Source organism: Ovis aries, chromosome 3, assembly GCF_016772045.2.
Source record: "Ovis aries strain OAR_USU_Benz2616 breed Rambouillet chromosome 3, ARS-UI_Ramb_v3.0, whole genome shotgun sequence".
Taxonomy (NCBI): domain Eukaryota; kingdom Metazoa; phylum Chordata; class Mammalia; order Artiodactyla; family Bovidae; genus Ovis; species Ovis aries.
This window is the reverse complement of record NC_056056.1, coordinates 60,269,794-60,558,151: the sequence shown is the minus strand read 5'-3', so window position 1 is coordinate 60,558,151 and position 288,358 is coordinate 60,269,794. Positions and strand designations below refer to the sequence as shown.

At 44.0% G+C, this 288,358-nt stretch overlaps 5 protein-coding genes, 2 non-coding genes and 1 pseudogene across 9 annotated transcripts; 5 read left to right on the top strand and 3 right to left on the bottom strand.

Annotated features, from left to right (window-relative positions):
- Positions 1-69,627: 69,627 nt before the first annotated feature.
- On the top strand, positions 69,628-107,573 carry TTL (tubulin tyrosine ligase). Its single transcript, XM_027966774.2, has 7 exons — positions 69,628-69,856; positions 73,862-73,940; positions 83,260-83,492; positions 89,118-89,253; positions 91,038-91,307; positions 96,733-96,876; positions 103,925-107,573. Exons 1-7 carry the CDS (start codon positions 69,700-69,702, stop codon positions 104,037-104,039), a joined length of 1,134 nt encoding a protein of 377 aa, XP_027822575.1. The 5' UTR covers positions 69,628-69,699; the 3' UTR covers positions 104,040-107,573.
- Positions 107,574-114,095: 6,522 nt separating this feature from the next.
- Positions 114,096-136,261, top strand: POLR1B (RNA polymerase I subunit B). The gene is made up of 15 exons (XM_004005912.6): positions 114,096-114,306; positions 115,993-116,160; positions 116,595-116,741; positions 118,406-118,538; positions 119,380-119,516; positions 120,622-120,845; positions 121,522-121,693; positions 122,938-123,109; positions 124,219-124,500; positions 125,576-125,709; positions 128,146-128,316; positions 128,870-129,026; positions 131,763-131,959; positions 132,652-132,905; positions 133,768-136,261. Exons 1-15 carry the CDS (start codon positions 114,130-114,132, stop codon positions 134,648-134,650), a joined length of 3,408 nt encoding a protein of 1,135 aa, XP_004005961.1. The 5' UTR covers positions 114,096-114,129; the 3' UTR covers positions 134,651-136,261.
- A 6,867-nt stretch (positions 136,262-143,128) lies between these two features.
- Positions 143,129-148,781, top strand: CHCHD5 (coiled-coil-helix-coiled-coil-helix domain containing 5). Of its 3 annotated transcripts, none has more exons than XM_004005911.5 (4): positions 143,129-143,162; positions 144,737-144,877; positions 144,960-145,125; positions 148,603-148,781. In XM_004005911.5, coding segments are annotated over exons 1-4 (333 nt in total). In that variant the 5' UTR covers positions 143,129-143,160; the 3' UTR covers positions 148,627-148,781. The 3 variants fall into 3 exon arrangements, with proteins under 3 accessions (XP_004005960.1, XP_012025636.1, XP_060268102.1); XM_012170246.4 differs by lacking the exon at positions 148,603-148,781 and adding an exon at positions 145,782-145,949; XM_060412119.1 differs by having other exon boundaries at positions 144,960-148,781.
- A 5,641-nt stretch (positions 148,782-154,422) lies between these two features.
- Positions 154,423-188,466, bottom strand: LOC121819043 (large ribosomal subunit protein eL43-like; annotated as a pseudogene).
- Positions 188,467-194,322: 5,856 nt separating this feature from the next.
- Positions 194,323-194,854, bottom strand: LOC105613621 (NHP2-like protein 1). The gene has a single exon (XM_042246088.1). It carries the CDS (start codon positions 194,822-194,824, stop codon positions 194,438-194,440), a length of 387 nt encoding a protein of 128 aa, XP_042102022.1. The 5' UTR covers positions 194,825-194,854; the 3' UTR covers positions 194,323-194,437.
- Positions 194,855-205,239: 10,385 nt separating this feature from the next.
- Positions 205,240-205,312, top strand: TRNAG-CCC (transfer RNA glycine (anticodon CCC)). The gene has a single exon. It is a non-coding gene; the product is annotated as a tRNA-Gly (tRNA).
- Positions 205,313-217,934: 12,622 nt separating this feature from the next.
- SLC20A1 (solute carrier family 20 member 1) lies at positions 217,935-233,356 on the top strand. The gene is made up of 11 exons (XM_004005910.5): positions 217,935-218,140; positions 218,645-219,260; positions 219,443-219,583; positions 219,772-219,857; positions 224,828-224,924; positions 227,430-227,549; positions 229,232-229,501; positions 229,624-230,182; positions 230,717-230,902; positions 231,284-231,368; positions 232,393-233,356. The coding sequence occupies exons 2-11, from the start codon at positions 218,915-218,917 to the stop codon at positions 232,546-232,548; spliced, it is 2,046 nt and encodes a 681-aa protein (XP_004005959.1). The 5' UTR covers positions 217,935-218,140; positions 218,645-218,914; the 3' UTR covers positions 232,549-233,356.
- Positions 233,357-262,760: 29,404 nt separating this feature from the next.
- Positions 262,761-262,865, bottom strand: LOC114114164 (U6 spliceosomal RNA). Its single transcript, XR_003589003.1, has one exon. It is a non-coding gene; the product is annotated as a U6 spliceosomal RNA (small nuclear RNA).
- Between the last annotated feature and the right edge of the window lie 25,493 nt (positions 262,866-288,358).

Here is a 288,358-nt window from a genome sequence, read left to right as displayed (position 1 = left end):
CAAACAAAAAATACCTAGATTTTTTTTTGCTTGAGAAAAGTTGAAAGTGAAAGTGTCGGTCAGTCAGTCATGTTTGACTCTTTGCAACCCCAGGACTGCAGCCCTCTAGGCTCATCATTCTATGGGATTCTCCAGGCAGGAATACTGGTGTGTGTTGCCATTTGTAAAATTTAATGAGCTGTAATTAATAATTTATGCACATTTTCACAATGTATGCATGTTATGATTAAACATGAATTTAAGTGTGATTGACCCTTACTGTCATGCCTACCTCCTGGGATACACAACTGTGAAATTTAAAACCAAACTTTAGAAAATATTTGAAGCAGTATTAACTTCCCCTACCCAAAGAACAAGAAACTTACATTTATTTTAAAAATGTATCAATCTGATTTCCAGAATGTGTTAATGGCCAAGAGAAGAATATCCTTAAAAGATTCTGGGGGTTTCTCTGGTGGCTCAGTGGTAAAGAATCCACGTGTCACTGCAGGAGACACAAGTTCAATCCCTGGTCCAGGAAGATCCCACATGTTGCAGAGCAACTAAGCCTGTGCCACAACTATTGAGCCTGTGCTCTGGAGTCCAGGAACCACGACAAGAGAAGCCGCCATGCCCCACAACTAGAAAAAAGCTCACACAGCAATGAAGGCCCAGCACAGCCATTAACAAATAAAGAAAAAAAATTTTTAAGATTCTGTGCTGTACAGTAGGTTCTTATTAATTATCTATTTTATTCATAGTATCAACAAGGTATATATGTCAATCCCAAGCTCCCAAATCATCCCACCCTTCCATCCCTGTTGGTGACCTAAATGAGAAGGAAATCCAAAAAAAGAGGGGATATAGTTGTACATACAGCTGATTCCCTTTGCTGTACAGTGGAAACAAACAGAACACTGTAAGGCAATTATACTCCAATAAAAACTTTTCTTAAAAAAAGGAAAAAAGAGATTCTGGTCTCATGCACCATTTAAACCCTACCTTAAAAACAGATTTCTCTCTCTCCAAAAAGAACGAGTCAGGTGAGAGCAGAAGTGGCCTTGAACCTGCTGAAATATTTTAGGTGGCTAGTACAGTCATGTAAGACAACACTTGTGAGTTTCTATATTGTACAAAAACAGCATGTCAAGGATTCAGGGTGGTTCAGTATCTCAGGCAATGATTCGCTATGTAAACAAACATCTGATGAGGAGATGTTCGTGTGGTTCCCAGGAATGGACTACTTATTCTTCAGAGTCTGTCATTTAGGAATTGCCCTGTTGGGAAGGCCTCGGTTAAGACAATGTCTGAACTGTCTTCCTATGTGGCCTTGAATATCTCATCTCCGAAACAACCAGTCACTCACACACAGCTGTCTGCCACAGAGTTCATCACACCCTGCCAACACAGTCATGGTCTCAAGCTCCCCTAAATTACTTGCACAGAAGTCCTCCCAGATTGTACTTACAATGTGCAGTTTCTGAGTATAGAGAGGATGAAATCGGACTAACAAAATAGGATTTTCAAAGATTTAAAAGTTATTATCATGTAAATGTCATTGAAAACATCATGTCACTGGTAACATCTTGCTCCATTACACTGGATAAGAAGCAGAAGTGTGTTAGTCACTTCAATCATGTCCGACTCTTTGCAATCGCATGGACTATAGCCCACCAGGCTCCTCTGTCCATGGAATTTTCCAAGCAAGAATACTAGACTGGGTAGCCATTCCATTTTCCAAGGGATCTTCTCAACTCAAGGGTCATTGATCAGTAAATCAAGTCAAACCCTAATGTGCACTTTTTATTGGCACTAAGCAATGTTGCCTTTGCTTATATGCTCCATGGACTTCTTGACATGTTTATATTTGGGTGTCACTGTTCCCAGTGCTCCAGGCCTTCACCAGACCTGACCTCAAGAGAAACCACTTTACAGAGGCTAATCTGCTCAGGTTTCCTCACTGCCTAGCTGCCCTGGGGCCAGGAACTACCCACCTCTGTAGCACTCTTGCATCCCGCATGAGAGAACGAAACGTCTGGAGTGGAGAGACACACAAGTGGAAATTACCACAGGAGCCAGCTTTCTGCCACAAGGGTGGTGTCATCTGCACATCTGAGGTTATTGATATTTCTCCTGGTAGCCTTGATTCCAGTTTGTGCTTCATCCAGCCTGGCATTTCACATGATGTACTCTGTATAGAAGTTAAATAAGCAGAGTGACAATATACAGCCTTGAGGTACGCCTTTCCCATTTGGAACCAGTCTGTTGTTCCATGTCCAGTTCTAACTGTTGCTTCTTCTTCTGCATACAGATTTCTCTGAAGGCAGGTAAGGTGGTCTGGTATCCCCATCTCTTGAAGAATTTTCCACAATTTGTTGTAATCTACAGAGTCAAAGGCTTTGGCGTAATCAATAAAGCAGAAGTAGATGTTTTTCTCAAATTCTCTTGCTTTTTCTATGATACAGTGGATGTTGGCAATTTGATCTCTGGTTTCTCTGCCTTATCGAAAACCAGCTTGGGCATCTGGAAGTTCACAGTTCACGTACTGTTGAAGCCTGGCTTGGAGAATTGTGAGCATTACTTTGCTAGCGTGTGAGATGAGGGCAATTGTGCAGTAGTTTGAACATTCTTTGGCATCGCCCTTCTTTGGGATTGGAATGAAAACTGGCCTTTTCCAGTCCTGTGGCCACTGATGAGTGCTGCTGGGTATTTAATATGCACAAGGATCAAGGGGCTGTGGTAAAAAAAAATACCTGCCTTCAAGAAATATCCCAGGAGTCACTGAAAAAAAAAAAATTCAAAACAAGGCAGGCATTCAAGTGGCCAATTTCAAGAGCTAAGTTTAACTCACACCCTTTAAAAGAATCACAAGAAAAGATGTCAGTACCACTAAATATTAGAGACATGCAAATCAAAACTGCAATGAGGTATTTCCTCACATGGTTCACAATGACCGTTGCCCAAAAGTTGACAAACAATAAGTGCTGGAGAAAGTGTGGAAAAAAGGGAACCCTCCCACACTTTTAGTGAAAAGGTGATTAGTAGCAGCCACTGTGTCATGTATGGATATGAGAGTTGGACTGTGAAGAAAGCTGAAGAATTGATGCTTTTGAACTGTGGCGTTGGAGAAGACTCTTGAGAGTCCCTTGGACTTCAAGGAGATCCAACCAGTCCATTCTAAACGAGATCAGCCCTGGGTGTTCTTTGGAAGGAATGATGCTAAATCTGAAACTCCAGTACTTTGACCACCATGCGAAGAGTTGACTCATTGGAAAAGACTCTGATGCTGGGAGGGATTGGAGGCAGGAGGAGAAGGGGATGACAGAGGATGAGATGGCTAGATGGCATCACCGACTTGATGGACGTGAGTCTGAGTGAACTCTGGGAGTTGATGGACAGGAAGGCCTGGCGTGCTGTGATTCATGGGGTCACAAAGAGTCGGACACGACTGAGCAACTGAACTGAACTGAACTATGAAGAACAGTGTGCAGGTTTTTAAAGAAATGGTCATGAGAATGAAATTAGAATACTGCCTAACAGCATACACAAAAGTAAACCCCAAATAAAGACCTAAATAAAAGGACAGATAGTAATATGAAACACTTAGGGGAAAATGCAGAACACACTTTGACACAAAATGCAGCACGTTTTTCTTTAACCCACCTCTTAGAATCATGAAAAATAAAACAAAAATAAATAAATGGGTACGTCAAGGCTGTATATTGTCACCCTGCTTATTTAACTTATATGCAGAGTACATCATGAGAAACGCTGGTCTGGAAGAAACACAAGCTGCAATCAAGATTGCCGGGAGAAATATCAATCACCTCAGATATGCAGATGACACCACCCTTATGGCAGAAAGTGAAGAGGAACTAAAAAGCCTCTTGATGAAAGTGAAAGAGGAGAGTGAAAAAGTTGGCTTAAAGCTCAACATTCAGAAAATGAAGATCATGGCATTTGGTCCCATCACTTCATGGGAAATCGATGGGGAAATAGTGGAAACAGTGTCAGACTTTATTTTTTTGGACTCCAAAATCACTGCAGATGGTGACTGCAGCCATGAAATTAAAAGACGCTTACTCCTTGGAAGAAAAGTTATGATCAACCTAGATAGCATATTCAAAAGCAGAGACATTACTTTGCCGAGGTCCGTCTAGTCAAGGCTATGGTTTTTCCAGTAGTCACGTATGGATGTGAGAATTGGACTGTGAAGAAAGCTGAGCACTGAAGAATTGATGCTTTTGAACTGTGGTGTTGGAGAAGGCTCTTGAGAGTCCCTTGGACTGCAAGGAGATCCAACCAGTCCATTCTGAAGGAGATCAGCCCTGGGATTTCTTGGGAAGGAATGATGCTAAAGCTGAAATTGCAGTACTTTGGCCACGTCATGCGAAGAGTTGACTCATTGGAAAAGAGTCTGATGCTGGGAGGGATTGGGGGCAGGAGGAGAAGGGGACAACAGAGGATGAGATGGCTGGATGGCATCACTGACTCAATGGACGTGAGTCTGAGTGAACTCCGGGAGTTGGTGATGGACAGGGAGGCCTGGCGTGCTGCAATTCATGGGGTCGCAAAGAGTCGGACATGACTGAACAACTAACTGAACTGAACTCCCCTTAAAAGCACTGGCATAGCAGAGGAAACCATAAACACAACAAAAAGACAAACCTTATAACAGAACTAATATGTGCAAACTAAGACACCCTCAAGAAATTTCTCCCCAAAACATGCAAACAGCTTATGCACCTCAATATCAAAAAACAGCCCAGTTAAATAGGAACACAGATTTAAATGGACCTTTCCACAAAGAAGACGTAGAGATGACCCGGAAGCACATGAAAAGATGTTCAGCATCTGAAAGCATTAGAGAACTGTGAATCAGAAGTGGCATCACCTCACACACATCAGAATGGTCAGCATAGAAAATCTATGACAATAAATGTTGGAGGGGAATGGAGGAAAAGAACCCTCCTCCCTGTTGGTGGGAATAAAAGTCAGTAAATCCACAAAGGAGAACAGGACAAAGAGTTATGAAACACTAGACAGAGAAGTACCATAGGATCCAGCAATACCGTTCCTGGACACAGATCCAGAGAAATCCATAATTTTAAAAGACAGGTGCACCCCAATATTCATGGCAGCACTATGTACAAGAGCCAAGACATTGATGAAGCCTAAGTGGGAAAGGACAGGTGAATGGGTAAACAAGATAGGGTGCACACACACAGAGCAATATCGCTCAGCCATAAAGAGGGTGACATCATGCCATGTCCAGCAACAAGGAAGGAAGTAGAGACAATCACACTAAGTGACGTAAGGAAGACAAAGGAAGACAAGTGTCATATGATACCTCTTGGAGGTGGATTCTAAAAATGGATACAAATAAACTTCTTTACGAAACAAATAGCCTCACAAAAGAGCAAGCCACCTTCTGGTTACCAAATGGGACAGGTTGTGGGCAAAGGAAGTGAGAAGGTGGAGATGAACATACACACACATGACTCTTTATAAAATAATCAACAAGAACCCACTATAAGACAAGGACCCCTACTCAACACTGCATAATAAACTAGATGGGAAGAGAACCCAGCAAAGAACATGTACATGGCTATGCATGAATGAATCGTGTTGCTGTACACCTGAAACAAAAAAAAGCAAACACGCTACAACACTGTGAGTCACGTCTACACCAATACAAATTACAGAAAGAGAATGCGGACTCTATTCCCTTCAGGCCCTAGTGACCTGGGCTGCGGCCACATACCTGAAGCCTGGTCAGGCTTGGGTCCCTTGGATGCACTGTCTTGGGACTGAGGGAGGTGGGAAGGAGGTGCCAGCCAATGAGCCCTGCCCAGTGGACCCGGCGTGCCTGTTCCCCTCTGCACCAGCCCACGACCTCCAGATCCAGGCAGCTCCGCCTGCAAGGAAACTACACCTACTGCACCCAAAGGATGTGGAGCCTCCGGGCTGGAAGAGCTTTGGAAAGCCCCCTGGGCTCCATGTCTCCAGGTGACGGGTTCCCACCTCCAACTTCCTTCCTTAGGGTCACCCCACCTATGATGAAAGCACCCTCCACAGAGTGGTGTTGCACGAATTGGGATGTGTCCAGGGCATAGGGATGAAGAAGGAAGAAGGAATGGGATACAAGCCTCGGGTGTTTCTTCTAGCACATTCCACTCTAATTGACAATCCAGAAACAGGACTTTCCCTAAGGCTCTGGTTCCTCCCATAACCAGGGCAAGGGCATAAAGACATGCTGCCACCTTGTGGCCATTGCTCATAACAACAACTTTGAAACCTTTGTTCACAGGCACTTAATATTCACTAAGCCTGCTGCCTGCAAGTAAAATACACCTGCCCTCAAGAAATGTCCTAGGGGAGGTCAACAGAAGAATATTAAAAACAGAGCAGTCAAGAATCCAATTTGAATAAGTAATTTAACTTACACTGTTTTAAAATATCACATGTAAAGATGTCAACATCACTAAATATGAGAGAAATGCAAATAAAAACTTCAAGAAGATATCACCTCACACCAGTCAGAATAGCCATAGATGGAAACTCTACAATCGGTAATTGCTGGAGAGGGTGTGGAGCAAAGGCAACCCTCCTACACTGATGCTGGGAATGGAAATTGGGAGCAGACACTGTGGAGGACGCCAGGCAGGTTCCTTAGCAATGAAATTAGAATGCTCCCTAACACCATACACAAAAATAAGCTCCAAATAGATTAAAGATCTAAATAAAGGACAGATAGTATGGAACTCTTGAGGAAAAGAGCACACACCTTGACATAAAATGCAGCAAGTTCTTTTTTGATCCACCTCATAAAATCATGAAAATGAAACAAAAATAAATGAATTGGACCTAATAAACATTAAAAGCATCTGCACAGCAAAGGAAACCATCAGTGAAAGGAAAAGACAACCCTCTGAAAGAAAAAAAATTCTTGTAAACCAAGATACCTATAAGGAATTTCTCTTCAACACATACAAACCACTAGTACAGCTCAATATCAAAAAATAACAACAAAAAATAAAAAATTGGCCAAAGAGTAAATGCACATTTCTCTGAAGAAGTCATAGTGATGGCCGTAAAGCACATGAAACGATGCTCAGCATCACTAGCTCTTCAGTTCAGTTCAGTTGCTCAGTCGTGTCTGACTCTTTGCAACCCCATGAATCGGATCACACCAGGCCTCCCTGTCCATCACCAACTCCCGGAGTTCAGTCAGACTCATGTCCATCGAGTTGGTGATGCCATCCAGCCATCTAATGCTCTGTCGTCCCCTTCTCCTCCTGCCCCCAATCCCTCCCAGCATCAGACTCTTTTCCAATGAGTCAACCCTTCTCATGAGGTGGCCAAAGTACTGCAGTTTCAGCTTTAGCATCATTCCTTCCCAAGAAATCCCAGGGCTGATCTCCTTCAGAATGGACTGGTTGGATCTCCTTGCAGTCCAAGGGACTCTCAAGAGTCTTCTCCAACACCACAGTTCAAAAGCATCAATTCTTCGGCGCTCAGCCTTCTTCACAGTCCAACTCTCATATCCATACACAACCATAGGAAAAACCATAGCCTTGACTAGACGGACCTTAGTCAGCAAAGTAATGTCTCTGCTTTTGAATATACTCTAGGTTGATCATAACTTTTCTTCCAAGGAGTAAGCATCTTTTAATTTCATGGCTGCAATCACCATCTGCAGTGATTTTGGAGCCCCCAAAAATAAAGTCTGACACTGTTTCCACTGTTTCTCCATCTATATCCCATGGAGTGATGGGACCGGATGCCATGATCTTCATTTTCTGAATGTTGAGCTTTAAGCCAACTTTTTCACCCTCCTCTTTCACTTTCATCAAGAGGCTTTTAGCTCCTCTTCACTTTCTGCCATAAGGGTGGTGTCATCTGCATATCTGAGGTGATTGAGATTTCTCCTGGCAATCTTGATTACAGCTTGTGCTTCTTCCAGCCCAGCGTTTCTCATGATGTACTCTGTATATAATTTAAATAAGCAGGGTGACAATATACAACCCTGACGTACTCCTTTCCTATTTGGAACCAGTCTGTTGTTCCATGTCCGGTTCTAACTGTTGCCTCCTGACCTGCATACAGGTTTCTCAAGAGGCAGGTCAGGTGGACTGGTATTCCTATCTCTTTCAGAATTTTCCACAGTTTATTGTGATCCACACAGTCAAAGGCTTTGGCATAGTCAAGAAAGCAAAAATAGACGTTTTTCTGGAACTCTCTTGCTTTTTCCATGATCCAGCAGATGTTGGCAATTTGATCTCTCGTTCCTCTGCCTTTTCTAAAACCAGCTTGAACATCCGGAAGTTCACGGTTCACGTACTGCTGAAGCCTGGCTTGGAGAATTTTGAGCATTATTTTACTAGCGTGTGAGATGAGTGCAATTGTGTGGTAGTTTGAGCATTCTTTGGCATTGCCTTTCTTTGGGCTTGGAATGAAAACTGACCTTTTCCAGTCCTGTGGCCGCTGCTGAGTCTTCCAAATTTGCTGGCATAGTGAGTGCAGCACTAGCTCTTAGAGAAAGGCAAATCAAATGTATGAGGTACCACCTCACATTGATCAGAATGACCACATCGAAAGCCATACAACAATAAAGTCTGCAGAGGGTGTGGAGAAAAGGGAACCCTCCTACACTGTTGGTGGGAATGTCAGTCAGTACATCCACTAGGGAGAACACTATGGAGGTTCTTAAAAAACTAAACATAGAAGTACCCAGTAACCCAGCAATCCCAAACCTAGGCGCAGATCCAGAGGAAACCAAAATTTTAAAAGACACCTGCACCCGACAATCATGGCAGCCCTAGGTACAATAACCAAGACACAGAAGCAACTTCAGCGTAGGACAGATGAATGAGGACAGAAAATGGGGTACAGGCACACCATGCATTATTACTCAGACATAAAAAGGATGAAATAATGCCATTTCCAGTTACCAGGAAGAAACTAGAGATAATCACACTAAGTGAAGTGGATAGAAAAAGAGGAGTACAGCATATACCTTCCTGTGGAATCTAAACGTGGATACAAATAAACTTCTTTACCAAAGAGAAACAGCCTCATAGACTTAGAAAAGAAACTCATGGTTACAAAAAAAAGAAAGGCGGAGGGACAGGGAGTAATTAGCTGGTTCAGATCAACATATGCAGCTTAAAACAGACGTTAAAGGGCTCATAATAGTCACAAGTCCAAGAGGGCTGTAAATGACACCTGCCCTCAAGAAATATCCTGGGGTAAATCATCGGGAAAAAATTCCAAACAGGGCCAACTTTCAAGAAGCCAAATTGGATAGGTAAATTGTTCTCATAAGATGTAAAAGTAATAATAAAAGCACACGGAAAGATAGTCCATATTAGTAATTATTAAGTCAATGCCAAACTATACGAGCTATCACCTCACGCTGGTCACAGAGGCCATCATCGAAAAGATCTACAAAGAATAGTTACTGCAGAGAATGTACAGAGAAGAAAATCCTCCCAGTCTTGGTGCGAATGTAAATGGTGAAGCCACTATGAAAAACAGCAGGGAGGTTCCCTGAAACACTAAACAGAGGTATTGTATGATCCTGCAGCGCATTCCTCGGCTCAGGCCCAGAGAAAACCGCCATTCAAAATGACGTGCGCACCTTGACTTTCAGGGCAGCGCTATTACAACAGCCACACAACCCACCAAAACACCCACTGACAGAACGATGCAGACTATGCGGTTCCTCTATACACTGGAACGCTGCTCAGCCATGAAACAGAGCAAAATAATGATGCCGGCAGCAGCCTGGACAGACCAGGAAATTATCACACTGTACATGCTTTTCAGAGAGGAAAAGACAAATATCCTAAGATATCACGTGCAGGTGGAATCTATACGTTCACACCAATGAACTAATTTACAAAATAGAAACAGACTCACAGCCTAAGAAGATGAAATTACGATTATGAAGGAAAATTAGAAGGGACAGATAAATTGAGTTTGGATGAAAATATAAATACTAATATGCATCAAATTGATAATGAAAAAGGACCTACTGAATAGAACTGGGGGCTCTACTGAACAAACTGTAATAACCTATATGAGGAAAAAACAGAAAAAGAATAAATATACATCTATGTCTAACTGAACCAAGTTCATGTACACCTAAAACAAACAAAACACTGGAAATCAACTCTACCCCAATATAAACTAACAGTAAATTACAAGTTAAATTACATGATCTAGAGGTCCTCAGTCTAGAGGACACCAGACAGTGGTGACCCCATGAGCTAGACGCGTGACACGCCGTGATATCGGTATGACACCACCGGGGGCGCTCTTTCACTCAGCAGAGCACAGAGCAGCAACTCACGCAGAGGTGCCGGGATTCGACACCATGAATTCGAATTCATGAAAAGAAGAAAAAGGACCACAGGTTAATCAGGGCGACACCCTCAATTCAGACGTTGGAAATCTCAGAGGGGACAAGACACACTGAGGTAAAGAGTGCATATGGGGTCTCCCGGTACAAGATCTGGACCCATGTGGATGGGGTGAGAGCCACACAATATTCAGATGCTGAACCTGGGGTCACACGGCCACAGTCTCCAGGGTGACCCCCTCCCACACCCTGAACCTGGGGTCACATGTCCACAGACTCTACAGTGACCCCCCCCTCCCCAGGCCCTGCCCCTGTTGTCCCATGTCCACAGTCTCTAGGGTGACCCTCCCCCCAGACCCTGCACCTGGGGTGACAAGACCCTTGGTTAGGACACCAGGTCTCTGCTGATTGGGCTCCTATGGTGGAAACGAGTGAGTTCCTATAACATCCTGGCTTGGGAGATAGAAGTGTCGGGTCAGTCTCCTTCCCCCACACTTGTCCCAGAGAAGTCCTCCTCTTTCCTTTCTGTTCTATGAGATATTAACTGTTTTTACAGCTGTCACGATAATGTTGAACACACTCACTACCTTGGTTCTGACAGTCTCGGTCTTTTGTTGTCCTGCTGAGGTGCTGCAAAAACTCACGAGATGCTGCACTGGAAGATGAGGGGCAGGTCTGGTCTCTGCTGAGTATGGATGATTGACTGGAAGGAGATCCCAGCAGCAACCTCATCTGCTGGCCATTGGCTTTTTGCCTGATCCATGTGCCCTGCAATCAATTGCCCAGGTAAACCTGCTCCCTTCTCACCAAGCTCATGCTGGTGAATTAGAATAATTACCAGGTAGCTCACCTGAAGAGTCTCCAGGAGCCCCAGGGAGGAGGAACCTCATGGCAGTGGGGGGCGGGGGGGGGGCGACTAAAGAGGGAATAGGCACAGACCTGTATAAAATGATACTGTACAGCATTAATTCCTAAACACAAGTGAAGCTTGCATGTATTCTTCCCTTTTCCTTAGCTTTGAGTGTATGGTCTCCCTCTGTACATAATTCTGACCCACGCAGATGGGGTGAGACTCACACAGTCCCCAGAAGCCCCCACCTGGGATCACATATTCCCTTGGTCAGGACACCATGGCTGTGGTCAGTGGGCCCCCAATGTGTAAACAAGCCAGGTCCACATAGTCAAAGCTATGGTTTGTCCAGTAGTCATGTATGGATGTGAGAGTTGGACCATAAAGAAGGCTAAGCACCGAAGAACTGATGCTTTCAAGCTATGGTGGTGGAGAAGACTCTTGAGAGTTCCTTAAACAGCAAGGAGATCAAACCAATCAATCCTAAAGGAAATCCATTGTGAATATTCATTGGAAGGGCTGATGCTGAAACTGAAGCTCCAGTATTTTGGCCACCTGATGGGAAAAGCTGATTCATTGGAAAAGACCCTGACGCTGGGAAAGACTGAAGCCAGGAGGAGAAGGGGACAACAGAGGATGAGATGGTTTGATGTCATCACTGACTCAATGAACGTGAGTTTGAGCAAATACCAGGAGATAGTGGAGGACAGGGAAGCCTGGTATGCTGTAGTCCATGGGGTCACAAAGAGTTGGACACAACGTAGAGACTGAACAACAACCAGGTAGCCTACCTGAGGTGTCTCAATGAGCCCCAGGGAAGGTGAACTTGTCAGGCAGAAAGACTAAGAGCCCATCTCAGCACTGACTCCTGGGAGGGCCATGGAACCCCACTCAGAGAAGAGCATGGTTACCCAGAGAAACCACCTCAGCTCCAGACCCCAGACATCTGAGCACTGACATTCAGATGCAGGCACAGAGTTTTTCAGGACAGAAGCAAGGCTGGGTCTCTACCCAGGTCTCCATGTCCGACTGCACAGAGAACCCAGGTATAAAATGTTCAGGTGTAAATGTTCTCATTGTAGAAGCACATGGTCTTATCTAAACATAATCAGTGTAGACAGGACTTGGAGAGTTCTGAATCTACCATGTAGACAGAACTTGGTCAGGTTCAAAGTAGCTTAGGGCTGCGCTCCCAGGAGGCACAGGTCACACACCTGGGGTCTCTCATCATTGGACAGGGGGCTCACCTGCCTGTGGGAACTAGGATGTACCTTTCTTGAAGCAGAAATCATCACTGGGCTCCACACTTCACCCACATCAGGAAACAGAACAAAAGCTTTTTCACTTGTAGGGAACTAGGTATAAGGAAGGTTGAGAAGTGCTTGCAAACGAGACTCTCAACCAGGGCTGAACATTCTTGCAAACGAGATGTTCAGCTAAGAATCCTCTGTTTGTTCCCGTGGGAAAAGAACATTTCTTGCACACAAGGATGTTTCTCTGATTCCTCAAAAGGAACAGACCCAGGGACAAAACGGATTCTAAGTTGATAAGGAAGTTCCCCAAAACAAAGTCTTAGCTGCAGTAAATAAGTTAAGGTAAAGGCTATCTCGCCCTGCGCCTGCGCACTGTATAGTCTCTGAATCATAGTGCTTGGCCACATGCCCTGTAGGTTGTTGTGCAAGGGATATAAAATAAAGCAGCTGTAAGAAGCGAGGGTTAAAATACAAAGATTCAAACCACTCTGCAGTGTTGGTGTTTCATTCCGTCGCCAGCAGTCACTAAACATTTCAACTGGCAAAACAAAACTGTGAGCAGGTTCTGCAGCCATGTGCTGGTCAGGGCCCGGGGAAGAACCAGGAACTTCATGGAGCATAGACTCAGTTCAGTTCAGTTCAGTTGCTCAGTCGTGTTCGACTCTTTGCAACCCCATAAACTGCAGCACGCCAGGTCTCCCTGTCCATCACCAACTCCTGGAGTTTACCCAAACTCATGTCCATTGAGTCGGTGATGTCATCCAACCATCTCATCCTTTGCCGTCCCCTTCTCCTCCTGCCCTCAATCTTTCCCAGCATCAGGGTCTTTCCCAATGAGTCAGCTCTTTGCATCAGGTGGCCAAAGTAGAGTGGAGTTTCAGCCATAGCATCAGTCCTTCCAATGAATATTCAGGACTGATTTCCTTTAGGATGGACTGGTTGGATCTCCTTGCAGTCCAAGGGATTCTCAAGAGTCTTCTCCAACACCACAGTTCAAAAGCATCAGTTCTTTGGCACTTAGCTTTCTTTATGGTCCAACTCTCCACACATGATTACTGGAAAAACCATAGCTTTGACTAGATGGACTTGCTGGCAAAATAATGTCTCTGCTTTTTAATATGCTGTCTAGGTTGGTCATAGCTTTTCTTCCAAGGAACAAGTGTTTTTTAATTTCATGACTGCAGTCACCATCTGCAGTGATTTTGGAGCCCAAGAAAATAAAGTCTGCCACTGTTTTCATTGTTTCCCCATATATTTGCCATGAAGTGATGGGACCAGATGACACCACCTTTATGGGATGCAGATGACACCACCCTATGGCAGAAAGTGAAGAACTAAAGAGCCTCTTGATGAAAGTGAAAGAGGAGAGTGAAAAAGTTGGCTTAAAGCTCAACATTCAGAAAACTAAGGTCATGGCATCCAGTCCCATCACTTCATGGCAAATAGATGGGAAACAGTGAGAGACTTTTTATTTTAGTTCATCATGAGGTCTTATTTAAAGGGAAACAGATGATTTTATGTGAGATCTCCCTGAGGTAAAGACCAGATACCACATACAGTTCATTTATAGAAATCCACACAGACCATGGGCCAGAAATTAAGAGACACATTTTGGGGCAAGCGAATACTTTTTCACATCTTCATAATTAAGCTCTGATTATCAGCAATGATTAACATGTTGACCACAAATGATTTGACTTAATATGTTATATGTGATAAATGCACATATCTACTGTATTGCATTAATGACTTCAATGAGCCCTGTAAGAATTAATACTGATTGGAATCTAAAGCGGATTGAACTGTTTAATGTGTTGTGTGATAGCAACTGGCTGATATACATGCTTATACACATCAGATAATTCATGATTTTACATATCATATATATAATAAAGCGTAGTACTATACATATATATATATGTATAGAAGGGCATATGCTTGTATACCACTTAACAATAGTGTTTATGTCCCATAAGCAAATTGTTTGGGAAATAGTTTAAGCTGAATTTCAACTTTGTGTGCTGATGGGAGAGCTAGAGCATCTTCCCTGAGTCGTAAGGAGATATATATTACTCTCCGTTTCTTACAAAGACTTAAGTTTTAGCAGGTTACTTTTAATAATGTGCTTATTTTAAGTGCTATAACAACAAAAATCACAAAAAAGTATAGAACAGATGCTAGTTCTCCAATGATAATATATCGGTAATCAAGGGACTCTCTTCCAATTCATGTCAGTATTAATAGGTCCACTACTGGGAATCCAAAGAAACACTGGCTAAGAGGCATGAATGCTACACTTTATTGTTTTGATACACAAACTACTGGGACAACTGCCAAAATGACAGTTGGGAAGATTAAGGATAATACATCCATTTAGTGTGAAATAGCAAGCAAATTACAAGTATTATTTCAGTGTGATGTGAAGGGGGAGTGCTGAAGGAGTTAGCTAGAGTATAATTTTCTGGGTCTCCTAGAGGGTCAGATGAGAATACTATTAGAATTAGTAAGATTATTAATAAGAACAAAGCAACCAAGGGATCCTCAACTTTGTAGTTCAGATGAAATGGGATTTTGCTATAACTGGATGGGATCCCTGTTGGATTACTAGACTCATTTCATGAAAGATTAGTAGGTAATCGACTGCTAAAGCTGCAATTTTAAAAAAAATGGGAGGATAAAATGGAAGGCAAAGAATCAAATGAGGACCAGAATCCTCCTCTGATTCTTTTGACTAACTTAGAGCCAATGGGAGGAACGGCTAAAACAAAATTTGACCTGTTTCTCCTCAAAAGGACATTTAGCCTCATTGTAACAGGTAATGTATAAATGCTGTGGCTATTAAAGAAACAGTAAGCTGATTTTAATGTTCATAATTCTAATAAGGTGTAAAATCCACACTGCAGGCTTCTTGCTACATGAATAAATAAAGAACATGGAACCTTCATTTTCACATAAGTAACGAATAATCCATAGATTATTTACATATTGATACATATTACTTGTACTTCATGTATAATGAATTGCTACAAATAAATGTTGTGATTTCATTTACAAAAGTAAACAAATACGAAGTAAACAATGGGAATTTCATTATGATATTTGATGGAGATGGTAGATCAATAAATGCACTGTTAACAATTATGATTAACACCTTGAATTTTCAAATGTTGGTCATTACTGTTCTTACAGTCAAAACACAGTGATGACTTTTCATTTCATTGCCATGGCTCCATTCCATGTAAGAATACTGATGACATTCACTGAATTCTGTTGTTAGTTTTATAAGGTGTTTTTCAAAATCTTCCTAAATTTATAGTGGGCTTGGATTTATTAACTTGGTAGAATTGGTTGTCTTATCCTAATGAATTTTGATGAGTGATTTTGGGGTTAATTTTTTTTTAATATATAGGGTAATTGTTAGTAGTTTTGGTAATATAATAGCTATGGCTACTAAGCACGATGCTGAGGTTTGAGTTAAAAATTGTCTTAGGTATATTTCCTTTCTGTAATGATGGAAATACAGATTAAAATCACAATGCAATATTTGTTCGCATTCACTAAATGATTATAATCATTCACTAAATGATTATAATCAATATCAAAATATTAACAGCAATGCAGAAAATCAGAAACCTTACACTTTGTTTGTGGATATGGAAAATAGTACAGACTATAGGTACAATAGTTTGGCATTTCCTCAGAAAGATAAACGTATACTCACTGTTTACCTCACCAACTCCACTCTTGGATATACACATCAGTGAACTGAAAACAGCTGTCCAAACAACAGCTGGTACACAAACATTCATAGCAACATTATTCACAATAGCCCAAAGGTAGAACTCATTCAACTGTTCATCAGTGGATGAGTGAAGATGTAAAACAGGGTACATGCAAAAGCTTCAACAATATTCTGCCATACAAAAAATACAGTGAAATGGCACAGCCACTGTGCAAGACATTACAGAAATTCCTCAAAAACTAACAAACAGAATTAACATACAATATGTCAATTCAAATTCTGGTTATGTACCTAAAAGATTTGAAAAATGGGCTGAAAAAAATAAACATATTTCTACACTCATATTCACAACAGCGTTATTCACACTGGCCAACAAATGGAAGGAACCCAAGTGTCCATGGACAGACAGTTCCATAAACAACTGCGGTATACACACAGTTAAGTGAAACAAACCAGACCGGAAAAAGGACAAACATTCTGTGATGCTGCTAGTATGAGATAGTGGAATCATCTCAAAGCAAGTCAAATTCAAAGACAGAAAAAGCAGAAAGCGGTTCCCAGCGGTTGGAAAGAGTTGATGTTTCATGGACGCAGCTTCACTTGGGGAAACTGGCTTCCCATGACATCTCCAAAAATCATTATATAAATAATTGGAAACCATATGCAATCAAATGAAAGTAGAGAGAAATTTTACAACTTACACCAAATTCACTCAAACTTCTCAACAGACAAAATGCAAAGCTGTATCTATAGTACCTCAGTTTTGCTTATGAATTTTAACAACAACAACAAAAAAACTAAAGTCTATCCCAAAAAGGATATAAAATTTATAACATGACCTTTAAAAAATTAAAAATTTAAACTCTGTAAAAGACCTTATTCAGAAAACCTAAACACAAGCCACAGAGAAATACATTTACAAAATATATATCTGATAAAGGGTTGTACTCAGATAATACCAAAAAATCTGGAACAAACAACCTCATTAAAGATGTATAAATCTGAACACCTGGCTGAAGAAAACATACAGACAGTAAATAAACATATCAAAAATACTCAAAAATCATATATCATTAGGAAATTAGAAATTAAAACTACAGTGAAGTAGCAGTGCACACCTATTAGAACCAGTAAACTTAAAACAACAACAACAAAAAAAACCCGAGGGCTTCCGTGGTGGCTCAGTGATAAAGAATGCGCCTGACAGTGCAAGAGACTCAAGTTCGATCCCTTATCCGGGAAGATCACATGTGCCACGGAGCAATTTAGCTGTTTTTTTCCAAAGCTGAACAAGGCTCACCTGAGGATCAATATTGCACATCTAGTACTTAGAAAATGGCTTTGCAAAAGTGTCAAAACAAAAACTGTCATGCAATCATACACAGCAGCTCTACTTGTAATAGCCACAAACTTTCAAATATCAGGATGTCTTCAATAGATGACTGCGTAAGGAAACTGTTCAGTTCAGTTCAGTCACTCAGTCATGTCCGACTCTTCGCAACCCCATGGACCACAGCACGCCAGGCTTCCCTGTCCATCACCAACTCCTGGAGTTTACTCAAACTCATCTCCATTGAGTCAGTGGGATACATCCAAACTGAGGGGAAGCAAATGCTACCCCAAAATACACCTCTTCAGCATGAGAATTATTTGGACCTAATTTTTTTTAAGAGGATGTATGATCATCTCTGAAACTCGAGTCAAACTGGCTCTTCTGTGAGTCACATTTACAAGAGAAATCTCATTTCAAAGGAAGTCTTTCTGTATACCAGATAGAAGGAAGACAGTCTTGTGCGACTCTATCGATAGGAAAGGCTGACATAAATCTGCACAACAACCATACCCTTCCTTTCTTGTTTCTATATTTTTAATATTTATTTGTTTGTTTATGTGGCTGTGCCAGGTTGACCTTCCTTGAGGCAAGCCAGATATTTAGCTGCAGCATGCAAATTCTTAGTTGTGGCAAGTGAGATCTAGTTCCCTGACCAGGGATTGAACCTGGGTCCCCTTCTTCGGGGGCAGGGGGAGGAGCAGATATAGCCACTGGACCACCAGGGAAGTCCTTGTTTTGTTTTTAGATTAAGATGGTATCTAAGGTGATATCCTGGGCCATTTCAAGCACTGACACAATTTTCTGGGTTTCTCCACAGCACATACAAGGTACACCTGTTACTAAACTTGTTTGCAAAAGTGAAGGATACAACATTGTATGCTTACAATGATTTAAATGGTAAATGGCATAGTATCTATTTTTAATTACAATGGGGAAAAAAGAATGTAGTATTGATACATTTTACAACATGAATAAACACTACAAACAGCTTTAGTGAAAAAAAATCCATACAGAAAATGCCACCCAGATCGCATATTCACCTTGTCTGATTTAAATTCACAAGGTTGTCCAAATGACTGAAAACCTCAGTAACACTCCAAACAAAAACTTAGATGTAAGTGAAAGTGAAGTTGCTCAGTCATGTCCTGCTCTTTGCAACCCCATGGACTATAGCCTACCAGGTTCCTCCATCCATGGGATTTTCCAGACAAGAACACTGCGGAAACACTAGGTGAGGATGAGAAAAAAGATTTATCCATACACTTGGACAATTGCTGAAAGTGGAAGTGGGCCTGTGAATTACATTATAATGTGGATTTCCTGATTTTGGTGGTTATGTGCTGGTTCTGCAGGAGAATGCGCCCATTTTGGATAAAACACATGGAGTATTTTAGGTGATGTGGTAAATGTGAGTACTTTTTACCATTATAAGGAGTTTTCTGAACATTTTAAATTACTGGAAAGTAAATTATTTATCAAAACAACCATGTCAATACACAGAAGAAAATCAGAAAAGACAAGCATGAAACTTTCTTATAGAGGCCAAGACTTAGCCAGATCAAGTTCAAGGGAAGTTGTGATGCTGTGCGTGCATGCGTGCTAAGTCGCTTCAGTCGTGTCCGACTCTTTGCGACCTCATGGACTGTAGTCCATGTAGGAGTCCACATTTATGAAGAAGCACTGTGGGAAGAGTCTATTAGTAGCCACCATGTCTTGGGTCCTCTGGATGACCTACTGCCGGAGAAACAGATTTTACAAATAAACTTTTACACATAACTTCACAAAAAGTTTTTAGAATACATTCAGTAAAGTTGAATAATTTGAAATCAATATAAAAAATCAGTGGTGTTTCCATACAGTAATAACAACCAGAAACAGAAATGAAGAAAAGCACATTTATAATTGCATCAAAAAGAATAAAATATCTAGCAACAAACTTAACCGAGGACATAAAAGACCAGTAGTCAGAAAACTAGAAAGCAGTGATAAAGAAAACACAAATAAACAGAAGCATATTCCATGCTCAAGCACTGGAACAATGAGTAGTTAAAATGTCCATTCCAACCAAAGCCATCAGCAAATGCACTGACTTCAATCACAACGTAATATCCAATGGCATTTTTCATAGAAATAGAAATATTCCTAATATTAGCCTGCAACAACTAAGGACCTTGAACAGCCAAAAAAGAAGAAAGAAGAACACACCTGGAGGGATCTTCCTCTCTGACTTTGAACTACATCACAGAGCTTAGTAACCACAACAGGGAAGAACTGGCACAAACACAGACACACAGATACAGGAAAAGAGTAGGAAGCCCGGGAATAAACCCACATGTATGTAGCCAGTTAGTTCATGAAAATCAAGCCAAGAACATGCAAAAAGGAAAGGACAGTCCTCTCAAGAAACAGTGACAGGAAAACTGGCCAAGAACATCACTGGTCATCTCTTATACTGAAAAGTTGTTGCTGAGCCGTGAAAGAAGGCAGGATTCTTGGCCTCCAGAGGAGAGGAATTCAATCCAGGGCCAGTGACAAGGCTTGATCACTCAGAGCTTTTGTGTAATAAAGTTTTCTTACAGTATAAAAGCTTCTGACATAGACATCAGAAGAGGGCAGAAAGAGTGCCCCCCTTGCTAGTTTTACCAATCTGTTTTATATCATTTAGAAGGCTATTAATCTGATGAGAGAGACACCTCAAGGCTGAGGGAGTCTCACCAGGCCCCTCTCCCACAGTAAGCTTTTCTGAGATAGGATGGCATGAGGTGTATCATCCCCAGCCATAAAACAATTGATATGAACACTGGCTTGTTGAGCTATTATCAGCCCAAGGTTTGAGAAAAGAAAAAAGTTAGTCTTAGGTGAAACCGTTTTGAAGAAAGGCAAATTCCAAAGCAAATACATAGTTTCATTAACACAGCTTCATAAAAACATTCCCATAAGAAAAACGCATTGGTTAGCTCAGGGTTTGAGAAAAGGTAAGTTCAGGTGGAACCAGGTGTCGTCATGGCCACACAGAATTTTAAGAGAAAATTACATTTTCTCTTAAAATTAATTCTTTAATTCTAAAATCAAAATTAAATTTTAATTTTGTATAGAGAAGGAAAAAAAAATCTGACACTTGTAATTTGTTTCCTCCTGCTGCTTACGAGAAAGATAAAAAAAAGTCTGACACTTGCAGCCTATTTCCTCCGTTTGGAGACCCCTGGCCTTTCTGCCTCTTACCCGCTCAATAGCATACAGAAATCTAACTAAAAACCCACCATTTTCCACATGGAGCTCTTTCCCTCCTGAGTCCTCTGAGATGAACCTCCCATCAGCACTCAGCTGGACACAAGAAACATGCTCATTTTTCCCTCTTGCAGTGCCTCCTTGCTGCTGGGTACTGAGGCAACCCCACTCCTATCAGCATGGACGCAGCCCCATTATCCAGAAGCCTAAGCCTTGACCGTCCTAAGAAGACAAAGCTCCTGCCAGCTGTGTAGGGAGCCAAGTCTGAAGGCAAAACCCTGCGGGTCAGAGGTGAGTCTGGCACCCCCTATACTAGGACCACAGCCTTGTCTAACTCAATGAAACTAAGCCATGCCTGTGGGGCCATCCAAGATGGGCAGGTCATGGTGGAGAGGCCTGACAGAATGTGGTCCACTGGAGAAGGGAATGGCAAACCACTTCAGTATTCTTGCCTTGAGAACCCCATGAACAGTATGAAAAGGCAAAATGATAGGATACTGAAAGAGGAACTCCCCAGGTCAGTAGGTGCCCAATATGCTACTGGAGATCAGTGGAGAAATAACTCCAGAAAGAATGAAGGGATGGAGCCAAAGCAAAAACAATACCCAGTTGTGGATGTGACTGGTGATAGAAGTAAGGTCCAATGTTGTAAAGAGCAATATTGCATAGGAACCTGGAATGTCAGGTCCATGAATCAAGGCAAATTGGAAGTGGTCAAACAAGAGATGGCAAGGGTGAACGTCAACATTCTAGGAATCAGTGAACTAAAATGGACTGGAATGGGTGAATTTAACTCAGATGACCATTATATCTACTATTGTGGGCAGGAATCCCTCAGAAGAAATGGAGTAGCCATCATGGTCAAAAAAAGAGTCCGAAATGCAGTACTTGGATGCAATCTCAAAAAATGACAGAATGATTTCTGTTCGTTTTCAAGGAAAACCATTCAGTATCACAGTAATCCAAGTCTATGCCCCAACCAGTAATGCTGAAGAAGCTGAAGTTGAACAGTTCTATGAAGACCTACAAATCCTTTTAGAACTAACACCAAAAAAGATGTCCTTTTCATTATAGGGGACTGGAATGCAAAAGTAGGAAGTCAAGAAACACCTGGAGTAACAGGCAAATTTGGCCTTGGAATGCGGAATGAAGCAGGGCAAAGACTAATAGAGTTTTGCCAAGAAAATGCACTGGTCATAGCAAACACCCTCTTCCAACAACACAAGAGAAGACTCTACACATGGACATCACCAGATAGTCAACACCGAAATCAGATTGATTGTATTCTTTGCAGCCAAAGATGGAGAAGCTCTATACAGTCAACAAAAACAAGACCAGGAGCTGACTGTGTCTCAGGTCATGAACTCCTTATTACCAAATTCAGACTCAAATTGAAGAAAGTAGGGAAAACCACTAGACCATTCAGGTATGACCTAAATCAAATTCTTTATGATTATACAGTGGAAGTGAGAAATAGATTTAAGGGACTAGGTCTGATAGATAGAGTGCCCGATGAACTATGGATGGAGGTTTGTGACATTGTACAGGAGACAGGGATCAAGACCATCCCCATGGAAAAGAAATGCAAAAAAAGCAAAATGGCTGTCTGAGGAGGCCTTACAAATAGCTGTGAAAAGAGGAGAAGTGAAAAGCAAAGGAGAAAAGGAAAGATATAAAGACTCTGATGCTGGGAGCGATTGGGGGCAGGAGGAGAAGGGGACGACAGAGGATGAGATGGCTGGATGGCATCACTGACTCGATGGACATGAGTCTGAGTGAACTCTGGGAGTTGGTGATGGACAGGGAGGCCTGGCGTGCTGTGAATCACGGGGTTGAAAAGAGTCGGACACAACTGAGCGACTGAACTGAACTGAACTGTGGGCCACCAGAGAAGAGCTGGCAGCACCGCACTCACAAACCCCAGAAGTCTCATCCAGAAGGCAGCTCTGCTGTGTACACTAAGACTGCAAACCCAAACTGAAATGGAGCCAAATATCTCCATGACCCTTCTCAAAACATGGCTAAGGAACAATTAAAAACTATATGGAATGCAGCCATAAAAAGGAACACATTTGAGTCAGTTCTAATGAAGTAGATGGACCTAGAGCCTATTAAACAGTGAAGGAAGTCAGAAAGAAAAAAAAGAAATATCATATATGAAAGCATATATATGGAATGTAGAAAATGACACCAACAAATCTGTTCACAAAGCAGCAAGAGAGATGCATACATAGAGAACGGACTTACAGACAAGGGTGGGGGACAAGAGGGAGAGGATGAGATGAATGGAGAGAGCAGCATGAATGCATATGCTCCAACATATGTAAATAGATAGCCAATGCGAATCTGCTGTATGACTCAGGGAATTCAAACTGGGGCTCTGTAATAACCTAGAGAGGTGGGACTGGGCGGGAGGTGGGAGGGAGATTCAAGAAGGAGGGGACATATGTACACCTAGGGTTAATTCATGTTGATGTATGACACACCAAACCAATATTGTAAAGCAATCATTAATCAATTAAAAATAAATAACTTTAAAAAATGGAATGAATCTAACATAAACAGAAATTTTGCAATTGACACCCCAAATCAATTAAAAAACGATAAAAATTTTAGAAAACAACAAAAGGTCTACATGACCTTCAGTCTGGTGATGAGTCCTAACAACAAAAAAGACAACTTACCAAATGTTTAATATAAATTAATTAAAATATTGACATTTTAAAATTTATACCTTTACTCTGTGAAGGACCTTATTCAAGAAAACCAAAAGACAAACTGTCGAGGGAACCACTGACAACCTGCCCTTGCCAGACACCAGAGAAACCACTTGCAGGAGTCATCTTACAACAGAAGATCCTGACAAGGAACAAGGAACTAACAAGCTACCACCAACCAGAATTCAGGAAAGGTCAAAAGGAGACAGGAGACTCCAGTCCATAGGTCCTACCAACCTCCCAGGATCCCCCTTGCTGGAATCCATCTCAACTGAGTGATGCATGTGCCTCCAGGAAGGATTCCAATTCAGAATGACTAGCCAGAGACAAACCAGAAAGTAACCCAATGAGCATAAAACCTGAGACTGTGAGCCACGTGGCAGAGCAGTGCTCCCAGTTTCCCTCACCCTCCTGCCCTCCGCCCCAGCACCCCTTCCCAATAAAGTCTCTGGTTTTGACAGCACTTGTCTCCCTGGACAATTCATTTCAGACTGAAGATGCATTCCATAGTATTGCCATCTTAAGTCTTTCCATCACTGTGGAAAAAGATTCAATATGAATGGCATGGCATGTCATTTCCTTCCCCAGGAGATCTTCCTGACCCAGGGATTGAACCCAGGTCTCCCACATTGCAGGCAGACTCTCTACCAACCGAGCCAGCAGGGATGACCATAGAAACAGAAATAGAGTGCACAATAAATGTGCTTCACTTGAATCATCCCAAAGCCTTCCCCCACCCCTGTCTGTCAAAAAATTGTCTTCCACAAAAACCCCCAAAGTCAAAGAACGAACTTCAAGTGTACTCAGCTGTCCCAGGTTGCTGGCTTAGGGAAATGCTGGATCAGGGGTGTCCCAAGAGATAGAACTTCCCTTGCATGGGGTCCTCAACAGACCTCCAACAGCCTTGGAGATGATGGGAGAGATTTGCTTCATTTTTAAAAAATTCAATATGAATTACAAAAGGCCTTTAGGAGAAAACACATAAGTTGACCCTAACAGACATGTGGAATTACAAGGGACTCCAAAGAGCCAAAACAATCACATGAGTCTAGAGTTCAAAGTTCCTCTGTGTGTGCTGTGCTAAGTCGCTTCAGTCATTTCTGACTCTTTGCAACACTATGGACTGTAGCCCACCATGCTGTGTACGAAGCTCATTAAAAACCCAGAAGCCAGGGCTCCTGGATGGATATGCCATTCTCCATATGCCAGTCCTCCACCCTCTCTGGGTCTCAGTTTCCTCACTTGTGAAAATATGGCCATCCGACTATAATTCATTCCTGGAACCCAAGCCTATTGAGGGGGGTAGGAAATATCACTCAGGCCTACTCTAAGGCCTGGATGATAGATCAGATTTAAAGAAATAAGATTTAAAGAAAAATATGTCATTGATGGCTTTCAGTCAAGCAGACAGATACAATGAAGGAAGGAACCCCTGACCCTGTATTTGCCTGAGGACCTAGTCTTGGGAATTTTAATACATCAAGAGATGGCTCTGAGCAGGATTTCCACAAAGAGTATCCATGCAAAGGGCAACCCTGCAGAGCTTTGCACCCATCAGCCACAGGAAGAGACTGCTTCCCAACAGCCAGCAGCATTTACAAGTGGCCTCCCATGGCCTCTGACAAACTACAGGGGCACCACTGGGTTTTCTGCTTCCTTCCCTCACTGTTTTCTCAAAAAATGCACATGTCTTCACAGAATGCCAGAGTGGAAGGAAAATAGGCCTTCAACTTTTAGACCTCAATTTACAAAAAACTTAGAGGTTCTAGGAGTTTTGTTTTTAAGTTAAAGGACCATATAATTTAAATTTTTTTAATATTCTAATTATTCAGTTACAAGACACCCAACTCATTGCACAGGGTCACCATGGAAAGGCCCCTCTCGGTGGGACAGCCATTGATTGCACCATGAAAGGGCACCAAGGTGCCCTCCTCCCTTCTCTTCTGCCTGGGTGGCTACCAGGTTTTTAAATCCATGCACCTTAGCAAGTTTCTAGGGTGCAATTCGGAGACCCTTCCCTTTCCCATCCCAGCAGGTGGCCAAGGGCCTGCTGGGCTGCAAAAGTGTAGGAAGGTTGGGAGGAGGCAGCCGGCCAGATTGGGAGTTGCGGGGTCCCAGCAGGTGAAATCACCATGTAGGATAAACCCTTGGACTTCCCGTAGGCCAAGGGCGACTCTCTCAGAGCAACGCCCCCTCTCAGGGTCTGCAGAGAACCTCGCTGGGGGCACTAGGCTGCTTGGGAAAACCACGGAGGACGGAGCTTTATGCGAGTGGGTAGGCTTGGAAATGTCCTCAAAGCCTTTACCCCAAAAGCAAGCCCTTTCTGCGACCATCAGGTTAGGGGCTCCGAGACTGTGCCAACAGGGAGGGTATAATACGTGGCTCCCTGCTCCACTCTCCGCCACCGAGTGCCAGTCTCCTACCTGTAGTCCGCACCCCTCCGCTCTGCGCACGGATGCCAATCAGGAGCCAGGATCCCACGAAGTGGGCGCTCGCAGCCACCATACATTGGCTCCCAAGATCCCTGCCAGCTCGCCTGGGACGAATGGCAAGAGCAGAGGGGAGACATGCAAGCACGTGCCAGGTGCCCTCCGCCCCTGACTCGCGCCTCTTCCGCTCCACCCCGACACGCCTACTTCAGGGAGAGGTGCGCGGGCCTCGCTGGTGCGCCCAGGTGAAACACAGCCAATGCCGAGAAAATCCCACACCGCCAAGACTGCGTCCACGTGGGGCCACAGATTTCCTCCCCTCCCCCCGCAACATACACACCCCAAACTGCACTGCGGGAGGCTGGAGCACTTAGGGCTTGGAGTGCCCTCCCCTGCAAGCGACAGGGAGGAACCAGCGCACCTGTAACGCCACTAACGATGCCCAGGTACAGAACTCCCCCTGTATAGAGACCACGCCAGGCTGGACTCACTGAGACCAATGCCACCAAGAGGACCAACCACCTGGCAGACCTGGCTTGGGCCAGGGTGTGCTGCAAGCCCCTGCAAACACACACGTTTTTAAATGGAAAAAGGATTTCAGTAAGACATCTTATCTTCTCCAGATAAGACATACAAATGGTCAACAAGCATGTAAAAAATATTATCCATCATTAGCCATGTTCAGTTCAGTCCCTCAGTGGTGTCCGACTCTTTGCGACCCCATGAACTGCAGCACAAAAGGCTTTCCTATCCATCATCAACTCCCGGAGCTTACTCAAACTCATGTCCATGGTGTCGGGGATGCCGTCCAACCATCTCGTCCTCTGTTCTCCCCTCTCCTGCTGCCTTCAGTCTTTCCCAGCATCAGGGTCTTTTCCAATGAGTCAGTTCTTCACATCAGGTGGCCAAAATATTGGAGTTTCAGCTTCAGCTCAGTCCTTCCAATGAATATTCAGGACTGATTTCCTTTAGAATATACTGGTTCATCTCCTTGCAGTCCAAGGGACTCTCAAGAATCTTCTCCAACACCACAGTTCAAAAGCATCAATTCTTCTGCACTCAGCTGTCTTTACGTCCAACTCTCACATCCATGCAAGACTACTGGAAAAACCATAGCTTTGACTAGATGTACCTTTGTTGGCAAAGTAACGCCTTTGCTTTTTAATATGCTGTCTAGGGTGGTCATAGCTTTTCTTCCAAGGAGCAATCATCTTTTAATTTCATGGCTGCAGTCACCATCTGCAGTGATTTTGGAGCCCCCAAAATAAAGTCTCTCACTGTTTCTATTTTTTTCCCCATCTATTTGCCATGAAGTAATGGGACCAGATGCCATGATCTTAGTTTTCTGAATGTTGAGCTTTAAGCCAACTTTTTCACTCTCCTCTTTCACTTTCATTAAGAGGCTCTTTAGTTCCTCTTCACTTTCTGCCATAAGCGTGGTGTCATCTGCATATCTGAGGTTATTGATATTTCTCCCAGCAATCTTGATTCCAGCTTGCGCTTCTTCCAGCCCAGCGTTTCTCATGATGTACTCTGCAAATTAAATAAGCAGGGTGACAATATACAGCCTTGATGTACTCCTTTCCCAATTTGAAACCAGTCTGTTTTTCCATGTCTAGTTATAACTGTTGCTTCTTGACCTGCATACAGATTTCTCAGGAGGCAGGTAAGGTAGTCTGGTATTCTCATCTCTTGAAGAATTTTTTACAGTTTGCTGTGATCTATAGAGTCAAAGGCTTTGGCATAATCAATAAAGCAGAAGTGGGTGTTTTTCTGGAACTCTGTTGCTTTTTTGAAGATCCAATGGATGTTGGCAGTTCCATTTCTGATTTCTCTGCCTTTTCTAAATACAGCTTGAACATCTGGAAGTTCACAGTTCACATACTGTTGAAGCCTGGCTTGGAGAATTTTAAGCATTACTTTGCTAGCATGTGAGATGAGTGCAATTGTGTGGTAGTGTGAACATTTTTTTGGCATTGCCCTTCTTTGGGATTGGAATGAAAACTGACCTTTTCCAGTCCTGTGGCCACTGCTGAGTTTTCCAAAGATGCTGGTATATCAAGTGCAGCACTTTCACAGCATCATCTTTTAGGATTTGAAATAACTCAACTGGAATTCCATCACCTCCACTAGCTTTGTTTGTTCCTAAGGCCTACTTGACTTCACATTCCAGGATGTCTGGCTCTATGTGAGTGATCAGATCATCATGGTTATCTGGGTCATGAAGATCTTTTTTGTATAGTTTTTATGTGTATTCTTGCCACTTCTTAATATCTTCTGCTTCTGTTTGGTCCATACCATGTCTGTCCTTTATTGAATCCATCTTTGCATGAAATATTCCCTTGGTATCTCTAATTTTCTTGAATAGATCTCTAGTCTTTCCCATTCTGTTCTTTTCCTCTATTTCTTTGCATTGATCACTGAGGAAGGCTTTCTTATCTCTCCTTGCTATTCTTTGGAACTCTGCATTCAAATGGGTATATCTTTCCTTTTCTCTTGTGCCTTTAGCTTCTTTTCTTTTCTCAGCTATTTGTAAGGCCTCCTCAGACAGCCATTTTGCCTTTTTGCATTTCTGTACAATGTCACGAACCTCCATCCATAGTTCTTCAGGCACTCTGTCTATCAGATCTAATCCCATGAATCTATTTCTCACTTCCACTGTATAATTGTAAGGGATTTGATTTAGGTCATACCTGAATGGCCTGGTGGTTTTCCCTACTTTCTTCAATTTAAGTCTGAATTTTGCAATAAGGAGTTCATGATCTGAGCCACAGTCAGCTCCCGGTTTTTTTATTTTTTTATTTTTTGCTGACTATATAGAACTTCTCCAACTTTGGCTGCAAAGAATATAATCAATCTGATTTCGGTATTGACCATCTGGTGACCATCCACGTGTAGAATCATCTCTTATATTGTTGAAAGAGGGTGTTTGCTATGACCAGTGCTTTCTCTTAGCAAAACTCTGTTAGCCTTTGCCCTGCTTTGTTTTGTACTCCCAGGCCAAATTTGCCTGTTACTCCAGGTGGCTTCCCTGGTGGCTCAGATGGTAAAGTGTCTGTCTGCAGTGCAGGAGACCCAGGTTCAATTCCTGGGTTGGGAAGATGCCCTGACGAAGGAAATGGCAGCCCACTCCAGTATTCTTCCCTGGAAAATCCCATGGACGGAGGAGCCTTATAGGCTATAGTCCATGGGGTCGCAAAGAGTGGGACACTACTGAATGACTTCACTTCACTTCCAGGTATCTCTTGACTTCCTACTTTTGCATTCCAGTCCCTTATAATGAAAAGGACATCTTTTTTTTGGTGTTAGTTCTAGAAGGTCTTGTAGAACAGTTCATAGAACCATTCAGCTTCAGCTTCTTCAGCATTACTGGTTGGGTCATAGACTTGGATTACTGTGATATTGAATGGTTTGCCTTGGAAAGGAACAGAGATCATTCTGTCGTTTCTGAGACTGCACCCAAATACTGCATTTTGGACTCTTTTGTGGACTATGATGGCTACTCCATTTCTTCTAAGGGATTCTTGCCCACAGTAGTAGATAGAAAGATCATCTGAATTTAATTCACCCATTCCAGTCCATTTTAGTTCACTGATTGCTAAAATGTCCATGTTCACTCTTGCCATCACCTGTTCAACCACTTCCAATTTACCTTGATTCATGGACCTAACATTCCAGGTTCCTATGCAGTATTGTTCTCTACAACATAGGACTTTACTTCCATCACCAGTCACATCCACAGCTGGTTGCTATTTTTGCTTTGGCTCTGTCTGTTCATTCTCTGGATCGAATTAGGGGCAGGAGTGGTGGTGCAGCCCCCAGGATAGTGGCTGCCTCCTGACAATGACAGATCTCCACAGCACCCCCCCCCCACCTCTCTGGGGCAGGGAGCCGAGGCAGCTCGTTTCCCGGATTCCCTGGGGCCCAACGCCCCCAAAATCGGGCAGTTCGGCTGGGCGGATAGCTGAGCAGTGGGAGGCTCCATGAGCCGGAGCAGATGTCTGGCTGGAGTCCTCTTGGAAATTTCCTCCTCCGAGGATTCCACCCTTTCTGTGTGGGCTTGGGAGGGGTGCTTGCATGTGTTGAAAGCCCTGAGGATTGAGCTCCCTGAAGGTTCACATAAATTGTCAGGGGATTTGGAAAAGACCTCTGAATTCTGAAAGCAGGAGCTTAAGCTTGTGAAAGCAGTGAGCCCAGCCTGGGAAAGGGCGGAAGGGTGTCTGATTTTAGACCATCCCTTGGCTTCACCAAAGAACATGTTTCCACAGCTGCATATTGAATGCAGATTTTTCGTGACACTGAATTCCCTGCCCTGCTTTCTCCGAGGGAGTTCCCTTCCTGCCCATGGTTGCAACAAGCAACACCACATCTCCATATCTGCCTGTAGGAAGAGGCTGGGGAAGGAGAGGACCAGCGGCTCCTTTTTAGATGAAGTAATCCAGAAGTTGTACGGATCACTTCCTTTCACATCCCATTGACCTGAGCATAGTCTCATGGCTGCTTCTCACTGCACAGCCATCCAGGAACTGCAGCCTCACTCAAGGTCACCAGTGCATCTGCCAAAATTCCCCTGGGGTTGTTATCCCAACGTATTGCCAAAGAATGGAAGGGGAGGACTGATAACGAGAAAAAGTCATCTGTGCCTTAGAGGGCGTCCCAAAGAGGGCAGTGTCTTACCTCCAGTAGAGAAGACCGTTTTCAGAAATAGGTGTGGTCAGAGGGTGGAGAGATGGAAGAGGCAAAGAATGAAAATAGCCATTTGGAACTGACTTGCCCTTGCTGAGGGCTTCCCTCATGGCTCAGCAGTAAAGAATCCACCTGCCAATGCAGGAGACATGGGTTCGATCCCAAGATGGAGAAGATCCCCTGGAGAAGGAAATGGCAACCCTCTCCAGCATTTTTGCCTGGAGAATCGCATGGACAGAGAAGCCTGGCGGCCTAGAGTCCATGGGGTCACAAAAATCAGACACAACTTAGTGGCCGAAAAACAATAAGCTTGCAGACAGAGCACAGTTGGGGGTGGGGGGCTGTAGATTGTAATGATTTGAGCAATGAAGGGGGCTCACCCTAGGCTTACTGAAATTTCTTTCATTAAAATGGGACCATGAACAACTTTTTCTTCTTATACAAATTTCTAATGTATGATGGGGACTCCATGGAAGAGCTGATTCCAACCCCCAGAAATCCTAGAATACAGAGAATGTGCCTGGAGATTGCCTTTTGTTAAACTGTCTCCCCAGGAAGCCCCCAGCAAGAGGAATACCTTCCCTGAAAGAAGAAAAACTGCTTATAGCTGAGAACATTAAATTTCCTCCTTGCTCTCTCTGCTTCCCTGCCTGACAGACTTTCTTCTTTTGACTGGGCAGTACCTGGCTGAAAGAGCTGAGGTTGGAATCCTAAAATTAAAAATGGACAACAATGGCTCAGCGGGGGTAGAAGCAAACCAAATGTTTGGGCTCCACGGTGTCTGACCCTGTCTGGTGCTGCAGAAGGAAACAACCATGCATGAAAGGCGTTCAACATGAAAGGTTTTCAGTGAGTCTTTCTTTTTTGCCTACGAGGATTCAAGCTGCATTCCTGCCACTTGCAAACCAAAGAACCCTGCTGGGAGCAGGTAACCCTGGAGGTCAAGGTGGCACGAAGCAGTGGGATCCGTAGGAGTGCAGTCAGTCACAACTAGAGAAATCCCCTCCTCACGGAAAATGAAAGTGTTAGTCACTCAGTCATGTCCGACTCTTTGCGACCACATGGATGGTAGCCCGCCAGGCCCCTCTGTCCACAGAATTCTCCAGGCAGGAATTCTGGAGCGGGTTGCCACTCCCTTCTCCAGGAAACCTTTCCAACTTAGGGCTCAGACCCTGGTCTCCCACACGGCAGGCAGAATTTTTACTGTCTGAGCTACCAGGGAAGCCTGGAGGCCGTGGGGAAAACTCCACGGAAGTCATTCATTGTAGGCCCTACCACTGGGCACTAACCATATGCCAGGCCAGGGTGAGTACTTACAGGGACACTTTCATCAGCCCCCCTCCAAGAAAGTATCAATGTGCCCATTTTCTAGACTAGAATCTTCCAGAATAGCTAAGAAGCTCCTCTGAGATCTCAGAACTTGAAAATGGCAGAGGCATACGCCGTCCAGGCCATGATCTGGTTCCTGATCCTGGATTCTTAAAGACTGTGTGCCTGCCAGGTGTGAATTACACATGTGGGCACCAAGAGAACCTTTTCTGGAACCTTTTCTGGGTGTAGTGGTGGGGGTTGGGGACTTTCCAGGTGGTGCTGGTGGTAGAGAACCCACCTGCCAATGCAGGAGACAGAAGAGACACAGGTTTGATCCCTGGTTAGGAAGATCCCCTGGAGAAGGGCATGGCAACCCATTCCAGTATTCTTGCTTGGAAAATTCCAAGGGCAGAGGAGCCTAGTGAGCTACAGTCCATGGGGTAACAAAGAGTCGGACACAACTGAAGCAGCTTAGCACAGCACACAACACGGGAAGTTTTGGTGACTGGAAAGAAGGCTAAGGTGGGAGAGGAGAAGAGATGCTGACTTTCCTACCATGCCCAGCTGTGCAACTCTCCTGGTGATGCCTGAGTGGGCAGTGCAGTCCCCACAGAGTTCCTGAGGGTGTTTCTTGGGGCTGTGCCCTGAGAATCTACAGTGCTGCCTTCAGCGCCTCCGGATGCGCCTGCCCCATGGTAGAAATGGACTTGGGCAGGGTCTTGTTCATCACTGGGCTTCAAGCGCTGGGCCCGGAGTTTCCAGGCCTTGGTGTGACTGCCTTTCCAGGCCCGGAGCTGGGCCACAGCATGGAGGGCCTTGGCTGCCCACTCCTGCTGAAGCCAGTCCTCTGAGTGTCCTTGAAGCATGGGGACCTGCTGGGCCACCTCTTTGGTGAGGACAAGAATGTTCTCCAGAGCCATAAGAAGGTCTTCCTGACAGACCCCGACTCCTGGCCTCCTGCCACAATTCCCTGCACAACTTGGATACCAGACATCATTCTTTGCAGAGAGCTTTCTGGCTGGGTCTGGGGGTCTCAGCAGAGAGCCTTGGGCAGAGGGCATCTCAGAAGGCATGTTCATAGTCTGTGTTGCTGCTGCTGAGGTGACCAGTCAGGGCCCTGGCTTGCAGGGTGAGCTCCAGGCAGAGAAGTTCAAAGCGTGTGGACAGGCTGGGAGATGGTTTGGGGGAGGAAGCCAGGATCTGAGCCACATCCAGCAGAGCATCTGTGAGCACATGAACTTCCCCACAAAGGAAGGAGATCTCGCCCTTGACCTGCTCATCTGCACACAGGAGGCAAGAGAGCCTGGCAGCCTCTTGTAGCCTTTGAGAAACGTCTGCTGCCTGAGCCAACCCTTCCTGCAGCCCCTGCTAGCCCCTTGCAGCCTGTCTCAAGGGCTGGAGGAACAGGCCTTGTCTCCTGCTGAGCCTCTCCAGGCCCTGGAGAAGGTTCTGGACAGCCACTCACCACAGAAGGCAGTCATCCTTGATGCTCTCCTCCCATGACCTGGGGGCCTGGAAACCATCAGAAGCCAGAACCTTGTCCAAAAGCTGTTTGGCACGGGTCTCCACCTCCTCCAATCTGCCTTGCACTTGTAAACTTGCTTCTGGATGCCCAGTGGAGATAGAATCCTTCTTCCTCGAATCCATGGGCCCACTTTTAGCCGCTAGTTGAACCACTGAGGCTAAATTCTGCTGAAGTTCCATGAACACTGTCACGTTCTCTTGAAGATCAGAGTTGTTGCAAAACAGCTGTTGACACAGAGAATACCACTCACTGGTTGTGGCTGCCAAACCTTGCCTGATTTCTCTGGTTTTCCCAGACCCTTGGAGAGCCACTTCCAGGAACCTATCAGTTCTAACGGTTGTGGAATGTTCTATCTCCCTTGCTTGGGCAATAATAGGAGGTGCCAGCAATGGGATTTCTTGGAGGCCAGTCATCCTCTCTGACCCCAGTGGTCCCTCGCCAGCCAGGGCCTCTTAAGCTGCATCCACAGCTCCATTCCATTCCTGCAGGATGGTGGGAGTTGGGGTCCTTCCCTGGTGGCTCCTGCTATGTCAAGGATGGGGTTGCTGATGGCAGGGAGTGGACAACCCCCACTCTGTGGACTGGTGTCAAGAATCAGAGGACAAAAAATATGGTCTTTAGATGGATAGAAGGAACCTGGGTCACTTTTCCCCAACCCAGGCTCCCTTCAGTGTTTCAGTTCAGGAACTGTGCCACGCTGGAGGCTGGGGAGAATGAAATAAGGCTGTCTCTTTAGTTCAGTTCAGTTCAGATGCTCAGCCGTGTCTGACTCTTTGCACCCCATGAATTGCAGCACACCAGGCCTCCCTGTCCATCACCAACTCCCGGAGTTCACTCAGACTCATGTCCATCGAGTCAGTGATGCCATCCAGCCATTTCACCCTCTGTCATCCCCTTCTCCTCCTGCCCCCAATCCCTCCCAGCATCAGACTCTTTTCCAATGAGTCAACTCTTCGCAACTCAGGTTTAGCATCATTCCTTCCCAAGAAATCCCAGGGCTGATCTCCTTCAGAATGGACTGGTTGGATCTCCTTGCAGTCCAAGGGACTCTCAAGAGTCTTCTCCAACACCACAGTTCAAAAGCATCAATTCTTTGGCGCTCAGCCTTCTTCACAGTCCAACTCTCACATCCATACATGACTACTGGAAAAACCATAGCCTTGACTAGACGGACCTTAGTCGGCAAAGTAATGTCCCTGCTTTTGAATATGTTATCTAGGTTGCTCATAACTTTTCTTCCAAGGAGTAGGCGTCTTTTAATTTCATGGCTGCAATCACCATCAGCAGTGATTTTGGAGCCCCAAAAAATAAAGTCTGACACCATTTCCACTGTTTCCCCATCTATTTCCCTTGAAGTGATGGGACTGGATGCCATGATCTTCATTTTCTGAATGTTAAGCTTTAAGCCAACTTTTTCACTCTCCATTTTCACTCTCATCAAGAGGCTTTTTAGCTCCTCTTCACTTTCTGCCATAAGGGTGGTGTCGTCTGCATATCTGAGGTTATTGATATTTCTCCTGGCAATCTTAATTCCAGCTTGTGTTTCTTCCAGCCCAGCGTTTCTCATGATGTACTCTGCATAGAAGTTAAATAAGCAGGGTGACAATATACAGCCTTAACATACTCCTTTTCCTATTTGGAAATAGTCTGTTGTTCCATGTCCAGTCTAACTGCTGCTTCCTGACCTGCATACAGATTTCTCAAGAGGCAGGTTAGGTGGTCTGGTATTCCCATCTCTTTCAGAATTTTCCACAGTTTCTTGTGATACACACAGTCAAAAGCTTTGGCATAGTCAATAAAGCAAAAATAGATGTTTTTCTGGAACTCTCTTGCTTTTTCGATGATCCAGCAGATGTTGGCAATTTGATCTCTCGTTCCTCTGCCTTTCCTAAAACCAGCTTGAACATCAGGGAGTTCACGGTTCATGTTTTGCTGAAGCCTGGCTTGGAGAATTTTGAGCATTACTTTACTAGCGTGTGAGATGAGTGTAATTGTGTGGTAGTTTGAGCATTCTTTGGTATTGCCTTTCTTTGGGATTGGAATGAAAACTGACCTTTTCCAGTCCTGTGGCCACTGCTGAGTTTTCCAAATTTGCTGGTATATTGAGTGCAGCACTTTCACAGCATCATCTTTCAGGATTTGAAATAGCTCAACTGGAATTCCATCACCTCCCCTAGCTTTGTTCATAGCGATGCTTTCCAAAGCCCGCTTGACTTCACATTCCAGGATGTCTGGCTCTAGATGAGTGATTACACTATCGTGATTATCTGGGTCATGAAGATCTTTTTTGTATAGTTCTTCTGTGTATTCTTGCCACCTCTTCTTAATATCTTCTGCTTCTGTTAGGTCCAGACCATTTCTGTCCTTTATTGAGACCATCTTTGCATGAAATATTCCCTTGGTATCTCTAATTTTCTTGAAGAGATCTCTAGTCTTTCCCATTCTGTTGTTTTCCTCTATTTCTTTGCATTGATTGCTGAGGAAGGCTTTCTTATCTCTTCTTGCTATCCTCTGGAACTCTGCATTCAGATGCTTCTATCTTTCCTTTTCTCCTTTGCTTTTCGCCTCTCTTCTTCTCACAGCTATTTGTAAGGCCTCCTCAGACAGCCATTTTGCTTTTTTGCATTTCTTTTCCATGGGGATGGTGTTGATCCCTGTCTCCTGTACAATGTCACGAACCTCATTCCATAGTTCATCAGGCACTCTATCTATCAGATCTAGGCCCTTAAATCTATTTCTCACTTCCACTGTATAATCATAAGGGATTTGATTTAGGTCATACCTGAATGGTCTAGCAGTTTTCCCTACTTTCTTCAATTTGAGTCTGAATTTGGTAATAAGGAGTTCATGACCTGAGACACAGTCAACTCCTGGTCTTGTTTTTGTTGACTGTATAGAGCTTCTCCATCTTTGGCTGCAAAGAATACAATCAATCTGATTTCAGTGTTGACCATCTGGTGATGTCCATGTGTAGAGTCTTCTCTTGTGTTGTTGGAAGAGGGTGTTTGCTATGACCAGTGCATTTTCTTGGCAAAACTCTATTAGTCTTTGCCCTGCTTCATTCTGCATTCCAAGGCCAAATTTGCCTGTTACTCCAGGTGTTTCTTGACTTCCTACTTTTGCATTCCAGTCCCCTATAATGAAAAGGACATCTTTTTTGGTGTTAGTTCTAAAAGGATTTGTAGGTCTTCATAGAACTGTTCAACTTCAGCTTCTTCAGCATTACTGGTTGGGGCATAGACTTGGATAACTGTGATATTGAATGGTTTGCCTTGGAGACGAACAGAGATCATTCTGTCGTTTTTTAGATTGCATCCAAGTACTGCATTTCGGACTCTTTTTTTGACCATGATGGCTACTCCATTTCTTCTGAGGGATTCCTGCCCACAATAGTAGATATAATGGTCATCTGAGTTAAATTCACCCATTCCAGTCCATTTTAGTTCGCTGATTCCTAGAATGTCAACCTGCACTCTTGCCATCTCTTGTTTGACCACTTCCAATTTGCCTTGATTCATGGACCTGACATTCCAGGTTCCTATGCAATATTGCTCTTTACAACATCAGACCTTGCTTCTATCACCAGTCACATCCACAGCTGGGTATTGTTTTTGCTTTGGCTCCATCCCTTCATTCTTTCTGGAGTTATTTCTCCACTGATCTCCAGTAGCATATTGGGCACCTACTGACCTGGGGAGTTCCTCTTTCAGTATCCTATCATTTTGCCTTTTCATACTGTTCATGGGGTTCTCAAGGCAAGAATACTGAAGTGGTTTGCCATTCCCTTCTCCAGTGGACCACATTCTGTCAGACGTCTCCACCATGACCTGCCCGTCTTGGGTTGCCCCAGGGGCATGGCTTGGTTTCATTGAGTTAGACAAGGCTGTAGTCCTAGTGTAATTAGATTGACTAGTTTTCTGTGAGTATGGTTTCAATGTATCTGCCCTCTGATGCCCTCTTGCAACACCTACCATCTTACTTGGGTTTCTCTTACCTTGGGCGTGGGGTATCTCTTCACGGCTGCTCCAGCAAAGCACAGACACTGCTCCTTACCTTGGTGTCAAATCTCTGGACTCGGTCCCGAAGTGGGCTGAGGATATCTGGGTGGTTAGTCCATCCAGCCCCTCTTGGATGCTCTGAACTGAAGAGATCACATGTTTCGCTGAGGTTACAAGTGCATCCGGGTCCTGAGGGCCGTGCCCACCTGAACAGCACTGGGTAGCTGCACCCAGGACCCAGGAGGATTGCTCCAGCTGCTGGATCAAGACTCTCAGGCCATTCCAGAAAATGGGATCTTGATCTCGGTCCACAAACCTGCTCATAACCTGCACTATGTGTCTCGCTCGACCCTCTAAATATGCCAGAAGCGGAGCAAACTCCCTGGGATCTCCACTCCTCAAAACCCGCGTGAAAAAGTGTAAGCGCTTGGTCATTTCCTGGATAGACACACTCAGGAACTCAGGAATATTGATACCATCAAAAATATGCTAACAGGCCTTCGGATGCCCTGACCCACTCCTTAAGCAAGGCCTGCAGGGCCGCGGGACTCCAGTCCAGACCAGACCCTTGGGGACTTTGTGAGAAAAATTGCTGCACTCTGACCGCAAGCCTCCAAAGGCCAGCTATAGAGGCCTCTATGTCTTGGCCAGTCCGCTGTCGCGAGCAGCAAACCAAGACCAAGTGAGCCACTCAGCATCCGCTTGGCCTGGGCTCGGAGAGCAGCGAGGATAAGCTGGAGACTCGGAGGCGAGGCCTTGCCATCGCACCCGGAGGAACCTGAGGGAGTCGCCAAAGCGGCCCGAACCAGACTTAGAAGAGGACTTTGCGTGTGGGTGAACGTGTCCAGGATCTGGCGCAGCAGCCCCGTGCGGACCCCCTGGGAGAGGTGCTCAGTCGCGGCCCGCAGCACTGCGCACTCCTCCTCCGGCTCCTGGCTGCCCTCGCCGGTCCCCGGAGGCCCGTCGATCGGATCCAGGCGCTAGGCGCCGGAGCTGCGCAGCTCCAGCAGCCGGCGGTAGCGGGCCACCAGGCACTGGAGTTCCGGCTGCGGGGAACAGGCGGCCAGGCGCATACAGCGCCAGACCAAGGCCGCCAGCGGCGCGTCCAGACCGCCGCGCAGCCGATCCCGCCCCGGCGCTGCCAGCATCTCCCGCAGCTGCCTCAGCCACCGAGAGAGCGCGCCGTGCGGGGGGCCGGCCGCTGGGAGCTCCAGGCGCCCCAGGAGTTCGCCCAGGGTCTTCCTGGCCAGAGAGAAGACCTAGTGCCGGGAGGCGGCCAGACGCGGGTCGCGGGAACTCCGGAGGTGGAGTGGCGCGGGGACGCAGCCCCGGAGCAGGCGGCTGGCGCAGCCCAGGCGCCCCCCGGATCCACGCGCTGTCAGGCCTCCCAGACTGCAGCGCCGCCCCCAGGTCGGCGAAGGGACCGAGCAGCGAGGCCGCGGCTTCCGCTGCTTCCAGCGCGTCCAGGCAAGTCAGGCGCCAACCCACTGTCCGCACCACATTCCTCGCCATCGCCGCGTCTTCCAGTAGCAGGACCTGTGTGGACAGTCAGGAGGAGAGAAGCTGGAGAATGCATGCATGTTTCTGCAGCCGAAGCGAGAGCCACGGCAGCTGCTTTACCCGACTGGGCAAATAAACGTCCTCCAAAGACTTCCCTTGGTGCTTCCTTGGTAGCTCAGATGGTAAAGAATCTGCGTGCAATGCAGGAGGCCTGGATTCAGTCCCTGAGTCAAGAAGACTCCCTGGAGTAGAAAATGGCAACTCACTCCACTATTTTTGCCTGGAGAATCCCATGGACAGAAGGGCCTGGCGGGCTACAGTCCATGGGGTCGCAATGAGTCGGACAGGACTGAGCAGCTAACAGACTAAAGAGGATCTCAGCGATAATAATAGTAATCATGATGATGATGTCACTTAACAGTGACCTTTAAAGAAAACATTAGGCTTCACCGAAAATGTAAACCCCTCTAAACTGAGCTACATTTAATGTGGGGTCCAATCTGGCTTTGAAGTGCTCATGTCTCCAGATTAGAGGAGGAATGGTCAATCTTCCATGTGGTAATAACCAACACATCAGGAACCTAAGAGTGATTAGGAAGGACTTAACTATTTGCATGAATTTGATGGGCTCTGGTAGGATAACCTGTCCAAGAAGTGCCTCCAAGAAATCTTTCCTGGTCTGACTCTGCTCCCTGACCACTCTGTTCATCCCCTCAGCAGAGCTGGTACCCAACCACTTCAAGAGCCTGCCTTCTTCCCTTCTTCTCCTCCCATCAACAGGTGCCAAAGCCCTCTGGCTCTGCCTCTCTCATCTCCCCATCTCAGTCTTACTTTAATGAGGATCTGTTAAATTACAGCTATAACCACTCTCCCCCCAGTAACCCACAATGCATGGTGTGTGCGTGCTAAGTCTCTTCAGTTGTGTCTGCCTCTTTGCAGTCCCATGGACTGTAGCCCACCAGGCTCCTCTGTCCGTGGGATTCTCCAGGCAGAAATGTTGGAGCCAGTTGCCATGCCCTCCTCCAGTTTTCCAGGCCCAGGGATAGAACTTGCATCTCCTCCATCTCCTGCATTAGCAGGCTGGTTCTTTACCACTAGAGCCACCTAGGAAGCCCAATAACCCACAATACTAAAAATTCTAGTGATGAGCATTATATTTGATCATATTAGAGGCAAATAGATTCTAACAGGGAGCAATGCCTTAAGCTAAAATAACTGCGTCTGACGGTGGAATGTCAGGATGGAGAAAGGGGATTATTTGGAGGCTGGGGGGGTTATCCTGGCCCCTGACATCCTCCCAGCTGCAGGCAGTGCAGCAGGTTAGTCAAATAGGCTGAAAGGTGCAGAGGTTTCAGTAGTTTCACCCCATAGCTTCTGGCCCTAAGTTGGGTGGGAAATGCATTCCTTATCATTATGATTTGGTGGCCAAGTGTAGGGAATGAAGGGTTGCACGTGGGTTTAAAATCATAGACTCTAACTCAGCATGTCTACTTAGCTCCCTATGGCAGCTTTCCACATTCAGCATTCATTAAATTGGTAATGAATTCTGTGTCTGTGAACTTGGCATAAACTTGGGCAGTTTTCTGTCTCTGGGGTGGGCGTCTCTTGTGGGAATGAACTGCCGCATCCATGCTTCCCAGCAATGAGCTCTCTGTCCAGACTAGTCGGCTAGCCAGCTCTAACATCAGCCTCACCTTCATGGTGTCCACCAGGATCTGCTGAGCTGTCGTCACTAGCTCCTCCTGGTGGCTCTGACTTTCCAGCTGAAGATGGAGCTTCTGAGCTACCAGCGTGATGTTCCTTGAGGACAGGAGCAGAGACTCAGCAGCAGCCCCCATTTCCTCCTGGAGTCACTCTTCCTTGGAGTCTCCTTCCAGCCTGAACAGATAGGTTTTAGCTCAGCGTCTACCAGCGTCTACTCCATGAATGTAATGTTACAAAAAAAGAAACAACCCCACACATAAACTATGACACATAGAAATTACAGAAGACTAGATGGCACAGTCATAAAAAAGTCTGCCTGCCAATACAGGAGATACAGGAGGTGGTGGATTCCATCTCCAGTCAGGAAGAACCCCTGGAAGAGGCACCCACTCCAGTATTCTTGCCCGGAAAAGCCCATGGACAGAGGAGCTTGGTGGACTACGGTCCGTGGGATTGCAAAGAGACAGGATTGAGCAACTGAACACACACACATACACGAAGCCAACATTAGAGATGTAAGGTCTATATGTATGATGACAGAAGCCTCTCTAAGATATGATATTGAGTGAATAAAACCAAACTACAAAATAGTGTGTATGGCAAGATCTCATTTTTTTTTCAGTTATGCACTGATCTACGTAGAGAATCATTTATCTACAAGAATAATTATCAAACTCTGGTTCTATCTTGATATCTTATAATACGGTCCATTCCTTTTGAATTGCTCTTATTTTCTCTGCACTGAACATGTGCATTTACTACAAAAAGCAATAAGCCTCTTTTTGTAAGGAAGAAATCTCTAGAATTTCATTTCAATCTGTGTCATCCAGAGGAGAGGTTTTGTGTAACAAAAATCAGTTTCCATGAACACAGATGTCCACGACAACTGTGTTCATGTGATCGCAAACATTTCTTTTTCAATACTAATCCCTAACCACACAAAACAAAATAAGAAAAGACCCCCTCCTGCCTAATCACATAATAGTTATTCTTTGCACATGAGGCTGAACTCTATGCCTTTGGAATTTTTAAAATATTTTTATCTATTTATTTGGAATTTAAAAAAATTATTTATTTTTATTTATTTATAAGTAAATAAAAATACAATATTTTGTTTATTTATTTGGATCTTAGTTCAGTGGTAAAGAATCTTTCTGCCAATGCAGGAGATGCAGGAGACTTGGGTTTGATCCCTGGGTCAGGAAGATCCCCTGGAGAAGGAAATGGCAACCCACTCCAGTAGTTTTGCCTGAAAAATTCCATGGACAGAGAAGCCTGGCCAGTCACAGTCCATAGGGCTACAAAGAGGACAGGACTGAGGGACTGAGCACACATGGGTCTTAGTTGCAGCGTGTGGGATCTAGTTCCCTGACTGGGGATTCAGTCTGGGCCCCCTGCATAGGGAGCATGAAGTCTAAGCGACTGGACCACGAGGGAGGTCTCATGTGCCTTTGGAACTGTAGGATGAGAAGACAAGACACAGACGTACCAGCCTGAGTGATTTCAAAGAAGCTCCTCTCGGTTTTGATCCCTCACCTAGTGGTAGCCAATTTCAGAGCTCCTTACCACTTCTTCCCCCAACAATCCAGCTACCCTTGTGTAAAATATTCCCTGAGTACCCAGTGTGCAGAATCATGCCAACACAAAAAACCCAGCCCAGAAAAATGCCAAAACATTGAGGCAAAGGAATTGTGGGGAGGATGTGTGACAGCTGTTGTCTTCCCTTATTTTATTTTTGACTTCTTGTGGAGAACTTGCATATCAGCTGCTCAACCCATAAATTTGACTGTGCCACATCCTGGTAGCTGTTCAGTTACAGAGCTGGGGCTCCCACTCTCTTCCTAATTCCCTGGGTTTTCTCATGGGAGAGATACAAAGCAGTCAAGGATCAGGGTTGTACATGTGAAACGAGGTTGTGGAATCCAGTGCCAAGGCAATTAATAGCAGTGTTTGAATATATGACCTTGAGTACCAGGGACTTCCTCCAGTATTCTTGCCTAGAGAATCCCATGGACAGAGGAGCCTGGCAGGCTACAGTCCATGGGGTGACAAAGAGTCAGACACCAGGGACTCCACACAGAGTTCAAACCTTGCGATGATCTGTCCAAATGAGACCACAGAGTCGGAAAGGATGGAGTGACTAACACACACAGAGACTTTATAATAAATAATGCTGGGACAACTGAGAAGACATCTGTTGTTGGATGTCTGTTGCAAATATTTCCCCCCAATCTGTGGCTTGACCTCCAATTTTCTTGTCTTCTAAAAAATATAAAGTGTGATTCCTATCTTAAGCCATACATAAGACTGAACGGATTAGAGAATCTGGATATAAAATAAAAACTATACAACTACTAGGAGAAAACATAAAGAAATCCCTCTTTAATCTTGGTGTGAGAAAACCTTTGTAACTATGATTCAAAACCCAAAGACAGGGCGACTTCCTTGTGGTCCAGTGGTTAAGAATTCACCTTGCAATGTGGGGAATGCCGGTTCAATCTCTAGTCGGGGAACTAAGATCCCACATACCATGGAGCAACTAAGCCCGTACACCACAACTACTGAGCCTGTGTGCTTTGGAGCTCACGTACCTCAACTAGAGAGTCTCTGCACTGCAACCAAGACCCAACACAGCGTAATAAATAAATAAAACAAGGCTCTCATCCCCAGTGTGCTTGCCTTTCCTTGTGTCGGGGGGGTCCTGTGAAAAAGATGAGAAGGCACCTTGTGATTATAGGAAAAGGAGTTTGGGGAAATGTAAGTAAGGTCCTTAATCATTGGCTTGAGTTAATCAAAGGAGGATTATCTTGGGTTAGCCTGACCAAACCAGGTGAGCCCGTAAAAGGGCAAGCGTTTCCTTCTTAAAGAGATTTGAAGCAGCAGAGACACTCTCCTGTTGGCCTTGAAGAAGCAAACTGCCACATAATGGAGAGGGCCACGTCTCAGGGCCTCGGTTTTCCAATCCAAGGACCTGAATTCTACCAGCAACCTGGAAGCTTGGAAGGAGACCTGAGCCTCAGATGAGATGGGGGCCTAATTGACACCTGGGTCACCCAGCTCACCCAGCCCAATGAGACTCCCCAGCAGGCAACCAGCTACCCCAGGCCTAGACTCCTAACCACAGACACTCTGAAATGATAAATGGGTGTTGTTTTCAGCTGCTAACTGGGTGGTAATTTGTAACCTAGCAGTGGAAAACCAATACAATTACAAATGAATTACACTGAAGGGGATGGAGAAGAAAAGAACTAACCTAAATAACTGCTGCTGCTGCTAAGTCACTTCAGTCGTGTCCGACTCTGCGAGACCCCATAGACGGCAGCCCACCAGGCTCCCCCTTCCCTGGGATTCTCAAGGCAAGAACACTGGAGTGGGTTGCCATTTCCTTCTCCAATGCATAAAAGTGAAAAGTGAAAGTGAAGTCGCTCAGTCGTGTCCAACTCTTAGCAACCCCATGGACTGTGTAGCCCACCAGGCTCCTCCATCCATGGGATTTACCAGGCAAGAGTACTGGAGTGGAGTGCCATTGCCTCTAGAGAACAGAATTTTTCCAGGAGAGAGTCAAGGTAAAAACAGTAACAACTACATAAAAATGCTTCCCTTTAGTTAGTCAATCTGTCTCTCATAATGAAAGCCAGGGGAGGCCTTCCCTAGCAGCTCCCAGGCTCTGAAATGCAGGCGCAGTAGTTACGGTACGTGGGCTTTGTTGCTCTGTGGCATGTGAGATCTCCTGGGATCAGGGATCGAACCCATGTCTCCTGCATTGGCAGGCGGATTCTTTACCACCGAGCCACCAGAGATGCTTCCTCTTAATTTTCATTATCCACAATATATCCACTTATTTTCAGCCCTATACATGTGAAGAAATTGCAAATTTAACCTGTAACCATATGATAAATAGTTCATCCCTTCATTCTGCTAAGTAGTATTATATTGTATGCCTATACCAGTTTGTTTACTCATTTGTCAGTTGGTGGACTTTGGGGTTATTTTCCGCTTTTGGTTGGTTACAAATAAAGCTGTGATGAACATTAGTGTATAAGATTTTGGATGCACATATGCTGTCATTTCTCTTGATATGACATTTTTCAGGAAATGACCTAGGGGTGGTAAGCATATGTTTAATTTTCTTTTAAAAAATTACTTTATTGAAGTATAGTTGATTTACAATGTTGTGTTAATTACTGCTGTATAGCAAAGAGACTCAGTTATACATACATATATATATATGTATTCTTTTTCATCTTCTTTTCCATTTTGGTTTATTACAGGATATTGAATATAGTTCCCAGTGCTATAGGGTAAGACCTTGTTGCTTATCCATTCTGTACATAATAGTCTGCATCTGCTAATCCCAAATTCCCAATCCATCCCTTTCCCACCACCCTTCTTGGCAACCACATTCCTGTTTTATAGGTAAGTTCATTTCCATATTTTAGATTCTACATATCATGATATTTGTCTTTCTCTGACTTACTTCACTTACTATAATAATCTCTAGGTCCATCTCTGTTGCTGAAAATTGCATTATTTCATTATTTTCATGGTTGAGTGATATTCCATTGTGTTAATATATATGTACCACACCTTTATCCATTCATCTGTCGATGGGCATTTAAGCTGCTTCCATGTTTTGGCTATTGTGAATATTGCTGCTATGAACATAGAGGTACACACATCTTTTTGAATAGTTTTGTCCAGATGACATATGTTTAACTTGTAAAGAAACTGCCAAAGTGTTTTTCAAGGCAGTTGTACCGTGTTGCATTCTTGTCAGCCCTGTGAGAGGCCTGGTTCCTCCACATCCTCACCATCACTTGGTATAGTCTTTTAAAATTTAGTTATTGCAATCAAGTGTATAATGCTATCTCATTGTGGTTTTCATTTGTATGTCCCTAATGGCTAATAATGTTTTACTTTCATAGGAAAATAAATTCTTTCCCAGGAATTTTTTCATATGCTTTCTTGCCATCTGTGTATTTCCTTTGATAAAGCATCAGTTCAAATCTTTTGACCATTTTTATGAAGTTTGTTTGTCATTACTGAGATTTAATGGCTCTTAACACATTTTTGATATAAGTTCTTTATCAGATTGTTGTTCAGTCACTCAGTTGTGTCTGACTCTTTGTGACCCCATGGACCGCAGCATGTGAGGATTCCCTGTCCTTCACCATCTCCCAGAGCTTACTCAACTGATGTCCATTGAGTCAGTGAGGCCATCCAACCATCTCATCCTCTTTCATCCCCTTCTCCTCCTCCCTTCAATCTTTCCCAGCATCAGGGTCTTTTCTAATGAGTCAGCTCTTTGCATCAGGTGGCCAAAGTACTGGAGTTTCAGCTTCAGCATCAGTCCTTCCAATGAATATTCAGGGTTGATTTCCTTTCAGATTGACTGGTTGGATCTCTTTGCAGTCCAAGGGACTCTCAAGAATTTTCTCCAGCACCACAGTTCAAAAGCAGCAATTCTTCGACAATCAGCCTTCTTTATGGTCCAACTCTCACATCCATACATGACTACTGGAAAAACCATAGCTTTGATTATATGGACCCTTGTTCAGATAGATGCTTTATTAATATTTTCTCCCAGTCTCCAACTTCTTTTCATTCTTTTAGTAGTAGCTTCTTTTCATCCTCTTCTTTTGAAGAGCAAAAGTGTTTTTTATTTTTAAGTAATTTTTTCTTTTATGGACTATGCTTTTGACATTACATCTATAAAAGCTGCTGTTAAGCCAAGATCTCAAAGATTTTTCCCCTATGTTTCCCTCTAGAAGTTTTATAGACTTAGAATTGGTATTTATGTCTGTGACTCATTTGGGGTTAATTTTTGTATATGATCTATTTTTGTGTACCCGAGCCTCCTGTGTTGAAGGTAGATTCTTTACTGACTAAGTCACCAGCGAAGCCCTATGATCTAAGGCTGCTGCTAAGTCACTTCAGTCGTGTCTGACTCTGTGCGACCCCATGGACCGCAGCCTACCAGGCTCCCCCATCCATGGGATTTTCCAGGCAACAGTACTGGAGTGGGGTGCCATTGCCTTCTCCTATGATCTAAGGCAGTGGTCCCCAACCTTCTTGACACCTAGAAGACCATTTTCCCACAGCCCAGGGGGCGGGAGATGGCTTCAGGAGGACTCAGGTGCATTACATTTATTGTCACTATGTTTCTGTTGTTATTACATCAACTCCACCTCAGATCGCCAGGCATTAGAACCCAGAGGGTGGAGACCCCTGTTTTGAGGTATATACCAAAGTTTATCTTTTTGGTATATGAATATCCAATTATTTCAGCACTATTTGTTGAAAAATAACCACGTTCACTGATTTGCCTTTATACGTTTGTATTAATAAAAAATCAATACTAATTTATATTAGAGTCTAAAAAGTTAAGGATTCATGTAATGGACTAACTAATGCACAGTGTACATCATTAAAGGAATAATTTAAAGATACATAACTGCATAATAGAAGAGAAATTGTATAGAGTATTTATTGGACCACAATGTACATTACACTAGGAATCAGAAAGATAACTAGAAAACATTCAACTGTGTGGTCCAGGAGAGACTGAAGTTAGAAGTGAAGAGGAGAGAAGATGTGTTAAACCAACACTTTTCCCAGGTTTGCTGTGATGCCCATACAGACTGTTCAGGCACAGCCCCAAAGGCACTGTTCACCCAGACCCTGAAGCACACAGTACCCCAGGGCCCTTTCCTGTCTGATCTAATATGGCTTCCGAGGGGGCTCAATGGTAAAGAACCCACCTACCAATGCAGGACACACAGAGTTTGATACCTGGGTCAGGAAGATCCCCCAGGAGAAGGAAATGACAACCCACTCCAGTATTCTTGCTTGGGAAATCCCATGGACTGAGGAGCCTGGTGGGCTACAATCCACAGGGTCGCAAAAAGAGTTGAACGTGACTAACTGACTAAACAACAAGAAAACTACATGATCTAATATATTACACACACACATACAGATATACGCATTTGTGTGTATGTGTGTGTGTGTATCGATGAGTAGATATGCTTTATATGAATTTTTTAGATAAAAAGGGAGAGATAGGGAAGGAAAAAGGATAGGAAGAGGGAGTAGGAAGGTGAGAGAGAAAGAAAGAAAAAAATCTCTGGAATCAGTATATACCAAATGTTCCCAGTGGTTGCCTATGGGCTAGAGGTTTATGGATAATTCTTTTCTTCCTTATCACATCCATATTTTCTAAATGTGTATCCCATGATACATTTAGCACGTTCTCTACTGACTATATCCACTTGCATTTTCCTGAGTACCACTGGAGGAGCTGCCCTGAAAGCTGAGGGAACCTGGGTCTCCTGCATTGCAGGTAGATTCTTCACCATCTGAGCCACCAGAATTGCTGTATCATATGATAATTCTATTTTTGGTTTTTTGAGAACTTATGTACAATATTGAATCCTCTTTGCTTCTAATTCACATGCCATTTGAGTTGTGGGATCTTAGTTCCTCAACCAGGGATGGAACCCAGACCATAGCAGTGAAAGCACTGACTCCTAACCATTAGACCACCAGGTTTGATCCCTGGGTCAGGAATTTTCTCTGGAGAAGGGACTGGCTACCCACTCCAGTATCCTTGCCTGGAGAATCCCATGGACAGAGGAGCCTGGTGGGCTACAATCCATGAGGTTGCAAAGAGTTGTACACAACTGAGCAACTAACACACACACACACACACACACACACACACACAAATTTATTGCTCCTTTGTACATTCTAAGTTTTTAATGCAATGCATTTTGTTATCACACACAAAAAGGGCACACTAAACTTGGGAGAAGTTAAATATAATTTTTGTCTCCTCCATTATAAATGCCTTTGCTGTATCATCCATTATGGGCAAGCAAATTGTTTATAAAGACCTATTTATAATGATCTTTGCTCATGACCATGGGAAGTGGTCCAGCCCATCAAATCAGAGCAACACTGCAAGTAATTCGTATTCTGACAGGGGTTGATTCCCAGGCCATAGCAGTGAAAGCACAGAATCCTAACCATTAGACCACCGGGGAATTCCTAGGTATTTTATTAATAGATTCAGGTTTTACATCTTTGGAATTGATTTCACAAAAGTGGTGCTGTGTCCTTCTCAATGGACCACATCAGCAGGTATGTGATGTTATTTTTGTCCCAATAATAGTAATGTTAATTTTGATTACTTAGGTGAAGTGATATCTGCCATATTTCTCCTCTATAAAACTACTATTTCCCCTTTGTAAGTAGTAAATACTCTGAAAGGAAATACCTAAAAACAATATAAATATCCTGCTGTTTGTTAGCACTTATTTTGGCATCTACCATGACCCTTGCCTGGAATAGTTATTACTATCATAGATGATTCTCTGTTATATTAATTCTAGTTCTATATTAGCTTGAAAATTTTGTTTGATAGCCTTCTTCCCCATTGTAAATCAATACTATAAATATCTCCCCTAATTAACAAATGTTCATTGACACTTTGGGCTTCTCTGGTGGCTCAGATGGCAAAGAATCTGCCTGTAGTACGAGAGACCCAGGTTTGATCCCTGGGTCAGGAAGATCCCATGGAGAAGGGAATGGCAACCTACTCTAGTATTCTTGCTTGACGAACTCCATGGACAGAGAAGCCTGGGGCCTGGTGGGCAACAGTCCATGGGCTTGCAAAGTGTTGGACACCAATGAGCTACTAACACACATATACACAATCAATATTTAAGCATATATTTTGTTTTAATGTTTCACCATAAGATTCACTAAACTAGATCATTTTGCTTGTTTCTACTTTTCCCAATTTTAAATAATGACACAATAAATGTTCTGTAAATACATCTTAGCTCATATTTGTCAGTGTCTCCTTAGGATTAATTAATAAGTTTGGAATTAATGAGTCAACAGGTACATATTTCTACAGTCTTGGATCTATTTTATCAAACTATGCTCAAAGAACTCCAAAACTTGAGAACATCAGAGAACTCCTGACTCCAGGGAACATTAATAGACAAGAGCTCACCCAAAAGTCTCCATACCTAATACCTACACTGAAACTAAGCTCTACCCAAAAGCCAACAAGTTCCAGTGCAAGACATACCATGCTAATTCTCCAGCAAAGCAGAAACACAACCCTAGGCATTAAAAGACAGGCTGCTGAAAGCCATGCAAAACCTATAGACACCCCAGAACTCACTAGGGACACTTCATTGCACTCCAGAGAGAAGAAATCCAGCTCCGCCCACCAGAACATGGATGCAAGCTCCCCCAACCAGGAAACCTTGACAAGCCACTATTCCAACCACACCCACAAGGAGCAGACTCCACAATAAAGAGAAACCACAAATGTCCAGCCTACAGAAAGGGCACAGCAATCTAAACAAAATGAAAAGGCAGAGAAATATTCAGCAGGTAAAAGAGCATGATAAATACCCACCAAACAGAACAAAAGAGGAGAAGATAGGGAATCTACCTGAAAAAGAATTCAAAATAATGATAGTAAAATCCAAAATCTTGAAAACAAAATAGAGTTATAGATAAATGGACTAGAGACAAGGAATGAGAAGATGCAAAAAATGTTTAACAAGGACCTGGAAGAAATAAAGAAGAGTCAGTCAATAATGAATAATGCAGTAACTGAGATCAAAAGCACTCTGGAGGGAACCAATAGTAGAAAAACTGAGGCAGAAGAGAGGATAAGTGAAGTGGAAGATAGAATGGTGGAAATAAATGAATCAGAGAGGAACAAAGAAAAAAGAATTAAAAGAAATGAATAGAACCTCAGAGACCTCTGAGACAACGTTTAATGCCCCAACATTTGAATCATGGGTGTCCCAGAAGAAGAAGACAAAAAGAAAGGGCATGAAAAAATACTTACGGAGATAGTAGTTGAAAACATCCCTAAAATGGGAAGGAAATAGCCACCCAAGTCCAAAAAACCAGAGAGTTCCAAACAGGATAAGCCAAAGGCAAACCACCCCAAGACACATATTAATTGAACTAACGAAGATCAAACACAAAGAGCAAATATTAAAAGCAGCAAGGGAAAAGCAACAAATAACAAACACACAAGGGGATTCCCATAAAGATAACAGCTGATCTTTCAACAGAAACTCTTCAGGCCAGAAGGGAATGGCAGGACACACTTAAAGTGATGAAAGAAAAAAACCTACAACCCAGATTACTATACCCAGCAAGGATCTCATTCAGATATGAAGGAGAAATCAAAAGCTTTACAGATAAGCAAAAGCTGAGAGAATTCAGCGCCACCAAACCAGCTCTCCAACAAATGCTAAAGGATATTCTCTAGACAGGAAACACAGGAAAGATTTATAAGCTAAAACCCAAAACAACAAAGTAAGTGGCAATGGGATCATATATATTAATAATTACCTTAAATGTAAATGGGTTGAATGCCCCAACCAAAAGACAAACCCTGGCTGAATGGATACAAAAACAAGACCCCTATATATGCTGTCAATAAGAGACCCACCTCAAACCAAGGGACAAATAGAGACTGAAAGTGAAGGGCTGGGAAAATATATTTCATGCAAATAGAGACCAAAAGAAAGCAGGAGTAGCAATACTCATATCAGATAAAATAGGCTTTGAAATAAAGACCATGAGAAGAGACAAAGTGGGATACTATATAATGATCAAAGGATCAATCCCAAGAAGATATAACAATTATAAATATATATGCACCCAACATAGGAGCACCTCAATACATAAAGCAAATGCTAACAAGTATGAAAGGGGAAATTAACAGTAACACAATAACAGTGGGAGACTTTATTTTTTTTTTTTTGAGACTTTAATACTCAGCCCATACCTATAGATAGATCAACCAAACAGAAAATTAGTAAGGAAACACAAGCTTTAAATGATACAGTGGACCAGTTAGACCTAATTGATATCAAAAAAAAGCAGAGACATTACTTTGCCAACAAAGGGCTGTCTAGTTAAGGTTATGGTTTTTCCAATGGTCATGTATGGATGTGAGAGTTGGACTATAAAGAAAGCTGAGTGCCGAAGAATCGATGTTTTTGAACTGTGGTGTTGGAGAAGACTCTTGAGAGTCTCTTGGACTGCAAGGAGATCCAACCAGTCCATCCTAAAAGAGATCAGTCCTGGGTGTTCATTTGTAGGACTGATGTTGAAGCTGAAGCTCCAATACTTTGGCCACGTGATGTGAAGAGCTGACTCATTTGAAAAGACCCTGATGCTGGGAAAGATTGAGGTCAGGAGGAGAAGGGGACGACAGAGGATGAGATGGTTGGATGGCATCACTGACTCAATGGACATGGGTTTGGGTGGACTCTGGGAGTTGGTGATGGACTGGGAGGCCTGGTGTGCTGCAGTTCATGGGGTCACAAAGACACGACTGAGCAACTGAACTGAACTGAGGACATTTCACCCCAAAACAATGAATTTCACCTTTTTCTCAAGTGCACATGGAAGATTCTTCAGGATACATTACATCCAGAGCCATAAATATAGTCTTGGTAAATTCAAAAAAACTGAAATCATTTCAAGCATATTTTCTGATCACAATGCAGTAAGATTAGATGCCAACTATAGGAAAAAAAACTGTTAAAAATACAAACAGATGGAGGCTAAACAACACACTTCTGAATAAGTAACAGATTGTGAAAGAAATAAAAAAGGATATAAATATGCATATAAACAAATGAAAATGACAATACAACAACACCAAACCTATGGGATTCAGTACAAGCAGTGCTAAGAGGAAGGCTCATAGCAGTACAAGCTTACCTCAAGAAACAAGAGAAAAGTCCAACAAATAACCTAATTTTACACCTAAAGCTACTAGAAGAAGAAGAAATGAAGAACTCCAAAGGTAGTAGAAAGAAATAAATCATAAAAATCAGAGCAGAAATAAATGAAAAAGAAAAAATGATACTACAGCAAAAATCAACAAAACTAAAAGCTGTTTCTTTGAGAAGATAAATAAAATAAACAAACCATTGGCCAGACTCATCAAGGAAAAAAGGGAGAAGAATCAAATCAACAAAATTAGAAATAAAAGTGGAGAAATCACAACAGATTGCACAGAAATGCAAAGGATCATAAGAGGCTACTATCAGCAACTATATGCCAGTAAAATGGACAACCTGGAAGAAATGGACGAATTCTTAAAAAAAGTGTAACCTTCCAAAACTGAACAAAGAAGAAATAGAAAATCTTAATAGACCCACCATGAGCATGGAAATCAAAACTGTAATCAGAAATCTTCCAACAAACAAAAGCCCAGGATCAGATGGCTTCACAGGTGAATTCTACCAAAAATTTAGAGAAGTCCTAATACCTGTCTTACTCAAACTTTTCCAGAAAATTGCAGGGGAAAGTAGACTTCCAAACCCATTCTGTGAGGCCACCATCACCCTAATACCAAAGCCAGACAAAGATGCCAGTAAAAAAGAAAACTACAGACCAATATCACTGATGAACATAGATGCAAAAATCCTCAACAAAACTCTAGCAAACAGAATCCAACAACATATTAAAAAGATCATACATCATGACCAAGTAGGCTTCATCCCAGGGATGCAAGAATTCTTCAATATTCACAAATGAATCAATGTGATACATCATATTAACAAATTGAAAGATAAAAATCATATGATTATTTCAATAGATGCAAGAAAGCCTTTAACAAAATTCAATACCCATTTATGATAAAAAAAAAAAACTCTCCAGAAATCAGGCATAGAAGGAACATACCTCAACATAATAGAAGCCATGTATGATAAACCCACAGCAAACATTATCCTCAATGGCAAAAAAATTGAAACCATTCCCTCTAAAGTCAGGAACAAGACGAGGGTACCCACTCTCACCACTACTATTCAACATAGTTTTGGAAGTTTTAGCCATAGCAATCATAGAAGAAAAAGAAATAAAAGGAATCCAGATTACAAAAGAAGAAGTAATACTCTCACTGTTTGCAGATGACGTGATCCTCTACACAGAAAACCCTAAAGACACCACCAGAAAATTACTAGAGCTAATCAATGAATATAGTAAAGTTGCAGGATATAAAATTAATACACAGAAATCCCTTGCATTCCTATACACTAACAAAGAGAAAACAGAAAGAGAAATTAAGGAAACAATCCCATTCACCTTTGCAATGAAAAGAATAAACTACTTATGAATAAATTTACCTAAAGAAACAAAAGACCTATATATAGAAAACTATAAAACACTGATGAAAGAAATCAAAGATGACATAAATAGATGGAGACATACACCATGTTCATGGACCAGAAGAACCAATATAGTGAAAATGAGTACACTACCCAAAGCAATCTATAGATTCAATGCAATCCCTATCAAGCTACCAATGGCATTTTTCACAGAACTAGAACAAATAATTTCACAATTTGTATGGAAACCCAAAAAACCTCAAATAGCCAAAGTCATCTTGAGAAAGAAGAATGGAACTGGACAAATCAACCTGCCTGACTTCAGACTGTACTACAAAGCTACAGTCATCAAGACAGAATGGTATGGGCACAAAGACAGAAATATAGATCAATGGAACAAAATAGAAAGCCCAGAGATGAATCCACACACCTATGGACACCTTATCTTTGACAAAGGAAGCAAAAATATACAGTAGAGAAAAGACAATCTCTTCAACAAGTGGTTCTGGGAAAACTGGTCAACCATTTGTAAAAGAATGAAACTAGAACATTTTCTAACACCATACACAAAAATAAACTCAGAATAGATTAAAGATCTAAATGTAAGACCAGAAACTATAAAACTCCTAGAGGAAAACAGGCATAACACTCTCTAACATAAATCACAGCAAGATCCTCTATGACCCACATCCCAGAGTAATGGAAATAAAAGCAAAAATAAGCAAATGGGACCTAATTAAACTTAAAAGCTTTTGCACAGTGAAGGAAACTATAAGCAAGGTGAAAAGACAGCCTTCAGAATGGGAGAAAATAATAACAAATGAAGCAACTGACAAAAACTAATCTCAAAAATATACAAGCAGCTCATGCAGCTCAATACGAGAAAAATAAATGACCCAATCAAAAAATGGGCCAAAGAACTAAACAGACATTTCTCTAAAGAAGATGTACAGATGGCTAGTAAACATATGAAAAGATGCTCAACAGCACTCATTATCAGAGAAATGCAAATCAAAACCACAGTGAGGTATAATCTCATGCCAGTCAGAATGGCTGCTATCAAAATGTATGCAGACAATAAATGCTGGAGAGGATGTGGATAAAAGGGCACCCTCTTACACTGTTGGTGGGAATGCAAACTAGTACAACCACTGTGGAGAATGGTGTGGAGATTCCTTAAAAACTGGAACTAGAACTGCCATACAACCGAGGAATCCCACTGCTAGGCATACACACAGAGGAAACCAGAATTGAAAGAGACACGTGTACCCCAATGTACATCCATTTGACAGACGAATGGATAAGAAAGTTGTGGTACATATATACAATGGAATATTACTCAGCTATTAAAAAGAATACATTTGAGTCAGTTCTCATGAAGTGGATGAAACTGGAGCTTATTATACAGAAAGAAGTAAGTCAGAAAGAGAAACACCAATACAGCATATTAACACATAAATATGGAATTTAGAAAGATGGTAATGATGACACTATATACCAGAGAGCAAAAGAGACACAGATATAAAGAATAGACTTTTGGGCTCTGTGGGAGAAGGCAAGGGTGGGATGACTTGAGAGAATAGCACTGAAGCATGTATATTACCATGTGTGAAATAGATGACCAGGCCAAATTCGATGCATGAAACAGGGCACTCAAAGCCAGTGCACTGGGACAACCCAGAGGAATGGGATGGGGAAGGAGATGGAGGGAATTCAAGAAGAGGAGACATGTGTACATCCATGGCTGATTGATGTCGATGTGTGACAGAAACCACCACAATATTGTAAAGTAATTAGCTTCCAATTAAAATAAATTAATTAATTTTTAGAAAAAGAAGTGCAAAAAATAATAATCTGTGAAATAAGAATGACTCTAGAAACCTTTTGATGGGACATACGATGGCTTCTTAGTGGAAAGCTCAGCTAATTCTGAAATGTTTGCCCATTGAAATTACATCCCAACTAGTAAATAACAACATATTAAGTAAGTTTGCTTTATGTTTTTATCAATTTATTTGTCACCTCTGACTTCTTCCCAAAAGTGTCTGAGACTATAATAAGGATGTGTTTATACTCTTCAGCAAACTGATGAAAATAAAGGGATCTTTGAAATTATTACCTTTGGGTAACTTGCACAAACTCTTCACTAGCTTGAACCAGCTCCTCTGCCGTCTTCTCCAAAGAGGCAAACACTTCATTCTCCATGCCTTTTTTCTCCATTGAGAGGATCAGATGACAAAGCTGAACAGTCATCAGTGAGATGATTCTCTCGATGGCTTTGTTGTCTATCATGGAGCCGATGTCATTCAAGAGGAAAGACTCCATCTGTGGACAGAAGTGTGACACAAATGAGATGGAAAGAAGAAGGCTTGGACTTAACCATCTAGTTAGGATGTAATAGATTACAACAGGTCCAAGTCCCTGCTATGACAGAAGTCAGAGAAATGGTAAAAATTACATTTCAAGCACATCAGAGAGCTGAGGCAGCAAGGATTATGAGACATTAAAATTCCAGAGATGAGAGAATCTTTTGGAGATGAGTTAGTATAAATGATTGTTCTCTTGGGGGAATTTGTTAATTCTGGGCACAGTTTGAGGAACAGGGCCTGCTGGACTTCCCCAGTGGTACAGTGGATAGGACTAGCCTGCTAATGCAGGGGACGTTAGTTCAATCCCTGGTCCAGGAAGATTACACACACGGAGGAGCAACTACGTCCATGCTACAACTCCTGAAGCCTCAAGCCCTAAAGTCTGTGCTCTGCAACAGAGAGTGGCCCCCACTCACTGCAGCTAGAGAAAGCCCACACACAGCAATGAAGACCCAGGGCAATCAAAAATGTTAATAAATAAATAAAGAAGAATTAGGACCAAGTTAACCCTCCCAAACTTTAGAAACATTACATAGTCCAATTGCTGAAAACTAAATATAAAAAGAAAAAAATTATAAGCATCCAGAGAAACAGTTATCCTATCTCTAAAGGAATACTGTTAAATTTGACAGGTGACTTCCCCATAGGAAGAAAAGAATCCAAAAGATAATAGAATGACACCTCTAAAGCAATGAAAGAAAATAAATAAATATTTTTAACTTATTTCTTCTGTGTCTCAATGGTTAAAAAAATAAAATATAAAATTTGTTTTTATTTAGTATTTTTAAATTTATTATTTTAGTGGATCATTTTTAATTAGATACCCGCACAATATTTCTAGTATGAACTCTGTTCATAAAACATTTTAATGCACCAAAAATGTATTATAAAATAAATTATTCCAGATAAGAAAGAGTTTAAGAGTTTATTCTAGATTAAAAAAAAATTACTCCATATAAGAAAAGGAGAATATGATTATTCCTGCTTCTGAGTATGCTTAGAGATCATCCAATACCATCTTACAGCAAGAGCATGATTCATAAAAACCGTTTGATTCACCTTTGACTGACAATCATGTAAGTGTAGCCACCCATAGAGAACCAACAAGGGGGAAAACATGGACACTTTTGCTTACCTTGATGGGAGATGCTTTCCACATTCTAAGCCAAAGAGCAGAAGACTGGATTCACTGTATATGTAAAAAATCCAGTTTTTTAAAACCAGCCACAGGAATCGATTCACATCCACACTGCAGTTCAAGACTGTGGTATCTCCTGACTGTTAGCTGACTCTGTCACTGACATCACCGACAGTATTACTGACAATCAAACATCATAATTTATGCATGAAACTATTGAAGGTCTACTGTTTCTGCAATATTGAAAGTCCTGCTTATTTACAGAAACAGGAATCAGATACAATCTGAGAAAGAATCTAAATGTTTTAATCAATTCAGTCATAAAAATAAGACTCAGCTGTGTGTCTTTGAAAAGTTTTGTTGTGGGCAACTGAAAGGAAATTAGGCTTCTAAAAGTAAGATCGCTAAGCAGTTTAATTAACCTGGCTCGTTTCCAGCTCCCTCACGTGTAGATTTTTGCAAGAATCTGGTTTGTGAGTGAATATTCAGGCTGGTGTTTCCTGGGAACAATAAAAGAAATGGAGTCTTAAAGAGGAGAGGAAATAGGATTAAATATGTATTTAATGTGTGTACTGAGTCCCAAGGGCATCCCTGATAGCTCAGATGGTAAAGAATCTGCCTGCAATGTGGGAGGCCAGGGTTTGATACCTGGGTTGGGAAGATTCCCGGGAGAAGGAAATGGCAACCCACTCCAGTATTCTTGCCTGGAGAATTCCATGGACAGAGGAGCCTGGCACACTACAGTCTGTGGGGTCAGAGTCAAAGAGTCAGACAGGACTGAGAGACTAAAACACAGACACACACAGACACAGACACAGACACAGACACAGACACAGACACACACACACACACACACACACACACACACACTGAGTCCCAGATGTTTTCTGTACATCATCTTCATTATTTCCTAAAACAATTTAATTAGATAAGTGTTATGAATTTCACTTTGAATTTCTCTTTACAAGTGAGGAAACAAAAGATTGGGGCACATGAATGGTACCAAAGCTTTGAGAATTATTTCCTATTCAAATTATCACTCATTACTCTGTTTGCAATAAGTTCCTAAAGACTGCATGGTGTCTGAGTTGTGTCTAATCAGGAAATCAGTATAGGTACTTAAAACAGAGGGAATTTGATTCAAAGAATTAAATATGAAAGCTTTGGGAAGGATAGTTGATTTCAGGCAGTACTTCTGGATATGGTTGAGTGAGGAGACTGTAAAGTGTTTTCCCCTAAAAACAACCATGAAGATGGACAGAATTGCCGCCAATCATTTCTGCACTCTGGAAATTGGCCAGAGGCATTTAACAATCTGAGAAGTTTACACTTGAACAAATGCTGGACTTGGTGGAAATCAATGGCATTCTGGTCTGTGTCTAATCCCATCTCTCCCTTCAACATGGAGTTCTACCAGGGAGGAAAAAGCCATGAGAACTAGCAACTTTTCTTTTGCCACTAAAGGGGACTCACTCAGTTTGGAGCTGCAGACAATGGCCACACTGAGGATCCTTGTCAGGATCCCACTCAGTGAAAGTGGTTTCCCAGAGCCGGGAGAGTCTAAGAGAGTCAAGGACTCGTTTCTACTGGCCAGAGGTTGAGGTTGTGATTGGGGCAAGCACATTCCCAGCTAACACTTTGCATATATGTAAGAGAGATCAAGAATCCTCAAGCTATTTATGGACTCCTGACTGTCACTAAGGTCTTGGACATAAGCATAGAAAACCCAAAAGCACCCATCAGAAATGAAACCACTTGCACAGACCCGAGAACAGCCTACATCATGAATGGGCTCTTCTATCTACATACAAATGCATCCGCATAAGATGAAGCCTAACTGGTTTGAGATGTTTGAGTACAATCTCTGTCCAGTCACTGGCTAACCACTGAGCTGTGCAGACATAGGGAAACCATAAAAAACAAGGCTAAAAAATAAAAACAAAAATATATTCTTGAGTAAAGCCATCTATGAATATGTGTTTACACACCACAGAAGAGATAGGCAGATTTCGCAGATATAGTCCAAGCAAACTAGTACATGTTGTTGTTCAGCCACTCAGTCATGTTCGACTCCTTGCAACCCTGTGGACTGCAGCATGCAAGGCTTCCTTGTCCTTCACTATCTCCCAGAGTTTGCTCAAACTCATGTCCATTGAGTCGGTGGTACTATCTAACCATCTTATCCTCTGTCACCCCCTTCTCCTCCTGCCCTCAATCTTTTCCAGCATCCCAACTTTTCTAATGAGTCAGCTCTTCCAAGGTGGCCAAAGTATTAGAGCTTCAGCATCAGTCCTTCCAATGGACATCCAGGATTGATTTCCTTTTGGCTTGACTAGTTTGATTTCCTTGTTGTCCAAGGGGCTGTCAAGAGTTTTCTCCAGCACCACCGTTTGAAAACATCAATTCTTCAGTGCTCAGCTTTCTTTATGGTCCAACTTTTACATTCGTTCATGACTACTGGAAAAACCTTAGCTTTGATTCTACAGACCTTGTTGGCAAACTGATGTCTCTGCTTTTTAATACACTGTATAGGTTTGTCACAACTTTAGGAGAAAAAAGAAATCCAGAGTCACTAAAGTGACCAATTTCTAACAAAAATTATGAGACATGTAAGAAAAAGGAAAGTGTTAACAGTATTTAAGAAAAAAAGGCAATCAATAGAAACTGTCTCTAAGTGACTAAAAATGTTAAGTTTATTCACAAAAAAGTTATATTTATTAATGTTTTCAAAGCAGATATAGTATGTTCAAAGAAAACTATGTGCAAAGACTTGAAAAACATTAAGATAACAATGAATTTACAAACAGTGCTTCTCAAGGATGGTCCTTGTCAGGGAACTAAGATTCCACATGATGGAACAAATAAGTCCAAGAGCCACAGTTAGAGAAAGCTCACAAGCAGCAATGAAGACCCAGTGAAGCCAAAAATAGATAAATAATTTTTTAATTTATGCTAAGTGGCAACTTCCTGGATGTCTTGGTTTGAAAAGATGCCACCAATATCTAGTTAAGTTGGTTATTCACAGGTCTGTCACCCTGTGTGTAAACTCTGAGCAGGGATCACATTGCAGAAACATGATCCAGGCGGAAGGAGGGTGTGGGCTCCACTGAATAGGAGGCATGGGTGTCACCTCAGTCACTGGTACCCTGTAAGTCCAGATTTCACAATGTCCTTTGACTGCAGCTCGCTGAGTTATTTTTCTATTTTCCAATATCTCTGCATGCATTCATTCCAGAAAAAACATGAAGACAAAGGAAAATTTACTTCCTCCGACATGGTGAGGTGTGAGGTTTCTTGAAGGTATTCTTGTCCCTTACAACTGTCATCCCCACCCAGAACTGCAGCTGCAGAGATAGTGGAAATAAGTGCTCCTCCAGTTAAAATTCCTCTCGCTAGCATCTGGGAAAATCCAGACTTCCCCAGGAACAGAAGTTCTATGCAGGCAGCATCTTGTGTCCTCTGTGCCTCGGGGAGCGAAATCTGCAACAAGGATTTGTTAAATATTGAATGAGCAGTTCATGCCTTGAGAATAAAGCATTTCCTGTGTTGCAAAGCCTTTGTTTCAACCACCCACGCTGCTAGAAATACCAATACAGTCTGCAATCTCAGCATTAAGAAGTTCGATTGAAGTGGGAAATATTCTCATTGTGGTATGAGAGATGCTTGGATGGACCTAAAGATGAAAAGGTCAAGGTACTGTCCTCCAAGGACTTTATACCCTAGTGCGTCAATTTGATGTCCATTGGCTGCGTGGATGGGCTGACTGAAGATAGAGGAGTGCAACACTCTCCAGGCAGAGTGGCTCCAACAATGTCGAAAAATCTGTTAATTAGCAGATTAACACATTTTTTAAAATTTATTTATTTTTAATTTTAAGGTAATTTCTTTACAGTATTGTGTTGGTTTCTACCATATATCAATATGAATCAGTCATAGGTATACATGTGTGCCCTCCCTATTGAACCTTCTTCCCACCTCCCTCCCCATCCCACTCCTCTAGGTTGTCACAGAGCACCAGGTTTGAGCTCCCTGCGTCATACAGAAAATTCCCACTGGCTACCTATTTTATACATGGTAATGTATACATTTCAACGATACTCTGTCAATTTAACCTACTCTCTCCCTCTCGCACTGTGTTCACAAGTCTGTTCTCTATGTCTTGGCAGACACCGCTTGACATAAAATGCAGTACACACACACAAAAAAAAAAACCACACACAATTCTCAGGACTTCCCTGGTTTTCCAGTGGTTAAGACTCTATACTTCCAATGTAGGGAACTAGGGTTCAATCCCTGGCCAGGAACTAAGATCCCACATGGCCTGCAGTATAGCTTAAAGATAAAAATAAAGCAAAAACAAACCAAAAGTACCCCATCGATTCTGGTATTACCCACCAATGACAGACCTCGTAGCTTCCTGCAGTCCTGTTCCATAGTCATAATTGTGGGTACATTCTGGTCTCTCGTGGTCCTATTTCCATGGCTCTATTCCATGGTTGGATGTGTTGTTGTTCAGTCGCTAAGTCATGTCCAGCTCTTTGTGACCCCATGAACTGTGTAGAGGTAGGTCTCCTCTTTGTGTTCATGGGCTGCAAACCCATCCCACTCTCAAGGTCCAGCAGGAATCTGATGGGAAAGGAGTTATCTGGTCAGAGCTTACCCCGCTGCCTTAAAAGAACAGCACCAGGATGTGCAGTGGGGCCCTGGCTAGTGTGGGGCGTGGGCTGAGCTGGGGTAGGGTCAGGGAACTAGTTCCCACATGCTGCAACTAAGAGTTCACACGCTGAAACCACAAGATCCCACTTGTCACAAATAAGAAGGGTCGCAGCCAAATAAATTTTTTAACTCTTTTATTGAATGTTACAATATTACTTCTGTTTTATGTTTCTAAGTATCTTTTTTTGCCCCCCAAAACGTGGGATCTTAACTCCCTAATAAGGGATCAAACCCACACTGCCTGTTTCAGAAGGTGAAGTCTTGATCACATACCACTGGGGAATTCCCAGTAAAAAATTATTTAAAAAAAAAAAAAAAAAAGACCTGTGTGGTTCATGGACTTTTGTATACAGCATAATATGCAGGAAGAGTGCTGAAATCAGTCTATCAAAGGCAGAAGGAGTGATTCCAATTAAACTTTTCCTGTATGTGAAAGCTTTTCATTTCATAGTTTCACGTCCTGATTGGAAAAACAAACAAAACTCTCCTATCATGTGTTCACAACAGTTAGGACTTTTTTTTTTTTCCTTTCCTCAGAAAGTATTAAATACCTGCCATGGGAAAGCCTGACAAGAAATGCTGAAATGTAAAACTGAACATGGTCCTTGAGCTTATGATCCAGGGAATGTAACATCATGTGCTTAGCATCATGAGAACAGCAATGCAGGTTCTCTGGGGGCAGAGGATGTTGTGGGCATTCTTCCTCAGGAAAGGGGTCAACGGCTCCATTGAAGGGTATCTCCAAAATGCTTAGGAGAAACTGAGACCTCAAGCTAAAGAAATAGTAAGTCTTATTTTACTTAGCATAATTATGAGAAAGAAAATGCTGGCTCATTAAAGATTTTGATTAATAAGGACTTTACAATTCATATGGTATTTGGTTAATCTATTTGGGCAGGTTCAGTACACACTCAACATTAAAACGCAGTTTCATTTGACCTTGATGATGATCAGGGCACTTTAGAAACTGGCTGAAGAAGTGTGGGAGACACTGTAGGGAACTTCCAATGGGAAGACTTAATGAAAGGCTATGAACTTGAAACTAAGGATGCTGGTTTCAATGAACCATTGCAGTTTCTGATGGGTAGACAGACATGATGAATGCTGTGTTTTAGAAAGATTAACCCAGTAATGATGTTCAGGGAAGAGGGAAGATAAAGGAGCTAAAACAAGAAGAACAGCCAGGAGGCACGAGCAGTAACGGAAGCATGCAATGATTGTGGTGATGTTACAGATGGTAGAAAGTAAAACAACTTTGAGTTGCTTCAGTGTCCAAGTAGAAGACACAAAGAACGAAGAGAGGGGAAAGGGTGGTTGAGGATTTTGCAACTTGCATCTCCAGAGCATCGCCCTTAGGCTGTGTAAAAAATGTCCATCCTACTGTATACTAAAGAACTCTGTTCAGTGTTACGTGGTGGCCTGGATGGGAGGGGAGTTTGGGGGAGAATGGATATCTGTATATACATGACTGAGTTGCTCTGCTGTGCATGTGAATTTGTCTCAACATTGTTAATTGGCTATACACCAATACAAAATTCAAAGTTAAAAAAAAAAAAAAGGTCCTGCTTTAGAAGCTCCCATTCTTTAGAAGTTCCCATTCTAGCCAAGTCCTTCTCTATGTGAGATATCTGTGAGGTCAAGGGGATATGGCCACCCCAAGACTATAATCTTCCCACTTTCTAGACTAGTCTAGATACCTGAGAACCAGAATTCACTGTCCAAGCAACCCAGCTCCTGGGCACTCACAGCCTTCTTCCCTGGGTCCATGCTCCCAAGAGTCAGTGGCATGGCTGGTGTGGGCACCTCTAGGCCTGCAGGGTGGGAGAAGACCAGCTGTTGTGGGAGGTGTTTGGTGAGTGGGTGGACTTAAATTCCCTGGCTACCGGGTGTCCCCATGAATGATGCAGGACTCTTCACAGCATAGGATGGAGTCAAGGAGGTGGGCTGTGGGCAGGGGCCAGGGCCATTTTTTCTGGTATTACCAAGGTCTGGCATGGAACTCCTATGAGTCACAGAATTCTAAAAATCCTGACCTTCCAGGTCATTCTCATAAATGTATATTTGTAAGGTAAAGGGATAGACACATTATTCAGCAACTTATTGGCTTGGTTTATACCTTTAAAATATTTAGACATACGGCTCCCTTTTTACTCATTGGAGGATAATTGCTTTACAGTGTTGTCTTGGTTTCTGCCATACATCAACATGAATTAGCCATATGTATACATATGTCCCTCCCTTCTTCCCTTTTCTAGAATCAATCTTTCTAATAGATATGATTATTCAGATTTTGTATTTATGTGTCAGTCTTGGTAAACTGGGTTTTTCAAGGAATTTGTCTACTTTTATCCAAATTGTCAAATTAACTAGCAAAAAGTTATTTCTAGTATCTTATTCTTTCTAATGTCTTCAGGATTTCTAGTGATGTCTACTTTTTTATTTTAATACTGGTTCTTTGTGTTTCCTTTCATTTTTGTTTGTTCGGTTTGAATATGTAACAATTTGAACTGTCTTTAAAATTTTTTTAAAACCTCCTTTTGGCTCACTTACTTTTTTATTGTACATTTGTTTTCCATTTCCTTGGCTTCTTCCCTTATTCCTTCTTTCCTTTCACTTACTTTGGGTTTGATTAGATATTCTTTTTAAATCTCATAACATGAAAGTTTAGATAGTTGATTTTCAGTCTTTCTTCTAACATATGAACTACAGACTATAAATTTACATTTAAGGACAACTTTAGCTGTGTTATACCAGTTTTGATATACCACATCTTTATTACCATCAGATAGATAACAATGTTTGCATATTATTGTGATTTCTTCATTGACTCAAGGGCTATTTAGAAGGGTTTTACTTAATTTCAGAGCAGCTTGATTCCACCACAGTCACAGGAATTGTTCAGAATCAATTCAGATCTTTGAAATTTGTTGCGGCTTACTTTATGACCCAGCATTCAATGAGTTTTGATAAATTTCCTACAACTTTGCATTCCACTACTGTTATTGACTGTGCATCCTGCTACCAGGAGAAGAAGGAGAAGGCATGTCCAAATTCTAAGGTCCAGACTTGGAAAAAATGCACAGCACTTCATTTACATAATATGGCAAGTCCATATACCTACATGGCCAGGCCTAATGCAAAGGAAGATGGGAAACAACTCTCAGACAGGGTTTTCCCCAACTAGTGTCCCACACAATCTCCACGCTAAGCAAGTCCAGTTAGGAAAAGAGAGGCAGAGAATCTTTCAGTTCAGTTCAGTCACTCAATCGTGTCCGACTCTTTGCGACCCCATGAATCACAGCACTCCAGGCCTCCCTGTCCATCACCATCTCCCGGAGTTCACTCAGACTCACGTCGATCGAGTCCGTGATGCCATCCAGCCATCTCATCCTCTGTCGGCCCCTTCTCCTCCTGCCCCCAATCCTTCCCAGCATCAGTCTTTTCCAATGAGTCAACTCTTTGCATGAGGTGGCCAAAGTACTGGAGTTTCAGCTTCAGCATCATTCCTTCCAAAGAAATCCCAGGGCTGATCTCCTTCAGAATGGACTGGTTGGATCTCCTTGCAGTCCAAGGGACTCTCAAGAGTCTTCTCCAATACCACAGTTCAAAAGCATCAATTCTTCGGCGCTCAGCCTTCTTCACAGTCCAACTCTCACATCCATACATGACTACTGGAAAAACCATAGCCTTGACTAGATGGACCTTAGTCGGCAAAGTAATGTCTCTGCTTTTGAATATACTATCTAAGTTGGTCATAACTTTTCTTCCAAGGAGTAAGCGTCTTTTAATTTCATGGCTGCAATCACCATCTGCAGTGATTTTGGAGCCCAAAGAATAAAGTCTGACACTGTTTCCACTGTTTCCCCATCTATTTCCCTTGAAGTGATAGGACCAGATGCCATGATCTTCGTTTTCTGAATGTTGAGCTTTAAGCCAACATTTTCACTCTCCTCTTTCACTTTCATCAAGAGGCTTTTTAGTTCCTCTTCACTTTCTGCCATAAGGGTGGTGTCATCTGCATATCTGAGGTTATTGATATTTCTCCCGACAATCTTGATTCCAGCTTGTGTTTCTTCCAGTCCAGTGTTTCTCATGATGTACTCTGCATAGAAGTTTAATAAGCAGGATGACAATATACAACCTTGACGTACTCCTTTTCTTATTTGGAACCAGTCTATTGTTCCATGTCCAGTTCTAACTGTTGCTTCCTGACTTGCATACAGATTTCTCAAAAGGCAGGTCAGGTGGTCTGGTATTTCCATCTCTTTCAGAATTTTCCACAGTTTATTGTGATCCACACAGTCAAAGGCTTTGGCATAGTCAATAAAGCAGAAATAGATGTTTTTCTGGAACTCTCTTGCTTTTTCCATGATTCATTGGATGTTGGCAATTTGATCTCTGGTTCCTCTGCCTTTTCTAAAACCAGCTTGAACATCAGGGAGTTCGCGGTTCATGTATTGCTGAAGCCTGGCTTGGAGAATTTTGAGCATTACTTTACTAGCGTGTGAGATGAGTGCAATTGTGCGGTAGTTTAAGCATTCTTTAGCATTGCCTTTCTTTGGGACTGGAATGAAAACTGACCTTTTCCAGTCCTGTGGCCACTGCTGAGTTTTCCAAACTTGCTGGCATATTGAGTGCAGCACTTTCACAGCATCATCTTTCAGGATTTGAAACAGCTCAACTGGAATTCCATCACCTCCACTAGCTTTGTTCGTAGTGATGCTTTCTAAGGCCCACTTGACTTCACATTCCAAGATGTCTGGCTCTAGATTAGTGATCACATCATCATGATTATCTGGGTGGTGAAGACCTTTTTTGTACAGTTCTTCCGTGTATTGTTGCCACCTCTTCTTAATATCTTCTGCTTCTGTTAGGTCCAGACCACTTCTGGCCTTTATTGAGCCCATCTTTGCATGAAATGTTCCCTTGGTATCTAATTTTCTTGAAGAAATCTCTAGTCTTTCCCATTCTGTTGTTTTCCTCTATTTCTTTGCATTGATCGCTGAAGAAGGCTTTCTCATCTCTTCTTGCTATTCTATAGAACTCTGCATTCAGATGCTTATATCTTTCCTTTTCTCCTTTGCTTTTAGCCTCTCTTCTTTTCACAGCTATTTGTAAGGCCTCCTCAGACAGCCATTTTGCTTTTTTGCATTTCTTGTCCAAGGGGATGGTCTTGATCCCTGTCTCCTGTACAATGTCACGAACCTCATTCCATAGTTCATCAGGCACTCTATCAGATCTAGACCCTTAAATCTATTTCTCACTTCCACTGTATAATCATAAGGGATTTGATTTAGGTCATACTTGAATGATCTATCTTTACCCATAGCTCAGGTAGAAAATTTGGATTACTCTCTTATGTTTTACCAATCACAATGGCAAAAGGGATGGAGCTGGCCTGTTGGACCAAGTCTGGATATTCATTTTCCAGTGCCCATAATGCACAGTGTTGATCCCACCAGAATCACACAAAGTGGGTTACAAGCAGAAAAATGAGTCCATTATCACAGATAAAGGATGCTGTGCAAAAACTAAAACAAACAAGATAATGTTCACTACAAAATGTAGGTAAGAAAAGGGAGAAAAGAAATGACTGAATTTAGACAGCTAGAGTCCTAATGAAATTCATGGCTGTGGAGCAGTAGAGAGAGAAGCCAGCTTGCAGGGGTGAGTGGGCAGTGCAGGAGGAGTGAGTGAGGAAGAAGGCTGAAAGTGGGTGTCACTGTCAAGATGACTGGCTGTGGATGGCACTTCCCTGGGAAGTGGCTAAGACTCCATGCTTCCAATGCAGCGGGGCCTGGGTTCCAGCACTGGTCAAGGAACTAAGGGTTTGAATGCCATAACTGAAGATCTTGCATGCCGCAGCCAAATAAATAAATGCTTAAGATGACTGGCTGTGAAGAGAAGCGTTACAGTTTTCACCTGAATTCCGCCAAAAGGTGGCCCTGATAAAGGGATTGAGAGCAAGGAGTTTATTTGGTAAGTGATCCTAAGAGAGGTGGGACAATAAACCAGAAGAAGGAAGGAATCCAACAAGAGAAGATGCATGAATGAACAGGTTACAGCTGTGGACAACTGGAGTGCTTCTGCCGATGACCTTGAATTAAAGTGTAGGAAGTGTGCCTCCCCTCGGATTCATTCACTGGAGGGGTGAGGAAGCTGGGGGACTATCTACCAACTCTCATTCCTCAGGGATGTTGGACTGCTGTGGGTGGAGCTTGAGGGATGAGCAAATGTAATCACCCCAGCCTTCCTGGCCTGCTCCATTTCCCCACTGAGCCAGCTTCTCACAGCCAGTGATGCCCCCAGATAGTGGCCCAACTGGAAGCACAAAACAGCCAAGTACTCGCCACCGCCCCCCCCCCGCCCCGGGGGGTAAGGGCAGAATGCGCTGGGAGAGAAGAGTAATAGATGTGAGGGCTAATGTGGGTAATTTATAAGGAAGTCTAGGAACCTCTGCGAGAAATCCTCTCTCCTTCCCTCAGATGCATCAAAAATTGTTTCCTAAAAGGAATTCAGAGTGAGATCAGGACTGAACGGACTTCAAAGTACCACCCTCCCCTCACTCATAAGGAGAAATGGGTCTCAAGAAGGGAAAACGAGTGGCCCATCGCTGGTAAGAGCAGGGCAGATCCAGGGCTCCCCTGCCTGTATGCAGGGAACCAACAACCTCAGTCGCTCAATCGGGACCCACTCTTTACGACCCTATGGACTGTAGATCGCCAAGCTCTTCTGGCCATGGGATTTCCCAGGCAAGCCTACTGGAGTGGGTTGCCATTTCCTTCTCCAGAGGATCTTGCCCACCCAGGAATTGAACCCCAGTCTCTTGTGTCTCCTGCATTGGCAGATGGATTCTTTACCACTAAGCCACCAGGGAAGTCCCATGCCAGTGACCTAAGGAATCTAAAGTCACCTCCAACCTCCGGCTGTGCGCCACCCAGGAGGTCTCAGAAGGTGAAAGGAGCATTCGCCCCAAAGGAAACCAGCAGCCACCGGAACGCTTCTGGTTTTCTGCGGTCTTTAAACAGGAGAGTAAAAGAGCATCGTAGACACAGAATGAAGCCTTAGAACTTGCTTTTAATCCATAAAATGTCCCCTTGAAATAGCAGGTAGAAAGCTACTAGAGCAAACCCCCAGAAAAGTGATCCTCCGACACCGCCCAGTCCCCGCCCCTCGACAGTGACCCTGGGCTAAGAAGGACCGCCCCAGTTTCCGGTCCTCTCCAGGGCCCGCACCTGCCGCCGCGCTCCCCCTCCTCCAGCCAGCCCCCGCACCCTCAGGCTCAGGGGGGCGGCCCGGGGAGGGTGCCGGGCACGCCTGTGGGTACAAGCCTCCACCCCGTAGCCAGCCGCAGAGCCGGCCGCAAGGAATCACGGGGCGGAGGCGGGGCCGCTCCGGTGGTGGGAGTGGCCGCACCCAGGATGGGCGGGGCCGCGCCGGGGGTGGGCGCGGAGTCCCGGCTGCGCTCGCGGCTCCAGCAGACGCGCAGGCGCCATACAGTGGGCAGCCTCCGGGACCCGGGAGTCGCTGGGGGCGGGCGTGGGGGCGCTGTCGGAGCGTGCAGGGCGGGGCCGGAGCGGGGCGGGCACGCGGCTAGCGCCCGGGCTGGTCCCTAGTTGAGCCGCCGCCCGGCCGGCTGGTCTCTGCGGCGGCTGCCGGGGCGGCCCGGGCGCGCGGCCTTTCGCCATGTACACCTTCGTGGTGCGAGACGAGAACAGCAGCGTCTACGCCGAGGTGTCCCGGCTGCTGCTCGCCACCGGCCACTGGAAGCGGCTGCGGCGGGACAACCCCAGGTTCAACCTGATGCTGGGAGAAAGGAACCGGCTGCCCTTCGGCAGACTGGGTGAGCGTCCCCGTTTTGCGCCCTCCTGCTCCTTCCCTCCCCCCGTAGGAGCGCTTTTGTTTAAGGTCGGAAACCTTTTCCCCTCCGTCGTTCCTCGGTCAGATCGAAAACTGCATCCGTAGAGGGCCAGGCGCAGCGTTTTTCTTGCCTTCTCGTGCCCTCGATCGAATTTGGGGCGGGAGTGGCTGTGCGGGCCATTGGGACGGCAGCTGCCCCCTGACAGTGACCGGTCCCCACAGCCCTCTCCCCCCGGGGGCGTCGGTCTCTCCGGGGGCGGGGAGCCGAGACCGCTTGTTCCCCGGATTCCCCAGGGCCCGGCACCCCCAAATCGGGCAGGTCGGCTGGGCGGATCGCCGGGCGGTGCGAGGCTCCGCGAGCCGGGGACGGATGTCTGGCTGGAGTCCTCTTGCAAATTTCCTCCTCTGAGGATTCCGCCCTGCCTGTGTGGGCTCGGGAGGGGTGCTTGCGTGTGTTGAAAGCCCTGAGCATTGAGTTCCCCGAAGACTCAAATAAACTGTCAGGGGATTTGGAAAAGACCTCTGAATTCCAAAACCAATGAGCCCAGCCTGGCGGAGGGCGGAAGGGTGTCTGATTTTGGACCATTCCTTAGACCACCAAAGAACACATTTCCACAGTTGCGTGTTGAATGCAGATTTTTCGTGACACTGGATTCTCTGTCCGGCTCTCTCCGAGGGAGTTCCCTTCGCGCCCACGGTTGCAGCAGGCAGCACAACATCTCCATATCCGCCTGTAGGAAGGGGCTGGAGAAGGAGAGGACCAGCGGCTCCTTTTTAGATGACGTAATCCAGAAGTTGTGCGGATCACTTCCTTTCACATCCCATTGACCTGAGCACAGTCTCACGGCCACTCCTCACTGCACAGTCATCCGGGAATTGCAGCCTCACTCGAGGTCGCCAGTGCGCCCTGCCAAAATTCCCCTGGTTATGGGACCCCAACATGTTGCCAAAGAATGGAAGGAGAGGACTGATAATGAGAAAAAGTCATCTGTGCCTTGGAGGGCTTCCCCAAGAGGGCAGTGTCCTACCTCTAGTAGAGGAGAGTGTTTTTAGAAATAGGTGTGGTCAGAGGGTGGAGAGATGGAAGAGACAAAGAATGAAAATAGCCATTTGAAATTGGCTTGCCCTTGCTGAGGGCTTCCCTGGTGGCTCAGCAGTGAAGAATCCACCTGCCAATGCAGGAGACATGAGTTCAATCTCAAGATGGAGAAGATCCTCTGGAGAAGGAAATGGCAATCCTCTCCAGCATGTTTGCCTGGAGAATCCCATGGACAGAGAAGCCTGGCGGCCTAGCGTCCATGGAATCGCAAAGAATCAGACACAACTTAGCGACCAAACAAGCCCTTGATGAGCTTATAGAAGGAGCACAATTGGGAGGGGAGCTGTAGAATTGTAATGATCTGAGCAGTGAAGGGGGTTCACCCTATTCTTACTGAAATTTCATTAAAACGGGACCACGAACAACTCTTTATTCTTACGCAAATTTCTAATGTATGATGGGGACTCCATGGAAGAGCTGATTCCAACCCCCAGAAATTCTGGAATACAGAGAATGTGCCTGGAGATTGCCTTTTGTTAAACTGTCTCCCCAGGAAGCCCTCAGCAAGAATACCTTCCCTGAAAGAAAAAGACCTGCTTATTGTTGAGAATGTTAAATTTCCTTCTTACTCTCTCTGCTTCCCTGCCTGACAACTTTCTTCTTTGGACTGGGTGGTACCTAGCTGAAAGAGCTGAGGTTGGAATCCTAAAATTAAAAGCTGACAACAATCCTTCAATAAAAAATAAGTAAATTAGAAAAAAAAACAAATGACAATAGTGGCTCGGTGGTGGTGGAACCAGGGGCCATCAGCACTGCTGAGGGGCTCAGCACTAGAGTGTAGAAGCAGAATTCTAGAAGGTCCAAAACCTATACCGGTACCATGAAGTCAACAGTTGCTCAGTAAACATTTGGTTTTTATGAGAAAGCTGAGGGCTTCCTGGGGAGATAAAAGGCAATCTCCAGGCACATTCTCTTATTCCAGGATTTCTGGGGGTTGGAATCAGTCCTTCAGTGCAGTCCCCATCGTACAACAGAAACTTGTATGACATTAACTCCCAAGCATCCTGATTGGGAGTTTGATATTAGCAAATGCAAAGTATTCTATATATGTATAACTGAGTCACTTTGCTGTTTAACCAGAAATAACAACTGTGTGCATGCGCACTAAGTCTCTTCAGTTGTGTCCAACTCTTTGCAACCCTATGGACTGTAGTGCACCAGGCTCCTCTGTCCATGAGATTCTCCAGGCAAGAATACTGGACTGGGTTGCAATGCCCTTCTCCAGGGGATCATCCCTACCAAGGGATCAAACCTGTGACTCTTGCATTGTAGGTGGATTCTTTACCACTGAGCCACCAGGGAAGCCCCAATTCAACTCTAGTCCAATATAAAATAAAAATTAAAAAAAGAAATTCTAAAAAAGAGTGTCAGCCAAAAAATAAACAAACCCTTATACTTCAATAAAATTTTTTTTAAAGATTAGTTTCTTAAAAGCAAGCAAAAAAAAAAAAAAAGCAAAACAGCATCCCACAGCCGGGTGGTTTATATGACTTCAATGTTAGGGGTATTTACCTTTTATACACAGTGAGAAACCCAAGGAGATGGCCCAGCCAGATAAAGGCCCAATGCTGGTGCCATGGAGATGAGAAGGTGGGCAGTTTAGGTGTGAACCAGTCCACCTGTCTTAGGGAGATAATAAGAGCTAGTTAGTGCCTGAAAATTATTTGATTATATGCTGTCCTCCGATGAACTATTCTTTCATCTGGCATCTTCAGTTCTAACTCCCTTTGTTTCATTCCTCTTTTGTGTGGCTGAAAACTCAGTGCATTTTGTTAGGATGTTAAATATACATTGAGGCTTTTGTAGAGATTATCATACTGTGTGAAATAAGTCACACAGAGAAAGACAAATATTATGTGTCACATATATGTGAAATCTAAGAAAAAATAGTACAAATGAATTTGTTTACAAAACAGAAACTGACTCACAGACATAGAAAAGAAACTTATGGTTACCAAAGAGGAGGGAGGGGAAGGGAAAAATTAGGCCTATGAGATTAACCAATCCACACTACTATATATAAAATAGATGAAAAAGAAGGGTTTATTGTATAGCACAGGGAATTATATTCAATATCTTGTAATGGATATGATTATTAAATACTTACTGTGGAAAAGAATCTGAAATATATAGAGAGAGATATATGTATAACTGAATCACTGCTGTACATCTGAAAGTAATGCAATATTATAAATCAACTACCTCAATAAAATTTTTTAATTGAGCATTTTGTTTTTATTTGTATCCTTCTGCTTTAGTTTTATAGAGGCCAGGGCATGCAGTGCAACCTACTGTAAATGAGTTTCCCTGTGGGAGTATGCACAGAAGTATGCACATATTCTCAGGGCTCCTGAATTTATAGACACGACCTCTCCACCATCCCCTCTCAGCTAGCTAATGGCTCTCCTAAAAGTTTGCAGAGGTAGACATGCTCGCAAATAGCAGGATCTTAGTTCTACTGCCTTCATCGATGGCTGTAGAGAGCAAGGGTAGCAACTTCAGTAATCTGACCATTTGAGTCTTTACTGTATAGAGATTATTAAATCCATGTGTTACGCCACGAGTCGGGTACGGTGGGGATCCAGGAGAGGCAAAATAGAAAATACTTGTCCACCCTAGGAGCAAAGGCAGCAGTGGTCCTTGGCAGACCCATGATACTGGTATAATTTCCACTCTGGGAAGGGTGAGAATTGCGAGCCGAAAACTGAGCAAAGGGGCACTGAGGCGCAGGGCGACAGAATCAGTCTCTTTCCAACACCCAGTCTGATAATGGGGGAAAGATGAGCTAAGCATGACACGCTTGCTCTGTGTCCTGTATGCAGGTGCTGACATTGTTTTCCATCGGAGTAATGGTCTGTTTCCTTTCTGAACCTCCTCTCTGCTTCACAGGTCATGAGCCTGGGCTGATGCAGTTGGTGAATTACTACAGAGGGGCCGACAAATTGTGTCGCAAAGCATCTTTAGTGAAGTAAGTGTTCTTTAAGACCCAGTGTTTTCCATTGTCACATAAACGTAAGCTTTCATCCTGAAGCACTTAAGCAGAATGTGGAATTGTCATTTAAGGGTGAAAATACTTTCATTTAGAAAGCAATCAAAGATGAGTTTTGGTGTGTGTGTGTGTGTTGCCACATTGCCGGAATCTTAGTTCCCTGACCAGGGATCAAACCTGTGCTTCCTGCATTGGAAACTAGGAGTCTTAACCACTGGACTGCCAGGGAAGTCCCCAAATCTTAGTTTTGATTGTTATCCAAACTTTGCTGTATGTGTCTGGTAAAGCCTGCCTGTCTCTTACATGAGGGGCTTCCCTGGTGGCTCAGTGGTAAAAAATCTGCCTGCTAATCCATAGGTTCGATCCCTGGGTAGGGAATATTCCCCAGGAATGGCAACCACTCCAGTATTCTTGCCTGGAGAATCCCATGGACAGAGGAGCCTGGCGGGCTACTGTCTGTGGGGTCGCAGAGTCGGGCACGACTTAGCGACTCAATAATAACAACAGCTCTTAGGTGAGGATTCCTTGAAGCAGAGCCTAAGACAGGGCTTCTCATGGCAGTGAATAATGAGGAGAGGGCTCGCAGGAGAAACTCATTGAGAACCAGGGAAGCCCGGGAAGCAGCCAAGCAAAGAGGTGGTTTCAGCTGAAATCTCAACTCAGCCTGATTCCATGGAAATTGGAGCAAACGGCCCCTTGATAGTCTAGACTCTGATGTCGGTCAGGCACTGGCTATGGGAGGACACACCTTCCCAGCATTTCTAGGCAGCAGCTGGTCCCTGGAGAAGGGGTGCACATGTGCTTATAGCAGTCAACTCGCAGCAGCCAGGGTCCCCTCAGAAGGGACACCTGGGGAGAATATACCAGTACCGCACTGCCCATCTCTGAGCAGTTCGCTTACGGCTTGCTGCCAAAAGAACAGCATCATGGGACTTCCCTGATGGTCCAGTGGTTAAGACTCAAAGTGGTTAGTCAGTCCAGTGTCCGACTCTTTGTGACCCATGGACCATAGCCTGCCAGGCTCCTCTCTCCATGGGAACCTCCAGGCAAGAATACTGGAGTGGGCTGCCATTTCCTCCTCAATGCAGGGAGCACGAGTTCCATCCCTGGTTGGGGAACTAAGATCTCAAATGCCTTGCTATGTGACAGAACAAAACAAAAAAAGAAGAATGGTGTCATGAGGTGGAAGGGGGCAGCCTGATCCAGTGGTTAAGGTCTAGGATCAGCAGCTTGGGTTTTAATTTCAACTCTTCTTAACAGCTTGGGCAAATTTTCTAATCCCTCTAAGCCTCAGTGCATCCTTCACAAAGAGGTTGTAATGCACAGAATGTCTGTAACAGTGGCACAGACTGAGCATTTGACCCTATGCCTTCGTTTCCTTTTTTGTAAAATGAGGATAATAATAGCAACTACCTCAGGGTTGTTGTTAAGGATTAGTTGAATTAATTTATGTAAAGTCTTGGACTCATCCGAGGGTCAGAGTCCATATTGCATAAATGAAAGAGGGGTGGGGTCCCTAAAATCAGGTCTCCAGGATTCCCTCCACGGTGACTAGTATGAGTGTGTATGTAGCCAAACACATCACTTGGGTAAGACAACACCAGAAGCCATGACTCAATGAAAACACTCTTTTCCCCAATCACACTGCTTTTCGGGCTCTAGATATTTACTAACTTGTGTTGATAGGAATATTTCCACCTTTTGGCTCAGACTCACTGCCCTCAGTAACTTATGTACCACTTCTCCCTGTGATGGATTTTCATGGTTTATCAGCTACTCCTAAAGCAGAACAAAGCTTCATAAAGTCTTCTTTTTACATATTTACGTATTTATTTGTTTTTAAACATTTATTTACTTGACTGCATCAGATCTTAGTTGTGACATAGAATCTTTGTTGCATCATTCAAGATCTTTAGCTATAGTGCAAGGATTCTCTAGTTATGGTGTGCGGGCTTAGTTCCATAGCCTTTGGAATCTTAGTTCCCTGACCGGAGATCAAACCCATGTCCCCTGCATTGCAAGGTGGATTCTTAACCTCTGGACCACCAGAGAAGTCCCCTTATTTACATATTTAGAACTCAGAAGTTTGTTTCACAAGAACTAGGAGTAGAAGTGGGATTGTTTCTTGAGGTTATTCATTTAGATATTTTGATAAAATGCTTATTCTATGATTTTTTTTGCTAAAGATAAAGGTAGGATTTTATTTTGAGTAAAAAGCAGAGGATACTGTGAAAAGTAATGTTCTCTATATTTGCATACTTGGCAGCTAAGATAAAATGGAGAGAGTTCAGAGCTAGAGGCATGAGTAGATCTGAGTAAGTGTCTGGATCTCTGTGGCCTTGGACAATGCCACTCAGAATCCCCATGTCCCATCTGTGAGGATGTCGGGGATCATGCCCGCTTCTTGCCTCCCCAAGGCATGTGACGTGGTCTGTTATGGCACCCTATACATGGCGACGTGACTTACACGGGCTGGGGGTTGTCGTCATCCTCTAAACTTCCTTCATTCTCTCAGGTGTCCTGTGAAAGACTGCGGTCATTCCCTTTGTCCCATAGTTTATATGGCTCAAAGTGAAAGTGAAAGTGTTAGTTGCTCAGTCGTGTCCAACTTTTTTCGACTCCGTGGACTGTAGCCCACCAGGGTCCTCTCCATGGGATTTTCCAGGCAGGATACTGGAGTGGATTGCCATGCCCTTCTCCAGGGGTTCTTCCTGACCCAGGGGTTGAACCCAGGTTCCCTGCATGGCTGGCAGATTCAAAATAAAGTAAATAGAGTGCTAGCTGCATGTATCATTTAAATTGCCTAGTAGCCCCATTAAAATGAGTACAAAGATGGCTCCCCTGGTGGCTCAGTGGTAAAGAATCTGCCTGCCAATGCAGGAGACTGGGTTTCCGTCCCTGATGCAAGATCCCACAGGCCTCAGAACAACTAAGCCCGTGTACCACAACTACTGAGCCTGTGCTCTAGAGCTTGGGAGCCACACTACTGAGCCCACAGGCCCTATAGCCCGTGCTCTGCAACAAGAGAAGCCACCACAATGAGAAGCCCGCGTACCGCAACTAGAGAGTAGCCTCCACTCGCCACAACTAGGGAAAAGTCTGTGCAGTAACGAAGGCCCAGACAGCCAAAAAAAATAATTAATTAGTTGATTGATTAATTTTAAAAAATGAGTACAAAGACATTGTACAATTTATTTTAGTAATATATTTTATTTAACCAAATAATTCTAAAATGTCAGTTTGACATGTAATTAATATAAAAAACAACTAATGAGATATATTATTTTTGTATTCAAGTCTTCAGAATCTGGTGTGTATTTTATATTTGTAGCATGTCTAAACTCAAACATTAAATTTTCATTGGTGTGCTTCCCAGGAAGTGTAGTGGTAAAGACTCTGCTCTTCGACTGCAAGGGGGCACAGGTTCGATCCCTGGTTGGGAATTAAGATCCTGCATGCCTTGGGGTGTGGGGGAAGAAAAAGAAGGAAAGACATATGCAGCATGGATATAGGTGGAAAAGTATAAATCACAAGGCCATTTTTTATCTTTGATTATTGTGTGAAATAATAATTGAAAAGAATGATTTGGTAAGCGTTCCTCTTATTTTAAGACAATGTGAATTGGAGTTAACAATACAAGAACCCTGGTAAAATTCTTCTATCTCTTACTCAGGGGCATTGGTAAAGAACACAGTATCATTAAATTCATCATTTTTTGTTTCTTCCATTCTTCATTGTATCATTTGCAAGTATGTACTGAACCATTTTAACAATTTATCCATACTGAGTACAAATGTTTTTAGTATGTGTCGATATGTATCATGCAATAGAATGTAGCAATAAAGCAAAAAAAAAGACACACACAAGCAAACATCAGTCTATTCAGTTCAGTTCAGTCGCTCAGTCGTGTCCAACTCTTTGTGACCCCCTGGCAGCACGCCAGGCCTCCCTGTCCATCACCAGCTCCTGGAGTTCACTCAGACTCACATCCATCGAGTCCATGATGCCATCCAGCCATCTCATCTTCTGTTGTCCCCTTCTCCTCCTGTCCCCGATCCCTCCCAGCATCAGAGTCTTTTCCAATGAGTCAACTCTTCACATGAGGTGGCCAAAGTATTGGAGTTTCAGCATCAGCATCATTCCTTCCAAAGAGCACCCAGGGCTGATCTCCTTCAGAATGGACTGGTTGGATCTGCTTGCAGTCCAAGGGACTCTCAAGAGTCTTCTCCAACACCACAGTTCAAAAGCATCAATTCTTCTGCGCTCATTAAATCCCAGTAAATCCAGACTTTAACCCAGGTTAGCTGAAGCAATGTCTGTCACGATAGAAACTGTTTTATCACATATAGATGGAATTCACCTGACAAATATAAAGATTAGGGAATATCTTTACCATGAGTTTCTATTTTAGGCTGCAGTTTGACAATATTTTTTCATATATTTGGAAATCTTTTGAGGCAAAATATACAAATTATTAATTGGGCAGCTTGTATCACCCAGCTCATCTAAAGATAAGGAAAAATATTTCAAATTTTTCAAATTTTGATTCAATCTTTGATATTGTTAGAAATGCTTTGTACTCTCTGGGCAGTTATTGATGGCTTAACTAAAGACCATTCACTTTTTGTAAAATATTTTTTTAGGCTTTCCTCAAAATTCTTTTACTACATTTCCATCTAAAATGATACTGTTTTTTTGTGTAAGAATCCAAGCCATTTCAGAGCTGAACAAAATTACAAACCCAGATCCTTTTAAAAATGTTTAAAGTTTTTTTTTTCCTGTGGAGTTTTTAATTCTGATTTTAGCCACTAATTTCATTGTTTGTTTTTTGACTGTTGAAAGGTAAACACTTATCGAATTCCTTATGTTTCTTGAAAATGTCCCCTTTATACAACAAACTTCATTTTCCCTTCCACTGCTGCTGCTGCTAAGTCGCATCAGTCATTTCTGACTCTGTGCGACCCCGTAGATGGCAGCCCACCAGGCTTCCCCATCCCTGGGATTCTCCAGGCAAGAACACTAGAGTGGGTTGCCATTTCCTTCTCCAATGCATGAAAGTGAAAAGTGAAAGTGAAGTCGCTCAGTCATGTCCAACTCTTAGCCACCCCATGGACTGCAGCCTACCAGGCTCCTCCGTCCATGGGATTTTCCAGGCAAGAGTACTGGAGTGGGCTGCCATTGCCTTCTCCGAAACACAGCAGATTTTAATTGCTGTCCATGGTGAAATTTGTGACACACATTTGAATGTATTCTAGTGCTTATTTTTCCTTTATTGTGTGGTTATAGCTCTAGCTTCTGCATCTCCACTCAAGTTTTATATCAGTAGTATACCTTTGTTTTAAATTGAAGAACTTGTCCATACACATTTTTTTAATTAGAAAAATAATTATGCTTGCTTACCAATTATGAGTACCTAGCTATTACTAGGGCTTCCCAGGTGGCTTAGTGGTAAAGAATCACCTACAGGAAATACAGGTTCAATCGCTGGTTCAGGAAAATCCCCTGAAGAAGGAAATGGCAACCCACTTCAGTATTCTTGCCTGGGAAGTTTCATTGACAGAGGAACCTAGAGGGCCACAGGCTGTGGGGTCATAAAGAGTTGGACACAACTTACTGAGTAAACAACAACAAGGCTATCACTATAACTTGTGCTATGAGCATAATAAGCATGTTATAGCGCATCATCAGTGCCTGGAAAACAATCACATGAATCCATCTATTGTCCACAAGCAGAACAGTGATGCTTTTATGTTTAATACCAGAAGCAGCATGTGCACCCGACACACAGGCCACCCTCCAGCAGCAGCATCTTAGGTCATCCACTGGTGAAAGGGAAACATCATCTTGCCAAACAGTACTGTTGTGCTTCATGGAAACTTATCTTACGATGCTTCAACTTTTAAATTAAAACTAGACATAGTTGGAAATTCAGTTCCTGAGTTGCATTGGCCACTTTTCAAGTGCTGCGAAGCACTTGAAAGTTCCATGTGGCTCATGGCCACCATATCAGATGGTGCAGATAGAGCCGAATGGTCTGTGAGTAGAAATGCATGGTTTGGTTTTTTTTTTTTTTTTGGTTATTTTGAGTTCTTTAAGTTAAATTCCATTGCCTCTGACTTAAAAAGAAAGTGAAAGTGAAAGTCACTCAGTTGTGTCTGACTCTTTGTGACCCCTATAAGTTCATGGAATTTTCCAGGCCAGAATACTGGAGTGGGTAGCCTTTCCCTTTGTCCAGGTTCCGGGGTCCAGCCCCGGTGGATCCAGGGAATTCGAAGGGTGGACGGCGTTGGCATGGAAAGACTTGTTTGTTTATTAATGTAAGATTAGATTAAGAAACTATAGTGTAGTAGGAAGATTAAGTGGAGGAAGAGGGCTGAATGGCTTGGTTTACACAGAAGACCAATAAAATTCCAGACAAGGAATTTGCACCATCTACGTTGGGCCACCGGCGCCCGCTTGAATATCTAAGGGTGCCTCGCCTTAAGCTCCCTTTCGCGCAGGTCTTAACAGCCAGGGCAAGTAAGTAGACCTGGCGAGCCTCCGCGCCCCAGATGGAAATTCAGCCTGAAATTAAAGTAAAGAGCAGAGAGAGGGAAAGAGAGAGAAGAAGAGAGAGAGAGACACGGGGGAGCCAGAGTCCCAAGAAACCAAGCCGAGAGACTAGTTAGAGAAACTGGTCCCATCCTTTATTGTTCAGAAGGCCTTTTATACTTTTGATAAAACATGGAGATCAATGGGTAACACAAAATTATGTAGCGTTCGCAACCCAGACTCTTTCTGTATATCATTTTGTATACAAAAGGTCTCAGGTGATTTCCATTATCTTCTGGCCAAGAGGCTTGTTAACACTTTTTGGCTCTCTTCCTTAATGAATGTTAATTTTGTTTCCCCTGAAGTGTTTTTCTTTAATCTGCATCTCCTTAAAGCATTAAAGTTACATCTCTATAGAACAAAGGTGCAGTGGGTTATAACAAAGAAGGTACTTAACTCAAAGATCTAATGTTGCTAATACCAGGTCTACTACTTGTTTTTCTATATACCAACTATATCTAAAAATAAAGGATATGAAAATTTGGCAGCAAGTATTGACTCAACAAATGAAACTTTTAATCAGTCCTATTCTAAAGATTTTGACTCCTTGGAAGCTCCTACATTCCTAGGATTTTTTTTTTTTTTTTAAGACACAAAACTTAATTTAATAGAAATTTTGTTTGTAGTTCTTACATTCTCAGCATGAGCTGAGCTAGAACCCGCTGCCCCACTCAGAAGTGGCCCAGTCCTGGGGGCAGGGAGAAAGGGGAAGGGATCGGAGCTAAGGCCTTAGGAGCCCCATTCTTCCTCAGTGCTGGAGGGCTGGGGATGCCACCCTCTTCTCCTCCCCCACCCTCTGGGATCCAGGAAGAATAGATGGAATTTGGGGCCCAGGTCTTCTCCACACCACATCCCACCCTGAGTCCCCAAGCTGGAAGGGAACTTAGGGATCTGGCGTGAAGGGGACAGAAGAAAGCAAAGATGTCAATCAAAACAGATGAAGGCCAGGGGGGAGGGCTTTAGAGAATCAGAGACAAAATGCCAGTAAAAAAAAAAAATTTTTTAAAGGGGGGGAGGGGGGAGACAAAAACAAAATCCACCCCAAATTGGAACCCGCCTGGAAAAAAATGAAAGTTCTCCAGTCTCATAGAGACATTATTTGGCGCAGCCGGCTCTGTGGCAGGAGCGCTCAGGCCTCAGTCCAGCCCTGAAAGCGGAGGTGGCCCCTACAGCTCATCCTTGGCCTTTCCTAGGATGTTTTAAGCTTCCTGTGCCTCCTGCGGTCAGGAGGCTTCAAACAATCACATGCGCAGCTGTATGAGTCCTGCAGGCAGGCTAGAAAGCCATCAGAGGGGTTTTTGGATTGAAACACTCTTTCAAATGCAGAAGACTAAAGCCCTGAATTGACTTTTTCCAGAAAATGTCAGAAGAGTGGAAAAGCAGAGGACAAAAACCGGCAGATTTTTGTTGGGGTACATGCTTAGGAATTTCCAGAGGGGCCCCTGAAGTCTGAGCATGCCTTGCGTATGTCAGCTTCCTTCCTCATGACCTTGTCATGGGCGGGATTCCTCACACTGGCTCCCGGCATCCAGGGAATTTTCACAACCTAGGTATCGAACCCAAGTCTCCCACATTGCAGGTGGATTCTTTACCAGCTAAGCCACAAGGGAAGCCCAAGAATACTGGAGTGGGTAGCCTGTCCCTTCTCCAGAGGATCTTCCGGACCCAGGAATTGAACCGGGGTCTCCTGCATTGCAGGCGGATTCCTTACTGAGCTATCAGAGAAGAGCTTTATTTAAAAATCTCAATTAATAGTTTCGTTTCATTATTTCTGCTGTTAGCTCACCGGCTGAGTTTTGCTGATTACAGACCAGGCTCTGGCATTTCTGTTTTAGAGAGACAAGGAAGTGCAGCTCAAGGGACGCTTGTGAGTGTCTTTGGCTAGGTTCTTCCCTCCTCTGATTCCTGGGGACCAAGGATGGGTTTAGAGTCAGGACTTGGGAACGATTCAGGGCTTGCATCCTGCCTGTTCCTCACTACCTTTATGATGTTGGGAAGTTCACTTCTCTGTGACCCAGTACCTCATCCATGAAAGGTGATGCTGGTGCCTCCCCCTACGGATCTCACTGGGAAGGCGATGCCGAGGGAAGCCCTTGTGTTTATTAAGTGCTTGATGTTATATCCCCCTTGTTTCGTTATTTGGGAGGCAGGAGATGTGTTTAATTATGACCATTAGAGTCCTGTGTTCCAGTAGAAAGACTCTTCCTAGGAATTCCCTGGCAGTCCAGTGACTCAGGTTCGATCCCTGGTCTGGGAACTAAGATCCTTCAAATTCCGAAGTATTAGGCTTTTCTCTCCAGAGTTGGGCCAAGGTAGTATTTTTGCTAGTATTCCAGATAGTTTCCTCAATTCTCCGCTTGGTTTTGTTAGTGCAGGTCCAGCTTGGCTATAGCATATTTGTTGGAAATATGTTGTTTCAGGATCACTGCAAATTAAGTTTCCTTAGTGATGCATTTTAAGAGGAGTTAAAGTTCTGGACATTAAGCCCCTTTGGAATTCCATGGAGTATGCCTGTAAGGTCTTGTGTAACAGCTGTGTGCTGCTCTGTGGTCTGCCGAGTGAGGCCAAGAGTGAGGCGTGGGATAAGGAGACCAGCTCTGGGCCCTGGCCATGCCTCCTTGGAGAGCTGTGGGGCGAAGCACTGACTTTTCTGAATAGAGGGAGAGACTGTCCTCAGAAGAGAGATTGACCTTCTATCATCTGCCAGGCTCATCAAAACCAGCCCAGAACTGGCTGAGTCCTGCACATGGTTCCCTGAGTCCTACGTGATTTATCCAACCAACCTCAAGACCCCAGTTGCTCCAGCTCAGAATGGAATCCATCCACCGCTCCATAGTTCAAGGACAGATGAGAGAGAATTCTTCCTGGCTTCATATAACAGAAAGAAAGAGGAGGGAGAGGGCAACGTTTGGATTGCAAAGTCATCAGCCGGAGCCAAAGGTGAGTTGGCATCACTGCCCCTTCTCCCTTCCCTGCAGGTGCTTGATATGCTTTGTTAGATTCAAATGATGTCTTTAGATGAGTGACTAGAGACCACATCTAGTTACACAACTTAAAATATCTAGGTTCTGATGACCTAGAAATGTATATTTCCAAATCACTTACAGTAAGTCCTCCATGTTCGAATTAGTTCCATTCTGAGAGCACATTCATAAGCCCAGTTTGTTTGTGTGTGTGCTTAGTCACTCAGTCGTGTCCGGCTCTTGGCAGCCCCGTGGACTGTAGCCCACCAGGCTCCTCTGTCCATGGGATTCTCCTGGCAAGAATACTGGAGTGAGTAGCCATTCCCTTCTCCAGGGGATCTTCCCGTAGGTACCCAACTAACACAATCGGCCATATAGGACTGTACTGTAATAGATTTATAATCCTTTTCACACAAATAAGACATTTTAAAAAAATAAGCATTTTTCATCTCACAGTACAGTACCTCGAAAAGTACAGCAGCATAGTGCAACGGCTGGCACCAGGGGCTGGCATCGAGTGAATGGGCAAGAAGAGTTACTGATGGAGGAGGGAGAGGAGGTGGGAGATGGTACAGCTGAAGGGTCATCAACAATAGGGGACGAAGGGCAAGCTGCACAACCACTTGCAGAGGATACAGCCTGTGACAGTGTACTCCAGACGCGTGAACTACCTTACGTGATTTTGACATACAAACGCACGTTCTCATCTTTGAAGGTTTGCACCTTGAAGGTTCATGTATAGGGGACTTACTGTATACTAAAATAAAGTAAAATAAAATAAGCAAAAGTGTCTCTAGCTGAGGGCTTTCTCTTTAAGCTCCAAACCCAACTGTAAGCATTTTCAACTTAACATGTCTGATGCAGAACCTTTTGTTTCCTTTCAAACTATACCCACCCCAGCCTGCTCCTCTTTCTGCCTGCTCATGGAGTACATGATCCCACTTTTCACCCAGCCTCTGAACCCCAAACCTGGGAGTCCTTCTTGCCTGCTCTTTGCTTTACAGTCAACCTCTAACACATCAGCAAGTCTTGCTAACTCTACCTTTAAAATAGAGTCTCAAATAGAACTTTTCTTACCATTTCCACTGCTCTCACTTGACACCAAAGCTCCTGTTCTCTCTAACCTAGGTAATTACAATGCCTTTCCACAGCAGCTCTCCTGCTCTTGGGCCCAGTGATGTTTTAAAAAGGGAAACATGATCATATTACTCCCCACTCAAGACTTACCAGCTGGCTCCCTGAGGCAACTAGAATAAACTCAAGTCCTGCTAGAAGTCGACACCACTTGATATTTGCCCGTTTCTCTGATCTCACCCCCATCCTTGGCCTTGCTCCCTGTACTGTAGCCAGGAAGCCTGCCTAGAGTCCCTCAAATACTCTGAATTCATCTCTGTACCTGGAACGCACTTCCACGAGCTGTTTTCTCAGCTCAGATGGTGCCTTGTCAGAGAGGCTTGTCTGATCTAAAATAGCCTCTATGTCCATTGCTTTCTATCCTTTCCCCTGCTTTAATTTTCCATCCCTGCACTAACCTTTTCCAGCACCCTATTACTTATTAGTTTATCTCTTCATCTCCTCCATAATCCTGCAAGCTCCATGTAAACACAGACTTTGTTTTCTTCATCTCTGTACCTTCCCTGCAGGCTCTTAATAAATGTGTGTGAATGAATGCACTGAAGGCGTAAGGTGTGCCATAGCTCAGGCTTAAAGTAAGGCAGTTGCCAATGTAATGATCACATAGACATGGTCCTTCTCTATAACTACTATCATATGCTGTCTTAAAAACCATTCCATTTTGAACTTATGCTTCTTTGATTGCCTTGAAAGACTGTCTGGCCATTGGTACTCAATTTTTTTTTTTTTGAATCAAAATCAACTTCATTATTACTTCCAACCTCACTTCTGATCTTATAAACAATACAGGTTCATTATAGGAAGTTAGAATGTACAGATACTATTATTCCCCTATGATAAATTAAAACACCTATTACCATCATTTTGGTAATTATCTCTTTTTTTAAAAAAACTTTTTATTCTGTATTGGGGAATAGCTGATTAACAGTGTTGTGATTTTCTGGTTTAGATAAACAACTAAGGGACTCAGCCATACATACACATGTATCCATTTTCCCCCAAACTCCCCTCCCATCCAGGCTGCCACATAACATTGAATCAAGTTCCCCTGTGCTGTATAGTAGGTCCTTGTTAGTTATCCATTTTAAATACAGCAGTGTGTACATGTCCATCCCAAATTCCCTAACTATCCCTTGTCTCCCTTCTTCTCCCTGACACATTGGTACTTATTTTTATCCCAGGTCCAGTGGACCTCACCTTTTTCACGAACTGTGAGACAGAAGGGCATCACCTAGAATCCTCAGGTGCCCCACCTGCCTCTCCCTCCCCTCCTGTGACCTCTTCTGCAGAACTGTCCCCTAGCTTTGTTCCAGTAGTAAACAGGGGAATTGGAAGAGGAAATAGTCGTCTAGAGTATTTCAGATTCCTCCTGTGGATGGAGACTGGAGTCAGGGTGGCCACCATGAGGACATCTTGCATCCTTGTGTCATGGACTTGACCGGCACGAGAACAAGGAGTGAGGCAGGCCTTGGGCAGAAGGACATGTCAGGTCATGGCGGTGATCCCACCCTGGTGGTCCCTGGACCCTCAGCAACACAAGACAGAGAGTGATGCTCAGCAGCAGAGGGAGATGCAGACAGAATTAATGCCAAACAGAGAAGACATTTCACTTTAGGAGCTGAGGAGATTAGTGGTGTGGATTTGTTTTATTTGGGAATTACAAAATGAAATGAATAGCTGAATGAATGAATTGTATTCTTGTTAAACAAACGCATAGTACCTAGCATTCTGGGTATACTTGGCATAACTTGACACTATTCAGAGCAAGCCAGTGTTTACCGTCTCCACCGCCCATCTTGGATCTGAGTCACCTTCACTGTTGCCTGGAGCATTGCTCCCTGTCCTCCTATTCTTGGCTATTCTCCCGATCTCTGCACAGGACAGTAGACAGAGATCCTATTAGAGCAGAGTCAGACCACGTCACATTTGTACTCAGCACTGTCTCTGGGACCAGGATAGCACCTGACAATCAACAGAGGATCAATATATATATTGAGTGAATGAATGAATGTATAGATGGATGGATGAATAAGAGAAATAATGAACATTTGGAGGTAGAGATAAATGAGACAGACATGGTTCTCTTGCGCTCATGGACCCACAGTCTAGTCAGAAAGAAGGCTAATGATGCTAATTTCCAAGAGAGAGGGAAACATTTTTCAAAAGTTTTTGAAAACAAAAACTATGATACAAATCTCCATAGCACCTTTATAAGACCCAAATATATATGTATATGTATAACTGAATTAACTCTGCTGTACCCCTGAAACTAACACAACATTGAAAATCAACTATACTCCAATATAAAGTAAAAGTTTTTTAAAAAGCCAAACAACAGTGGATACAACCCAAATGTCCATTCATTGATCGACTGAAAAAAATGTGGTATAGCCATCCGCAGAGTGGAATATTTAGTCATAGAAAGGTGGAAAGGCATATTGACACACGCTGCAATATGGATGAAGCTTGAGAAAAACTACGTTAATGAAAGAATCTAGACCAAAAAAAGCCCTTTACTATTTATTTCCATTTATATGAAGTCTCTAGATTCAGCAAACCTATGGAGATAGAAAGTAGGTTGGTTAGTGGTCATCAGAGGCTTGGGTGAGGAAGGAATGGGTATAAGTGTTTAGTGGGTATGAAGTTTGGGGGGAAGTGATGAAAACATTCTAAAATTAGATTGTAGTAATGGTTGCAAACCTCTCGAATATACTAAAGACCATTGAATTTTACACTTTAAAAGGGTGAATTTTATAGTACGAAAATATCAAAGCTCTTTTCAAATATTACATCCATTATTTAATGTTGAGGGACACTTTTTCTTGGGGTATAGTTGATTTACAATGTTGTGTTAGTATCAGGTGTACAGCAAAGTGAATCAGTTATACATATATCCACTCTTTTTAGGTTATTTTCCCATATAGGTCATTATCAAGTATTGAGTAGAGTTCCCTGTGCTATACAGTAAGTCGTTATTAGTTATCTGTTTTATATGTAGGAGTTCAGTTCAGTCGCTCAGTCATGTCCAACTCTTTGCGACCCCATGAGTTGCAGCATGCCAGGCCTCTGTTCATCATCAACTCCCGGAGTTTACTCAAACTCATGTCCATTGAGTCGGTGATGCCATCCAGCCATCTCATCCTCTGTCATCCCCTTCTCCTCCTGCCCCCAATCCCTGCCAGCATCAGGGTCTTTTCCAATGAGTCAACTCTTCGCGTGAGGTGGCCAGAGTATTGGAGTTTCAGCTTTAGCATCAGTCCTTCCAATGAGGGACTCTCAAGAATCTTCTCCAACACCACAGTTCAAAAGAATCAATTCTTCGATGCTCAGCCTTCTTCACAGTCCAACTCTCAATCCATACATGACCACTGGAAAAACCATAGCCTTGACTAGATGGACCTTTGTTGGCAAAGTAATGTCTCTGCTTTTCAATATGCTATCTAGGTTGGTCATAACTTTCCTTCCAAGGAGTAAGCATCTTTTAATTTCATGGCTGCAACTACCATCTGCAGTGATTTTGGAGTCCTCAAAAATCAAGTCTGACACTATTTCCACTGTTTCCCCATCTATTTCCCTTGAAGTGATGGGACCAGATTCCATGATCTTAGTTTTCTGAATGTTGAGCTTTAAGCCAACTTTTTCACTCTCCTCTTTCACTTTCATCAAGAGGCTCTTTAGTTCCTCTTCACTTTCTGCCATAAGGGTGGTGTCATCTGCATATCTGAGGTTATTGATAATTCTCCCGGCAATCTTGATCCCAGCTTGTGTTTCTTCCAATACGTATGTTCAGGTAAATCCCAGTCTCACAGTTTATCCCCCTCCCCTTCACCCCTGGTAACCATAAGATTGTTTTCTACATCTGTGACTCTATTTCTATTCTGTGAATAAGTTCATTTGTACCTTTTTTTTAGATTTCACATATTAGTGGTATCCTATGATATTTGTCTTTTTCTGTCTGACTGACTTTACTCAGTATGATTATCTCTCAGTTGATGGACACTTTGAATGTATCCAGTGTTTTCTATTATAGTGCTGCAAGAATGTTCTATTACATTTGTCTTCATGCCGTAACCTTACTGATGTTTCTGTAAAATATAGTGTTTCCAGTGGGTTTATTGGTTATAAGCAACACACAACCTTTATTGTGATACCAGTGACCAAGAGTAGTGGCCTGTATTCATCACGCTCAGATTTTGAATATCCATCAAAATGAAATTTCATGGTTGGAGCCTGCCATGATGGTGTTTACAATCCTACGTAAATAGAGAGTAGGATTGGATAATGCAGGTGCTTTTGTAGGGAGACAGGAGAATAAGATGGAAGGAGGGAAGGGATGGAGAAGAAAAGCGAGCCGGCCAGTAACAGCCTCCTATCGGCTGTCAGCATTTCCCTTCTGGCTTTGCAGAGAGCTTTTCTTTTTCCTCTTGGGATGAACCAGACTGATCTGGCTTTGCTTTTGCCCTGTTAGGTGAAGGCATCCTCATCTCCTCAGATGCTACAGAACTGTTGGATTTCATAGACAACCAAGGCCAGGTGCACGTGATCCAGAAGTACCTGGAGCGCCCTCTGCTCCTGGAGCCCGGTCATCGCAAGTTTGACATCCGGTAACACATCCACGTCTGGAGTTTTTGTTTTTCGAATCTGGGAAAAATGCAATCGTGCGTGATGACCTGTGTGATCTGGAGTGTGAGAAAGTACTGGACTGCATTCAATGTCACCCAAGTTGGGCTTCCCTGGTGGCTCAGAGAGCAAAGAACCTGCCCACAGTGCATTGATCCCTAGGTGGGAAAGATCCCCTGGAGAAGGGAATGGCAACCCACTCCAGTATTCCTGCCTGGAGAATCCCATGGACAGAGGAGTTTGGCAGGCTACAGTCCATGGTGTCGCACAGAGCTGGATACGACTGAGTGACTAGCACTTTCAAGCTGAGTGGCTGAACGGGACTGAGTTTCTGTACTTCATTTTCTGGTTTTCTGTCACTCTTTCTCTTGTCTTTCTATAAAATGTGGCTAAGATGATGAATTTCCTCTCTCTCTTTTTCTTTTAGTATTCTCTCTTTTAAAAGCTGTCTATGGCTGCCCCAGATCTCTGTTGCTGCACACAGGCTTTCTCTACCTGCGGCGAGCGGGGACTACTCTCTAGTTGTGGTGCGCAGGCTTCTTGTTGCAGTGGCTTCTCTTGCTGTGGAGCACAAAACTCTAGTTCTAGGGCTTTCGGGCTTCAGTGGTCGTGGCACATGGGCTTAGTTGCCCCATGGCATGTGAGATATTCCCAGACCAGGGATTGAACCCGTGTTCCTGCACTGGCGAGATTCTAAACTGCTGGTCCACCGGGGAAGTCCCTTTAATATTCTTTTTACTGGAGATGACTGCTGCAGCTGCTAAGTCGCTTCAGTCGTGTCCGACTCTGTGCGACCCCATAGACGGCAGCCCACCAGGCTCCACCGTCCCTGGGATCTGGAGATGACTAGTGGATCCAAAAGGAAGGGCATCAGTGTGTGGAGCTTGCTTATGAAAGAAGCAAAGAGATACACACAGAACACATAGTCAGACACAGCAGATCGCATGACCCTGCTAAAGGCTGTGTCCTCCCTCTGTTATCTGAGTCCCACTTTTCAAGGGTTTCTTGAACACACCTTAGGGTTTTGGACTTTATGTTTCCAAGAAAGGACATGGCAAAGAGAAAGAGATTGTGGGTGCTTTCAAAAGCTGCATAGCCCTGGCCCCAGCTTGCCCCAAGCCTTTCTATCATCACCCAACCAGGACTCTCTCACCTTCATGCCTTCACTTTGACTTATTGCTTCTCAAACACCTGTCTTGTCAGACCAGGTTCAGTAGGAACAGTCTTCCTAAGATTACTAAAAGAGTAAACTTGGCAACTGGGGGTTTCATATTAACCATAAAAACCAGCCCACTCAGATCTCTTCAAAATACTGTGTCTTTTGAATGGACCAAAGTCTCCTTGTCAGTTATGGTGAAATGTTTTCTTTGCCTCATTACAGTGATAATTTGCTCTTTTGGCTAATTGTCATGGCTTGCCTCATGTAACTTTATTTATTTTAACATTTGTTTATTTGTTTTTGGATGCATTGGGTCTTCCTTGCAGCGCGGGGGCTTCTCTCTAGTTGTGGTGTGCAGGCTCAGTTGCCCCACAGCATGTGAGATCTTAGTTCCCCGACCAGGCATCAAACCTGCATCCCCTGACATTGCAAGGCAGCTTCTTAACCACTGGATCACCAGGGAAGTTTGTAACCTCATATAATTTTAGAAACTACCTCCTTCCTCTGTTTCCTCCCAGAATAGTCAAGGTGTGGGCATGATAAAAAGAACATGGAGAAGCTTTCGATAACTTGAATAAAATAGTGTGTTTTTTTTTTTTGACTTTGCAGAAGCTGGGTCTTGGTGGATCATCAGTTTAATATCTACCTCTATAGAGAGGGTGTCCTTCGGACTGCTTCAGAACCATATCATATGGATAATTTCCAAGATAAAACCTGCCACTTGACCAATCACTGCATTCAGAAGGAGTACTCAAAGAACTACGGGAAGTATGAAGAAGGAAATGAAATGTTCTTTGAGGCATTCAATCAGTACCTAACAAGTGCTTTGAACATCACCCTGGAAAGTAGTATCTTACTACAAATCAAACATATAATAAGGTAACCTAATCCTATCTGTTTTGGTTAAGTGTGTCTTGAAGGAGCTTTGGGAGTTTGTGCCTCTCAAGGAATTGTTCCATTTTAATTGTCTAATTTAAGGACAAAAATTATTTGTTATATCCCTTTATGCTTTTAATGTCTATATGATCTGTAGTGATGAAGCTTTTTAAAATCCTTATGCTTAATCCTTCGATTACCTTATATGGGTAATTTACATCTTCTCTCTTTCACTTGGGCAGGTTGGTTAGAGGCTTATCAGTTTTATTAATCTCTTCTAAAAGTCAGCATTTGGCTTTATAGATTTTGTCTGCCATTTCTGTTTTCAGTTTCCTCATGTTCTTGATTATTTTTATTCTTCTGCTTTTGAGGGGTTTGCTTTCCTCTTCTTTTTCTAGTTTCCCTTAAGTAAAAGGTCAGATCACTGATTTGAGATTTTTTTTTAATATAAGCATTTAATGCCATCAGCTTTCCTATCAGAACTCGTTAGCTGCATCCCACAGATTTTGCTGTCATGTTTTTGTTTTCATTTTATTAAAATACTTTCTAGTTTCCTGTAACTTCATCTTTGACTTGTGTGTTATTTAGCAATTTTTGCTGAATTTCCAAATATTTGGGATTCTCAAGGAATTTTCATTTCATTATGGTCAGAGAACATACTTTGTATGGTTTTGAATTTGTTAAAGTTTGTTTCATGGTCCAGAATATGGTCTATCTTTACATATTTAAATTTTTTTCTTAATATGGTCCATCTTAATGAATGTTCCACATGTACTAAAAATAATGTTTATTCTGCTGTAGTTGAGCAGGGTGTTCTGTAAATGCCCATTAGGTGAAGGCAGTTGGTAGTATCATTCAAGTCTTTTATATTCTTGCTGATTTTCTGTTTTACTTGTTCTGTCCATTATTGAGAGGTAAAACTTTGGAAGCCTCCAAGTATAATTGTGGACCTGTCTATGTCTCCTTTTCGTTTTATTTGTTTTTTGCTTTGTATATTTTGAAGATGTGTTTTCAGGTGCATATACATTTAGAGTTGTTATTTCTTTGGGAAGAATTGACCTCTTTATCATTATGTAGTTCCTGTCTTTATCTCTGGTAATATTTCTTATTTTGACGTCTGTTTTGCCTGATATTAGTATAGTCACTCCAGCTTTCTTTTGATTAATGATTTGTATGTTTTCTTCCCTTTACTCCTCCTCTCTACTGTTTAATTAAAATGGGCTTCTGATAGACATATCGTTGGATTTTGTTTTGTTTTGCTTTTGATCCAGTGTATCATCTGGTTTTTAGTCGTTGTGTTTGTACCATTCTCGTTCTAAGTAACTACTGGCTTGATGAAATTTACATCCACCGTGTTATCATTCGTTGTCCATTTGTCCCCTCTGTTGTTTTTTTTTTTTTTTCATTTCCTTGTTTCTTGCCTTCTTCTGAATTGTTTGAACTTTTTTAGAGTTCTGTTGAGTATTTGGCTATATCTGTTTGTATTTTTGTTTGTTTTAATGGTTACTCCAGGAATTATGATATACATAAACCTAATATGTAATAGATTATCTTGTTGGATTAAAAAAAGACCAAATTGTATCCTGTTTACAAGAAACCCACTTTACATACAAAGGAGGGAAACACTCTTTTACATTTACCCAGATGTTTGCTCTTTCCTTTGCTTTTGCTTCAGCACTAAAATTCCAAGTTTCATGTCCCTTCAGACTTCAGGATTTCTGTTAGAGCAGTTCTGCTGGTGATAAGTCCTCTTGATTTTCCATCATCTTAGAATGTCTTGGTTTCTCCTTATTCCTGAAGGATTTTATCACTCAGTTCAGTTCAGTCGCTCAGTCATGTCCAGCTCTTTGCGACCCCATAATCGCAGCACGCCAGGCCTCCCTGTCCATCACCAACTCCCGGAGTTCACTCAGACTCACATCCATCGAGTCAGTGATCCAGCCATCCAGCCATCTCATCCTCGGTCGTCCCCTTCTCCTCCTGCCCCCAATCCCTCCCAGCATCAGAGTCTTCCAATGAGTCAACTCTTTGCATGAGGTGGCCAAAGTATTGGAGTTTCAGCCTTAGCATCAGTCCTTCCAATGAACACCCAAGACTGGTCTCCTTCAGAATGGACTGGTTGGATCTCATAATGTCAAGCAAAAAATTACGAACTGGCCCTATTCATTTAAACTGAAAAACAAGCAAAGCTAAGTAATACATTATTTGGAGAAATGTACATATATGGTAAAAATCTAGTGAATTTTAAATTATGCATACATTGATCTAATCATAATGCAAATCAGGATATAAAATATTTATGGCATCCTAACAGATACCCTTGAACTCCCTCAAAATATATACTCTCTGCCAGAGATAGCCACTCTGACTTTTATCACCATAGATTCTTTTTGCTTGTTCTTAAACTTAATATAAGTGGAATTATACTGCAGTTCTTGCTTTGTGTTCTGATTTTTTCAATATTGTTTCCATGTCATATTCCATTGTGTGAGTGGTCCATGGTTTATCCTCTCTGGAGTTGATGGACCTCTGGGTTTTCTCTCATATTTAAGACCTGTAACCTCTCTGAATTGTTTCATGTCAAGTGTTGTGTTTTTCTAGAAATACATCCTGTTGACCCAGGCTCACTTGTACATGTGACTGTCCCTTCCCCACCACGTTTTGGTGTCCCTTCCTGTTGTAAATCAGGTGGTCATTTATGCGAGAGTCTGTTCCTGGGATCTCTGTTCTGTTCTGCGTCTGTTTATCTGCCCTGTCGCTGCCACCCTGTCATGATGACTGAACCTTTTTCCTTAATGTGTTCTTATACTGGGCTTCCCTGATGGCTCAGTGGTAAAGAATCTGCCTGCCAACGCAGGAGATGCCTGGGGTTCAATCCCTGGGTTGGGAATATCCCCTGGAGAAAGAAATGGCAACCCACTCCAGTATTCTTGCCTGGAGAATCCCTATGGACAGAGGAACCTGGCAGGCTACAGTCCATGGGGTCACAAAGAGTCAGACACGACTGAGCAACTAAACAATAAAAATAACAACATTCTTACATAGAGTCCAGCAGAATAATTACAAGGCTCAGAGTTCCATTTCTTCAGGGATTATACGTGCTTAGAATTCTGACACCAGACAAATCAAATATACTGAAGAAAGAATTCCTATTTTCGGCAGAAGATGTATTTGATATTTGCTATCCCCCTCCTTCCCATTGTTCTGTGCCACTCAGACAGTGTTCCTACTCAAGAGCTATAAAAGCTCCTCCTGAATCTTATGTTCTTTTTTTTCTCCCCCAGCTAACTTCCCCCAGACTTCCTACTCCAGCTAAAAAAAAAAATTAGATACACTATATTTAAAAAAAATTATTCTAAAGTGATTTATTAACTTGAACTCCCAACAAATAAAAAATATTTTGTTTTGATTTGGTTCTGACTTCTGATTTTTCCTATAAGTGCTGGAGTGTAATGTTTCTTTTGCTTTTTATTCTTTATCCTTTAGTATTGTTTTTATATTTAAGAAAAATTTTTAAATGTAATAAACTTTTTATCATGAGAACCCATTAAATTTTAAATTTTTTTCTTAATTATAATATTGTAAAGAACATTTTAATTACAGAAGTCAAGGGTATTCTCTCATAGAGATGAAATACAGAAACTGCAGAATACAGAAGCCCCAGTTCTTCTTTAAAGGCATAAGCCAAAACCTACTTATAAGACACATCTTTTTCCTTCTACATATACAGCTGAGTAGGACAGCTTTCTCTGATATCCTTAGAGTCATCCTGACATACTGTGTTTACTAAGATAAATATTTTTTCCCAACATCCAGTTGAGAGAAAAATCAGGAAAGAGTTTTATAAAATAAAAGCGACTTGGAGGTTAGAGGTGAATGGGAGAAGAAATTTTATTCCAACTGGTTCTTAAATAGCTATCAAAATTATTTTTAAAGGTTTGAACACATCTATAGAAAGCTTTTCTCCTTTGTAGAAAAAAAGAAGGAAACTGATGGTTTGGGGTGGGGGACTGTTGGAGGGAGGTTGGGGAAGCAAGACCGTGATTCCAAGTTCACAGAAGCCTCAATTCTCTTGTTTATTATTTATTTTAAGATTTTTATTTATTTTTGGCTGTGCTGAATCTTCTCTGCTGGGTGGACTTTTCTCTAGCTGCGGTTGCAGGGGCTGCTCTTCACTGAAGCGCCAGGCTTCTCATTGTGGTGGCCTCTCGTTGCAGAGCATGCTTGGTAGTTGTGGTACACCGGCATGGTTGCCCTGCAGCATGTGGGGTCTTCCCAGCCCAGGGGTTGAACCCGTGTCCCGTGCATTGGCAAGCAGATTCTTAACTACTGGACCACCAGGGAAGCCCCAGTTCTTCTTTAAAATCATAAGCCAAAACCTACTTATAAGACACATCTTTTTCCTTCTAAATATACAGCTTGCATAGAAGGAGAGCTGTCTCTGATATGATTAGAGTCATCCTGACATACTGTGTTTACTGAAGTAAATATTTTGCCCCAATATCCAACTGAGGGAAAAACCAGGGAAGAGTTTTATAAAATGGAAATGGCATAGACTTTCTGGGATGTTGTACTGGATAAGAGTTCTTTCTCATTCATAAGTAATAGATTCATGCCTATCCAAAATTAATGATAAATTAATAAAATATACTTGTTCACTAGTAACAGCATTCATTAAATGCCTCCCAGCTTCCAGGAGGTATGACAAGTTCTTTAGGTAGTTATATCACTGAACCATCTCAGCACTGGGAATATGTGTTATTTTTACCCCAATTTCACAGACAATGACATCAACACTTGGCTTAAAGAGGTTAAAAAATTTGTCTGAGATTCTGGCTTCGGCAGCATGACCTCAGGCTTCATGTACTGTTTCATCATGGTTTCTAAGATTCACTTTCAACTTTTCCTTGTCACTAAAATCCTCTAATTTTTGCAAACAGTAGTTGACCTTAATACAGTCCCATATTTCAATATCTTGTTTCAGCATATAAGGCTTTTAGTTAAAAGCAACAAAGTGGAGCTTGTGAAAGAAATGAATGAGATCAGCCTTCTCCTTGCAAATTCTGTGTCACAAAATGGTGGGCCATTTTTTTTAATATGGCAACAATATATAGAAGTGTTTTGTTTATTATCAGCAGATGTGGTAGCAGCCCACCCGTTGGAGGAACCCACATTTAAAGGAACTGTGATGACTCAGCGCTTGCTGGGAAAGCAGCCAATACTTATCAGAATAAGAGTGATGGCAGAATTTTCTAACAAATAAGTTGCATCTCCTTGAGTAATCTATTGGTAATACATTTAAAAGAGAGAATTAAGCCAAGGCCAGTTTTCATCGGCACACTGGATGTAAAATCATGCAAGCACCCCTCCCCTGGTCTTGCTGCCCAGACCACCCCATCCTCAGCAAGCTCTTCCCTGTGCCCTGTAGGAGCTGCCTCATGAGCATAGAGCCCGCTATCAGCACCAAGCACCTCCCTTATCAGAGCTTCCAGCTCTTCGGCTTTGACTTCATGGTGGACGAGGAGCTGAAGGTCTGGCTCATCGAAGTCAACGGCGCCCCTGCTTGTGCTCAGTAAGTCTGAACACCACTGGGGTTTTGTGTGTGTGTGTGTGTGTTTATTGGGGTATAGTTACTTTACAATGTTGTGTTGATTTCTGCTGTACAACGAAGTGAATCAGCTACATGGATAATATATCCCCTCCCTCTTGAATCTCCCTGCCACCGCCTCATCCCACCCCTCTAGGTCATCACAGAGCACCCAGCTGAGCTCACTGTGCTACACAGCAGCTTCCCGCTAGCTAGCGGCTTTACACTTGATAGTGTATATATGTATCAGTCCTAATCTTCCAGTTTGTCCCACCCTCCCCTCCCCTCGTGTGTCCACGTATTCACTCTCTACATCTGCATGTCTGTTTCTACCCTGCAAATAGATTTGTCTGTTCCACTTTTCTAGATTCCACATACATGCATTAATATGTGGTATTTGTTTTTCTCTGACTTCACTCTGTATGACAGACTCTAGGTCCATCCGTGTCTCTACGAGTGACCCAATGCCATTCCTTTTTATGGCTGAGTAATATAGTCCACTGTATACGTACCACATCTTCTTATTCATTCATCTGTTGATAGACACCTAGGTTGCTTCCATGTCCTGGCCATTGTAAATAGTGGTTCAGTGAACATTGGTATGCCTGTGTCTTTTTGAATGAGATATCACCTCACGCGGGTTAGAATGGCCATCATCAAAAAATATATAAACAATAAGTGCTGGAGAGGGTGTGGAGGAAAGGGAATCCTGTAGCACTATTGTTTGGAATGTAAATTAGCCAGAATGGAGAACAGTATGAAGGTTCCTTAAAAAACTAAAAATGGAACTACCACCACTGGATTTTAACAAGTGGGAATTTGGTTCCACAGGTGGGGTAGTCTGTCTTGACACGGGGTGAGCTCCCATTTCTAGGATGTCTAAGAATGCTTGCTAAGTCCTTCAGCATGTCCAACTCTTTGCAACCCCATGGAGCCCACTAGGCTCCTCTGCCCATGGGATTCTCCAGGGGATCTTCCCAAACCAGGAATCGAACGCATGTCTCTTGGGTCTCCTGCATTGGCAGGTGGGTTCTTACCACTAGCACCACCTGGGAAGCGCATTACTGGGTCTTCTAGCGTAGACCCTTTGAATGATGTCAAGGAGGATGTACCAGCGATGGTAGTGCTTTGGTTGGACCCTGGCCAGCAGGGGCCCTTGTCGAGTCATTCCCTTTTCCATCTCCTTCCCATATGAGCTGAGCATTTAGCCTGTGCTGAGGTGGGTGGTGGATGCCGTGAAAGTTCCAAACAAAGCCAGTAGTAGCAGCCAAGACCCTCTTGTGTGGCAAGGTGATGGGTCAGCTGGTCCCGTGAGCGGGGGAGATAGTGATGAGCAAGCATTTCAGGGGCTCCCTGGACAGGACGTGGTCTGAGAAGGTGCCGTGGACATGGTGGAGCTGAAGCTGGGTTGGAAGAGGAGAGAGTCACCTGTGCCAAGGGGAAAGGGACCCAACCTCCAGCCGCACCTTGCTCTGGGCCAGGCTCTAGGGGAGATGTGCAGATGAACAGACCCTGCCCTCAGGGAGCTTCCACTCCTCCTGGGAGGAGTCTGGCTGCAGCATGGCGTGAGTGTTGTGGGGTAAGAAAAGGTGAGGGAATAGGTGAGTTGGAGTCTACCTATGGGAAACCTTCCACGTATGGGAGTCATTCGGACTTCATCCTCAAAGGTTGCAGCTTCATCCGTGCCTGCAGCTAACGGTACTTGTTAGGTCCCTGTCACCTGCCTGGCCCCGGATTGGGCTCTGGGTCTCAGCCTTTGTACCGAGAGACCTAGGTCCACCCTTTGTAGAGGGAGACTGGGAAGGACCAAGGACAAGACAAATATAGATGACAGACTGGGATACACGCTGTCATAGAGTGAAAGATGTTAGAAGATAATAAAATTGAGCGCAAGGTCCCCTTGGGAGGTGATGCTTGGGACTGAGATCTGAAGGAGGAGGAGAGTGGGGGAGGCTGGGGTGGAGGGGTATGGAACCTTTCACATTCTCCCTTCATCACATCCTTAGGGGTGCCTGCCTTCTGTCCTTCCTGTCAGCTGTACGTCCCTCCTTGTGCTCTGACGCAGTCCCCTCCCTCCAGGCAGGAGGGCAGGATGAGGATGCTGTGCTCAGCTACCTTCTCCCTCTTTGCTGAATACTTCCCACCAGCATGTGGTACCCAGCAGATTTCCCCAGTGATTACAAAGAACCCTCCTGGACTGCCCTGGTGGTCCAGTGGTTAAGACTCCACGCGTCTTATACAGAGGGCACAAGCTCAGTCCCTAGTCAGGGAACTAAGATCCCACACTCCCGCTGTGCAGTGAGGCCAAAAGGAAAAAAAAAAGGCCCTCCTCTGATGCCCTGTCCTGCTCCACTGACCACTTCCTCCCTGCTCCCTTCACAGCCACACTTCTTTTTTTTTTTTTTTTTTGGCCACTCTGCATGGTGTGTGGGATCTTATTAGTTTCCCAACTCAGGATCGAACCTGCACCCCTTGCACTAGAAGCACAGTCTTAACCTTAATCCTTAATCCTTAAGTCTTAACCTTAATCCTGGACCGCCAGGGAAATGCCCACAGCCACACATCTGGAGAAGCCACATCTGCACACACTGTCTCCTCTTCCTCAGTCCCCATCCATACTGTGGTCCGCTCCAGGCTGCCTTCCATCCACTCTCACAGAAACTGCCCTTTCCAAGTCTCCAGCCAAGCCCATCTTGCACTCCTAGATTTTAAAGCCAGCCAATTACATTATATCCTTGAGTCCCAGGCCAGTATCTGCACCTGTCTTCCCAGCATCCTGCGAGGAGCTGTGTGGATGTCCAGTGGGCGTCCCACCCCAGAGCTGCCCATCTCAGTGAATGTCCAGCTCCCCTCTTTGGGGGTCCTGAGCCAGAAACCCAACTAAGACCCAGCCTCCCCCTTTCCATGACCCCCAAGGTTCTGTCCATCAGGCCTGGTCAATTCTGCCTCCAGCTTTGGCTCAAGGGTTGACCTCTAGTCTCTGGATAGGAAAAGGTGGATCTCCCTCTTTTATTCATGTAAGGATTGAAGGCTAGAGAGGGCAGAGAAACAGCAATTTCTCAGTTCACTTGGAGTGATGAGTAATATCCTTGACCTCTTTTTCCATTAGTGGCATCCACACGCTGGCGAAGGCTCGCTTGCTGAGATGCTCTGCAGGATCTGGTCATGCTGGAGCCTGACAGAGGCCTCTAGTGAAAAGCCACTGGGCATCAGGGTTTGCTGTCTTCTCTGGGCTGCATCTCGCTAGCTCCTCAAAGCTACTTCCCATCTGCTGGATCCCCTTTGCTCAGAGTCCTGATGAGAGCAGTGGGGTCTAGCAGAAGAGCAGGGTTTTGAGAAACATGTAAGAATGAGCATCCTTAAAGAGTCCACTGGAGGAGGGAGCTGGACACTGTCCAGTCAATTATTGTATGAATTATTTTGAGTTACAGTTGCTGTCATAGAAAAGAAACAGATTCTATCTTCTAGAAGAAGTGAAGTGAAAGTGTTAGTTACTCAGTCGTATCCAACTCTTCAACCCCATGTACTGTAGCTTTCCAGGCTCCTCTGTCCATGGGATTCTCCAGGGAAGAGTACGAGAGTGGGTAGCCAATCACTTCTCCAGGGGACCTTCCTGACCCAGCAATTGAACCCAGGTCTTCTGCATTGCAGGTGGATTCTATACCACTGAGCCACAAGGGAAGCTCGTCTGTCTTTTAGGTGCATAATTTTGAGAAGGGAGAGCTCTTGAAATGGGGGGCTTATTGTGAGGTGTCTTGGAAAGCCCCTTGGGACCCAGGCCACACCATGAGGTGGATGGGTTCTGTTCTTATGCTGAAGGAAGTAAACTTTTTTTTTTATACAACAATGATATATGATTTTTCCTGATTTTTTTTTTTTGGCCATGCCTCAAGGCATGGAGGATCTTAGTTCCCCAACTATGGATCAAACCTGTGCCCTCTGCATTGGAAGGGAAAGTCTTAACCACTGGACCATCAGGGAAGCCCATGAAGGAAATAAACTTTCAAATGCCTTTATCCTTGCTTCCTAAAGGACAAATGGGAAGAGAGTTGATGGAGATGATGATACGATGGTGTAGTCAAAGGAAAGTCTTTATTCAGGAGGCACGGTTTCATTGTTGTGCAGATGTTAAAACAGGACTTACTTATCTTGCTGTGTGAACATAGCAGGATGTTCAAAGACCCATACTTGCTTGTATATTGGGTACCTCCTATGCCAGAAATATCGAAGTTGTTAGTTGACTTGACGAGGTTGAAGCTATGTCCTCTCCCCCCACCCCCAGCATCCCTTTCAGAAAAGCTTTCCCAAGGTGACTAATGACACGCTTCATGGAACACCAAACACTGTCTGTTTCAGTGGTTCTGGCTCTTGGTGACTTGCCAAGACCCAAGACTACTAAGACCCAAGCTACCACCCTTCCTGTGCGGGCCTCCTGATCATTGTCCCTTCAGAAGGGGAAGGTTGAGTGGTGTAGCCTAGACCCTGGGGCTTGAGCCATGTAGACAGAAGAAGCAGGGGCTGGGGGGCTGGGGGGAGGGGAGATAGGAAAGAGCAGACATCTCGCAGGAGAAACGAAGGTCAGCCGGTAGTTAGGGCTTACCAAGACAGACAAGAGAAGCATGGCTTTGCATGAGCTCTCTTCCCAGAGGGCCTTACAAAAGGTTAGGACATAGCAATTCCAGCCTCAAGGGCAGTAGAAGGGGATGAGGGTGGGAGAAAGTTTCTATGAGGAGAATAGCAGAGATTTGCCACTGGATCAGGAGGGACCGGAATTTGGTTGTGAAGATTCCCCACCTGGTGGAGACTGGGAGATAGCATCTTCTGGAAGTCAGGACAATGAAGACCTCTGTTCCTCCAGGTTGGGCTGGCCTAGACTCCTGCCACCTGTATCCCAGAAGTCCTGAGCAAGTTAGGCACATAGCAAATAGGCACATCTGGCCCAGAGCATCATCTCAGACGTGGGTTTTCTCTTTGAACCATATGTCTCTGGTTTTTCCCTGTGTTGACATGAGTGTGTGCTAAGTTGCTTCAGTCATGTCCAACTCTTTGCAACCCCATGGACTGTAGCCCAACAGGCTCCTCTGTCCATGGGGTTCTCCAGGCAAGAATACTGGAGTGGGTTGCCATGCCCTCCTCCAGGGGATCTTCCCGACCCAGGGATCAAACCTGAATCTCTTACATCTCCTACATTGGCAGGCAGGTTCTTCATCCCTAGCGCCACCTGGGAAGCCCTCCCTGTGTTGGAGCCAGTCCTAAAAGAGCTCGCCTCATACACTGCTGTGTGAAGCAGACAAAAGTCCTGTAGGGAACAAGGGGGTGCGGAGTTTGAGGGCCTCCTTATAGCTCTGGATGGGAGGTTTTCCTCCTTGGCTTTGGTGGTTCCTTGGCCTCTGGCTGAAGTCCAGGTGCCAGCATGTGGCGTCAGGCCCCACCTTGTCCCCTGCCTCATACTGCAGTGGTCTCCTTTCCCAGATTTCCTGAGTTCTCTGCTTGGTGGGTGCCCCTCCCTGTATTTGCATGGCCCTTCCTCTCTCTCACCCTCCTCTCTCTTTCTCTCTCCCCTCCTTTGTCTCTGTATCTCACCCTCATTCTTTTTTATTTATTATTTTTAATTTTTATTGGAGTATAGTTGCTTTACAACAAAGTGAATCAGCTGTACAACAAAGCGAATCAGCTATGGAAGTGTTTGTCACTTGGTCCTGTCCAACTCTGTGACCCCATGGACTGTAGTCCATCAGGCTCCTTTGTCCATGGGATTCTTCAGGCAAGAATACTGGAGTGGGTAGCCATTCCCTTCTTCAGGGGAATCTTCCCAACCCAGGGATTGAACCTGGGTCTCCTGCATTGCAGGCAGGTTCTTTACCATCTGAGCCACCAGGGAAGTCCACGAATCAACTATACTTATACATATATGCCCTCTTCTTTAGATTTCCTTCCCATTTAGCTCACCACAGAGCACCGAGTAGAGTTCCTTATGCTATGCAGTAAGTTCTCATTAGTTATCTATTTTATATAAATGCATAGTATATGTGTGTCAATCCCAATCTCTCAGTTCATCCCACCCACCCCTTCCCGCTTTGATGTCCATACATTTGTTTCTACGTCTCTGTCTCTATTTCTGCTTTGCAAATGAGAGGGCTTGTAAAGAAGTGTGGTGTGTGTATACAGTGGAACACTATTCAGCCCTAAAAAGGAACAGAATTTTATCATTTGTAGAGACATGGATGGAATCAGGGAACGTCATACAGAGTGAAGTCAGTCAGAAACAGAAATATTGTATATTAACATGTATATGTGGCCTCTAGAAAAATGGTATTGATGATCTTACCACCCTCGTTCTCTGTGTCTGACTCCCCCCTCCTTCCTCCTCTTTTCTGCCCTGTCATCCATTCTCTGTCCGTTGTCACTCATTCTCCAGGTCTCAGATGAGCTGTTACTCTGAGGAGTCTTCCTTAAAGGCCCCTCAACCGCAGCCCGTGGGTGCTTTCCTTGGGGAGAGCCTGTGTCTCCATGTGTACCCCCCACAGACAGGCAAGATGGCCCTGTTCTCTTTGGAACTGCCTGTCTCCCCTGCAGTTAGTTAGAGCAGGCGTTGCCTTGTCTGTTCACTTGCAAGACCTTCCAGAAATATCCATTAAGTGGATGCTTTATCTTCATGCAGTAGTACTTCCTATAGTATTTGTATGGACAGTTGGCATGTGTCTTATAAATACCAGGTGGAATTTTGGGGCAGATCCTGGTGAAAGAGCTTCCTAGGTGGTGCGGTGGTAAAGAATCCATCTGCCAATGCGGAGAAACCAGAGACTCGGGTTCAATCTCTGGGTCAGGAAGATCCCCTGGAGAATGAAATGGCAACCCACTCCAGTATCCCATGGACAGAGGAGCCTGGTTGGCTATAGTCCATGGAGTTGGAAGAGAGTTGGATAGGACCTAGCAACTAAACAATCCGGATTTTTTTTTTTTTAAACCACCTTTGATTTTCTCCTGCACTTTGATGTGCATCCTCAATAATAGATCTCCGAACCTGTTTCAGGAAGCTTTATGCAGAGCTGTGCCAGGGCATCGTGGACATAGCCATTGCCAGCGTCTTCCCGCCCCCGGACGCGGAGCAGCAGCCCCCCCAGCCGGCCACCTTCATCAAGCTGTGACCCAGGGAGGTGCGCAGAGTTGCCTCAGAAGAAGCACGCGGGGGGGCCCTGCCCCAGGGGAAGGAGATGTGTCTGAATTGCTGTCAAGCACAACTCGGAGAGACGTGCTGGGAGACAACAAAGGAGCTTCCCCCAGGAGTGATTGGTTGCCCAGAGGTCCCCAGGTGAAGCTCTCGGCCCTGCTACGGAGATTGGAAAACTGCAGCACATTTCTCAGACGGGAGAGCCAGATATTCTTCTAAGGGGCAAAAACAGGGATGTACTTACTTTACCTTCTCATTCTTTGAAAAGATCTGAATTATATCCTAAGGCAGCGCTCTGAGCAGCAGGGCGTCTCCCGCCCAGGGGTGGCAGCCGTCGGACCTGGTTGGTGACTGTCCACTGCTGCGTTAGTGCCTTAGCTCTGTGCCCAGCTGCGGCCTCCGGTCTGGGGTGGGGACGGGATGTGAGAGCACTCAGGAGGTGGCCGATGAGTCCCCCCAGCTCGTCCCCGTCACTCCCCCAACCATCGGGACACGTGCTCACCATCTGTCCCTGGGGCCTGGCTGTGCAGGCACCGCCTCGCCGCCAGGGGGCGTGCTCACCCCGATCCTGATGGTGTCTGGCCGGTCACCAGTCAGGGCTGGCGTGGACTGGGCGCCGAACGCTGCTCAGTCTGCGCTCTGCATGCTTTAGAAACTAAGCAGCAAAGTTTGCTGTGAACCCATAAGCATTCAATAAGCATGAGAGGGAAGAACACGATGTCTTGCTTTACTTAGTAGCTGGGTGTGTGTGGGTGGTGGGATGGGTCTTTGAAATATGACGATTATGGTGATTCTCAAATCTCCTTGTTTTAACCAGAATTCTACATGCCCTTTGGACAGGTTCCCTTTTGTTCATTTTTCGGAAGATTTACCTTTTGTTAGAAAGCCCTCCAGGAGAGTAGAATTCCCCTCACCCTACCCCACCCCAGGGGGCTCCTCCCCATTTTGTTTTTCTTGCTCTTTATACACCTTTTTTAGGAGTTGGAAGGTTAGGTTTTGTTCCAGGGAAGATTTTTCGTCTCCTTGTTCCTCTCAATGTCTGGGAGAGCCTGTGGATCAGTGTATGTCTCACCCGAAAGGGAGAATCTCTTGAAATGGAAAATGGAAAAGGTGTGGTTTCAGAGCATCACATGGCACCCTGTCAATCAGCAAATGTTAGCAGTGTCTCCTTAGGTGTAGTTTCTACTACCCACGGCATGGATGAATATTCTACAGACTTTCCGGGAGGCCACCTCACTAGCAAGGAGGAGCCCCCACATGCCACTGGTGTCCAGTGTGAGCTGAGTGCACAATGCATGGGAGTCCCCGCAGACCCACTGAACAGGCATGCACCCTCCACCCCCGGACCCTGGGCCTGGGGGTGGGGATAGGTGCCGTCCTTCTCTCTGGCACAGGTGCCCTCCTTTATTCATCTCCATTTGTCATCAGAAAAGAGTTCTGCAGCCAGGACTTTTTTACAAAGCAAAGAAAAAGCAGCCTCAAATATGATGAGATGTGGGAGCTGATGGTGAAAAAAGGAATGATGGAAATGATTTCATGGATGCACCAGTGGGTGTGGGATGTGAAAGTATTGTGTCTCAGTGAAGTGGAGGAAGGCCCAGCCGGCTGGGCTCGCCCGGCAGTTTGGAATTAAAAAATAAACATGCCAGTGGTTACCCAGAATGTATAGATGATGAAGTTTGCATCCAGAGCAAAATAAAACAAGTATTACTGGAATCCTAGAGGCCCAGAGCAGCTGATGGGTTAGTGTTTGGGGAGATTCTGAGTAGACTGTGGGCAGGTGCGCACCCATGGAGAAAGTGTAGGGTTCTGGGGCTTGGGAAGTCTGTGTGGGCCGGTGATGGGAAAAGTAGGGAGGTTTTGGGGACTTCCCTGGCTGTTCAGTGGTTAAGACCCCACACTTGCACTAGAGGGGGCACCGGTTCAATCCCTGGTTGGGGAACTAAGATCCTGCATGCTGCCCAGTGCGGCCAAAAAACAAGATGGAAAAAAAAGTGGGGAGAATTTTGTAGTCCCGTCACAAGCAAATGCAGATTTGTAATGATCTTTTGGACCTAAATTACAGGGACATTTGAGAATTTTCCAGTGTCTTTTACAGTGGCACAACTAAGAATCCAGGTGTTAGGAAGTCTGTGGATTTTGATGGGTTTTCTAAGAAAACAGAATCGATAGCAATATATGTGAGGGAAGAAAGGCTTTAAAGAGGAAATTATGCTTCATTCCTCACGTGGTTTCAAATAAGTATCTGTTTTGTGCATTTATGTCTGATCAGGGAGAGCAGCTGGCACAGAACTCTTCCATATCCTTCAGTGGTATCTGTGGCACAGATGGTCATGCCTCGCCCCCGTCAGTCTTCATCCGTGTAGTCTGTGTTCATGTTGCCAGTTGCTAGGGAAGGAGGTGGTGGTGGTGTTTGGAGATGTTGATTTCAGTCTCAACTCATTGGCTGCACAGCATCAGAAAAACCCATGAACCTCTGTGCCTTAGTTTCTTATCTTGTGGAAGAACTTGTTGCCTGATCCAGGGACTACCTCAAGGGCATTCAGTGAGAACACAGGAGATTAGGAAGGCTGGAGAGCCCTGAGGACCAAGGTTCTCAATGCAGATAACTTGCTGGAGTCACTGGGGAAGCTTTAAAGAATGTTGGTGTCCACACCTCCCTCCTCATGACCCCTGGCCCGTTAGGCCTGAACCTCAGGCGTCAGATGCATTGAGATGCCTCTAACCACTGCTGGAGAAGGAAGGACAGATAACATTATTACCTTGGAAGAATCCAATAAGGGTTAGAGATTTTTTTTTAAAATTCCTTTTGGAAGGCCAGGCATTTCTTTAAGGATGACCGGATGCTGACGTGATATACAGCATATTCCATCCAAACAAGTTCTCTCTCTCTGCTCCCCGTCATAGCCTTTGGAAACTCAGCCGTGCTTTCATCTACTTAAATCTGCTTTCATCTACTTTGTGAAGCCTTGTTGTCAAATGTAACCAGACATGAATTTATAAATCTGCTAAACATGTGTTAGGGTTACAAATGAATTATTGAGAGGAAAGCCCCTTCTGTCTCACTGGACTCCTATGATGACTGTAAACTCTGTTTCCCCAGGACATGAAAGTGCCTCAGTGTCTGTCTGATAAAGTGGAGCAGGTGCTGGTGGACTTAACCAGCTAATGTGGTGTTTCAGGAGCGCCTCAGGGTGATGGTCCCAGACTTGGAACGTCTGGTTGTGCTGGAAACAGACGGACCCACGAGCTGTGGTAACGCTACGAAGGGTGTTTCCATTAAAGTGGAGGTTGTGTCAAGCAGGGGTGCGTCCAGCCTTGCCATGGGTCATGGGGACTCTACCAGAGAAGACAACGTGCTGTAGAGGGTCCCCACAGCACTAGTGGGTGCCGTGGAGAAAACTGTCTCTGCTCCTGGACACAGAATCTGTACCTAAGAGGAAATGACTTTCGAAACAAGGCAGTTCTATGAATGTTTGAATGCCTGGAGCATTAAAGGAATTGTATTCAAGTGTTTTTGTCCCCTTTGGTTCTCTCATCTTACTGTGGGTGTTGACTGTCCTCCGATATGCCTGGTTATTGGAATCCGTGATTCTGTTAAACTAGAGGCAGGCAGACTTTCTCTGTAAAGGGCTAGGTAGAAAATATTCTAGGCTTTGCAAGCCCAACTAGGTCTCTCTTGCATATTCTCCTTTTTTTTCCTTAACTCTTAAAAAATATTAAGAAAACAAAACTTAGCTCACGGGCCATGCAAAAATAAGCACACACATGGCCATTGTTTGTTGACCTAAGAATGTTGGTATGTAAGCCAATAGACTTGTCCTTTAAAACTGTGAGCTGCTCCAGGATGATGCACTGAGCAATTTCAGCTACCAAAATCGAGTCCATCATGTTTTACATGACATGTGTGTTATCTGAATCATGCTGTAGATTGTGTGCTTTAAAGTGAGGCTCCTTCTCCAACTAGCCAGAAGTTCAGGAAGTCCTTAAGACTTTACTAAGGCCATATAAATACCAGCAGGCATATCTTAGCGGCTTCCCTTGTAGCTCAGTTGGTAAAGAATCTGCCTGCAATGCAAGAGACCTGGGTTTGATTCCTGGGTCAGGAAGATCCCCTGGAGAAGGGAATGGCAACCCACTCCAATATTCTTACCTGAAGAATCCCATGGACAGAGGAGCCTGGCAGGCTACAGTCCATGGGGTCGTTAAGAGTCGAACACAATTTAGCGACTAAACCATCACCACATCAGTACCTGCTGGTCTCACCTCAGACCCTAGAAAGGGCTTCACTTATGTAAACTGTAATTAAACTTGTAACTTGTGGACAAACCATCCAACTGAGGCTGGATGCTTTGAACTCCTTTCCTGTGTATAGCTGGCCTGCCTTGCATAGCAGCTTCCACACCAGAAACCTTGGCTTAAACACCCCGCTCCAAACAGGTTTCTGATGTGACATAACACATACCCACTGGATTCAGTGGGGACTGCGTGGGTAGGGTGCAGAGATCAGCAGACATGCATGGACCCAGGCAGGCAGCTACTTATAATCCTGAGAGTGGATAGGTTCAAAGAACTTCTTTTAGAGTCTGGTCCCATTTACTGTTAGTAGCTGCCCCCTCCCCTTAAGCTGATATTCTCCCATGGCCTAAAAGTTCCAGTAATATTTTAAAGAGGTTTTCCCCAAAGCATCCCTAAAGACAAAGGAAAATGAGTCCCTGTCCATGGGATACTTGCTGGCACAACTTGAAGATTGCTACAATCAAAATTCGTTTTCAAAATTCACAGGTGAAGACATCAGGGGGAATAGTGGAGTAAGAGCCTCTGAAAATCCCATCTTGTATAAAAGCAATGAGAACAGTGGCAAATTAGCCAAAAGCTTGCAACAATCCAGGAAGCATTTATTAAAGAAAAATGTTTGCATATTGATAAGAACAGCAAGTTTGGTGATGTTTTAACTTGCCCCATTTTCATCTCCTTTATACCATCTCTGTGATGTCATCTTTATATCATCTCTGTGATAGCCTTGGAAACCAAGAGCCTCAGAGTCTTGGTGAAACCCAGCAGCCTAGCAGCCATTAGAGGGTACAGAATGGTGCTGGAGCTCAACCAAAGCTCCATCCCTAATGAGGTGTTCTTATTTGGCCTGACTGGCAGTTTCATGTAAGTCCTCATCTTAGAGTTGATTTTATTTGACCCGTCTTAGAGTGTGCCCACTGTGAGCAGCCTATCCCTGGGTGCATTTGTTAAAAATAATCAGCAACAACTGTTTAACACCTCAACTTGCTGAGATGGTTTTAGCAGCTGGAAGAACAAAAAACTTAGAAGGGAAAGATGGGGAATGAGATGTTCATAAGTTTTGAAAAGCTTCAGTATATTCCTAAAAATACAAGTGTAGGCTGTGTATGTGCCCAGAGGAGAACTGAATTCCCTCAGCCTTCACCTCTGACTAGGAGGATATTCACAAGCAGGAAGTGAAGACTAAGGCAGGGATGTAAACTGCTTGCCTGAGCATGAAGGCATACCTTTCACACACACACAAACATACACACACAGTCCTGTGCCAAAGACTGGGAGATGTACTTGTTCCAAGTGTTTAAGGAAATCTCTGTAGAATCATTAGTTGACCACTAAGCTGATAGAGCAGACCCTTCAGTGGCCATACATCAAAAAATACAGGCTTGACAGAACTAGTTCAGGAAAGTCACTAAAAAAACAACAATAAACCCTGAGGAGGGAAGAGTGGTTTTCCAACATTGCCCCATAGTATTATCAACGTTTTCATCACAAGTTATGGGACATGCAAAGAAAAGGAAAGCATTCCCCACAGAGGGAACAGTCCATAGGAATCATCCCTGAAGAAGCACAGGCATTGAACTTAACTACATAAACACTTTAATTCAGCTATTTAAAATATGTTTAAAGAAATAAAAGAGAATGATGTGTCACCAAAGACATAATATCATTAAAGAAATAGAAACTTTTCTGAATAAAGCAAAGTAGAAATTTTGGCATTGGAAAGTATGATAAAGCAAATGAAAAATTTAATAGAGGTGTTCAAAAGCAGGTTTGAGCTGGCAAAAGAAGAAGGAATCAGTGAAGCTGAATTCAGTTGAGATCATCTAGTCTGAGGAATAGAAAGAAAAAAGAATGAGGAAAAATGAACAGGCTCCAGAAATATATATGTACAGCAACATAGACATAACAGGAATCCTAAAACATACTAGAAGAAGTAGTCAAAAACTTTCCCTCTGATGAAAACCATTAAAACGCATTCAAGAGGTTCAGTGAACTCTAAATAGAATAGATTCAAAGAGATCCACCCCAAGACACATTAACCACTAAGAAAATGAATTTAATATATAGTAAAAAGGGACATGGGAACTAAAATATTACACTGTGCCGCTTAGTCACTCAGTTGTGTCCGCCTCTTTGTAACCCCTATGGACTGTAGCCTGCCAGGCTCCTCTGTCCATGGGGATTCTCCAGGGAAGAATACTGGAATAGGTTGCCATGCCCTCCTCCAGGGGATCGTCCCAACCCAGTGCAGGTCCCCCGCACTGCAGACGGATTCTTTACCATCTGAGCCACCAGAGAAGCCCCGGTGGAAAATATTACACTAGAAAATATTTAACAAAAGAAAATGCAGTAATGAAGGAATGGGGGGAGATAGGAGGCAAATACAAAGCAAATAGCAAAATGTAGACATAAATTCCTATCTTATCAGTAATTTCATTAAATGCAAATGGATTAAAGACTCCAATCAAAAGGTAGAGACTGGCAAAATGGATAAAAAACCAAAACAACCACAATCCAACTCTATGCTATCTACAAGAGACGGTCTTTAGATTCAAAGACACAAGAGGTGAAGGTACGAGAAAAAATATACCATCAAACAGTAACTCAGAGAGAGCTTAGATGGCCAAACAAATATTAGATAAAATAGGCTTTAAGAAATAAATTGTCACTACAGGCAAAGGACATTTTATAATAATAAAAAGATGAGTCCATCAGGAGATACAACAATTATAAACACATGCACCTAACAAAAGAGTCCCAAGATACATGAGGCAAAAAATGGCAGAACTGGACAGAAACAGACATTCAATAACAATAGGAGTTTTCAATCTCCCATTTTCAATAATGTCTGGAAGATCAACAATGAAATAAAAAACCATATAACTAGCCAGATCTAACAAGTATCTATAGAACACTCTACCCAACTATATATTTAATATATTTGTATAGCAAATATACATTTTTTCAAGTACACATGGAACATTCTCAGGAATAAACCATAAAGCCTCAATGAATTATGAAATCATACTACATATGTTCTCTGACCACAATGAAATAAAACTAGAAACCATTGACAAATCTGGGAAAATCACAAATCTATGAATATTAAAAAACACAGTCATAAGCAGCCAATGGATTGAAGAAAGAAGTCACAAGGGAAATTAGAACTTTGAGATAAATGAAAATGAAAACATTCCAAAACTTCTGGGATGCAGTTAAAGCCATGCCTAAAGGAAATTTTATATCTTTAAAAGACTATTTTTAAGAAAGATCTAAAATCAATAAGCTAACCTCCCACCTTAAGAAATTAGAAGAGTAATCTAAATTCAAAGAAAGTAGAAAGAAACAATAAAGGTGTGTGGAAATAAATGAATTAGAGAATAGAAAAACAATAGATAAAATCAATGAGTCCAAAAGTTGGCGCTTCAAAGAAGATCAACAAAATTGAGAAACCTTTAGCTAGACTGGTGAAGAAAAAATATAAAAAGCTCAGATTACTAAAATAAGGAATGAGACAGGGATATTACTACAAATAAAAAGGATTATAGGGGAATCCTATGAACAACTGTAGGCCAGCAAATTAGATGCCATGGGCATATTCCTAGAAAGACATTTAAACTGATGAAACTGACTCAAGAAGATAAATGCTGAATAGACCTAAAAAGAGACTGAAAAATGGACCAAGTATCTAAACAGACATTTCTCCAAAGAAAATATACAAATGGTAACACATGAAAATGTGCTCAATATCACTAGTCATTAGAGAAATACAGAAATCACGAATAGATACTACCTCACATGTACTTCAGTTCAATCATTCAGTCGTGTCCGACTCTTTGCGACCCCGTGAATCGCAGCACGCCAGGCCTCCCTACAATGTACTTAGGTAGATATAATTTTTAAAACACAGAGGGTAAATACTGGTGAAGACAGGAGAAAGTAAAACCCTCATACATTGCTAGTGGGAATGTAAAATTGTACGGCTGCTTTTGGAAAACATTGGCAGTACCTCAAAAAGTTAGTTATCATATGTCCCATAAATAGCTGTAGCACCCAAGAGAATTGAAAACATGTCTGTACAAAAACTTGTGCATGGATGTTTCTAGCAGCATTACTCCCAACAGTCAAAGGCGGAAACAATCCAAATGTCCATCAAAAGGTGAACAGATTAACAAAATGGGTCTCCATACAATGGGTTCTTAATCAGCTGTGAAAAGAATGAAGAACTAAATATGCTGAGACATGGATGAACCTTGAAAGCAGTGGAGAGACAGGAATGATGATCAACCTTTTTAAGATCCGTGTTCTAAAGGGGACAAGAAAGAGATCAGCGAGCTGTCTTCTAACAGCTTTTCCAGCAAGTTTGTATGCTGATGGAAATGGTTGCACCTGTCATAATCCCCTCATTCTCCTACCTTCCTGGCCAAGAGAGAGGGAATAGAGGAAGAGAGTTTTTCCTAAAAGTAGCAGTCGCTGTAAAGGAAGAGAAGGCAGAATTTAGGTCACAGCTGCACACATCTTGGGAGATTTGATGGTGTAAACATAAGAAAGAAACAGAGGATAATTTTTAAAATTGATACAGGAATGAGAATTACCACCGGACCTAGGTAAAGGTGGAATTGCGTCAGGTGGACATTTCTCTTAAGTGGTGAATGAGTTCATTATCTTAATCGTGATGATAGCTTCATCACGGAAGCCCAGGAGGCACATACCTAGGTCAAAACTTACCAGCGCGTACCCTTTAAGCAGGTGTAGTTTATCGTGTGTCAGTTATACCGCGTACAGGATAGAGCTGTTAAACGCACATACACAGGAAAGATTACGCTGAAAGACAGCTGCAGACAGTCTCCGATAAATCGTTTTCTGGGGAGATGAATGGAGTATAGGATTTAGACTCAAAGTATCCCTGGAGGTCCAGTGGTTAAGAGTCTGCATTTCCACTGCAGGGGGCACAGGTTTGATCCCTGGTCAGGGAACTAAGATCCCCGGATCCCTGGGTTGGGAAAGATCCCCTGGAGAAGGGAATGGCAACCCACTCCAGTGTTCTTGCCCGGGCAATCCCATGGACAGAGGAGCCTAGAGGGCTAGAGTCCATGGGGTCGCAAGGAGCTGAACATGACTTAGCGACTAAATAACTAAAGGATATTAGGGCTAGGACGCCCGCCTGCACACACGTTGCCGGCTCCCGCTCAAGACTCGAGTCTAGACGACGCGGGGAGGGGCTAATGGGGGTAGGACCACCGCTAGACGGTCCCAGTGATGAACCTTCCCGACTTAACCCCTTACCCTGGTCTGGGTAGAGGGCAGTCGGTTTGGTGCCTAACTGCTTTTTCCTTGAAGCCAGAACTCTGGTTGGGTGTCACCCCGAGAGTCTGCATCAATATTGGATCGCAAAGTCGTCAAGGAAAGAGAAGGAAATCTTTGAACATCACTCTCCGCCGGTCCTAAACCGCAAATGAAAGATGGAGATTTCACAGGCGGAATTGGCCGTGGAGCGGACTTCCCCTTTGTGAGTGGAGAACGGAGATCTACAGGGGTGGACACCGGAAGAGAGGAGACGGAGCCGATCCGCCGCTCTCCGACTCTGCAGGATTTTGAACGGGCCCACTTGCTCCAAGTATTAGTTTCTAGTCGACCCTGTAAAATCTGAGGACCCAGGGCCGGCAGACCAAGAGGAACTACATTTCCCAGCAGGTCATGGGTGCTGGGCGCCGGGTGGTGTTTCCGGCGCGTGTGGAGCAGTCCCTGGCGCCCGGTGTGCTGGCAAACTCATGGATCCCGGCGGCCGGTGGCGAAACCTGCCCAGTGGGCCCAGCCTAAAGCACTTGACCGACTCGTCTTACGGGATCCCGCGGGAGCAGCAAAAGCCAGCGTTGCAGGAGCTGACGCGGGCGCATGTCGAGTCTTTCAACTACGCTGTGAGCGAGGGGCTCAGCCACGCGGTGCAGGTGAGCTTGGCCTCCTCCCAGCCGTTCCTCAATTTTGGGTTCTCCGGCGCCTCTAGCCCCTGCTACAGGCGGGTGAAGCAAAGGGGCCTGGCGGCACGGCGGATGGGGTGCGGGGTGTGTGAGGCGCTGGAGAAGGAAGAGGGAGAGGTGAGTGAGGCTTGGGGCCTGGAAGAGGGGAGGAGGGATCCAGGAGACGGGGGAGTTGGGCACAGGCCCAGCGCCGGGCTATGTCGAGGAAGGTGCCAGTGAGTCATTAAAGCGAGATTCAGTGGGAAACCTTTGGTCCTCCTTAAGAGATTGGTAACGTCATTAGGTAACATTTACTCCATACTAAAGTGATTGGTCTAGAGGGTGATGGTAGCAGGCTTCAGGTTAAAATAATGGGGTAGGGTCTCATTTAGTAAGCATCCCGGTGTCTCCGGGCACTGGGCTCTGACAGTGAGGGAGAGGCAGACCTATGTAAGAGAGAGTTCTTGCTTGCTATCTTGTTTTGGGTGGAGGTGGTGGAGCTGTGATGGAGAAGGAAATGGCAACCCACGCCAGTATTCTTGCCTCGAGAATCCCAGGGACGGGATGGAGTGGGCTGCAGTCTATCGGGTCGCACAGAGTCGGCACGGCTGAAGCGACTTAGCAGCAGCAGCAGGTGGAGCTGTGAAGGCAGTCAGTGCCAGTACTCTGGAGCAATTCTCTTGCCAAGGGGCTATGTGCGGGGGCACAGAGGAGGGAGGTGCAGCTAACCCAGGGCAGGACCTCATGAATCCAAGAGAAGAGTACGTTCCCTCCAGGGGGAGTGCAGGAGCAGAGCTCAGGGGTCTCTACCCTCTGCTTTTGTTGGGTAGGGCTTGTTCTGCAGGAGGGGTGGAGAGAATGTTGAAAGCTGAGCCAGTTTCTGATGCTTGAACTCTCTTCTGCAAATAATGGGGGAACCATCGAGGCTTCTTCGAAGATTAATACTGCTTCACCCGTTTGCAAAAGATGAGATATTTTTGTCTGATGGGAAATAATTTCTATCGTGCCTGGACTCATTGTATCATGTCTATGAGAAAAATTGTAAATCTGCTTATAAGTTAATTGACCCTGGGATTTATTAAAACAATGAAAAAGAGTCCAGCGTTGAGATGATCAAGGAATCTTTCCGCTAAAATGGGTTCTCTGGTAGCTCAGACGGTAAAGAATCTGCAATGCAGGAGACCCAGGTTCATCCCCTGGGTCAGGAAGATCCCCTGGAGAAGGGAATGGCAACCCACTCCAGTATTCTTGAGGAAGAGCTTGACGGGACTACAATCCATGGGGTCGCAAAGAGTTGGACACTGCTTAGCAACTGAACAACAACATATGCACAAAGAGAGTACAAGGTAAAATGTGAAGCAGAAATAAATTAGGAGTTTGGGATTAACATATACACACTACTGAAGTCAGGTACTTGGTTCAGAGGACAGCTTTGTCCGTAAACAGCTGTATCCCTAGAACCTATTATAGAATCCAACAGTGAGTAGACCAGAAAGTCTTCTTAATGCTGTTTTAGGTACTTAGGACAGGAGTAGCCCAGATGTAGTGCTGGCTCTTTTTAGATGTGTTGCATTAGGATGATAGCCATCAGTGCTTGTAGAACACCTGAAATTTGAAAGAGTCTGAGAGAAAGTGCCTTGCAAGTGCAAGCGGTTGACTGTCTCAACTGTATTTCAGGCCGTCCCTCCCTTTGAATTTGCTTTCAAAGATGAGCGGATCTCTCTCACCATTGTGGATGCCGTCATCAGTCCTCCAGCCGTTCCCAAAGGGAGCATCTGCAAAGAGCTCAACGTTTATCCAGCAGAGTGCCGAGGCCGGAGGAGCACCTACCGGGGAAAGCTGACAGTGAGTATGAGTGACAGCATGCGACTCACACACTGTACATTTTTTTTGAATAAGCCCAGTGCCTAATACGGTTTATACCAGAATTTGGCTTTCTCAGTGCTGTCGTCCGAGAGATCCCATCTTTTAAACCTAAAGCATAAAATCATTTAGTTTATGGTCCTCTGCCTTAATCTTTTAAAATACTCATCTATTCTTTTTTTATATACTTTTTTTTTTCAGTATTCTATTGTGGTTTATCACAGGATATTGAATATAGTTCCCTGTGTAGGACCTTGTTGTTTATCCATTCTAACTGTAATAGCTTCCATCTACCAACCCCAAAGTCCCAGTCCATCCCTCTGTCTCCCTCCCCTAGAATACTCATTTATTCCTACAGATCTAGATAGTCCCCCACTTTTTTTTTTAACTTTTTTCTCTCTCTCATTTTCACTTAGGCCGATATCAGCTGGTCAGTGAATGGAATCTCAAAAGGAGTCATTAAGCAGTTTCTGGGCTACGTTCCCATCATGGTGAAATCCAAGCTTTGCAACTTATACAGCCTTCCTCCAAAAGCCCTCATCGAGCACCATGAGGAAGCAGAGGTACCCACAGGGGAGCCGTGCCCTGAAAGACCTGGTGACAGTAGAAAGGGCCAGAACTGGGAGTGTGAGAACAGAAAGCTTGTCAGGGAGTTCAGTTTTCTTACTCTGCTTTAATTTCTAGATAGGTAACAGGGGCCTTGATGTCTTGTCTATGCTCTGTGTAGGCTTCATAACAAGTCTCAGATGAGACAGTGTATGAAAAAGAACACTCTAGGGGCTTCCCTGGTAGTCCAGTGGTTAAGACTTCATGCTTCCACTTCAGGTGGTATGGATTCAATCCCTGGTGGGAGAGTTAGGTCCCACATGCTGTGTGGCATCAGCAAAAAAAGGAAAAAGAGGAGGAGCAAATGGCAACCCACTCCAGTGTTCTTGCCTGGGTAATCCCATGGCCAGGGGAGCCTGGCCGGCTACAGTCCATGGGGTCACAGTTGGACATGTCTTAACGTTTAAGCAACAACAAGATGGATTTGTCAGTTTCTATTATGTGAGTGCTATAAGAAACTAAATACTTAAAAGCATTATTTGTGATTTAAAAAAAAAAACAACTCTCCAGTTAGAGAATATTACTATTTGTGGGGGGTAATTGGTAGGTTTTTCCCTCATTTTCTGAATGATACATATTTAGAGATGTATTTGAATTTTTACAGCTCTCTCAACATTTTAACCCACAAAACGTGTCTAATATGTCTGCTTTACCTACAGTCGAACTCTGTGGATGTATTAAATGCTTCATATACCCTCCCTTCAGCTCGGTTAGGTGGCTTGGGTTGATGTGCAGACTCTGCCTACAACAGGGAGACTGTATTATGTGGTGGGAAGAGGCCTTTGATGGCAGATCTGGGTTTGACAGCCAGCTGTTCCACTTTACCCTCGTGCACCTTTGGGAAGTTTAATCTCCCTGAGGCTCAGTTTTCTCTTTTGAAAATGGCATGTAGTTCTCCCACTTGTGCTGACATAGAGCACCCAGCATGATACACCTGCTGTGTGTGTGTGTGTGCGTGTGTGTCTGTGCATGCATGATATACCTGCTCTATGTGTGTGTGTGTGCACACACACACGGACTCAGTCGTGTCTGACTCTTGCAACCCCATGAACTGTAGCCCGCCAGGCTCCTCTGTCCATGGGATTTCCCAGGCAAAAATACTGGATCAGGTTGCCATTTCCTCCTCTAGGGGATATTCCCAACCCAGGGATCAAACCCACGTCGTCTTGTGTCTCCTGCGTTGGCAGATGGATTCTTTACCACTGAGCCACCAGGGAAGCCCATGCCGAATTCATGAGAAACCATACTCGTGTGGAAACAGAACCATTACTGTTTTCAACTTTAGACTTTGGAGTAAATTGTTTTTGGTTTTTAATGTCATTGAAGAGTGCAGTCATTTTAGGGATAAGAATGTGGCAGGTTATGTCCAACCTGTCTGGTTGAAGGAAGTACCATGATTTCCTTCCATACTTTTCTCCCAAGTCTTTACAGCCTTTTTAATGTGCTTGAGAAGATTTAATTAAGTCAGCAGTTTCCCAGGGACCCATAGGTCCTCTTGCCTAAGGGCATTTCTTGTGCACATCTGGTTAGGAATGAGGGTGATACTTGCCCTTGTTCAGTATCATGTTTGTGGGTAGTTATGTGTCTTTGTTTAAAAAATTTTAATTCATCTCTTTGGCAGGAAATGGGAGGCTATTTTATCATCAATGGCATTGAAAAAGTCATCCGAATGTTGATTATGCCTCGCAGAAATTTCCCCATTGCAATGGTAAGACCAAAGTGGAAAAGCAGAGGGCCTGGCTACACTCAGTATGGTAAGTTGCAGGGATATTTGGAATGTTCTTTCAGAAATATTTAAGCTGTTTTATTAAAAGTAGATGTATCCACATAGAGTCTGATATTTTTCTCTCATATATATAATTTTTGGTTTGTTTTTCTGTTAAGCAATTCTGTGCTATAAATTCATAGTGGGACACCTAGTTTCTACTGTGTTCAATTTTTTTTTTTGAACAGAATGAACTTTTTTTTTTAAGAAATAATTTTATTTATTTATTTTTTGTTGTGCTGGGTCTTTGTTGCTGCCCAGGCTTTTCTCTAGTTGCAGCGAGCAGGGGCTACTCTCTAGTTGCAGTTCATGGGGTTCTCGTTTCGGTGACTTTGCACAGGCTCTTAGGGTGCCGTGGGCTTCGGTAGTTACCCCATGTGGGCTCAATAGCTGTGGCTCACAGGCTTAGTTACTCTGTGGCATGTGGGATCTTTCCAGATTTCAGGGATCAAACCCATGTCTCGTGCATTGGCAGGTGGATTCTTCACCACCATCAGGGAAGCCCCTGAACATGAGTTTTTATGTTATTGCTTATGATACTGAAGGCTGGCTGACTTGGCCAGAGGTGGGTCTGGGCCTCTGAATTCTTCCAGTTCAGGAGGCACGGCATTTGCCTTGATCTCTGACTGATAGCAACCTGACTTCTGTTTGATCACTCTCCATGACAGGGCCTGGCTTCTCAAGATAGCATTTTGCAGTCTGGAATCCTATAGTTAAAGAGTTTATTCTTACAGTTGAGCTAAAAATCTGTCTTTGATTATAGCCGTGGATACTATGCTTAATGGTAGTGTTGCTGAGTTTTTGATTATTTGCTTTGTTTGTTTCAATAGGAGTTTCAATGCACTGTGTGAGAGAGGAACATTCTGCTGTCAATATGAACCTTCACTACTTGGAAAATGGCACGGTTATGTTGAACTTTATTTACCGGAAAGAACTGTTTTTCCTTCCTTTGGGATTTGCACTTAAGGTGTGACTTACCGAATATACTTCTTCTGTTAGGAAGCGAATCATTGGAAGTGCAAAATCAGCATTCATGCTATGCTAATATCCACTGCTCCATAACAAGTTACCTCAAAATGCAGTGGTTAAAACATGACTAAATATTTCTCTCTCTATTTCTGTGGTCAGAAATTTGGAAGTAGCTCCTGATTTGGGCAGTTCTGGCCAGGGTCTCAGGAGGTTGCCATGAGATGTCAGTGGGGGCTGCTACTGTGTAGAAAGGTTGCCCAGGGCTGCCGAATCCCCTTCTGAGGTCGATTGAGCTTGGCTGGCAAGTCAGTGCAGGCCCTTGGCAGGGGGTCTCAGTTCCTCTTCACAGGCCTTTCCACAGGCTACTTGAGGCACCTATCTTCTCCAGAGAGTTCACCAGGAGAATGAGGCTGGAGCTGCAGTGCCCGTCACGACCTAGCCTTGAGAGTCACACTTCAGCTTCTCTGCCATACTCCCTTAGTCACACAGGCCAGTCCTGTTCAAGGCAGAGGAGACCAAGGTTGTGGGTACCAAGAGGGAAGGGTCATTGGGACATCTTGGTGTCTCCCATACAAGTGTGACCCTTATTTTGAAGAGGTCGCTTAGACTCAGCAGTAGTAGAGGGCTGATTTTTCTTGGGTTTTAAAAAGAAATAGGAGAGAACCATTACTAAACGATGGTTAACAATTTTGAAAAAACAACTTTTTTGTATATATGTGGAATTTTAAAAGTGGTAATGATGACCCTATATACGAGACAACAAAAGAGACACAGAGATAAAGAATAGACTTTTGGATTCTCTGGGAGATGACGAGGGTGGGATGATATGAGAGAATAGCATTGAAATATGTATATTACCATGTGTGAAATAGATGACCAGTCCAAGTGTGATGCAGGAAACAGGGCACTCAAAGCCGGTGCACTGGGACAACCCAGAGGGCTGGGATGGGGAGGGCGGCAGGATGGGGGCGTGGGGTGGAGGACACATGTATACCCGTGACTGATTCATGTTAATGTATGGCAAAAGCCACCACAATACTGTAAATTAATTAACCTTCAATTAAAATAAATTAATTAAAGAATCTTTTTTCTTTCTTTTTTAGGCACTCGTCAGCTTTTCCGATTATCAGATTTTTCAGGAGCTCATCAAAGGAAAGGAGGATGACTCTTTCTTTAGGAACTCGGTTTCTCAGATGTTAAGGATCGTAATGGAAGAGGGATGTTCCACACAAAAACAGGTCCTTAACTATCTGGGGGAGCGCTTCAGAGTGAAACTCAACCTTCCTGACTGGTACCCAAACGAACAAGCTGCAGAGTTTCTGTTCAAGTACGTGAAACTGTTTCTTAGGGTTGGGCAGTAGTTACCAGTAAGGATATACCTGGGGCTGGTGAGTCATCTGGAAATCAGAATAGCCCTGGGGGTGGGATTCTGGTGTAGCGAGATAGGGGCTAACTTTGTTCCTGCAGCCATCCTCACCTTTCTCTTCCTGCTAGCTTCCTGTTTTATATTGTACTTTTAAGGTTTTATGTTGAAATAACTTCAGACTTCCAACTCACCAGTTTATTAACATCTTTCCTACTTTCTCTGCATATATGTCATTTTTCTTTGTGCATTATCTGAAAGCTGCAGGCATCATGTCCCTTTATTTCCCCAAGGCTGGGACTCTGTCTTCTGTATCCACTGTGTAATTGTTAAAGGAGCCCTGCTGTAATCCTCCACTGAGCAATCTGTAGCCACAAGCCACATTCAGGGCCATTTCAACTGAGAAACAGTGTTGTTGGTTTTTTTTAATTGATTTAAATTTAAATAGCCACTTATGGCCTGTCCCTACAGTCCTAGATTTTGTGAGTCTGTTCTGTTCTTTTGCTAATGTTACCAGCAAAAGTGAAAAGCAGTTTTTGGAAAATGACTGAAGACGTCTGGGGTAAATGTGGATTGGGGACCTTGGTTAGTAGGACATCGGATAGTATCAGTAGCTGGATTAAGCTTTCTCTTTCGGCAGCCAGTGTATCTGTATCCACCTGAAATCCAACACTGAGAAGTTCTATGTGCTTTGTCTCATGACCCGGAAGCTCTTTGCTTTAGCCAAAGGAGAGTGCATGGAGGAGAATCCTGACAGTTTAATGAACCAGGAGGTTCTAACTCCTGGTCAGCTCTTCCTCATGTTTCTGAAGGTAAGGGCAGGCTGTTTCACCCTGGAGCATCGTAACCTCTTGTGGGATGGTGTGGCCATATTCAGCAGTATTGTTTCTTGCATGCTTATAATTTCTAGTTTGAGCCGTTGTGTTTTATTTTTCCTTCTATTTTTGTTTGTTTAGCAGTAAGGGACTTAATCAGAGGTCTTAGCTTACGGCAGGTTCAGGACTTTCTTTAGTATCTTTTTAGACGCTAAATAAAAACTGTCAAATCTTGGTTGTAACATTAATGAAGTGTAAATGGCCAATATACTCACTTATAGTCAGTCCTCATTATTCACAGATTCTGTACTATTAAATTCAACTACTCACTAACGTTCATTTTTAACCCAGCAATATCAGTACTTGCGGCACACTCTTGGTCATTTGCAGACATGTACAGAGTGCTGAAAAGTTAGTCTTTTGAGGCACAAGGCCCAGCTCAGTTCTGATAAGCAGTAAACGAGTATCTCCTCAGTGCCATGTTTTTCACATTTTTCTGCTTTTTCTTGGTGATTTTGCTGTTTAAAATGGCCCCCATGCTCAGTGCTGAAGTCCCTTGCCGTGGTCCTAAGCTCAAGAAGGCTGCATTGTGCCTGCCTTATAGAGGAAACACTTGTGTTAGACACGCTTTGTACAGCGTTGAGTTATGATGCTGTTTGCTCTGAGCTCAGTGGTAAAGAATCAGCAGTGTAAACTAAGATGTCTGTTCACAAACACAGAAAACAAGGTCATATGTTGACCAGTTGACAAAGATGTTGTCAGTAAATGAACACTCACATCTGACCCTGCATTTCCTCTGGGAGCAGGGGTTCTGTGCAGTGTTCACAGAGACGTTGTAGGGCATGATTACTGTAAATAATAACTCTGGGTGTCTGTGTGTGTCTAGGGAGAGAATGTTAACAATAATTTTATAAGAAAGTTGATTGGATAGCATTTTATATTTTTAATATTATCCCTAAAAAGAATTTAAGAGATAACATAATGACAGGAAAGATGGAGAGGACTGAAGTAAAAATCTCCAAAGTCATTATCAATAATTAGGGCTTCCCAGGTGATGCAGGGGTAGAGAATGCGCCTGCCAATGCAGGAGGTACATGAGATACAGGTTTGATCTTTGAGTTGGGAAGATCCTCTGGAGAAGGAAGTGGCAACCCACTCCAGTATTCTTGCCTGGAAAATTCCATGGACTGAGTAAATATGAAATTTGTGGTTTAAAAATTAAACTGTTTTTCTTATTTCAGGAAAAATTGGAAGCTTGGTTAGTGTCTATTAAAATAGCTATAGACAAGAAGTCTCAGAAGACCAATGTGTCCTTGAACAGTGAAAATTTGATGAAGATTTTTAGTCTGGGAATAGACCTTACAAAACCATTTGAATACCTTCTTGCTACTGGGAATCTACGTTCTAAAACAGGTGAAATTAAAGAGAAGGGCTTCATTTTGTTACAATTTTCAAATTATTTGCTTAATGTCAGTTTGTATATTGCTTTGAGAGATGTTTTTTTGTTTTGTTTTGGTTTGGTTTTTTGGGCACACCACATGACCCATGGGTTCTTAGTTCCCTGACCAGGGGTCAAACCTGTGCCCTCTGCAGTGGAAGCTCAGAATCTTAACCCCTGGACTGCCAGGGAAGTCCCGGGAGAGGTTCTTTTTGAAAGTGAGCTGCTCATTCATTAAAGACCAATTTCTCGCTGTGAATTTTGACAGGTGTATATTGGGCTGAAGGGCTTTAGACAGGTTGTCTGTATAGCTTAAATCTGATTTTAATGAACAAATGCATTTCACGTGCCTCCTTCTAGAAAACCGGAGACTGCTTAGATTTCTGAGGAAAGGTTAACTAGGTGGTAGTCTGCGAGGGTTTTTAGACATACCCATCCCTAAAGCAGTCATATCAGACTGGAAAACTTTACAAAGTGGTTATTGAAGGCTCAGAAATCTTTTTTTTTTTTTTTTTAAAGGAGATGGTACTGATGCAAATTCCTTAAGGGCTAACAAGTGCTTGTGTGTTACACAACTCTCTCTCGGATGAATCCCATTTAATTACTTGCTGTTTTGTAACTCATTTATGTTTCTCCATAGAGATCACGTGGAAGAGACGGGGAAACAGTTAAGGCTAATACAGTTTGTGAAATCTGGAGATTTTTACTGTATTTTTTTCCTTTGTAAGCTCTTCCTCTCACCACAGCTGAATAAACTTTGTGATTACCCACTCTGTGATCTCTAGTGTGGGCTTCCCAGGTGGCTCAGTGATAAAGAACCTGCCTGCTGATGCCTGAGTCGGGAAGATCCCCTGAGAAAGAAATGTCAAACCACTCCAGTATTCTTACCTGGGAAATCCCATGGACAGAGGAGCTTGGCAGGCTATTGTCCACAGGGTCCCAAAGAGACACAACTTAGCAACTGAGCATGCATGATCTCAAATGTGTTCTGAGGTTTTATTATCTTTTCAAAGCCTCCAATAAAAAGAAGCTTTTTCTTTTTTTTCAGTTTATTCCATTTTTCAATGATGTCTGTTTTATTAAGGTCTTGGCTTCCTGCAAGATTCTGGACTTTGTGTCGTGGCTGACAAGCTGAACTTCATACGCTATCTCTCCCATTTCCGCTGTGTGCACAGAGGGGCCGATTTTGCTAAAATGCGGACCACCACTGTGCGCAGACTGCTGCCGGAGTCCTGGGGCTTCCTTTGTCCCGTGCACACCCCTGACGGGGAGCCCTGTGGTCTGATGAACCACTTAACCGCCATCTGTGAGGTTGTCACGCAGTCTGTGTACACAGCATCTATTCCAGCTCTACTCTGCAGCTTGGGTAGGTGGTTCTCGGCAGTCAGCAGTCTGTCTTGTTTGCTTGTGTGGGTTTTACAGGTGCAAAGCTATTAAGTTGTGCTTCTCTGGGGTTTGAGCAGAGAGTTCATATAAGGGTGATGGTGTCATGCTGTAGATAACCTGTGCCATTTTGTAAAGCACCTTTACAGAGGGTGTTGACAGCTCATGGATGAGTGTTCTTTACTTAGCTAGAGTAGACTCTTGTTGTATGCGGTACTTCTCTAAGTCACCACTGGCACTGAATTAGCAGACACTGAGTCGTTGGTCCTGGGGAAGAAAAGGTTAGGTTTCTGCATACCTCTCACGACAGCATTTTTATCAGCTGCTGGGTCCATAGCCTTGCTTTATGCATGTTTCTGTTTAAAGATGCCTTATTTAATATATATTATTGATTCATTAATGCTGAGCTTTCAGCTAACTACACTGTAACTATAAGCTCATCTAACATGTAGTTTTTTCATAAGGCTCGGCAGAGCCCTGTGCTTAGGGGCCAGCACTTTGGCACTGTGCTTGAAGGCCATTTTAAACAGCAAAAGCACAAAGATGCGAAAAATACGGCACTAAACAGTGCAGAAAGAACCCTTATTTGCAGTATGAGCTGCAACTGCATCCCCTTGTGTGACCTCAGCCAGAAACATGTTTCTGGTGACTCAAAATTTTCAGTAGATGTCCTCAAATGATGTGAGAGGAGGCACTAGTATTGATGCTGGGGTTACAGATACATTTTAGCAAGTTGGCAAATTTGTGATGTGTGAATAATGAGCAAATGTAATTAGATTTCGGGGGAAAAGTTAATATGTTTACCTGGCTCAGAAACAAAAATATAAAAGGTATACAGAAAAAAGCTTCCTTTATACCCCTGCTACTCTTCTCAAAGCCAGAGACCTTAGACCTGGGGGTCCTTGCTGAAAGACTTAAATGTTTCCTCAAGCAATATAAAAACGTTCTGGTCTAGAGACAAGGTGACTAGAAAGGTAAAGCTGTTGTTGAATCTGGAGGGAAATTTAAATGTTGGGAAAGCATCCTGATGAGATCATTCCATTTGTTCACTTCACCAGGAGTCACTCCAGTTGACGGAACTCCACATCGGCCGTACAGTGAGTGCTACCCTGTCTTGCTGGACGGTGTCATGATTGGCTGGGCCGATAAGGAGATTGCCCCTGGCATTGCCGATTCTCTCCGACATTTTAAGGTGATCTTGAGTCTCTGTGAATTGTTTTGTCCCTCCATCTTAGGTTTTCATGTCTTTTCTGATTGTTGAGTGTCAAGGGGTTGGAGGTCAGAAGCTAATTCTGGAATTGCACATACGGTCCTGGTGGCAGCATCTTGCCTTACACTGGCCTCATTGGTTAGGGTCAGTGACAGGTATTTGAGCTACATGCTTTTTTTTTTTTTTTTTTTGGTTTGTTTCATTGAGGCCCTAGTCTACATTCTAACACATTTCTAACTTTTTTTTTCCCTTTGTAAATACTAGTGGCAAATAGGGGATCTCAAAATATGGCCTTCTATTTTAAGTAATACTGAAGCTAATCAAGGTAGCAGTCATAACCACTTGCCTTCTGTTTCTTAAAATACTTTTTTAAAAAGTCAAATAGAATAACATTCTTTGAATAACTAATCTTTAGAATTTTCTCTGGGAAAGAGTCTTTGCTGCCTAGATAATGGCTATGAGTTTGGCAGTAAGGTAAATTTGTAGTTTATGCTCTATCCTGTTTAGTTGGGTTATTTTAATTTGTTTTTCAGTTTTTTCATTGTTTTACTTTGATGGTTTTACACTGAAAGCATGTTTGAGCAGCATAGAGAGCTCACATATGCCCATTACCCAGATACACCAGTTGCTATGTTTTCCCCACGTGCTTTATGCTCTATAAATACTATGTACATTTTACATCCAAACCATTTGAAGGCAGTATACAGACATGTCCTCCTTTCCATGAAGATTTCAGTGTATATTTTCTAAGAACAAGGATTTTCTCTTTATTAACCACAGTGTGCTTAAAAAATCTCAGGTTGGTGAAGTCTGCAGCTGATACCCCGATTTTTTTTTGTCTGAGACCCAGTCCAGAATCCCATGTTACATGTGGTTGGCGTGTTTTTTCAATCTCCCTTAATGTGGGACAGTTCCTCAGCCTTTAGTGTCTCCCTTTTTTGTTTTTGAAGAGTATAGGCCAAATTGTGACCACTGTCTCTTGATATATGTAGCTTTCTTATGATGAGACTCAGGATATCATTTCAGGAGGCACTAATGTAGGCTGGCCTCCTGGCTGCCGATGCTAACTGTGATCACTTTAAGACTGTGTTCTTTAGTCCCCACACACAATTCTTTTGCTTGCATACCTCGCCTATGGAGAAAAAAATTGTGAGATTTTCTCCGTAGACATATTAAAAGTATTGCATTCATTCCCTGACAAAGATCGTTCTTTAATAATAAAGATGAGTAACAAGTCTTCCATTCCTGGAGTAAATCCCACTGGGTTATTATTTTAATACCTAATAAATACAGGTACTTTCTCAATTTTATTTAAGATTTTTTAAAAAGTCAACATTCACAAATTTCTGCTTGATAAAAAGCATTAGAAAGTTTTCCTTGGTGTTCATTGCTCTGGAGCAGTTGGCACAGCAGTGTGTCCTCTGGTCTTAGGTCTTCCAGAATTCACCTCTGAGGCCATCTGGCTCTAGTGTTCTCTTTGGGGCAGCTCCTTGATAACAGAAGTTGGTCTTGAAGCTTTTTACCTCTGCTGAGGTCTGTTCTCATCACCTGCATTTTATCCATTTCATCTTGGTTTCAGAGATATGCAAAGCAGGCTCATGGTTTTAAAATTTTGTTTCCATGCTTTTCCCTCCTTTGCCTTTTTTTACTCAGTATATTCATACCTTTGGTTTCCCCACAAGGAGAAAGAATACCCGTCCCCTTCTCAATTACATCAAAAGAACTAAAAATGTTTTATTAGTTTGAACCTTTCTGTTCTCTGCTGCTTTATTTCAGATTTTATCTTTTATTTCTTGTACTTTGTTGTTTTACCTTTGGGGCTAAGAATTAATTCATCTATTTTTATTCTTTCATTTTATTAATAATATATTTAATTGTAAATATATAAGTTCTTATATATTTAAGTATTACATATACTTAAATAAAGTTATACTTATTGCCATCAGTTCTACTGTACAGATTTCATTTTTTTTTCACATTTCTGTAATTTTAGTATTTCTCCTTTCACCCAAGTGTTCATAGATTTTTTGTTTTTTTAAATGCCAAGTGGAAGAGTTTTTGCATTGAATACATTTTAAAATAATACCAGTAACCTTATATTTTAGACATCAGCCAACAGAATTTCATATACTGTGTTTACCCACACATTCTTGGTTTACCTTTTGCTCAGTCCCAGTCATTACTAGTTTGCCTGATAGTGAGATTGAGTCCCCAAGAAAGTAGGGCTTTTGCCAGCTCTCATTGTGGGGTGAATAGCCATCTGTGGGGGGCTGAGGCTGGCAGGGTACTAGGTGTGTTACCTGCAAACCTTTCAAGATGTTGCTTTTCATGTTAGATCTCCTTCTCCATACCAACCTCCTAGGTGGCAGGGGAATAGACATCACTTACTCTTCATTGAACTCTTTTTATTGAAAACAGGTGTTGAGAGAAAAAAGAATTCCTCCCTGGATGGAGGTGGTCCTGATCCCCATGACAGGAAAACCAAGTCTGTACCCAGGATTGTACCTTTTCACCACTCCTTGTCGACTGGTGCGGCCTGTGCAGAACTTGGAACTAGGCAAAGAAGAACTGATTGGAACTATGGAACAGGTACATAGACCCCTGTGATTATATAATATGCAGCTTTCAGAGACTCAGTAACTGTTAAAATGTTACAGTTCTCATGACAGTCAGGCATTTGAAAGAAAGTCACAACTTATTTTCTTCCTCCTCTGTGATCAGCATGAAGCAGTTTTCATGCTCATCAAACCTGAGAGGGTTGGTGGTCACCTTAGCTGCCTTTCCCATCCCACTCAGCTCCCCAAGTTTCTTTGCACCCGGCTCTGCCTTGGGTGGTGAGACTGGAACATTCTGCTAAAATCACTCACAATCTTTGCTTACATCTCTGTAGTTGCAAAACTCTAGGCTTTGTGCTGCTTATAAAAAAGTTTTCCTCCTTCCTATCCCCCTTCATAGCTGGACCAGGGGAGATTTAGAATGAAATGTTTAAGATGTGGTATTTCTTACTGTGCATCCCTTCAGTGTTCGTGATACTGGATGGGTGGGAAGGTTTTCTTAAACTCTGATCAATAGTAAGAGCTAATATGTGTTAGCAGTCACAGTTACCTTGTGCCTTGAACTTCCTGGTCCTTCCTCTTTCCAGATCTTCATGAATGTTGCCATCTTCGAGGATGAGGTTTTGGCTGGAGTCACCACGCACCAGGAGCTCTTCCCTCACAGCATGCTGAGTGTGATCGCCAACTTCATCCCTTTCTCAGATCACAACCAGAGTCCGAGAAACATGTACCAGTGCCAGATGGGTAAGACGGAGCAGAGTGGTGGTGGTCACAAAAGGAAACGGACTGCAATTTTTAACTCTTGAGATTACTTCAAACTCAGGGAAAAGCTAAAAGTTATAAGAATAGTACAAAGAACTTCCATAGACCCTTTACCTAGATTTTGCCTCATTTGCACTATTTCCTATTGGAAAGTGAGCTGCTCCTTTACCCCCTGAGCATCCTACTATGTATTTCCTAACAACAGGGCGGTCTACTTACATAACCAAGGACAATTACTAAAGTCGGGAAATTTAACAATAATATTTTATAGCATAATAAAGTTTGTGGAAATTTTTCCCTGGGTAGCACCTAGTCTAAGACCATATGGTGTATTCAGTTCTCTTGTCTCTTTAGTTCTTTAAGTTAGATCATTAGCCTTAAATGTCTGTCTTACCTTATTTTTAAGGAAAAGATAACTTATTTTGTAGAATGTCCATCAGTTTGGTTTTGCCTAAGGTCCTGTGATTAGATTTGTTAAGAGTACAAGCCATGTGGTCACCTGTCATTATCATCTCTAGTGTTTTCTTTCTTTCGTGCCTGATGATTCAGGTTTTCATGGAGTGTCATTTCAGCCTGAAATTTTCAGCCTGAACAACTCTTTAACATTTTTTTATAGCTGCAGGTTGCTGGCTGCAAATTCTCTTAGTTTTCATTTATCTGAGGATGTCTTTTTCATCTTCACTTGCAGAAACTGGATATATAATTCTGGTTTGACAGAACTTTTGGGTTCCCCCCTCCCCCAGCACTTAAAAGATGTTGTTATGCTCTGTTTTTGATCTTTGTCAATTCTAATTAGAAGTCAGTGGTTTTGTGTATTGTTGTTTGCTTGATTATAGTGTTATTTATTTTTCTTCTGTCCTTAAGATTTTCCCATTATTTTTGGTATGTAAACTGATTGACTGTGATACACCTAAATATATTACTGTTTGTATTTACCTTGCTTGGAGTTCGCTGATATTCCTAAACCTGTTTTAAAAAATTAAGTCAAATCTATAAGATATTCTGTCATTATTTCTAGAAATAATGAGACTGTTCTGTCTCATGTCCTGAGATGTCTGTTATGCATCATGTATGTTAAGCCTTTTAACACATTATTGACCAGAGGACTTTTGCAGAACCTAAGGCATGTGGCCAATGATTTGTTACGTAAGTTAATATTGAAATGTCTCTGGTAAATAACATTTGGGTAACTAAAGACATACTAATACATCTCCAGTCAATAAGTTGTTAATATTGTCCCATAAGCCATTGAATTTCTGTTCTTTTTTCCATCTTTTTTTTCTCTTTCTGCTTCGAGATTGGGGCATTTTATTGATTTGTCATATTCACTGACTTTTCTGTCATTGCTGAATTTTTATTTCAGATACTTAATTTTTTAGCCTAGAGCTTCCATTTGTTTCATTTTTATAGTACCTGTTTTATCTGAGATTCTGATCTCCATTCATTGTGGACGTATTTTCCATTACATTTTGAACACAGTTGTAACAGGTATTTTAAAGTCATTACCTCCCAATTCCAACATTTGGATCGTCTCAGGATCAGTCTCCACTGATTGCATCTTTCTTGAGTCTAGGTCACGTTTTCCTGTTTCTCTGTAGGTCTAGTAATACTGGATTGTATTGTAGCTGGAAAATATGCGATAAAAACTGGAATTCCGTGGTGGTCCAATGGTTAGGACCCAGTACTTTCACCTCTGGTGCCCAGGTTCAATCCCTAGTTGAACTAAGACCCTGCAAGCTGTGTAGTCAAAGGAAAAAAGTGGATTCTATTCTGTTCCTCTGGCGAGGGCTGGTTTTCAGATTTCTGGAAGCAAGCTTCCAGTGGTTGAAATTTGCTCTTTAGCCTTAGCTGGACTGCTTATGTCTGTCCCATAGTTCTAGAGTCCACCAAAGATTTGGACTGCTGTTCTGACTGGGCCATCAGACAAAACATGAAAAACAAAACATTCAAAACTGAGAAAACTGGAAATTCACTCAGCTCAGTTCCTTTTGTCCAAGTGTTAATCCCTCTCTAGTTTGTAACTTCCTGTGGTTACATTCCAGTGCTTTCAGCTAGTATGTGTATGTATATAATTGGCTTTTGTTTTTCTTCTGGATCTTTTACTTATACATGTTGAAAGTGATATTGTAGGAGTGGCCCTCTCTTACTGGAAGCTGCAAATCTCCTTTTCTGTTTTTCAGAAGTTCCCCTATGTATATATTTATCTATTTTAGTTTTTAAAATCATTTTGTTTTGAATTGATTATCTATACTGTAAGGAAGTACAAAAAAAAAAAGTATCCCATACCTGACTACCCACAGTTAACAAATACTGACATTTTGTTCTGTATGTGTGTGTGTGTAGGTGGATGTCTGTGTAAGAAAGTAATCTAATTAGATAATAGTTACTATCACTCCTCTCCCACCAGTAATAGTAATATCCCATAATTTTGTATTTATCCTTTAAATCCTCTTTTTATGCTTTTTTTGCATTGCACGTTTCCATAAACTAGGTCTAGAACTGTTTGGATTGTGTGGCAAATCTACACGAATATATCCTAGTAAATGTCATTCCCTACTTTTTCTCACTGAGCCTTGTTTTCTTGGTTGAGTCATGTTCATACACATTTGTCTACTTCATTTTCACACCAGCTATTACTCTGTAGTAAACATAACTAGCATGACTTACTCATTTATTCATTCCCTTATGACAAAATGTTAATTTTTTTTCCCTTTGTAGGTAAGCAGACCATGGGCTTTCCACTTCTCACTTTTCAAGATCGATCAGATAATAAACTGTATCGTCTTCAGACTCCACAGAGCCCTTTAGTAAGACCGTACATGTATGATTACTATGACATGGATAACTATCCAATCGGGACAAATGCCATTGTTGCTGTTATCTCTTACACTGGCTACGATATGGAAGATGCCATGGTAAGTGCTGCCAAGAGATGCACTTCCACCCTTTCTCATTTTTTAACTTTTCTGTTTACCATCAGATCACTGAAGGAGTATTTCTTATGTGCCCGAGTACCTAATATTTGGTGTATGAATGTTCTATTAATTAATTCCTGGTCTAAGTTAAAAGTGACAAGGGGACTTCCCTGGTGGTTCATTGGTTAAGACTCCGTCCTCCCAGCGTTGGGGGCACAGGTTCCATCCCTGGTTGGGGACCTAAGATCCCATATGCTGCTCAGCAAGGCCTCCCACCCCGCAAAAAAGTGACAAGCTTTGAGGGATATCACTAGATATTTCATATGCATATAGCCTGCATGTTTGAGTGCACAATACAAGCAGATGTCAAATGAATGTAAAGTAGTCTTAGAAATATCTACTTTTCATATTTATGCATGATTGGGTTCTAAGCCATCTTGTGTCTGGATTTTAATAGTTAGCACAGGTGATTTGGGAGATATGAAGTTTTTCTTTTTTTTTTTTTATTTTTAATTTTTTTTTATTTTTTAAATTTTAAAATCTTTAATTCTTACATGCGTTTCCAAACATGACCCCCCCTCCCACCTCCCTCCCCGATATGAAGTTTTAAAATCAAATGCCAGTTATCCTAAACCAGTTATAATGCTAACCAGGCCTCAGCCTGTGAAATGAATGATCCTCTGACTTCACAGATTGTGAATAAGGCCTCTTGGGAACGAGGCTTTGCCCATGGGAGTGTCTACAAGTCTGAATTCATAGATCTGTCTGAAAAAATTAAACAAGGAGATGATAGTCTGGTCTTTGGAGTCAAAGCTGGAGACCCACGGGTTATGCAGAAGTTGGATGATGATGGATTGCCATTTATTGGAGCACAACTGAAGTATGGAGATCCATATTACAGCTACCTAAACCTCAACACCGGGGAAGGCTTTGTGATGTACTATAAGTAAGTTTGCATACCCGGGGCTATTTCTTGTGGACTATTTCTCAGTGAAATCTCTGGAAGTCAGTGAATGTTATTTTTTAACAGGAGAACTTTTGGAGTATTACAAAGGGTAGCTTAGTTATTAACTGAATGGACAGATGAAGTTCTGTGGTCTGTTGTACTGCCTTTGTTTTCCTACTTTTCTTGTCAGTCTGTTACATCTCATGAGTTATCTGTGATTTATTTTACAACTGTTATTATTCAAACTTGGTCATCTCTCTCAGACATGTTAATAATGTGTCTTAGCTAAAAAGTTGAATTTATTATCCCTGTTACTAAAACTGGATTTTTTAGGTCTTAGCTGCCTTTCTTGCTACTGTTCTTCCAATCAGTTCTGTAGTGAATGTAATCAATAGCCCTGTCCATAAGTTTTTTAGGGATACCAGCTCTATTTGTAGTGAAGAATAGAGGTAAGAATAATTTTTGCAAATATCCATTATGAAGCACTAAATATTAATATATCAATAAAATTATATCTAGACATCACAGCTGTGGAGGGTCAGAGTCCCAGATCAAGGTGAAGGCAGGTTTGGTTTTCTCGAGGCCTCTTGGCTTGCAGGTGGTCAGCCGCCTTCTCCTTGTCGAACATCGTATTTTTTCCTGTGCACGTGTGCCTCTCTTGTCTCTCCTTATATCCAAATTTCCTCTTCTTATGGTGATACCAGTTATTAGATTGCATTCGGGAGGGACCAGCCTAATGGTCTTGTTATTAACTTCTATTACCTTTTTAAAGCCCCGATGTCCAGATACAGCCACACTCTAAGGTACCCTCCATTCATTTTAACAAATATTTTGACATTCTGTCCGGTTTACTTTTTCCTAGGAGTAAAGAAAACTGTATTGTGGATAACATCAAAGTGTGCAGCAATGATACCGGAAATGGCAAGTTCAAGTGTGTGTGCATCACGATGCGAGTCCCCCGGAACCCAACAATTGGGGATAAGTTTGCCAGTCGTCACGGGCAGAAGGGCATCTTGAGCAGGCTGTGGCCAGTGGAGGACATGCCATTCACCGAGAGCGGGATGGTCCCTGACATTCTGTTCAACCCCCATGGTTTTCCATCCCGCATGACCATAGGCATGCTGATCGAGAGCATGGCCGGCAAGTCTGCAGCTCTGCATGGGCTCTGCCACGACGCGACCCCCTTCATCTTCTCAGAGGAGAACTCGGCCCTGGAATACTTCGGCGAGATGCTGAAGGCCGCTGGCTACAACTACTATGGCACCGAGAGGTTGTACAGTGGCATTAGTGGGTTGGAGCTAGAAGCAGACATCTTCATAGGCGTGGTATACTACCAGCGTTTACGCCACATGGTCTCCGACAAATTCCAAGTGAGGACCACAGGAGCCCGAGACAAAGTCACTAACCAGCCTATAGGGGGGAGAAACGTCCAGGGTGGAATCCGTTTTGGGGAGATGGAGCGAGATGCCCTTTTAGCTCACGGTACATCTTTCCTCCTCCACGACCGCCTCTTCAACTGCTCGGATCGGTCAGTGGCCCACGTGTGTGTGAAGTGTGGCAGTCTGCTCTCCCCGCTGTTGGAGAAGCCGCCCCCGTCATGGTCCGCCCTGCGCAACAGGAAGTACAGCTGTGCCCTGTGTAACCGCAGTGACACCATTGACACCATCTCCGTGCCTTACGTCTTTCGGTATTTTGTAGCTGAACTGGCAGCTATGAACATCAAAGTGAAGCTGGACATCGTTTAACCTGACGTAGGTCTTTTGGGTCAAGACTGCTATCAGATTAAAACAAGATGTTGTTCTGGTGAGGCTATTAATAGTTATTACTCTGGAGTTTTTCATAGTTGTCAGAGCTCTCAACCAAGACCTGGCAACTCAGAAGGCAGACTTTCTCAGTTGCTTTAGTAAAACTACTGAAGGTGACTTTCAGTATATTTGTTCTTTAAAAAGCATACATTGACAAATAAAAGGATATTCAGGGAAAAGTCTGTCTAACCCCAGGTTCTCTGCATCCTGCTTTCAGCAGGCAGTGACTGTCAAACATTTATCTGTCCATGTGGAGCAGAGCAGTTCAGTATAAACAGTGTAAGCATATATGTAATTTTATATTTTCTTACATTAAAAAATAAAAGGTAGAAATTTTTAACAGCTTTATTGAAGTGTATGTTTACCCAAAAAGTGCACATATTTAATGTATATAATTAGGTGGGTTTGAACATATGCATATACCTGTGAATGATCACCACAGTCATGGTAATAAACATCACCTCCAAGTTTCCTTGTGCCCCTTTGGGTTGTTTTTTGGTGTTTTTATGGTAAGAACACTGAACTTGACATCTATGCTATGGACTGTGGATAGAACACAAATTAATATATCGCTCCATAAAAAGTTATTCAAAAGATTGATGTGTGTCTCCAGAAACTGGGTCTTTGTATAAGAAAAAAACAATGTCTTTATTGAAAGTCATGTGCGACTCTGTGACCCCATGGACTATACAGTCCATGGAATTCTCCAGGCCAGAATACTGGAGTCGGTAACCTTTCCCTTCGCCAGGGAATCTTCCCAACCCAGGGATTGAACCCGGGTCTCCAGCATTGCAGGCGGATTCTTAACCAGCTGAGTTATCAGGGAAGCCAGTCTTTACTCAAGAAGTGATAAAATTGAATCTGTATATAACATATCCAAGAGTGAATTGTTGCTAAAACCCATGAAAAGATATAACTCAAAATTGATGTTATACTTACGTGACTATAACAAAAATGAATCTAAAAGAGCTATATTCAACATGGAATGATATGAAATATATTAATATCTATGAATGAACAGTTTGTATAAAACAGTTTACTCAGAGGAAATATCTGAATACAAGAATGATTGGTATCTTTGAGAATAAACTACTGTAGAGTGGGAACAACTGTACACACCCAACTCAGCTATATGCTATATATCTATAATAGGCAAATAGAATATAGAAGGAAATATTTCAACATAAGAGAAATTTCTGTATACATAATTGAATATATCTTTTATATCTCCATGAATGAAGTTTGTGCATCTAAATGAGTGTATCTACTAAAAGGAAGGATTTACACACAAAAGTGAGTGATAGAAAATATGTCTAAATGGCATGTTGGTAGAAAACAAAAAAGTTGTCAGGAATTCCCTAGTGGTTCGTGTGTTAGGACCCCATGCTTTCACTGCAAGAAGCCTGGCTTCAAGCCCTGATCAGGGAACTTAAGGTCCCACAAAAAGTACAGCCAAAAAGAAGGGGGGAAAAAAAGGTGTCTACTGAAAGGAAACATCTATATAACACATGCTATGAATTTGGAATAAAATGTGGCTAAAATGGAAACGAATATATCTACTCAAGAGTATAGCTGAATCATTGCTTGCTTATCTCTGAATTGAATGTTGGTGTAATGACGAGTGTATCTAATCAGAATGAGTGATGTGTTTGTATCTATGAATGAAGTGTTTGTGAATACAAGTGATTTACATGGAGTACTAGAATACAAGTAACTGTCCCTATTAATAGGATTTAGAAACAAGACTGTAAGGTTTCTTCCCTATGAATGGGTTGCTGGGTGTCTGCGGAAACGAGCTGCCACATTGAATGATGTTTTATGTCTCTATGAATGGAGTGTTGGTGAACCCAAGTGAATATATCCACTCAGATAAGGTATATACAAGGTCTATGTGTGTGTGAGAAACTCATGTGTAAATATATATATAAATATATAATCTCAATGAACAAGCAAAAAATTACTTAAAGGAAAAATACATTCAAAAATTTTAATTATATGTTATGCAACTTGCAGAAAAATATCTTCAGTGAGAGGATAGGGCTAAACTTAAAACTGAGTAAGTAACATATCCATGAATGGAGTGTTAAATAATGAAAGAATCTGAGTATCTCAAAGAAGTAAATACCCAATTGAATGGCAGATTTTGGTTCCTGGTGATACCCATCCCCGGGTGCGGCTAGAAGCCAGACCTCCAGATCTAGCCCACTTGGAGACAAATCCATGGGATAGGTTCAGCCTTCGATCCGTCCGGCAGTCAAAATGCTTTCACCTAAGTTCCTAATGAGAAGCCGCTTTTGATTCCGTCTGTCTTGTTATACAAGAGGCTGTATCACAGGGCAGCACCACAGCCCCACTCACCCAGATTTGTTAGGGGTCCTGCATCACTCTTTATCAAGCTGTGCAGCATGTGGATCTTAGTTCCCCGACCTGGGATGGGATCCATGCCCCCTGCATTGGGAACCAAGTTTTAGCCACTGGACCACCAGGGAAGTCCCTTTCTCTTGCCACTCTTGGCACATCTTCAGGTTATATAGGGTTGCTGTAACAATCCTGCCAACTCTGTCCACCCAACTGTGCCCTTGAAACACAGACCTGCCAACACACTAAGTGGTTGTAACTGGTACTGTGTGGTGTATTATAAAAACACGTTTCAGTGACTGGAGTGATTGTCTTGATGATAAGAGTTGCTCCCACTGGGAAAATGTTAAAATGACAACAGCAGTAATGGGATGAGCACACTTCTGGGACCTGTCTGGCACCCCCAGCCCAGCCATGTGGTGTGGGAGAAGCAGTGTAGGATTAGAGGGGAAACCACTGCACTGGCATTTAAAATGTGGAGGCAGGTGTGCCTAAGAAATCAGCCAGCAGACTACAGACTGCCCTTCCACTCACACCAGTCAGTCCTGGAGAGCCTTTGAATTTCAAGTGTTAATTACTGACAATTATACAGAGTGCAGCCTGTGGCAAAGGATGTGAGCAAACATGGCCCCTAGAGCTTGGGGCTTGGTATCTTTACAAGAGGAGAGGACACAGACAGAGGAGGTTGATGAAAGTGAAGGCTGAATGAGTATCTATTAGTAGAGAAAGGCCAAGAACTGTTGGCAACCACCAGAAGCTGGAAACAGGCCTGAAGATTTTCCCAGTCTCCTGAAGGAATCAACCTGCCAGCACCCTGATTCTGAACTTCAGGCTTGAACTGTGAGAGGATATGTATCTGTCTCCTCACTTTGTGGTTGACTGTTCAACAGCCTCAGGAATCTAAGGACTGAGCTCGGCGCCAAGCAGAGCACACTGTTGGATAGTATGTGCTCTAAGAGTGAAATTTAGATGCCTCCCTTGAGACAGTACGTTTAACACTGAGGTCAGTGAAGAGGGGGTGAAGGGGCCCAATGGAGGCCACTCTCTCCCTGGCCAGTCACCTGGCCAATCACCTTCCAGGCGACCTGCTCCCCTTTGCCTTTCTTTTCACCACACCCTCCTCCCTTCCCGCTGAAATGTACAAATCTCACATAAAATCAAACAGCTGATTCCTCCTCCCTTCTCAACCTCTCCCAATTCTTAGTGCTATTCTCAGCTAAACTATCAAGAACAAAGTAATCATTAACCCTGCCCAGAGGGGTTTGCATTTGTAACTAGGTACTTTTTAACCCAAATTAATTCAAGTGAGTGTACTCAGTCCCTTCAGTGATGTCTGACTCTCTGCGACCCTAAGGGCTGTAACCTGCCAGGCTCCTCTGTCCAGGAGATTCTCCAGACAAGAATATTGGAGTGGGTTGCTATTTCCTACTCCAGAGGATCTTCCCTATCCAGGGATCAAACCTGAGTCTTTCGTGTTCCCTGCATTGGCAAGCGGGTTCTTGACCACTAGTGCCACCTCAAGGGTGAGCAGTTTTTGTGTGTTTGTTTTTGAGTGTTTCTGCTTCTAGGACATTCCTCAGCAGAGGGCAGCAATACTAGGACCTCCCTTCTAGATAAATTGGCCTAAAGAAGGGGCTTCCTTTCTGACTCTCTGGCTTCTCACTGAATCCTCAAACACTATTACAGGTAGATTTGCCTTGGGAAGCTTACTGAAAATACAGAATCCGGAGCCCCACACACCATCTCACTCAGTGTAAAAGCCAGAATCCTGGTAACTGCCCCCAAGGCCACATGCATCCAGCCTCCAGTAGTGCCTTGACCTCCCTCATTGTTCACCCTGTACTCCAGCTAAACTGCCCTGTCCTCGTGCTCCTTGAATGGATCCTGCATGTTCCAGCCTCAGGTGAGGGCCTTTGCATTTGCTGTTTTCTCTCCTGGGACACTTGTCCGCTCCCTCTCTCCCCGTCTCAGGTCTTTGTTCAATGTTCCCTCTCTGGGAGGTCCATAAAGTTCTGCAGCAATTCCAGTGGGTGGAGGTCTCCACAACCAACTCAATTTTTCAGATACCAGCTGGGTGGCCTACAATTCAACTGAAGTCTGACCCTACTGTTACCAAGCCAGGGGTCTGCAACAAAGAAGGAGTTTATTCACAGAGCAGCCAAGTGAGGAGATGGCAGAACAAGTCTCAGATCTGCCTCCCCAAAGGCAAGGGGCTTGGGATATTTATGGGATAAAGAAGCAAGGTGGCCTTAGGCACTGGGAGGGGTGGCCGGCCAGAAATGGGAAAAAGATGAGGTTGTTCTGCACAGGATATCCAAGTTACATGCTTCTTCATGAGATGCCTGCTCAAAGGTGGAGGCATTAGCAGGATCTGAGGGTGGAGTTTCCAGCCCTCTGATGTCAAAAAGTCATTCATCCAACACTTGTGCAGGCCCAGTTTCAGGGCTGGTGGTCTCAACCAATCTTAAGGAAATTGAGTGGAACCCTACAGGGCTATCCTAGTTGCAGTCCCCTCCAGGTTCCTCAACCTCCTGCCTTCCTTAAATAAATAAAAAAAAATCCACCTTAGTTTCCCTGCCCTCTCAAGTTTTCAGAAGAGAGACTCAAGCAATTAATTATTTAAGAAGGGACAAAAGCAGGGAAATTCCCTGGTGGTCTGGCGGTTAGGACTCAGTGCTTTCACCGCCATGTGCCCAGGTTCAGTGCCTGGTCAGGGAAGTAAAATCCCACAAGCTGCATGGCGAGGCCTCTCCACCTAAGGAGGAGGGGAGGGCAAAAGCAGGAACTAAGAAAAGTTCAATCAGAAGAAAGCAACACACACAAAGAAGAAGAAAGTCACACAGCCTGCAGCCTTCACCCTATATTGTCTATAAACACACCCCCCCACCCAAAAAAAAAAAAACAACTTTGGAGGGTTTGGGGTTTTTGAGTACAAGCTACCCATTCTCTTTGCTTGCCCCTGAAATAAACCTTTTGCTGCTCCAAACCTCCAGGTTTCAGTTTTTTGTGTTTTTTTTTTAGCAAGCTGTTTCCTTATCTGCTATAAGATAAACTCAAGAATCTCTATTAGTCACCAGTTTCTGTTAACCAGGTGGAGCTGGGTTTCCCTTTCTACAGAGAGATAGTGTCAGATTCCACAGGTTAAGGGCTTGGTCCTCCAAGGCTGCCTTCCTTTGCCCCTCCCCTCCCCGCCCCGCCCACCGTCCCGCCCACCCTCCACCCCCATCCCCCACCCCCACCCGGCCCCATAAGCAGGTACATTTCAGGGGCTAACCCTGAGCCCAGGCTGTGCTAACCTGTACTTCTGGCCAACTGGCTAGAGAAGATGGGAGTTTTCAACAGACCCCTCCTTGTGTTCGATTAATTTGCTAGAGAGGCTCACAGAACTCAGAAAATATTTTACTTGCTGTTGGACCAAGATATAACTGAGTATGTCACTTGGAAACAGCCAGATGGAAGAGGGGCATAGGGCAAGGTATGGAGAAAAGGCAGGAGCTTCCAAGCTCTCCACCAGGCCACCCCCTCAAATCCTTTTGGGTGTTCATCAACCTGCTAGTTCTCCAAACCTCTTCGTTTTGGGTTTTTAATGGAGGATTCATTACATAGGCATGAGTAATTAAGTCACTGGTCATATGTAACTGATTTAATCTCTGGGCCCTTCCCTCTTCCCAGAAGTCAGGAGGGTGAGACTGAAAGTTCCAACCATCTAATCACACGGTTGTTTCTCCTAGCAACCAATCCCCATTTAGGTCATTCAGGTATGACCTAAATCAAATCCCTTATGATTATACAGCAGAAGTGAAAAATAGATTTAAGGGCCTAGATCTGATAGATAGTGGGCCTGATGAACTATGGAATGAGGTTCATGACATTGTACAGGAGACAGGGATCAAGACCATCCCCATGGAAAAGAAATGCAAAAAAGCAAAATGGCTGTCTGGGGAGGCCTTACAAATAGCTGTGAAAAGAAGAGAGGCGAAAAGCAAAGGAGAAAAGGAAAGATATAAGTATCTGAATGCAGAGTTCCAAAGAATAGCAAGAGGAGATAAGAAAACCTTCTTCAGCGATCAATGCAAAGAAATAGAGGAAAAGAACAGAATGGGAAAGACTAGAGATCTCTTCAAGAAAATTAGAGATACCAAGGGAACATTTCATGCAAAGACAGGCTCAATAAAGGACAGAAATGGTCTGGACCTAACAGAAGCAGAAGATATTAAGAAGCGATGGCAAGAATACACAGAAGAACTGTACAAAAAGATCTTCACAACCCAGATAATCATGATGGTGTGATCACTCACCTAGAGCCAACACCCTGGAATGTGAAGTCAAGTGGGCCTTGGAAAGCATCACTACGAACAAAATTAGCAGAGGTGATGGAATTCCAGTTGAGCTGTTTCAAATCCTGAAAGATGATGCTGTGGAAGTGCTACACTCTATATGCCAGCAAATTTGGGAAACTCAGCAGTGGCCACAGGACTGGAAAAGGTCAGTTTTCATTCCAATCCCAAAGAAAGGCAATGCCAAAGAATGCTCAAACTACCACACAATTGCACTCATCTCACATGCTTATAAAGTAATGCTTAAAATTCTCCAAGCCAAGCTTCAGCAATATGTGAACTGTGAACTTCCAGATGTTCAAGCTGGTTTTAGAAAAGGCAGAGGAACCAGACATCAAATTGCCAACATCTGCTGGATCATCAAAAAAGCAAGAGAGTTCCAGAAAAACATCTATTTCTGGTTTATTGATTATGCCAAAGCCTTTGACTGTGTGGATCACAACAAACTGTGGAAAATTCTGAAAGAGATGGGAATACCAGACCACCTAACCTGCCGCTTGAGAAATCTGTATGCAGGTCAGGAAGCAGCAGTTAGAACTGGACATGGAACAACAGACTGGTTCCAAATAGGAAAAGGCGTACGTCAAGGCTGTATATTTTCACCCTGCTTATTTAACTTCTATACAGAGTACATCATGAGAAACATTGGACTGGAAGAAACACAAGTTGGAATCAAGATTGCCGGGAGAAATATCAATAACCTCAGATATGCAGATGATACCACCCTTATGGCAGAAAGTGAAGAGGAACTAAAAAGCCTCTTGATGAAAGTGAAAGTGGAGAGTGAAAAAGTTGGCCTAAAGGTCAACATTCAGAAAACGAAGATCATGGCATCTGGTCCCATCACTTCACGGGAAATAGATGGGGAAACAAGGAAACAGTGTCAGACTTTATTTTTTAGGCTCCAAAATCACTGCAGATGGTGACTGCAGCCATGAAATTAAAAGACGCTTACTCCTTGGAAGAAAAGTTATGACCAACCTAGATAGTATATTCAAAAGCAGAGACATTACTTTGCTGACTAAGGTTCATCTAGTCAAGGCTATGGTTTTCCCTGTGGTCATGTATGGATGTGAGAGTTGGACTGTGAAGAAGATTCAGAGTGTATGCCCCGGGTAGCGGTCACAGCCTGGGTAACCCAGCTTGAGTAACGGAGACTTCCAGGTCTCCCGGTACAGCTGTTGGGGTGACTTCCCCCTTCCCGCCCACTCAGCCACGCGCAGGACCAGCCTCCTGAGTAGCGGTGAGCGCATGCGCAGACAGAAGGTGCAGCGCGGCCTCAGGGGTCAGTTTCCGCGTCCGAGCGCTCAGCAGCAGGCAGCCACAGAGCCCAACCAAGCAGCGAACAGCAGCATGTTGAGGGGTCGCAGCAGCGGAAGCCGCTCGCCACCAGCTCCAATCGGGAGGCTTAGAGAACGATCGGCGACGGCGAAGTACCACCGTCCCGCAAGTCTGCACAGCGCTCCCAGTATGGCGGAGGTACCGCGATACTTCCCAGTACTTCCGGGAATTCCTCACGCAGCCACGGCAAGCCGGAAACAGAAGGGCGTCAAGTACCCAAGCCGGCCGGAGGCGGAAGTCGCTACGCAGGGCGCCGCCATGACTGTTTGGGCCTGATGGGAAGGGGATTTCCTGTCCGCTTTGCGACCGACCGAAAATAGGAGTCAAGGAGGCTGGGCGCCGCCATGACAACTTGATATCGGAAAAGGCGGGACTATTCTCCCTCATTGATCCTCCTCCAGCATCGGCCTCAAGATGTGAGTAGCTGGGTCGCCTGCCCCTTTCCTACCCCCGTACTCCTCCTCTTCCCCAGTTTTCTGGACGTAGGCCAGGACCCCGGGAAGGATTGACTTCTCTGTTCCCTGAAGATTCGAGCCTCAGGATTCAGCTCTGTCCTTCACAGACCCCAGTTCTCTGCGTGTTCACAGAGCCCTCTGAGCGTTTAAATCCCACTCCTTTCGGGTCCAGTCTCTTAATACCCCAAACTTTGCCCCTGAAACCCCAGGTCTGGTCATTCACCCTGTAACCCTACCACTCTGGACTTGTCTCAGGAGCTCTAGGACTTTTAATAAACCTGTCCTTAGAGCTCCATATTCCTCTCCCTGGATCATCTGACTGTACCTGTTAAACCTTTCAGATTTGTCCAGTACTTCAGACTTCACCTATAAGGCCCACAGACTTGTTCCTAGACACCTCTGATCTCACTCTGGATTTCCAGACCGTGTTCCTGAGAATGAGAAAAGCTCAATTGTAGAACCCTCCAGATTTACCCCAGAGCCCCGGCCTCACCCAGGGGTCATGCCCCTAGGACCCTGAGACCTCCCCCAGGACCCCCAAATCCGCCCCTGGGCTTCAGGTCTCACTTTCAGTACCCATGTCTTCAGGCCTCATCTCTGAGACCCTCTGGTCAAGAGACCCTTCCCCAGGACCCAAGAGGTCACCCACTTGGACCGCTAAACCTCACTTTTAGGGCTTTCAAACTCATTTAGGGCTCCCAGGTTCTCGCGGAGAATTCTAGGTGTTAGTCCTAAGGCCCTAAGACTTCTCTGCATGATTCCCAGGCCTAAACTGGGGGATGCTTGGATTCCCAAGACCCCTCTTCCAGGACCCTTAAAATCTGCCTTAGATGATCAGACTTTTTTTTTTTTTTTTTCCCCAGGGCCTTCCCTATCTCCCCAGAAGCTTCCAGCCTGCTCCATAATCCCCAGGGCTCATGCTTAATTCTCTACTCCCTGGCCCTTTTCCAGGATTCTTTAAACTTTCAGATTTACCCAAGACCCCAGTCCCACTCCTGACGGATCAGAACTACCTCCCTTTTTAAAAAAGCATTTCTTATTTATTAGGAAAGGTCACAAACAAGCAGAACCAGCTTTTTGATGTGACAGTAAAAACGTGTCATTTGTTTTCGGAAAGTCTTTAAGAACAGAATTTTAAATTTTAATTTAGGTTTAGAAATGATCATGGTTTTTCTTTCCTAATGGTAATAGCTAAATGCAGTGTACAAATATGAATGCTTGAACAGTATAAGTATAGGCACTTTTTTCAGTTGTTCTGTTGTGTCTTAATCTTTTCATTGGATGCATTGGTATAAGCAGATGCTTTTAAAAAACAAGAGCCACTAATAGCTTGTCTTCTACAGTATCTAAAATGAGATGGTACACACATATACTTTCATTTCTTCAACAAATGATTTTTGACCCCTCAGTCTATACTGAACACTGCTATATGCACTGGGGCTACAGCCGTGAACAAAATGGGCCAAGTGCCTGCCCCTGAGTGCTCCCTTTCTTGCCTTCTGCCTGGAATTTTCCTAGTGTATCGTGTCCCACAGGCAGGCGGCCCTGGAGATCACTGCTCGCTACTGCGGCCGGGAGCTGGAGCAGTATGGCCAGTGTGTGGCTGCCAAACCGGAGTCATGGCAGCGAGACTGTCACCATCTTAAGATGAGCATTGCCCAGTGCACATCCGCCCAGTGAGTGTGGGCAGGTACGGGACAATGGGGGTGGGCAGTGTAGTGAAAGTCTCCCTGGCTTGAAATGCCCTGCGTCCCACAGCCCAGTCATCCGTCAGATCCGCCAGGCCTGTTCGGAGCCTTTCGAGGCCTTTGAGGAATGTCTTCGACAGAATGAAGCCGCTGTGGGCAACTGTGCGGAGCATGTGCGCCGATTCCTGCAGTGTGCAGAGCAGGTGCAGCCAACACACAGACCCTCCACCTTGGAGGTAAGATGGGGCTCAGCACTTTGTCCCACCCCATCATCCTTCTGCTTGCTCAGAGTAAAGACCAGGGAGTCACCCTCAGCCCCACACAGAGCTTCACCGTGCATCCTGACCCCAGGACATCGGAACGCAGTCCTCTCTCACCCCTTCCATAGCCCCTGCTTTAGTCCAGCCACCTCCACCGCTAGGAGACCTGCCTCAGCCTTCTCCCTGGTCTCCCTGAATCCCCTCTTACCTTTCTAAAGATTTTTTTTGTTTGTTTTTGTTTTGAGGTTTTGGCTGTGGTAAGCTTGTTTCAGAGCACAGGCTCTAGATGTTCAGGCTTCAGTAGTTGCAGCGCATGGGCTCAGTAGTTGTGGCTCCCAGGCTCTAGAGCACAGGCTCAGTAGTTGTGGCCCACAGGCTTTGTTGCTCCACAGCATGTGGGATCTTCCTGGATCAGGGATCACACTGGTGTCCCTCGCATTGCAAGGCAGTTTTTCAACCACTAAACCATCAGGGAAGCCCCCCTCTTAGTTTGTCTCCCTACAATGGCCAGAGAACATTTAGGAACTGAAAACTGATCACATTACATCTTTGTCTAAAGTTCTTCAGCAGCTTCCGATCCACATTGAGAACAGAATCCCAGCTTTCTGCTGGTTCTCTGTGTTCTTTTCCAGGCCAACCCGATCTGCCTCCTGCCTTACCCACATCCCCCCTCTCTCCTCCTCACTGCCTCTCAGCTCTGCAGGGATGGGGCAAAACAAATCATAACTCATTTTAATGTATACAGTACATAAGCACATGTACGATATATCTGTGGTATTAAAATGTCATGGATGGGTGCAGTTTTTTGTTTTTTTTTTTTGACTCCTTGGGGTGGGGAAGCAGTAATTTTAAAAACAGAAAAGTTGAGAAATGCTGGTTTAGATATTTACTGTCTCCTCCACTGGACTACAAGCTCTGAAGGTGAAAGATCTTTCACCAGTTCCCGCTCAATCCCCCTTCATTTGCCCCCCTCTCTCAGTTCTTGGGGTGCCATCTTCTCTTCTCAAACCCAGAGGAGAAGCCTTCTCTTGGGCCTCCATGTTCTGTCTTATTCTTTCAGTCCATTCTCTGTGATGGTTCCAGGGTGATTCCAGAGGAAATCTGATAATGTACTGCTTTATTTAGAAAACTTTTCATGGGGGAGTGGGAAGGAGGCTCAAGAAGGAGGGCATATAGGTATATATATAGCTGATTCACTTTGTTGTATAACAGGAACTAACACAACATTGGAAAGCAATTATACTTCAATAATAAAATTTAAAAAGAGAAACCTTTTCATGGTACTTATGTTGACCAGGTCTAGTCTACCCCTCCTCCCCAACTCTGGCACAGCCTCCAGGGCCCTGCAGGATGTGGCCTCTGACCCTCCTTCTCCCCATATCCTCTTCAAGCCCTGTGTTCCCGCCCCAGTGAACCTGCAGTAATTCAAATGCCCGTTAAACTCGCCTGCTGCTAAGCTTCTGTCTCACTGTTTCTGCCTGGACTGCCCTTTCCTACTCCATCTGACTCATTCCATTTCCAACTTAGATGTCCCCTCCCTCAGGAAACCTCCCTGTGGCCTATCTCCCTGCTCCCAGGATCCCTGAGCTCCTTCCACTATGGCTTATATTTTACCCCTTGTAATGGCTCCCTTCCTATCACCAGTTTCAGAGGAGTTCTTGGCTAAAGACTGGGGAGCCGCCCTTTTACCAGATCCTGTAGTCAGTGGGTTTTTTTCATAAGGCAGAGATGAGTTCAAATCCCAATTGAGTCATCTGTGAGACAGACTTCTTTCCAAAAAAATATTCAGTAAGGACTGCATACTATTTATACTAGTTTATTAATCATATGTTGGTGACGTTTCTTTCAAGTTATTGGGCATCTGACCAAAGACCTGTCTTCCCATCTCAGGGCCAGTTCCTCCCTCCCTCCCTCCCTGAGTGAGCAACCAAGCCTCTCCCTTGTCTTCCTGTGGTCACCCCTGCCCTGCTCCTCAAGTCTACTCTCCCTTTGAAGCCAAACGAGCTTTTTATTTGTTTTTTAATTATTATTGAAGTATAATTTATTTACAGTGTTGTTAGTTTCTGCTGTGCAGCAAAGTAAATCTGTTATACATAAATATATGTCCACTCTTTTTTAGATTCTTTTTTCATATAGGTCATCATAGAGTATTGAGCAGAGTTCTTTGTGCTATGCAGTAGGTTATCTATTTAATTCATATATATATGCTTCCGTAGTGGTTCAGACAGTAAAGAATCTGCCTGCAATGCAGGAGACACAGACAGAGGTTCAATCCCTGGTTGAAAAGATCCCCTAGAGGAGGGAATGACAACCCACTCCAGTAGCCTTGGCCGGAGAATTCCATGGACAGGGGAGTTAGTCTATGGGGTTGCAAAGAGTTGGACCGACTGAGCGACTATCACTGATTTTTTCGTGTATGTGTGTATACACACACACACACAATCTGTTTTATTTCAATTTATCCCCCCCTTTTTTCTCTTCGTAACTATAAGTTTGTTTTCTACATCTGTGGGTCTATTTCTGTTCTGTAAATAAGTTCATTTGTACCATTTTTTAGATTCCACACATAAGCGATATCCAGAGGAGCTTTTAAAAACAGAAATTGGGTCACATCTGCTCCTTTAAAGCCAGGTGGTTCTCCAGTGCACTCACAGTAATTAACCCCACACCCTCTCCTCCTCAGTGTCCTCTCCTGCCCTGTGTTAACATCCCAGTTGTAGCTTTTCCTCTTTGATGGGGGCATTGAGATTCGGGCCTCCTGTATTCTCTGGTCTCCAAAATAGCAAATGCACAGACTCATTTAGTATAAAGTAGTATAAAGATATCTCGTATTAGCTTAGCTGACAGCATAAAGTACTGCTTGCACCACCATACACACACACCACACACTTCTGCTCTTCACCCTGATGTAGCTGTAGTTATTTTGTCTTTTCTTTCCTTTCCTCTTTCTGGTTTTTTTTTTTTTTTTTTTTTTTCTGGTCTGAGGGGCGTGTGGAATCTTAGTTCCCTGACTGGGGATCTAACCCGTACCCCCTGTAATGGAAGCTGGAAGTACAGACTCAACCACTGGACCACCAGGGAAGTCCATAGTTTTCTTCATGGGATTTATCAGCTAACAAATTTTTGTTCACGTGTTATCTGTCCCTCCCTGGAGTCAGAGATGTGTGTCTGTGTCCACTGCTGGCTCCCTGGAACCTGTCACAATCCTGTATGTACACAGCAGGTCCTCTGTAAACCCAAAAGAACGCTGCATTTCTGACCCCAGTGACAGTGCCCTGCTCCCGAGGTGTTCACATGACAGACAACTGAGGTCATCACCTGACGCCCTTTCCCTCCAGTCTGAGCTCTGCCAGGGCAGCCTCTGCTGTGTCTACACAGTCTCCCCAGCATGGTCCCAGGGCCAGCCAGGCACACAAGAGGTGCTGGTAGATGCTGATGTGTTTTTTTTCTCAGGCACACCCACTTCCTGCCTCCTGAGGACCCTTCGGATTGTAGGAAAACTGGACGTGAGTGATTGGCCACAGGATATTCCCGCCCCTGAAGAATGGCCAGGTGGAGTCCTGAGGGCCCTGCATGTGGGCTTGGCTTCCCTGGACATCAAGATTCACAATAAAGACTGTATCAAGACTGTATACCAGGCTTGAGTCCTGCCTTCAGCACCTGAGGGGGTCCCATTCCCCACCTTAACCTAGTGTACCAAAGGGGTCCTGGGGCACCAGCCAAGCCAGGCCAACTGTTCACCAGGGTTAAGACAACCCCTCTTCTGTCCTTAGGTCTGCCAACATCTGTTTCCTGGTTCCTGCTGCACAGATATGGAGAAGAGCTCTCTCTCCCTTTAACTCTAGCATTTACCAGGTCTTCACTGTTTCCTTGAGGCTTTGGGGGCAATAAATAACATACCTTCTTGCCACCTGAGTTCAGAACCAGCTGGATGATAGACATGGACATGAGGCGATGTAGGTGAAAATACTTGATTTTGTATTGAAAACATCTGCATTGAAGGATGTGGCTTAGGGTTTGCCGCCCTGGACTTCTCTTCTGTAATGGTTTCCATCCTTCCAGGGTCTAACCCTGGCTTCCTTGGTGGCTCAGTGGTAAAGAATCCTCCTGCCAAGGTAGGAGACGCTGGTTCAATCCCTGGGTCAGGAAGATTCCTTGGAGAAGGAAATGGCAACCCACTCCAGTATTCTTGCCTGGAAAATCCCATGGACAGAGGAGCCTGGTAGGCTGCAGTCCAAGGGGTCTCAAAAGAGTCAAGACACGACTGAGCTATTAAAACAACAACAACAAAGGAGTGAGTTTGAATGCAGGTAGTATTTGGGGGGCGTGATTCCAGGAACACCAGTAGGGAGTAGACAGAGAGGAAGGTGCATCATCAGGCCAATGATTCCTGAGGCTCTGTCCCACCTGGGACTTCTGGGAGAGAGCAAAGAACATCCCTCAGTTTCCCCTTCCCAGGGGCAAGGAAGTCAGGGTGTATGTACACCAGCTCCCCATCTGACATTGAGGGATGTTTTCACAGGCGTTGACTGCCCTGTATGTAGCCAGGTGCCCTCCCACCAGCGGAAGAACCCTGAGCAGAGGGCAGCAGGGAATGAAGTGAGCAGCCTTCAGCACACAGGATGAGCGTGCTCAGGGAATGGGTAGGTGCCAGCTGTGGCTCCTGCAGCTTCTCCGTGTTTGTTTTCAGGATCACAGCCTCCACTGGCACAGTTGGTTGATCTGTCTTCCTGCAGAGGCAAGTCCTAAAGGGCAGAGAGTAGATGGGCAGGTGTGCAGGAGAGAGCGAGTCCAGAGTCTGCACCCAGCTTCACTATTCAGATAAGTTGTTCCTCTTTTGAGGGGACTCATGTCGGAGTGCTGGCCAGATCCTAAAGCTTACACTCTGGCTTGGAAAAATGAGCCGGGGGTCTCTCCAGGGGATTTGATTCCTGAAACAAAGGGCTTGTTAGTTGGCTTAGGAGCCAGGGTGGAAGTCCTGTGCAGCCAAGGCTGATGCTGTGAGACCCAGACAAGAAAACCCAGGTAGTGGAGAGTGGATTGTTCTCCCTTCCTGTGGTTCCTGAAAGGGTGGTGTGGGTCTCGGTGGCTTTCTGTTCCCAGCTTCAGCTTCCCTGGGCTGTAGGTTGAGCCCTCAGATCTCTGTGTATGTTTTCAGCCTAGCCCTCTCTACTTGAGTAAGGTGCTATGGGGTTCTCTCCAAGTGAGTAGAAGTGGTAAGAACAAACAACGTGGAGGTGGAGACTGTTTTAGAATATCTCTAAGGGGCCTCTCTTTTAACAGCCTGGACCAGCTTCCTAATAGGTGAGTCTCAGGGTTCCTGGAAAAGGAGATGGCAACCCACTCCAGTATTCTTTCCTGGAAAATCCCATGGATGGAGGAGTCTGGAGGGCTGCAATCCATTGGGTTGGAAAGAGTTGGAAACCACTATGCAACTAACACTTTACTTTTACTCAGGGGTCCAAGAGAGCAAAAAATAAAAGTTCCCGCCTTTACCACATTCTATTAGTCAAATAAGTCATGAGGCCAACCCAGATTAAAGGTGCAGGAAGAGGGGAGACTGCCTCTTGATGGCATTTGCCTGCAAAGAGTTTTTGCCTATATTTGCCCACAGAAACTTCACAGTTTCTTTCTATTCCTGTGTCTGTTTGGGTAAAATATATTTTCTAGGAATTTTTCACATGATCTGAATTTTTTAATTGCTGTTAATTTGTTTTTAATATCCTCATTAATTTTTTTAAGGTCATCAAATCTGTAACAAAAGGCCCCTCTTTCATTTCAGGTTTTGTTTTTGTTTTTGTTTTTGTTTTTGGCTGCACTGCCTGGCTGTGGCATCTTAGTTCCCACCTGGGCTCTGGGTGAGATTTTTTTTTTATGTGGACCATTTTTAAAGTCTTTATTTGTTACAATATTGCTTCTGTTTAGCCAAGATGCAGCTGGAACACACTGAGTGTGGGCTGAACCCACATCCCCTGCACTGGAAGGCAAAGTCTTAACCCCTGGACTACCAAGGATGTTCCCTTTCTCATTTCTGATGTTGGTTATTTGTGCCCTCTTTTTTTCTTTGTCAGTCCTGACAAATTTATCTATTAATCTTTTCACAGAATCTACTTTGGCTTTGTTGGTGCCCACTTTCTATATTTGTTTTTAATTTAAATCTCTTCTTTATTATTAAATCCTTCTTTTCTTGGATTTAATTTTGTTTTCTACTTTTTAAATGTTTAGCTCACTGATTTTTAGCCTTTTCCATTTTCTGATATACACACTTAAGTTTCCTCAAAGCATAGCTATTTTGCTTTTGTCACTGATATCAGATCACTTAGATGTTTAAAATTATGTTTTTAAATTTCTAAACATAGAGATTTTTCTGGTTACCTTGTCTAATTGCAGTTGAGCTGGGAACACATTTTATATGATTTCAGTCTTTTGGAAAGATGTTGGACTTTATGGCTTGGCATATGGTCTGTTTTTGTTATGTGCCATATGTGCTTGAATCATCATCCTGGGTTCATGATGCATTATCTTAGCTTGGATTCCCCCAGAAACAAACTCTGGGACAAGGATTTGGGAGATGATCCCAGAAAGCACTGAAAAGAGTATGGAGAATGAAACGGATGGGAAAGCAGCTCATCAGAGGTGCATTAGCAAGCAAGTTACCACCGTGGACAACAGCTTCATCCTCTTAGAAATCTGGGAAGTGGTGGAAATAGGTTTCCCACTCAAGTGGTGAGGGTGTCTGTACACCGACCCCCACCATTTATTTGATTGAGGGCTGCTTAAAGGGATGGGCTTTGTTTTTATTTTTATCTTAGTTTGACCTGAAAGAATCTTAGTTCCTCAATCAGGGATGGAACCCGTGGCCCCTGGAGTGAAGTGTGGAGTCTTAACCACTGGGCCACCAATGAAGTCCCAAGGGTTGGGTTTTTAATTTCCTGCCACTTCTTGCTTGCCACACACTTGGTTGGGGTGAGCTCTGTAGAGATTTCTCCAGCAAAGAGCTGCTGTCTTGGCTGCTTCACCCACTGAGTTCTCTTCAGTGGTCTCCACCTTGTGACCATTCACCTCTGTGGCCACAGCTGCTATCGCTCCTGTCTGTCATGGCTGCCTCATCAGCAGCTACCATTATCCTGACCACCTTTGCTGTCTGTCATTCCTGACGCCATCACCACATCACACTACAGCCTCTGTTGGTGGGAGCATTGAGATAGTAAGAATGCCTTCAAAATGCTTGACTCAGTTCACAAGGAACAACTATAGTCAACCCAGGAGGCCAGTGAGAAATGGTGGGCATGAAGCAGGTAAGAACTGGGAAGAGTGTGGGGAAGGGCAGGCAGCAATGTTGAGGGAACTTGTGTGGATGCTGAAGTGGTTGAGTGAGCTGACAGTGCTCAGAATTCTGAGAAGGCAGAATTCCAGTCAAAGAAGTGTGAAGGTGATGAGGCAGGAGTATGTGAACCAGGAAGCAGCGTCTTCAAGGATCATTATTTTCATCTCTGATGGTTGAACTGAGCATTTTGTGCTTGTCACTGAACATACTTAGTTGATAATCATTCACTGTGTGAATGATAATAAATAGTTCAGTCTATTTATCTTCAAAGGATAAGTACCTCCTTTATACCATCAAAAACTTTCAGGCAGAATGTGTGCAAATAGAAGCCAGATCTCTCAAGAAATGGACAATCTTGAAAGAAAGCAAAAAAAAAAAAAAAAAAGAAAGAAAGAAAGCAAGCTAGCTTTTATCATAAAATGTGCTGCTTTTCAAAAAAGTTCTGTTGCCGCATCCTAGACCAGTTTAATCAGAATCTCCTGGGGAAATACCCAGACATTGATTTTTTTTTTCTTTTTCTTTTTTTTTTTTTTTTTGCTTCAAGGCATGTGGGATCTTAGTTCCCCAACCAGGGATCAAACCCATACCCTAAGCATTGATAGCCTGGAGTCTTAACCACTGGACTGCCAGGAAAGTCCCTAAATACCAATTTCAAAATTGGTTTCAATACGCAATCAAGACCCACTGCTTTGGTGGAATTCCTAATTTTTGAATGAACTACATTTTATGACACTAACTTGCTTGGAAATAAGGTTCTCAAAGTTTTTGACCCTATTCTGAACCCCCTGATAGAACAGAATTTGCAGATTCTGGGAGCCTATGAGTGTCACAATATGTATTTTTAACTTTTTTTTTTTTTTGGTTGTGCTGGGTCTTTGTTGCTGTGTGGGCATTCTCTAGTTGCAGTGAGTGTGGGGATACTCTCTAGTTGTGGTGAACAGGCTTCTTTTGTTTCGGAGTGTGGGCTCTAGAGCACTTAGACTTCAGTAGTTGCAGCACGTAGATTCAATAGTTGAGGCTCTCAGGCTCTAGAGCACAGGTTCGATAGTTGTGGCACATGGGCTTAATAGTGCCACAACGTGGGATCTTCCCGGATCAGGGATCAGACCCGTGTATCCTGCATTGACCAACAGATTCTTTATCACTGAGCCACCAGGGAAGCCCACGGTAGTATTTCTTTTTAACACAGTGAATATTTACCAGTGAGGTGGTGACATACAATAAGGTCAGATTCAAATAACATCCTTTCCTCCTCCTCTGATGGGCCAGAAATTATGGTATGCAAGGTGTGTCAGTTCAACCAGTCAGAAGGAAAGGGTGTCACTCTAAAAAGCATTAAGCAGTAAAAAAGTGTCAAGAACATAGACAAGTTTGTGCAATAAGGGGAACCCACCCTCCTGAGTCTCCCAAGGGCCAAGGGCTGGACACCGTCTCTGGGCTGTGCTGGCTGCCAAGCATGGGTAGATAGCCCCAAAACAAAATCTCTGACTTCCCAGTAAGACAATACTGAGGATAAAGTGGTAACTGCGATGCAGCAGTGTAAGGTGCTTTCAAGGAAAAGGGGGAAATGCAGATGGGAAAAGGGAAAAAAAAGAACAACTCCAAAGAGTCTGTACCTGGCAGTGTGCAAGCCACAGGAAACCTGGCCCAGGGAAGCATGTGTGTTCTCAGCATATAGAAATGTGAGACTTTAAAAAAGAAGACGGCAAATAAAATAGTACTAATTGAAGTAGATATAGGACCTGCCTTATGGCACAGTGGATAAGAATCTTCATGTGAAGGCAGGGGACACGAGTTTGATCCCTGGTTCAGGAAAATCCCACATGCTGCAGGGCACCTAAGCCCATGCACCACAGCTACTGAAGCCCCTGTGCCCCGCATAAGAGAAGCCATGGCACAGCAACGAAGAGTAGCCCCCATGTGCAGCAATGAAGACCCAGCACAGCCAAAAGTAAATATTATTTTAAAGTAGATGTATAACCTATCAGTTCAGTGTAGTTCAGTCGCTCAGTCGTGTCCGACTCTTTGCAACCCCATGAATCGCAGCACGCCAGGCCTCCCTGTCCATCACCAACTACCGGAGTTCACTCAGACTCACGTCCATCGAGTCCGTGATGCCATCCAGCCATCTCATCCTCGGTCGTCCCCTTCTCCTCCTGCCCCCAATCCCTCCCAGCATCAGAGTCTCTTCCAATGAGTCAACTCTTCACATGAGGTGGCCAAAGTACTGGAGTTTCAGCTTTAGCATCATTCCTTCCAAAGAAATCCCAGGGCTGATCTCCTTCAGAATGGACTGGTTGGATCTCGTTGCAGTCCAAGGGACTCTCAAGAGTCTTCTCCAACACCACAGTTCAAAAGCATCAATTCTTTGGCTCTCAGCCACCTTCACAGTCCAACTCTCTCATCCAGAAAAACCATAGCCTTGACTAGACGGACCTTAGCCGGCAAAGTAATGTCTCTGCTTTCGAATATGCTGTCTAGGTTGGTCATAACTTTCCTTCCAAGGAGTAAGCATCTTTTAATTTAATGGCTGCAGTCACCATCTGCAGTGATTTTGGAGCCCCCAGAAATAAAGTCTGACAGTTTCCACTGTTTCCCCATCTATTTCCCATGAAGTGATGAGACCAGATGCCATGATCTTCATTCTCTGAATGTTAAGCCAACTTTTTCACCCTCGTCTTTCACTTTCATCAAGAGGCTTTTAGTTCCTCTTCACTTTCTGCCATAAGGGTGGTATCATCTGCATATCTGAGGTTATTGATATTTCTCCCGACAATCTTGATTCCAACTTGTGTTTCTTCCAGTCCAGCATTTCTCATGATGTACTCTGCATAGAAGTTAAATAAGCAGGGTGACAATATACAGCCTTGACATACTCCTTTTCCTATTTGGAACTAGTCTGTTGTTCCATGTCCAATTCTAACTGTTGCTTCCTGACCTGCATATAGATTTCTCAAGAGGCAGGTCAGGTGGTCTGCTATTCCCATCTCTTTCAGAATTTTCCACAGTTTCTTGTGATACACACAGTCAAAGGCTTTGGCATAGTCAATAAAGCAGAAATAGATGTTTTCTGGAACTCTCTTGCTTTTCAATGATCCAGCGGATGTTGGCAATTTGATCTCTGGTTCCTCTGCCTTTTCTAAAACCAGCTTGAACATCAGGAATTTCATGGTTCACATATTGCTGAAGCCTGGCTTGGAGAATTTTGAGCATTACTTTACTTTACTTTTGAGCATTACTTTACTAGCATGTGGGATGTAACCTATACAGAATAAAAATAATGACATATTTCTTCCTGTCTGATGATACAGTATTTAATAGTTTTGCTTTTTCTGCTTCCTTTTCCAGTAATAATTCTGTAAACTGCCTGCAGTCTTTAGGGTGTCTTGTTTTCTTTCACTTACTGGTAAAACAGAATTCTCAAGATTCCATTTTCAAAGCTTTTGTTGAGAGAATGTTTAGCTTGATGTCATCACATTGGCCTGACACAAGGAATCAGTGTGATGTGGGCCTGTTGAGAGTAGAGTTTCAAGGCAAAGTGAATTTTATGTAATAGAAAAGTAAAAAAAAAAAGGAAAAAAATCATTTAATTCTTAACATTTTGAGGAAGTGGCAAAATGACAAAAATGTGCATTATGAAAGCCTTGATATCACAGGGAAGTAATCACATCTCTTTTTAGCAAAATATGTCCAGGATACTTAGCAAGTTAACATCTTTTCATTTTCTTTGGTAAGCAGTTTATACACTGAATGGGATTTGCCAAAATTTACAATTGCATTTTCTGCCAAATATGCAGATTAATAAACAAAGTCTTGGTAGCTCAGTTGGTAAAGAATCCACCTACAGTGCAGGAAACTGGGTTCAATCCTTGGGTTGGGAAGATGCCCTGAAGAAGGAAATGGCAACCCACTCCAGTATTCTTGCCTGGAGAATCCCATGGACAGAGGAGCCTAGTGAGCTATAGTCCTTGGGATCCCAAGAGCTGGACATGACTTAGCAACCAAACCACCACCACCGGTTTATATCTAATAAGAGATCAGCAATCTTTTGTCTTCTGCAATTTCAAGGCAACCTTGCTAGAAATTAAAGAGATTATTTGAAACTCCAGTTTTCAAATCAAAGAATCTAATCACTAGGGGAACATTTGCTGTGGCTGCCCTGCCTTGGCCGAGTCTGTGTGCTACGTGGGATCATTGGGGAGAGCTGCTGGAATCAGTTTTGCACTGTAAGGATCCAGCACATCTGTTATGCTTTAGCATTTCCCCTTTTGTTCGCCCACAAGATATTTTAGTTGCAGTATCTGAATGAGGAAATGTAATTCTGCTCAGTTTCATAGAACAGCCAAGGGAACAATGCACTAATTGTGCTTGTTTGTGTCAATTTAGTGGCTGCTGTTTTCAGCTGAGCTTTGATGTCTTTTGGGGAGAAAAACAAATGCACTTTTGCTAGATTTAGAAGAACTTGCCTATCTCATCCTGAACTTGTGAGTTTCAATTTCCACATGTGCTTTCAGATACTCTTTTCCACCGTGTGCAATCGCAGATTCTTTTCTGTACAGTGTACAGTCTGATCTATTTTGATTACTTACTTTCCTAATTCAGTTATATGTGTCCTTCCATTTGTGCATCGTGCTTAGTCATGTCCGACTCTTTGTGACCCCATGGACTGTATTCCCCCAGGCTCCTCTGTCCATGGGATTTCCCAGACAAGAATACTGGAATGGGTTGCCATTTCCTTCTCCAGAGAATCTTCCTGAACCAGGTATTGAACCTGTGTCTCCTGCAATGGTAGGTGGATTCTTTACCACTGAGCCACCTCAGAAGCCCACATAAACATTTAGTCTGTATTTTATGTGCTATCTGGATCATGTTGGCATTGTTGGGTTTTCTTTTTTTTTTTGGCTATGCTGTGCAGCACATGGGATCTTAGTTCCTGGATCAGGGATTGAGCCCATGCGCCCTGCAGTGGAAGAGAGGAGTCTTAAACACTGGACCACCAGGGAAGTCCATGGCATTGTTATTATGATCATTCTCGTTTTCATTTTCCTGACTCCTAGGAAACAAAGTCACTATATTCACAATGTTAAAAATTAAACCATCACTGTCCCAGTGCAAAGCGCAGCAATTAATCTGCTAAGACTGTTCACATACAACTGCAGTGTACTGCAGTTACACGTTTAAGCTGTATTAGAGTGAGGCAACAAAGGAGGATTCATTATTCTGAGTCACAAATTATCAATTGGGGGAGAAATAGCAACAGCAACCACTGGGGAATTTGGTCGTGGTCCAGTGGTTAAGTCTCCGTGCTTCCACTTCAGGGGGCATGAGTTCAGTCCCTGATCAGCTAAGATCCCCCAAAGAATATAGCCAAATCAAACAATGGCAGGTGGTCAACTTTTGAAATTTAATCTCCACTCAGGCATCTCTCTGAAACTCCAGACTTGCATATCCATTGCCTACCCACATTTCCATTTTATGTCTTGAAACATCTCAGTATTACAGTGTTCAGAGCTGAACCTTTGATTCTGCTCCGAAAACTGCTCTACTCCTGCTTTTCCTAAATCAGGCAGATCCATTCTTCCAGCCACTCAGGTCAAAAGCCTTGGGAGCCTCCTTAACCCTGCTTTTGTCTCACACCCAGTGTTCGATGTGTCTGGAAATCTTGTTGACTCCTTCCTCAAAATATATCCACAATCCCACTACCTCTCAGCATCTCCTTTTCCCAAATCCAGCAGAGCCACCATCCCTCAAAGCTGGATTTCCATGTCCCTTCTACCCCAGTTTCTCCTTCCTCCTGCCCTGAGTGTGTTCTTAATACAATGGCCAGCCTGGAAAATCCCATGGACGGAGGAGCCTGGTAGGCTGCAGTCCAGGGGGTCGCTAAGAGTCAGGCACGACTGAGTGACTTCACTTTCATTTTTCACTGTACTGCATTGGAGAAGGAAATGGCAACCCACTCCAGTGTTCTTGCCTGGAGAATCCCAGGGATGGAGGAGCCTAGTGGGCCGCCGTCTGTGGGGTCGCACAGTCAGACAAGACTGAAATGACTTAGCAGCAGCAGCAGCAGCAGAGGGATCCTTTTATTTTTTACATTTTTTGGCTGTGCTGTGCATCATGTAGGGTCTTAGTCCCCCAACCAAGGACCCAACCTGTGGCCCCTGCATTGGGAGTCTTAACCACTGGACTGCCAGGAAATCCCCAAAGGGGATCGTTTAAACATGTGAGTCAGAATATCTGTCACCTCTCCATCTAAAACTGCAAATGTACATCATCTGAGAGCAAAAGCCAAAATCCAGAGTAGCCTCCGAAGCCCTGGGCCATCTGGGCACCCTTCTCCTCACTCACTCCTTCTGACCTCATTTCCTGCCAAGTTCCCAACCACAAGATCTCTTGGACCGCTCTAGGCATGCCCCTGCCTCAGGGCCTTTACTTCATTGTTTTACTGGGAACCTTCTCACAGAGAAACACATGACTGTCACCTCTAAGTCTCTTCTCAAATGTCACCGTCCTACCACCCTACTTAGCATGGACACCTACCTCATGCCTTGTGCTTCAGATAACCAGCTCTTTTCCCTTTATCACCTCTTCACGTGTTTGTGCATGTGTGTGCGTGTGCTCAGTTGCTTCAGTCGTGTCCAGTTCTTTAGACCATAGCACTCCAGGCGCCTCTGTCCATGCGATTTCCCAGGCAGGAATACTGGAGTGGTTTGCCATTTTCTCCTCCAGGCGATCTTCCCAACCCAGGGATTGAACTCACGTCTCTTATGTCTCCTGCGTAGCAGACAGATTCTTTACTGCTGAGCCAATGGAGAAGCCCTATTACCTCTTCACCTACCTTACTTATTAGTGTTATTGCTTATTCTCTGTCTCTCTCACTTGAACAGGAAGGAATCTTTGTCTTATCTGTTCACTGGTATTTCGAAAGGCTTGAGAATAATATCTGGTAGATGCTCAGTAGATATTTTGGTGTGTTCTTTTTTGAAGATTTATTTGTTTTTAGCTGTGCTGGATCTTTGTTGCTGCAAGAGGCTTTCTCTAGTTGCTGAGAGCAGGGGCTACTCTAGTTGCGGTGCTCCAGCTTCTCATTGCAGTGACTTCTCTTGCTGTGGAGCACAGGCTTTAGGCACTCAGGCTTCAGTAACTGCAACACGTAGGCTCAGTAGTTGCGGTGCGTGGACTTCGTGGCCCTGCGGCATGTGGGATCTTCTTAAACCAGGAATCAAACCTGTGTCCCCTGCATTGCAGGTGGATTTTTAAGCACTGGACCGCCAGAAAAGCCCCAATATTTTACTTTTTTGATTTAATTTAATTTTAATTTTGGCCACACTGCAAGGGCTATGGAGTCCCGCATGCACTAACCAATATGGAACTGGTGACCTCTTCTATGGAAACTTGGAGCCCTAACCACTGGACCATCAGGGAAGTCCCCCAATAAATATTTTAGAATGAATGAAGGAGGTGATCACCATGCTTTCACCTCCTTTTTTCAGGAATAGTATGCCCAGATGGTGTAGGGCTTCAGAGACTACTCTAAGGACTTTAGCCTGAGAAATGTGGCCAGCATTGTCCTGGTGAGGTACAGGGCCCCAGAGTGGTGGTGGAGTGGTGAGCTGAGGTCTCGGGGCCCAGTGTTTGACCACTGTTCTTCCTCACCTCTGCCCTAAATGGCTCCAGCCAGTTTTTCAAGGTTGCACCATCATCTAGGGAAGAAGGGTCATTGGAAGTGCAATTATCAGCTTACCTTGGAAGACAGCCATGTCCCTCAAAGTTGCTCAGATATATAGGGCAGGGGGCAGGAGGCTGTGCTAGGTTAGGTGGTGGGGATACCCTTTGAGAAGTTCACATTTGAGCAAAGACTTGGTTCTAGCTCCACGGCCTGGGATCAACTCCCAGGGAAGAGAGAGGAGGGGGGACAACAGTGAGAGATGGTAAAGTTCTTTTTAAACATTAATATATCCATAATCCCTTTTTAAATAATCATTTTTATTTATTTATTTATTTGGCTACACCACATCTTAGTTGCAGCATTCTTTGTTGTGGTATGTGAACTTTTAGTTGTGGCATGTGGGATCTAGTTCCCTAACCAAGGAGCCCACCTGGGACTCCTGATTGGGAGTGTGGGGGCTTAACCACTGGACCACCAGGGAAGTCCCCTGGTAAAAGTTTATTTCTCTGCTCAACCTAATGTTCTAGGGCTCAGAGAGCTCCTCACTTGAACTTCTGCACAGGTCAAGCAGATGAAGGAAGAGAGAGAGAGAAACTTGATCATGGGGAGGATTTTTAGAAGCCAGTTGTGCAAGTGCTGGTGTATATCTTTACTGCCACTAACCAGGACTCAGCCTCACCTCATGGCAAGGGATGCAGGGAAATGTGGCCTACTTGTCTGTCCTGGAGGCAAAGCAAGTGAGCACTCAGTATTGTCTTTGCCACAAAGGTACCCTGCACAATTTGTGGACAATGCACAGGGCTATAGAATAGGTACAGTACTAGAAACACACTGGTGTGGAAGGGAGAGGTGTTTGGCCTGGAACAGCCTTTCTGGAAGGCAGTGTGGAAGTATCTTGTTCCATTTGTAAGCACTTATGCTTACAGGATCTGAAGTATACACAGACTTACCTGGTGGTCCAGTGGTTAAGACTCTGTGCTTCCAATGCAGGAGATGTGGGTTCAGTCCCTGGTCAGAGAACTAAGATCGATCCTACATGCCATGCAATGCAGCCAGAAAGGGGAAAAAAAGTCATGAGTGTACACATGTGAATGTACAAGAACGCATCTTGAAATCTAATTCACAATAATAAAAACTTGAAAACACTGGACAAAAAATGGGATGCATATAATTTAAAAACAAAGACAAGGACTTCCCCAGTGGTCCAGTGGTTAACACTCTGCACTTCCATTGCAAGGGGCACAGGTTCCATCCATGGTCGGGGAATTCACATCCCACAGGCCATGTAGCATGACCAAAAATAAATTAGGAGACAGATCTCCTTATATTGTCATCTGAACAGATAGCCAACAAAATGCAAATTGTACTATAATTATAGTATGATCTCAAGAAGAATATTTATTTACACATTAATTTTAAATATACATAATACAAAAACTTGAAAGGTAGAAAAAGCTGTCTACTGAAAAATCTCCCTTTAACCCTTGCTTCATCAAGTTCATTTCCTTAGAGGAAACCTACGCTATCAGTTTCTTGTGTATCTTTCAAGAAGCATCTTATGTATACACCAGTAAATGCGCATTCCCACACGTATGAATGTGTATTTTTAAAAAATACTTGTTTGGCTGTGTGGTATTTAGGATCTAGTTCCCTGACTAGATCCCTGGTCCCCCTGCATTGAAAGCTTGGAGTCTTAGCCACTAGACCTCCAGGAAAGTCCCTGTATGTGTATTTTGATCTTTTTTAATGGAAATGCTAAATTATTAATATTATACATTTTTTCAAAATAAACAATTTTTATTGAAGTATACTTGATTTACAATGTTGTATTATTTTCAGTACAGCAAAGTGATTCAATTATATAAGAATATTTCAGATTCTTTTCTGTCTCAGGGTATCACAAATTATTGAATATAGTTCCCAGTACTAAACAGTAGGTCCTTGTTGTTTATGTATTTTGTATATAATAGTGTATGTATGTTAATCCCAAACCTCTAATTTATCCCTCCCTCTCCCTCACTTTTCCCTTTGGTAACCATAAATTTGTTTTCTATGTCTGTGAGTCTATTTCTGTTTCGTAAATAAGTTTATTTATATCATTTTTCAAGATCTACATATAAGTGATATCATGTGATATTTTGTCTTTCTCTGTCTGATTTACCTCACTTAGTATGTTAATCTCTACATCTTTTTCCACCTAAAAATTTAACTTGGTAATCATTCCATTATGAGTATCTAAATGAGAAATATCAATAACCTCAGATATGCAGATGACACCACCCTTATGGCAGAAAGTGAAGAGGAACTAAAAAGCCTCTTGATGAAAGTGAAAGTGGACAGTGAAAAAGTTGGCTTAAAGCTCAACATTCAGAAAACAAAGATCATGGCATCTGGTCCCATCACTTCATGGAAAATAGATGGGGAAACAGTGTCAGATTTGATTTTGGGGGGCTCCAAGATCACTGCAGATGGTGACTGCAGCCATGAAATTAAACGACGCTTATTCCTTGGAAGAAAAGTTATGACAAACCTAGATAGCATATTCAAAAGCAGAGACATTGCTTTGCCGACTAAGGTCTGGCTAGTCAAGGCTATGGTTTTTCCAGTGGTCATGTATGGATGTGAGAGTTGGACTGTGAAGAAGGCTGAGCGCTGAAGAATTGATGCTTTTGAACTGTGGTGTTGGAGAAGACTCTTGAGAGTCCCTTGGACTGCAACGAGATCCAACCAGTCCATTCTGAAGGAGATCAGCCCTGGGATTTCTTTGGAAGGAATGATGCTAAAGCTGAAACTCCAGTACTTTGGCCACCTCATGCAAAGAGTTGACTCATTGGAAAAGACTCTGATGCTGGGAAGGATTGGGGGCAGGAGGAGAAGGGGATGACAAAGGATGAGATGGCTGGATGGCATCATGGACTTGATGGACGTGAGTCTGAGTGAACTCCGGGAGCTGGTGATGGACAGGGAGGCCTGGCGTGCTGCGATTCATGGGGTCACAAAGAGTCGGACACAACTGACCGACTGAACTGAACTGAACTGAACTGAAATGTGTGTGTGTGTGCTCAGCTGTGTCTGACTCCTTGAGACCTCATGGAGTGGGTTCCCATTTCCTTCTCCGGGGGATCTTCCCGACCCAGGGATCAAACCTGGATCTCCCACTTTACAGGCAGATTCTTTACTGTCTGAGCCACCAGGGAAACCCAAGTATCTAAACAGTCTATTCTTTTTATGGCTACATAATATTTCTTTGTATGGATATTAAAAATGACATTTAAAATCAAGTATTTTCAGTATGTATATACATATAACCATTTGAAAAATATCCCTACACTCTATACAGCTCTGGCTATGGCCACAGTGACCCCCACATGCAGTAAGTACCTTTCAGTCCTCGTCTTGGTCACTTGTGACTGGTTGTCTTCTGACAAAGACTCTCTCCTTAATCAAATTTGAGTCAGTTTCAGTTTGCATCTGCTAACCCCAAACAGGATTTCCCCTGTAGCTCAGTCGGTAAAGAATCTGCCTGCAGTGCAGGAGACCAGGATTCAATCCCTGGGTTGGGAAGATCCTCTGGAGAAGGAAATGGCAACCCACTCCAGTATCCTTGCCTGGAAAATCTAATGGACAGAGGAGCCTGGTGGGCTGCAGTCCATGGGGTTGCAAAGAGTCAGGCACGACTGAGCGACTAACACTTACTTGCTGCTGCTGCTGCTGCTAAGTCGCTTCAGTCGTGTCCGACTCTGTGTGACCCCATAGACGGCAGCCCACCAGGCTCCGCCGTCCCTGGGATTCGCCAGGCAAGAACACTGGAGTGCGTTGCCATTTCCTTCTCCAGTGCATGAAAGTGAAAAGTGAAAGTGAAGTCACTCAGTCATGCCCGACTTTTTAGCAACCCCGTGGACTGCAGCCTACGAGGCTCCTCAGAGGATTCTTTGCTATGAAAACCCACTGAATCAATGGGATTTTCCAAGCAAGAGTATTGGAGTGGGTTGCCATTGCCTTCTCCTTATTTACTTACTTAACCCCAAACTCCCAGTCCAACCCTCCCCTTTCTCTCCTCTCCCTTTGCAAACACAGGTCTGTTCTGTCTGTGAGTCTTTAGTATGGTAATTTCTAGGTCCATCCATGCAAATGGCAAAACAAAACAAAACTTAAGTCAGTTTCTCCCAGGCATTTTCTTGACTAAATCTTAACCTTGGCTGCCATCCTATGTCCATCCTGCACTGCCTAGTCTTAGCAAAGAATCCTCTGAATTAATTTAGCGAGAATTCCCTCAGGTGGTGCTAGTGGTAAAGAATCTGCCTGCCAATGCAGGAGACTCCAGAGACTTAGGTTCGATCCCCTGGAGAAGAGAACAGTAACCCACTGCAGTATTCTCACCTGTTAAATTCCATGGACAAAGGAGCCTGGCAGGCTACAATCTGTAGGGTCACAAAGAGTTGGGTGTGACTGAGCACTGCACTGAACCCTCACTTTTGACAAGTGATCAACTTCCTCATCCCCCACCTTTGATACATATGTCCTTCACCTGCCTTAACAGCAAGAATTCTGCTGTCACTTTAACAAGAATCCTTTGAAGTCTCCTCTCAGTCATTTTCTATCCACTGAGCCCTTCAAGCTGCCTTTTGGCTATAAATCCCTCTTGTCCTGGTGTGTTCAGAGTTGAGTCAGATATTTCTCCCCTATTGCAATACTGCTGTTGCAATAGTCCCGAGGAAAGTCTTTTTTTTTTACCATTTTAACAAATGTCAGAGTTAACCTTTAACCTTGCTCCTCATTCCCTGAAATTCGTATTCCCATGTCTTTCTTTACTTCTTCTGCAGGCCTCCTCTTGCCTCTCTGGCCATCCCTTCACCTGCTCCCACCCCTGGTGATATTCTTCAAGGCTTAAACTAGGTGTCTTCTATCCTGTACTCTCTGCAAGGATGTAATTTGTTATAGAGAATTTCAAACAATTCATTAGGTCACAGATGGTTTCCTTGAGCCCACATCTCTGCCACAGGCTTCCCCTGACTACCTGAATTTTTTTTTAAATTAATTTATTTTTTACTGTTACTGGACCTTTGATGTTCCACACGGGCTTTCTTTAGTTTTGGCGAGCTGAGGCTACTCTTTGTTTCAGTGTTTGGGCATCTCATTGCAGTGGCTTCCCTTGTTGTGAAGCACAGGTCCTAGGTGCGCAAGCTCAGTAGTTGCAGCTCGTGGGCCTTAGAGCACAGGCTCAGTAGTTGTGGCGCATGGGCTTAGTTGCTCCACAGCATGTGGAATCTTCCCAGACCAGGGGCCAAACCTGTGTCCCCTGCATTGGCAGGTGGATTCTCATCCACTGTGCTGCTAGGGAAGTCCTGGACTATATGGACTTCTCTTCAGATTTTTCAAAGGGAACCCTCGCCATCCAGAACTAAAGGCATCATCTTCCCCAGCCTGTCATTTCCTTTAGCCCCCTTGCTCTTTCTAGAGGCCATAACATTGTACCTGGGTGTGGAGCGATCTTGCTCCCAAAGGCCAGTATGTTTACTTAATTTCATCTCATCATTCATACTTGAGCTAAGCCCAGAGTCTCTTAGAGAGTCTGCTCTGTCCCCACACTCCTCAGAGTTCAGGTTCCACAACTGTATGTTTCCACAGCAGTACCATAATCCTCTCACTCATGACCCCGCTTGAAAGAGGGAACCTCAGACAAATCCACATGGAGCATCTGCAAAACAACCATTTCAGACTCTTCAAAAATGCCAGTGTCATGAAAGACAGAAAAAGTTCAGAGACTGGTACAAAAGATGCATTGCTGGATTATCTCCAAGGCGTTACAATATTGGCGTGATTTGGAATAGTTTAACATAGACTGCATGTGTGCATGCTCAGTCGATGTCTTGTCCAACTCTTTGTGACTCCTTGGACTGTAGCCCACCAGGCTTCTCTGTCCATGGGATTTCCCAGGTAAGAATATTGGAGTGGGTTGCCATTTCCTCCATCCAGGGGATCTTCCTGACTCAGGGATAGAACGCAGGGCTCCTTCATCTCCTGCATTGGCTAGCAGATTCTCTACTACTGAGACACTTGTATATTAGATAATAAATATTAAATGTCTTGGATTTGATGATGATACTGAGTTAATATATGAGAATTATAGGGAATTTCCCTGTAGTCCAGTGGTTAGGACTCCAAGCTCTCACTGCCAAGGGCGTAAGTTCCATCACTTGTCAGGGAACTAGTATTCTACATGAAACATGGCTTAGCAAAAAAAAAAATGTTGCTTAATATATGAGAATTATGATATATAATATATAAGAATTCTTTAGGCGAAAAACATTGAAGTGCCTTGGGATAAATTCCAATAAGAAATGTAACTTATTCTCAAATAATTCAGAAAAAAAAGTCAGTGTATATGTCTATATACCTATAAATATAGGTGTATATGTATGCCTGTATTTATCATTCACATATATTTATACATATGTACATGTATATATTTATACATATATACATGTATATATTCATATTATATGTAATCAAGGGGCTTCTGTGGTACCTTGGACAGTTAAGACCTGCTTGCAATGCAGGAGACCTGAGTTTGATCCCTGGGTTGTGAAGATCCCCTGGAGAAGGAAATGGCAGCCCACTTCAGTATTCTTGCCGGGAGAATCCCATGGACAGAGAAGCCTGGCGGGCTACAGTCCAAGGAATTGCAAAGAGTCGGACATGACTGAGTGACTCACACACACACACACACACACACACACACACACACACACACACAAACATATCTAGCTATCTATAGAGAAAACATGTATTAAAAGCCTAAAAATAAAATCAAAGCAAAGGGTATATTGTATCATTTTTGCAACATTTATAGGTTTGAACTTTTCCAAAATAAAAAAACTGAAGAAAATGAAGTAAAGTAACGCTCAAAATTCTCCAAGCCAGGCTTCAACAATACATGAACCGTGAACTTCCTGATATTCAAGCTGGTTTTAGAAGAGGCAGAGGAACCAGAGATCAAATTGCCAACATCCGCTGGATCATGGAAAAAGCAAGAGAGTTCCAGAAAAACATCTATTTCTGCTTTATTGACTATGCCAAAGCCTTTGACTGTGTGGATCACAACAAACTGTGGAAAATTCTGAAAGAGATGGGAATACCAGACCACCTAACCTGCCTCTTGAGAAATCTGTATGCAGGTCAGGAAGCAACAGTTACAACTGGACATGGAACAATAGACTAGTTCCAAATAGGAAAAGGAGTATGTCAAGGCTGTATATTGTCACCATGCTTATTTAACTTCTATGCAGAGTACATCATGAGAAACGTTGGGCTGGAAGAAGCACAAGCTGGAATCAATATTACCGGGAGAAATGTCAGTAAACTCAGATATGCAGATGACACCACCCTTATGGCAGAAAGTGAAGAGGAACTAAAAGCCTCTTGATGAAAGTGAAACTGGAGAGTGAAAAAGTTGGCTTGAAGCTCAATACTCAGAAAACAAAGATCATGGCATCTGGTCCCATCACTTCATGGAAAATAGATGGGGAAACAGTGTCAGACTTTATTTTTTGGGGCTCCAAAATCACTGCAGATGGTGATTGTAGCCATGAAATTAAAAGACGCTTACTCCTTGGAAGAAAAGTTATGACCAACCTAGATAGCATATTTGAAAGCAGGGACATTACTTTGCCGACTAAGGTCCATCTAGTCAAGGCTATGGTTTTTCCTGTGGTCATGTATGGATGTGAGAGTTGGACTGTGAAGAAGGCTGAGTGCCAAAGAATTGATGCTTTTGAACTGTGGTGTTGGAGAAGACTCTTGAGAGTCCCTTGGACTGCAACGAGATCCAACCAGTCCATTCTGAAGGAGATCAGCCCTGGGATTTCTTTGGAAGGGATGATGCTAAAGCTGAAACTCCAGTACTTTGGCCACCTCATGCGAAGAGTTGACTCATTGGAAAAGACTCTGATGCTGGGAAGGATTGGGGGCAGGAGGAGAAGGGGATGACAAAGGATGAGATGGCTGGATGGCATCACGGACTCGATGGACGTGAGTCTGAGTGAACTCCGGGAGTTGGTGATGGACAGGGAGGCCTGGCATGCTGCGATTCATGGGGTGCAAAGGGCACGACTGAGCGACTGAACTGAACTGAAAGTGTAAAAGACTCTGCACATGGACATCACCAGATGGCCAACACAGAAATCATACTGATTATATTCTTTGCAACCAAAGATGGAGAAGCTGTATATATACCAGGAGTGGACTGTGGCTCAGATCATGAATTCCTTATTGCCAAATTCAGACTTAAATTGAAGAAAGTGGGCCAAACCACTAGACCATTCAGGTATGACCTAAATCAAATCCCTTATGATTATACAGTGGAAGTGAGAAATAGATTTAAGGGACTAGATCTGATAGAGTGCCTAATGAATTATGGATGGAGGTTCATGACATTGTACAGGAGACAGGGATTAAGACCATCCCCAAGAAAAAGAAATGCAAAAAAGCAAAATGGCTGTCTGGGGAGGCCTTACAAATACCTGTGAAAAGAAGAGAAGCCAAAAGCAAAGGAGAAAAGGAAAGATATACCCATTTGAATGCAGAGTTCCAAAGAATAGCAAGGAGAGATAAGAAAGCCTTCCTCAGTGATGAGTGCAAAGAAATAGAGGAAAACAACAGAATGGGAAAGACTAGAGATCTCTTCAAGAAAATTAGAGATACCAAAGGAATATTTCATGCAAGGATGGGTTCAATAAAGGACAGAAATGATATGGACCTAACTGAAGCAGAAGATATTAAGAAGAGGTGGCAAGAATACACAGAAGAATTATACAAAAAGATCTTCACAACCCAGATAATCTCGATGGTGTGATCACTCACCTAGAGCCAGACATCCTGGAATGTGAAGTCAAGTGTGCCTTAGAAAGCATCACTATGAACAAAGCTAGTGGAGGTGATGGAATTCCAGTTGAACTATTTCAAATCCTAAAAGATGATGCTGTGAAAGTGCTGCACTCAATATGCCAGCAAGTTTGGAAAACTCAGCAGTGGCCACAGGACTGGAAAAGGTCAGTTTTCATTCCAATTCCAAAGAAAAGCAATGCCAAAGAATGCTCAAACTACCGCACAATTGCACTCATCTCACACGCTAGTAAAGTAATGCTCAAAATTCTCCAAGCCAAGCTTCAGCAATATGTGAACGGCGAACTTCCTGATGTTCAGGCTGGTTTAGAAAAGGCAGAGGAACCAGAGATCAAATTGCCAACATCTGCTGGATCATGGAAAAAGCAAGAGAGTTCCAGAAAAACATCTGTTTCTGCTTTGTTGACTATGCCAAAGCCTTTGACTGTGTGGATCACAACAAACTGTGGAAAATTCTGAAAGAGATGGGAATAGCATACCACCTGACCTGCCTCTTGAGAAACCTATATGCAGATCAGGAAGCAACAGTTAGAACTGGACATGGAACAACAGACTAGTTCCAAATAGGAAAAGGAGTACGTCAAGGCTGTATATTGTCAGCCTGCTTATTTAACTTCTGTGCAGAGTACATCATGAGAAATGCTGGACTGGATGAAGCACAAACTGGAATTAAGATTGCTGGGAGAAATATCAATAACCTCAGATATGCAGATGACACCACCCTTATGGCAGAAAACAAAGAAGAACTAAAGAGCCTCTTGATGAAAGTGAAAGAGGAGAGTGAAAAAGTTGACTTAAAGCTCAATACTCAGAAGACTAAGATCATGGCATCTGGTCCCATCACTTCATAGCAAATAGATGGGGAAACAGTGGAAACAGTTTCAGACTTTATGGTTTTGGGCTCCAAAATCACTGCAGATAGTGATTGCAGCCATGAAATTAAAAGACACTTACTCCTTGGAAGAAAAGTCATGACCAACCTAGACATCATATCAAAAAGCAGAGACATTACTTTACTGACAAAAGTCCATTTGGTCAAAGCTATGGTTTTTCCAGTGGTCATGTATGGATATGAGAGTAGGACTATAAAGAAAGCTGAGTGCCAAAGAATTGATTCTTTTGAACTGTGGTGTTGGAGAAGACTCTTGAGAGTCCCTTGGACTGCAAGGAGATCCAACCAGTCCATCCTAAAGGAGATCAGTCCTGGGTGTTCATTGGAAGGACTGATGTTGAAGCTGAAACTCCAATACTTTGGCCACCTGATGGGAAAAGCAGACTCATTTGAAAAGACCCTGTTGCTGGACAAGATTGATGATAGGAGGAGAAGGGGACGACAGAGGATGAGATGGTTGGATGGCATCACCAACTCAATGGACATGAGTTTGGGTGGACTCTGGGAGTTGGCAATGGAGAGGGAGGCCTGACATGATGCGGTTCATGGGATCACAAAGAGTCGGCCATGACTGAGTGACTGAACTGAAAGTGTAAAAAGCTTTGGAAAAAGAAAATGAAGTTTTGGAGAAGAACTTCTTGATAACAGTCCTTCAGGCCCATGTTGTCATCCTCTTGTTTTCATATACAGTCCCAAAAGATGGACTTTAAAAAAAAATTCTGAGATGCAATTTAATGATTTAAAATACAATCCAAAAAAATAAAGTAAAATAAAATACAATACAATTGATAGCAATCTAATTGTTCAAAATCATAGAAATATAGCTTATTCTTTCCAGTTCTTACGTTGGACATAGACTGTGCAACTGTTTGTTCTATTATATTTTATTTTTTGGCCATGTCTCACAACATGTGGGACCTTAGTTCCCCTACCAGGGATCAAACTCACACCCCCTGCTTTGAAAGTACAGAGTTTTTACCACTGGACACTGAAGGAAGTCCCTGTATTATTTCAAAAAATAAATAAATAAAGCAGGCCATTCAAAAAATAATGATGAGAGTATAAAGGAAAAAAAGATTTAGTTTGGTCCAAGTCTGAGGTCTTGTGGTACACACACACGCACACACACAAAAGAGAGGATTAGTAAAATTAAACTCTGATGTTAATGAAACGGGAAATAAAAACAAAGCAATAAAAGGCTTAGAAGGGTTAGTCCCAAGTTGTTTCTTCAGAAGCCTGATCAAAGAAAAAGAAAGTAAAAGGTTAAAGGAGATGCATTAAAAATTAGAAAGGAAATGTAGCCAGAAATTGCCTGGAAAGTATTGTGTGCCATTCTATTACAAAAATTTCCTGCTGAATATTTAAGGATCAAATCTGACATAAGAGGAAGAAAGCATGACTATCTCAATTACCACGGAAAAAATGGGAAAGGTGATTAAAAAGCCGTATAATAAACACCCGTATACCCTTACTCAACAGACTTCCTAGGTGGCTCTGTGGTAAAGAATCTGCCTGCTAGGCAGGAGACTCGGGTTCAATCCCTAGATTAGGAAGATCCCCTGGAGAAGGAAATGGCATCCCACTCCAGTATTCTTGCCTGGGAAATCCTATGGAAAGAGAAGCCTAGTGGGCTACAATCCGTGGGGTCTCAAGAGTGAGACATGATTGAGTGACTAAACAAGAAAACCGACTCAGATTTTCTTATTGCTAAGATTTTGCCTCCTTTGCCTTATTGTTTGTTCTCTCTCTATGTATATTCTTAACATTTTTTTTCCAGAACAATTTGAGAATAAATTGCAAACATCATGGCCCTTTACTCCTTATGTGATACAAAGTGCACTTGTGGCAGTGAAAAATTCAGTGATGGGGTCCTTCATAGGCTGGGATGACAGTAAGACACGGCAACAGCGAACTGGACTCCCTGGCATTACTGGGAATAATGAGATTCTGAAATAGCAGAGACAAGTGGGAGCACTTAACCATCAGAGGCAGGGTGGACATAATTACTGGAACAGGCAGGAGTCTTGCAGTGGCAACCAGGGTATCTTGATATACAGAAACCTGGGGCAATGGCTAATGATCCATAAGGTCTTTGGGGAAGAGATATGATGGCATCTGAATATTGTTTGGTTGTATAACCAGAAAACATGGAGAGCTGGGAAGCAAAAGACTGGTGCCCTGCACTTCAGTGGAAAATTACAAGTTTTCACCCGGTTTCTAGATGAGTCAGTTTTTAGACTGACAGACGGGCATTCCAGTTCCCTGTGAGAAAGGAGCTGGTAAGGCCACTGCAAAAATGTACAATATTCCTTTAGTTTTTTTCTTAAACAGACCTGTGGCTGTTTTCTAGAGAAATTGTCCACCACAGAAAAGGGAATACAGAGGCTTCTTATAGGTGGCAAGGCCAGCAGAATACACTGACTGTCCTGCCACAGTGCTGTGTTAACTCTCCTGCTTTCTGTTACGGCATAATCCACAGGGATCTTGATCATCTTGATATTCTATGGAACATGATACTAATTGAATTTTGTTGAACAAAATATGGTAAGTACTCTGGATGCCCAGATGCCAGCTAGCAGGGGAAAAAAAAACTTTACCCAAAATTCAAAGTGTTTGCCATATTGGCGAAATTTTTATGAACCCACTGGTTTGTACCTCCATCATTATGGAAGATGCAGATAGTATTAAAAAAGAAAGAAATAGCATTTTGGGGAACTCTTTGAGACAAAATAGCACTGATTCATTTACTTTCTAATTCAAACAATGTCCAGAGCAAGGGGAAATTTCTCATAGATCCAAATACAAGGCAAATTGCCTGCCCCTTGGCCACCGAACGTAGCAGCACCTGTGATGCCCAGGTGTCCATGATAGGTAAAGATACCATGTGGAGTCAGGAAGGGCCAGTAGGAGGTTTGCAGCACGGCCTTCTAGGGATCTGGAACAGTTGTCAATGTGTGTATGTGGGTTGGAGACCCCCTTGTTGTTGTTCAGTCGCTCAGTCGTATCCAACTCTTTGCAATCCCATGGAATACAGCATGCTAGGCTTCCCTGTCCTTCAACATCTCCCAGAGTTTGCTCAAACTCATGTCCATCGAGTCAGTGATGCCGTCCAACCATCTTATCGTCTGTCATCCTCTTCTCCTCTTGCCCTCAATCTTTCCCAGCATCAGGGTATTTTCCAGTGAGTTGGCTCTTCGCATCAGGTGGCCAGAGTATTGGAGTTTCTGCTTCAGCACCAGTCCTTCCAATAAATATTCAGGGTTGATTTCTGGAACTTCCCCAATGGCTCAGCAGGTAAAGAATCTGCTTGCAATGCAGGAGACCCAGGTTCGATCCCTGGGTTGGGAAGATTTCCTGGAGAAAGAAAGGGCAACCCACTCCAGTATTCTTGCCTGGGAAATCCCATGTACAGAGAGGAGTGGCAGGCTACAGTCCAAACGGTCACAAAGAGCTGGACAGGACTGAATGACCAAGCATACATAGTTGCTTTTATTTGGGGACCTTTCTGAGGACTGTAGTATATGGGAGACAGCCTCTCAGATTCTTAGGCACTCTTCCAAAGAGGTAAAGGAGAAGACAGTATACATAGGAGTTTTTGCTGGAGAAGAACAAAACCCGTGTAGTTGAACATCAAAAGACTACTGCTAATCAAAAGAAAACCCAAACATCTCATGTTAATAATTTTAGTGCTTTTCTATACATGAGAAGATGCAATAATCCAGGCTCATTGAAATTATTCCTTTGATATGCATCTTAATTGTCTAGGAACAGTATCTATTTTTCTCCATCCTGAAGAATTCTCCTTAGGGAACATGGGCAGTAGCTGATGGCTCTATGGAAGGCAACATTCATAGTTTACTGGAATGGCAGATGGTTTTCTTTTAAGTAGTATTTTATTCTAAGAGTATACAACATTAGAGACAAAGGGACTTTTTTTTTTAAATTGGAGGATAATTGGTTTACAAAGTGTTGATTTCTGCCATATAACAACTCGAATCAATCATAGTAATATATACATCCCCTCCCTCTTGAGCCTTCCTCCATTCCCCACATCCCACTTCTCTAGGTCATAGCAGAGCTGGGATCCCTGTGTTATATAGCAGCTTCACACTAGTTATCTATTTTACACACTATAGGGTATATATGTTAATGGTACTTTCTCCACTTATCCTACCCACCTCTTCTCCCACTGTGTGCACAAATTCCTTCTCTACATCTGCGTCTCCATTTCTTCGTTATAAATACATTCATCCGCAAAGGGACATTTTAACCAAATACAATTTTTTTCCCCTTGGAATAGCAGTTTTTGTCCAAGTACAATTTGTATTTTGAGAGAAGAGGCCTGAAGTAGGTATGTGTATGAACTCCTGAGGTGTGGTGAGTAGCTTGGCTAGGAGGTCGGAGACCTAGAAAATGTAAAACGGGAAGATTAGAGACAAAAGGGTATGAACCTGTGTGCATGAGCACAGGGCGTGTGTATCTTTGTGTTTCAAGTCAGGGCCCACCAAAAGCATCCACCTCAGAAGATACACTCAGCAGCCATGTGAACAGGGTGACATAACAGGTGAATATCAGCTAGCCTCTGTCTTTCATAACCCTACTGTTTGTGTGATTGACAGCTGGAGAAACAGCGTGGACTCCTTCTGTCCAAGATTGATCAAACGACATTTACCATTGTCACCAGCTGGGCCGTGTGGTCCCATCCCTTAGGGGAAAGCAGCCAGTCTCTTGGTGGCAGATTGATTACATCTAATCTATTCTGGACATGACAGTGATTACTTTTTTTTTTTAGTTGAGATATAGTTGCTTTACAATGTTGTGTTAATTCTGCAGTACAACAAAGTGAATCAGCTATAATATGCGTATATACCCTCCCTCTTTGGCTTCCCTCCCATCCTCATCCCCCATCCCCCCCCCATTCTTTTTATTTATTATTTACTTATTTGGGCCTCAGGTAGCTGAGTGGCACAGAATCCACCTGCTATTACAGGAGACATGGGTTTGACCCCTGGGTCAGAGAGATCATCTGGAGAAGGAAATGGCAACCCACTCCAGTGTTTTTGCTTGGAAAATCCCATGGACAGAGGAGTCTGACGGGCTACAATCCATGGGGTCACATAGAGTTGGACATGACTTAGCTACTAAACAACAAGGGTTCATTTATTTAATTGGCTGTGTTTGGTCTTGGTTGCAGCATGTGAGAACTGCCATCTTTGTTTCATCATGGAAACTCTTTGTTGAGGGCTGTGGAATCTAGTTCCCTGACCAGAGATTGAACCTGGTTCCCCTGCATTGTGGGGGAAGAGTCTTAGCCACTAGACCATCAAGGAAGTCCCCCACCCATTCTTACTAAAGTTTATCCCTACTGCACACCTGGTTGTAATTCACTGCCTGCAATGAACGTCTCTACCAGCACCACTGTGAAAGGGTCATGGAAGGCTTGATTATCCTTGAGTGTGAATGAGACATAACAATGGGTACTAATTATAATAATGGGATTCAAAATAGATCCCATTTTGAATAAATACAAAAAAGATCTTCACGACCAAGATAATCATGATGGTATGATCACTCACCCAGGGCCAGATATCCTGGAATGTGAAGTCAAGTGGGCCTTAGAAAGCATCACTATGAACAAAGCTAGTGGAGGTGATGGAATTCCAGTTGAACTATTTCAAATCCTGAAAGATGCTGTGAAAGTGCTGCACTCAATATGCCAGCGTTTTGGAAAACTCAGCAGTGGCCACAGGACTGGAAAAGGTCAGTTTTCATTCCAATCCCAAAGAAAGGCAATGCCAAAGAATGCTCAAACTACCGCACAATTGCACTCATCTCACACACTAGTAAAGTAATGCTCAAAATTCTCCAAGCCAGGCTTCAAGCAATATGTGAACTGTGAACTTCCAGATGTTCAAGCTGGTTTTAGAAAAGGCAGAGGAACCAGACATCAAATTGCCAACATCCGCTGGATCATTGAAAAAGCAAGAGTGTTCCAGAAAAATATCTACTTCTGCTTTATTGACTATGCCAAAGCCTTTGACTGTGTGGATCACAACAAACTGTGGAAAATTCTGAAAGAGATGGGAATAGCAGACCACCTGACCTGCCTCTTGAGAAATCTATATGCAGGTCAGGAAGCAACAGTTAGAACTGGACATGGAACAACAGACTGGTTTCAAATAGGAAAAGGAGTACGTCAAGGCTGTATATTGTCACCCTGCTTATTTAACTTCTATGCCGAGTACATCATGAGAAACATTGGGCTGGAAGAAGCACAAGCTGGAATCAAGATTGCCGGGAGAAATGTCAATAACCTCAGATATGCAGATGACACCACCCTTATGGCAGAAAGTGAAGAGGAACTAAAGAGCCTCTTGATGAAAGTGAAAGAGGAGAGTGAAAATGTTGGCTTAAAGCTCAACATTCAGAAAACGAAGATCATGGCATCTGGTCCCATCACTTCATGGGAAATAGATGGGAAGACAGTGGAAACAGTGTCAGACTTTATTTTTGGGGGGGCTCCAAAATCACTGCAGGTGGTGATTGTAGCCATGAAATTAAAAGACGCTTACTCCTTGGAAGAAAAGTTATGACCAACCTAGATAGCATATTGAAAAGCAGAGACATTACTTTGCCAACAAAGGTCCATCTAGTCAAGGCTATGGTTTTTCCTGTGGTCATGTATGAATGTGAGAGTTGGACTGTGAAGAAGGCTGAGCGCTGAAGAATTGATGCTTTTGAACTGTGGTGTTGGAGAAGACTCTTGAGAATCCCTTGGACTGCAAGGAGATCTAACCAGTCCATTCTGAAGGAGATCAGCCCTGGGATTTCTTTTGGAAGGAATGATGCTAAAGCTGAAACTCCAGTACTTTGGCCACCTCGTGCAAAGAGTTGACTCATTGGAAAAGACTCTGATGCTGAGAAAGATTGAGGGCAGGAGGAGAAGGGGACGACAGAGGATGAGATGGCTGGATGGCATCACTGACTCGATGGATGTGAGTCTGAGTTGGTGATGGACAGGGAGGCCTGGCGTGCTGCGATTCATGGGGTCACAAAGAGTCGGACACAACTGAGCAACTGAACTGAACGAACTGAACCATATACCAGATCTCCCAAAAGCAGCCAACCAGGTAAATATTTGGATGACCCATTAAAACCTCAGCCCTGGTGACATTTTAGGAACAACATTTAGAGTTAAGACATTCTTCTTTCTCCAAGGATGCAGCCTATGCATTGTATCAATGACCAGAATATGCAGGTTCTAGAATTAAGGGGAAGAATCAAGAGTGCCTTTTCTCATCTCATCTCATAATAAGCAGGTTGTCAACCTGAAGCTCTACTGGAACCAAGGGCCTGGTTTACAGAAAATGAATGCCTGTTCCAGGGGATGAAGTAAGGTTTCGACTCTTTTGGGTTTCTTTAGTCTTTTTTACAACTTCTTACTTCAGATATTTCTCCAGTATTCTTGCCTGGGAAATCCCATGGACACAGGAGCCTTGCAGGCTACAGTCCATGGTATTGCAAAGAGTCAGACACAACTGAGCGACTAAGCTTTATTTACATGAGTCTCTAATTTGCAGCTTTTATTTTTCTGTAACTGGAGCATCTAAGACTATGAATATCTAAAGAGTGTTTGTGGGGACTTCCCTGGTGGTCCAGTGGCTACAACTCCTCGCTCCCAATACAGAAGGCCCAGATTCAATCCCTGGTCAGGGTACTAGATCCCACATACTGCAACTGAAGATCCTGCGTGCCTTAACTAAGACTCAGCATGTCCAAATGAGTAAATTAACTAATTAATTTAAAAAATAGTGTTTGTGATATGGTAGTATATTGTCATTATTCTGCATACTAAGTGATTTCCACAATAGTTTCTTCTTTGACATATCAGTTATTTAGAGTTTATCTCATGAATTTCCAAATACAGTATTCTTCTAATTTTCTTTCGGTTAATACTTTCTAATTTAAATGGATTACAGTCAAAGAGTGACATCAGTCTTTTAAGATTTGAGGAAATTAGCTCCATGAGATCTTTTTTCATAAAAGTTCCATGTGAGATTCCAAATAATGTGTATTCCACAACAGTTGTTCTACTTCTGCTTCAAAGCTAAACTTCCTGGCTGCAGAGTTTAGTTAATATAATAGCATCTTGACCTAAATATTGCAGAAGGTAATGTGTAAAATATTTCATGGGTGGTAGCTCTGTAAATTTCTCCTGGTAGTTCTTTCATGTTTTATTTACATACAGTACTTTGAAGCTATTTAGGTAGGCTCACATAATTCTATACTTCTATACTAGTGTTATGTTCCTGGTGTAATAAACCTTTTATCATAATGGAGTGATCCTTTTTATCTCTAGTAGTGCTTTTTGCCTTAAATTCTATTTTGCCTGATCATAACATGGCTACATCTGCTTTCTTTCCCTTAGTCTGTCCATATACCCTGTTGTATTCCTTTACTTTGTTAATTTTATTTTTTTTCCTTTTGGCCATGCCACATGGGGCATGTGGGATAGTTCCTGGACTAGAGATGGAACCTTTGGCCCCTGAAGTGGAAGCACTGAGTCCTAACCACTAAATCTTCAGGGCATTCCCAATCTTTGTTTTTTTTTTTTAAGTGAAAATGTTCAGTTATTTGTATTTTATATACTCCTTTTAAATTTATATGATAATCAGCTCTTTATTATCTCTAAAGATTATTTATAATCTCTAAAGAGATTATCATCCCTTTATATTATTTTATCCATTTTATTTTGTGCTTTATATTTGGCTTCTTTTCTATTTTTATTCCTCTCTGGTGGCTCAGATGGTAAGAATCTGCCTATAGTGCAGGAGACCCAGGTTTGATCCATGGGTTACTAAGATCCTCTGGGGAAGGAAATGACAACCCACCCAATGTTCTTGCCTGAGAAATTCCATGGACAGAGAAGCCTGGTGGGCTATAGTCCATGGGGTCACAAAGAGTTGAACATGACTGAACTATAATTCTTAAAGAGATGGGAATACCAGACACCTGACCTGCCTCTTGAGAAATCTGTATGCAGGTCAAGAAGCAACAGTGAGAACTGGCCATGGAACAACAGACTGGTTCCAAATCAGGAAGGAGTATGTCAAGGCTGCATATTGTCACCCTGCTTATTTAACCGGTATGCAGAGTACATCATGCAAAATGCCAGGCTGAATGAAGCACAAACTGGAATTAAGATTGCCGGGAGAAATATCAATAACCTCAGATAGGCAGATGACACCACCCTTATCGCAGAAACTGAAGAAGAACTAAAGAGCCTCATGTTGAAAGTGCAAGAGGAGAGTGAAAAAGTTGGCTTAAAACTCAACTAAGAAAACTAAGATCATGGCATCCGGTCCCATCACTTCATGACAAATAGATGGGGAAACAATGGAAACAGTGACTGACTTTATTTTTTGGAATCCAAAATCACTGCAGATGGTGACTGCAGCCATGAAATTAAAAAATGCTTGCTCCTTGGAAGAAAATCTATGACCAACCTAGACAGCATATTAAAAAGCAGAGACATTACTTTGCCAACAAAGATCCTTCTAGTCAAAGCTATGGTTTTTCCAGTAGTCGTGTATGGATGTGAGTGCCAAAGAACTGACGCTTTTGAACTGTGGTGTTGGAGAAGACTCTTGAGAGTCCTTTGGACTGCAAGGAGATCAAAGCAGTGAATCCTAAAGAAAATCAGTCCTGAATATTCATTGGAAGGACTGATGCTGAAGCTGAAACTCCAGTACTTTGGCCACCTGATGTGAAGAACTGTCTCAATAGAAAAGACCCTGATGCTGGGCAAGATTGAAGGCAGGAGGAGAAAGGGACAACAAAGGATGAGATGGTTGGTTGCCATCACCAATTCTATGGACATGAGTTTGAGCAAGCTCTGGGAGTTGGTGATGGACAGGGAAGCCTGGCGTGCTGCAGTCCATGGGGTCACAAACAGTCAGACACAACTGAGCGACTGAACTGAGCTGAGCTACTAACACACATTGGCTTCTTTGGAATCGATTAAATATTTTTTCTAATTCCTTTTTAAATTTTTACAAGTATGAGATTTATATATTTTAGCCTAATAATTTTTACCCCAGGTATTTTGACATTCATGATTAACTTGGTAAAATCTAAAATAAATAGCTTTATAGCCTTCAAACTACACAAGGATGTTTGAGTACATGAACCTCAGTTCCTCCCCCATTTACCTGTTCATTTTGCTGTTTTAAGCCCAGCAGATGGTTTTCTTGTTTTACAGCATCAGTGTTCTTTATTCTTTCCTGTATTTCTGATCTTTTTTGTGGATTGCTTCCCTTCTATCTAAAGTACATTCTTTAGGGACTTCCCTTGTGGTCCAGTGGTTAAGACTTCTCACTTCCAATGCAAGGGTTAGGGTTTGATCCCTGGTTGGGGGACTATGATCCCACATGTGGTGTGGCCAAAAAATAATAAATATGTAAAGTACATTCGTTAGAATTTCCTGAAGTTCTGTTGGGGACATACCCTTTACAGCCCAATACCCATGGGGAGCATGTTCCTAGAGCTGCCGGGGGTACTCAAGTACCTTATATAAAGTGGTGTGGTACAATGAATACAGTTGGCCCTTGTATGGGCATGCTTAATCAACTGGTGATGGAAATATTTGTGCACAAGACTTCAGGTTGTTAAATAACGGGAGAGACTTTCCTGCTCAGGATAACTTGTGACCCGATTGCCTAAAAGATTACTCAGGCCTGAAAATGAGCAAGAAGCTATCTCCAGGAATAAAAGTTAAAATGTTCTTTTAGAGGAAATTGGGCAACTCTGTAGCATCTGCCTGTATCTGCTGGACTTAGATTAATGCCACAGGGCAGGTTACATGTGGGAGGCACAGGCTGAGCCTCAGAAGCTAAGGGTCAAGGCATTCTGGAAGTAGGGGGAGGGAAGCTTACGGGCCCACAGGTAGGAAGACAGGGAGGTCCCAGCTTTATTTTAAGCTGGAACAAGTTTCCCGTTTAGAAAGGCTGGGAAGGAAGTTTTATGTTATAAATGCAAATATCTGAGGTGTGCGGTCAGGCCCCAGGGCATGAGAGACAGCTGGATCTACAGGAGAGGCAGAAACGCTTGCAGAATTAACCCCTCTCGTTGCTGTCAAGGTCTTTCGTCCAGTCCATACTTCGGGAGGAGAGAGGGTACAGGAAGTGAACACAGATTCCCAGAGTTTGTTGTTCCAAAAAGGTGGCTTGGTGAATGCAATTCCTTATACGCACTTTTAGTTGTTCTGCTTGTGACATTGCAAGAATTTTTTTTTTAAACCTAACCCAGACATGCTCTCAGGGACCCTAATTCAACTCCAAGCCCTCTCTGACCAGAACCAGAGGGTGGGAGAGTTACGCATTGTGGTAAGATGATAAATGTCTGGTAGGGGTGCAAAATGGCTTCCCAGGTGGAGCTAGTGGTGAAGAATCCCCTTCCAATGTAGGAGATGCTAGAGATGTGGGTTTGATCCCTTTGTCAGGAAGATCCCATGGAGGAGAAAATGGCAACCTACTCCATATCCTTGTCTGTGAAATCCCATGGACTGAGGAGCTTTGCAGGCTACAGCCCATGGGGTTGCAAGGAGTAGGACAAGAGTGAAGTGACTTAGCATGCATTTATTATTTAGGCTGTCCCAGCTTTCAGTTGCAGCACTCAGGATCTTCACTCCTCACTGAAGTGTGTGGGATCTTTTAGCTGCGGCAGAGAGGATCCAGTTCCCTGACCAGGGACTGAATTCAGGGCCCCTGCGTGCGGAGCTTGAAGTCTTAGCCACTGGGCCACCAGGGAAGCCCCAAAGTAAGCTGTATTTTGTCCCATAGGAATACTAGGTTCCATCACCAGCTCTGCAATTCTCTTTGGGAGGATATTCCTCCGACTGCCATGTATTACACCTGCTCTTGTCAAGTGGTAAGGTCATCTCACCACCTTCCTTCTGGCAGTGGAGTGTTGCCCCCTGGCCTCTATTTCAGGACCCCATCAACCCCATTAGTAGTGGAGCACAATTCTGCCTCCCCCACCAGCCCTGGTCTAGCGAGGGCAGCCATATCTGATTTTCTCACTGATGCTGCTGGCCCTTCTCACCAGTGCATCCTTAGTGCTTGGGTAATTAGAATGCTCTCCAGGTCCTCCTGTTGGTTTTCTGTCCTCAGTGATGTATCTATTCCAGTATGCCCACTTCTCTGAGCCTTTGAGCTCTTCACCCGCTCTTTGCCATGGTGGTTCTGGCAGTTCTACTTCACTTAGTGGAGGCCATGGCTTTTCTGAGCTTCCATGAACCAGGGAAATAGAGCATTAGCACCATCTCCAGCTCCTTGCCAGGGTGTAAGTCCTATACCATATGGCAGGGCTCCTGAATCAGCAGTATGTTCTCCTTTACCCAGCTTTATGTTTCATCTCACCCAGTGCAGCATGAGGAGAATATAGTCCCAGGTCTGTCCCCTAGCTCCTGCTGGGCACACTTGGGCCATGTCCTGCAGTTCCTTTGATAGACAGTTCTTCCTCCCCTCAGCAGACCCAGTATCATTCTGTCAAGTAGTGAGCGATCTCCAAGCAGCTGTAAAGTATCAGGTACAGGCAAGGCCTGGCTGGTAAAGAAGGAAGAAGTCACTAATAAGGACCTACTGTATACCACAGGGAACTCTACTCAACTCTCTGTAATGACCCATATGGAAAGAGAATCTTAAAAAGAGTGGATATATGTATACAAGGGCAGGAGGAGAAGGGGGCAACAGAGGATGAGATGGTTGGATGGCATCACTGACTTAGTGGACATGAGTTTGAGCAAATTCCAGGACATAATAAACGACAGGGAAGCCTGGCATGCTGGGGCCTGTAGGGTCGCAAAGAGTCTGACACGACTTAGTGACGGAACAGAAACGTACACTTCACTTTGCTGTACACCTGAAACTAACACAACACTGAAAATCCATTATACTCTGATAAGCATTTTAAACGGACTTCGCTGGTTGTCCAGTGGTTAAGAATCTGCCTGCCGATGCAGGAGACCTGGGTTTGATCCCTGATCTGGGAAGATTCCATATGCTGTGGAACAACTAAGCCCATGCACCCCAACTACTGAAGCCTGTATGCCGTAGAGCCTGTGCTCCGCAAAAAGACGCCACAATGAAAAGCCTGTGCACTGCAAGGAAGACCCAGTGCAGTCAAAATAAAGAAATAATTTTTAAAAAAGGAGCCCATTTTCCGATTAGGCCATTTATTACTCACATAGAAAGTGAAGTGTGAAGGTCAGAGGTCCCAGATCGCTGTGGTCCTTATGCAGGATGACAGCTAAACAAAAGGGGCCCAATGCAGTAACGTGGATGCTGCCTGGTACACAGCCTGTGTGGCAGCAAAGCAGCTTAGAGCTGCATCCATGCTCCAAGCAGGAGGAGGGATGGTAGACAGAATTCCAAGTGGCCCCAAGAGTCCCACCCCCTGCTGTACTCGCCTTCCCTGTGTAACCTCCTCCCCTTGAGTGTGGATGCCCCCTCTTCTTGCAGAAGTGCTCTGGGCAGGGTATGCAGAGCCCATAGAGGGTGTCTATGTTGACTTACCCTCATTCTCCAACACTGCTGGCCTGTGACACTGACCAGATAGGTAAGGTGAATGCAGATGTTGTAGAAATCCCTAGACTGCATCTTTCAAATCTTTTTGGAACTAATCTCTGTAATATCCCCAGGGGTACACAGTTATTTTTAGGTTACTGTCTTGGCCGTGGGAGGCCCTTTCCAGGACTCTATTTGGCCATTCCTCCCAACATACACCTTATTCCTCTTGCAAAGGATGAAAGGCTGGCAAAACAGCCATAAGGTGTGTCTAGGATCCCGCTAGACACACTTGACCCTCTGTGAGATGGATGGACTCTGGCCAAGACTTATCTCCCTCCTGACCTCTCAAAGCCTCTCTCTCTCTCTCCAGAGACTCCTAGTCCTCCAGGGATTAGGCTCAGATAAGCACTAGTATCTACAAATGTGGCTTTCAGTAAAATGAGCACAGATAGATTAAAGAATCCAATTCCAGCTCCTCTCATCTGCTAGACATATACCAGGCAAGATCCTGAAGCTTCCCAAGCCTGTTTGTTTATCTGTAAATTAAAGCCCAAAGTGTTCTTCTGATCATTTCTTGTTTGTGCTGCTGTTATAAAATTGCATACTATGTGCTTTCCACACTGCCTGGAATATAGCCTAATGACCATTACTACCGTTCACTTCTTTTGGAAAGGGCTTCCTGGGCGGTGCTAGTGGTAAAGAACCCACCTGCTAAGGCAAGAGACCTTAGAGATGCGAGTTTGATCCCTAGGTCTGGAAGATCCCCTAAGAGACTCATGTTTGACCCTAGGTTGGGAAGATCCCCTGGAGAAGGGAATGGCAACTCACTCCAGTAGTCTTGCCTGGAGAATCCCATGGACAGAGGAGCCTGGTGGGCTACAGTCCATGGGGTTGCAAAGAGCTGGACATGACTGAAGCAACTTAGCACCCATGCAGAGAGGAATAAAAACTTATATTACTATTTATCTGTATTTTAACAACCCACATCATCAGTTTTTAGTTATTCCTCGTTTATTTCCAACTTTTGTTGCTTTTTGATTACATGGGATTTAGGACTAGGTCACCCATCCAGTTGGCTTCGCTAGTGGCTCAGATGGTAAAGAATCTGGCTGCAATTCGGGAGACCCAGGTTTGATCCCTGGGTTGGGAAAATCCCCTAGAGAAGGAAATGGCAACCCAGTCCAGTATTCTTGCCTGGAGAATCCCATTTTTAGGGGAGGGCTACAGTCCATGGGGTCACAAAGTCGGACACAACTCAGTGACTAACACAAACACAAGACAGATTGGATAGATTTAAGTCCTCAGGAATCACATGAATTATTCCTCATTTTCAAATAATTGAGCTATAAGATTTGTATTTTACTTATCCTATTTTTATTTTTTTAGAGATGTTTTTGACATGGACCATTTGTAAAGTTTTTATTGAATCTGTTACAATGTTACTTCTGTTGTTTATGTTCTGGGTTTTTAGCTGTGAGGCATGTGGAATTTTAGGGCTTTTCCAGATGGCTCAAAGGTAAAGACTCTGCCTGCCAGTGCAGGAGACTCAGGAGACACAAGACATGGGTTCAGTCCCTAGGTTGAGAATCTTCTGGAGTAGGAAATGGCAACCCACTCCAGGGTTCTTGTCAGGAAAATCCCATGGATAGAGGAGGCTGGCAGTCTACAGTCCATGGGGTTGCAAAGAGTCAGACACCACTGAGTGACTGAGCATGCACGCACATGTGGAATCTTAGCTTTCTGACCAGGGATCAAACCCACATCTCCTGCACTGGAAGGCGGATTCTTAACCAGCGGACTGCCAGGGACGTCTCTACTTCTGCCTTTAGTGGTTCATGGTTTTTATAGATTATACTCCATTTAAAGTAGACTTAACTTTTACTTGTTAACATATAAGCTAGTCTAGGATTTCATCTGGGAAACATTTTTTTAACTCTACAAAATGTGTGCTTGTGACCATAATTGTTAGGAATGTGAATTAGTAAAGTATTTCTGTAGAGCAGATGTGTGTGTATGTGTTAATCACTCAGTTGTGTCTGATTCTTTGCGACCCCATGGACTGCAGCCTGCTGGGCTCCTCTGTCCATGGAATTCCAGGCAAGAATACTAGGGTGAGTTGCCATTTCCTCCTCCAAGGGTTCTTCCTGACCCAGGGATCCAATCCAGGTCTCCTGCACTGCAGGCAGATTCTTCACCATCTGAGTCACCAGGGAATCCCAGAGCAGACGTTATAGCTAGTTAAAACAAATTTAGGGACTCCCTAGAGTCTAAGATCCAGTGGGAATGGGGGAGGGAACTTAAGAATTTGCATTTCTAATCAAAACCACAATGAGTTACCATTTCATGCCAGTCAGAATGGCTGTGATCCTAAAGTCTACAATCAATAAATGCTGGAGAGGGTGTGGAGAAAAGGGAACCCTCTTACACTGTTGGTGGGAATGCAAACTAGTACAGCCACTACGGAAAACAGTGTAGAGATTCCTTAAAAACTGGGAATAGAACTGCCTTATGACCCAGCAATCCCACTGCTGGGCCTACACACTGAGGAAACCAGAATTGAAAGAGACACGTGTACCCCAATGTTCATTGCAGCACTGTTTATAATAGCCAGAACATGGAAGCAACCTAGATGTCCATCAGCAGATGAATGGATAAAAAGGCAGTGGTACATATACACAATAGAGTATTACTCAGCCATTAAAAAGAATACATTTGAATCAGTTCTAATGAGGTGGATGAAACTGGACCCTATACAGAGTGAAGTAAGCCAGAAAGAAAAACACCAATACAGTATACTAATGCATATATATGGAATTTAGAAAGATGGTAATGATAACCCTGTATGGGAGACAGCAAAAGAGACACAGATGTATAGAACAGTATTTTGGATTCTATGGGAGAGGGTGAGGGAGGGATGATTTGGGAGAATGGCATTAAAACATGTATAATATCATATAAGAAACAAATCGCCAGTCCAGGTTCGATGCAGGATACAGGATGCTTGGGGCTGGTGCACTGGGATGACCCAGAGGGATGGTATGGGGAGGAAGGTGGGAGGGGGGTTCAGGATGGGGAATATGTGTATACCCGTGGTGGATTCATGTTGGTGTATGGCAAAACCAATACAATATTGTAAAGTAATTAGCCTCCAATTAAAATAAATAAATTTAAATTAAAAATAAATAAATGAGAATTTGCATTTCTGACAGGTTCCCACATGATGCTGGTCCTGATGCTGCCAGTCCAGAGACCACTTTGAGAACTACTGATGTAGAGAATTCTAATAACATTTAATTAAAGACAGAAAAACATTCATAGGGAGTTCCCTGTAGTCCAGCTGTTAAGAATCTGCCTTCCAATACAGGGGTCACAGGTCTATTCCTGGTTGGGGAACTAAGATCTCACATGCCTCATGCCTACATGGGCAGCTAAGCCTGTGTGCCTGCACACCACAATGGAGAACCTTCATGCCACAATTAAGATGAAATTCAGCCAAATAAATAAATAAATATGAAAAAAATATTCATGAACTCTGATCAAGGATAAATGAAGATGAGCAATCCCAATCCCAATCCCAACAGCTACTTTGGAGGTTCTCCAGCTGACCCCTGAGGACCTGCTAGAGCCCCAGTTGATCAGGGCAAGCACCCCAATGCCAAGGAGTGTAGTGAAAGAGTGATTTGGCCAGTGCAGCCCCAGGTTTTCAGGGTGTGGCCAGGATAGCAGAGGAAAAGTGCAGTCAGGACCAGCTCTCAGACCCTGGTTATGTTTTTTCTATAGGACTTCCCTGGTGGCTCAGATGGTAAAGAATCTGCCTGCAATACAGGAGACCCAGGTTCCATCTCTGGGTTGAGAAGATCCCCTGGAGAAGGGCATGGCAACCCATTCCAGTATTCTTGCCTGAGAATTCCATGGACAGAGGAGCCTGGCTGGTTAGAGTCCATGAGGTAGCAGAGTCAGACACGATTGAGCAACTAACACTTTCATTTTCCACTTTATCAACATATAACACACCATGGATTTGACAGATTTATCTCTTTTGTTGCCTGATCCCCTCACCTCTCATCAGAATGCAGGTTTACTAGGGTAGAACTTTTGTAAACAGTGCTTGGATCATAGCAGGTGCTCAATAAGCTTTGACTGGCAATAACCATGTCTCTGGATGTTCGCAGCACTACTTTCAAAAGTGGCAGTCTTTCTGTGGGCAAAGGACATGGGGAAAGGAGTAGGAGAGAGCACAGCTTTCTACTGACTCACCTCAGTCCTTTGAATTTTTCCTACCAGTTGTTAAGAACAAGATGACAGGTCCAAGATGGAGTTGCTTATGCTGAACACTATGTCACCAAACTAAGCCTTAATTACACTTTTGGCTCTCCCAGCAGTGGAATCTTAACCCAGCCAATCAGGGATCACCTGATTAGCACTAGTGAGGTTATCTGCCTGTGAGACCACTGCCATCCCCTAAAGTTACCTTACAATAATCAATCTGCTATTTTTTGCCCAGTATAATTTCTTGTTCCTGTTCCTCTCTGCCTATAAAAGGTTTTCATTTTGTACAGTTCCTTGGGGCTCCTTTCTGTCGGCCAGACTGAGTGCTGCTGGCTTTGAACAGAATTTTTTTTGAAATTTTTGTTACATAAATTAACCCATTTACTATAGACTATCAATGTTATCAAATGGTGGCACTTTTACTTGTCCTTCAATTCCTTCCCTTTTCTGATGGCAGACTTTACTGTGACAGCAAAAATGGCACCCCAGCTTTACCCACTACCATTTTCACGCAGGAACCACAGAGCCAAATGCCCACAGCTCGTCTCTGCATCTTGGTTTTGCCTCAGAAGGAGCAAGTGTACTTGGTGCACTGGATGACTTCAGTTGTCTTCACCATTTTCCTGAGGGAGGCACCGTAACAGGTCCCGTGTTTGCCCATGATCCCGACCTTCTTGGTGCGTTTCACCATGTCACCACAACCTAGGTCTGAGCCCAGAAAGAGCTAAATCGATTTTTGCTCAAATAACTTCTTGAAATTCTTAATATGCCTCGGTTTCTTTTTTAACACCACATATGTCACCTAGCTTTAAAAAAAGTTAGATCCCTATTATTAACTAGGAAAAATAAGTTGTAAGAGAAATAGGCATAATAGGAAAAAAAAACTTAAGAAACATACACACATTTAAGTATGGTTTGGTTAGTTAGCGCCTGAGACAGGCTTGACGAACATCTTCCCAAGTGGCCTGGACCTGAGGCCCTTTCACAGGTCTCTAGGAACCTGGCCCTCTCCAGGCTGACTCCAGGGGGTCCCAGAGCTCTTTTCCAGCCCTTTCTCCTGGCCTATATTATTTACAAGTGTCAAGTAACAACAGTTAATAATCAGTGGACAAAAGAAGCCCCATTAAAGGCCTGGGGCTGCTTCAGGCAGAAGAGACTATCTCAATGTCCAAATGAAGAACCCTGGTGTCCAAAACAGAGACAGAGGAAACATTTAAAGAAAGCGAGAAGGAAAGAAGCTGTGAACTAGACCCAGCGTGACTGGTGGCTCAGATGGTAAAGCGTCTACCTATGATGAGGGAGACCTGGGTTCAATCCCTGGGTTGGGAAGATCTCCTGGAGAAGGAAATGGCAACCCACTCCAGTATTCTTGCCTGGAAAATCCCATGGATGGAGGATCCTGTTAGGCTACAGTCCATGGGGTCGCAAAGAGTCAGACACGACTGAGCAACTTCACTTTCAATTTCACTGCTGGGAATGGAGAGCTGGGTTGAGGGGATTAGAAGAGAGATGCCTGGTGTGAGTGTTTTAGTTGATCAGTCTTGTCTGACTCTTTGAGACCCACTGTGGCCAACCAGGCTTCTTTGTCCATGGAATTCTCCAGGCAAGAATCCTGGAGTGGGTTGCCCTTACCTTCTCCAGGGGATCTTCTTGACCCCCACGGCAGGCAGATTCTTTACCACTGAGCTACCGGGGAAGCCCAGAAAGATGCCTCCGGGGTCCCAAAGAAAGGAGGCAGGGTTGGATCTCCAGTAGAAGCAGCTTGAAACTGGGAGAGCTAGGTAAAAGGATCTATCTTTTAGGAATTTCAGAAAGACGGCCAATACACTGGACCTACTCTCCTGGACAAAGCCAGGAGCAGTTTCCTTATTTTTATTTTTAAAAATATATGTTTACTTATTTGGCTGCACTGGGCCTTAGTTGCAGCGCTCGGGGTCTTCGATCTTTGTTGTGGCATGTGGAGTCTAGTTCCCTGACCAGGGTTCAAGTCCAGGCCCTCTGCATTGGGAGTTGGAAGTCTTGGCCACTGGATTACCAGGCAAGTCCCTCAGAAGTGGTTTCTATGGTGGGTAACTGGTGAGCTAGTTATTTATTTCATTAATGTTTAGTGGGCATATCATTGGGTCAGACCCTATGTCAAGAAAAGTCATTCTGATTAAAGGCAGAGGACGTAAGTGACTTGAGACTTTTACTAGAGATTTTTCAGGAAGCACTGATACCTTCTCCAGCTTTTCTGGGAAGGCGGTGGAAAAGCAGAATGCCTTTCCCACCTCCCAGATTCAGGGGGCTCCAGGAGAGAGGGGCACCTCTTTCTTTGGAAAGCAGCTTCTGTACTTGCCCAGCAGAGGGCGGCCAGAACCTGGACACTATGGTTCCAGCCACCAGCTTTAGGACACCAGACAGATGGGAACCTAGCCCCCTCACTGCTCACTGCAGGTTGGGCGTGATGCCCACTTGCTGGCAGCAATACCCTAGAGAGACAGGAGGCACCGGGAGGTGTCAGAGATGCTGTTTTGAATTCTCTCTAAGCTGTGTCACTTCTGCCTTGTGTAGGCTCAGTCCTGGTGCCTTGCCAGGCTTGTCCTCTCTAGCCTGCTGAGCGAAGGATCATTTCCTTCTCATCCCAGGGCACGCTGCTCACCCTGTTTCTAGCCACCTTTGAAAAATCGTTTTGTTCCATGACACAGACTCCTAGAGCCCCAGAGGTGGGAGGAACTTGTGGTGCTGCTTGTCCAGGAGTTGACATTTCAAATAATTTCAGAGGCAGGTGGGGAGTGGAGCCTCAATTGGTGATGCCAGCTTAGGGTGAGATGGTGGCCATGGTGAACTGGAGAGCCCAGATTTGTGCAAAGTCACCTCTATTCAAGTATTTTTCTTTTTTAAAAAAAGAAACAATTAATTATTATTATTAATCATTTTTGGAGACACCATGTGGCATATAGGATCTTAGTTCCCAGACAAGGAATTGAAACTGTGCCCCCTGCATTGGAATTGAAGAGTCTTAACCACTGGACCACCAGTGAAGTCCCCAAGTGTTTTTCAAATTACAAGTAAAATAAAGCATGGCTTTGGGCTGTGTCAGGATGCTGGCTGCCAGGTCTTCCCCAGCTTGGAGAAAGAAAGGTGGAACTATTTGCCCAAAACAGGGCCCGATTCCCTTTCCCAGGCAAATCCACTCTCTTCCATGATGTTTGTCCCTTGGGGGAGCAGGGTAACAATATGGAGTGGCAGCAGTTGGGGACAACTTGGGCTCCCAGCTCGGGTTGCCCCAAGGCTACTCATCAATCCTGGATTGCTTCATTTCCTTCCTTGGCCACCGCTCCCCTGTTTGGAGCAGACAGCCTCCCCCAGAGCACAGGGCACTCCTTTTCCTTGTGGTGAGTCACAACCTCTGAGCTGACTTGGGGCCAGCCTGACTCCTCAGAGTCAGGAGCCTCTCCGCCCACTGCTTTTTCCAGTGAATACCTCTAGCTGTGGGCCTCTGGGCCTCTGGGCCTCCGCTTCCTCTAGCCGCCTCCCTATGGCTGGGCCCTTTTATTTACTCAGGGTGTTTTTTTTTTTCCTCCTTTAAACGAGGTCCTATGGAGAAGTGCCTAGGAGCTTTTCAAACTTGATCCCTCAGATCCCAAGGAGAAATAAGGATTAGAAGCGTAAAGGGCTGCTTTCCCATCATGAGCAAGGGTCACTACACATGCTTGGGTGTGGATTTTTTTTAAATGCAATCATAGGGGCTTCCCTGGTGAATCAGTGGTAAAGAATCTGCCTGCCAATGCAGGACACACTGGTTCAGGTTCAATCCCTGATCCGAGAAGATCCCACATGCCTCAGAGCAGCTAAGCCTGTGTGCCTACTAAAGCCTGCCTGCCCTGAAGCCCATGCTCTGCAACAAGAGAAGCCACCGTAATGAGTAACCTGTGCACCGCCACTGGAGAGTAGCTCCGGCTCTCTGCAGCTAGAAAAAAGCCTGCGTAGCAAGGAAAACCCAGCACAGCCAAAATAAATAAATAAATAAAATTCTTTAAAGGGACTTCTCCAGTGGTGAAGAATCCACCTTGCAATGCAAGGGACACCGGTTTGATCGATCCCTGGTCTGGGAAGATCTGACGTGCTGTGGGGCAACTATGCCTGTGTGCCACGACTACTGAGCCTGTGCTCTGGAGCCCTTGAGCCACAAGTACTGAGTCGACACTCTGCAGCTACTGAAGCCCACACACCCTAGAACCCACATTACACAAGAGAGTCAGCCCAATGAGAAGCCCACTCGCTGTAACTAGAGAGTAGCCCCAACTCTCCGCAACTAGGAAAAGTTCCCTCTCTGCAACGAAGACTCAGTACAGCCATAAATAAATAATCAATTATTTTTAAAAATCCAATCATATACTTTTGAGTCAGGCCCTGCGCTCTATGGGAGGATTGACAGGCCACCTGGGCTCTGTGGGGATACTCCATTAGGGCGTGACACTTTCCCTTCAGCCTCTGGGAGTAGCAGGAACTCCCAAATAGCAGGAATGGGGCTGTGGTCCCTTCACCAGTCACAGAGATATATTGGGACCTGGGGCAAGTATTTACAACAGTCCCGTGAAGAATGTCAGCTCTTTCTCACCATGACTAATCCCTTGAGGATTAGCCCCAACTAGCCCCACTGTCATGGAGTGCCTGCTTGCAACACCTCCCAAACTGAAGTGTAAAGATGACTAGGGTCCCGAGAATCAGGTCTCAAAAGAACACAGTCTTGAGAATATCATTTGAGAGGAGGAAATAAGGACCAAAAAAAAAAAAAATCCCTAATGAGATTAGTTACCTGCAGGGCATAGTGGGAAGAGGATAAAAGGAAGAAGGAAATTGAGAAGAATGACACTTCTCTGAAATAGCTTTTTGTTCTGACTTGCTTTTGGAACCATTGTAATTATTTTGAAATATTACATATTTCAAAAATAAGTAAAAATGTAATAAAACTCACAAGGATGGGGAAAACCCTAAGACTGGAATAGAGAAATAAGCAAAGTCCCTTGACTTCTGTCTTACCGATTTATAGTAAATAACCTATCCTGTGCTGTGTGTTAAACATTTACCTATAGTTTTGTTTAACCTCTGCAGCATCTCTAAATTGTAGGTACTATTACCATCCTAGTTTTACAAGACAGGAGGTCATACCCCAGTGGCATTAAGGAAGGTCCCGAGGTCCCAGAGTCTTGAAGTCAGATTTTGTATCAGATTTGTGATAGATCTCAGTTCTGATGTCCTATTATATATTCAGCTCCGTGCCAGGCACAGTAATATAAGTTGGTGTCTTTAGGGTTCCAGGAATGTGTGATCTCAGTGAAAAACATTTAACATGACAAAGCTATAAAAATAGAGAAATGAATGAGCCCCTTATTCATAAAGATTTAAAAGAATAAATTTAGGAGTGCTAAGTCCTCTTTGTGGGTTGACTTCCTAGAGGAGATGGGATTTGAACGGCATTTTGGAGGCAGAATTCAAGTAGGTGTAAAACAAGGGCGAACGAATTGCAGGCAACAGAACCCACTGGGAGCAGAGGTGTGGAGAGCCAAGGGAAAGACCAGCCTTTGCACAAGAATAGACAACACAGAAGGGCACTTTACGACTCTCTAGGGTACCTCTTAAAAAGAGTTCAAAGTAAAAAAAAAAAAAAGTTCAAAGTATAATGGAAAGAAAGTGGATTCCCAACCCCCCAAAATTAGCCCTTTGCATTGGTAATCAATTGTGTTATTATTCAATCGTTAAGTCGTGTCCGGCTCTTAGCATCCCCATGGACTTCATGCAGCCCGACAGGCTTCCCTGTCCTCCACAGTCCATTGAGTAGGTGATGCTACAATGTTTCCCAGCATCAGGGTCATTTTGTACTCCAATATAAAACAAAACTTTCTTTTAAAAGTTAGCCCTTTGGTTGCTGCATGTTAATATTGCCTAGTTCCTTTCTAATTACTGGGCTCAAAGAGATGACTAGGAAACTGCTGCTAAGTCACTTCAGTTGTGTCTGACTCTTCGACCCTGTGGACTGTAGCCCACCAGGATCTTCTGTCCATTCAGGATTCTCCAGGCAAGAATATCAGAATGGGTTGCCATGCTCTTCTCCAGGGGGTCTTCTTGACCCAGGGATCAAACCAGCATCTCTTAGGTCTCCTTCATTGGCAAGCGAGTTCTGTACCAGTAGTGCCACCTGGGAAGCCCCTGACTAGGAAAAGGCACACAGTATATTCTGGATCTGCAGACAAACACTGTTTTTGCTTTAAGGGGAAATAGAATCTTAGTCCCTTTGGTTACTTTTGCTTTTCTAGTGGTGAAGTCACTCAGTTGTGTCTCTTTGCGACCCCATGGACTGTAGCCTACCAGGCTCCTCCCTCCATGGGATTCTCCAGGCAAGAGTACTGGAGTGGGTTGCCACTTCCTTCTCCAGGGGATCTTCCCGACCCAGGGATCAAACCTGGGTCTCCAGCATTCCAGGCAGATGCTTTAACCTCTGAGCCACCAGGAAAGCCCATTGCTTTTCTTTTTTTTTTTTTTTTTTTTTTTTTGAGCATTAAAATACTTTATAACAACAGAAGGTATCTGGAAACACTACGTGCTAACAGACAATATGACACATAACTCGGGGTGGGGGTGCAGAGGAGTCAGCTGGGAGTGCGGCTGAGGCCACCGGCTTAGACCAAGAGCCTTTCGATGGACTGCTGGATGGACTGGATCTGCTGCTTCAGTTGTGAGCCCTCTTTGATGGTGACGGAGCAGGCGATGACAGGCCTGGAGACCCCGCAGGCTCGCCCCAGAGCCTGCTTGGAGCGCACGAACACATAGGGCACGTTCTTGTCCTCACACAGCAGCGGGAGGTGCAGGATGATCTCCAAGGGCTCCGCATCTGCAGCCATCACGATGAACTCAGAGATGCCTCTGTTGAGGGTTTTGGTGGCCTCATTGGCTCCTTTTCGAAGCTGCTTGTAGTTACATGACTGCTGAACAAGGTCCAGTAGTTTCTTGGTGAGGTGGGCATCTGCAAGAGGGTAGGCCTTTGGATTGACGTCAGCCTCGGTCATGGCTGCGGTTCAGTGGCACCGTCCCTCCTCAAGAAGCACAGGCGACTGCTTTTCTATTTATACTTTTTTTTTTGAAACTTTATCTTACCTTTAAATTAACTTTTATTTGTGTAAAGTTGCTTTTTCCATTTCTACTTTTACAAGCAGAAAGAGAGGCCAGTCCCTGTATGCTGAGCTGAAAATCAGACCATCAGCCCTGCTGCATTCTTCTTAGCTAGTTTGCAGGCAGCCCCTTAGGTGTGTAAGGAGGGGTGTTAGATGGTAGGCTTGGGTTTCCCTGGGGGTTCAGATGGTAAAGAATCTGCCTGCCGTGCAGAAGACCAGGGTTCGATCCCTGGATGGGGACGATCCCCTGGAGAAGAAATGGGTACCCACTCCTGTATTCTTGCCTGGAGAATTCCATGGACAGAGGAGCCTGGCAGGATACAGTCCATGGGGTCGCAGACTTGGGATTGAGTCAGGACTGAGCGGCTAACACATTTTTTTCCCTGAACCCATCCCCTGCTGGAGGGTTTAGGGCTCAGCAGGGATAAGAGAAGAAAGAAGCCTGGCGGGCAGACACCAATGCTGGGTCTAGCTGGACTGCAAGGCAGAAATATGAAGAAAAGCAAAATATGGATAGTCCTATCAGACTAATAAATGGTTAACTGTAGACTAAGTTTTCATCTGGACCAATGTTCACGTAAATTTGAAAAATCCTTGAACCAGGGACAAACGCAACATCTGGTCCTCAAACTGCTGCCCCACCCCCACCCCCCAGCCCCTGCCTGGAGCCATCCCCTTCTAAACAATAGGGATAATTTCACATCTCCCAGAGGGGAAAGTCTTCAGCTCTCCCCTCAGATCCTTCCATTCTTGCCCAGCCGCACTGACCCTGCTTCCCTCTCCACCTCCGAGCAAGCAGCCCCTGGCTCTGGGGGGCAACACCAGCCCCTGCAGGTCTGTGTTCACACACCCCCACCCCAGTTGGGAGCACCGGGACCCTGGCAAGGCCGTGGGCTGCCTCCCCTGGGCACACCCCTCTGTCGTTGTGGTTTTTTCTCATCCTGTCCTACTGGTGTGTTTGTCTTTTCATCCCCAAATTCAGAGCTTAATTACAAGAGCCAAGTCTTGCTTTTTTTCTCTACCTAGAACAAGATTCAATTTTTGATAGTCTTTGTTTAATGGTTGATAGATGGATGCATTCCCTTAAAGCAATGGTTTCTTCAGCTTTTAAAACCACAACCCTCAGTAAGAAATGTTTTTTTACAGGGACTTCCCTCATGGTCCAGTGGCTAAGGCTCTGCATTCCCAAAGCAAGGCACCAAGGTTTGATCCCTGGTCAGGGAACTGATCCCACATGCCACAACTAAAACTTGATACAGCCAAATAAATGATCTGAAAAAAAAAAAGTTTTTTTTCCATTGAAACCCAATTTATACATTCATCCACACATACAACCACAATTATGGGTATATATTAATATAACCATAAATAAGAGTTTCAAGAAATAGCACTTAACTCTTCTTGGATGAAAGTGAAAGTGAAGTCACTCAGTCTTGTCCGACTCTTTGTGACTCCATGAACTGTAGCTTACCAGGCTCCTCCGTCCGTGGGATTTTCCAGGCACTAGTACTGGAGTGGGTTGCCATTTCCTTCTCTGATATTTTCTCCTTTATTCCATTTTATTCCTAAGTGCTTTGTTGGGACTTGCAGGTGGAAAGCCACAGTCTGAGAGCAGAAGAGAAGGGCTTCCCTTCCAGCCAGGATCACATTAGGATTAAGCTGTAACAAATGAGGGTCTCTGCCAACTCTGACGTGTAGATAAGGGTCTTGGCCTCATTATGAAGCAGGGGCCCGGGTTGGCTTAGTGGCTGCTGCCGCTGCTGCTGCTAAGTCACTTCAGTTGTGTCCGACTCTGTGTGACCCCATAGACAGAAGCCCACCAGGCTCCCCCATCCCTGGGATTCTCCAGGCAAGAACACTGGAGTGGGTTGCCATTTCCTTCTCCAATGCATGAAAGTGAAAAGTGAAAAGGAAGTCGTTGCTCAGTCGTGTCCAACTCTTAGCGACCCCATGGACTACAGCCCACCAGGCTCCTCCATCCATGGGATTTTCCAGGCAAGAGTACTGGAGTGGGGTGCCATTGCCTTCTCCATGGGCTTAGTGGCCACATGTTGCAATCATGCTCTGGCCTGGACCTGCCCTTTGCAGCTTTCTCATCCAGTCTTTTCTATCTTCCCTTCATTCCTTTACCAGAGTCACCTCCATGGACAGAGGAGCCTGACAAGTTGCAGTCCATGGGGTGGCAAAGAGTCAGACACAGCTGAGCACAAGCATTCCAGCTCACAAAGACTTCCTCTCATGGTGCTCAGGGCCTCACCTATATTTTGTGCATACCTCTGTGATTGCCTTTTATCACACGGGCTTGTGAGGCAATTCTTTTTCACATGGCTTGTTGCTCAGCTGAGTGCCTGGAGCAATGCTGGCCTAATAAAGCGGGAGCACAGCAGAGCGATGTGTGAAGGAGTTGAAGGGCTGCTTTCGGGGTCCCCTGGTGCCAGCTCTTCCTGATTGTTACTGGGCCAGGAGTGGCCTGAGGACTCAGGGCTGCAGTGGGGACAGGCAGGTGGGGGCAGGCTGCTATGAGTAGGTTACCAGGAGCTGCCCAGGGCAGTGAGTGGAATTCAATGGTGAATTTTCAAAACTCAGTTATCTCCTCACTTTGCACAGAAAGCTCATAACTTGAATCAAGACATCAACCAGGGGTGCAGAGTGAACTTTGGCACTCAGAGGCACCTCTGAGGACTGACATTCCTGCAGCCCTGATTTCAATGGTGGGTGGATGACCACCAACTCGAGGCCAGGCATCAGGAGTCTGAATGTGACCCAGGTCCCTCCCTGCTGGTACAGTCAACCCTGGGGCCTTGGAGCTTCCCTCTGTCTCTTACTGGGCCTCACCCTGAGCAGATCATGAGTATAATCCTATGCAGGAGGCAGTTAGTGCTGGGTTTCCACCTCCCACTCCAAGATACCAATATTCCTGGTAGAAAATGTTTTGGCAACTGTCGGAAATGACAGAGATCCTGAAACATAAATAGTACATAAATCACATGATGTCGGAAAATGTAAGTCATGGTTCTGCTGGTTCAGTGTTCCAGGTAACCACACAGCTTCCATGAAGACAGAAACCACAAACACAGAGCTCCACTACACAGAGGGTCTGCCACCTCCAAAAGGAAACTGGATCAAAACATTCCAGAACATTCCAGCAGGCCGCTGCCTTCATCTGGGCTCCACTTGCTTTGTGTCTTTTGCTCTTTCAATGTCTTTCAGGAGGAGCAGCATCATGCAGCCTGTGATGCCAGGGTCAGGGGGAGGGGCGGGGAGGAGTTCAATTTATTTTAAATGAATTTCAGCAACAAGATAGATTATAAGCAAACACAAAACTAATGAATGTTCCTCTTAACTGTCTACCTGGCTCTGCCCTCTAGTTGTTGCATTGTTTGTCACATGAAAAAGGGAACCTGCACCTCGTTCTCCAGGAGCTCATGGTGCTCATTTAAGGCAGGTCTGAGTGGGGAGGCCTCCAGGAAGGAGCATAGGAGGGTTAGCTGCTCATAAGCCCTGTAGTCTCAGGAATGGACTGCCACCTTCTGAACTCCAGTTTCTTCTTATTCGTGGGTTTAGAATTACTCCACTGTGCTCTTGGGCTTCCCAGGTGGCACTAGTGGTAAAGAACCTGCCTGCCAGTGCAGGTTGACGTAAGAGATGCAGGTTTGATCCCTGTGTTGGGACGATCCCCTGGAGGAGGGCATGGCAACCCCCTCCAGTATTCTTGCCTGGAGAAACCCATGGACAGAGGAGCCTGGTAAACTACAGCCCATAGGGTTGCAAAGAGTTGGCCATAACTGAAGCGACTTAGCATGCACGCACTACTGCACCTGGTAAAGAATTCGCCTGCCAATTCAGGAGACAAGGGTTCATGGGGTCAAAAAGAGTCAGATACGACAGAGTGACTGAACACACATGCTCAGGCACACATACATACATTACTGCACCCAGGCCTTCTGGGAAGAGGGAACTGATGGGATGTAGGTGGCAGCTAACGTTTGTGAGGAAGTCAGTAACTTTCTCAAGTGACCTTTGAGGCTGCTGCCTTCAGAGCAGGGAAAGGAGGTGGTGGGAAACAGCCAGACTGGGCCGACTAGATTTTTCCCATGGTGACTCAATGGACAAGAAAGCAGGATGGACAGAGGAGAGTGCCAGGCAGCCAGAACCTTCTGGATTGTGCCCTACTGTAGGCAGCAGTCATTGAGGGAGTCTTCATGAAAGTCATGGTCTAGCTGATTACTCTGGGCACCTGTATAGCTTGGTTGGAAGTCGGGTGAGGCTAGGAGCTGGGGGTGAGTGGCTGGACTTAGGGAGGAGGGAGTGAGAAAGGAGTGGGTGTGAGAGAGTGGCCACAGGAGGAGTCAAAATTGGGTTTCAGGACTTCCCTGGTCATCCAGTGGCTAAGACTCTGAGTTCTCAATGCAGGGTGCCAGGTTCAATTCCTGGTTGGGGAACTGAATCCCAGATGCCACAACTAAATACCCCATGCGCCGCAACTAAGACCTGGTGCAGCCAAAGAAAAAAAAGTATTTTAGTTGGGTTTCTACACGTGCTTTGCCAAGCCCCCACCCCCACTGTGGCCCCTCCCACCCTATCTCCCACCACCTGTCTTCTTTCTGCCTTTGCCTTTCCCCTCCAGTCCTTCTGTCTCCACTCCACCCCCTCTCCCCACACCAGTCCTATATGTCCTGCCCCCTAAGTTGGGGCAGATAGGAGGCTCAGCCAAGGCTTCAGAGGATGTTCATGCCGCCTGGTAGGTGCTCCCAGGGTGCACTTGGTCAGGCTGGCTCTGATTGGGTCATGAGCAGCGGGAGGGGCAGGCAGCTCTTTCTTTAGTCTGTGAGTGAGAAAAGCTTCTGCTGCTTAGACCTCACAGGAAGCCGGAGCCAAGGGGTAGCACCTGACATCGGGTGCGGCACTATGGGCTGGGTGAGAAAGGGAGGTGACACCTCTGAGCTGTTGAGGCCGGCTGCGCCTTCTATGCCAGGCCAAGGAAATCAGGTCACCCTTCCCCTCTCTTTACTAGATGCTGCTTCAGAGAAATAAAAGAAATATTCATAGGCTAGCTAGCTCAGGCAAGGCATCTAGGTGAGGGTCTCAAACCAGTGGCCCACAGGGCCATCCCCCTGCAGATGGGCTTTGCTTGGTCCACAGTGGTGGTTTAGTCGCTAAGCTGTGTCCGACTTTTGAGACACCATGGATGGTAGCCTGCCAGGCTCCTCTGTCTATGGGATTCTCCAGGCAAGAATCCTGGAGTGAGTTGCCATTTCCTCCTTCAGGAGGTCTTTTTGACCCAGGGATTGAACCCAGGTCTCCTGCTTTGCAGGCAGAATCTTTACCGACTGAGCTAAGAGGGTCCACAGAGATCCTCCTAATCTTTTACACATGTCCTTCGTCCCCTTTCTGCCTTCTTTATTTGCCTTCCTTGTCTTGCTCCTGAGTTTATGAATTTACTGGCCTCATCCTAAGTAACACGAAGATGCTCCAGGAACTTCTGACATGGCTGGGAAAACAAGGCTAACACACAGGCCAAGAGGGCTGAGTGTGCCAGATCCAGATATATGGGAGTTTAGATGAGCGATCGCCCATGGAGATCACCATAGAGGAATGTGTAGGGGAGAGGTGCATACTGAGCCTGGATGGAAGAGGAATGTCAGGATGGAGGGCAGGGAGGAATGTCCCAGGATTGGGAAAGACAGGAGGGGCAGCCTGGAGAAGTTTCGCTGGGTTGGGCTTCATTCCACACACAGCAGGGGGCACCTCTGAGATGTTAGCATAAGGGATTGATGATGGAGGCACAGAAGAATCCAGGAAATGTGGGTGGGGCGGGGAGCTGAAAAGAGGTACCAATTTGTGAGAAAGTCTGAAGGAGGTAAAGACTGGGTGTTGTGGAAGCTGAAGGAGGATCCAAGAATACTAAGCTTGAGGCTTCAGAGCATCTCAGAAACAGCTGCATACTAAGTCGCTTCAGTTGTACCTGACTGTTGGCAACCCCATGGGCTGTAGCTCACCAGGCTTCTCTGTCCCTGAGATTCTCCAGGCAAGAATACTGGTGTGGGTTGTCATTGCCTCCAGGAAATCTTGCCCACCCGGGATCGAACCCCAGTCTCTGTGTCTCCTGCATTGGCAGGCAGGTTCTTTACCAGTGCCACCTGAGAAAGCTATTGAGTCATGAATTCGTCAGAAGGCGGCTGCTTGGGTAGGGGTGAGAAGTTGAGAAATTGTAGTTGAAATTCATTTGATCGATGAAATGGGCAGCTGGCATTTAGATCTGTGGACCTGGAGATGGAGGTGGTGATTTAGGGGCTACACTGAGATTTCGAAGGGAGATGTTGGGAGAGAGAAGGGGGTGTGCAGAAAAGAGAGAGGCCCTGGAGAACAAGACCGATGTGGAATTGGAGAAGGAGAGGGCACACTGATGTCAGCGGAGAGGACAATCAGAAGAAAGAGGTCCACTGACATCATCAAGTACAGAGGATTCAGGGAGAGCAGAGCAGAGCAAAGGCTGGGGTTTTAGAGCTAGGGCATGGCAGAAATTTTGGCGGGTGTGGAGAAGATGACCGCATATTTCACAATCAAACAGACAGCATGGTGGAGAAGAGGCTCTTTATCTCTAGGAGCGCGTGGTAGATAGAAGTGATGTCACCGATCTGCTCGCCCACAGCACAGCAAAGCCAATTTACCCAGACACAGAGCTGTGATGAAGGAAGGTAGAGCATTCATTTGCAGGGCCCCAGGTTCAGTGGGTTAAGAATCTGCCTGCCATGCAGGAGATGTAGGAGACGCTTGGGTTCAATCCATGGTTTAGGAAGATTCCCTAGAGGAGGGCATGGCAACCCACTCCCATATTCTTGGGAGAATCTCATGGACAGAAGGACCTGGCAGACTACAGTCCATAGGAAGATTCAGACCTGACTGAAGTGACTGAGCGCGCGCGCGTGCGCGCGCACACACACACACACACAGAGTAAGACCTGAACCCCACATGCCACTCTACCCCATATCTGTGAATTTCAGGGAAGGATTCTCAAAGGCAACATTTGGGGTGAGGGCTGCAGGGGACATGACTTTCTTCTGATTGGTTTGTGATGAAGTAACCAGGTGATGTTTCAGGAATCTTAGTCATCTACCTTCTGGTTCCAACCGGATCTGGGGATCTAGTGCCTAGCCTCAGCTCAGCCTGTAGCTGTCATCCTCCACTTGGGTTGGGGGTGGGGGGCGGGGTCTTAGTTTCGGCAGAAAACCAAGATAGTGTCAGATTGTGATGCATATCCCTTGAGGAGGAACTAGGACCTTGTTCTTATCACTGAGCTATTGTTGTTACTTTTCGCCTCTAACTGCTTCTCCTTTGTTTCTGCATTTCCTCACTTCCCTGCTAAGTAGTGACTTGTTCCTGCTCTGGAACTCAGGGATGTTCTAGTAGACGAAAACCTTTTTCCTACAAACAAGAGAAAGAGGAGGAGATTTTGTACCCAGGAGGGCCCTGCAGGTCCTGCTTGGTGTCAGTGACAGTAAGAACAAAAGAAGATTTATGGAAGTTTGAAGGCAGAGGGAGATGTGGTGAGAAAAGTACTGAATCTACTAAGGAGAGAGGATAAAATGAAGAAAGGACTCAGATGTGGTGGAGGGGGTGGATATACCAAGCTTGGATTTCACAATAGGCTGCATTCCCCCATCCTTCATCTTGGGCCCTGTCCTGGGTCCCCTCCACTGTCCATGGTTCTCACTCTTGGGCTTGGGCAGCAGAGGGAAGTCAGGTGGCTGGCCAGGTGATGTTGCAAGTCCAGGCTCACTCTGCTTGCTTCACAATAGGTCAATAAATCGGAAGGTGTTGAGGCAAGGAATAACAACTTTATTCAGAAAGTTGACAGACCGAGAAGGTGGTGGACTAGGGTTCCCCAAGGGTCTCCCAAGGGCTTCCCTGGTGGCTCAGACTGTAAAGAATCTGCCTGCAATGCAGGAGAACCGTGTTCGATCCCTGGGCCGGGAAGATCCCCTGGAGAAGGAAATGGCAATCTACTCCAGTGTTCTTGCCTGGAGAATCCCATGGACAGGGGAGCCTGGCTGACTACAGCCCATGGGGTCACGAAGAGTCGTACACAACTGAGCAACTAACACAAACAGGATCCCCCAAAACCATCTTATGATGTCTGAATGCCAGTTTCTTTTCTAGAACAGAGAAGGGGAGGAGGTGAGGAAGTAGAGTAAAAAGTAGAGTAAAAAGGAAGTAGAGTAAAAGTCTTGTAAAATACCTCTTGGAATGGCTAGCCTCGGGATAGGGATGTATTCAATTCTTTTCTGCAGCCATTCACAGGTAGGCAGGGTCAGATTGCCTCTTTGTGAGCCCAACAAAGGCATTTTAATATTCAGGCAGAGGAACAGAGTTCCCCGACAGGCCATTCTATATGCTTACAGGTAGTGATGATCAGAACAAAAGCATTTAGAAGCAAAGGTTAAAGTGAAAGAAACATATTCAACATGGAGTCCGAATTTGTTCTTCCCTGTCACAGTGAGGCACTCTTGGGGATAGCAGTGTGTGTTAGTCGCTCAGTCATGTCCGATTCTTTGCGACCCCATGGGCTGTAGCCCACCAGGCTCCTCTATCCATGGGATGTCCCAGGAAAGACTACTAGAGTGGATTGCCATTTCCTCCTGCAGGGTACCTTTCCCACCCAGGGATCAAACACCCGTCTCCTGCATCACAGGCAGATTCTTTACCATCTGAGCCACTAGGATAAGGGAGGGTGTTCTTAGTTCAGGACTGGGACCCAGAGCAGACCAGCAATGATTCCTTTTCCATCTTGCCCTGGATTCCTCCCTCCTTTCTCAGAAGCTCCCATCAAAAACAGTGCCTAGATATTGTCCAAAGGTTTGAAAACATCAGTAAAGCCCTCTGATTGGCCCCTGTTTTAGGTGCCCCAGGCACAGACAAACAGGAAGTAAAAGTGGGTAACCGCGAGGAAGGTGGGGGCGAGGCCTGGGTTAATCATCAGAGTTCTTGGCAGCAAGTTCTCAGCCAGCCTGGGCTGAGGCAGCAAGTAGCTACAGTTCTAAAGTTTTCAGTGGCAGAATCTGTCTTTTCAGAGCCTGGTTACCCATACTGACCCCATAACAAGCACCATGCCAACAGGCCCCGCGGTCATAGGAACATCAACAAGCAAGGCGGTGACTGCGAGGAGGATGACCTCACTGGAAAAGCAAACACACATACCCTGAGGGGAAGGAGACGAGTGTGTTCACAGCTGGGCTGGGCTGGGGATGCTGTTCTGGAGAGTGCAGGGAGGGAAGGGAGGACAGACAGATGGATGGAGAGTGGACTTGGTCTAGATTGGAAGGGACGGTGTGAAGGAAAAGACAGATTTGTGCAGGAATTACAAGAGCCAGAAGGGGAAAAAAAATTTCACTGCTGAGGATGACAGTCTAAAGGTTTCATTCTTACTGCGAGTTCAGAGATGCTAAAGAGGGAGGTCGATATTGATGAAGGAGATGTAGATGGGCTATTAAGCCACTGACCACATGTAACCCGAAGGAGATCTGAAACATCCTGAACCTTGAAACTGGCATTTTCTCTTACAGGCTCACAGGTGGGTGTCTAAGTGGTAGTTTGGCAATACCATATAAATGAGAACATTCACATAGCCTATGACCCAGCTACTCCACCTGTGCTAGAATACACACACACACACACACACACACACACACACACACACACACACATTATGATCAATTGTTACTCAGCTTTTAAAAGAATCAAGGAGTTCCATATCTAGGTGGTGCTAGTAGTAAAGAACTCGCCTGCCAAAGCAGGAGATGCAAGAAACATGGGTTCAATCCCTGGATCAGGAATATTCCCTGCAGTAGGAAATGGCAACCCACTCCAGTATTTCTGCCTGGAAAATCCCATGGACAGAGGAGCCTGGTGGGCTACAGTTCATAGGGTTGCAAAGAGTAGGACACAACTGAGCATACATACATATATGATGACATGCAGAGGTAGCTAAACATGTTAAGTGAAAAGAACCAGTTGTATAGCTGTGTGTGGTAGGATTTCGTTTGATGAAAAAGAGAAAAATGGGGGAATTCCCCAGCAGTTTAGTGGTTAGGACTCTGCATTTTCACTGTTCAGGGCCTGGGATCAAACCCTTGGTTGGAGAACTAAGATCCCACATGCTGCATGGAAAAAAAAAGAAAAGAAAAAGGTATATATTTTATATCATAGAAAAACACAAATACTTTCTATGTTTATATTACAAGGAATTTTTTAAGAAACCATTTGGTTGAGGTATGATTGACATACAAAAAGATGTATATACTTAGGGTCTTCCCTGGTGGTCCAGTGGCTAAGATGCCACACTCCCAATGCAGCGGGCCCAGGTTCAATCCCTGGTCAGGGAACTAGTTCCCATGTGCTACAACTAAGAGTTCAAATAACACAACTGAAGATTCCTCACGTTGCAACAAAGATCCTGGTGCAGCCAGGTAAATAAATAGGGTTTTTTTTTTTTAGGCTGTACATATTTAATTATATTAAATAATGTCATGAGTTTACAAGGAACTCAATAGTAGCTACTTTGGGGGTTAGATTAGAAAACTGAGGTTTCAACCAGAAGCAATTTTTAACTCAAAACTCTTCTGTAGGGTGTAGTGTTTTTAATTTAATTTTTAAATTTCATGTTGGAGTATAGTTGACTAACAATATTTTAGTACAGCAAAGTGATTCATTTACACATATAAATGTATCTATTCTTTTTCAAATTATTTTCCTATTCAAGTTATTATAGAGTATTGAGCAGAGTTCCTTTTGCTATACAGTAGGTTCTTGTTGATTATCCTTATAAAATAAAGCAGTGTGTACATGTCCATCCCAAACTCTGTAACTATCCTTCCTCTCTACCCTCCTCCTCCCACCATAAGTTCCTTCTCTAAGCCTGTGGGTCTGTTTCTAGTATGTAAATAACTTTATTTGTATCATTTTTTTTAAGATTCCGCATATAAATGTCATATGATATTTGTCTTTCTCTGTGTGACTTCCTTCACTTAGTAGGATAATCTGCAGGTCCATCCACATTGCTGCAAATGGTATTAGTTCATTCTTTCCAATGGCTGAGTAATATTCCATTGTATATATGCACCACATCTTCTTCATCCATCCCTCTGTTGATGGACATTAAGGTTGATTCCATGTCTTGTCTACTGTAAACAGTGATGCAATGAACATTGGGGTGCAGGCATCTTTTTGAGCTATGGTTTTCTTTGTATATATACCCAGGAGTGGAACTGCAGGGTCACATGGTAGCTCTATTTTTAGTTTTTTAAGGAATATCCATACTGTTCTCCATAGCGACCGTACCAATTTACATTCCCACCATGTACGGTATAGTTTTTAATGTGTATGTATTATTTAGCCTGATCATTTCAGTGACCACAGTTTGATAATGAAAATCTGATAAACATGAATTCTCATGGGTACAGTGGAGAAGGAAATGGCAACCCATTCCAGTATTCTTGCCTGGAGAGAATCCCCATGGACAGAAGAGCCTGCTGGGCTGGACTACAGTCCATAGAGTAGCAAAGAGTTAGACGACTGAAGCGACTTAGCATGCAAATGGGAACAATGGAACAGAGTATTTCCAACTGAGGTCTCTCTTTTTGGTCTCTCTCTATTGTCTGGCCTGAAAGTTGTACCCCTAAAAGTCACTCCTCTGGTTTACATTGGAGGCAAGCCTAAGTGGTGGGAAGAACACTGGGTCTGGAGTCATTCATTCATTCCCAGCCTGCCAGGGCTTCCTGTGCCAGCCAGCATTCCAGGTTCTGCTCCCCTACTCACTGTGTGGTCATGGGCTCTCAGGTTCTCATTTCCTTGTACAGTAAGGTATTAATACTGATTCTCAGTACTTCTCTGGTGGCCAAGTAGTTAAGAATCCTCCTTCCAATGCAGGGGACTCGGGCTTGATCCCTGGTCCAGGAACAAAAATATCACATGCCGAGGGGCAATTAAGCTCTTACTCCGGAGCTTGAGAGCTGGTGCGCTGTAACTACTGAGCCAGCATTCCAGAGTATGTGAGCTGCAACTACTGAGCCCACACACCGAAACTTCTGAAGCCTGTGCGCCGAGGGCCCCAGCTCCGCAACAAGGGAAGCCATGGGAATAAGAAGCCCGTGCACTGCAACTGGAGAGTAGTCCCGACTCACCACAACTAGGGAAACATCGCTGGCAGCAAGGAAGACCCAGAAAAACTGGAAATAAATCCGAAAGAAAGAAAGGCAGAAACAAAGTTTCTGAAGGTACCTGGAACCAGGAGGGTAAGAGCCCTGTATACATATTCAGCTCAGTTCAGTTCAGTTCAGTCGCTGAGTCGTGTCCGACTCTTTGCGACCCCATGAACCATAGGCCTCCCTGTCCACCAACTTCTGGAGTTTACAGAAACTCATGTCCATTGAGTTGGAGATGCCATCCAACCATCTCATCCCCTGTCATCCCCTTCTCCTCCTGCCCTCAATCTTTCCCAGCATCAGGGTCTTTTCAAGTTAGTCAGCTCTTCGCGTCAGGTGGCCAAAGTATTGGAGTTTCAGCTTCAACATCAGTCCTTCCAATGAACACCCAGGACTGATCTCGTTTAGGATGGACTGGTTGGATCTCCTTGCAGTCCAAGGGACTCTCAAGAGTCTTCTCCAACACCACAGTTCAAAAGCATCAATTCTTCAGTACTCACCTTTCTTTGTAGTCCAACTCTCACATCCATACATGACCAGTGGAAAAATCATAGCCTTGACTAGACGGACCTTTGTTGACAAAGTAATGTCTCTGTTTTTGATATGCTGTCTAGGTTGTTTATAACTTTCCTTCCAAGCAGTAAACGTCTTTTAATTTCATGGCTGCAATCACCATCTGCGGTGATTTTGGAGCCCTGAAAAGTAAAGTCAGCTACTGTTTCCACTGTTTTCCCATCTATTTGACATGAAGTGATGGGACCAGATGCCATGATCTTAGTTTTCTGAATGTTGAGCTTTAAGTCAACTTTTTCACTCTCCACTTTCACTTTCATCAAGAGGCTCTTTAGTTCTTCTTTCTGCCATAAGGGTGGTGTCATCTGCATATCTGAGGTTATTGATATTTCTCCTGGCAATCTTGATTCCAGATTGCGCTTCATCCAGTCCAGCATTTCTCATGATGTATTCTGCATAGAAGTTAAATAAGCAGGGTGACATTATATAGCCTTGACGTACTCCTTTTCCTGTTTGGAACCAGTCTGTTGTTCCATGTTCAGTTCTAACTGTGGCTGACCTGCATACAAGTTTCTCAAGAGGCAGGTGAGGTGGTCTGATATTCCCATCTCTTTCAGAATTTTCCAGTTTGTTGTGATCCACACAGTCAAAGGCTTTGGCATAGTCAGTAAAGCAGAAATAGATGTTTTTCTAGAACTCTCTTGCTTTTTCCATGATCAAGCAGATGTTGGCAATTTGATCTCTGGTTGCTCTGCTTTTTGTAGATCCAGCTTGAACATCTGGAAGTTCATGGTTCATGTATTGCTGAAGCCTGGCTTGGAGAATCTTGAGCATTACTTTACTAGCATGTGAGATGAGTGAAATTGTGCAGTAGTTTGAGCATTCTTTGGCATTGCCTTTCTTTGGGATTGGAATGAAAACTGATCTTTTCCAGTCCTGTGGCCACTGTTGAATTTTCCAAATTTGCTGACGTATTGAGTGCAGCACTTTCACAACATGATCTTTTAGGATTTGAAAGAACTCAACTGGAATTCCATCATCTCCACTAGCTTTGTTTGTAGTGATACTTCCTAAGGCCCACTTGACTTCACATTCCAGGATGTCTGGCTCTAGGTGAGTGATCACACCATCGTGATTATCTGAGCCGTAAAGATCTTTTTTGTATAGTATTTTCTGTGTATTCTTGCCACCTCTTCTTAATATCTTCTGTTTCAGTTAGGTCCATACCATTTTTGCCCTTTATTGAACTCATCTTTGCATGAAATGTTCCTTTGGTATCTCTAATTTTCTTGAAGAGATCTCTAGTCTTTCTCATTCTGTTGTTTTCCTCTATTTCTTTGCACCCATCACTGAGGAAGGCTTTCTTATCTCTCCTTGCTATTCTTTGGAACTCTGCATTCAAATGGGTATATCTTTCCTTTTCTCCTTTGCTTTTGGCTTCTCTTCTTTTCACAGCTATTTGTAAGGCCTCCTCAGACAGCCATTTTGTTTTTTTGCATTTCTTTTTCTTGGGGATGGTCTTAATCCCTGTCTCCTGTACAATGTCACGAACCTCCATCCATAGTTGATCAGGCACTCTATCAGATCTAGTCCCTTAAATCTATTTCTCACTTCTACTATATAATCATAAGGGATTTGATTTAGGTCATACCTGAATGGTCTAGTGGTTTTCCCCACTTTCTTCAATTTAAGTCTGAATTTGGCAATAAGGAATTCATGATCTGAGCCACAGTCAGCTCCTGGTCTTGGTTTTGCTGACTGTGTAGAGCTTCTCCATCTTTGGCTGCAAAGAACATAATCACTCTGATTTCGGTGTTGACCATCTGGTGATGTCCATGTGTAGAGTCTTCTCTTGTGTTGTTGGAAGAGGGTGTTTGCTATGACCAGTGCGTTCTCTTGGCAAAACTCTATTAGTCTTTGCCCTGCTTCATTCCATATTCCAAGGCCAAATTTGCCTGTTACTCCAGGTGTTTCTTGACTTCCTACTTTTGCATTCCAGTCCCCTATAATGAAAAGGACATCTTTTGGGGGTGTTAGTTCTAAAAGATCTTGTAGGTCTTCAACTTCAGCTTTTTCGTACGCATATTCAAAGTATTCATAAATTATCATCAGAGTCATTATCCAAAGTCACAGCAGAAAAGTTCAATTCCCTGCAGATGGTGGGGATGGAATAAATGAAATGGATAGTCCTGAAATGAATATATTTGGGGGAGGGGTACCAGTAGGTTGCCTCCAGAAATAAAGTCACTTATAGAAAACTGCGAAGCATCTTTGCATAATGGATGAGACCACCAAGTCCAGAAGCATTTCATCCTAACAGATGGTAAGTGGAGTGTATAGAAAACTGGGGGACACCCAAATCCAATTAGTATCCAAGCATATTTCATGCTCGTTAAATGGCAGGTACACGCCAAGCACTTTATTTATTTAATCCTCTGTGTGTGTGTGTGTTTAGTTGCTAAATGGTATCTGAATTTTTTGTGACCCCATGGAGTGCAGTCTGCCATGGGATTCTCCAGGCAAGAATACTGGAGTAGGTTGTAATTTTCTTCTCCAGGTGATCTTCCGGACCAAGGGATCGAGCCCGTGTCTTCTGCATTGTCAGGTAGATTCTTTACCACTGAGCCAGAATGGAAGCTCATTTAATCCTGAGAACAACTCTATTATCTCCACTGTAGAGAAAAGAAATGTGAGGCAGCGAGAAGTAAGGGAATTTGCCAAAGTTCACAGCATGAAAATGGTACAGTGGGATGCTCATTCCATATAGTGTGACCCCAGAGACTATGAAGTCCTCCTTAGCTAAAATGGTCTGAGTGCTTGCTGAGGAAAATCAGGCTTATGAAACAGTGGTGGCTTTTCAACATCTGACTGAAGAAGGTACTACCATATTGTTTCCTAAACTTTCCAGATAACAAGTCATTATTCTTGTTGTAACTGCTTCTTAAAATGTAACGTGCCTATGAGTCCCACAGGGACCTTGTTAAAATGCAGATTCTACATAGAGAACAGATTTGTGGTTGCCAAGAGGGGTGTGGGTGAGGGAAGGAATGGGAGTTTGGAATTAACAGATGCATACTATTATATATAGAATGGATAAACAAGAAGGTTCTACTGTATAGCACAGGGAACTATATTCAAAAACCTGTGGTAAACCATTATAGAAAATAATACGAAACATACACACATATATAACTGAATCACTTTGCTATACAGCAGAAATCAACACATTGTAAATCAACTATTCTTTCATAAATTTCTTTTTAATATTTATTTATTTGGCTGCACCAGGTCTTAGTTGTGGCATGTGGATCTAGTTCCCTGATCAGGGATTGAACCCAGGTCCCCTGAATTGGGAGCATGAAGTCTGGATGACTAGACCACCAGGGGATAAAATTAAAAAAAAAAAAAAAGCAGATTATGATTCTACAGGTCTGGGAGGGTCTGAGATTCTGCCAGCTCCCTTGTTACTGGTCTGAGGACCACACTTTGAGGAGCAAGGCTCTAGCCAGAGGCCAAGAGAAATGGATTTCCCCATTGAAAAATGAACAAACTGGACTCTGTTAGACCTTCAGTCTCCTACAAAGCCGTTCCCAACAGCTGAAGCCCCTTGGAGCCCCCAGACACAGGCCCAGGCTCTTGGTTGCTCTTCCAACAGACAGCTTTTTCTCCAGCTTCACCCATGAAGCCCTGGGAGTGGAGGGGGGAGGGTGGGGCGGTGCTCTTCCTGGAGCAGTTTCTCTTGCTGAGCGGATCAGGTGAGTGAGGGTCCCTGAGTCGGTTTAGGGGGCGCCCATGGAGGGCAGGGGACAGCCTCCTGTGCTCTGTAAATGTTTGCTTTCGAGCAGAATGATGAATGAGAGTGACCTGGATGATGAACTAACTGTGTGGGTCAGTACAGCCGCTGAGGTGGGTGGAAGGTCGACTTTGACTGTCGTTTTCAGGGCAGGTCCTCAGTATAAAATTCTTGGTGTGAGAAGCAGTTTGTGTTTTGTGAGGGCAAAAGCTCTAGTTAGTCTTGTTGCTCTGCCAGACCCTCGCTAGACTATTTGTTGCCTGAGTGAAGCGATGAGAAGCTGGGGGAGCAACGGAGCGACTGAGACCATTACCAGCTACCCGGTCTGTGGCACGGCACTGCCCTGCGGGTGACTCACATCCTGCTGCCCACTCACCCTCTCAGACTGAAGGCACATCTGTCTGGCAGCGGTGGCGAGGGGCTGACCCCTTTCCCCTTCTGCCATGTGAGCATCATTACACACAGTTCCTGAGTTTCCAGCAAGTTGCCTTTCTTCCCTGCTTTCCTGGCAAGAGCTGAGAAAGTTGGGTCTTGGGGAAAATGGAGTCCTGGTTGCGGTCTCCAGACAGGCCTTGCTGAAGAAGTGTGCAGGCACACCTGGCTGTCCAGAAGTTTGTTTCGGGACCATTTCAAGCTTTGAGAACTGTGTTTTTCTGCCCTCTCTGTCTGGGTTGTATGCCGCATCTTGCCCAAGTGCAAAGATCTTCCCTTTCAAAACCAAAGGGAAGAGACCAGGGGTGGGAGCAGTCAGGAAGGAGACATATAAAAATCTAGAGTGGGTGGACCAGTCCCCCACCCCTTGTGTTGGCAGAGGAACAGACTGACCTGTGTTCCCAACACGACCAAAATCCAGCTCTTTATTGCTGTGAGTTGCTGGTTTGAGGCCACTCTCAACCAATGAGTCTCCACATCAGAGCCTGGCTGTGCGGGTGCTTGAAAGCACTCTTCCCCTACCTCCCCTTTCCGTCTGGAAGTTTCCCTGGAACTTGTCAGGGCAGAGCCGAGGATACTGGGTGGTCAGTGCTGTTGGGTGGGGAATGAGGAAATGTTTGAAGACAGAGGCCAGCCACATGCAGAGCAGGTGGGAGAGTAGTGGTGAGGATGGTGCTGTGTGGTCTGTACTTGAATTGTTGTTTTGAACCTATTTCTGGAGGAAGTGACTAGGTCCACAGCAGTGAAAGCCTGGAATCCTAACAACTAGGCCATCAGGGAACTGCCTGGTTTTCTTTCTTGAGAAGTCTGAAGAGAACAGGGTTTTCAGTAACTCTAAGATAAGGTCAGGCCACTGTATCAACTTTATTTCTGGGAAGAACATGTGCTCTGATTTCCTGCCTCTTCTTACTCTGGGGAAAGGGCGGGGCCAATCTTTTTTCAAAATTTATTTTATTTTTAAATTTATTTTTTAATTGGAGTATAATTACTTTACAATGTTGTGTTGGTTTCAGCTGTACAGCAATGTGACTCAGCGATAAGTATACATATATCCCCTCTCTCTTGAGCCCCCCTCCCACCACCCCCATCCCACCCCTTTAGGTCATCACAGAGCATGGAGCTGAGCTCCCTGTACTATACAGGAGCTTCCTACTAAAGGGGAGCAATCTTGAAGTCAGGTCTCCTAAAAGTGCCTTGTTCTCTTCTAACAGGGTTAGAAGAGGCTTAAAATACAGGCTATAAAAGCAACAGACTTAATGAAAAGAAAGGGGAAGTAGATACATTAACTTAAGTGCAAAGAAGAATTACCACATCAGGGCATCCTATTTGCCTCTGCACTTACTGACAGCCAGGGAAAACGCACTTAGATTCCAAGTTTGTGCAGTTCTTCTGGTTTAACTGTTGCTTCATTCTCTGTGCCTCAGATTCTTTGTAAAATAAGGTAAAAGGGGGCTTCCCTGTTGGTCCAGTGCCTAAGACTCTGTCCTCCCAGTGCAAGGGGCCCAGGGTTCGATTCTTGGTCAGGGAACTAGATCCCACATGCTGCAACTAAGAGGTTCGAATGCCACAACCAAGATCTGATGCAGCCAAATAAATAAAAAAAAATAAGTATTACCAAAAAAAGCATAAGAGTGATCAAGATCGGAAGATTCCTCTCTCAAAAATGAAAGAAGTTAAAAAAAAAGAAAAATTAAGGTAAAAGTACATCAAGAGAGGTTTACTGGAGCATCATATGAGATAATGCATGCAGAGCTCTCGATAGGGTGCCTGGCTTTGAGTAAACAGGGTAGATACTACAACTTCACTCATCTGTGACTGCAGCCAAGCCCAGGGGAGTGGTGGGTAGGGAGGGGGTGGTTTTCCTTTACCCTAAGGCTCCCACCTTCTCTTTCCTGGATATCTCCCCCCTACCCCCCTGCCCATGCCCCATCCAAGTCCGAATGAATGGAATGAATGGTCTCTGAAACTTCCTTGGACTGGGGCCTGGCTCCACAGTGCTCCCATCCTCCACTACAGACCTCCCCTCCTCTGAGCAGATCATTTCCTAGATGCTTCCTTCCTGCCCAGTGAATGGTGACCTCAGACTGCAAGTCTGTCTGAGCTCAGAGAGTACACAAGGGGCCTTGCCTCTTCCTTTTGTCTGTCCCTCTGCACATCTGGTGAGGCTGGTGAGTCAGATTTCCCAGCTCTCAACAGTTCAACTCCACTCATGTGGAGTCAGTGAGAGAGGGAATCATCTCCAAGAAAACTCCTAGCCCACAGTGCCCAGGCTGGTGTTCATTGGCACTCGGCAGGCTGCCTTATGCAATTCTTTTGGAAGTGAGGGTGAGTGATGGATCCTTAGCTCCTGGGCGATGTGGCAGGGATTCACCAAAGATCCCGGGGGTGGTCAGAGCCTGGGGCCAGGCCTAGGCTTCTTATGCCTAAGCCAGCAAGCCCATTCACCTGCCCTGAGCCACATACCATACCCCATCTTGCCATCCCTAGGTTCCTGGCAGTGGGCCCGTTTCTCATGGGTCCCATTTTTTTTTTTCACCTTTAAGTTCTTTTAATCTCTTTAAAAAATTATTTATCTTTAATTGGAAGATAGTCAAAGTGTTAGTCGATCAGTCGTGTTCGACTCTTTGCAACCCCATGGACTGTAGCCCATCATGCTCCTATCCATGGAATTCTCCAGGCAAGAATACTGGAGTGGGTTGCCATGTCCTCCTCTGGGGATCTTCCGGACCCAGGGATTGAACCCGTATCTCCTACATTGCAGGCAAATTCTTTACCATCTGAGCCACCAGGGAAGCCCAATCTGAGGAAAACTGCTCCACAATATTGTGCCGGTTTCTGCCATATATCAACAGAAATCAATCATAGGTATACATGTCTCCTTCCTCTTGAAGCTCCCTCCATCTCACCCTCTAGGTTGTCATAGAACACTCGGTTTGTGCCCCTGCGTCATACAGCAAATTCCCACTGGCTATCTATTTTAAAGATGGCAATGTACATGTTTCCATGCTACTCTCTCAATTCATCCCACCCTCTCCTTCCCCTACTGTGTCCACAAGACTGTTTCCCTTCCACCCCCATTCTTTATCAGCAGTGGGAGAAGTCTGAAAGAGCTTGGCTTGGATGGCAGCTCTGACACATGACACACACATCTCTTTAAATATGAGCTCTGCACAGTAGGCCTTCAGCTAGTTGTTGAATTTTTTAAATATTTACTTTTATTTATTTATTTGGTTGCTCCAAGTCTTAGTTATAGCACTCAGGATTTTCTAGTTGTGGCATGTAGGATCTAATTCTCTGATCATGGATTGAACCCAGGCCCCCTGCCTTGGGAGTGCAGAGACTTAGCTACTGGACCATCAGGGAAGTCCCTATTTGTTATATTAAGAGTTCAGAGATTGAACCAGCCATTAGACATCCTTTCTAAGGACTTTACATACATTGTTTGAGTCCTCACAACAACCCTACAAAGTAGCAACTCTCAGACTCTTCACTGTGCAACCCTATGGACGGTAGCCCGTCAGGCTCCTCTCTCCATGGGATTCTTCAAGCAACAATTCTGGAGTGAGTTGCCATGCCCTCTTCCAGAGGATCTTCCCAAACCAGGGACTGAACCCACATCTCTTTTGTCTCCAGCATTAGTAGGCAGTTTCTTTACCACTAGTGCCACCTGGAAGCCCTAAACAGATAAGGAAACAGAGATAGAGAAGGTACTTGTCCCTGGTCAAGAGACTAGTGAGTAGCAGAGCAGGTAGCTCGGGTTAACTGTCTACACATTTAACCACTAGACCAAATGGCCTTGCTAGGGTTCAAGAGAGCATGTCCAACACCTTGATTCTAACAGAAACATTATCCTTGGGATCTCTGCCCTCTTTCCTGTGTTCAGCCATAAGGTCAGAACCAGTGCCATTTGTTTGTGAACTGGTGATGCTCACACCTCCTCTATTTTTCCATTTCAAGGCCCTGAAACTTTTCTCCACAGAACCCTACCTCTCCTCCCCATGAGAGGATGAGGCGTTCCAGCCAAGAGAAGTTCAAGTCTCTAAGGGCCACACCCTACTGATCCTCTCCCCAGATGAGATGGCCAGGACCCACCCCAACCCTCACCTCTCCTGACAGCCCCATTGGCAGAGGCGCTATGAATATTGTCCTGAGGAGGAAGGGTATAGCCCTTCTACAGCCTGAAGATGCTCAGAATTCACATGTATCGCAAGGGGAATTGCTTGAATCTTTGCCCCAGCACTCTCCTAAATCCCACCAAGGGGCTTGGCCTGTGCTCTCAGCTTGCTGGATATTCACCATGGCTGCCCCGCCGCCTTCAACAGGGGTTGTCCAGCAAGTGTTTGCCAACTTAAAGGGCTAGTAGCACAGACTGGGTACTAGCAGTCCATGGGCAGAATGAAAAAACAAACACAAACCAGGGAAAGTTCTAGGTAATTGCCTTAATAACTTGCTTTGGAAATTATTGTTTTAAAATGGCAGAACAGTAAAGACCTGTAACATGTCAGTCCTTTATTTTTTCATAGCCTTGCAACGGAGTAAAGTCGGAGGGAGGTGTACAATTTAAGGGGCCAGAATTACATCAGATTTGCACTCCAGGGTCAGTGCTCCTGGACATTGCCCACTTCCTTTTTTTGGCCATGACCTTGGGACTCAGAACTTTGTAAGTTACTCATATAACTCCACCAGATTTTCTAGGTAGGTCAGAGGAAACTCAGGTGGAGTTTTAAGCCTCCATAGATGAGCCAGACTTAGCAATGATTTACGTCTTTGTTCCTGCTATTCAGTGCCCAGCTGCTAGAGATGGCTAAAGGCCAGGAGGGCTCCAGAACATTCTAAGCCTGGTAAATATTTTTGTTGGGAATTCTTTAACCTCACTACAAACCCCGACAAGAGACCACGACCATAATCTCCCCCTGCATGAGTGATTAGTCTTGATCTTAGGCCGAATAATGAAATGCCCCCAAATGTGCAAGGCAAATCTTATTATGTCAACGCTACATTATATATGCCACGTAGGGGCACCAGAAATCAATTTACCTAAAAATAGGAAAGTTTCCGGGGGTCCGAAGAGAACACCACAGACACCCTTTTCTACATCAGAAAACAGGAATATTCACGGAAACCACAAAACGGAAATTAGCATTCACTGAACCTCTACTGAGTTCTAGTTCCATTCACACTCGTTAACTCGTTTAATTCCCGCCACTAGGTAGGTATAATTGTTAACAATTTACATTCCCGATTACGCAAGAGATCTGAAAGTCGCTCAAGGTGACACACTGCAGCAAGCATCAGTATTTGAATCCGGAGGAGTCCTTCCCCAGGCACCTCAGCCCCGGCGCAGAAAACGGTCTGCCGCGGGAAATTAATGACCCACAGCCACCCTGTGGCTCTGCGCCATTAACTGGGAGACAACCTGGTTCTCGTGACTCCGCAGCAGTACTGTTTTCACCCAAGTGCATGACTGCGGGAGTAAAGCGGCCACGTGAGCCCTCTCCCTCCCCGGGCGAGGGACAGTGCTTGTCTGGCCAAAGGCAAGTCACAGGTGCGACAACGTGCCGGGACCGGATCCGGAGCCTCAGGGCGCGAGCTCCCCTGCAGCGTCACCGGGATGACGGGAGGGAGGGAACCTGGCCAGGTGTGGCCTCCCGATGCAGCAAGTCACAAGTGCGCTTAAGTGCGGCTCGAGGCTCGGACAGCTCCGTAATACTGCGATCGCGAGGCAGGAACTATGACCTTGGTCGTGGCCTCCATAACCCCCGCTTGATGACCTCCAGGGACCGGGTGAGGGTCCCCAGCGGCCTCCTCCGCTGACTCCAAGCAGTGCCAAGACGCAGAGGCCAGGCCGCAGGGAAGGGGCTGGCCCTCCCCACGTGGACAAGCTCCCCTCTGGGGGCGTGACCACAGTGCGGGGCGGGCCAATGAGCGCCGCTGTCTGGCTCATCCGGCCGAGCTGGCGGGGGTCTGCGTCATCCCGGGGGTGGGACTCTTTGGCCGGCGCGAGGCGCGGCGGGTCACGCGGGGCGCGGCGCCGGCTATAAGTAGGGGCCGGCGGCGTGCGCTGCCAGAGTGATGGCTGCCGGCGCGCGCTGCGTGCTTTCTCTTCGCTGCTGAGGCGTCAGCGGCTGCTTCCAGGTTCTGTCGTCAGCCCAGCGGAGCCATCCCCAGAGCCTCCGCCCCAGGTCGTGTGGTCTTCTATAAAAGGTGCGTGCGTCCGTGGTTTTAGCCCGCCGCCTGGACCTCGCCTCCCGTTCAGCTCTCCGTTTTCTTTGGTGAGTGGAGGCGCCACCTTGGAAAGGCTCTTTCTTCTCCCCGGGGCCCAGTGTGGGCGCGGCGGCGCTGAGGATGGCCGGCTGGGCCGGGGCGGGCGGCGCAGTGGGGTTCTGCTTTCGTCGCTGCCCGCCTCCCTACCCCACCCCACCCCACCCCACCCCATCCCGCCCGTCCGTCCGTCCGTCCGTTCGCCCGCCCGCGGGCCTTTTTGGCGGTCCGCTGGTGGCGCGCGCGCGGGAACGGCCCTTTTCCGGTTTTCGCGGGGAGGGCGCGCGGGGGCCGGCTGCTCGGGGGCCCGCTGCTCTGGGGCCGGGCCGGGCTGGGCGCGCGCGGGCGGAGGTGGTCCCCGGCGCCACGTGCCCGGCGCGTTCTCTCCGGGTCGGGGGACAGCGGATCGCGGATGGCGGGCCCGGCCGGGGCCCCCCCTCCCAGTGGTTCGGCGCGGAGTGCGGGACCGGCCCCCAAGGGCGCACTATTATTGTTACTCCTCTCCCTTCTTCCAGGATGAACTTGCGTCCTTTCTCTTCTCCGCCATGGAATTCTGCTCCGTGTTCCTAGCCCTCCAGAGCCAAAGAAACCCCAGACAACAGATGCCCATACGCAGCGTATAGCAGTAACTCCCCAGCTCGGTTTCTGTGCCGTAGTTTACAGTATTTAATTTTATATAATATATATTATTTATTATAGCATTTTTGATACCTCATATTCTGTTTACACATCTTGAACGCCGCTCAGTAATTCTCTGATTCATTCAAGAACCACTACTCTAGAGAATGGCAACGACCGTGGCACCGCTCATTACCACTGCTATTGCTGCTACTGCCGCTTCTGGTCCGTTGGTGGACTACCTATGGATGCTCATCCTGGGTTTTATTATTGCGTTCGTCCTGGCATTCTCCGTGGGAGCCAATGATGTAGCAAATTCGTTTGGTACAGCCGTGGGATCAGGTGTAGTGACCCTCAAGCAAGCCTGCATCTTAGCTAGTATCTTTGAAACAGTGGGCTCTGTCCTCCTGGGGGCCAAAGTGAGCGAGACGATCAGGAAGGGCTTGATTGACGTGGAGATGTACAACTCGACCCAAAAGCTGTTGATGGCCGGCTCCGTCAGTGCGATGTTTGGTGAGTTCTCCACCACCACCGCCCCCGCCCTGATTGTCCTCTTGGAGGGTTAGTGAATTCCTGTCATGGGTAGTTCCATTCTTGCGTTCTGAAGCTTTTCAGATGGTTACCTTCAGTAATATCCGCTGCGTACATTACTGGAATTCTGCCTTTTGTCTTAATCGAACTTGACGGGTTTTCAGGTTCTGCGGTGTGGCAACTAGTGGCTTCCTTCTTGAAGCTGCCCATTTCTGGAACCCATTGTATCGTCGGTGCAACCATTGGTTTCTCCTTGGTGGCAAAGGGGCAGGAAGGTGTCAAGTGGTCTGAACTGATAAAAATTGGTACGTTTCATTCTAAATGTCTTTTTATTGTCGTGTTACCACAAGGAGGAGGCATTGTGTGGGAGTAAGTAGATGGTGTCAAGTTGGAGGGATGGATTAAAGTTTTGAAAAGGGAGGACTGAGAGGGAGGAGCGTTTGGGTTTCTGATTTTCATTAGTTGACGTTTCTTTTAATGTGTTTTATTCCAGTGTTGTCTTGGTTCGTCTCTCCTCTGCTTTCTGGTATTATGTCTGGGATTTTATTCTTCCTGGTTCGTGCATTCATCCTCCGTAAGGTAATCTTTCTTCCCCCACCTCCACCCCTCACATGACCTGGAGTAGGTCACATTCAGTGGTATTCAAACCGATAGCATTTTTACAAGTGTGATGGGTGTGTAGGAGTGTGACCTTGGAGAGTTAGAAACATTGTTTTGTACCTAACTTACTGGAAAGAAGAAAGTTTTCAATACCCAAGAAGGCATTTGGAAAGGAGAAATTAAGTGAACAGTAAGGGGTGCCAAGAAATTGAAGAGATTGAAAGCAGGAAAAAATTAATGTATTTGGCATGACTTTGTGTAGTTGTATGCAGGTTAAAACCGCCATCATAGGCAGACCCACCCTTTTTTTTTAATTGGAGTATAATTGCTTTACAATATTATGTTGGTTTCAGCTGTACAACAACTTGAATCAGCCATAAGTTGTTACTTATGTCTCTTCCTTAAGCCTGGATCGCACCTTGCCACCCCCAGGTCATCACAAAGCCCTGGCCTACGGCTATTCAGCAGCATCCCACTAGCTATTTTACACATGGTAGTTTATATATGTCAATGCTACTTTCTCAATTAGTCCCAACTTCCCATTTTCCCCCTGCTGTGTCCACAAGTCCATCTGCTTCTCTATCTCAGGCCAGTTTGAATTGTAAGTTTGAGTGCCCTGGATGGCTTTTTCTTAACTGCCAGTTAAAACGGAATAGTTTGGGTCCCTACCTAATTATCTGTGTAGTGTTGATTATTGAAACCAGTTTATGAACATCATGGTGGGGACTCATACCTCTCACAATGACTTGACTTTAATATCTCAGAATAGGTAAAAAAGGAACCAGTGAAGGTAAAAATCACAAAAGTCTGTTTAGTTTTTCTTGGCAGAAAAATTCCAGATAGCCGTTTAATTTCTTGTCTCTTTGAAAATCCCTTTTGAGGGACCCGATAGCATTTCTTTTATCATGAAGTCTGATGCTGCCTCCAGAATAAATGTAGACAACAAGGGACTGAGTTACAGTAAAAATAAATGCATTTTTTTCTCAGTAAACAAAGTTGTCCTTTTCCTGAGGTGAATGACTCTTTCAACAGTCCATTGTAAGTGCTTAAATTCTTCTAAACTGAAGAAATCTGAGTGAAGGGAGACAGGTAGTTTAATCTCAAGTGGTAAGAATGTACTGAGCCATTTGTTTGGTCTAGTTCTAAGCTTCTCTTGGGAGGATTTGTACTTTCTATAGAAATTCTATGATTGGTATAAAGTGACTCACTAATCTGTTTACCATGGCCTGAGTCTGGCAAAAGATAGCAATGTAGTACTTTGAAAGCTTGAAACCTCTATAGCTTAGTATAATTTGAGAGTAAAAATTGTCTTATTAAAGAAGCAGGTAATGATTTGCACCTACCCCTCCCACTCCCCACTGCTGTAGAATATAATAGGATGCTTCAGTTTGAGGGCAACTTAGCCAGGGATCAGAACGCAGAATTCATAGAACCCCCTGTTAGGAATTCTTGCACATAAAAAGTTTTTTTTCCATAATTTTATTTATCTTTGGCTGTGCAGGGTTTTCGCAGGTTCGAGAGCCTTTCTCCAGTTGGAGTGTGAGGGCCCCTCTTTTCTGCCATTGGGGCTCCTGGGCTCTAGAGCACAAGCTGTTGTGGTGCACAGGCCCAGTTGCTCCTTCTGGCATGTGGGATCTTCCCAGACCAGGGATTGAACCTGTGTCTCCTGCATTGACACACCACTGAGCCACCAGGGAAGGCTTTGCGCATAAAGGTTTTACACAGGGGTCTGATTCTTTTGATTCTGCAGAGGCTTTGTGTGTCTCAAACCAAAATAGACTTCTTTTCTGGAGGGGGGAATGGTCATGCTCTCAGGTACAGAGTGAGATTTTCAGCTGCTCAGACCTCTCATTTGGGGAACACATGCCAGGTATTTTTACCCTAAGTTCCTGAGAGCTTAAGTTAGCTATATTAACTTCTATATATTCCTCATGGGGTATGAGGATGGACATGATCAAGAATGACTGGAATTGTGTTTAAAACTATTCAAGGTGAACTTGGAGAATCGCCACTGGCCCTCCCTCCCCCTCCCCAGGGGCAGGCACATGCCCTTGTTTCTAATCTACCAATGAGTGTTTAGGTGATGAGACTGAATATTTCTGGTTACTGTTAGACTTTAACATCTCTGAATGATAACCTTTGGTGGTCCTGGCTGTTAAAATCTAAATATTTGACCATTAAGATACTTTTCAACTAAAAATTCTGTTTTGGAAATTAATAACATTACAAGGGCTTTTAGACATTTTCAGTCTTCTGAATGTTCTGAGGGTATTGGTTAGGGTGTTGGTAGGGAAGAGCAGAGCAAAAGTTAAGGACTGGGACAGTAAACAAGGGATGGGGCAAAGAAGCTTTCCTGTTGAGTGTTTGAATTCCAGTCAAAGAAGATGGGTCTTTCAGTATTCCTCCCTTCTGTCAGAAATCATGTTAAATCTATCTAGGGCATCTTTTCAGACATGTCCAGTGTATAAAAAAAGAACTGTCCTGGTTGAAAATGAGGTAGGAAGATGCCCCCCTTTCCCATCCCATATAGCTAGGTGATGAGATGTTTACTTCGAGGTAAAGTTTTAGGTGTGTGTTTAAATGAGTCAAATGTTGGTAAACATTCTCATAAAACAGCCCTGGTTACCTCGGGGGAGTGGTTGAGTGGAGTTCGGAGGTAACAGAAGGGAGGGAGGAAGAGAAGCCTCTACATAATTTCTGGAACCCTCATGGATTTTGATGTGGGTGTGGAGCAGGGGGAATCTTAAGTTCCTTGAAGAATTTCTTAAAACCACAGATTATTCTTAGAAGAAAAAGGTATATACAGCTCAGGTTCATAACCTTACTACCCTTGGGGTGGGGCCCACATCATTGAATGGCTCAGGGATGCTTAGGTTTTACTGGCTCTTATTTTGTCAGGTCCCTTATCTGTAGCATTCTTGCAGGCTGCAGACTGGGGAAGATTGGGGAGCTGATGTTCAGGTGGTTTTCATCCAGGGCCCATCCTCTCTGCTGATTGGGAATGGCACCTCTGCTTTCTGGTTACTTAATCTTAAGCCATTAACTCAGTCTTCCCATTAATTATTGATGAGTCTTTACCTTGTCTCTACCTCTCCAAGATTTTCCATTGGATCTAAGATAGCATTAAACCTTTAGGCTGACAACATCTTTGAGGTTTATTTAGGCTTCCCATGTGTTAAGATCTGTGCCCCCCCTTTTTTTTCCTTAGAATTTATTTTTGGCTGTGCTGGGTCTTTGTGGCTGTGCGTGGACCTCTCATTGGGGGTGACTTCTCATGGCAGAGCACAGGGTCTAGGCACTCGGGCTTCAGTAGTTGTGGCACATGGGCTCGGTAGTTGTTGCTCCCAGGCTCTAGAGCACAGGCTTAGTAGTTGTGGTGCACATACTTACTTGCTCCTAGGCCTGTGGGATCTTCTAGGAACCAGGGATTGAACCCGTGTCCCTTGTATTGACAGCTGGATTCTTAACCATCTGCGCCACCAGGGATTCCCTGTTGGCTCAGCGAGTAAAGAATCTGCCTGCAATGCAGGAGATGCAGGTTCAGACTCTGGGTTGGGAAGATCCCCTGGAGGAGGAAATGGCAACTCACTCGAGTATTCTTGCCTGAAAAATCCAATGGACAGAGGAGCCTGGTAGGTTACGGTCCATGGGTTTGCAAAGAGTTGGACTTAGAGGTGCCTGCCCCCAGGGAAGCCCTGTGCTCTTGTTTTTAACTCTTGTTTCCAGTCACACTGGCCTCCTTGCTGTTCCTCAAGACAATTCAAGCGTTTGCCTCAGGGTCTCTATATTTGCTGATGTCTCTGGGACATTCTGCCTTCCAGATAGCTTGTCCTCTAGCTGCTGTTTCTCCACCTGGGTGTGTGCCTGGCTACATGGCTTTATGGCTTGTTGACGTAACACATCTGTGTCTTGGCTCCAATAATAGTCTTTGGACTACCCCCTCCCCCCAAATTAAAGTGTGCCCCTCCTTCCATCACTGCTTCCTTCCCCTTTTTCTTCAGAGCATCATTCTGTATTAGAATGTCAATGTCAGCTCTGTGAGAGTAGAGACTTTATCTCATTCACTCCCATATTTTCGTGCCCGAAATGGTGCTTGGCACACAGTCTGTTGAAAGAGGAGATGACCTCATATACGATTGATTTTTATCTTAGCACTTTGGTAAATCATTAGTTGTGGCTTATTTATCAAATGTCTAGATAAGATGGTTGTCGCTAGTATATTCTACATGTTTTATATTTGAGAAATCATTGCAGGTATAAAGTCGGGTAAGAGATGTTGTAATAACTTATAGTCTGTTTCTTGACCTCTCACAAATGTAGAATACATCTTCAGGTGTGTGCTCAGATTTTTATCTGGACATGAGGTACCTTAGAGCTTGGGTCCCCACTCCCCTGTTACGAACTGGGTCACACATCAGGAGGTGAGCGGTTGTCTTCCATGAAACCCATCCCTGGTGCCAAAAAAGTTGGGGACCACTGCCTTAGAGCGCTGGGGGTTAAAACTGACCATCCAGGACATCACTAGTCATCCGTAATAGGTAGCCTTGTTAATGTGATCGGTCGCTCAGTCCTGTCCAACTCTTTTCGACCCCATGGACTGTAGCCCGCTAGGTTCCTCTGTCCATGGGGTTTCCAGGCAAGAGTACTAGAGTGGGTTGCCATTCCCTTCTTCAGGGGATATAATAACAGCAACAAGAAAAACCCCAACTAACCCCCCGAACATAAATTCAAACACAAACTTAAATTCAGATAGATGTAGATCAGCCTTGGTAGGGGGACTTCCAGGAGCAATGTAGGAAAAGACCATTTGTCCTCAGAGACTACCATGGAGAGAGTTACTGGCTGGTACTGTAATTCCTGGAGCGGCTCTTTGATAAGGTTCAGTGGAAATGGGTTGACTTTTTACAGCTTTTAAGGTCTTGATCTTTACAATAATGGTAATTTTACAGGCGGATCCAGTTCCTAATGGGTTGCGAGCTTTGCCAGTGTTCTATGCCTGCACGATTGGAATCAACCTCTTTTCCATCATGTACACTGGAGCACCATGTAAGTACACATCAGAATATTTAAATGTGAATTTAAAATTGTTTCTAAAACTTGCATTAAATGCCCAATTTACCCCTTTTTGCTTTACAGGGCTGAAATCTACTAGAAGGTGACTGGCCTGCGCCCATTTCAGAAGGCTGCAGGCTAGTGTACGCTGAGTTTAACCTAGATAGTTTTTCAACCAAAGAGACCTGCTCAGATTCTAAATCACTACAGACCTTTACTCTTTAGTCTTCACAGGATCCACCGATAATTTGATCTTATCCCTCCCTCTCTCCTACCTGTGCTAAAAATACCTGGAATTGATGTTAACCTCAACTACTGACTGCCGAAGAGTCATTAGTTATATGTTGTCTTCGAAATACCAGTCATTTATGACTGGTTTGCTGGATATTCTCATTTTTCTCTCCCAATTGGAGCTGCTTTGTTTTCTCAGTCCTAAATTTACTCCCCTGAATCTGCTTGAATAAGAAGAGTTGGGATATTTAACACCTGCTCTAAGTGCACATGGAAGAAGAATTCATGCAGCTAAGAGGAACAGTCTTTGTGAGAATATAAAGCTTGAAATGTTACTTTTATGTTGGGACAAAGGCAAAGCACGGATTAAATTAGGATAATACATGTTCAATTTAGCCACTGAAAAAGATGGATAACCTGTAACTTGTCAGATAGGAGAGTATTATGCCTTGATCAGTCAGTTTCACTCTTAGGTTCATTTGGTTGTATAGCCTCTGACTCATTGGATTGTGCCTCGTTGGGAGAAAGACATTGTGCATTGCTGCCTAGGACAGAGTGTGCTTACAGAGATGAGTTAGGGGGGAGAGGGAAAGATAACTGGAATAGTGTCTTGAAGCTACTTATCCTTACTCTGTATTGTGTGCTCACAATTGCAAATACTCTTCTTTAAAAATGCTCATTATGGCCCACTAAGTTGATTTCATTTCTGACTAATGGAGTGTAACTTGTTTCATAAATCTCACTGAAGTAATAAGTCACTGACCAAAAATGGAATGAAGTATTTTTTCTTTTTTTAACTTTTTAAAATATTTATTTTTAATTGAAGGATAATTGCTTTACAGAGTTGGTTTGATTTAGTGAAGTATTTTTAACCTTGTATTCTTGGAATAATCAGGAAAGAAATGGATGACTTTATGAGGCTATTGATCTTATTAGGGGTTACTACACTCCTTAACAAATGATAGAGACAAAGAAAAGCTTGCATTCTACATTTCCAATCTGCTTTAAATTGGGCTCTTCATGTCAAACTAAAAAATTCTCCATGAGGCTCTAAGCAGTCATGTTGCATGTGGTAGCAGCGCAGCTTTTAGTTCAATGAAATTAGAAACTCAAGTTTCCAATCATTCTTTAAAAAGGGAACATGGATATTTTTGTCTTGTCCTTTGGTGGATCATTTACAAGAAAAACCAGTCTCATTTCCCCTTTTTGACTTGGAACATAGGCAGATTTAAATTGTGATAGATTGATTAATTTTCATGTATATTTTAGCTTGTGTGACTAACTGCATAATTCAAATTGATAACAATTAAAATGGAAAGATTGTCACTACAGAACTGTAGTTTTGAAGGGGCCTCCATTTATATCTGATTTTTAAATATGAATTCCTTTGAGGGAAAATAGAGTTTCTATTTTATAAGTAATATTTAATAAACACAACAGTCACAAGTACCTAAGATATTCTTGTATAAACCACAGATCATTATAGCATCTTTTTAGGCTTAAATAATGATCTCTGGTGCTTTACCCTTATCATTAATATAGGCTAGTGGCTTGGAGCCTGTTGGCACTTAAAGTGATAACCAGGTGACTAGTTAATGATCTCTGAGCCATGTGAGAAGTAGGCAAGTCTGATTAAGATGTGGCTTGTTTCCTTTTGTGAAAGACAGCCCTTTGAACCTTTCTTATCTTTTGATAGATAATGTCCCAGTTTTCTGTATCTTAGTTTGATAAAACATCCTAAGAGATAATCTTGCTCTAGCTAGTTTACAGTGGATGTGATAACTTCCACAGAGAAATGATGATATCAGCATGAGAAAAGTGAAGACTGAGGTACTTGCCTTTTTTAATGTTAAAATCCATGTGCAGACATAACATATGGATTTGGTGTGTGCAGCCGTTCCAGCTGGAAGCTGGGCAGTGGAATGCTTCCATTTGCTTTGCTGGTTGCAGATCCTCAGTGTTAACGATCCTTCACTCCTCAAAGCAAAGAAAGGAAAAAGCCTAGTATGTGAAGGAGCTTGGGAGTTGGGTAGGCTAGCAGGTGTTGAAAGTAGGCCAGACGGTTGTGGGTTTCAGATGCTATGGGATTTTCCTCCCAAATTCCTCTAGCCAGGAGCACAGTGAAGCCTGTGAGCCTCAGGCTTGGCAGCAGCAGTGAAGGGTGATGGGCTGGCATGGGAACCTCGGAATCCCCAGAGGAGGGTTTACACGTCGTTACAGGGGGGCCATTGCCCTGGGGTTTTCAAGATGCACCGTTTTATCTCCTAGTGCTGGGCTTTGACAAACTTCCTCTGTGGGGTACCATCCTCATCTCGGTGGGCTGTGCAGTTTTCTGTGCCCTTATCGTCTGGTTCTTTGTATGTCCCAGGATGAAGAGAAAAATTGAACGTAAGTAACAAATCATAGCAAAAAAATTCTTAAAGTGTGCTTGCCTTTTTTTTGTTTGTTTGGCCATCTGTAAAAATGTTCTACTTGCATAGATTGATAAAGCCAGAAACATTTAAATGGAAATTTGGGGATATAGGTTTATTGTCCAGACGATGTTCTTATTAACATAATATGACCTGAGACCTAGTCATGAGGCACATTTGACCTTATTTGGGCTGCCAGACAGGCTAGGCACTTCATCTATTGTTCCTTTTTTTTTTTTAAACTGTACCTTGATCACTTGCCAGTGATATGCTAGATAAATACAGAGAGGCTGTAGTCTGCATTAATAGAGAGGATGAGGATTCACTGATGAAAAATAAGAGGTATGAGATAGCTTCACAGGAAACATTTACCAAAATGACTACCATGTATAGCTTAAGTCAGGTTCAGGTATTCAGAGCTAGGCTCATAGATACCTCTGACTTTAGATTTGGTTAATTCTCAGCACTGGAGCACACATGAAGGGCTCCTTTAGACAATTACTGTACAGAGTATTCTGGTGGAATCAAATACGGAATGTTTTGATTGGTATCAGTCTCTATACCTTGTGTTTCTGTGCTCACTGTCTGAGCTCTCCTGAAGTCGTGTTTTTCTGCCCTTCTCATCTGCGGATGCTGGGGTGGTGATTTAGTTGTTTCTTGGAAGCAGCGCAAAGCTGCATGGACTGCGGTGGCAGCAGCAGGGTGCTGCGTCATACAGCTGGGCTGCGGAGCCTCTGAGAGGCTCTGCGCTCTGTCTGGCGGCCTTCAGGACTTTGTGACCTCGTTTTTCCCTCAAGCTGGGAGATATCCTGGTCTGTTGCCTTACTGGGATGCCTAAATGCCCCAGGGGCATTGGTACGGAAGCAGAAAAACATTACCACCTCATCATGGGATCCAGCACCACAAGGCACTTCTCTTTGTTTTATAGGGGCAGAAATTCAAGTCACCTTGAGTTGCCTGCATTGAGCTGAGTCATGTTGCTTGAACTCATGGACTGAAATTGAGGGCCATTCTTTTTTTTTTTTTGGCCATTCCTTTTTTAAAGGAACATGCAAGAACTTCCCTGGTGGTCCAGTGACTAAGACTCCACACTCCCAAGCGCAGGAGGCTTGAGTTTGATCCCTGGTCAGGGAACTAGATCACCTACCGCAACTTGGGCCCAGTGCAGCCAAATTCATTATTAATTTTGAAAAACATGCATGAAATTCAGGCAATTTTCAGTTGCCAGTCAGCCCTCTCCCTACTGTAGTTACTTTCTACTACAGAAAGGATCAGCAGGAGGCTCAGTTTTTTTGTTTTGAATTTGACTGCACTGAGTCTTAGTGATGTCACATGGATCAGGTTCCCTGAGCAAGGTTTGAATCCAGGACTCCTGCATTGGAGGCTCAGAGTCTCAGACACTGGACCACCAGAGTTTACTGTCTGGGCCTTCACCGAATAAAGTTTACAACCCCTGATACTAGGATGTTCTGCATTTGAGAAATGAGATGTGGCAAATAAAGCAGACAGGAAAATTATCCCGAATTTTCACCTAAGTTTACATGTGGCCTTACTTTGAGATGGATTCTTTTTTTTTTTTTTTTGGAGGAGGGAAAGGGGAAATGAGCAAGATAGTTTGGTCACAACCAAAGGAAAACATTCTTTATCCTTTTTTTCTAGGAGAAATCAAGTCTAGTCCTTCTGAAAGCCCCTTAATGGAGAAAAAGAATAGCTTGAAAGAAGATCATGAAGAAACAAAGTTGTCACTCAGTGACATCGAAACAAGGAATCCTGTTTTGGAGGTGGGCTCAGCCACCGTGCCCCTCAGGGCTGTGGTGGAGGAGAGAACAGTCTCATTCAAACTTGGAGACCTGGAAGAAGCTCCCGAGCGAGAGAGGCTTCCCAGCGTGGACCTGAAAGAGGAGACCAGCATCGACGGCTCTATGAACGGTGCGTGGACTCTCCTTGGTGGGGACAGGCGAGTTTCCCGCTGTTTCCTATACCACTGCGGGGCTCACTGTTTGGATCTGATGCTCTTGGCATTGAGTGTTCGTGCCTTTTGGTCTTGGCAGGTGCTGTGCAATTGCCAAATGGGAACCTCGTTCAGTTCAGTCAAGCTGTCAGTAACCAGATTAACTCCAGCGGCCATTACCAGTATCACACCGTGCACAAAGACTCCGGCTTGTACAAAGAGCTCCTCCATAAGTTACATCTCGCCAAGGTGGGAGACTGCATGGGAGACTCTGGTGACAAGCCCTTGAGGCGCAATAATAGCTACACTTCCTATACCATGGCAATCTGCGGCATGCCTCTGGATTCCTTCCGCGCCAAAGAAGGCGAACAGAAGGGTGAAGAGATGGAGAAGCTGACGTGGCCTAACGCAGACAGCAAGAAGCGAATTCGAATGGACAGCTACACCAGTTACTGCAACGCTGTGTCTGACATTCACTCGGCATCGGAAGTGGACATGAGTGTCAAGGCAGAGATGGGTCTGGGCGACAGGAAAGGGAGCACTAGCTCCCTGGAAGAATGGTGCGACCAGGACAAGCCAGAAGTGTCTCTCCTGTTCCAGTTCCTGCAGATCCTCACAGCCTGCTTTGGGTCCTTCGCCCATGGTGGCAATGACGTCAGGTCAGTCAGTCAGGATTCTTGGCACCGCTCATTCTGTTTTTATACTGCATATCCTTTTAAGTAAGGCTCGGTTTGTGGGACATTGAATAATGCAGATTGAATGAGATAATAGCAATTGATGTACAAACAGGAAGAAAAGTTTCTTCAGAGAGATTACAAAGAATGCTTGTTTCCATTTCTGTAGGTGATAAACACATCTTTCACAGAGAAGCTGTTTATCAAGATGGGATCTAGTTCTTTGATAAGAGTTACTGCCTCTAGAATGAATTTGTAGGCTGTTAATCCTAGTTCTGTGGTTTGTGAAATTCAAATTTGCTTCAGATGGGCCTGTAGAAAGACAGGCCACCAAATGTGGGGTGTTCCCTCTGAGAAGAACTCTCGTGGTCTCTTGCTGTGTATGTTGGCGGCGGGGGTTCCATTTGCTTCCCTGGAAAGACAGTTTGCAAATGAAAGCTTTGCTTTAGAAAACTTACTAAAGCATTTAACAGATGGGATCATGCCTGCAGAGTCATCTTTGCTCTCTTTTTCTTCCAGCAATGCCATTGGTCCTCTGGTTGCTTTGTATCTGGTTTATGACACTGGTGATGTTTCCTCAAAAGTAGCAACGCCAATATGGCTTCTGCTGTATGGTGGTGTTGGTATTTGTATTGGTCTCTGGGTGTGGGGAAGGAGAGTCATCCAGACCATGGGGAAGGATCTGACACCCATCACGCCCTCTAGGTAAGTTGGTAAAGCAGGTCTCAGGCTAATGCTTTTTGTTCTTAAGGTAACATATGAGAAAGATGTGTGAGCTGAGATTTAATGACTATGTATATTTGGCTTTTATCTGTATTTATGGAGCCAATACTGATGTTACTAAGTTTACTAAGTTCTTCAAAGTAGAAGTACAAGCCTTAATAGTGGGCTTACAGAAAACCTTAAAACCTTAAACATTGGAAAACAGAAGAGGAATCTCATGGCCTGATTTAAAGTAGATTTCAGAAGTTTAGAGCAAATTGAAGTTGTCATAGGTAGATAGAGCACTGCAGGATTGTATGAACTTTTGCTAACTTATCACAGTTTAAATTCCATTCTTGACTAATGATCTGTCTGTGTCCACAGCGGCTTCAGTATTGAGCTGGCATCTGCCCTCACTGTAGTAATTGCGTCGAATATTGGTCTTCCCATCAGCACGACACATTGTAAAGTAAGTGATAAAAGGGTACTGTGCCTTTTGAATGGTTTTAGTAGATATGTGGAGAGGTGTTTTTAGTTCTCTATTTCCTTTGATACTTTGGTTTAGAAAGTTTTACGCTGTGGGAGTGTTTAAGTTCACAAGTGTAGGACAAGTGACTATAAGAATGTAAAGACCCATTTTGCAGTTCCTTGTGTCTGTTTTATTTAAGCAGATAATATATTTTATATCCCCCAAAATGTGAAAGCCCTTTTGAGGTAGCAAGCCTGTGAGGCTTGTTGGTCTGTCGAAGGGCAGTATAAAGCAAGCATGTACTCGGAGCACCCGAGAAACTTACTGAGTCCTAAGGTTGCTTGATGACTGAGAACTATAGGCTATCTATAGAGAAAGATAGAAACTGGCTTTCTTAAGGGAATTTAAGTTGGTTCATCATAGAGCCTTTGAGTCATTTTTCTTCTAGCGAGATATGCAGATGATTTAGTTATTAGGTCTAATAGCAGCCTTCCTCTAGAATCTTTGGGAAACCTAACAGTAAGAAAGAATCTGTTACCAAAGCGGTTTTTATTATTAGTGAAAGTATCAGTTGCTCAGTTGTGTCTGACTCTGCAACCCCGTGGACTGTAGCCTATCAGGCTCCTCTGTCCATGGGATTCTCCAGGCAAGACTACTAGAGCGGGTAGCCGTTCCCTTCTGCAGGGGATCTTCCCATCCCAGGGATCAAACCTAGGTCTTCCGCTTTGCAGGCAGATTCTTTACCATCTGAGCCACCAGGGAACCCCTGTCATTAATATAGTTCATTAAATTCCAGCAACTCAGAAGGAAAAAGAGGATTTTCTTTTCCTACTCTGTTTTACCCCAGTTAGCACAGATTCAGTGCTTGGATTTCATGCGGCCTGCATCTTGTTCCTAATACAAACCAGTTCTCATGGATCAGTCTGGTAGTCCGGGGCTCCTCACCTGTATAAGGTCACAAGTCTTATTTAGCACAGTACCCTGGCACGTCAGTAACTAGTTCCTTGGTGGTTTCCTCCCACAGGTGGGCTCTGTTGTATCCGTTGGCTGGCTCCGATCCAAAAAGGCTGTTGATTGGCGACTCTTCCGCAACATTTTTATGGCCTGGTTCGTCACAGTCCCCATTTCGGGTGTTATCAGTGCTGCCATCATGGCAGTCTTCAAATACATCATCCTCTGAGCGTGAGGCTGTGTGTGATGGAAATTCAGGTCAATGTTTGGGACCACCTGACATATTTCCTGCTCCTTTGAAGAGGGACTGCAGTGTTACCGAAGACTGACAAAAGAATCTCTTTCAAGATCGGGAGCTATGGGAGGGAAGCTCTACTTGTGCTGTAACTGCTTTCGTGCTAAATACGACTTGTCTCAAAATTAGCTATGTAAAATAGCCAGGTTTCCACTGATTCCTCTTGAGGTCCCTTTTCCCTCTGGGCTGTGAATTCCTGTATATATATATTTCTCTACTTTTTTGTATCAGGCTTCAGTTCCATTATGTTTTAATGTTGTCTCTGAAGATAACGTGATTTCTTTCTTTTTTTTTAAACAACCATCCAGAGCCATTTGACAGAGTGTGCTCTGCTTTATTGGTTTCACCAGCTTCTGCCCTAACATGCACAGGGACTTAACAAGAAACACCGTAACCCAAGCTTCCCTAGTAGTCTTAGAGAAATAGTCACTTGTACCCTGCCCACCAGTCGGCAGTGGCGGGTTCTCTTGGCATCTGTGGGAACTTCTCATAGGGTCTTTGGACATGGTGAAAATTTAGGTTAGTAGTTCCTTCTTTGCAAGCAGTTCATGGGCTGTTCTTGCTAAGAAGAAGTAGGAAGAAAAACCCTTCTGGCAGTCTTGGGTATTTCTGTTAAGATTTCTGACAGTGCAGGATGGATGAATGCTGTGGAATATGAACTTCGGGCAAGTTAGAATGGGCCAGCCTTCCATGTTCATCTGTCTACCTCTTAATAAATAAAAAGCCTACCGTTTTTAGAAAACTTGTCTTGCTGGTTTTGTTCATACACATTTGTTCCCGGATCAGTTAGCCTCCTGCATTCTTAGGAGAAGGTGATACCTTAGCAGGTGAGAACTGCTAGCAGCAGTTTCCCCACTCCTCCCTGAAGCATTTCTTAAGATCCCAGAGTATACATGACATTACTCCATGCGGGCTGTTCCAACAGACTAGCTTTTTTTTTTTTTTAATACTAGCGCATCTTGGACGTTTTGTTAGCACGATGGATTATCTTGTTTTATCAGATCCTTATTTAGATTGTTTTAGATTGTTTTAGCATCGCTGTTAGAAGGCTAAAATGAGGGTTGTGTGTAGCTCAGCTTCATTACAAAATTCTCTGTTGGGGGAGTTCCCTGGTCGGTCAGGAAAGCACACATGCTTCCGGTGTGATGGGCAGCCGGGGGAGGAGGGTGTGTGCATTGATGTGACCCCTGGCTGTGGAAGTAAGATCGCACATGCTGTTGCAATGTGGCCAAACAAAAAACCCTTAAATTCCCAGTGTTGGGTTTTTCAATCTTAACACATCTGTTTTCATGCTTGATCAGAATGGTTAAGCAAAAGTACATGGCTTAAAAAAGTCAACAAAACTAGGTTGGTGTGTCCTGTTCTCAGAATTTTAGATGTTTTTTGGGAAGCCAAATGGTAACAAGCATAAGGCTCTGCCTACCTGGCCTGTGCCTGAGAAGGTAGATCAGTGGTTAAGTACTTAGCATGGAGTCACTTATAAATGCTCAACCGCTGTATGTCAGGCCCTGCACTAAGCTTTTTATATACATTCCATTCTCAAGACCTCTTGCAGTAGGTTTTATAGTTGCTTTACAGGTCATGGAACTGGTCTAGAGAACTGTATTTGTACCAATGTTATCAGAGAATGGAGAGTCCCAGGCCGACTGAAAGTACCCATGTAACCATTTGAGGAAGGAGGTGGGAGCTGCTGTAGTAACGGGAACCTAGCATTAAGCTCAGAATTGAGAGTTCTGCAGGAGACCCTCTTGCATTTTGGTTCTGGCTTCCTCTCCTGGTACTGTCCTCAGAAACCCAGAAACTATGTTTTTAATAACATTAAATGGAGAATAGTAACCCTCAAGATTTTTTCCCTTGGCCCAGGAGAGGACAACTGAGGAAGTCCTTGAACCAAGAACAAAAGAGCAGCTAGGTCTGGGGAAGAGGAACCCCAACAGCCAATAAGAGGTCAAAGGAGATCTGTATTTCCATATAAAGCAACACATGGGACTTCCTTTGTGGTCTAGTGGTTAATAACACGTCCTTTTCCAATGCAGGGGACGTGGATTCGATCCCCTGGTCAGGGAACTAAGTTCCCACATGCTTCGAAGCGACTTAGCCCATGTGCTGCAACAAAGACCCAGGGCAGTCAATTTTTATAACTTCTCTGGGCCAGGGACACAGGCTAGTGTGAACTCAGGCCTGTTTGTCTCAGATCTAAATGTTGCCCTTTTAAAAAAAAACAAAACCTTCAATAAGCTATTTTCATCAAGGTTACATGTATCCATGATGAAGTAGTCAAGTGATTGAACAAGGCTTGGTAAGTACAGGGCTCTCCCCATCTTTCCAGAGGCAACCACTTTCAGTATTTGTATTACTACTAGGCTCTCTCAGTTTGGGGCCCTTGACACCCCATAATGTTTCAGTCTTCAAGTGTTATACGCAGACCCTAACTTCCCTCCACTGTATAATTAGGTCTTAATTTTGGGGAGATCAAAATTGAGAGTATTTGAAAAAATATCACTGAGCTGCTGAGTCATAGTGTATCTATTGTGATCATTGTGTTTTCCCTAGAATAAGCTCCCCTCCTTTTTTATTAAGTGTTGGTCATCAGTCATTCCGGAACATTCCACTGGTTAATTTCCTTTTAGGACTATGAGAAGCAACCGGGAAGCTCTCAGTATTTTAGGATAACCTCACTCAGAGCTTCAGATCTGTTCTAGTCTAGACAAAAGTTTCAGGTCTGCATCCTAAAATTTCCTCTACTATTCTGGGGATGTCTTTTATCTCCTTTGTTGGATTTCCTACAGCCAATGTTTGTTTTCTTTTTATAATTTGTTTTAAAAAGCTATTTTATTTCTTTGGCTGTGGTGGGTCTTCACTGCTGGACTCAGACTTTCTCTGGCTGCAGTGAGTGGAGGCTACTCTCGTTGCCATGCCCAGGCTTCTCGTCCTGGTGGCTTCTCTCGTTGCAGAACTCGGGCTCTAGAGCGCAGTCTCAGTAGTTGTGACACACAGGTTTAGTTGCTCCAGGGCATGTGAAATCTTCCTGGACCAGGGATTGAATCAGTGTCCCTTGCCTTACAAGGTGGATTCCTAAACACTGGACCACCAGGAAAGCCCCCAAGAGCCCATGTTTTTGTTTTTCTTGCTTTATTCCCTTGTCTGTAGGGAGAACACCATACAGCAGCATCCTGAGAAAGAATCTCAAGGAGTAAAGGCCTAACTGCTCAGAGTTCTTGGGCTCAGTGGTGGCGCGGTCACTTCTGTTTTCAGTACCTTGCTTTTTTGCAAGACTCCAAATGCATGCATCCATTACCATGGTTTTCAGGTAAATGACACCAGTTCCCCTGGTAATGTTTCAGATTTCAGTGCCTGGCATGTTAACTGAGTAATTGCATACAGTGCAAACTGTAATGCGAGCTCTTTTGTCCACAAATCTCATTTATAACGGAGCAGATGCACACTGACCAGATGAATGACCTCTTGGGTCGCTACTTTCAAAGTCTTTCTGGTGTCTGGTTGCTGTGCAGCATTTATTCAGTCCACTCACAGAAAACAGAGGTTTTTAGTAGTGATCCCAGCGGTAGAGAGATACTCTAGGCTTTTTAGCACTGCCGTTGGCTTATGTTCTAGATTCTTCTGGGGGCTTGAGTGAAAGTGTGAAAACTTGCCTTTGACCATCAAACACAGCTTTCATTGATCCAGCCAATGGACCAAGAGGTTATTTCAGCTTTTAACAGATTTGGACAGACTATAGATGCTACATCTGGAGATTTTGTGATTGCTTAAGCCAAGGTTTGGAAGCTATTGAAAGCTTCATGGAAGAAAGAAGCAGTAATTTGTAGTGTGGCAGAAACTTACTACACCACACTACACTTTGCAGGATTCAAAGTGGATGTGAATTGATTATCTAAACTTGGAAGAGTTGATACTGCTACTGTTGGGGAGATTCTAAATAGGCAGTCAGAGGCACTTAGTGAAGGTGAGCTTGTCAGTATAAATGAGGAAGGTGGTTGTGATGAAAAAGATGGAGATGTCCCAGAGGAAGTGATTCTGGCCTAGCCTCATATGTAGGGACTTCCCAGAGCTATTTCTCAACAGTGAAGAGAAAGTAAGACTTCCTGGTGGTTCAGTGGTTGAGTTTGCCTGCTAGTGCAGGGGACATGGGTTTGATCCCTGCTCCGGGAAGATCCCACATAAGCAACTAAGCAACTAAACCTACAACTGCTGAGCCCATGAGCTGAAACGAGAGAAACCACCACACTGAGAAGCCCGTGCATGGTAACTAGAGAATAATCCCCACTGGCTGCAGCTAGAGAAAAGCCCTCACAGCAATGAAGACCCAGTCAGGACAGCCAAGAATTAAAACAAAAACAAACTTTAGAGCTCCCCTGGTGGCTCAGTGGTAAAGAATCCATCTGCCAATGCTGAAGACATGGGTTTGATCCCTGAGTCGGGAAGATCCCACATGCCGCAGAGCAGCTAAGCCCGTGTGCTGCAACCACTGAGTACTTGTGCTACAACTACTGAAGCCAGCAGGCCCTAGGGCCCATGCTCAGCTACAAGAGAAGCTTGAGCACCACAGCTAGAGAAAAACCTGAGCAGCAATGAGGACCCAGCACTGCCAAAAGTAAATAAATAAAATTTAAAAAAAAAAGTTAAATTGTTGGAAGCTGATCCCCACTTTAATTTTTTGCTGATAAAATTTAGATTTTTAAAAAAATTGAAATGATATTGTACACAGTTGTGTAACTTGCTGACTTTTGGCACAGTGGACAAATCCATGAAACCTGTAACCAGAACAGGAAATGAACAATATCATTGAGAGATAAACAGGTCAATGTTAAGTCACCTGGTTAAACTACAATATAGTAACTGAGAGCTAGATAAATGTTACACAATCATGTTTACTCAAAAGTTGCCATCACTTTTGCAAGCTGGGCTCAGCTCTAGGTAGGCTAAGCTAGAGTTTTCAACAGTTCGTTTCCTGACTGGCAGGAAATAAAAGGATTTGTTTTCAACCGCCCTCACCCTTTCACCTTCAAGCAGCATCAAGGTGCTTAGAGACCAAAGGCGACAAATTTAAGACACTCGCTCATTAAAAGCTGGGTTGTGGTGTTTCATCTACAATCTAGTGGTATTAGCTATCTGGTCCATTAAACCCTTTCTCCACTGTGTTTGTGCAGTAGGTATGATTTGCAAATATCTTAATTGTCAATGGTTTTCTCTTGCCTCACGCAGAATTCTTGTGTAGAGCTCCAAAATTTCAAAAATTTACAGAACTCATAACCCATGGTGTGAAAGTCGTTTTTCTCTCTCTTAAAAAAAAAAATTAACAGCCAAATAATGAGTAGAATCTTAGCTGTGGCATGCAGCATTTTTATTTTTATTTATTTGGCTAGCCAGGTCTTAGTTGCGGCTTGCAAACTGTTAGTTATGGCATATGGGATCTCGTTAGGGATTGAACCCCTGGGCCCCCCGCATTGGCAGTTTGGAGTCTTAGCCACTGGACCACCAGAGAAGTCCCTGAAAGTTGTTTCTCTTTAACTGTTTTCTACCTTTGTCTTTGCCTCTGCTTGAGAGATTTAAATTCTTTAACCATCCATTGTTTCACTGAGACACAGTGAGATCTTTGAAATCTGAGCAGTGCCTGCTAACTGGAGATGGCTGAAGTGCTGTCTGCTTTTGTGACAGAGGAAGACTTAGAAGACTTCATTAATAGATTTTTTAAAATACTAAAATAAAACACTGGACTTCCCTGGTGGTACAGCGAGTAACAATCCACCTGCCAATGCAAGGGTCATGGATTCAATCCCTGATCCGGGAAGATGCCACACGCCACGGAGCAACTAAGGCACAGGTACCACAGCTGCTGACGTCTGTGCTCTAGAGCCAGGTTGCTAAAACTACTGAGCCTGAAGGCTGCAACTACTGAAGCCCTTGTGCCTCGAGCCTATGCTCTGTAAGAAGAGAAGCCACTGGAACAAGAAGCCTGTGCACCGCAACGAAGAGTAACACCGCTCCTGCCCCCCGCCCCCACAAACTAGAGAAAGCCAGTGTGCAGCAATGAAGACCCAGTGCAGCCCAAAATAAATACATAATAAAAAATTTAAAAGAAAAAAATAAAAATAGAGCTGCTCATTGGCAGCAGTCTTTGCCTTTCTAACGACCGGGCTCTTGTGGAAGCCCTTTTTCTTACATTCAGAGATGATGCTAGGTTTCATCTCAGCTGAACACACTGTGATGCAATGCTGACTGCTACTTAGGAAAAGGAGCAAGATGTTTATTTTCTGGGGACTGCTAACATTGGTGCAAGGTCTCCCCTCCCAGAGGATTTTTGCTGAAGACCTAGATAGCAGGTTTCTACTTCCCATTCATTCTATTTCTAGAAGCAAGCAAATGTTCTCTAATTACAGGCTTGGGCTGAATGCCTCTGTCGTGTTTCCCGCTGTGCTAATTGGAAAAATATAATTTTCAAGTAACTGTGTCCTGCTTTGCAAAATAATCGTTGGCAGCTGAGTTGCTGGTTTGGTTCCTAAAGTAAAATAGTACTTTTTTGGTACAGCATGAAGGATAATGGAGCTTTGGAAATCCCAGGGCAAGTCTATGCTATGTACAAGGACCATTAGAGATCCAGTTTCAGCCCATAAGAACCAACTGTCTATTGATTTGATGTCTTTTTCTAGAAGCCTTTATTAAATTGAATCTCAATTAAAAAACTGGAGGGGGGCACATTCTGAGAATATTAGTCAATATTGCCCATTAGTTGAACAGTCATATAATGGGCCTTAGGTGGACATTACTGATTTGGAAAGGAGATAATTTTCTTGTAGTGGAGATCTTGGCTCCTGGTAAGCTCTCCATCAGTCTAAATGTGGTTGATCTTGCCAGCTTTTTGGAAATACTGTCAGCTTGTGAGTATAGAGTTAATATGACACTTCGGTTTAAGATCTTTGGTTTGTCTGAGTGGTTCTGTCATGGTCCATGTAGAGTCATTGTCTACCACAGAGAAGGACTTTAAATTCGAAGTTGCCATTGGAATCAGAGATTATAAAGGCAGTGATGACCTCGTGTGTGGTATGGTGTGGTGGCTACAAGCATAAGCTTTGGAGCCAGAGCTATCGAGCTTCGAATTCCAGCTCTACTGCTTTCATATCCTGGAAATCATTTCATCTTTCTAAGCCTCAGGTCCTTGTCTAAAGACTGGTGGTATAGTAATGCTACTTATGTCACAGGATTAAATAAAATAATGCATGTAAAGTGTGCTGTGTCTGACCCTTCATAAGCACTTCTTAAAAAGTGTTTATTATTAATAACTGGTCTCATCCTCCAGATAAATATAAGTATTTTTATATATTTTCTTGACATGGTAGTGTTTAACTTGACATTGATCCCCTAGACACATTTTTGAGTATGGCATGACTACTAAGTAATTTTTTTTAACTCTACCTTTATGTATTTTTAAAATCTGAAGTGAAGGATTTAAGTTTGGTGGCTTACCTTTAAAGAAAGGTGTATTAAGTGTATTTGTACCTTGTACAAATTAGGATTAGGTTAAACTGTGAGTGAGTGAAAATCTCAAGAACAGGGAAGAAAGTTGACTTCTTCCCCAAGTCAATGATGGGCTGTTGCTGGTGTCTCAGCTTGGAAGAGTCCCATGGACCTGGGACTCAAAGCCCTGAGAGGGGCATACTGGCAGTTAGTGACTTTAAGAAGTGTTTGAAAACAGGGCCATCCCTAGCAATCATTAGTTGACTCCTCCCTTCCAATGCATGCGGCATGGGTTCGATCCCTGGTTGGGGAACTGGTTCCCTGGTCGATCCTGGTCACATGACGCACCACCAAAAAAAAAAAAAGTATGTGAAGAGACTGATTCTTGTGAGGGCTGTAAAAACTGCGAACAGAATTCAGCTGGTGGGGCGAGGGAGAACTACTGCTGTGGGAGACAAGAAATGTGATGAAATGTGTGGAACAAGAAGCAAAACAAGTAGTTTCTTTCCCCCGCGGGCTCCTCACAGCTCCCCCTACCGGCAGCTGGCAAACACAGGTGGTTGGAAGAGTTCCAGCCCAGAGGCACGGCCGAGTTGGGAGGGCTGGGTTTGTTGAGATGTGATTGCTTAGCAACCAACACAGCGGAAGGCGTCTTCCAGACTTCTCCATCTTCAAAGTTGTTGTGGTTGGTGTTCAGTCGCTTAGTCATGTCTGACTGTTGCAGCACACCAGGCTTCTCTGTCCTTCACTATCTCCCGGAGTTTGCTCAAACTCATGTCCATTGAGTCAGTGATGCCATCCAGCCAGCTCATCCTCTGTTGTCCCCTTCTCCTCCTATGTTTGGAATGAATACCTTATCTGTGGCATGAAACTTTGAGATTGCGACTGTTTTGTGCCCCCTCCACCCCCCGCAGCTGTCTTTCACTCAATGGCCTCAGTATTCATTGATGAATCTTGCCTGAATCCGTTATTACTGAAGTGTGAAAGTGTTGGTCACTTAATCGTGTCGGACTCTTCGTGACCCCATGGACTGTAGCCCACCAGGCTCCTCTCCCATGGGATTTCCCAGGCAAGAATACTGGAGTAAATTGCCATTTCCTTCTCCAGGGGAGCTTCCTAATCCAGGGATAAAACCTGGGTCTAAACTAGTTATAAAATGATGATTTTCTATTTTTCTTACTTCTTGAGTATTTATTAGTTTGTAGTTTTGGTAAAGGAGTGCTGCAGCCAGCGCAGCAGGTAGGGATCAAACACACAGTTTGGGAGAAAGAAACTAGAGACAGAACTAAAGTTTTAAAGATGGGACCAGGGGACTCAAGACCTCTTGGTCAAGAGCCCTGTTTCTCGGAGCCACATCACTTTTATTTAGTGTCTTGGCAAGCAGAAAATATCTGTTGTGCTATGGTGAAGTCAGCCTCCTGTGTCCCTGGTAACGTCTCCCATTTTATTGATTACTTTAAACTTTGTTATTTTCTTGTACGAGGGCTATAACCTCGCTGGAGGTCATAGACCTGCTTATGCCTTGGGAAAACATCTTAGTGTGTGCATGAGCAGCGTTCTGAACTTGCGCTGACCCGATGTTCCAAGGTCCGCACTATGTTTTTCCTTAGCTTAGCAGGGCATGACAACCCCAACTGATCAACCTGATGTACTTTTATTTGGGTTATGCTATATTGCTATATTTTGCATTTATTCTTTTCCCATGGTGATTTTCTCATGGCTTAGCCAGAGCAACAGGTGGCTGACTATTAAGCCCTGCAAACGAGAGAGTTCTTTTCTCTCTCATCCTTTGGGAAATGTGACTTTCAGTGGGGTGACCACAGCTTAGGTAAGAGTCAGAGTTGTATTATTAAGAGCTGGGTAGAAGAGACGTGGTGTAGGCAGCTGGCACTTTGTCACAGGCCCAACCTTGAGCACTCTTATTTCTGTAATTGGATCTATGATTGACTTGAATGATAAAAGCTTTGGAAGGAATAAAAACGGATTAATGAATGTTTTACATATGAAAGAATGAGGGAAAGCAACCTGAATTCACAGGTGGTGTCTGATGTTTCAGGATATCATTTTCCTGAAAGGACCAAATAGGCCAGTGGTTCTCTTCCTTGGCTGCCCATTGGACTCACTTGAAGACCTGAGGCCTGGGTGCCTTCCAGGGGCACTGGGATTTTTAAAAAGATATTACTTCTTTTATAATTTAAAAATTTAGTATTTATTTATTTTTGGCTGTGCTGGGTCTTCGTTGCTGGGCGTGGACTTTTTCTAGTTGCAGTGCAACTTCTGATTGCAGTGGCTTCTCTTGTTGTGGAGCACAGGCTCTAGGGTGCAAGGGCTCAGTAGTTGTGGCACATGGGCTTAGCTGTCCTGCAGCATGTGGACTCTTTCTGGACCAGGGATCGAACCGGTGTCCCCTGCACTGGCAGGTGGCTTCTTAACCACTTGGCCATCAGAGAAGTCAGACACTAGGATTTAATTGGTATAGGCGGGACCTGGGCATAGGATTTTATTTTTATGATTTTTTCTTCTTTTTTTTCATTCTTCTTTTCAACATTTTTATTTCATATATTAATTTCATATTTTTGACTGTACCACGTGGCATGTGGGATCTTCATTCCAGGGATTGAGCTCACACACCCTGCACTGGAAGTCAGAATCTTAACCACTGTACCACCAGGGAAGTTCCATGGCAGCAGGATTTTTTAAAGTTCTCTTGGGAATTCCAATATTCTTCCAGAGTTCAGAACTTGAAAACAGATGGCCTATGTTGGTCACCTGGGGTAAATGACTGCTCTCTGTTACAGTCTGTTGAATGGGAGTGAAGGAACTGGACTAGGTACACAGGTATGCCTTGTTTTCAAATCAGGACTTTTGAAAAATCTTTCCACTGTTAGTGTTTGATCACATAGCATATTTGTCAACTTCATTTCTTTCCCTTGGTGAAAAAAAAAGTTGACTCTTCTCAAAATCCAATCAGATTCAGGCAACCAGATAAATGTGTTTTCTCATGACTTTAAGGGGCTTCCTAGGTGGCTCAGTGGTAGAGAATCTGTCTGTGATGCAGGAGACATGAGTTTGATCCCTGGGTTGGGAAATGGTGACTCACTCCAGTTTTCTTGCCTGGGAAATCCCATGGACAGAGGAGCCTGCAGGGCTACCGTCCATGGGGTTGCAAAGATTTGGACACGGCTGAGCACACACACAGGTATGACCTTAGTCACACATTCATTTAAACTCTTGTAAAAATGAAAACACCTTTTTCTAGTTTCAGGGTGGAGTGAGAGTCCCAAGGTTGAGTAAATAACAAGGGGTGGGATGTCAGAGTGAAAATGATGGCAGTTCCTACTGCATATTGAGCCTTTGCCTCATCCCCAGTGTTGTGCACATACTCACTATAAATAGGCCCTTATTTATTTATTTTTGACCATGCCTTGGGCATGTGGGATCTTGTTCCCTGACCAGGGATTGAACCCATGTCCCCCCTGCAGTGGAACCACAGAATCTTAACCACTGGACTTCCAGGAAAATCCCTATAAATAAGTCTTTAAGACTTTCAAAAATTTGATGTGAAGTATTTCAGACATAAAAAAGATTATAAAAATAATAAAATAATGAAAACTCTTATACCCCGTGAGTAGTTTAAGATTCCAGGGTCTGGACTGCTTTCCCTCCTTTTCATTCAGGGTTGAACTTAGTCTTTTCTATTTCATTTTACTTTTGCTACCCATGCCTGTTTCCCTAAATGAGACATAACATTGCTTTGCATGTTTCAAGCTGATTGTAAATGATTTCTCACCATACGCATTTTCATATAATTTACTTTTTATATATTGTAGTAGTGGGATTCCTCTGTGTTAGTATATTTAACTCTGGCTCATGTGTGATCATGCTACAGTTTATTATCTCTTTTCTTGGTCGACATTGAGGTGGTTTCCAATCTTTGGCAATTAAAAACAGGGCTACCATTAGTAGTCTTTTTTCTCTTTTTATTAGTATTCTTATATAGGTTTCCTTGGGTACCTGGCAGGAGTTTCTCAGGGTCTAAATCTAGACATAGAATCACTGCATTGTATATTCCTCTTTAATCTTATCATATATTGCCAAAATTTATCTCCAAAATTGAAGCAGTGTATGACCTCGTGAGCTGTATATAAGAGTTCTAGTGGACTTCTCTGTGGTCCAGTGGTTAAGAAGCCCCCTGTCAATGCGGGGGGACACAGGTTCAACCCCTGGTCCAAGAAGATTTCACATGCCATGGGGCAGCTAAGCCCGTGTGCCACAACTACTGGAGCTCACGAGTCCTAGAGCCCTCGCACCATAACTGGACAGTAGCCCCCACTCACTACAACTAGAGAAAACCAGCATGCAGCAACAAAGACCCAGGGCAGCCAAAATAAAAATAAATGAACAAAATTAAAAAAGAGTTCAGCTTAGTGCTATGCCCTTGTCAACACTTGGCATTGTCAGATTTTACAATTTTTGCCGTATATGTTGTTTATTAATCCTCCCAGTAATCTTATGAGGTAGGCTTCTTATTTCAGCTGAGGAAATTGAGTGTCAGCTATTAAGTAATTTGTCCAGTCACAGCAAGTCATTAATAGAGTTGATTCTCACTCAAGTCTGCATGCATGCTTGTGGACTAAGTCATTTCAGTCATGTCTGACACTTTGCTACCCTATAGATCGTAGCCCGCCAGGCTCGTCTGGCCATGGAGTTCTCCAGACAAGGATACTGGAGTGGGTGGCTGTGTCCTCCTCCAGGGGATCTTTCCAACCCGGGGATTGAACCCTCGTCTCTTACATCTCCTGCATTGGCAGGTGGGTTCTTTCCCGTCTGGGAAGCCCCACCCAGGTCTACCAGATGCCAAAGCTCTTGACTGACATTAAGTTGCAGTGTAGTAGAGCTTCTGAATCTGTAACTGGCGATGTACATCAGCAGGTGTGAGAGATGACAGATGGGCAAAGGACCAGGATTTTGGAAGGAATAGGAAAGGCTGAGGTGAGAGAAGAAGTATATGAACTATGAAATGGTACTGCCTTGTCTGTTGCACTGCATGCAAGCTGACATAAGGAAAGGGCAGCCGTGGCTGTATAACAATGGCCAAAACACATCGGGTCGGGGGTGGGGGGGAGGGAAGGAGAGGGTGGGGCGAGTTGACAGAGTGGCACTGAAATGTGTACATTACCATATATAAAATAAAGAGCTAATGGGAAATTGCTGTCTAACACAGGGAGCGCAACCTAGTGCTCTATGGCAACCAAGAGAGGTGGGATGGGGGCTGGTGAGAGGGAGGCTCAAGAGGGACAAGATTTTTGTACACTTGTGGCTGAGTCCCATTGTTGTGCAGCAGAAACCAACAGAACATGATAGAGGAATTATTCTCCAATTAAAAATAAATTTAAAAAAGGAATGGCCACAGATCCTTTGACCCTCTTCCCATAGACATCGACTCTCAGCATCCCTTCTCCTTAAGTTTGGGTGGGCTATCTCTGCTTTGAATCATGGAATTTGGCAGAAGTGACTGCCAATTTCCAGACACAGTCCCTTAGAACCTGGCAGCTTCCACCTCCCATCTCTTAGAGTATTTGATCTGGGGACAAGGTACTCTGACTACCTTGGGGCTACTGTGTTGTGACATAGCCCAAGCAAATGTATGGAGAGGAGCCAAGGTTCCCAGTCTCAGTAGCCAGCCCCAACTTGCCAGTCATGTGGGTGAGCCACATTGGAAGTTGATTCTCTTTCCTCGCCTGTTACTGAGTGGAGCAGGGAAGAGCAAGTCAGCCACCTCCAAATTCCTGATCCTCCAAATTATGGACAAAATAAAATGCTTCTTTTGAGCTATTAAGTTTTGGAATAGCTTTGTTATGTGGCAATAGATAGCCCGAGTTGTAGTGAAAACAGAAACTGAAAGGAAGATTTTTTAAAATGAAATTTTAGTTTTGAACATTTTATTGGAGTATACCTGATTTACAGTGTAGTGTTAGTTCCAGTGTACAGCAAAGTGAATCAATTATACACAAACGTGCGTCCACTCTCTTAGATTCTATTCCTATGTTGGTCATTACAGAGTGTTGAGTAGACTTCCCTGTGTTGTACAGTGGGTTCTTATTAGTTATCTCTTTTATACATTTGGCCACCTGATTCAAAGAGCTGACTCATTGGAAAAGATCCTGATGCTGGGAAAGATTGAAGGCAAAAGGAAAAGGGGGTGGCAGAGGATGAGATGTTTGGATAGTTATTCTGTGGTTACTCTGTGAGATAGTTATTACAGAGAAAAGAGGCCTGACCGTGAGATCCGTGACCTGGACTTTTGGGGTCTTTAAAGCCATTGAAGATAAGTGGCAACTGAAGGAGAAGGAAAATAAAGAACAGGGTGATTCTTGTTGGCTTTAGAGATGGTAGAGATGCCTCTGTTACCCATTTCTGGGGTTTTGTCTTCTTTATTTGTTGGCTATTCTCGGTCTTTGTTGCTGTACAGGCTTTTCTCTAGTTGTGGCAAACAGGGTCTATTCTCTTGTTGTGGGGCACGGGTTCTAGAGTGCTCAGGCTTCAGTAGTTGCAGCATGTGGGATCAGTATTTGCTGTTCCTGGGCTTTAACGCACAGGCTCAAGAGTTGTGGTTCACAGGCTTAGTTGCTCCAAGGCGCATGGAATCTTCGCGGACCAGGGATAGAACCCCCGTCTCCTGCATTGGCAGGAGGATTTTTTACTGCTGAGCCACCAGGGAAGCCTCATTTCTGGGGTTTTATTGCTGGGATCTTGTGCTCTTGGAAAGAGTGCTCATATCAAAGAACCATAGTTCAGTTAAACTAAACACAGTCTGATTGGCAGGCATAACTGTAAGGGTATTGACAATACTGCCCTTCTCTGAAACCCTGGCATGCAATTCTGGCATTATCTATGCAACCCCATGGTCTGTGGCAGCTCGGTTGCCCTTGACTGCAATAGGAACCTTGAGGCATCATGTTGCCAGAACAGGCTAAGTGTTGACTTGCCCTCCCACCTCCTGCCACTGCCATTTTTCAGAACTTTCTGTTAAACAGAGCAGAGTTCATGGGTAAGAGCCAGGGATCTATTTGATGACGTCAAAGTGCTGGGACCAGCAGATGAGAAACATGTTTGGAGAAGATAGACAGGCTGTTACAGGCATTGCTTTTGCAAAGCCACTGGGCTGACAGGCCAGGGCTTGTTCCTTGCCTGCTTCCTCCCCAGCAGCCCTCCTGGCATCAAGAAGAAGCTGAGCGTTTCAGGAAGGACAGTGGTTATGACAGACCAGCCTGCAGCACCAGGGCGCTTTTTGCTATGATAGTTGCAAAGTGTTTCCTAGACAAAACGCTGTGACATGGTCCCTATCACTTAAAACTTGTAAGTGCTCTTTATGGAGAAGCTGGACTAAACAGGCAGAGAGATGCTGGTTTTGTCTGGGGCTTTAGTTCCTGATATAGGTCACATGCATTTTTCTGGGTACATTTATTTTTCTTTTTAAAAAAATTATTTATGGCTCTGCTGGATCTTCATTGTTGTGTGTGGGCTTTCTCTAGTTGTGGCGAGTGGGGGCTATTCTCTAGTTCTGTGAATAGGCTTCTCATTGCAGTAGCTTCTCTGATTGCAAAGCATGGGCTTTGCAGTGAGGTTGGGCTCAGTATTTGTGTCCCACAGGCTTAGTTGCTCCGTGGCATGTGAGATCTTCCTGGACAAGGGATCCAACCAGTGTTCCCTGCATTGCAAGGCAGATTCTTAACCACCCGATCAGCAGAGAAGCCCTCTATTTCTTTTATTTATTTGTTTTTAGCCACACTGAGTGGCATGTGGGATCTTAGTTCCCCAATCAGGGCTCAAACCCACACCCCTCTGCATTGGAAGCATGCAATCTTAACCACTGGGCCACCAGGGAAGTCCCTGGGTCTACATTTTTTTTAGGGGCTGACAGGGTTTTTGAATCCTGCACTTGGGAAGAAATGATACAGCAAAAGTCACTCACACGTGTCTGACTCTTTGCAACCCCATTGACTGTAGCCCGCCAGGCTCCTTGGTCTATGGAATTCTCCAGTTAAGAATACTAGAGTGGGTATCCATTCCATTCTCCTAGGGATCTTTCTGAGGTCTCCTGCATTGCAGACAGATTCTTTTCCATCTGAGCCACCAGAGAAGTCCTTGGGAAGAAATGATAAGGATGTTATAAGGAAAGTGATGCTATGACTCTAAGACGTAAGGGACAAATTTCTCTGATAACAGAACTTTTTCTTTCCAGATTTCAGGCTTCAGATTTCTCATCCAGGATGCCTGGTGCAGTGGACACATAGCAGCTCTTCCCTCTTCCTTCTTCTCCTTCCCAGCTAGCCCAGATTTCCAATGGGGACTTTAGTGATCCCAGCTCTAAGCTGATTAAGAGAAGCCAATTCTACCCTTCTCTGGGGTGGCTCAGATGGTAAAGAATCAGTTTGCTAAGTAGGAGATTTGGGTTCAATCCCTGGGTCAGGAAGATCCCCTGGAGAAGAGAATGGCTATCCACTCCAGTATTCTTGCCTGCAAAATCCCATGGGCAGAGACCTGGTGGGCTACAGTTCATGGGGTCACAAAGAATCGGACACAACTGAGAGACTAACACACACCCTTCTCCCAGATGGACCTGTGAACAAGTATGGTCTAGTCAAAGTGAGCATCAGGACTTTTGCTGGGAATTCTAGGGCAAAGAGTTTTCTGCTGTGTGATTATCAGCACAGTGCAATGGGAACCAGGCAGCCCTGGGTATCCATCTGGGAGTTCCAACCCTTTAACCAAGTATGCCACTAACAGCGCAGGAAAGAAGCAGGTCCTTGAAATGTCATTGAGCTGCTGGAGGAAGCCTCCCTATGGACTTTCTGTCACTGGGGCCTAGAAATTTCTTTTATTGTTTGAGTCAAGTTTCCTGTTTCTTGCCACAGAAACCATTCTCAGTGGTACCCTTGGGATACCTGTCATTCGAGTCATTGATCTGAGCTTTTTGTCTCTGATGTAGAGAGAGACAGAATTCTAGAACCCCTGGGCTGTTGGCTCCAGGGAGGAGGCAGCCCTGACCTATTTATCCCAACAATAGTCCTGGCAGACAGAGGTGGACCCGTCCTTCCCAGGGGTGTTCACGCTTAGTCCCTCAGTCATGTCTGACTCTTTGAGACTTCATGAACTGTAGCCCACCAGGCTCCTCTGTCCACAGGGTTCTCCAGGCAAGAATACCAGAGTGGGTTGCCATTCCCTTCTCCAGGACATCTTTCCGATCCAGGGATCGAACCCAGGTCTCCTGCATTGTAGACAGATTCTTTTCCGTCTGAGCGACCAGGGGAAGCCCTTAAAGAGAAGCCTAGATACCCTGTGCTGTACTTAGTCACTCAGTTGTGCCTGACTCTTTGTGACCCCATGGACTGTAGCCTGCCAGCCTCCTTTGTCCATGGGGATTCTCCAGGCAAGAATACTGGAGGGGGTTGCCATGCCCTCCTCCAAAGGATCTTCCTATCCCAGGGATCAAACCCATGTCTCCCATATTGCAGGTGGATTCTTTACCATTTAAGCCCCCAGGGAAACCCAGATACTCCGTAAATAATCATAATTGTCCTGTTCCCTCACTTCCTTCCCCCAGCCCCACTTCGGAATACAGCGGATCAAAGGGCTGCCTTCTCTTCCTGATTTTATCTTCTGTAGCTCCTTCCCTTTGGGTCTCAACAGATGATCCTGGGGTTGAGACTTCCAGATCCTATTAGGCGCCTTTCCTCTTATCAGTCTCAGACAGACCCATGCCTGCCTGTTCCACCCAGTGTGGGCCTCTTTGACATGACGGAGGCGGCAGGGTCAGGGGGGCGGTGCCTCCCATGTCCTGGATTCCACTTGGGTCTCTTTTGTTCCTTTCCATTCAATCACTCAATAAGATAAAGTATCCTCTGTGAAGAATAGAAAAGAAACTGAAAAAACAAGAGTGTAAACAGATTAAAGGTTCATTCAAAACTGCAATAATGAAAACAGTTTGGGACTCTTTTTTTATATAGTATAAAAATAGACGTCAAATAATTGGAACTGAATAGAAAGTTCTGAAATGTCACCAAGTGTATATGATATATAAGAATGTATTTTGTGGTCGAGATAGTATTTCAAATCATTTCAGGGGAAGGATAAATCAGTGATTGTCAATTTGGGGTGATTTTGTTTCCCAGGGGACCCTGGGCAACGTCTAGAGGTATTTTTGGTTGTCACAACTGGTGTAATGCTACTAGAATTTGATAGTGATCAGAAATGTTGCTAAATATCCTGCAATGTACAGGACACCCCCCAAACAAAGAATTACCTGGCCCCAAGTATCAGAAGTGCCACTGGTGAGAAACCTTGGGATAAATGAGATATTTGGAAGAATCATTCAGGAGGAAAAAGAAAAATGAAATTAGATTCTGAATCATAACATTAATTTCAAGTTAGGTAAAATATACATTTTTATAAGTAAGCTCTTTAATAAAATTTATAAGAAAACACAGAAAAATTTTTATCCTTATTGTGTAAAGACTTTTTAAAATCACACAAACAAATCTGAAACAATAAAGGAAATGCTGGTAGACTTCACCCTATAATCACGAAAAACACCGTAAGACCATAAAGGCGCTATAAAAAATACCAACTGGAGTTGCAATAAATGTGACAAAAATTAATGCTTTTCCCTACACTTTTTCCTTCTTTTTCAGATTCTTTTCCATTATGTGTTTTAAAATTTAATTTTTATTCATATTGGAATATAGTTGATTTACAATATTGTGTTAGTTTCAGCTGTACAGCAAAGTGATTCAGTTACACATAAACATACATCCATTCTTTTTTGAATTCTTTTCCCATACAGGTTATTACAGAATATTGAGTAGAGTTCCCTGTGCTATACAGTAGGTCCTTATTGATTATTCCCACACTTTAATCAGCATTGGAAGAAATTAAACATCATTTTACAGTGATTTTTCCCCCAACTTTATTGAGGTATGACTGAAAAAAAAATTGGACATATTTAAGGCTTACAGTGTGGTGTTTTGATATATGTATACCTTGTATGGGCTTCCCAGGTGGCACAGTGGTAAAGAATTTGCCTGCCGATGCAAGAAATGTAAAAGACACACTGGTTCGATCTCCAGGTCGGGAAGATGCCCTGGAGAAGGAAATAGCAACCCGCTCCAGTATTCTTGACTGGAGAATTCTCTGGACAGGGGAGCCTGCTGAGCTACTATCTACGCGGTCACAAAGAGTTGGACATGACGTAGCGACTGAGCACACACACACGCCTTGTGTAATAATCACTGCAGTCAAGCTAATTAACATATTCAACGCCTTTTTGTGTGCGGGAGGTGGTGAGGGGAGAGCCCTGAAGACCTACTCTCAGGAATTCCCTGGTAGTCCAGTGGTTAGGACTCCACACTTTCACTGCCCAAGTTCAGTCCCTAGTTGGGGAATTAATATCCCACAAGGTGTGGGGCATGGCCAAAAAACAAAAAATTCTACTCTCAGCACATTTTAAGTTTGTGATCTATTATTAATTATAGTTATCATGCTTTATATTAGCTCTATAGAACTTATTCATCTTATAATTGAAAGTCTGTACCTTATGACCAACATCTTCCCATTTCCTTCACTCCCAAGTCCCTAGAAAACACCATTTCTTGCTTCTGTTTTCCTAAGTTCGACTTTCAAGATTTTACTTATAACTGATAGCATGCAATATTTGTCTTTCTGTGTCCAGTTTGTTTCACCTTGCATGCTGCCGCTGCCAAGTCGCTTCAGTTGTGTCCGAGTCTGTGCAACCCCAGAGATGGCAGCCCACCAGGCTCCCCCGTCCCTGGGGTTCTCCAGGCAAGAACACTGGAGTGGGGTGGCATTTCCTTCTCCAGTGCATGAAAGTGAAAAGTGAAAGTGAAGTCGCTCAGTCGTGTCTGACTCTTCATGACCCCATGGACTGCAGCCCACCAGGCTCCTCCGTCCATGGGATTTTCCAGGCAAGAGTACTGAAGCGGGGTGCCATTGCCTTCTCCATTCACCTTGCATAACACCCTCTAAATTCATCCATATGATTGCAAATTACAAGATTTCCTGTTTTTTACAATTAATTTTTATTGGAGCATACTTGATTTAAAATGTTGTGTTAGTTTCAAGTGTACAGCAAAGTGAATAGTTATACATATTTATATATCCACTCTTTTTAGATTCCTTTCCCATATAGGTCATTGAGTAGAGTTCCCTGTGCTATTCAGTAGGTCCTTATTAGTTATCTATTTTATATATAGTAGTTCAGTTCAGTTCAGTTCAGTCGCTCAGTCGTGTCTGATTCTTTGTGACCCCATGAACCACAGCACGCCAGTCCTCCCTGTCCATCACCAACCCCCGGAGTTCACTCAAACTCAAGTGCGTCGAGTCAGTGATGCCATCCAGCCATCTCATCCTCTGTCGTCCCCTTTGCCTCCAGCCTCCAATTTTTCCCAACATCAGGGTCTTTTCAAATGAGTCAGCTCTTCACATCAGGTGGCCAAAGTATTGGAATTTCAGCTTTAACATCAGTCCTTCCAATTTACACCCAGGACTGATCTCCTTTAGGATGGAGTGGTTGGATCTCCTTGCAGTCCAAGGGACTCTCAAGAGTCTTCGCCAACACCACAGTTCAAAAGCATCAATTCTTCCACACTCAGCTTTCTTTATAGTTCAACTCTCACATCCATACATGACTTTTCGAAAAACCATAGCCTTGAGTAGACAGACCTTTGTTGACAAAGTAATGTCTCCGCTTTTTAATATGCTGTCTAGGTTGGTCATAACTTTCCTTCCAAGGAGTAAGTGTCTTTTAATTTCCTGGCTGCAGTCACCATCTGCAGTGATTTTGGAGCCCCCCAAAATAAAGTCTGACACTATTTCCATGGTTTCCCCATCTATTTGCCATGAAGTGATCGGATAAGATGCCATGATCTTAGTTTCTGAGCGTTGAGCTTTAAGCCAACTTTTTCACTCTCTTCTTTTACTTTCTTTCTTTCTTTTTTTTAAAATTAATTATTTATTTATTTGGCTGTTCTGGGTCTTAGTTGTAGCATGTGGGATCTAGCTCCCTGACCAGGGATCGAACCTGGGCCCCCTGCACTGGGAGCTCAGAGTCTTAGCCACTGGACCACCAGGGAAATACCTCCTCTTTCACTTTCATCAAGAGGCTCTTTAGTTTTCTTCGCTTTCTGCCATAAGGGTGGTGTCATTTGCATATCTGAGGTTACTGATATTTCTCCCAGCAATCTTGATTCCAGCTTGTGCTTCATCCAGCCCAGCGTTTCTCATGATGTATTCTGCATAGAAGTTAAATAAGCAGGGTGACAATATACAGCCTTGATGTACTCCTTTTCCTATTTGGAACCAGTCTGTTGTTCCATGTCCAGTTCTAACTGTTGCTTCCTGACCTGCATACAGGTTTCTCAAGAGGCAGGTCAGGTGGTCTCGTAGTCCCATCTCTAAAAATTTTCCACAGTTTGTTGTGATCCACACAGTCAAAGGCTTTGGAATAGTCAGTAAAGCAGAAATAGATGTTTTTCTGGAACTCTCTTGCTTTTTCCATGATCCAGCAGATGTTGGCAATTTGATCTCTGGTTCCTCTGCCTTTTCTAAAGCCAGCTTGAACATCTGGAAGTTCACAGTTCACATATTGCTGAAGCCTGGCTTGGAGAATTTTGAACATTACTTTGCTAGTGTGTGAGATGAGTGCAATTGTGCGGTAGTTTGAGCATTCTTTGGCATTGCCTTTCTTTGGGACTGGAATGAAAACTGACCTTTTCCAGTCCTGTGGCCACTGCTGAGTTTCCAAATTTGCTGGCATATTGAGTGCAGCACTTTCACAGCATCATCTTTCAGGATTTGAAAGAGCTCAACTGGAATTCCATCACCTCCACTAGCTTTGTTTGTAGTGATGCTTCCTAAGGCCCACTTGACTTCACATTTCAGAGTGTCTGGCTCTAGGTGAGTGATCACACCATCGTGATTATCTGGGTCATGAAGATTTTTTTACACAGTTCTTCTGTGTATTCTTGCCACCTCTTAATATCTTCTGCTTCAGTTAGGTCTATACCATTTTTGCCTTCTATTGAGCCCATCTTTGCATGAAATATTCCCTTGGTATCTCTAATTTTCTTGAAGAGGTGTCTAGTCTTTCCGATTCTATTGTTTTCCTCTATTTCTTTGTACCCATCACTGAGGAAGGCTTTCTTATCTCCCCTTCCTATTCTTTGAAACTCTGCATTCAAATGGGTATATTTTTCCTTTTCTCCTTTACTTTTGGCTTCTCTTCTTTTCACAACTATTTGTAAGGCCTCCCCAGACAGCCATTTTGCTTTTTTGCATTTCTTTTTCTTGGGGATAGTCGTGATCCCTGTCTCCTGTACAATGTTACAAACCTCCATCCATAGTTCATCAGGCATTCTGCCTATCAGATCTAGTCCCTTAAATCTATTTCTCACTTCCACTGTATAATCATAAGGGATTTGATTTAGGTCATACCTGAATGGTCTAGTGGTTTTCCCACTTTCTTCAATTTGAGTCTGAATTTGGCAATAAGGAGTTCATGATCTGAGCCACAGTCAGCTCCTGGTCTTGGTTTTGCTGACTGTGTAGAGCTTCTCCATCTTTGGCTGCAAAGAACATAATCACTCTGATTTCAGTGTTGACCATCTGGTGATGTCCATGTGTAGAGTCTTCTCTTGTGTTGTTGGAAGAGGGTGTTTGCTATGACCAGTGGGTCATCTTGGCAAAACTCTATTAGCCTTTGCCCTGCTTCATTCCATATTCCAAGGCCAAATTTGCCTGTTACTCCAGGTGTTTCTTGACTTCCTACTTTTGCATTCCAGTCCCCTATAATGAAAAGGACATCTTTTTTGGTGTTAGTTCTAAAAGATCTTGTAGGTCTTCATAGAACCGTTCAAATTCAGCTTCTTCAGTGTGACTGGTCAGGGCATAGACTTGGATTACCATGATATTGAATGGTTTACCTTGGAAACGAACAGAGATCATTCTGTCGTTTTTGAGATTGCATCCAAGTACTGCATTTTGGACTCTTTCGTTGACTATGATTGCTGCTCCATTTCTTTCAAGGGATTCCTGCCCGCAGTAGTAGATATAATGGTCATCTGAGTTAAATTCACCCATTCCAGTCCATTTTAGTTTGCTGATCCCTAAAATGTCGACGTTCACTCTTGCCATCTCCTGTTTGACCACTTCCAATTTGCCTTGAATCATGGACCTAACACTCCAGTTTCCTATGCAATATTGCTCTTTACAGCATCGGACCTTGCTTCTATCACCAGTCACATTCACAACTGGGTGTTGTTTTTGCTTTGGCTCCATCCCTTCATTCTTTCTGGAGTTATTTCTCCACTGATCTCCAGTAGCATATTGGGCACCTACCAACCTGGGGAATTCATATATCAGCGTCCTATCTTTTTGCCTTTTCATACTGTTCATGGGGTTCTCAAGGCAAGAATACTGAAGTGGTTTGCCATTCCCTTCTCCAGTGGACCACATTCTGTCAGACCCTCCACCATGACCCGACCATCTTGGGTGGCCCCACACAGCATGGCTTAGTTCCATTGAGTTAGACAAGGCTGTGGTCCATGTGATCAGATTGGCTAGCTGTCTGTGATTGTGGTTTCAGTCTGTCTGCCCTCTGATGCCCTCTCTCCGTGTCTACCATCTTAGCTGGGTTTCTCTTACCTTGGACATGGGGTATCTCTTCATGGCTGCTCCAGCAAAGTGCAGCCACTGCTTTTACCTTGGTTGCAGGGTACCTTCTCTTGGCCACTGCTCCTGGCCTTGGACATGGGGTAGCTCCTCTTGGCCGCTGCTTCTGACCTTGGACATGGGGTAGCTCCTCTTGGCCGCTGCTCCTGACCTTGGACATGGGGTAGCTCCTCTTGGCCGCTGCTCCTGACCTTGGACATGGGGTAGCTCCTCTTGGCCGTTGCTTCTGACCTTGGACATGGGGTAGCTCCTCTTGGCCGCTGCTCCTGACCTTGGACATGGGGTAGCTCCTCTTGGCCACTGCTCCTGGCCTTGGATGTGGGGTAGCTTGCCACGCAGCTGCCACTTGTGTATTGCCGATTCCAATCTCCCAATTTATCCCTCCCTCTACTTTTCCCCTTGGTACCTGGTCAGTTTGTTTTCTACATCTTGACTCTATTTCTGTTTTGTGAATAAGTTCTGTTTTGTGTACCATTTTTCCAGATTCCACCTATAAACTATATCATATGACATTTATTTTTCTCTACCTGACTTCCTTCACTCAGTATAACAAGGATTTCCTTTAAGGCTGAAAAAGATTTTATCATATATGTATATTTACCCATTTTATTAGTGTTGATAAAATATCTCACAATTTCTTCATCTATTCATCCATGGACAGACATTTTTGTTGTTTCCAATATCTTGGCTATTGCGAATACATTGCAATAAACATGAGAGTGGACATATTGCTTTAAGATACTGATTTAATTTCCTTTGGATATATATTAAGAAGTAGGATTACTGGATCATATGGCAGTTTCATTTTTAGGGAATTTCTCTACTCTTTTCCGTGGTGGCTTTACCAATTTACCTTCCCACCAAAAGTGTAGAAATGTTCTCATTTCTTTAAAACCTCATCAACACTTGTTATCACTTGTCTTTTTGATAATAGCTATTTTAACAGATGTGAGATATCTCACTGTGGTTTTGATTTGCATTTCCCTGATGGTTAGGGACATTGAACGAGTTTTCATATACTTGTTAGTCATTCATAAGTCTTCTTTAGAGAAACATCTGTTCAGTTCCTTTGCCCATAAAAAAAATAATTTTTTATATTTTTGGTTGAGCTGGGTTTTCATTGCTTTGCGCAGGCTTTCTCTAGTTGTGGTGAGTGAGGGCCCCTTCTAGGTTAGGTGCACGGGCGTTTGTCGTTGTGGCATCCAAGCTCAGTAGTTGCGGCCTGTGAGCCCTGGAGTGTGGGAGCAGTAGTTGTGGCACACAGGCTTTGTTGCTCTGCGACATGTGGAATCTTCTCAGACCAGGGATTGAACCTGAGTCCCTGCACTGGCAGGCAGATTCCTATCCACTGCACCACCCTGGAAGCCCCCTTTGCCCATTTTTAAATTGGATTATTACTGTTTCCAGTTGAGTTGTATGATTTCTTTATACATTTTGGATATTAACCCCTTATCTGATACATGGTTTGCAGAGTTTTTCTCTCATTCTAGAGGTTGCCTTTCATTTTGTTATTTGTGTCCTTGCTGTGCAGAAACTTTTTAGTTTGATGTTATCCCCCTTGTTTGTTTTTGCTTTTGTGGTAGGTGTTTTTGGTGTCATCAAATAAATCATTGCCAAGATCTATGTGGGGGGACTCGTTCCATATATTTTGTTCTAGAATTTTCATTGTAGCATTTTTAAAATTCTTTATTGAATTTGTTACAGTATTTCTTCTGTTGTTTATATTCTGCCTTGTTGGCCAGGAGGATATGGGATCTTAGCTCCCCCACCAGGGATCTACCCATACCCCCTGCACTAGAAGGAGAAATCTCAACCACTAGATCACCAGGCAAGTCTCTGTAGTATTGTTATAACGGAGAAAAACTAGAGGAAGCCTCAATGCCCAATAATCAGGAATCAGTTTATTCAATGGAATACCATGTTGCCATTAAAAATAGTGTAATAATAGTGTAAAAGGATATTTCACTTGGAAAAATGTTTACTCTTTATTTAGAGAGAAAATATTTAAAATGTTGTATTAGGGGACTTCCCTGGTAGTCCAGTGGCTAAGATTCTGCACTCCCAATGCACAGAGTGAGGTTTCATCCTTGGTCAGGGAACTAGATCCCACATCACAGCAACTAAGAGTTTGCACGCCACAGCTATGACCTGGTGCAGCCAAATAAATATTTTAAAAAGTTGTAGTAGTATCATATTTCTGTAAAAGAAAAAGCACATGGATATTTGTGCTCAGTCGCTCAATCATGTCCAACGCTTTGTGACTCCAGCCCACCAGACTCCTCCGTCCATGGGATTTCCCAGGCAAGAATACTGGAGTGAGTTGCCATTTCCTTCTCCAGGGGATCTTCCTAACCCAGGGGTGATACCTGTGTCTCTTGCGGCTTCTGCATTGGCAGGTGGGTTCTTTACCACTAGTACCACCTGGGAAGCTGCTACAGCTATGTTTACATGAGTAGAAAAAAGGATATTTAAAGACACTAAACAGTTGATGGGATCATTTCTGGTTGGGGGAATTGGGTGATGGGATTTTTTTCTGTGTGTTTTCAAAAATTCTAAAAACATCTGAATAATAAATGTTATTTCAAAACTTCTAAGCAACGTGGTTGTAAAACACTCACCAGGGATGGACTGAGTGTGCTCCTACATGTCTGCAAACTTGGCCTCTGGGATTGGGCAGCCCCTTCCCCTCCTTCTCTGTGGCCTCCATTTTCCCACCTCCTAAATGTGGGTGGATGAGCTTAGAGTCTCAGATGGCTACGGTTTGCAGTTGCTGTTGTTGGCTGACAAGCCCTGTGAGGATTTGTGCCAAAGCATTCACTCATTCTTGTTATCCATTAATAGCATGTGGGACACACATGTCTCTGACAGATAACTTACTTTCAAATGACTTACATATATGTCTATTCCCTCCCTGGGCCTCTGCTCCAAAGTAAACATGAGGTAAAGGCTTCTGGTGTGTGGGTGCTCAGTCGTGTCTGATACTTTGTGACCTCATGGACTGTAGCCCCCTGCCAAGGCTCCTCTATCCGTGAAATTTCCCAGGCAAGAGTACTGGAGTGGGTTGCCATTTCCTTCTGCAGGGGATCTTCCCAACCCAGCGATTGAACCCTTGTCTCCTGTATTGACAGGCGGATTCTTTACCCCTAGTGTCACTTGGGTGGTTCAGCGATAAAGAATCTGCCTGCCAATACAGGAGACAAGAGTTCGATCCCTAGGTTGGGAAGATCCCCTGCAGAAGGAAATGGCAACCCAATCCAGTATTCTTGCCTGGAAAATTTCATAGACAGAGGGACTTGGCGGGCTACAGTCCATGGGTTTGCACAAAAGTTAGACACGACTGAGTGACTAAACCACCACTACCACCAAACATAAAGTAAAGAGGGGACAGGGCCTATTTTATGTTTTTTTTTTTTTTAATCTGTTACAGTTTATTTATTATTTTTATTTTCATTTTATTTTGGGCCATGCTGTTTGACATGTGGGATCTTAGTTCCCCAACCAGGAACTGAACCCACACCCCCTGCATTGGAAGCACGGAGTCTTAACCACTGGACCACCAGAGAAGTCCCAGGGCCCATTTTAGAGCCCAGCAAGTTGAAGTCCAGGCGGACGAACGTTACCTGTGTGTGGTGTTTTTTTGTCCAGGGCCACTTGAAATGGCCTTTGCTAACCCCAGAGCCTTTGTATGTACAGGGGACCAGAGCTCCTATTTATTTATGTATTATTTTTATCAAGTGAAGTTGTTAACAGTTTTTCTTTTTTTGATTAATGTATCGTTGATTTACAATGTTGTGTTAATTACTGCTGTATGGCAAAGTGACTCAGTTATACATATACATGCATTCTTTTTTATGTCCTTTTCCATTATGATTTATTACAGGATCTTGAACATAGTTCACTGTGCTCTGCAGTAGGACCCTGTTATTCATCCATTCTATATATACTACTTTGCATCTGCTAAATGCAAATTTCCAATCCATCTGTCTCCCACTTCCCCTCCTCCCCCTTGGCAACCACAAGTCTGTTCCCAGAGCTCCTTTATATTATTAGGTCACTGAAGAAAACCAGGCATAGACTGACACGGAGAAAGAATCTATGGGTGACAGAAACAAAAGCAGTTTCTGGGACAGAAAATCCCCCAAACTCCTGGGGAGAAGATTTTCTTGCTGGTTGATCATCAGGGGTTATCTAATAATTTGCTCCAAATCTCAGATTCTTTATCTGCAGTGGGTGGGTTGGGGAGGTTTGGATTCCATGGCCTTTTCAGCTGAAAAACTCCAAGACTGTTAGGTTTGATGGGGATTTTTCAAGTCCACAGTCTTTGAGGTGAGAAGACAGGGAGAAGAAGGGAAGAGAAGAAACAGGGTAATGACTTTGTCAGTCCAGACAGCTGTCTACTGTGCCTTCTTGGTTTTCTAAACTAGCGCTCTCCAATAGAAGTATTATAATGCAAACTCATATGTAATTGCAATTTTTCTTTCTATTTTAAAAGTGGTGTCTGGAAACCCAGGCTTGAGAGGGGGTACCATATTTTTATTATGATTATTTTATAAATATTTATTTGGCCATGCTGGGTCTTAGTTACAGTGTGCGGGATCTGGAATCTTCAGCTATGGCACGTGGGATCTAGCTCCCTGACCAGAGACTGAACCTGGGTGCCCTGTGTTGGGAGAGCAGAGTCTTAGCTACTGCACCACCAGGGAAGTCCCAATTTTAATTTTTCTAGTAGCCACATTTTAAGAAGTAAAAAGAAAAGGTGAAATTAATTTTAATAATATAATGGATTTAGCCCAATATATCAAAAATATGGGGGCTTCTCAGGTGGCTGGCACAGTGGTAAAGAACCCATCCTACCTGCCTATGTAGGAGGCAAAGGAGATGAGGGTTCTATCCCTAGGTCAGGAAGATGCCTTGGAGTAGGAAACGGCCACTGACTCCAGTATTATTGCCTGAGAAATCCCATGGACAGAGGAGCCTGGCGGCCTACAGTCCATGGAGTCATAAAGAGTCAGACACGACCGAGAGACTGAGCACACACATCAGAAATATTGTGTGATGAATATAAAAATCATGGAGAGATCCTATGTTTATTTTTTGATACGAAGTCTTTACTGTCTGGTGTGCATTTTACACTTAGGGCACATGTCTATTTGGACTAGCTATGCTTCAGATTCTCAGTAGCCACACTTGGCTAGGGGATACCATATTGGACAGTGCAGCTTTAATCCATATGAGGTAAGTAGGGCTTATTTCTCCCCTTATATAGATGGGAAAAGAGAGGCTTAGAGGATCTACAGTGTACCTAGCGGAGCAGAGAAAGGGCCCCATGCCTTCCCTCTGCCCCTCAGCTGATTCTCCAATTCTACCCAACCCTCCTCCACAACCTGAGGCACAGTCCATCCTCCTTGGAGCTCAAAGGCAAGTGGGGAGAGAGAACCAATTCACTTCTAGTGCAATGACGTGCCAGATAGTGCAGTGGGGTTCAGAGCAGGGAGAGGGCTGTGAGGTCTGGAGGAGACAGGTCAAGTTATCTTTCACCAACCGAATGGCCTGGGCTGGGAGTCGTGGCTGGGTAGGTCTTCCTGATAAGCTGCCCAGACAAATAGATTCCCAGAGACCCATCTCAAGGACCCATGGGCCAGTCTTCCATGACCTGTGACTTTCTTATCTGTACACAGAATTTCAAGTTTCACTGAGGCTTGGCCCCGCCAGAGAGGCTTCAAATGCCCAGTAGCAAGAAGAGAAGGCATCCATAAAAATAGCAATGATAATATGAACGCTAATAGTGATGTGTGAAACCACCCAGGGAAAAGTGGTTCTGCCCTTGGCAGGGCAGTATTTCCCCCAGCATCCCTGAGAGGCACACCGTTCCCATATCGGAGGCCCTCCCCTCACTGTTCCCAGGTCCAGTGCTGACATTCAGGGAGACCACCCCCACGCCAGGTTCCTGCTGATCTGCTGGGGGCGGGGGAGAGTCTCAGAATGTCTTTTCTTGAGTGTAGCCCACCAAGAGACCACTCCATGTGATCCATGAATTTAGGTGATTTTTTTTTTTTCTACGAAGACTCTATAATGAAAGCAACTATCTATCAAACACAAACTGTTCACCTTATGGACAAAATTGTAAGGGGACAGAGTAGGGTGTGGGTTACACAGGGAGGGACTGTGTGGCTGACCCAAGGAGGGCAGGATTGAGAACAGATGTCCGTCTACAGAAGAATGGGTAAAGAAGGTGTGGTACATATACACAAAGGCATAGTACTCAGCCATGAAAAGGAATGAAACTGTCTCATTTGTAGAGATGTTGATGGACCTAGAAAGTATATAGAGTGAAGTAGTCAGAAGAAAAACAAATATCTTATATCACCACATATGTGTGGAAATTAAAAACATGGTATAGATGATCTTATTTGCAAAGTAGAACTAGAAACCCAGACGTAGAGAACACATTTATGGATACCAAGGGGGAAAGGAGTGGGCGAGAGGAATCAGGAGGTTGGGATTGACATATATACACTATTAACACTATGATAAAATAGATAACTAATGAGAACCTACTGTATTGCCCCGGGAACTCTACTTAATGCACTGCAGTGATCTGAATAGGAAGGAAATCCAAAAGGTAGGAAATATATATATAGATGTATGGGTGATTCATTTTGCCATACAGTTGAAACTAACACATTTTAAAGCAACTATACTTCAGTAAAAATTCATTTTAAAAAATGAAACAATTTTAAAAAGATTCTCTCCCATATAGGCGATTAGAGTATTGAGTATACAGTAAGTCTTTATTAGTTATCAATTTAATGTATAGTAGTGAGTGTATGTCAATCCCAATCTCGCAATTTGTCCACAGCCTCTACCCCCAGTCCTCTGGTAACCGTAAGTGGTTTCCTACATCTGTGACTCTACGTTTGTTTGGTAAAAATATGGAAAGCTTCACGAATTTGCATATCATCTTTGTGCAGGGTCCATGCTAATCTTCTCTGTATGGTTCCAATTTTAGTGTATGTACTGCTGAAGCGATCAATCTTTTTCATTTAGAAAAGTCCCTTTAACATTTCTCTTAAAGATGGTTTGATGGCTTTACAGGCTCTGAAATTTTTGATCGCTTCATTGAATCTGAACCAAAGCCTTGCAGATAAAGTATCCTTGGTTGTAGTTTTTTCCCTTTTATCACATTAAATATATTATGCCTTTCCCTTCTGGCCTGCAGACTTTCCGCTGAAAAGTCAGTTGACAAACTTATGGGAGTTTCCTTGTATGTCACTTGTTGCTTTTTCCTTCCAGCTTTAATATTCTCTTTATCTGTGTGTGTGTTCAGTTGCTAAGTCATGTCCGACTCTTTGCGACCCCATGGACTGCAGCACGCCAGGCTTCTCAGTCCTTCACCACCTCCCGGAGCTTGCTGAAACTCATGTTCATCGAGCTGGTGATGCCATCCAACCATTTAATCCTCCCTCTGTCATCCCCTTCTCCTGCCCTCAATCTTTCCCAGCGTCAAGGTCTTTTCCAATGAGTTGGCTCTTCACGTCGGGTGGCCAAAGTATTGGAGCTTCTGCTTCAGCGTCAGTCCTTCCAATGAATATTCAGGGCTGATTTCCTCTAGGACTGACTGGTTCTTTATCTTTATTCTTTGCCATTTTAATTATAATATGTTTTGGTGTTTTCCTCTTTGAGTTGATCCTATTTGGGAGTCTCTGTGCTTCCTGGACCTGGATGTCTATTTCCTTTCCCAGGTTAGGGAAGCTTTCAGCTATTATGTCCTCTAATACGTTCTCCGGCCCTTTCTCTTTTCTCCTCCTGGGACCCCCATAATGTAAATGTTAGTTATTTGATTTTGTCTCAGAATTCTCTTAAACTGTCCCATTTTTTATATTATTTTTTTGTTTTTCTGTTCAGTTTGGTTGATTTCCACCACTCTGATTCTAGTTTGCTGATTTGTTCCTTTGTATCATTGAATCTACTGTTGATTCCTTCTAGCGTATTTTTCATTTCCATTATTTATTTATTTTTAAAAATTAATTAATCATTTTCTGGCTGAGCTGGGTCTTTGCTGCTTTTGTGTGGGTTTTCTCTAGTTGCAGTGAGCAGGGGGCTACTTTTGATGTGGTTCATGGACTTCTCACTGCGGAGGCTTCTCTATTGCAGAGCACGTGTTCTCGGCGGTAGGCTTCAGTAATTGCAGCACAGGGTCTTAGGTGCTCTGGGGTATGTGGAATCTTCCCAGACCAGGGATCAAACCTGGGTCCCCTGCATTGGCAGGCAGATTTTTTTTTTTTTTAGTCACTGGACCATCAGGGAAGTCCATCATTATCTTCTTGAGTCTGCTTTCCCCTTGATGTTGCTCGTCTATTTTCCCACAGAGGGATAAATGCCAAATCTTGAAACTGAAATGGAGGCTGTGGCCAACTCACACACCTGGTGCTTTGCTGATGAAGATGTCCTGGGCTTGTGGTTGGCCAAGGCCCTGGGCTGGGCAGTTGGCCCTGCTCAGAGTGATGCTCTGTCTCACTCTCCTTTCCTGCAGGGAGAGTGGCGAGAGGAGAGTTACTCCAACTGCTCACTTTTGCCTGGCATCGTTGGCACCAGGCCAAGGATGTGGATGGATGGATGGATGGAGGCCTGGTTTGCGCTTCTCTGACACTTGGAAACTTGGCTTCTGATTAGTCATGGCCTGTATCCAAACAGGCAACAGCAGGTTCATCCTCTTCCATTGTTCACTCATAAATACCATCAAACACACATACTAGAGTAAATATAACCCAGCGTATAAGACCCTCACTCAAAACCTCCTCCTCTGTTTTTTAAAAAATCAACTTTATGGACTTCCCTGGTGGTCCGCTGGTTAAGACTCTGAGCTCCCAATGCAGGGGCCCAGGTTCGATCCCTGATTAAGGAGCTAGATCCCACATGCCACAACAAAAAAGATCACATATGCTGCAACTAAGACCCAACACAGCCAAATAAATAAATATTAAAAAAAAATCAACTTTATTGAACCCAAATCCAAATCCTAACCCTAAATTTGCACACAATAAAGTGCACCCATTTGAAGTATACAGTAGGATGAGTTTTGGCAAATGTATACACCAGTGTGAACATCAGCATAATCAAGTTAGAGAATATTTCCATCACCCCCGACCATCACCAAATTTCCTCTTGCCCATCTGCAGTCAATCTCTCCCACTTCTGTTTTGTCACCATAGTTTTGCCTTTTCTAGAATTTCATATAGATTTCATCAAGCAGTGTATACTCTTTTGTGTCTGACTTTTGCAGTGAGATAATGTCTGAAAGATTCTTGTACATTGCTGTATATATCAGTAACACTTTAATTTTTGTTGCTGAGTACTATTTCATTGTATGGGTATATCACAACTTTAAATTTCCCTCCTTTTGACTTTGATTTATTCAATGTCCCCTTCTGGTGCAGGTGACCCTCTGGGCCACTTTTATGTGTGAACTAAGTTTTTTTTAATTAAAAAAATTTATGTATTTGACTGCACAGGGTCTCAGTTGCAGCATCTGGGATCTTTAGTTGTGGCACTTGAACTCTTAATTGTGGCATGTGGAATCTAGTTCCCTGACCAGGGATGGAACCTGGCCCCCTTTGTTGGGAACGTAGAGTCTTAGCCATTGGACCATCAGGGAACTCCCTGTATGTACTTACACTTTTATCTCCCACCTCTTCCTGCAAACCTGGGCCCTTTCTCTCCATCCCTGTCCCCTCTGCCTTAAGTTTGCTGCAGAGAGGAGCAAACTCGAGAGGCTTAAGACTGTGTTAAAATAACCATTTCCCACACAAGTAATATAAAGTAACATAAAGAGATGCCAAATTAAAAAGCTAAAAAAAAAAAATGTGCAGTTCTGGCAGCCTACCACATTAAGACTCTAGCAGACTACCCAGCCCTCACCACCTGCTTCTTCAAAAGGCTATGCTTTTTGCCAGACTGAATATTTCACTTTATCTTTTCCCTTATGCAGACACTGCAATATATTTGAGGATATATCACATTTCTTTCTTGAGTAATTATTTTAAATGTTAAAAACATTTAAAAATAATATATGAACATGGTTTTAAAAGATTCAAATGATACAGAAGAATGTCAAGTGAGAAAGGAAAAGTCTTCCTCCCCACATCATTCTCATTGCTCAGGGCAGCCAACGGGAACAGTTTGGTGAAACTCTCTGGCGACATTTACAGTGTCTGATGTGCATGTTGTATGTAACCCAAATAAAGCTGGGCCTCCAATTTGTGCAACATGGATGGACCTAGGAAGTATCATACTGAGTGAAGTAGGTCAGAGAAGGAGAAATATTGTATGACAGTGCTAACATGTGGAATATAAAAAGAAATGATACAAATGAACTTACGAAACAGAAAGAGACTCACAGACTTAGAAAATGAATGCATGGTTGGTGGTGGGAAGGGAGAGTGAAGGACTTTGGGAAGGTCATATACACACTGCTATATTTAAAATGGATAACCAACAAAAGCCTATTGTATAGCAAATGGAACTCTGCTCAGTGTTATGAGTGAGCCTGGATGGGAGGTGAGTTTGGGGGAGAATGGATACATGTGTATGTATGGCTGAGTCCCTTCACTGTTTACCTGACACTATCACCACATTGTTAATCAGCTATACCTCAATACAAACTTTTTGGTGTTAAAAAAAAAAAAATTGGGCCTCCATGTTCTTGCCTTAGAACAGTGATATGTCCATAAGAAACACAAATTGGCTTTATTTTTTTTTTAATATTTATTTATTTGGCTGTGCTGAGTCTTAGTTGCGGCAGGCAGGATCTTTGATCTTCACTGTGAGTCTTTGATCTTTGATCTTCATCAGTCTTTAGCTGTGGCATGTGAACTTTCAGCTGTGGCATGTGGGACCTAGTACCCCTACCAGGGATTGAACCCAGGCACCTAGCATTGAGAGGGCAGAGTCTTAGCCATTGGGTCACCAGAGAAGTCCTTGGTTTCACTTTTCAGAATTGTCTAGGTCTTTGCTAGGCTTTACTGAAGCTCTCTTGAGAGCACTACAGAGAGAGCCTCACAGCATCCACACAAGCATCTCAGTCAGGATTCTTAACTAGAAGCAACAGAAATCATTGTTTCTATTATACTAGACAATAGTGGGGGCTCATGTCATCTCTGGATAGCTCACAGCTGGGAGGTTTTGCAGGTGAGACCAATCCCCAGGTCATGTCCCAGAACTACTCTGGTTATAATACCATGATGACGGACGAGGACTAGGGCTGGCAACATTGGCTAGGGCTGACAACATCACCAATGCCCACTCTGGACCCTGTTGCAACTGCCACCCTGGAGAGTGAATGTCCTGCTACCCCGGCTGCCTTATGTTCCTAAGTTCTGATTCAAACTCTGGATGAGTCTGTCTGTTTGGTAGAGCCATGGGTTCATACCCTACCTGCAAGGTAATTTGGGAGAGTGAGATTCTGGCCTCTCCTGCTTTTCTTATACAGAGGATTTTGCCTTCTACTTAAAAAAAAAAAAAAAAAAATTCTTTCTTTATTTATTTGACCTCACTGCAAAGTTTGTGGGATTTTAGTTCCCTGACCAGGGGACCTGATCAGGGGACTGAACACAGGCCCTCAGCAGTGAGAGCACAGAGTTCTAACCACTGGACTGCCAGGGAATTCCTGGGATTCTGCCTTTTAAAGAGGGGGTTCTTGGGACTTCTCTGGTGATCCAATGATTAAGACTCTGCACTCCCAATGAAGGGGGGCCTGGGTTCGACCCCTGGTCAGGGAACTAGACACCGCATGCTGTAACTAAGACCCAGTGCAGCCAAATGAATAAATAAACAAATAAGCTCCTGTCTCACAGACAGAAGTTTAGATGCTGAATGGACCAAAGAAATGAATTTTGCCTTCTACAATAACACCCCATGAAGGTGAAAAGTGTTAGCCGATCAGTCATGTCCCCACAGACTGTAGCCCGCCGGGTTTCTCTGTCCATGGGATTCTCTGGGCAAGAATACTGGAGTGGGTAGCCATTCATTCCCTTCTCCAGGGGTTCTTCCCGACCTGGGAATCGAACCCAGGTCTCTTGTACTTCAGGCAGATTCTTTATTGTCTGAACCACCCGAGAAACCCCTCAGTACCACCCTGAGAGACTCCTTAAGAATGGGGTGCAACATTATTGCAGGTAATCCAGACTATCTCCTTGACTCTCCAGCTTGTTCATCCCTCTTCTGCTGCCTTTGTGGGGCTCTCTTCTTCCTTACGGTGTACTGGGGAAGCTCTGAATGCTTATACTTTTATAATTTTGTTCCTGCCACATACACATGTGAGAGGAAACAAAGCAGTGTGCATTTTTTACACAAAGCAGTGTCCTACTCTGTACAACATTTGCCACCTTGCTTCTAATAGCATAGTTTTAGATCATTCTGTTTCAGTACAAATAGAGAACTACTTGTTGCCTTTTGGTGGCCAAATATTCAATGTGCTGGGGCTTGGTTGCTCCGTCATGTCCAACTCTGCGACCTCATGGATTGCAGCCCGCCAGGCTCCTCTGTCCATGGGATTCTCCAAGCAAAATACTGACGTGCGTTGCCATGCCCTTCTCCAGGAAATAGTCAACAAACCACGAATAATTTCATACATTGTCTCCTGATGGACATTTAGTTGTTGTCAGTCTTTCAGAATTCAAATGATGTTGCAGCCTGTACTTGCTCATTACCCCGCTGTGTAAGGAGGGACATGGCTTGGTCCAGCTGGGCAAGAATTCTGGCCCTTCACACCCTGGGGTGTGAAGTGGTAGTGAGCTGGGTGGGCCTCCCAAGGGCTGCTTTCAGCGAGGGTGCCATATGCTTTGTGGGTGGATATGGAAACCTGAGTGAGACTTGGCAGGAAATCTAGTGAGAAATGTCGCAACCTAAACAGTAATTATATGCACAGAGCTTTCTCTGGTGGCTTAGTGGTAAAGAATCTGTCTGCCAGTGTAGGAGACATGGGTTCCATCCCTGGGTCGGGGAAGATCTCTTGGAGTAGGAAATGGCAACCCACTCTAGTATTCTTGTCTGGAGAATCTCATAAACAGAGGAGCTTGGAGGGCTACAGTCCATGGGGGTCACAAAGAGTCGGACTCAACTAAATAAACAACAACAACAGAGCTTTACATTTCTTATTCCATTGTGACTGGCTGCCATTACCTGGAGCTACAAGACTTGAAACGGCCAAATTAGAGGAAGTGGTTGGGACTCGTTTGGCAATTTGACACAATACCGTTTGGACATTTGGATAATGACCGAGCAATTCAAATTCTTAATTTTAGGGATAGATTTGGAGGCTGGTCCTTCCACTATCAGACTGGCATGAAGATTTTTGGTTGCCTGACCTCTCAGCATTCACTTCTTATTCGGGATGTGGCAGCCCCATCTCCTTCTAGGGAAATACGCATCCAAGGTCAGGTGGCTTCTAGGAAAGCAATCATCACTAGCTAAAGTGCGAGGCCACATGACTCCATCTAGGCCAATGAGAGCTTCTCTCCTGGACTTTGACTTCTGCATGAGGTGACGGTAGAACCAGAGAAATGTAGCTGGTGTTGACTCATGCTAGAAGGCACCCTGATAGACATCAGCTTAGTTCTGGCTCCCTGGATCTTTTACTCTAACCTTTCTACTTTTTGCTTCTTCTGCTTTGTTCCACCTTCTCATCAATGCCCTTTTCTGCTGAGGTTGCCAGGTTGGCTCTGTTGCTAGAGACCAGCAAGCCTGAACTTGATCTCTGGCTTCTGCAGGAAGGCTACAACAGTGACCTCAGGAGCCCTGCCCCCAACTCCCCATGGTCTGTATCCACTCAGCTTCTCCTGCTTTGGTCCAGCCCTGGTTCACACTCCACCTCTGTTGCTGGCTGCATCCCTCCGTCATTCCAGCTTCTTCCTTCCTACTGAGGACCTGCTTGACCCGTCCCATGCCTCCCTCACTCCTGCACCCAACCGAGGGGCTATGGTCAGAGCCAGCCTTGACTATTTCCCGCCTTAACCTCTTGTGCCCAAGCCCACTTTTGCTCTCCCCCCAAAGCTTCAGTCTCTTGGCGCTCCCCCAGATATCAGATGCTGGGGCCATCTAACCCCCAGAGATAGGGCTCAGTTTCTCCCAGACCCTGTGGCTTTTCCCTTGGCCACCCTGGGGACAGATAGCAGGGTCCTCTGGTCTGGTTGCATGGGACAGAGGGCAGAACTGAGAAGAAGGAAGGTGGAGAGAGAGTGAGTCATGGGGAGAGAGGGAGGCCTGTGAAAAGGAAATGAATGCATACATTTTGGTGAGCACCAGGATTCTGTGATTCAAGGGTCCCAGAAAGCTCTCCTTACTTTAGTACAGTTTTAGCAGCCTGAGTTAGTAGAGGATCTTCATGCAAATAAACACCATAAAATTGTGAACCCATTAAACTCTAGATAGTGTTATTTGCATTGGTTTATCAGTAAGACCTAACAAAGAGCCAGCACAAAGAGAGATAAGACACAGACGTTTTATCTACTTTTTGTTTTATTTATTTTTGGCTGTGCTGGGTGATGGTTGCTGTGTGCGGGCTTCTCACTGCAGTGGCTTCTCTTGTTGCAGAGCTCAGGTTCTACGGTGTGCGGACTTCAGTATCTGCAGCATGTAGGCGCGGGCTTAGTATTCCATTATAGGGATATGCCACATCTGGGAGGGCTGGTGAAAGCCTGGCCTGGACAGGAAGAAGTGGGGGTGATTTCAAGGAACAGGAGGCAGAAGCGTTTCGGGAGATGGGGTGATGAGAGGGGAAGATGAGTTGGGAGAGGGAAGAAAAGGGTGGAAGCCGACTGTTGACAAGCTGTTCTCTGGGCTTTGACCGTTTCCAGCTCCGTCTGCAGAATGGGTCCAGGTAGGCCACGGAGCAACGGCTGTGCGAGGTAACTTGGAAGAGAAGCCAGGTGGAGAGGCCAGAGAGGCAGCCCCTCACCCACCTCTCGTCCCCAAAGGGTCCCGCCTTCTAGCCCAACCAGCGTCTCCAGGGAAACAGACAGCGAGCCCTGCGCAGGCGCTCTGGGTTTTCCTTCCTCCTGCCTTACAGGGAGAGTAAAGACCCAGCCCATCCGCAGAGCATGAAGGCCAATCTGGCTGTAAAGTGTGTGCTCACTCTCTAAGTCATGTGGGACTCTTTACAATCCCAGGGACTGTAGCCCACCAGGCTCCTCTGTCCATGGGATTTCCTAGGCAAGAATACTGGAGTTGGGTTGCCATTCCCTTCTCCAGGGGATCTTCCTGACCCAGGGGATCTTCCTGACCCAGGGATTGAACTCTCAGCTCCTGCATTGCAGGCAGATTCTTTACCGCTGAGCCACTGGGGAAGACCAGGGACTTAAATAGATTCATCTGCTGATATACCCATCTAAGTATTTACACATCTTCATAGCAGCGTCATGCGTAAGAGCCAAAAGGTGGAAACACCCATGAACAGATGAATGGATAAACAAAATGTGGCATAACCCTATATCGGAATGCTATTCATCCATACAAAGGGGTGAAATTCCAGCAACTAAAAAGTAAAAATGGATAGATATAGCAAAACAAAAATGGATTCAGAGATACCAGATTTAGATACAGAGAATGAGCAAGCGGTTACTAGTGGGGAGCGGCAAAATAAGGGTAGGGAATTAAGAGGTACAAACTATTATGTATGACATAAACAATATACAAGGATGTTATGTATAGCACAGGGAATATAGCCAACATTTTAGAATAACTTTAAATGGAGAATAATCTATAAAAATATTGACTCACGATATTGTACTCCTGAAACTAATATAAAGCTACAGATCCACTTTAGGGGAAAAAAGCGTTATGGTATAAAGTCTTCAGGCTTGGTCATATAAATAAAGTTTTACAGTATAAAAAAAGGGATAAAATTCTGACACATGCTACAATGTGAATGAACCTTGAACAAATTATGAGAGAAATAAGCCAGACATAAAAGGACAAATATTGTATGTTTCTATTTACATGCAGTACACAGAATAGGCACATTTATAAAGACAGAAAACGGCGTGGTTTTCAGGGCCTGAGGGCCGGAAAAGGTGAGGAGTTATTGTTTAATGGGTACAGGGTTTCATTTTGGGAAGATGAAGCGTTCTGATAATCATGATAATTGCATAACACTGTGAATGTATTTAATGCCACTGAACTGTACATTTAAAAGTGGAAATTTTGTATTATGTGTATTTTCCCAGAATGAAAACAAAGTAATATGTGGAATATTGTTCAGCTGCTAAATCATGTCCAACTCTTTGTGACCCCATGGACTGCAGCATGGTAGGCTTCCCTGTGCTTCACTATCTCCCAGAGTTTGCTCACACTCATGTCCATTGACTTGGTGATACTCATTCAACCATCTCATCCTCTGTCGCCCCCTTCTTCTCCTGCCCTCAATCTTCCCAGCATCAGGGTCTTTTCCAATGAGTTGGCTTTTCGCATGAGGTGGCCAAAGTGTCAGAGCTTCAGCTTCAGTGTCAGTCCTTCCAGTGAATATTCAGAGCTGATTTCCTTTAGGACTGACTGGTTTGATCTTGGTGTCCAAGGGACTCTTAAGAAACTAACACAATCTGTTCAAAAGACTGATGTTTTCTAATCGGTCTTCCCCATCTCTTCTCCTTGTCCCCATTCTTGGTGTCATTCCTAACCCTAACTCATCACTGGCAGATGCCACTGGATCCTTCCAGGCATATTTTATAGACAGGCTTGTCTTTAATTATATTTCAACTTGAAACAAATAGAATTATGGTGTGTACTATGCTGCAACTTTTTTCACTTGCTAATATCACAGCCATCTTTTTGATATTTTAGGAACTTATTTATTTACTTTTGGCTGCATTGGGTCTTAGTTGTGATGCACAGGCTCTCTAGTTGAGGCCCAAGTACTCAGTAGTTGTGGCCCATAGGCTTAGTTGTCCCACAGCATGTGGGATCTTAGTTCCCTGACCATGGATCAAACCCGTGTTCCCCTGTGTTGGAGAGTGGATTCTTAACCATTGGACCACCAATCTCCCCTCTTTTTGTTTCTGTATAGACTTCATTCTGTAGAGGGTTGCGTTTGGGACACCTTATCATTTAACTAGTTTTCTATTGGTGAACATTTATTTTGCCCTATAAATTATGCTGCATAAAAATCTTTATATGGCACATTAGTCATCTTTTTGTATACCTGTGGGAATATATCTGTTGAGTAAATTCCCAGAAAAGGGAATTCTGGGTCAAAGGATATGTGTGTTAAAAGTGTTTATAGATATTACAAAATTATAGTGCAGAAAGCATTCACCTGTTTACATTCCTACCTGTGGATTCATTGCTCCTCCCTTTGGCCCTTCCTCATTTCCTTCCCTGCCTTTCCCCTCTCTCCCACTCCCTCTTTCCTTTCTTCCACCTAATGAACAGGCAAGCAAAAGCTTTACCTTTTCCATTGTAACATGGCAAGAATAAAAATAAAATATATATTACAATTTCTCATAGCTTCTTGGTCTAGCTGGTTTTCTGGCATCCAACTCTCGGCTATATTCATCTTTTTGCTTTAATTCACATTATGTTACTACTGTAGGACTTAAGATATCTTGAAATGTTTGGGGCTTGTGCATTCCTTTTGTCTTGCTGACGTAAGGTTTTTTTTTTAATTTTTATTAGAGTATAATTGTTTTACAATATTGTGTTAATTTCTACTGTACAGCAAAGTGAATCCGCTTTATGTATACATGAGTGAGTGAGTGAAAGTCGCTCAGTCACGTCCAACTCTTTGCAACCCCATGGACTATAAAATTCTTGGAATTCTCCAGGCCAGAATACTGGAGTGAGTGGCCTTTCCCTTCTCCAGTGGATCTTCCCAACCCAGGGATCAAACCCAGGTCTCTCGCATTGCGGGCAAATTCTTTAGCATATGAACTACCAGGGAAGCCCCTCTTTTTTGGATTTCCTTCCCGTTTAGGTGACCACAGAGCAGTGAGTAGAGTTCCCTGTGGTCTACAGTAGATTCTCAGAAACATAAAGTTTAAAACGCATCTTTAATTCTGAACAATGACTGTTTTGCTCAGGATGTAATTTATTTTTATTTTTGGCTGCATGGGGTCTTCGTTGCTGTGCCCAGGGTTTTTGTAGTTGCAGCGAGTGGGGGCTACTCTCTTGTTGCAGTGCTGGGGCTCTAGGCACTCAGGCTCAGTAGCTGCAGTTCTCTAGAGTGAGAGCTCTAGAATGCCGGCTCAGTAGTTGTGGCCCATGGGATTACTTGCTCCGAGGCATGTGAGATCTTCCCAGATCAGGGATCAAACACATGTCCTTTGCACTGGTAGGAGGATTCTCAACCATTGGACCACCAGGGAAGTTCACTCGGGGTATAATTTTGTTTTTACTTACAATCACACCTTCTTTGTATGAAAATTGCCCTTTAAAACTATTTAAAATAGTCTTAAATTTAATTTTATGAATAAGTGATACATTTACATGGCTCATAATCCAAAAATATAAGTCGGTGTTAATAGTCTTTGTTCCTTATTTTGCATCTGCTATTTCTACCAGCTTTCCTATCCTCTGAAACCTTGTGTTTAGTTTCTTATATATCCTTCCCGTGTTTCTTTATGAAAATACAAGCAAATAAATATGGATTCTTATCCCTCTCTTCTTACACAGAATATAGTTTATTATTTCTGCAACATTTTTTCCTTGCTAGTTATTGGCATACCTTGGAGAGCTTTCTTTATTAGTAGATGGAGAATTTTCTCATTCGTTGTCATGGTTGTGCATATATATTTATGATATTCTATTATGGAGGGACCTTATTTATTTAACTAGTCCTCTATTGATGAGTTTATCCGATTTAGACTGAGTGACTGAACTGATACACAGTGTGGATGCCCTTGTCCAAGTAGTCATCTGGATGTGTACAGGTCAATCTGGAGTGTCAGAGTGGAACTGCCGGGTCAAAGGATTTCTCTTAATTTTGAAGATGCTGCCAAATTCCGTTCTCAGAGGGGCTGTACCAATTTACACAATTGTGAAGGATGTGTGAAGTTTGCTCTTTGCCCACAACCTCACCAACTTTGTGTGTTATCAACTTGTTGGAGTTTTGCCAATCCAATAGGTGAAAATTGGTGTCTATAGCTTTAATTTGCACTTCTCTTATGAGTGAGTTTGACGATCTTTTAAATTTAATTAAAAAATTATTATTATTATTTACTGAAGTACAGTTGATTTGAATATTACATTGACTTTTTTTTGCATTTAAAAGTCATTTGTATTTCTGTTCTTTGAATTATTTGCTTATTTTTCTCTTTGGGGTTAGTGACAGTCTTCTAGAAGCTCTTTCTGTATTGGCGAGGTTTGACCTTTGTCTGTGACATGAGTTGCAAGCCTCCTTCCCTACAGTTTGCCATGCGTCTTTTGACTTCCCGCATGGTGTATTTCATGGTGGGTTTTTTTTTTATTTTTTTTTTGTCATAGCTTTAAATTTAAAATTTTGGGGGAAATAATTTTAAACTTCAAGTTACAAAGATAATATGGAGACATTCTTATGCCTATTTCCCAGCTTCTTCCAATACTGACTCCTTTCATAATCATTATATAATTACTGAACCCAGAAAATTTATATTGACCAACCACTGTTAACAAATCTATGGAGTTTATTCAGGCTTCCCTAGTTTCTCACCTAATGTTCCTGTTCTGTGGCTTTTTAGTGTATTTCTTTTTAGCACTGAATAATATTCCATTGTCTGGACAAAGGAAGAGACTGTTTATCTGTTCACATACGGAAGGACCTCTTGGTTGCTTTCAAATATTGGCAATTATAAAAAAAGCTGTAATGCCCATCCATGTGCAGGTTTCTTTGTGGACACAAATGTTCAAATCATTTGGGCAAATACTAAGAAGCATGATTACTGGATTGTATGCTAAGTACGTTTAGTTTTACACAAAACTGACAAATTGTCTTCTGAAGTGGCTGTACCATGGGGCAGTCCCATCAGCAATGAATGAGAGATCCTTCTGCTCCACAACCTTGCCAGCATTTGGTGGTATTAGTGTTTTGGATTCTGGTCATTCTATTTGGTGTGTAGTCATATCTCTTTGTTTTATTTATTTATTATAATTTTTGGCTGCATCACATGGCTTGTGGGGGTCTTAGTCCCCCAACCAGGGATCAGACCTAGGCCCCCAGCAGTGGAAGCTCAGAGTCCTAATCACTGGACTGCCATGGAAGTCCCTTTTCTTGTTGTTTTAATTTGCAATTCTTAATGACATATGGGAATTGCAAATTAAAACAGCAACAACAAAAAAAGGACAGAACCAGACATGGACAGTTAGAACTGGACTTGGAACAATGGACTTGTTCAAAATCAGGAAAGGAGTACTTCAAGGCTGTATATTATCACCCTGCTTATTTGACTTCTATGCAGAGTACATCACTGTAAATGCCAGGCTGGATGAAGCACAAGATTTCTGGGAGAAATATCAATAACCTCAGATATGCAGATGATACCACCCTTGTGGCAGAAAGCAAAGAGGAACTAAAGAAACTCTTGATGAAGGTGAAAGAGGAGAGTGAAAAGGCTGGCTTAAAACTCAACACTGAAAAAAAAGGAAGATCTGATCCCATCACTTCATGGCAAATAGATGAGGAAACAAAGGAAACAGTGACACACTTTATTTTCTTGGGCTCTGAAATCACTGCAGATGGTGACTGCAGCCATGGAATTAAAAGATGCTTGATCTTTGGAAGAAAAACTATGACAAACCTAGACAGCATATTAAAAAGCAGAGACATTACTTTGCCAACAAAGGTCCATCCAGTCATGTGGACTGGATGTGAGAGCTGGACTGTAAAGAAGGCTGAGACCCAAAGAATTGATGCTTTGAACTGTGTGGTGCCAAAGAAGACTCTTGAGAGTCCCTTGGACTGCAAGGAGATCAAGGCAGTCAAGAAAATCAATCCTGAATATTCACTGGAGGGACCGATGCTGAAGCTGAAGCTCCAGTACTTTGGCCACCTGATGTGAAGAACTGACTCATAGGAAAAGACCCCGATGCGGGGAAAGATTGAGGGCAGGAGGAGGAGACAACCGGGAATGAGATGGTTGGATGGCATCACTGACTCAATGGACATGAGTTTGAGCAAACTCCAGGAGACAGTGAAGGACAGAGAAGCATGGTGTGCTGTAGTCCATGGGATTGCAAAGAATTGGATAAGACTTTGCAACTGAACAACAAGAAGCTTGGTTTGGACTCCAAATTCCATGCCTTCTAGAAAGCCGAAGTACTCCCCAGGATCTCCATTGTATCTCTGGAAATTATATTCTCATATTATCTCTGATTTAAGCTATTGTTCCTATGGATGCTGCTCTGTTCCATGCTTCCAGATGGTAAATTTCAGCCCTTTAGGTATCTACAAAGGGACAGCTTTCACCAAGCATGTGTGGTAGAGGGGGCTTTACAGAAGATTTTAAGCAGACATGGGGATGTAGGGAGAACAGAGCATGGGTTAGGGCAGCCGGTGGCACATAGGTAGCTCCATCGTTAGAGTGTCCTGACTTGGGGGCACCACTACCTTCCTTCACACACTTTATTGCCTTCCTTCAATCTCCTTTTCTCCCCATCTCTCCAGCTCCCTCCTGGGTGCAAGACTCCTGACTCCTGCAAGAGAGTTATCCCCGTTCTTCAACCTCCCCTTGCTCCAAGGGGCTTAACTGGCCGTGCATTACAGAGCGTGACCTGCACAACTAGGTTTGGGGGCCTGTTGCTACTTGCTTTTCTGGATTTTCCAGTGCTTTCTGGGAACTCTGCTTTCTAAAACTGAGGTATGGGAATTAGGGCATTTCCTGGTGTGGGAGAGATGAAGGAAGAACAGATGGGGAGTCCATGTGACATGGGTGAGAGCAGATTGAGAAAGGACAATTTTAAAAGATTCTAATTAAAAAAAATCTGGAGGGACTTCCCTGGTGGTCCAGTGGTTAAGACTCTGCACTGCTAGTGCAGGGGCGGTGATTCGATTCCTGGTTGGGGAACTAAGATCCCCCATGCCATGCAACATAGCCAAAAGATTTTTAAAAAGTTTGGAGAAGGGGAGGCAATATAAACACAAGGAAAAAAAAATCAAATTGTAAATAAGAGTATGCAGTGAAGAGTCTCCCCTCTCCACCCTCAGTCCCTTAGTTCACTTTCTTAAAATAACCTTTGCTACTAGCTTCTTACTGACTTTTGGGAAATGTTTTATGCATATATAAGCATAAATTTTATGTATTAAGTGTAAGTATGCTCCCTCTTTAAAAAAGAAATAGTAGCCTGTTATATATAAGGCTTTTATTTTAACTTTTGAAAATATAACAGTATATCTTTACTATTTTTAATGGAGCTACTTATAAATATATTACATAAATATACACACATACAAATACATATGTATTTTCTTGTATTTGGAACCTTGGTGACCCCCTTCATGCACCACCGGTGATGCTTTCTAGGGCATGGGAGTTTCCACAGGGAGAGGGATTCTGGTTGCCGAATATTCTTTTTTTGTTTTGGCCGCATTGCCTGGCTTTCAGGGATCTTAGTTCCCTGACTGGGGGTTGAACCTGAGTCCCTGACACTGGAAGCATAGAGTCTTAATCACTGAACCACTGGGGAAATTCCTTGCCAAACATTCCGGAGGTCAAGCTAAGTCCCAGGATGTGATGGCAAGCTGGGAGCATTGTTTCTGAGAGCTCAGAGCTGTGGTTGGCTGTATAATTTTTATTTTAAAATTTTCTTGGCTGTGGCACACAGCACGATTTATGCTTTGGTCCCGTGGCCATGAGGCATGTGGGTGCCTAGATCCCCGACCAGCGATTGAACCTGTGCCCCTTGCATTGGAAGTTCGAAGTCTTAACCACTGGACTGCCAAGGAAGCCCCTGGTCAGTTGTATTCTTGCTCCCAGTTATTTCCTGTCTCCTCTGTAGAGGGTTCTGCACCCTTGGATGTGGCCTGTGTCCCCATGGGAGGAATATATTGGTACTTCTTCCTCTCACTGGCGCTGGATTGATTACATCACCTTCCTGGGCTAACAGAAGTGAGAGTGAAGCTCACCACGTCTATGTCAAAGCCTTAAAAGCCAGGGTGGGCTTCTGTTCTGCCTCTTTGTCCTTGGCCATGAGAATGGAGTCGGGGTGGTTCCTTCGGCCTGGGTCCTGGGACAAGACAGCATATGGAAGACAGCCACAGTTGAGCCACATCTGATGAGTAATTCAGGCGAGAGGGAAAGCTTCCTCATTGTAAGTCCCTAAAATTCCAGGACTGTTTGTTGCAGCAGCCTCACCTAGTAAAAGCTGACTTACGCCAGGGTTGTGCTTTGTTACAAAGTCCAGGTGACTCTGAGGAAATGATACCTGCTGACACTGGCCTCTGGGTTGGATCTGAGTCTAAGTTAAGTTAAGTCAAGTCGCTCAGTCGTGTCCGACTCTTTGCGACCCCATGGACTGTAGCCCACCAGGCTCCTCTGTCCATGGGATTCTCCAGGCAAGAATACTGGAGTGGGTTGCCATTTCCTTCTCCAGGGGATCTTCCTAACCCAGGGATTGAACCCAGGTCTCCTACAAGCAGACGCTTTAACCTCTGAGCCACCAGGGACGCCTCCAGTTAATAAAGGAGTTCTGGTTGTTATTACAAGAATCAAGACATGCCGCAGGCGCAATGATGGCTCTAACTTTGCTCATAGCAGTGCCAATGGCTTCAAATGTTCAGAAAGCCCTTTGGTCATGTATAATGAGCGTCCTAAATAAATTTTACTTCTGGAAATCTAGCCCAAGAAAAAAATTCGAGATATACCCAGAGGTCCACTGTAAAGTTATTTGAAAAACTGGAATACCCCATCACAAGGGAAGAGTGCATACATTATTCTAGATGATGGACAATGTGCAGTCATTAAAAATCAAGTAGCTGTGGACTTCCCTGGCAGTCCGGTGGTTGGGACTTGGCTTTCCAATGCAGGGGCTGTGGGTTCAAGCCCTGGTCAGGGAGCTAGGATCCCACATACCTCAGGATCAACAGACTGCAGCATAAATTGGAAGCAGTCTCATAACAAAATCAATAAACACTTTAAAAACGGTCCACACACACAAAAATCTAAAACTAAATCAAGTAGCTGAATATTTAATAAGACAGAGGGGATGTTCGTATTTTAGTACTGAGTGAAAGAAACAAGATAGGAAACTATATCCCTAGGACAATTCTAACAAATTTAGGATCACACTGTTTATTTTTGTCTCTTTTTTTCACTTACATTATGTGAATACATATTCCCCCCAAAAGTCAAACATGTAAATATTTCCATACCCATGAGGAAATAAGGAAAAACAGTGGCTATCTCTGGGTAGCATTTTCTTGTCTGTATTTTCCAAACGTGCTCTGATGAATATGTGCTAGTTTTATAATCAGAAGTAAGTAACTGCTGTTTAAAAATAAGAATTATTCCGGTCACTTCTAGGGCTGTGCTGTTGCGCTGTGGCTGCCCAGGGGCCTTAATTGGGGCTCCTCATCTAAGAATAAGCCTGTGTGTTTAATTAGGTCACTCTCCTGCCGACCTAGAATCTTTGCACAGGGCTTAGCTTGTGCTGCCTGAACTCCTGGGATGCACCCTGCCTGAACTTGGAGGCTCACAGCCAGGGGCTGGGCTGCTGCGTGCGTTTAGCTTAGTCTGAATTTGAGAAATGTATGATGTCTCTCTAACATATCTCCCTTTTTTTAAAAAAATATAAATTTATTTATTTTAATTGGAGGCTAATTACTTTATAATATTGTGTATCTTCCTTAAAAATTAACTGGGACATAGTTGTTTTGTTGAAGAGAAAATGAAGACTCATGAAGTAAGTGTCTTACCCCTTTTTGAAAGAAAGTGAAAGTATGAAAGTGAAGTTGCTCAGTTGTGTCCAACTCTTTGAGACCCCATGAACTATACAGTCCATGGGATTCTTCAGGCCAGAATACTGAAGTGGGTAGCCTTTCCCTTTTCCAGGGGATCTTTGGAACTCAGTGATCAAACCCAGGTCTGCCACATTGCAGGTGAATTATTTACCACAAGGGAAGCCCAACAGTTGTGATGTGGCTAGAGTCCAAGCCAATTCATCCCTGGGTTGGCTCGAACCATGAATCTTTTGGTTAACAGCCGAACCCGCTAACCAGTTGCACCACAGAGACTATCCGTTTTTGGATGGATATAATTTTGTCTTCCCAGGTGGTTCAGTGGTAAAGAACCACTACCAAGCAGGAGATGCAGGTTTGATCCCTGAGTTAGGAGGATCCCCTGGAAAAGGGCATGGCAACCCACTCCAGTATTCTTACCTGGAGAATCCCATGGACAGAGGAGCCTGGTGGGCTACAGTCCATGGGGTCAAAGAGAGTTGGACATGACTTAGTGACTGAAACAACAACAGTCTTGGCTGAGGATAACTGCTGTGCCTGGCAGCTATTGTTCATGGTCCCCTGTGACCTTCCAGGTTTGTCCTGGGTCACATACGTGGAGGTCCCAAGAGACTGGTGAGCAGATAGGGGACATTGAATGTGCCTGAGAGCCGGAAGTCCCTTAGAGAGGAGCTCAGTCCGGAGGAAAAGGAGCCCAGTGTGACCAGGCTGGTCCTAGAGGACCTCAGCTGTCAGTGGGCCAGGCAGGGCTACTGCACTCATATGGTGTCACTAAAGCCTTAATCTAGGTTTGGTCCTCGTGAGAGTGTGCCACGTGGTGTGCGGTGTGTGTGTGCAGTGTGTGTGGGGGGTTGTCCACAGTGTTGCCCAACAGAAGCTGCAGTGGAGTTGGGGGCCAGACCTGGGCCACACAGGAAGAAAGCAGCTGGAACCGGCCGTTTTACTAAATAAACCATTAATAATACAGTGCCATCCACTTTGCAAAGTAGGTTTTCATAGCCATTTCACATCATGTCACTGTTTTATTTTTTGCTTTTGTTTTTTGTAAATTTTTGTCTGTGCCACAGGGCATGTGGAATCTTGGGATCTTAGCTCCCCAACCGGGGTCAACCCCATGCCCCCTGCATTTGATGCTCGGAGTCTTAGGCACTGCACCACCAGGGAAGTCCCTACAGTCATGTCACTACTGAGGGGCTCAGTTGTCCAGGGGGTACGTGGTTCTCTCCCTTTTAAGACTCCATCAGCCTCCCTGGGATCTGCTTCAGCCCCGGATTGCAGGGCCTGGTCCTCTCCTACACTGCTTCTCATCTGAAACCTTCAAGTCCATCATCCTTAACTTTTTTCCTTGAGATGTAATGTACCGATAGTAAAATACATGAGTTCCTTCTCTTTTTAAAATTTTTATTTATTCATTTATTTATTCCTGGCTGCTCTGGGTCTTCCTTGCTGCACTCTGGTTTTCTTTAGTTTCTGCCACTGGGGCCCACTCTCAAATTGCAGTGCTCAGGCCTCCCTTTACACTAGGCTTTCCTGCTGCAGAGCAGAGGCTCTAGGTGCACAGGCTCCGGTAGCTGTGGAGCACGGGCCTATCTGCCCCAGGGCATGTGGAATCCTCCTGCCCCAGGGATCAAAACTGTGTCCCCTGCATTGGCAGGCAGATTTTTATCCAGTGTACCACCAGAGGAGTCCCACTACATGAGTTCTTATGCTTGATATTGTGTCCATGAAATTCCCAAGTTATTGTGGGCAACACAGTTTATTGTCCTTCTAACCCCATTGGATGGATAAGTCACTGTTTATTTATCTTTTCTGGTCTTGATGGGCATTTGGGTTGTTTCCAGTTTTGGGATTATTGTGAATGAAGATGCCACGAACATTGTTATACACGTCTTTCGGTGGAGGCCACTTGAAATTTTTTTTATTGGAGTATAATTGCTTTACCATGTTGTATTAGTTTCTACTATACAATGAAGTGAATCAGCTGTTGCTGTTGTTCAGCCATTCATTTGTGTCTGACTCTTTGGACCCCATGGACAGCAGCATGCCAGGCTTCCCTATCTCTCAGCTATGTGTATACATATATCTACTTCCTCTTGGACCTCCCTCCCACCCCCATCCCACCCCTCTAGGTCATCACAGAGCACAGAGCTGAGCACTGTGCTATACGGCAGCTTCCCGCTAGCTATCTGTTTTACACATGGTAATGTCTATATGAGCTTCCCTGGTGGCTCAGATGGCAAAGAATCTGCCTGCAATGCAGGAGACCTGGGTTCAGTCCCTGTGTTGGGAAGATCCCCTGGAGGAGGGCATGACAACCCACACCAGTATTCTTGCCTGGAGAATCCAATGGACAGAGAAGCCTAGGGGGCTACAGTCCCTGGGGTTGCAAAGAGTTGGATACAACTGAGCAACTAAGCATGCACGCAGTGTCTGTGCGTAAATGCTCATCTCCCAGCTCATCCCATCTTCCCCTTGCCCCATGTCCACATATTTATTCTCTACATCTGTGTCACTACTCCCGCCCTGCAAATAGGTTCATCAGTACCATTTTTCTAGATTCTGCACATTATGCATTAATACACGATATTTGTTTCTCTTTTTCTGACTTACTTCACTCTGTATGACAGACTCAAGGTCCATCCACATCTCTACAAATGACCCAATTTTGTTCCTTTTAACAGCTGAGTGATATTCCACTGTACATATGTAGCACATCTTCTTTATCCATTCATCTGTCTGTGGACACCTAGGTTGCTTCCAAGTGCTGGCTGTCGTAAACAGTGCTGCAGTGTCTTTTAACTCACTTCCCGTCCTTCATCTTCTCTCTCACTCATCGAGACCCCAGGTCCTGCAGCCCCACCATCAGTCTAATTCTGTAACCCAGTCTCATTGCTTTTTTGGCCACGGTTCCTGCAAAAGGAGGTCTTCACCTGTGTCTCCCTTTCCTGCCCTCTGCCCCTATTCTACTGCTACCATCTCTTGCCACTGACATACCACAGGGTCCAAGTTTCCCGTCCTGTGACCTTGGGCCTTTTCTGACCCCGTTTTTTCTATAGCACTGTCACTGCTCATGGTTCCCTTTCCTCCTGGGGTTGCTGGGACAGCCCTTCCTCCTACTTCTTCCCTGCAAATCTGGCAGCTCCCTCTCAGCTTCTTTGGCTGGGTCCTCTCCTGCCTCGGCCCCCACATGGTTGTTGCCAGGACTCTGTGCTCAGCTTTCTTCTGCTCCTGTCTCTCTGAGGGGCCTTCCTGCCACTGGGTCTTCAGCTACCACTGTTGCTCAAGCAACATCCCTCATCCTCAATCTCACGTCCCCAAACCCAAAGGATTTCATACTGATTTGGTGGCAGCCTTGATGGACCTGACCTGAGGTTGTTTATTGTGTTTGTGGACCTACTTCGTGTGAATGAATATTCATGGCTCGGCAGCAGGAATGCTAATGTATTAGATTATGGGCTGTTGCCCCAGACCCCAGCAAGTGTGTGATCATGCATATATACAGTAAATCATGTGTTACCTCCTTAGACTCAGAAAATACTGACTTCTGAGATATATCAGGCCCCAAGGGTGTCAGGTCAGTGCTGGTGGAGCCCAAATGCTCTCTCTAGTTTGTGGACGAAGGCCTTGTCTTAACAAGCCCCGGCCCTTCCTACTGATATTTCTGGTTTGGTGGTCATATACTCCCTGGTTTCTCAGTGTCTCATCCTCATTTCCCCCAGGATCCCCTTTGGTTAATCAGTCCCCAGGTCCTGATGAGCCCAGTGACTCCCTGGCCAGCTCTCCCTTATCCCCTCCCCATGAATCCAGGCGCTCACAGCTCCTGCCTGGACCATGGAGGTCAGCTTGGCATCTCCCCTCATCCTGGCCCGCCCAGCCTTCCCTGCTCTGACACCAGAGCAGCTTTGACACCTCATCCTGCTCAAAACGCTGCCAGGGCTCCCCACCCCCTGCGGGGTCCAGGTCAAGCTCTTTTATTACAGCACAGAAGCCTTCCTAATCTGGTCTTGCCCCTCCCCCACCCCCTGTGGGCCCTGGGAACAGTTGTGGGTTCATGACTCCTCTTTCCCCCTTTTGCAGCTGCAGTTCCTCAGCCAGGAATTTTTCATGTGATCTCCGGGGAAGCTCCTGCTCACTTTTCAAGAGGCTGGTGGGCATCACCTTCTGGAGTTGCCCTTATCCCAACAGATGTGCTTTCCTGTCCCTCTGTATGGCTGTGTCTGGACATTGTGGGCAGCACCCTGCTGCGCTCAGGACATGGTTCAAGGTATTGGCTTGTGTGGGAAGCTGGGGGGAAGTGAATGTGGAGGGGTTGGGGGGGGGGATGGGAGTGGTGGGGATGGGAGTGGTGGGGGTGGGGTAGATGGTACAGTCAGCACCAATGGGCTCATCCCTTGATGCCCTAAGGCAATTCAGGGCAGGTGCTCACAATATACATAAAGGAAAAAAAAAGAGGTTTTACTAAAAAAAACAATCTTAATGTATATATCATTTTCTGTTCTTTTTTCAGTTAGCATAAACATTTCTTGAAATTTCTATGTCATTTTATGTAGTTGAAATTTTATTATCGAAATAAAGATACCAAAGCTAAGAAATTAAATATGGTCTTGCATTTTACCCAGACCCTCCCCTGGGTGATTCATATGCATGTTAAGCCACTCTTCATTTGAATTATTTTCTTCATCCTTTGTGTATGCGATTTGTTAATGGTTGACAAGCCTGTGCAGTGCAATTGGGGATTCTGATGTTCTTTTCCTCATGTGGGAAAAGCATTTTCACATTTTCTGAGTTAATCTTCTTGACTACAATTAGCAAAGTTAGTGTAATTATTTATAAGTAACAGAGTCTCCTCTTCTCTAGATGGACATCGAAGGAGCCTCTGATTTTACATGAATTCTCTCTTTTTTTAAAATTGAGGTAGAGTTGATTTACAGTGTTATTTAGTTCCAGGTGTACAGCAAAGTGATTGTTTTTCAGTTTCTTTTCCCTGATAGGTTATTGCAAAATATTGAGTATAGTTCCCTGGGTTATACAGTAGGTCCTTATTGCTTATCTGTTTTCTGTTGTATACATAGTAATGTGTGTATGGAGCTTCTCTGGTGATTCAGATGGTAAAGAATCTGCCTGCAATGTGGGAGATCCTGGTTTGACCCCTGGGTTGGGGAGATCCTCTGAAGAAGGGCATGGCAACCCACTCCTGTTGTTTGCCCGGAAATTTTCCTTGTTTGGAAAATACCAGACAGAGAAGCCTGGTGGGCTACAGTCCATGGGGTCGCAAAGAGTTGGACATGACTGAGCAACACACACACACACACACACACACACACAGTGTATATATGTTAATCTCAAACTCTTAATTTATCTGTCTCCCATCCATGAATCCTTGCATTTAGCTTTTTCTGTTTTCTGTATACTTTTAGGATGGATTCTCAGAATAGGATGGTTCCAAGGAAATGGACATTTTCATGACTAGATCTGCAAAACCAAGTGGTTTTCTAAAGCAAGTCTCATTTCCCTGGGGGACTGGTTGATGACACAAAACACTGTGTGTGAGAGGGGTGGTCATTCTAGGAACATGGCCCATGGGACAAGCCGACCTCCCATCCACTCGAGTCCTGCCTGATTCTATATGAGATGTGGGGCCTTGCCAGGCTTCAAAAGGATTTACCAGATGATAAAACAATAAAACATCGGGATGTGACCCTTCTTTCCTACCCTCTGCTCATTTCTACCTTAGGCTGAACTCCTGACAATTGCTGGGCATTTCTGTTCTTACCCTTGAAGTGCATCTGGCTAATGGGTCAAGTGTAAGAGGGACCAATAGCCCCAGAAGGGAGGTGACTGTTTTCCTCCTTTGCCCCCACAAACTGTGATGGAGTGTTGACTGATTCCCAAGGGCAGGCTGCAGAGAAAGTACTAGGAAGTGAATCTTCCCTCAGCCCTGAAAAATCCTCCTACCAACCCAGTGCTGGTGGGTTTTCTCTGGTGGTCCAGTAACTAAGACTCTATCTGTACTCCCAGCGCAGGGGGCCAGGGTTTGATTCCTGGTCTGGAGACTAGATCCCACATGCTGTAACTAAGAGTTTTAATGTCAGAACTAAAGACCCTGAGTGCTGCAATGAAGATCAAAGATTCCGTGTGCTCCAACTAAGACCTGGTGCAGCAGAATAAATAAATATTAAAAAGAACAGATGGTGCTCATGTTGTCTGTGGTGGTGGCTGACCTTTAGAAGGAGGGGCAGTGAAAGGACAGGTGAAGCCTCCAAGGAGTGAGTGAGGTTCTAGAGCAAGTCCTTCACCCAGCCCAGCCTTCATTTGCCTCTCTAGAAAAAGAGGATAATAATAATGGTAATAATATCTACATCACAGGGCTGAAGTGAGAGGCAAATGAGAAAATGAATTTGGGACACAGTCAGTTCTATACAGACACTGGATATTTCCAGAGGCATGAGACTCCCAAGGCCTGGGGTAAGGTGATTTCAGCTTCCTTTTGCACTCATTACGTCTATTGTTGGCTGGATGTGTTGAATGACTTTTAAAAGCCGAGGTCCTGAAAGTTTGTTATATGTTAGAGTCACCTTGGTGGCTCAAAAGGTAAAGAACCTGCCTACAATGCAGGAGACCTGAGTTCAATCCCTGGGTCAGGAAGATCTCCTGGAGAAGGAAATGGCGACCCGCTCCATTATTCTTGCCTGGACGATCCCATGCACAGAGGAACCTGGAGGGCTACAGTCCTGGCGGGCTACTCTTTGGGGTTGCAAAGAGTCAGACATGACTGAGCAACTAACACACAGAGTCACCGAGGGAGCAAAAATGCCCCATGGCTGAATCTTACCCTAGACCAGTTCCATGAGACTCTCAGAGAGAGAGGGGTCCCCCCCGCTAGGCTGTTACTCAGCACTGGCTTTGGCCATCCGTGGCTTCAATGTGCCCACCTGCCCTTGCCTGACTGCTTCCCATTCACCAGAGACTTTATTTTAATTAATTTATTTTTCTTTTGGCTGCTCTGGGTCTTGTGGCAGCACGTGGGCCTCTCTGGTTGCAGCACGCAGGCTTAGTTGCCCTGCGGCATGTGGGATCTTCATTCCTTGACCAGGGATTGAACCCGCATCCCTTGCATTGGTAGGCAGATTCTCAACCACTGGACCGCCAGGTAAACCACATGTCAGAGGTTTTAAAACTCCTTTAGTCATTCCAACTTGCCAGCTAAGGCTCTACTCTTGTCACTGAAATGTAGTGAGATGGGCATCATGCAACTATCTGAGCAGTTGCAAGCAATGCAGACTCCTGGGACCTACCCCAGACCTACTGAGTCAGAAGTTAAATTTTATTTATTTATTTATTTTTTCTTCTCCTTTCAGCTCAGTTCAGTTCAGTCGCTCAGACGTGTCCAACTCTGCGACCCCATGAATCACAGCACGCCAGGCCTCCCTGTCCATCACCAACTCCCGGAGTTCACTCAGACTCACGTCCATCAAGTCTGTGATGCCATCCAGCCATCTCATCCTCTGTCGTCCCCTTCTTCTCCTGCCCCCAATCCCTCCCAGCATCAAAGTCTTTTCCAATGAGTCAATTTATTTATTTTAATTGGAGGCTAATTACTTTACAATATTG

Coding starts and splice junctions, on each gene's coding strand:
- TTL (XM_027966774.2), top strand. CDS start 69,700: ATGTACACCTTCGTGGTGCGAGACGAGAACAGCAGCGTCTACGCCGAG. Junction 83,493..89,117: donor GTCATCAGCCGGAGCCAAAG/GTGAGTTGGCAT, acceptor TTGCCCTGTTAG/GTGAAGGCATCCTCATCTCC. Junction 89,254..91,037: donor CATCGCAAGTTTGACATCCG/GTAACACATCCA, acceptor TTGACTTTGCAG/AAGCTGGGTCTTGGTGGATC.
- POLR1B (XM_004005912.6), top strand. CDS start 114,130: ATGGATCCCGGCGGCCGGTGGCGAAACCTGCCCAGTGGGCCCAGCCTA. Junction 120,846..121,521: donor GCTGCAGAGTTTCTGTTCAA/GTACGTGAAACT, acceptor CTCTTTCGGCAG/CCAGTGTATCTGTATCCACC. Junction 128,317..128,869: donor TGATTGGAACTATGGAACAG/GTACATAGACCC, acceptor TCCTCTTTCCAG/ATCTTCATGAATGTTGCCAT.
- CHCHD5 (XM_060412119.1), top strand. Junction 144,878..144,959: donor GCCCAGTGCACATCCGCCCA/GTGAGTGTGGGC, acceptor TGCGTCCCACAG/CCCAGTCATCCGTCAGATCC.
- LOC105613621 (XM_042246088.1), bottom strand. CDS start 194,824: ATGACCGAGGCTGACGTCAATCCAAAGGCCTACCCTCTTGCAGATGCC.
- SLC20A1 (XM_004005910.5), top strand. CDS start 218,915: ATGGCAACGACCGTGGCACCGCTCATTACCACTGCTATTGCTGCTACT. Junction 224,925..227,429: donor CATGTACACTGGAGCACCAT/GTAAGTACACAT, acceptor TTTATCTCCTAG/TGCTGGGCTTTGACAAACTT. Junction 230,903..231,283: donor ACACCCATCACGCCCTCTAG/GTAAGTTGGTAA, acceptor CTGTGTCCACAG/CGGCTTCAGTATTGAGCTGG.